The sequence below is a fragment of the Garra rufa genome, chromosome 1, assembly GCF_049309525.1.
Source record: "Garra rufa chromosome 1, GarRuf1.0, whole genome shotgun sequence".
Taxonomy (NCBI): Eukaryota; Metazoa; Chordata; class Actinopteri; order Cypriniformes; family Cyprinidae; genus Garra; species Garra rufa.
Window position 1 is genome coordinate 23342086 of NC_133361.1, and position 201977 is coordinate 23544062.

The 201977-nt window shown below is 39.1% G+C and overlaps 5 protein-coding genes and 2 pseudogenes across 5 annotated transcripts in view; all 7 read right to left on the reverse strand.

Annotated features, from left to right (window-relative positions):
* Nucleotides 1-1643, reverse strand: part of LOC141298071 (Fc receptor-like protein 5) — a 29963-nt gene extending 28320 nt beyond the window's left edge. Inside the window, exon 1 of the mRNA XM_073828615.1 lies at nt 1490-1643. Coding sequence (XP_073684716.1) covers nt 1490-1643 — 154 coding nt within the window. The remainder of the gene's footprint in view (nt 1-1489) is intronic.
* A 23167-nt stretch (nt 1644-24810) lies between these two features.
* Nucleotides 24811-34712, reverse strand: LOC141332496 (leukocyte immunoglobulin-like receptor subfamily A member 2). Its single transcript, XM_073837635.1, has 14 exons — nt 34682-34712; nt 32168-32203; nt 29972-30232; nt 28798-29062; nt 28360-28631; nt 28161-28289; nt 27803-27973; nt 26682-26963; nt 26354-26593; nt 26143-26268; nt 25638-25739; nt 25273-25329; nt 25054-25179; nt 24811-24948 (listed from the first exon to the last, which is right to left on the reverse strand). The coding sequence occupies exons 1-14, from the start codon at nt 34710-34712 to the stop codon at nt 24908-24910; spliced, it is 2139 nt and encodes a 712-aa protein (XP_073693736.1). The 3' UTR covers nt 24811-24907.
* Nucleotides 34713-40551: 5839 nt separating this feature from the next.
* LOC141332531 (Fc receptor-like protein 5) lies at nt 40552-49334 on the reverse strand. Its single transcript, XM_073837660.1, has 13 exons — nt 49304-49334; nt 48207-48239; nt 47546-47818; nt 47339-47473; nt 46990-47160; nt 45799-46080; nt 44438-44680; nt 44095-44106; nt 42198-42311; nt 41662-41763; nt 41264-41320; nt 41004-41090; nt 40552-40610 (listed from the first exon to the last, which is right to left on the reverse strand). The coding sequence occupies exons 1-13, from the start codon at nt 49332-49334 to the stop codon at nt 40552-40554; spliced, it is 1599 nt and encodes a 532-aa protein (XP_073693761.1).
* A 2886-nt stretch (nt 49335-52220) lies between these two features.
* LOC141298402 (Fc receptor-like protein 5) lies at nt 52221-97478 on the reverse strand (annotated as a pseudogene).
* A 6049-nt stretch (nt 97479-103527) lies between these two features.
* On the reverse strand, nt 103528-108490 carry LOC141298508 (Fc receptor-like protein 5). Its single transcript, XM_073829000.1, has 7 exons — nt 108460-108490; nt 106848-106979; nt 106586-106756; nt 106211-106489; nt 104056-104298; nt 103847-103960; nt 103528-103556 (listed from the first exon to the last, which is right to left on the reverse strand). The coding sequence occupies exons 1-7, from the start codon at nt 108488-108490 to the stop codon at nt 103528-103530; spliced, it is 999 nt and encodes a 332-aa protein (XP_073685101.1).
* Nucleotides 108491-115198: 6708 nt separating this feature from the next.
* Nucleotides 115199-168989, reverse strand: LOC141298674 (hemicentin-1-like). Its single transcript, XM_073829020.1, is given in 26 exon segments — nt 115199-115239; nt 115380-115439; nt 115608-115694; nt 115831-115887; nt 116173-116274; nt 116864-116989; nt 117075-117317; nt 117456-117737; nt 117839-118009; nt 118227-118370; nt 152286-152525; nt 152738-153022; nt 153351-153521; nt 153829-153960; nt 154503-154538; nt 160753-160971; nt 161262-161375; nt 161452-161721; nt 165245-165544; nt 165628-165801; nt 166129-166260; nt 166336-166671; nt 166924-167184; nt 167933-168205; nt 168411-168446; nt 168899-168989. Coding segments are annotated over 26 exon segments (4323 nt in total). The 5' UTR covers nt 168930-168989.
* A 6691-nt stretch (nt 168990-175680) lies between these two features.
* The window catches only part of LOC141332508 (Fc receptor-like protein 5), a 37632-nt pseudogene continuing 11335 nt past the window's right edge, over nt 175681-201977 (reverse strand).

The window sequence follows — 201977 nt, forward strand, 5'->3', positions numbered from 1 at the left end:
ATCAAGAACCTTTGTTTTTTGACAAAATTACCTATTTAAATGCCGAATGATGTTTGACAGTGAACGCATCTCCACCGCATAGCCGCATATAATCGCTGGTGTCAGTCGCAAATATTAATCATGCGGGTCAGGAAGCGGGTCGGGTACAATATATTTTTTTTTATTTTTCGGTCCGAGTTGCGGGCTGGTTAGTTGAAAACGTCGGTCGGGTTCGGGTTGTTTATACATTGACCCGCGCATCACTGACTACCTGCAGACTTTTGTTCCAGCCCTGCTCCAACACAGCTGTCTGTAATTATCAAGTGCTACTTAAGAGGTTAATTAGCTGGTTCAGGTGTATTTGTTTAGGGTTGGAGCTGAACTCTGTAGGATAGTAGATCTCCAGGAACAGGGTTGAGCAGCCCTGATCTATTATAAAACACTCACAGGACATTAATTTTGACAACTATCCAAATATTTTGAAATTTCACGCAAAAATGTGGATCTATGGATCAGAGCCCCGAAAGCATGAATAGTTTGTGAATTAATAGCGGTCTTAATGCGTGCCTAATGTACGACTCTGATATAAAAGAATGTCAAACATTAGGCTCGCGCAAGTTTGTTACTATAACTCTGATCCTCTTTAACTCTACATTAGCGCGACAGTTTGTTTCATGCAGCGAAGAGATGAAGTAATGACCTGCTATCCCTGGGGGGGTATAGGTTACTTTTGCGGGTGGAAGTGGGACAAAACATGAATGTCGCTGGCGGGAGCAGGACGAAATAACATATATTACATTAGGAGCGGGACGATATTTCTGCGGGACAGAAACTTGTGGGAGCAGGACTAAAAAATATGTCCCTTGCAGGTCTCTACAATGAAGTTTTGTGCAGCGGTTGAAAGTTTTGTGCTGATGTTCAGTCTGTATTTAACAGTGCGATGAAACTTGCTGCGTCAAGTCCAAAGCAATCAATCACAGAACACGAGAGAGACCGTGCTTTGATCATTTTCATTTAAAACATTAATAATGAAATTAAACAATTTTAGGATAATATTTAGGCCTAAGTGAATTTTAAGCTATCTCGCGGCACCCTGGAGGCCCACCGGTTTTGAATATCTGTTCTACATGAAACGCAATAAAATACACCCAGTACCCAAATAATGCCTTGTCTGTTTTTTTCTCGAAAACAATTTGCGCCCCCCTTCCGATCTCTCCGGGCCCCCCATGTTGAGAACCACTGCTCTAATCTGTTAACACGGGCACCGAAAAAATATGCACTGCTTACATCCGGCTTACCCGTGCAGTGTGAAACCGGCATCAGGTTTACTGTTTGAGCATCCCAACAAGCCATTTTGTTTGATGACACTATAGCAACACTGAAATTGCACACTACAGCTTTAAACAATGGAGTAATCCACTGCATTCAGGTTGACTGGGTCATATTCAATTATACTTTATATTTAAACAGTTCATTTAGAAGTTACCACATGAAGCACATTGTAACTTACCTGATGAAACAGTTACAGTGTACCAGCTGAATGTCCAGCCTGTAGAGGAGCCATTAACCTCACAGATCAGAGTCACTGGATCTCCTTTAGTCAACCACTTCTGTGGAGAAACACTTAAAACTGCACTGGGAACTGAAATTGAGAAATTACTCATTATTAACATGTGTGTTTATATGAAGAGATGATAGAGCTCACCTGATACTAGCCCTGTTTACATGGAGCATTGCATATCAATTATAGCCAGTTAAAAGACCATTTTGAAGGAAAATACCAAATGTAAACACCTTAGTCAATGAAAGGGGTGCAGTGAGCTGATCTGATTACTTTTTTCTCAATCCCAGTCCTGGGGGCCCCCTACTCTGCACATTTTGTCTCCCTTATTTAACACAACTGATTGTAAAGTAATCATTCAAAAAAAGAAGAAGCTATTTTTATTAATGTGATTCAGAGATGAAGGCCATAATACTAATGTTGTCCACACGAGGAAGCCACAGGATAGATCTCAGTTTAAAGACTGTGAAAATAAATTGACTTGTGGTTAGGGCTGCACAATTAATCAAATTTCTAATCGCGATTACGATTATAGATTACGTAATCGTCCAAAACCACGATTACCAAAAAAAAAAGTTTATTATTCAGCGTGCTTAAGAGGCGTGTTTAGAGCATGTCACGTTGTTAGAGTAGAATCGATATTGTTATGGTGGGCACATCAAAATACTTAGAATAATTATTTATAACAAATTATTCCGAAATTTAAATGCATTTTAAGATACTTTTCCCATCAACTGGTCACAATGCATAACACCACTGTATGCTGTGTCAAAGACACGTTGTGCCCTCTGATGTAACCACACGCACTTTCATTCTCTGACAGCAGATGGCGCTAAACCACTGAGCTATAATAGAGTCATTATATTGTATTTAAATGTTATTTTTGTTATAAGAAAATAGTTATTAAACCTGTAATACTGTATTATTACACCACTTTTTTTGCAAATAAATTTCAGTATTGTGATAATACCGTATACCGTGCTATGCATTATCAGTTACTTGCAACATGAAAATTGATACCGGCATATCTCTATGCATATTACATATTTTTACATTTTTTTTTAATTTAAAGAAACCAAACCAATGTATTGTTGACCCTTCATGTTTTTAAAAATCCAATTATAATGGTATTGACAATACATTTCTCATCGCCTATTAACATATGGTATGAATAAGTTTCCAAAAGTTTCCTATCATGTGTGGACTCTTTTTGCTCCTTGTGATGTGGGTAACAATTTGAAAGAGGTTTGGTAAAGCAATGTTGCATTGGGAAAAATGTTAAACACATAGTCTAACTTTGTACTCTACTATATGCAAATGAGTTTCACACTAGGAGCGGGCAACACCATGGCCACGTCGGACACAAGCGGCTAATCACATTCCTGGAATGGAGAGGTGCCATCCTCATCAGAAAGGGCTAAAGGTACTCTTCCAAAAGACACTCCTTGTTTTGAGACAATAGCAGATAAACCTCCATTCTGAGTTCTGTAACCAGGAAGACAGGAACAGAAACAACGTTCTGAGTTTTTTTTTTTTTTTTTTTTGTCTTTTGTCTTCTGTGTTCTAAATCTCTGGCCTGCATTGTAGGAGATAGAAACATATACAATGTCCTGAGTTTCTGGCCTGAGGAGGCAAGAGACTTCAAGACAGCTAAGGTTCAGTTCAGCTCTTGAGTAAACCTTCTATATTGCATTCGACTGCCCTTCAGTTGCAAAGGACCCAGCAGTGATGGGGTGTCTGATCCTTGACACTCCGAAAGCAGTGCAGCCCAGTGCGCAAAGGACCTCCGGATTTGCTTCTCAACGACGCAGCCCAGCTGTACGCAATCTGCATCACCACTGGAAGACGTCTCTGCCACCGGACTGATCACCTGACCATGTGGGATGTAACTATAAACTTACCAAACCTCTTTCCTAAAGACCTTGGCTTAGTTTTGCCTGCAGCCTATGTTTTCTAACCGGTTTAGATAACATTTACTTGGAGTCAGCATTACAAATATGTTTGTTCAAAGATAAATACGCAGTTATTTATCATTAAACCTACCAGAACTCACAATTACGTGTTATAAAGTCAGAATTTTGAGATATAAACTCACAATTCTGGGAAAAAAAGTCAAAGTTGCGAGTTTAAATCTTGCAATTTTGAATTTTTTCTCATTATTGCGTGATAAATCAATATTGTGAATTATAAACTCAAAATTCTGACTTTTCTTGGCTTTTCTCATAAACAGCATTACCATAGAAATCTCTTTCATTGCTACATCAGCTCAACAGTATTGCATTCTGCCATTCTGTGTTCACTTCATTTATTTGTTTCTATGATTTTGGTATCTTTTTTCATGTTTAGTTGCCTATTATCTATTAGCAGCGTGTATTCATTTATTGTTTTTATCACAAGTTGTTGTATTTACTTTTGCATATCTATTGTTAATACATTTTTATTAATTTTATTACACTTGTGTCTTCCTTGTGTTGCTGATTTAAGGTTCTACTAGCTAGCGAAACCACCAAACTTTCAGATAAATCAGTTGACCAACTCCCAAAATAATGTGTTGTGAGCATTAGTGAGTGTACACATGTAATATGTTTCATTCATTCTGGTAGCCAGAGGGTGCCCTCAAGCAATAAATCCGTAAGTGAAAATCAAAGAAACAATAAATCATATGATGTTCCATAAAATCCCTAATATGGACACCAGGGAAAAAGGTGTCTTTGAAATAATTTTTCACTAAACGCCCAAAAAAAAAAAAAAAAAAAAAAGTGGCACAGCAATTTCCAATACATGCACTTTTCAAGATACACATGCAAATTTGGCTGGTGCTTGATGCGATCAGGGGCAGCAGCGCAAAAGTTGATTCTGTGCTTACTTGATCTATTATTTTATATTTTAAAAACATACCCCCAATAAAGAGGATTTGATTTGCAGGGTTGATGAGCATTAGATACGTTTTTTTTAAAACATTAAAAAGAATAATGTGTCCAAACTTTAGTACATATTAATCTTTTATTAATAATTTAAAACTTTATCTAAGGTCATCTATTTTTTGTTTGTTGAGAATGTTATTATAGCCATGATATTATTATTATTATTATTATTATGCAGTAATTTGTTCAGTAATTTATTCACAGTTTCTACACTTCAATAAATGAACATGGTGCTTTTAGCATTTTTGTCTCCCTATCTGGGTGTGGGCAGGATTTCACCTCCCATTTAATAAGTATTGACTACAGATATTGCCATGTTGTTAATATTAATAATATGATATTATGTATGGAACTGCTACCTTAAATCTACACAAATCAAGTGGAATTGAAAGAGGAAATCGGTACTAAGCAGAAAAGAAGTTAATTTCTAGTTAGTTGAAACTGAAAGTAATGTGATCATCAGCAGAATTTAGAAGGTACACACCTATAAGGTCCATTTTTAAGTTTAACGCACTTTCGTGTTCTAGCCCGTCACGCAACATAATAGTATGGACAATAAGTCAATCTAATTTAGTACAGGCTACTCATCCTTAAATAAATATATTTTGAATGCATTTAAGTATACTTATTTTTTTCACTAGGCCAGTTTATCAGGAAGTGACGATTTTGTTCTCTTTGACTGGATGGAAACAGTGATTATTCGCAAATGTTATTCGATATTTTCATTTTGCGCATAAGTTAAAATCGCAACTTTGGATGGAGCCTGTTCTATGAGATGAAACATATATTAATCAAAATGTTTCTAACATCCCTGTTTTTATGCGCATTTTAAAGTATCGCATCAAAAACGAGTGATGGAAACGCCAATATATAAAAAAATCCCTTAATTCGCAAAAACGTTAAGCTATCTAAGAGTTGTTTTTTAATTGTGCAAAGGAAAAAGGGGTTAATGCAAAAAACGAGAGATGGAAACGCATTTAAATTCACTCACCTTCAGTGTGTCCAGAGTGGAGGTTTGAAATCAGCACTAAAAACAAAGAGAAATACTCGAAATGTAAACAAATATCTTATTCTTTAATGTTTTGTAAAAGGTCCCATATTGTACATATTTCTGGAGGTTTATTTTAGTTGTTGATGTCCTTAAGAATATATATCTGCGGTATAAGTGTCAAAATCCATCTCAATATATTTTCACAGCTCCTTTTTTAGGAGCTCTGTCAAGAACAGGTCGATTTTGGCCCATCTAATTAATATTCATGAGCCTCTCTTCTGATTGGCCTGTTGTTTTCTGAGTGACGCACATCCAAGCCAGAGCCATACCACAAGTAACTATGGTCATGTATGCTGTAGCCTAGCTCAGAGCCTAGCCTGCTGTGGCTTGGTCACCAAAACTGTGCCCCCCTATGAAAACGAAATGCCCCCCCAATGAAAATGGTCTGGCGACGGCCCTGGCTTGGTGATACTCAACAGGATATTTCAGAATGATCATTAATGTTTTTTTCTTTTTCAAACACTGAATGCAGTAAGCTACATAACTGTTGCTTTAGTAAAGCCCCTTTCACAGCCAGAACCAAATGCCATTAAGGCAGTGTTGTAGTGATGATGCACTTTACCCCGCGACTCTTCACGACGGAAAAAATACGTGCAAGTGGAATGAAGCAGCGATCAGGCAGCCCCTCACTATCAGCACTGAAAATCAGGTTAGTTTCAGTTTAGTGAAATGTACGCGTCGCATTACATCTCACATCCAAATGTCACGTCTTTACAGGTTGTGTGTAAAGCATGCACAGATTCAGGAAAACAACTGTGAATGAACCTAATTAAGCAATTCCGGAACAAATCGTGGGACACATTATCCGTGTATTTTCCGGAATGGCTGTGTGAAAGAGGCTGAAGTTGACGTGCCACTGGTCTCTTATATTAACGTTGTTCGGAAGCCTGTGTAATGATGTAGCTTTACATCTATCCACTGAACAGGGTTTTCTCCACTTGTTTTCGTGTTGTTGTTGCTTAGCAATGGCATGGACGCGAAGTTGTCGAGGTTTCACAAAAGGAGGGTGGGACGGTGGTTGCTGCTCTGGGGTGCGTTTCCCAAAAGTATCGTTAGCCAACTATGGTCGCAAGTTCCGTCGTTACCAACATAGTTCAACGATTGGGTGTTTCCCAACACCATAGTTCAAACGAACATTCGCAAACAGCGGTTGGAACTACAGCTCTTGACCTGTGGTTAGAAGCGTCGTTGCTTCTTAGTAACACATGTGGGCTTAATAAATTATGTTCTTGGTCACAGTTTGCAAGCTAACACGCAGTACAATCTATATCCTCAATTTTATATAAAAATTAATGCGTTTTACTCTATGTATTTTTGTGTGTCCTTTATAAGCGTTGTTTATGAATAGTGCGCATGTGCACAAATGCCTGCGGGAACCCCGGAGTATGACGTAAGAGAGAACGCGCAATGAATCAAACATCAAATAAAGCGAAATGACAGGGAACAAAAATAGTAAATTAGTCATTAGGTGCCATGTTCAATATAGCTGCATTTTTGAGAGACCCTAATCAGTTAAATAGCAGAAGTTATTACTCGGTGACGTCATTAAAAACGGCCCTAAGTTGTTGAACTAATATGGTTCAAACGACAGAGATGCGACCGTGTTCGGGAAACACTCGTGACTAGCTAGTTCGTTTCCACAACGATGCATCGTACTATGGAGGTTAACCAGCGAGTTATGTCGTTGTACGGGAAGCGCACCCCTGGGTGGTGACTGAAGTCGGAGACTGAGTAGATCGGACGTCATATTTTTACGTAAGTTACAGGGGCTCGTGAAAATGAACGGCTACTTTATTCAGGCTGTGTGCAGTTTGCTGTGGACTGACTGTTTTGAAACTTATATGGTAGTTTAACCCCTAGACCTCAGTTATCATGAAAAAAGCCAGGAAATTTCGATTTTGACAATATGGGACCTTTAATTTTCTAGAACTAATGCCATCTGCTTGGGTAGATGTACAATATAAAAATGAATGTGGAGAATTTGGCTTTACAGTTTAGGAAGCTTTAGGAAACTAGGAAATGGTTGATTTAATGCTGCGTTCCAGGCAACCTTCTACCCGTGAAAGTGCACTGGAGCGGCAGTCAAACCATGAATTCCCACCCGTGAACTCGTACGAGATTGATGTACTCCCAGTTCCCAGTTCTGATGTCACACAGACCACGAAACAACAATGTCAGCCCCTAGGGGTGCGGTGTTTTTGCAAGTGCTACAGGGTGGAAAAATAGACTTTAGGACAATATAACGTTGCAATCAAATTAATAATAATAATATAATAATAAATGCGCTCAGGCAGTTTGGCGTGACTTGCCTGGAATGCTACAATGTCCTGAATCATGGTTTGAAGTCGTGATTTACAGGCTCAGAAACCTGCCTGGAATGCAGCATAAAACATTGAGGATGATGGCATGTGTAAAGAAAGACTTTTGTCAAACAAAGAAAGTTTGTGAGAGATTTGTTTGATATATATATTTTTTTTAGATTTCATGGCAGCGAACTGTTTAGGGAACTTCAAATTAACAGACTGATTACAGTCAGTTTACAAAAACTAAAATCTCTGAACAAATATTTGATCACAAAAGAGCTCATTCTCTTTTGCGTTCGAAAATGGCTATGCTTTCAAATTCTAATCACTTTTTGGTTTATTTGCCGTTTTTGTGCAATATCTACTACGATGCCTTTTGGTACTGCCTTTATAGTGCAGGGCACTAACACGTTTTGAATTTCTCAGACTGTTTAAATCCACGTGGGGTTCAGAGTATAATGTTTATCCACATTAATTTCACACTTGTCTAGTACATATATGTCGCTTTGTTTCGTAATTACATTTTTCGTTATTTACCTCAAAAGAAAAAAGTTAAATGTGACAACAAGCCCCGTAGGTGGCGTATGTGAGGGGCACGATGTAACACAATCTTATAACGAAAAAAATAATAATGTCGTTTTAACTACATCTCGTTTTTTCCAGAAAAGATTTAAGTTTTAACGAGATAATTATGTCATTTTAACATTTCGTTCTTACAAGAAAATGTCATTTTAACGACATAACATCTCGATATTAGGAGAAAAGATGTTGTTTTAACTAGAAAAGATGTCTTTAAAGACATAAGATCTCGTTATTAAGACATAATTGAGTGGAAAAAACAATGTGTTTGGTAGCAATGCGTCACCTTATACTATAAGGCAGGGCTATTCAATTGGCGGCCCGCGGGCCCAATCCGGCCCGCCAATCATCTTCGTCTGGCCCGAGGGAGAAGTACGCGCAAGTGGCTTGAATTGTTTTGGCACTAATTAGTTTGTCCACTAGGCGGCAACGCTGGCCTGGGCCAGCCAAAAAAGAAATGCAAGAGAGCCAAGAACAACAACAATCTACCGGAGACCGCAACATCAATAGCCGGCAGATTTAACAAGCACTTGTTGGGCTCCAGACTGCGACCAAATGGACACATTTTTCTGCCGGTGCGACTAAATTTTGTGAGCGGTCGCACTGGCGCGACCACCGCGTTGTTCAACTCATAAGTGCTGCTATTTCTGTTTCATATGAGAAACATAAAACGGCAAACGAAACGAAAGAGAAACCAAAGCGCGCCACCTTTGAGCTGCGCAGCGCAGACCGTTTATCAGCTCGGACCGCAATGCAAACACGCTTGTCCGAGCTCAGAACAGCCAGGAACCAAAGTTGATTTCGCAACACTGTAACTGCGCAGTGCTGCGAGATCCAGTGAGAAGTGTTTGAATTCGCACAGAATGAATTAAGGTTGCTGCAAGATCTATTGAGAATCAGTCAAATTCTGTTATAAACAGCGCTGAGGTATGTCAGAAAACCAGAAATAACGCCAACTTAAGCATAGTCGAATGTTATTACAGTATTCACTTAAGGGTTTGTACAACCTTTTGAAAGAGAAGTTCGAGCACTTTAATGACTTTCAAGCATTTTGCACAACCATTTCCAGCATGTTAAAGCTCTTATGATCCAATGTTATTTGGATGGCCAAATAACTGAATGTTATGTTGATGGCCAAAATATACTTTGTGGTAAACAAACACTAATGTAAAAAATTTAAAATACATCAAATCACAATTATAACCAGTATATTGTAATAATAATCTGTGTAGTTAACGCATAAACAATTTATAGTTCATGTGAAGATATTTAAATTAAAAAAAGAAAATCATCTAAATTAAAAGTTGTTATATATTTCAGAGCCTATTAAATGTTGAAAATATTGGCTTTCAATTATACTGTAATGTTGAATGGACATAATTAATATGTAAAACTGAGAGAAAATTTAATAAAGACACCAGTACCAGTATTGATATCAATACTTCATTAATAATAGGCTACTTGGTAAAAAAAATTATGCCATTAAACACATATTTAAAATATACTTTATGTTGTTTCTACCTTAATTTGGAGGTCCAGTGTGAAATTCTGACTATATGCGATTAATCATGATTAATTAGTGAAAAATGCGTGATTTTTTTTTTATTGATTGACAGACAGCACTAAGGTTAACCTTTTATAGATGTTGGTGTTGTAATATTAGTTGATTTTAGTGGATTTCAATTTAATTGTATAGCCCCCCTCCCCCAGAAAGAGATCGGGACGGCCCCCACCCCCTTGGCCCCCTTCAAATTTTCAGCTCTATAATCCGGCCCTCAAATGAATCTAATTGAATAGCCCTGCTATAAGGTGTCGTGTATATATTTTTTTCATTCGATCAGATAACATTTTAAGCTGTCATATCGTGTTACTATAAGGCTTATATTAAGCCTTATAGTAACACGATATGACAGCTTAAAATGTTATCTGATCGAATGAAAAAAAAAATATACACGACAAATTATAATATTTTGTCAATAAAATAAAATTAGTAACTTTTTCCAAATAAAATAGTGGCTTTTTTTAAGAACTAAAAATAGTCTAATTTTGGAGTTTGAAGATAAACACATCGCAACCATGCTTGGGACAGATCTGAAAGCAGCACTGTTATACAGTATAGTTCAAATGACAAAAACACATTCAGACATTGAAAAAAGATACACTCCCCTCCCTCCACACACAGCTCTCACTGAACACGAGACACATAAATGAGCCAAAATGCTTTACATTTCTTAAATAATAATTTCTGAACATTAAACATCGATTGTTAGTCTTTATTCATGTTTCTTGTGGTTTCTCATTCAAATCCATAAAAGTAAATGGTGTAAATTACACAGCAAATACACATAGAATAACATCTAAACGAATACATAACAGATTGGAGATTAATAGCAGATTTGTCTCATTTTAAATGAATATTAAAAAAAATAAAAATACTTAAGCCAGAAATTTACTTTTACTATGGTAAAATAAATATTCAGCGATATCTTCAAAAGGCTTTTGCATTTTAGCGCCATTTTTTCCTCTTTTGCTATAGAAACTAGTATATACCGTAAATTTGGTTATGCTAGCATGTGTTAAAATATTGAAATCACGTGTTACAACTAACCCCGCGTTAGTTTGTGCCCCGCGCTTTTGCTTCCTCTCTCAAGAACACCTTTCACTCTAATATGTGCAGACTATGGTTGGACTCCAAAAGAGCAGCATAAAAATAAAATAAAAAAGCCAGGAACAATAAATCCCTCGATCATTTACAATAATTAACCTCAACAGAAATACATAGGTACAGATAATACTCACAGAGCACAAGAAGTTGACTGAGCTCCATACTGCTGAATAATGAAACTAAAAGCTTGTGCGTCCTGAAAATAGCCATATGACCAGTCATATGAGTGAACTAGTGGAGTGAACTAGTGTATGAAAGATGGGTTCAAGTGTACTAAAAGTGGTAACTAAATACTTTGTTTGTTTTTTTAAATAAAGAGATAGTATGGTAAAAGCACATTTTAGTTCATATTCATGGTGTCCCAAAATAACACAATTGAGTGCACTTAGATGATCTTAAGTTTATCTTAAGAATTGCTAAAGATTTTTTTTTTTTTTTTTAGTATTTTAAGTACAAAATTAGTGCGTGAAAATATAGCACTTCAAGTATGGAAGTGCACTTTTTTCACCTGGGTATATAAACGTTTTGAGGGAAAGGGAGTTAAAACCAAAAAACACAGCTGATTTAATGACTTTTTAACGATTTAAATCTTTGCCACAGATATGTTTCAAAACACAGCAAACCTCCTCACTCACTGCATCCTAACTAAAATGATGTGAATATTTAATATTATTTTTATCAAAAACACTTCAGTATTGAATATATAATATAACTGACTGAGATCCAGCTCTTGGTTTGCTCTCTTCTGTCTGGGTCTTTACAGCAGAATCCTTCAAGTGACTTTCCATTATTTATGTGTGCATTTGTGGATTGATGGGTGCAAATGAAGATATGAGGATCAACGTGCTTACACACACACCTTCAATTCACGTATTCTGTTATGGGATCCTTTTCTGATAGTGTATTTTCTGTCAAAATTTCTGCCTTACGCTCTTACTATTTTGAATAGCTCCTGTAGCTGACTAAAAGACAGGAATTCTTTTTTCCCCTCCCATTTCCAGCCCTGGCAATATAACAGACTCTCACGCATGCTTTTTCAAGATAGTCTCATTCATACTGATCCATTGTTGTATGTTTTATAGGTTGGGTTTCCTCTCTCTGCCTCCTTTCTCTCTCTCAAACTCCTGTGTGTTTTAAAGGAGCAGAAGGGGGGAGATTATTAAGATCACTGAAGTCGGTATAGAGTGAGAATGAGTAGTTGTTGCTTTTTAAAAAACTATTTCCAAACAAAACAATAACTGTCCAAATAGTAGGTGCTCTTATTTCTCACATCGATTCATTGTGGTCCTTCAGTATTAATTAAAATTGAGCTTTTGGGTCAGATTTTTCAGACTTGTGTCATTCATCGTGTCATGACGTATGTGGGGGCTGAGAATTAAAATCTTTTAAATGGTCAGATGGTTAGAAATTAACAAGTACAGCTCTAACAAAAAGCCCCCATTCACTGCTGGATCAATTATCTCTTAGATTATTTTCCTTAATTCTCAGTGCTGTCAAATAATCTCATTCATTTCAGTCAGGAATGACTCAGTTAAGCGAAGGAATGACCACAATGCAAAGTACAGTGATCAAGCTTATTCAAAGTTTATTGTACAAGCATCAGCCTATATACTTTCACATGAAATTATCATGCGGAATAACTATCCAATAAGAATAAACATTGCATCATATAGCGATAATATAAAGTGATTGATATTAACTGTTGAAAAACAACAGGATACTCTGGCCAGGATACTCCCAGATCTCTGCTTCCCCTCCTGTTTTCAATCTCACACAGACATGCAGGTTTTATATAGGATTAGTAATTAACAAAAACAGAAGGATAAAGAACAGAAGGAGAGGGAAATGCCATCAATGAATTTATAGGAAATTATTGGTTTTATTTCTTGTTTAAAATGCATCCCAAATACATTCCTATTGGACTATAGCCAAGCCGTTAAAGTTAGACCACAGACTGCCTCGATATCGCCGGGTGGGCTAAAAGCAGACTACACATAGCCCGTTCAATTCAGAGCTAAATCGTGGTTACATATAGACCATGTCATTGAATGTCATATACAATATCTTTGTAGATAATGTTGACACTGCGAACATGATGGTATATCAACCACCTCATGCACTGCCTGGCCAAAAACTACAGTGAATCAGATCCCTGCTAGAAATTTTACATTCCCAGAATGTTCTCAGATCATTGCCCAGTAACGTTCCCTAAATGTTCTGAGAAGGTCACGATGTGGAGTTCTTTAAAGGGTTGTGCTGATGATACACGGGGCAACTTTTTGAGAAATTTTATCGGGCAACTTTTTTTTGCAATATTGTTTGGGCACTTAACAGATTTCTATCTGGATAATTTAGATCAATCGTGGGCCCTGTGTCTCACCTGGTTGCCCATTGACGGCAACATTTGCCAAAGTTGCCCGGCAACATTGCTCAAAAAGTTGCCCAGTGTATCATCAGCCTTGGGGGATGTTATTTAGGGGACCTTTACATAACATTCAGGACGTTCTCAGAACATTTAGGGCAGGGCTGCCCAACCCTGTTCCTGGAGATCAACCATCCTACAAAGTTCAGCTCCAACCCTAATCAAACACACCTGAACCAGCTAATTAATCTCTTAGGTTACACGTGATAATTACAGATAGCTGTGTTGGAGCAGGACTGGAACTAAAGTCTGCAGGTAGGTAGATCCCCAGGAACAGGGTTGGGCAGCCCTGGTTTAGGGGACCATACTTTATTAGGAAATTTTACGTTCCCAGAATGTTCTCAGAACATCCCTGTTGGTGTGAAGGATGTTGCTCAGTAACGTTCCCAGAACGTTCTGAGAAGGTCACGATGTGGAGTTCTTTAAAGGGTTGGGGGATGTTATTTGGGGGATCTTAACAGAACATTCAAGACGTTCTCAGAACGTTTATGGGACCTTAATTTATTAGGAAATTTGACGTTCCCAGAATGTCCCCATTGGTGTTAAGGACATTACCCAGTAATGTTCCCAGAACGTTCTGAGAAGGTCATGATGTGTAGTTCTTTAAAGGTTTAGGGGACATTATTTGGGGCGCCTTTACAACATTCAGGACATTCTCGGAAGGTTTCAAAACCTTCAGGGGACCAACCTAGAATGTTATTTTCTGGTCCTTTTCAGGTCCTTCCATGACATTTACTGAATGCTTTCAGAACCTTTAGTAACATTACAGGAAACTTTAGGGGATCAAACTGCAATGTTACTGCAGCATGTCTCTTACACTGGTACTTGGTCTGCAGAACCTAATCAGGCATAAGGGGAGAGCTCAATCAATTAAATTCAATTCAAATAGGCTTTAAAAAAAGTGGAAGTGAAAGTTGTGACGTATTGCCAAGTATGGTGACCCATACTCGAAATTGGTGCTCTGCATTGAACCCATCCAAGTGCACACACACAGCAGTGAGAAGTGAACAAACACGAACACACTGTGAACACACACTCCAGTGCCCGGGAAGCAACTAGGGGTTCAGTGCCTTGCTCAAGAGCACTTCAGTCATGAAGGTGGAAAGAGCGCTGTTCATTCACAATCCCCACCTCAATTCCGGTGTGGGAATCGAACCAGCAACCTTACAAACTTACAAAGCATCTGTCAAAAAATTGGGAAACAGTAACAACAAATGCATTTATATTAATTATATACTATATACAGTGTGTGTGTGTGTGTGTGTGTGTGTGTGTGTGTGTGTGTGTGTGTGTGTGTGTGTGTGTGTGTGTGTGCGTGTGATATTTGACTATAAGTGGGCTACAAACAGCCCGGTCTGATTACGAGCTAAACTGAGGCTACGCACAGGCTATGCATTGAGCATGTCAAAGATACGAAACCAAACACCTTGTAAACTCTGTTGACTTTGCTTACATGATGGAATATCATACATCTCATGAGTTATGTTGCCAAAAAATGACATGTATCCAAATTCAAGGTTATTTGGGCTAGAAGGGGATTACACATAGCCAGACTATATCGGGTCTATAGTTAACCGAGGCGGTGAAATGACGGCTATTGCTTGCTGGGTATGGAAGTGCACTTTTTTTAACCTGGATATATAAACATTTTAAGGGAAAAGGGGGTCAAAAATGAAACACAGTTGACTTAATGACTTTTCAGTGACATAGCTTTCCTGGTGAAAAATCAGCTATTTTGGATAGCTCCTGTAGCTGACTAAAAGACAGGATTTTTTTTCCCCTCCCATTTCCAGCCCTGACAATACAACACGCTCTCACGCATCCTTTTCCAAGATTGTCTCATTAATACTGACCCAATCTTGTATGTTTTATAGGCTGGGTTTCCTCTCTCTGATCCCTTTCTCTCTCTCAATCTCCTGTGTGTTTCAAAGGAGCAGAAGGGAAGTCTGTATAGAGTGAGAATGAGCAGCTTTTTTTTTTTTTTACTATTTCCAAATAAAACAGTAACTGTCCAAATAGTTGGTGTTCTCATTTCTCACACTGATTTTTGAGCTTTTTGCTAAAATTTTTCAGACTTGTTTCATTCATCGTGTTATGACATATGTAGAGGGCAATGAGTAGAATCTTTTAAATGGTCATAGATGGTTAGAAATGAACAAATACAGCTCTAACAAACAGCCCCCATTCACTGCTGGATAAATTATCTGTTCGATTATTTTCCTTATTTCTCATTGCCGTCAAATAATCTCATTCATTTCAGTCAGGAATGACTTAAATGAAATTAGCATGCAGTATAACTATCCAATAAGAATAAACATTGCATCATACAGCAATAATATGTTTCATTTTGTAATTATAATGTGTGTTCGGTATATTTTATGGTTCTATTGTTAGTCACAGCATGTCAGAGAAAACGCCTGTTGTATCCCACCGCAGCAAAGGAAATTAGCATGAATGGTTAAACGATTGCAGAAATGTTATTTATTTTAAGGGTTTAAAGTGTAGTCTTGTATAACATTATGTTTTCCTATTATTGGAAACGAGCTGGCAACATAAATCACACAGAACAGAAAGAAAATTATCTATTAGATGTCTTAAAGATGTTTATGAATTAGTAGGGCTGGACAATATATCGAAGAATATTGTGAGGCGCGTTTAGTCAATGAAGCCGGTGCTTTGATTAGTAGTAATATCGCATTCGATATTTAGCTCGATATGGCGTAGCTTGTCAGAGATTTACGTCTCTGTGTATTAATTGTCGCTCCAGTGGAACCTGAGCGGAACGCACGTGATGGAGATTTACTACTAATCAAAGCACCGGCTTCAATGACTAAACGCGCCTCACAATATCGTTCGATATATTGTCCAGCCCTATGAATTAGAATGTATTTAAAACTGACATCTTACAGACGTCTGCCAGATGTCTGTACACAGCAGATGCTTTCCAGATCAAAAGATCTGTAACAGACATCTTGTAGACGTACATGTGCTATCTAGGTCATTCATTTCAGACAGGAAGGACTCAGTTAAGGGAAGGAATGACCACCAATGCTAAGTTCAATGGTCAAGCTTATTCAAAGTTTATAAAGTGCTTGAAATTAACAACTGTTGAAAAACGAACAGACACTCTAGCCAGGATACTTCTTTTTTCAATTTCACACAGACACGCAGGTTGCCAAAAACAGAGTGTCTATTTACACTAAGTGCAAATAGCCCGCTTTGTTGGTAGAGGCTGTTTATGCTGGTCCTTAACCAGCACATGACCAGCTAAGGACCAGCATCAAAACATACCTAACCACAAAGCGCAGACTGATTTACTTGGTGTTTTGCTAAGAGGTGCTTATGCAGACGCCATTGTTGTTATACACTTTTGCAACGTTTGCGAACAAATTACTGACTTACTGCTTGTTCTCCATCTTCTTCTTTGACTTTCAATGCTGGTTATTTTAATGATTGTTTCATGCCAGTCTGTTATTGTGGGGACATTTCCACGCCCCGAAACGTGACGCTGAACGAAACAAACTGTGATTGGTTGTTTGACATGTCGGTCAAACGGCCTCATGGGTGGGCCTTGGCTAATGAAAACTGCCATAGACGCCAGACCTTCAGCCGTCAGTCTGAAGGTGTGGCTATGCAAAACTATAGCACAACTAACTGTTGATAGAGATGCCACGGTAGCCCTACAGTACAGCTTTAAATACAATTTCTGATTTAGGATTTGTTGGATAGAAGCTGTTAATTCAGATGTGACCACATTTAGCACATTATAACTTACCTGATGAAACAGTTTCAGTTCAGTTCTTAGCTGAACGTCCAGCCTCTAGAGAAACCCTAAAACCTCACGAATCCCCTCTGAATACATGTTGATCAGGTTCAATGGTAACTTTGGGTTTTGGTCTTTCTGTACAACAAAACAAAAATTCACATAAAAAAAAGATTATTTAAGTATTAACCAGCCAGTCTATTGAAATACAAAAGACAATACCCTCACTTTTCACCCAGTCCCTACATTATTGACATCTATCAGACTCATTCTGAGATTTTTCCATCACATACATGTCATAACTGCATTTAGGTTAAAATGATCACTTTAATTTGGTCATCCTGAGGGTTGTGTCTTAACTCAGTCATTATTCTGTTTGAGTTCTTAAGTATGCAGATGATACTGCTCTAGTGAGTCTTTTATGTGGAGAAAGAACACAGGTTTTTTTGTAAACTGCTGTAAGAACGTAAATCTCATCTTAAATATCTCCACAACTAAGGAGATGTTATTGATTGACAGAGAAAGAGAGAGAGCAAAATATATCCCATCACACATTCATTAATGGGGAGCAAATACCAGTAACAAACTATGAATTAGAAACACCTCACTATAATGATGGACCATAAACTTAGATGGGATACACAGACTGATTATGTAAGCAATAAGATACAAAAGAGAATGCATTTCTTAAAGAAATTATTTCTTTTGATGTCCGTAGCAGAATGCTTCTGATGTTTCATAGAGCTTTTTTAAAAGCGTTATCAATTTTTTTGTTATTTTCTGTAAGGAAATTCAAGGTTCAAAGGAAGTCAGTGGGAAAGCTGGTAACAATAGCAGTGTTTATACTGTTGGGCCAAAAGCAAGCATGTCTGTGAAAAGGACCAGTTTCCACAGTCACTTCCAGGGTGTGATTGGGCCTTGCCAGGGCTTCCTCAGGGGCTAACGGTTAGGGATTTTTGGAATACCTTGGTCCAAAGTGGGCCAAATGAGGCTTGAAAAGTGGTCATGAACAGCTGTTTCCACATTTTCATATCAAGCTACACTCTTAAAAATAAAGGTGCTTTGAAAGGTTCTTCACAGCGATGCCATAGAAGAACCATTTTTGGTTCCACAAAGAACCATTCAGTCAAAGGTTCTTTAAAGAACCATCTCTTTCTTACCTTTTTATAATCTGAAGAACCTTCTTTTGCCAAAAAGAACCTTTTGTGAAACAGAAAGGTTCTTTAGATGTAAAAGGTTCTTTATAGAACCATTTAGACAAAAAAGGTTCTTCTATGGCATTGTGAAGCACCTTTATTTTTAAAAGTGTACCTGATAACATCAACATTTAAGACATTTTAAATTATTTGAATGGCATAACTCATTCAGGAACCAGTAAGCGTAACTTGTGATTGCGATGCCAAGGGCTACGTATGCTAACTACTGCCATAATAAATACACATTATGCTTATGAAAATATCAGAGACTGCTTAAAGTAATTAGACAAATCATATATGAATAAAATCATGTATTTATTCAGTTTCATATTTGTTCCGTCTCTTCCCCTGTGTCTTGTTGATATTGGACTGCATCGTATTACTGCATTCATATTCATGTCACTGGCTTTACTAGATGTTTTACAATACTCCACCAATCCAGCCACTAAACACTTTCACTATAAACTCCTCAAAGATGAAGACAAATTGTTTGAGGTTTAAGTTCATGACAAGTGTGAAACTACAAGGAAAAGACAATGCACAAACATAAATTTCACAAGGTAAACAGGGAGAAGTCGGAGAACAACATCAAATAAATGAGCATTCACAAGGCAAAATAACCAACAATGCAATCAACACAGATAAACACTTTGGAAATGAGGAAAAAATGCCAAACATGCTGAAGCATAAATCAACTCGGTACTATACTAACATAAATTGACACATTTATAACATAATCAAAATGCAAATTTACCAGCTCACGTCATGATCAAACGATTACTTACAGACACTTCATCTCAGTGGCCTGTGAAAGGTAAGATGGACTTGGATGTTACATGGGGCACTGAACACTAAACTAACATAGTAATACTTAGTAATGGGCGCTTCATGAAGCTTCGAAACTTTGTGAATCAATTGAGATCGCCCCCCAGCGGCGAACCATTGAACCAGCGTCTTTGGTTTTTACCTGATCTCGGATCAGTTTAATCAGTTTGTAGACATTTTAAACGAGATATTTGTGTAATTAAAAACGATTGTTAATAGTGTCTTGCTGGCCTCTACATAAAACAAACAAAACAAGCCCTGCAAATATATGTATATATATATATATATATATATATATATATATATATATATATATATATATAACACACATATTATATAGACACTTAATTTTTTTTGTATTTAATGTGCTATACTTTTAATAAAACATTTTCAATGGGATTTAAAAGCTGTTTTGGTGCATGTTTGCTATAAAAACAATCAGCGTTCTGAGACGTGCACTCAGTACTGCGCACACGCACTGGCTGATTTAGCCAGAAAAATAAGCTTTTTTATCGCTATTGAAGCACAAGGAACAATATTTATGATGCAGTTGTTGTCAGATTTTATTGGTGATTTCTAAAATGAAATTTAATCTTAAGCATCGTAAAATAGTTTTGGAGAATTTGATGTTCCCCATTCAAAGAGATAGGAGGTGCACTTGCATGCCCGAGAGGCGTTTCAAGGATGGCCGCCGAGTGACATGACTTGCCTTAAAGGGACATTTAGCATTTAGCGCTTTGAAACAGTGAATCACTTTGCGGAGCAATTGGTTTAATTGATTCGAAGCTTCGAAAAGGTTAGTCTCTCCCATCACTAGGCCTACTTTCTCTAAAAACATGAATTCAAGGAAGACCAGGAGAAAATTTAATTCACAGCCCAAAATGAATATCAAAATAAAAGATGATACACTGAAATATAAAGTCCAGTACATGTCATGAATTTCATATGCTCTGTTTAACTTAACTCTAGATTTTTGCTGATTTTTGCTGCTGAAAATAATCAAATATTGTCATGATCTCATGATAGATTTCTATGCGACTTAAAGGAGTAGTTCACTTTCAGAACAAAAATTTACAAATAATGTACTCATCCCCTTGTCATCCAAGATGTTCATGTCTTTCTTTCTTCAGTCTTAAAGAAATTATGTTTTTTGAGGAAAACATTTCAGGATTTCTCTCTATATAAGGGACTTCTATGGTGCCCCCGAGTTTGAACTTCCAAAATGCAGTTTAAATGCAGCTTTGAAGTGCTCTAAACGATCCCAGCCAAGGAAGAAGGGTCTTATCTAGCAAAACCATCGGATATTTTCTAAAAACATTTACAACTCATATACTTTTCAATCTCTACACAGAGTACACACAGAGCTAGACAAGACGAGCATTTGAGGTTAAAAAGTATATAAGTTGTAAATTTGTTTAGAAAATAACCAATAGTTTTGCTAGATAGACCCGTCTTATCGTTTAGAGCAGGGGTTTTCAAACCTGTCCTGGAGCCTCCCCTGCCCTGCACATTTTGCTTGTCTCTCTCATCCAATACACCTGATTCAAATCATCAGCTCATTAGTAGAGACTGCAAGACCTGAATTGGGTGTGCCTAATAAGGGAGACATACAAAATGTGCAGGGCAGGGGAGGCTCCAGGACAGGTTTGAAAACCCCTGGTTTAGAGCCCTTTGAAGCTATATTTTGGAAGTTCAAACTCGGGGGCACCATAGAAGTCCATTATATGGAGAACATTCCAGAAATGTTTTCCTCAAGAAACATGATTTCCTTACGACTGAAGAAAGAAAGACATGAACATCTTGGATGACAAGGGGGTGAGTACATTATCTGTACATTTTTGTTCTGAAAGTGAACTACTCCTTTAACTACCAAACGCTGCCCCCGCAATGCAATTTCTACCGAAAAGGACCCCAAACCCGATCCAGTTCGATCCGATTAAGTTCGCTTCAGGCTGTGTGCAGTGCGCAGTGGTACTGCGTTTGTCTGAGGTAATGCCAGTGATTACAAGAAGGCCAGATATGATCTTCAAGGAGCCATTATTAAATGAATGTCCAGTAAAGCTTACATTATTGTGAATGATAAGAATCATCCTTTATGTTACGGTTTTGAATTGTTGCCATCTGGCCGATAATGTCATGACTCTGGGCTGCGGACTTTTCCCTTCCCCACCAGAGGTCACTGTCTCTCCTCTACCCTCACCCCACTCCTCTAATCACATACACCGAGAAATTTTCTCCAGATCACGAGTCTGAAACAACATGGCGGCGCGACCGATGCTTGCGGCGGCCTCAGCTAACACTAGTGAAAGTTTTTCAGTGCTAAATAAAATAGTTTTGTCCCTGCCCTGTAAAGCAAATGGGCAAAAACATGTATATGACCGCGACCTTCTATTAGACATTAGACATCGATGCGGGGAAAGGAAACGTAAAAGATCTAGATCAGCTTTTCAAGCTCAGATTGCTACGCCGAGGCTGCACACCGGGTTCACTTGGAGCCACCGCGACGAGGAAGCATCATCGCCGGCGCTGTGACAAAACACAGCGGGGGAAGCGAGGAGGCCTTAGCGTTAGGCTAAGGATTAACCCCTGCAAGCCGGCTGTTCCCTCGGTCCTGTTGGCGAATGTTCGTTCATTGGACACTAAAATGGATTACATCAGTCTTTGGAGATTGTTACAGCGTGGAGTACGGGATTGTTGCGTCTTTGTGTTTACAGAAACGTGGCTGACGGACAAAATCCCAGACTCCGGAATTGATCTAGCGGGGCTAACACTCCATAGAGCGGATAGGGTGATGTCAACATCGGGTAAGCTCCGAGGAGGAGGCCTGGCAATTTACACAAACAATTCGTGATGCTATGATGTTGGGACGATTTTTAAATCCTGCTCTCCTGATGTGGAGTTTATGACTGTGAAATGCAGACCTTTTTATTTACCACGTGAACTGGCAGCAATTTTTATTACTGCAGTGTATGTTCCTCCAAAAGCAGATGTAAAGCAGGCCATGGGAGAACTTTACAAAACTCTGAGTCAGCTACAGACAACCAATCCAGATGCATTTTTTATCGTTGCTGGGGATTTTAACAAGGCTAATCTGAAGTCTGTTTTACCTCATTTTTATCAGCACGTTACATGTGCAACAAGAGGGAAAAATACACTTGATCATCTATACACAAACATCAAGAATGCATATGTTGCAGCACCATTACCTCATATTGGCAGCTCTGATCATTTGACTATTCTGTTGAAACCTGAATACAGACCCAGAGTGAGACAGGAGCCACCAGTGGTCAAGGAAATTAGAGTGTGGCCACAGGAGGCTTTCTCATCTTTACAGGGCTGCTTTGAGTGTACACAATGGGACATTTTTAAGGAAGCAGCAACATCTGAGGACTGTACAAACTTAGAGGAATATACAGAGACTGTGTTGGGATTTATTAGCAAATGCATTGATGATGTGACTGTTACAAAAACTGTCGAGCTGCGTCCAACTGATAAGTCTTGGCTCACATCAAAGGTTCGATCATTGCTAAGGCTTCGGGATGCTGCATTTAGATCTGGTGATATTGAAGCGTACAATTTAACAAGAAATGATCTAAAGAGAGCAATTCGAGAGGCTAAAAGAGAGTATGGAAAAAAGTTGTTAAGTAATTTTAACGACACCAGGGACACAAGGCAGTTATGGCAGGGATTTCAGACAACTATAGGCTATAAGCCTACTGTCCGGATAACAGAAAATGATCCCTCTCTACCAGATAATCTTAACACCTTTTTCTCTCGGTTTGAGATTACAGATGATAAACTAGCACAAAGGCAGGTGCTGCCTCCCATCAACCAGGCATTCCAGCTGACGTCAGACAGCGTGAAGAGGATTTTCTCTAAAATCAACCCTCGAAAGGCAGCTGGTCCAGATCACATCCCAGGTTGTGTGCTGAAGAAATGTGCAGAACAGCTGAAGGATGTCTTCACAGATATATTTAACATCTCCCTCAGCCAAGCCAGAGTGCCCATCTGTTTTAAAAGTGCAACTATAATACCTCTGCCCAAGACGTCCAAACCAGCCACCATGAATGATTATCGTCCTGTAGCCCTGACTCCAATAGTTATGAAATGCTTTGAGCAGCTTGTTATGACCAACATCAAATCATGTCTCCCAACCAGTTTGGACCCATTGCAGTTCGCATACAGAGCAAACCGATCAACAGAGGATGCTCTATCTACCCTGCTTCACCTCAGTTTGACACATTTGGAAAACAGGAACACTTATGTAAGAATTCTATTCATTGATTTTAGCTCTGCTTTTAATACAATTTTGCCACAACAACTGATTGAAAAGTTGCTATTGCTGGGAGTGGATCTTGGCATGTGCAGATGGATCTTGGACTTTTTGATGGAGACCATACTTTGACAGTATGGTGTAAAACACACAACCTTGTCCTTAACACCAAAAAAACTAAGGAGATGGTTGTCGACTTCAGGAGGACTAGTCGTCGGCACCATCTCCCATTGACCATCAGCGGTTCTGAGGTGGATATAGTACACAGTGTCAAGTTCCTGGGGTACCATCTAACCAATGAGCTAACCTCTAGTGACAACACAACAGCTAATCAAGAGGGCCCAACAGCGTCTTCATTCTCTCCGTAGACTGAAGAAGGTGGATCTCCCTATTCCAGCCTTGACCATGTTCTATAGAGGCACCATTGAAAGCACTCTCACATATTGCATCTCTTGCTGGTTTGGAAACAGTACGGCAGAGGAGAGACATATACTGAACAGGGTTGTGAGAACTGCTGAAAAAATCATTGGTGCTTCATTGCCACGTATTCAGGACATTTACACAGAGCACTGAGTGCATAGAGCAAATAGTATTGTTAAGGACTTTACTCGTTTCTCACGTGACATGTTCATACTCCTTCAGTCTGGTAAAAGATACAGAAGTATCAGGGCAAGAACTGGTAGGCTACTAAATAGCTTTTTCCCCACAGCTATTAGACTGCTTAACCAGAGAATGTGATTTGAACTATTTATTTTATTCTTTTATTCTTTTTAGTGTATTCTAGTATATTTATACTTATACTTAAATTGTGCTCTTTTTAGTAGTTACTATTGCACTGAATTACTGAGTAGTGGATGTGTGAAACACAATTTCGTTTTTATGTACACCATGAAAATGACAAATAAAAGGAATCTGAAATCTGAATCTGAATCTGAATCTGTCCCACCACACACAAAGCACTTATAGGTAGCACTTTAATGGTAGTGAATCAAAACTGGCTAGCACAGAAGCTGTAATTGAAATGATTTAATAACAGTATTGCACTTGAATTGGTTACAAAATAGATAAAGGAAATAAAACATTTACAGTTACCCACCATGTATGCTACCTGAGAGAGAGAGAGAGAGAGAGAGAGAGAGAGAGAGAGAGAGAGAGAGAGAGAGAGAGAGAAGGAAAAAAAAGGGCAGAGTCCAAAGAAGAGAGCCAGCGAAGAAAAAAGAGTAATTATTACAATCCTCTTTTATCTGTTCCTTGAACTTGTGACTATATATCAGCATCTCTGTGCCTTTGTTGATTTTTAATCTTACATTCTCAAACTTGCTATTAAATGATCCCTGTGTAAAAGGAAAGTTTCTCATCTGGGCATTTATTTAACCCGAGTACATGTCACATCACTAGATCCAGGACCTGAAAATATAGAAATGAATTCACAATGCATATTTAAATTTTTTTATATAGAGTATTTGATTTCAGTGTCTTCTTGGTGATTGATGTCTTTAGATTGACACTTACCTTGATAAGTTACCAGGGTCAGTTTAGAGTAAACAGTATCAGAACTTTTACTGGTTTTCCCTAGAAGACTTGTAGATCTGAGTTCAATCTCAGCATAGATGTGTTCAGAAGGTCCACTTAGACAATCTACAATCAATTATAGAGAAATAATATTGGTTTAAATTAATTTCCTCTGGAAATAGTACAGTGAAAAGGAATATTAATGACACCGTTAGTTACCTGTAACTTTGCCGTTATTAATCGTTGTATCAACAGACTCATAAATATGAGCATCTCCTGCAATAGATTAATACATCTATCAATGTCCAATAGTATTTTTTCAGTCCCACAGAAAGATGTTGCATTCAGGCTGACTTAAAAATATTAAGCACTAAGGTGTAAATATTTAATGTGCTATTAATATTCTAAATTACAGATAATAAATATATATTGTGTTTTTGATATAAAATTAAATCTAGCTGAATATATTTCACAAATTACACAAATATTATGTTAAACTTTATTTTTTAAATATAATTTAGTTGCAACATCTGTTGTGTTGAAAGTTATTCCAATTTATTTATGCTCAACAGGTAAAGACTGACCAGACAGCAGTGTGTTGTTTCCCGCTTCACTCTGGTTCTGCTCTGATGTCTGACTGCTGTTCTGATGTTGACTGACACTAGAGGGAGACTGAGATCTTTCACCTAGTCAAACATACAATGATTATGTAAATGTTTTAAAACATTTTAATCACCTTCAGGCACACATGTTTGAGAATAACAGTTTAGTGGCATGTTTCTATTCATTCATCACATTATGGATTTGTTCAAAAACATACTGTAACGCAAATGGAACCAAATAAGTGACTAATTTAGAGAAATTACGTATGCAGTAAATGTGCGCATCATACAAATATGATGGACAAAATGGAGGACTCGACTCCATTTGAAAGTTAATTTCCATACAAATCAATACTTTTTAACCTCAAGCTCCCAGCCTGTCAAGATGTAAACTGCCCAGAAAGCTTCTAAAATTAGTCAACATACCAGTTTTACCAGATTAGGAGACCAAATGTGTTAATGAATTTTGATATGCAAGATGATGAACCTTTGTTGTTTCTGTAGCACCACAGCAGGGTTGAGAAGACAATGATCAAAAATGTAACAGTCAGTCCTGCAGTCACTCCAATTATTACGAGATTAAGACCATCAGATCTTGATGTTCTGGAGGAAGCTGAGATAAATATATTTTACATTTAGATAAGAGCTGTAAATGACACAGGAACATTTTATTAGTGTTTATTGATCTGCACTCCCACCTGTTACTGAGATCCAGCTGGGTGACTCTCCTCTCTCTGGATGTTTGCAGTAGTAGAAACCCTCATGTGACTTTGAGACATTAGAGATGATCATCTCTGTAGTTTGATTCTGGATGAGTGATCCATCTTTATAGAAATCAGCTCTAATGTATGGTGGTGATGCATACTCATATATACAGCGTAGAGTCATAGTTTCTCCTTCAGTCACAGGATGAACAGGACTCTCTAGAATCACACCAGCTACAGAAACAGAGGAAACAATTTGGTAACAAGATTTTTACATTTTAAATAAATAAATAAATAAATAAATACAGAAACACAGACTCACAGTGTACAGTGATATTAACAGAATGACTGTTCTCTTCAGATTCAGATTGACACCAGTACACTCCAGTGTCTGATGTGCTGGTGGAGCTGATTGTACATGTAGATCCTGTTTGTGATCCCCAGTCTGATGATGAACAATCTTCCAGCCACCAACTGTCTGTGTATCTTCTCACTGTCCATCTATCAGAGTTACTCTGGTCCTCACAGCTCAGAGAGAGAAAGACAGAGGTGAAGTGTTGAGATCTGCTGGGACTGATGATCAGAGAGACCGGAAGAGAAACACCTGAGAAGACAATTACAGCTACAATTTGCAAATCCAGTCAGTTTTATTGATATAACACTTTACACAATGTACACTGTTAGTACATTAAGTGATGTTTCATTAACAAATTTCAGGAGGAGCTCACGCAGATAATTAACACGGCCAATTCATCATCAGCAATCACTCCCTTTCCAATCACTCTCCCTATCCAATTACTACAGTCCCTTTAAATAACCAAGCAGTCCTACCTTCAGTAATCTCTGATTTCAGCATCCCTCCAACCCCCCCTTTTTTATTTTCTCTTCACCTCCAGCTAGGGGGAGCACTTTTGGGTTCGGGCAAAATGCCGGAGCCCTCTCCCGGACAGCATGCCAAACGCGCTTAACTTTTACGCTGTTTATTATATGCAAGAGCGAACTCGTGAAGTGTTTATATGGTCCATCCCAAATTAATTTCTGAGGCGCACATTGATGTAGTGTCCTGTTTTGTTGGAAAAGCCCCTCCTAAAATAGAGTTGTGGTCAATGAATTTTCAGAATTACATGTTTTTACAAATCTTTTACATTTACTTTGTACTAAAGGGGAACTTCGGCTGTAGTGTGAGTTTATTTTCTATTATTATGCCTGGAGATAAAGAATATTCAGTTGTATTTAGTTGATATTCAATTGTGTTGTGGGCACTAAAACAGTCCAGTACAATATTGTCAAAATCATTTTTACAATGAAATAATGAAAATGTCTGTGTCATGGTTGCTGGCTCCTGCCTGTCAGGCAGCCTCTATAAAAATATAACCACTGTTGATTTAGTCCCTGCTGGTAGATAAAGAGTGGCTCATTCATTGTGATTCAGTTTGAACTCACCAGTGACCCATAGTGGTTGTTTGTTGCTGTAGGTTGTGTTATAAACTAGGTTTCCTCTCTCTGCTGTGCACACATAAACTCCTGTGTGATTTAGAGCAGCAGAACTGACAGTGTAGTTTCCTCCAGCTCCTCTGCTGCTGTCCGAGGGCAGCTCATAATGATATCTGTTGCCTGTATACAGTAAAAATATGCACTTGCCTCAAGAAATGAGAAGTCATTTTTGCACAAGTCTTATAAATTACCTTTGTTGGTATAATCAGAGTACTCAAACTGATTTATGTTTGATTTTTAATCTCTATATTTTTTTTATGAAACTAGTTCATTCAGATACTACCACATGAAGCACATTATATCTTACCTGATGAAACAGTGTACCAGCTGAATGTCCAGCCTGTAGAGGAGCCGTAAACCTTACAGATCAAAGTCACTGAATCTCCTTCAGTCAACCACTTCTGTGGAGAAACACTTAAAACTGCCTGGGCTCTATCTGAAATTGAGAAATCACTCATTAATAACATGTTAAATGTGTGTGTGTATGAAGAGATGATCAAACTCACCTGATACTCTCAGTGTAACTTTATTACTTCGGTGTGACCTGAGTGATCCTCCTCTTTCTACTCCATAACAGGAGTATTTACCTGCATCAGACTCAGTAACAAAACTGAATGTGTGTTCCTGTAGTTTACTGAAAACACTGGCTGAACTCTCTTTATACCAGCTGTACTGCCAGCTAGTGACTCCTTCACTGTCATCCATGTCACATCTGAGAGTGACTGTTTCTCCTCTGAATACATGTTGATCAGGTTTGATTGTCACTTTGGATTTTGGTCTTTCTGTACAACAACAATAAAAATAATGCACTGTTTTTACTCTATAAACAGTTACTTGTTTGCAAAACATGCTAAATCAGCTTAGACTGAAGTTTTCTTCTCTATAGCTGTTACAGTCATTGATGTTGATATTCTTTGTGTTCTCAGAGCAGTGTGGAAAAATACTTGCCATATATTGTCAATGTTACTGGTTTACTGTAATATGTGTAATGTCCTCCTCTTTGTGCTCTGCACCTGTACTCTCCTCCATCAGAGACTTTCACTGATTTGATTGTTTTAGTTGCAGCTTCAGTAGATTCAATGTTTGAGTTTTTACTCCAGAGAAACTCCAAATGATCCCATGACTGATTCACCTCACATCTCAGAGTAACTGAGTCTCCAGTGAACAATGAACTCTGTGGCAGCACAGTCAGAGTTGGTTTGGGAATATCTGTCAATATAAAGTCATTGGGGACATAAAACCTTTTCAGCCGAAGATCTTGTCCTCTCACTAATAAATTGTTAGTGCATTTTAACTTCACAGTCAGTGAATGAAATACAGCTGCAATCTGCAGTTACAGTGATAAGCGAGGTCAACATTCACTCAGCACAAAGAGTAAAAAGACAACAAAGAGCAGAGGCCGCCCTTGAAAGGGTCCAAACCCACAAATTTTAGTTTAGTAGCCGTTAAGTGCCTTTGTAGCTTTTAGTTTAATAGATATAATAATGATAGGTTTGATTACACCCAACAAATTTGTAAATGGCCCACTTCACGTTACATCTTAGCCCCCTTTCGTTACTCCTGGCACCCCCTTGTCAGTGCTGCACTGGCACTTCATCTGTAATAACATGTTAAATGTTTGTGTTCACAAAAAATGATCAAACTCACCTGATACTCTCACTGTAACTTTATCACTACGGTTTGACCTGTGTGATCCTCCTCTCTCTGCTCCATAACAGGAGTATTTACCTGCGTCAAACTTAGTAACAGACTTGAATGTATGTTCCTGTAGTTTACTGAAAGCATAGGCTGAACTGTCTTTATACCAGCTGTACTTCCAACTAGTGACTCCTTCAGCATATATGTCACATCTGAGAGTGACTGTCTCTCCTCTGAATACATGTTGATCAGGTTTAATAGTCACTTTGGGTTTTGGTCTTTCTGCACAATGACAACAATTCACAATGAAAATAATGTGCTGTTTTTACTGTATGTACACAGTTACTTGATTGTAAAGCACACATAAATCAGGTTAGACCGAAGTGTTGTTCTCTATAGCGGCTGTACTGTAGTTACTAAATCAGTGTCTTATTGTTATTGTATTTTTGGAGTAGATCATTATTTGATGAAAATACTTGCCATATATTGTCACTGTTACTGGTTCACTGTAATGTGTGTAATGTCCTCCTATTCGTGCTCTGCACCTGTACTCTCCTCTATCAGAGACTTTCACTGAATTAATTGTTTTAATTTCACCTTCAGTAGATTCATGGTTTGAGTTTTTACTCCAGAGAAACTCCCATACATCCCATGACTGATCAACCTCACATCTCAGAGTAACTGAGTCTCCACTGAACAACAAACTCTTTTGCAGCACAGTCAGAGTCGGTTTGGGAATATCTGTCAATATAATTGAATGTATAAACACTGAACGATTTTCAGCAGTTTATTGTCAATATTTCTTATGAAAAAAAAAACTATTTTATATCATCTTATAATTTGTCTATAGCTAATGGCATCTGTATGAGTAAAATTTAAGATTTAATGCTAAACATTTGTGTTAAATAAATACATACATACATAAATGCTCTGTCTACATTGAGCTTTGAGTGCATTTCAGTTTTAAGGAATCTGAGAACTTTCAGTGAAAACCATCTAGAAAAAAACGTATAATTGCAAGATAAAAGTATAGGGGATATGTGTCCAGATAAACATGAAAACATCTGACTATCTGAATATCAATTAGTGCAATAACTGCAAACTATCCAACAAAAAAGGAAAGAAAAAAATTCAGGAACACTTAATCACTTAATCCTTTTTCACAATATAAGAGCCATTAAAATCTATAAATGATGCAGGAACATTTTTGTGTTTATTGACCTACAGTCTCACCTGTGACTGAAATCCAGCTCTTGGGTGACTCTCCTCTCTCTGGGTGTTTGCAGTAGTAGAAACCCTCATGTAACTTTGAGACAGTAGAGATGATCATCTCTGTAGTTTGTTTCTGGATGAGTGATCCATCTTTATAGAAATCAGCTCTGAGTTTTGGTGGGGTTGAATGTTGATGTAAACAGCGTAGAGTCAGAGTATCTCCTTTACTCACAGAATGAACAGGACTCTCCAGAATCACACCAACTACAGAAACAGAGGAAACGTGAACTGACTGTATAAATGAGATTTTTATATTTTCTTACAGAACTCGATTTTTAATAACTCTTGCTCATTGAGTGTTTTTTTTTCAGTTGTAAACTTCCAGTGAAATTAATAAATACAGAAACACAGACTCACAGTGTACAGTGATATTAACAGGATGACTGTTCTCTCCAGATTCAGACTGACACCAGTACACTCCAGTGTCTGATGTGATGGTGGAGCTGATTGTACATGTAGATCCTGTTTGTGATCCCCACACTGATGATGAACAATCTTCCAGTCGTCCACTGTCTGTGTTTCTTCTGACTGTCCATCTGTCAGAGTTACTCTGGTCCTCACAGCTCAGAGAGAGAGAGACAGAGGTGAAGTGTTGAGATCTGCTAGGACTGATGATCAAAGACACTGGAGGAGAAACACCTGAGAAGAGAATTACAGCTACAATTTGGAAATCAAGTCAAGACAGTTTTATTGATATAAGACTTTACACAATATACACTGTTTTAAAGTTTTTCATAATAATATTACAGCACTAATATTAAAAAAAATCATAAGTCATCAGTGACTATTTCTAATGAAACATCATAAACAAAATTACACCTTAATATATTCATCATTATGGTATCAGCAAGCAAGCTGGAAAGGAAAAAAAAAGGGGAAAAAAACTTGGGAGAAACTATTAACTGGCAGGGTTGGTTCTCCTCCTCCTAACAGATATTAAGTGATTAAATGTTTATATAGTCCATCCTATATAATTTGCTGATGTGCACATAAGATGGAGTGTCCTGTATTGTTGGTAAAGACCCTCATTGAGGTGTGATCAGTGTATTAAAATGATCTTTATTAAAGGAGTCATACTGAATTCTCTTGAAACCATTTGAAAGTAGCTTTATATTATGACGGGATAAAAATTAATGACACATGAAGTTCTTTGAACCCCTCACAGCCCCCCCCCCCCCCCCCCAGCTTTAGAAATATTTCTTAAGTTACTTTTTGTAATGTCTATTTTATGCTTTATGCTTTTTGTTCTTATGTATTTTATGCTTTATGCTTTTATTCTTATGTAACACAATATTGCCTTTAAATGATCATTTGGGGGTGATTTCTCAGTCAAAATGATGTACACTCGGCTTTGTAACAGTTACTGTAGAATCACCCATATGAGAAATATTAAAATTCACATACCTTCATTGTGTCCAGAGTGGATGTTTGAAATCAGCACTAAAAACACAAAGAAAAAAATGATTACAGTGTGAACATTAGGCTGATCAACTGTCTATATCATGTCATGTTATAATTTATTTAGAGCTAATGAGTACAGATGATGATCTGGTTAAACTATTTAAGATCCAAAACTTGCTTTAAAAAAATCTTGTTCTATCTGGTTTGAGTTTCAGTTTAAAGGGATAGTTCACCCAAAAATGAAAATTTGCCCATTATTTACTTTCCCTCCAGGCATCCTAGGTGTACAGTATATGACTTCCTTCTTTCAGATGAATGTAATCGAAGTTATATTAAAAGTTATCCTGGCACTTCCAAACTCTATCATGGCAATATGGGTCATTCTCTTCATCAGTCAAAAACATGTCCAATAAAGTGCATCCATCGATAAAAAAAAAAAAAAAGTGCCTCACAAGGCTTCGGGGGGTGAATAAAGGCCTCCTGTAGCGAATTGATGCATATTTTATAAAAATAATATCTATGTTTTAAACATAATAATCACTTTAATCTTGCGCTAGAAAGCTGCTCCGGGCGGATGACAGGTTGTATGCATAGCGCATGCGCCTGTGAGTCTTGTAAAAAACAACGTTTGTTTACAGGAGCAAAGGAAGCAAAGTTTCCTTACTTTTTCTTGTCTTGGTTTATATTAAAATATTTACAAATTCTCGTTTTGTACTTCTAATTTGTGACCGTTGATTTGTTTCATTTCTTAATCGCATGTTCACGTTTGTCATGTCTGAGTGGCGCATACTCAAGGCAGACATCATACGTCATCCGCCCGGAGCAGCTTCCATGTAGACAGTGAGCGCAAGCTAGATTAAAGTGATTATTACGTTTAAAATGTAATACGTTTGTACGTTTTTGTACAAAAATGCATTGATTCGCTACAGGAGGCCTTTATTCACCCCCCGGAGCCATGTGAAGCACTTTTTATTATAGATGGATGCATTTTATTGGACTTGTTTGGACTGATGAAGAGAAACACCCACCGATTACCATGATAGAACTTGGAAGTGCCAGGATAATTTTTAATGTAACTCAGATTGGATTCGTCTGAAAGAAGAAAGTCATATACACCTAGTAAATAATGGGATAATTTAAATTTTTAATGTAACTCAGATTGGATTCGTCTGAAAGAAGAAAGTCATATACACCTAGTAAATAATGGGATAATTTAAATTTTTAATGTAACTCAGATTGGATTCGTCTGAAAGAAGAAAGTCATATACACCTAGTAAATAATGGGATAATTTAAATTTTTGGGTGAACTAACCCTTTAAAGGGGGTCATCGGATGGCCATTTTCCACAAGTTCATATGATTCATTAGGGTCTTAATGAAAAGTCTATAATATACTTTGGTTAAAATTCTCAAAAATTTACCCTGTCAAAATCAGCTCTGCAAAAAATCTTGCTTGGTCCTTTAAATGCAAATGAGCTCTGCTCGCCCCGCCCCGCCCCGCCCCGCCCCTCTCTGCTGTGGGATTATGAGCCCAAATGTTTACTTTAGCCACATTTAGCCGCATTTAGTGTCGAAACCCTTATACTCACTTCTGTGGGTGAAGCTGCATCAGGAACGATTTGCACGAAAACATAGACGCATTTGTAGATTGGGATCGGCGCTTTTCTTTTAAAAACTAAATTAACGCTACCCTCTGAGTCTACAGCAGCTCAGATGTAGGGAGTAAATGACTACTGCTATGTTCATTATTACATCCAACAACAGAACACCTCAATCGCTCAATCTGAGACATTTTTGTCTTCCTCTACACCTGTATCGACACAATGGCGATTGGAGTCAGACCGTTTCAGCTCGGTGAGGGTGGATCTAAGGCAAGGTGCTTTTAAAAAAGGGGGTAGTACTTTTAAAGATTAAAAAAAAATACCACTGGATGGATTTTTATCATTGTTGGGTGGTTGTGTATGCAAACTGCCAACACACATTAATGTTCAAACAACATGTGCGTTTTGCACACAAAGTGCCTTTTGCATCTGATGACCCCTTTAAGGATCCTGAGAATTTTCAGTAAAAACAAAACAAACCAATAGAACTGATTCAACAACAACAGAGTGCATTTCTCTTTCACAAACATCACTAACTGCACACTTCCTTTCTCAAACTCATGTTTCAGTGTTTCAGTACTTGAGCTGACTAGACTAGAGCTGGATTTGAAACTGTGAGCAGCATAAAAAAAATAAAATAAAAAATAAACTCAATCATTTACATCAGGGGTGCCCAAACTCTGTTATGGAGGGTCGGTGTCCTGCAAAGTTTAGCTCCAACCTCAATTAGACACACCTGAACCAGCTAATCAAGCTTTTACTGGCATACTAGAAACTTCCCGGCAAGTGTGTTGAGGAATATTGGAGCTAAACTTTAAACTAAACTCTAAACCAGCACTCCAGGACCGAGTTTGGGCACCGCTGATTTCCATAATATAATATAATAGCAATTAACATCCAGAGAAAATAATACTTACAGAACACAAGAGGAAGTTGACTGAGTTCCATACTGACTGAATGATGACAGACGGTTAAAGACACAGACTGTGTTAAAGCCTTAAGACTTCCTGAAATCTGCAGTCAGATCTTTAGAAACATCATGACAATTAAAGACATACATGTATATGTACCTCATGTTTTACAGAATTTTTTTGATAATATTGATAATCTTTGTTACATACACTGACTAACATGTAGGTTTTCTACATAAATGTTGTCATGATTTATCAGTATTAAACAACTAGTAAAATGTAATTACCATTACGAAAAGTTCTATTCTGGTGTGTTTAATTAACAAGAGAAATATTCTGAATGCTTCTATTGTAATGGCAGTATTGTACTTACAAATTTATAAAAAAATAAATAAAGTACTGCTCCTCCCTCGCTGTTTAGTTAAGTGGAGCTAAAAGAGAACAAACCAAACCACAACTAGAGCTTATATCTATCTATTTCTATTCTACCACACTCTGACACTGATGGTGTTTAGTTTGACTGATATATTTGTATCTGTGAACACAGTTTCATATTCAAACTCAAAGATAAGGGATGGGCATTAAAACAAATGTATTTGTAGAGAGTTGTGTAATGTAACATTATTATTTTTTATAAAATACCATGTGTATCTTAAACTGCAGGTTGGCTTATGAACAACAGGTCAGTACTCTCATGAGCCTTAAATACAAGAAAACACAGCAACATCAGCACAACAGAAATTAAAAAATTATAGTCAAGCAACTTTTCCTTATTTCAGTAATCATACCTACTGTGTTTCTAATGCACTAAAAAGAACTGTCTCATTAAAGTCCTTTGTTTAGTATTAATGTTTTTTTCTTCTAAACATTTTTAGAGAGATGTAGTCTACATCAAATATGCATCAATATAGAACTGCGAGACTGAGGTGAAAGAGGAACTACTTTGAGACACATTTCTAAGAAGTTGATGGTGCCATGTTGCCAAATAAACCACAGTGTGAGGACAACAGACTGCATGTGGTGGTTATTTTATTAGTGCTTCATGCAGAATGAGAAATGTCAATAAAAAATTCACACGTGAATTTTAAATGGTGCTTTTTTAAGTCAGGCGTTGTTCTTTTTCTGCAGAGGTGGTGTTTAGCCACACAATAACATCATAGAGTGTTATTCAACAACACCTAGTAAATAATAAATAACAGTTGTTTTTATGCCAGTACAATGACCTCCTATATGTCAAAAGATTAAGGGAATTTGATTTCTCAGTTTATAACCCCTTCAGTGTCCATAGCAGAATGCCTTTGATGTTTCATAGGGCTTTTATTAAAAGCGTTATGACATGTGGTATGATTTGCTGGAATGGAAATGCTTCCGGGGTTCAGAGGAGGTCAGTGGCGAAGGTGGTAATAGCAACTAAGCTGTTAGGGATAAAGTTACTAAGAATAGAGAGTATACTGTATATCATAGGTCGGCAATTAGCGGCCCCCGGCCCCACATGTGGCCCGCAAGCAAAAACATCTGGCCCGTGAGATTGTTTGAACTAGAGAATGAAAAAAAAAGATACTTTTTTTTAAAAATCGGACTGACAGTCTCAAAAAATCTCTTTATTTGGAAACCTCATTTTTCAGAACAGAAACATTTCAATCCATCTAAATTCTTATTTGTTATATCTAGATACGAGGGTGAATAAGCGCATCAACGAGGTGCAGAGTGAACGCTCAACATGCAAATGATGTCAGCGGACAGCGTCTGGTGCTGAAATTTCAATAGTCTCTAAAACACAAGTTGTCACTCAAACAACGGACATAGGCGTCATATTATTGTGAAAATTAAAACCCTTCTTTCAAACAGGCCAGACATCAAACATAGGTATATACGTAGGAACAGAAATGTGAGTAGCACGAGTTTCAAACAGCGTGCATGTTATTTAGGCCTTTATATGACTATGATGGCACAACAAATATAAACCAATAATAATGCATTGCACTGTCGGAAGCAAATCGGAGCAAATCAGAGCAACAAGGCTGAATCCACTCGACCATGGGTTGCCGGGCTCAGCCCCTGAAACGACAGAGCAGACGTGCTTACAATAGCCCTGAATTATGCAGCCACATTCATTAAAAAAACAGTTCAGATTTTAGACACAATACCTAGTGTGAAAAGTGGCATCTCCCGCTGGTCACTATTTTCTGGATATCTGGTGAAATAGAGGTCACTTTAATCCTCAGGCAGTTCTCGAGGTTTTGGTTAGTCAGTCTATTTCTCTCATGCGTCTTTATTGCATTCATTGCTGAGAAGGACGACTCCCACACGTAGGTGGAAGGGAACATGGTCAGAATGAAAAGTGCTAGTTTCTTGAGGTTGCTGTATTCCTGAGAGCCTAGTAAGCCCACCCAAAAGACACTAACAGTCTCCGCACTTCTAAGCACATCTCACACAACAGAGGTGGTTTGGAAGTCAACCATTTCCATCTCCAGCGCAGCCTGATCTAAAGAGGGGATCATTTCTTTCGCCAGGGAGGAGAAGTTGTTGGCTGGTTTTACTGCAGGGTCACGTATAAAGTCAATATTTCTATGGAAGATCTGATTTATGAGCAAATTGAATTATACGGTAAGAATGGCCATACATTTATTCATACAATGTTTTAATCGATAAATATATCTCATATATTTCATATTTGCAGTGAGAGAGGCTGTCAGTAACGGTGTTAGAGGCACAAACGGTGAGTACAATATATTTACATTATTCATATGCTTGATTGATAAAATATTCTAAATCATGTATGTTTTTTTTTTTGTTTTTTTTTTAATAGGCCTGCTATGGCCCGTGGCTCAAGACACAATCATTGATCTCACAAGCGAGGAATCTACCGACACGACGCAAGCCACAATCATCCATCTCACACACGAGGAAGCTTCCGATGAACAGGAAGGTCCTAGCGTTTCTAATACCGACCGGAGCAGTGAACGCGGTCTGTTGGAAAAAAAGGGCCATAGCGGTCATTAATCCCCAATTAACAGTAAATTTTAACTAATCTGTTATAACAATAATTAAGTTATAAAATATTTTAAATAATTCATATTTATTTAAAAGTTACGATTTACATCAGATTGACTGATATATTTTTTAATGCTACTGCAGGTACATTGTGATATCCAGTCACACTATTGCATTTTTATTTCAGATTAAAAGTTTTTAACATTGGTCTATTTTTACAGACAGCTCAGCAGAACCCGTCAGATCTGTTAATATTACAGAACCTGCGAATGTCACGGATTAGGCAGGAACACACGAACAACGACGTAATAAAAAGACGTATTTAATAAATCCAAAGGAATACAGGTAGACACGGGAACACCAGGGGAAAACATCCATATAACATTAAAGACCGACAAGAGTTCTGGGAAAATACACACCTTAAATAGACAGACTAATACAAACACAGGTGCAGACAATAAGGGAGAAACCAAAAACACTCAGAACTGCGGGGGAAAATGGGAAAAACCAACAAGAAAGTCCGGGGGTGTGACAGCGAATATTCAAGGTACACATATTTTATTTACCAAATAAAATTTGACAATGCTATAAATATTTTTAGATGATTTAAGTCATTATATGTAACAATATTTTATTTTTATTCTATACAGAGAGTGATGATGCAGTAGTGCCTGGTAGGTAACTTGTGTATTATTTAATAAACGAAGAATAAAAATTTACATCATAACTACAACAACAACATGTCGATGGTTTTTAATTTGTCAAATTATTCTACAGATACGTCACCTGCAACTGACATATCCGATTATGACGGGGACATTGAAGATGTAATAATATTGTTAGTTTTGATACAGAGAGTGTTAATAGTTTGTTTTTGCATCATTATAATCTTGTGTTTCTGAATGTATCACTTTTGTAGTTTCTATGTATCTCATAATCTTAGTCTTAATACTTCAAATATTAATAGTCTGTTTTGCATCATTATAATCTTGTGTTTTTGAATTGATCACTTTTGTAGTTTCTACGTATCTTATAATCTTAGTTTTGATACACAGAGTATTAATAGGGTTGTTTTAACGTCACTATAATCTTCTGTTTGTGAATATATCACTTTTGTAGTTTTCTAAATAAAAAAATAAAATAAATGGATGGTGAGAATACACATAGCAGTCATTCAGACGAATCTCTCTCAGACCTGTTACAGAATGCCTCTAAAATGTACACAGAGACGCACCATAATTTGTGTGACATATTGCAAAGATTATTAGATTACTAGGAGAGGTCAAAAGGTCAAAGCCATTAATCATTCTTGACAGAAGGTGTTCCATATTTACTACTTAGGCGTATTTATAACAAATATAATATTTCAGAGCTAAAACAATTCAACATTCACTATATACATTTAAAAAACAACTTTGTCAGACCTAAAACATTTCCATAATTTTTTCATTTTTAAAATTCCACGTTTCCATGACCATGAAAACTTTGCTACGCATTCATTTAAGATCAAGAAGAACAAAAGAGAAACTTAAACTTATGCAAAAGCTAAAGAAAAAAAAAGGTTTACAATCTTTCTGCCAGCAGAGGGAGCCTTTGCTCTCTGTGAATGTTACTGCTCCCTCTGCTGCTTCGCTAGTTATTTCCTGTCTGTCAGCCATTTTAAGGGAGACCATGCCAAACACAAGCTGCAAAGTATTGTTTTGCTCCTGCGGACTCTACCAAGCATTTTCCTAGTTTCTTTGTTTCCTAGTTGTTTTTCCCTAGCCATAGTTCTGTTTTTTTTTTTTTTTTTTTTTTTTTTTTAGTCTTAGCCATAGTTCTTTCTAGTTCCATTGTTTTGTTTTTCATTTGTTACTTTGGACTGCCCTCTTGGTTTTCGACCTGTCTGAAAAGAAAGGATGCATTTTCAAATAATAATGCATAACTCAGAATGTTCTTCATTATTTATCTTAATTAAGACATAAATAAGAAGATTTTAAATTACAGTAAAATTACCAAATTAAAGCTACTACCTGTAACACAAATAGCCTAAGACAAAGAAACAAGCTACAACAAAAATAACTTCCTAATCAATGAATGACTTTCCCATTATTGTTTTTTCCCCCCTCAGTGGTTTGTGATTGCTGAATAATGATTTTTAAAATCAAAAGACTAAAACACAAAGAGCTATTTCTAGCCAATTAAATTTTTTTACAGTTGAGCATTGCTAGAAAAAAAAATATTTAGTATATAAATTTACTTTAAAGACTACTCTTCCAGACCCGGAAGTCACAATTTTGAAATTGCCTGGTATTTCCAGGCTGCCTATTACCATGATACAAATACATTTAAAATCAAGAAGACACACACAAAAGGAAACTTAATCCACATTCAGGAAAAAATAAACTAACCGTAAGCTGGATATTCTGTCTCTTCAGTCAAATACTGAGCTGCTGCTGCTGCTAGTATCAACCAATAAGAGTAAACTCTGTGCAGCACTAAAAGATAATCTACCTTTTCTGTTTTTTTTTTTTTTTTTTTTTGGTTTTTACAATGTATAATCAGCTCATTGCTTTTTAAAGATCAACATGCCTCACTACAGTATTGCCATCAAGTGTTCAGTATCACAAAGATGTTAAAGCATTGATGCTCCTACTCATTCTTCAGTCCTTCTAAACATACAATAAACTTATCAGCATTATCAAGTTGTTTTAAAATTTCCCCTCTAGGTGTTTTTTTTTTTTTTACCTGAGCATTTCACATCATTAGATTCAGCATCTGAAAATATAGAAATTAATTAAAAATGTTATTTTTTTTTACATATTTCATTTCATTCTTAAATTCTCAACAATGCATATAGATGCATTGTCAATTGCGACTGATGTTTTTACTTCACACTCACCTTAATGTGTCACCAGGTTCAGTTTAGAGTAAACAGTGTCAGAACTTTCACTGGTTTTCCCTAAAAGATGCCAACAGGTAATATCACTAGTGCTTACTGTGTCCAACCATGATATAAAATCTGTGATATAATATCATTATATATAATCTCTACAGCTTCTACAGAGAGAATAAAATAATTTATTTCAAAACAGTTACATGTGTTTGACCAATTTATCTCATAATCAATTGTAATTGTAATGTAATTTGCATGCAATGCATTTTATGGATCAGAAGAATTTCACAGTGCACAAAACAGGTGTTTAAGAAAATATTGTAGTGGTGTTGTTGCTATTGAGTGTTGTGGGAGAAATTAAAATCAAAAGGGCCTTTTATCCCAGAGGTCTTCAGCTCTGCTGTACACTACTGTCAGGATCATACAACCATAAGAGCTTAGACTTTAGTTTCAGTTTACCTTTGTTTTGTTTATTTTTCTTTTGTTTCTCTGTTGATTTGAGTTCAATCTCAGCATAGGTGACATCAGTAGGTCCGCTAGCACTGTCTATAATGAACAACAGAGAAAGGAAGAAGACATTTGTATTAAATGATTTTGCTCTGCAAATATCACAGTGAAATGTTAAACAAAGATGGATTTGGTTATTTGGAAAAAAGAAAAACACTGCCTTAGTAAACAATTAACATGGCCTAATTATCATTTGTAATACCATTAGTTACCTGTGCTTATATCTTTATTAACTGTTGCATCAACAGTGGCATAAGTATGAGCAGTTCCTGTAAGAAATTATTGCATTTTTAACAATTTAAGGGCACAAATAATATGGTTTTCATGTTGACAGTGACTTAAAAAAATAAAGCACTCAGCTAATTATTTAATGTGCTATTAACATTGTAAATAACACAAGATTATTATTAATATGAATAACATAAAACAAAAGATGTCTAATTGAAATATAAATATCAGTTACACAAATATTATGTTAAACTTAAGAAGAGTGAAATGTTATTTAGTTGTAAGATCTGTTCTGTTAGTTGAAAGTTATTTCTAAGTGTCTTTACTCTCAGCTTGTAAAGATTTATGGGTGTTTATTTATGGTTTACAGGGAAATACTGACCAGACAGCACTGTGTTGTTTCCTGCTTCACTCTGGTTCTGCTCTGGTGTCTGACTGCTGTTCTGATGTTGACTGACACTAGAGGGAGACTGAGATCTTCTACCTAGTCGAACATAGAAATGATTATGTAAATATTTAGAGGAAAAGGGGTCAAAATTAAAACACAACTGACTTTTAATCCTCATTATGCATACATGTTTGAAAAATAATATAGTGCTATAATTCATGATATTTGAATCTTAACCACACATTAGATACGTGCCAAAACCCAGTGAGCTGCTTCACTGTCTACGTAAAGGCGTATCCTAAGTGAAATGGAATGAGATGAATTACTTACTTGAAGCATTTTATGTATTAAGTTATGTATGAATTAATGTATTTATTGTAATTTTTATCAGTACTTTTAAGTATTGAATGAATAACAAACAAAAAATGTGTGTAAGTTGGTCTCCCAGCCTGAGAAAAGCTCACAAGGTTTAGGAACAGGGCTAATGTCTGCAAATGAGTTATTAAATTATAATATGGCAGATGATGAACCTTTGTTGTTTCTGTAGCGCCAAAGCAAGACCAAGAAGACAATGATCAAAAATGTGACAGTCAGTCCTGCAGTCACTCCAATTTTCATTGGATTGAAACCATCAGATCCTGAGGCTGCTGAAGATGAGATACATATATTTAGATTCACATGCTGTAAATAATACAGGAACATTTTAATAGTCATAACAGGATGAACAGGACTCTCTAGAATCACACCAGCTAGAGAAAATAGGAAACATGTGTTGATTACAAATAGTAAGATCATATCAACAATGTAGTGACAATAATAAAACACAAAAACAGATTAAAAAACAAAACAAACAAAAACAAAACAAAACACGGACTCACAGTGTACAGTGATATTAACAGGATGATAATTTTCTCCGGATTCAGACTGACACCAGTACACTCCAGTGTCCTCTGGGATGGTGGAGCTGATTGTACATGTAGATCCTGTTTGTGATCCCCACACTGATGATGAACAATCTTCCAGCTGCTCATTGTCTGTGTATCTTCTCACTGTCCATCCATCAGAGTTACTCTGGTCCTCACAGCTCAGAGAGAGAGAGACAGATGTGAAGTGTTGAGATCTGCTGGGACTGATGATCAGAGAGACTGGAGGAGAAACACCTGAGCAGACAATCAATTTTTCACAAACATATTGTGGACGGGGAAAGAAGTTCTGAATTCTGAAACTTAGAGTTTGCTTTCATAGTACATTAACCTCCGAAAATATTAAGGAGAATTTGATTTCCTCCTGGTATTTGAACTCACCAGTGACCCATAGTGGTTGTTTGTTGCTGTAGGTTGTGCTATAGACTGGGTTTCCTCTCTCTGCTCTGCACACATAAACTCCTGTGTGTTTTAGAGCAGCAGAACTGACAGTGTAGTTTCCTCCAGCTCCTCTGCTGCTGTCTGAGAGCAGCTTATAATGATTATTGTAGTCTGTAAACAGTGAAAATGTTGCGTTATCACCTCAAGGAGATATTTCTATCTGATCTGACTCAATTACCCTAATCAATATATCCAGGCTGTAAACCAGGTATAGATCATGAACCATGTGGCCTTCCATCACATGATTTTTTTTGCATCAGTACAGTCAGATGCATGAATCTTTATATCAAAATCTGTGTTGTAATTTGTTTTCTTGCCTTACAATGATTCACTATGGCAAGCCTTCAATATTAATTTTAGATCAATTTAATTTAAATAAATTTCAGACTTCGTTTGTTCTTTTGTGTTTATTTCATACACAGAAGGTCTGGCTACAATATTGCACATGTGGGTTCTGTGGAGCGGTTGTGAAGCTTTGACCTGCGGAGAGTCTGCAATTAAAAAGGGAAAGCAGGGAAGTCCATGCCAGAATCTGCAGATATGACACTTAATCAATATGATGTTTTATGGTGATTACCGCTAATGATAAGAATTCCTCAAATCCCATTTTGTAACATTCAATTTTATCTTTTAACCACAGCTGGTGACAGAGATACCAAAGCTTTAAATGATCATTTTCACTTAAATAAAACCAGCTAATTCAGACCAAATGAAGCACATTATATCTTACCTGATGAAACAGTGTACCAGCTGAATGTCCAGCCTGTAGATGAGCCGTAAACCTCACAGATCAGAGTCACTGAATCTCCTTCAGTCAACCACTTCTGTGGAGAAACACTTAAAACTGCCTGTGCTCTACCTGAAATAGTAATCACTCATTAATAACATGTTAAACTTGTGTATGTTATGAAGGTATCAAACTCACTTGACACCGTCAATGTTACTGCATCACTGATGTTTGATGTTCGCAATCCTTCAGTCTCTCTTCCAAAACAGGAGTATTTACCTGTGACAGACTCATTAACAGACCTGAAGGTGTGTTCCTGTTGATTACTAAAAACACTTGCTGAACTCTCTTTATACCAGCTGTACTGCCAGCTAGTGACTCCTTCACCATCAATGTCACATCTGAGAGTGACTGTCTCTCCTCTGAATACATGTTGATCAGGTTTGATGGTCACTTTAGATTTTGGTTTTTCTGTAAAAAACAAACAAACAAACAAACAAAGAAACAAAAAAAAATCCTTGACACTTAGGTGACACTTAGAAGGAGGATTTTTTAATTCGAGGGGGGGTGGTGGTTCAGGAACACTAAGTCACCTGATCTAAATCAAAATACAAGAGCAATAAAAATCATTACGTGATACAGGGACATTTCAATAGTGTTTAATGATTTACAGTCTCACCTCTGACTGAGATCCAGCTCTTGGGTGACTCTCCTCTCTCTGGGTGTTTGCAGTAATAGAAACCCTCATGTGACTTTGAGACATTAGAGATGATCATCTCTGTAGTTTGATTCTGAATGAGTGAGCCATCTTTATAGAAATCAGCTCTGAGGTTTGGTGGGGTTGAATATTCATATAAACAGCGTAGAGTCAGAGTATTTCCTGCAGTCAGAGGATGAACAGGACTCTCCAGAATCACACCAACTACAGAAACAGAGGAAACATGAGCTAACAAATAGTAAGAACACACAAACAATGTGCCTATCAAAAAACTCACAATTAAAGCAACATATATTCAACATTAATCATGCTGAAGAGAATACCAGAGACAAGGAGAAGCACAGCTCTGAACCCCATAGTGTTGAAATGAACAGGAGGAATAACAAGAGAAACAGATGAGGAAGATCTAAGAGTGCAAATGTGAAATCAGATCAGAGAGATATGAGGGTACAAGATTATGAAAAGCCAAAAAATAGTAAAAAAGCAGAATCTTGTACTCCAAACAATATTTCACTATTATGCAGTGGCTTAAGTTTATGGAGAAGTTTCAGAGGTAACCCAAATAGGAGAGTTATGATAATCAAAACGATACTACTACTAGGCTACTACTACTAATAATTTTTCTTGGGAGAGAAAAACTTGTACTGCCTCTCTTCATTTTTTGCCCTGATTTAATTCTGGATGAGATGAGAAGCACAATGATATATGTTACGAACTCACACTGACTGTCACTCACCATCTTTGGACTCCTTTTCCCATGTACCATTGCACGCTTTGCACTTTCACCCACATCCAATCAGCAACTGTATAAATATCAGGTCACCACAATCACCCACTGCCGAGTATTGCGTTTGCCTAGCAAACCTTTCAAAGCGTTTCCTTGTTTTCTAGTCTTGTCTTGTTTTCCGTGTTTTGATTCCTGTCTGGTTTCCGATCTCTTGCCTACCATGTGGATTACTCTTTTGCCTAGCCCCTTTGAATTACGTTCGCGGATGTTACCGACCCCTGCCTGTCTGGATTACTCTTGTGAATAGCCTCTGTTGTATCTGTTTGCTGTTGCCCAACCCTCTGCCTGCCATTAATAACAATATATATATATATATTGTTATTAATGGCAGGCAGAGGGTTATATATATAATATATATAATATTTTTTTATTTATTTATTTATTTATTGCTTTTTTGAAATAAGAAAGGTCAAAGTTTGAGCAAAGGTTTACTTTACTACTCAAGGGTAGTCTAGCGGACTGAATTGAGATCATGATCTGGCTATTTAAATCCAAAACATAAAACAAAGGCTTTGTGAAATGAACAAATACTCACTATTTACAGTGATATTAACAGGATGACTGGTCTCTCCAGATTCAGACTTACACCAGTACACTCCAGTGTCCTCTGGGATGGTGGAGCTGATTGTACATGTAGATCCTGTTTGTGATCCCCACACTGATGATGAACAATCTTTCAGTCCCCATCTGTCTGAGTATCTTCTCACTGTCCATCTATCAGAGTTACTCTGGTCTTTGCAGCTCAGAGAGAGAAAGACCAATGTGAAGTGTTGAGTTCTGTTAGGACTGATGATCAGAGAGACTGGAGGAGAAGCACCTGAGAAGTCAATAAAGCTAAAATTTAAAAATCAAGTCATGTTCAGTTTTATAGCACTTTACACAATGTACACTGTTTCAAAACAGATGTATATTTAAAATATTACATTACTAATATCTGAAAATCCATAAGTCATCACTAAGTATTTCTATGTATCATTATAAACAAAATTATGCCTAAATATATTTGTCATTATGTAATCAGCAAGCAAGCCAAAGACAGCTGTGACAGCTAACAAAAACCATAAAGTGTTGAGAAAAAAAAAAAAAAAACTTGGAAGAAACCAGGCTTCACTCTGGGATCAGTTCTTCTCTGCCTATACAGTGTGAACCTAGTAGTATTTATAGTTAGCTTGCTGTATATTAATTTACTGATATATAACTAGTAGGTGGATATTAATCAAACTGTTAAAATGATTAATTAAGTGTTAATATATATGGCATATAATTTGTTGATATGCACATAGATGGAGTGTCTTGTGTTGCTGGTAAAGTCCCTCCTAGAATTAAAATGTGATCAATCACATGAAAATTAAAAATACATTTTATAATGAAAACACTCTTTATTAAATAGGTGAAATTATACATTTTTATTACACATATTTGATTATTTTCTCTCATGTCCAACACTGTTGTGCCACAATAGTTATATTTTAGTTTTTTATTATAATTTTCCACTATTAGAATAAAACTTTTTAAATTTTTGCAGCTAATTGGTCAAGGTTTTCCTTGTTAGTTTGGTCTGTTTCGCCCCTGCTAGTAGATGCAGTAACTACACCTGACAGCAAAAGTATCTTTTTTCATTGGCACCATTAAAATAGCTGTATATTATGAAAAAAAAAAAAACATCAATATCATAAAAGATCAAATTAAATTTTAGGAGTGTCTAATTTTTTCAATTTGAACTCACCAGTGACCCATATTAACTGTGTGTTGCTGTTGGTTGTTTCATAGGCTGGTTTTCCTCTCTCTGCTCTGCACACATAAACTCCTGTGTGTTTTAGAGCAGCAAAATTGACAGTGTAGTTTCCTCCAGCTCCTCTGCTGCTGTCTGAGAGTACCTCATAATGATATCTGTTGCCTGTATAAAGTGGAAATGTGCAGTTACCTCATGAAATTGAGTTATTATTTTAAGTCTTATAATGACCTTTGTTGGTATAATCAGGGTGTTCAGACTCTTTCTTTTTTTTAATCTCTATTATATTTTTAATTAAACCAGTTTATTCAAATGTTACCACATGACGGACATTATAACTTACCTGATGAAACAGTTTCAGAGTACCAGGTGAATGTCCAGCCTGTAGAGGAGCCATTAACCTCACAGATCAGAGTCACTGGATCTCCTTCAGTCAACCACTTCTGTGGAGAAACACTTAAAACTGCCTGGGCTCTACCTGAAATAGAGAAATCGATAATTAATAACATGTTAAACTTGTGTGTGTTTATAAAGAGATGATCAAACTCACCTGATACTGTCAGTGTAACTGTATCACTGTTTTGTGATCTGCGTGATCCACCTCTCTTTGCTCCATAACAGGAGTATTTACCAGCATCAGACTCATTAACGAAACTGAATGTGTGTTCCTGTAGTTTACTGAAAACACTGGCTGAACCATCTTTATACCAGCTGTACTGCCAGCCAGTGACTCCTTTACCATCAATGTCACATCTGAGAGTGACTGTCTCTCCTCTGAATACGTGTTGATCAGGTTTAATGGTCACTTTAGGTTTTGGTCTTTCTTTACACAGACAACAATAAAAATAAAAATAGTGTGCTGCTGTCATTTGACTGTAAAACATACATCCTAAATCAGATGAGACAGGTGTTGTTCTCTATAGTTGTTACAGTCATTTATAAAAGACCTGTCAGAATACATTCATTGGGAATTTGAAGACATTTTTCAACAAGTTTGATTTTGTCTCTCACTGTTTTAATTTTACAGAGAATGTACAAAAAAATATCTCGTCTTTGATAGACTGATGTTCACACCTCAGAACTGTCACATGAATAATTCAACTTGTTAAAAGGTACATTTATAATAATTAAATGTCATAGAAAATAAAAAGTCATTTTTTGGTTTGTAACAGTTACTGTAGAATCATATGTCATGAATCAAATGTGATCACCTTCAGTTTGTCCAGAGTGGATGGAAATCAGCACTAAAAACACAAAGAGAAAAACTCATTACAGTGTGAACATTGAGCTGATCAACTGTGTATTTTACAGCATCTCATAATTTTACAGCTAATGGCATACAAGTGTACAACCCCAATTCTATTATATTAAGAAATGTAAGCAAAGTTGGATCATGTCTCATACTTTGTGCCAAATTTCATGACAAAAGTGTCAAGCAAAATAATAAAAAAATTTGTTTGACACTTTTGTCATGAAATTTGGTACAAAGTATGAGTCATGATCCAACTTCGCTTGCAAAGACAAAGATTATATCCTCACCTATTTCCATTATACCTGCTGCTTACTGTGAAATGTTTCAAAACAGTTTAATTTGGATATTCTATAACCTTGTCACCTTTTTTGTCTCTGTCCAACGTTTTTGTGTTGAAGCCATGAAAATCAAAAATTGTCTATATTTACAAAATTAAATTAGAAGATGGCAACGGAAAACAATTATTATTTTTTTCTTTGTACTTTAGTCAGTTAAATAAAGTTTCAGGAGAATGAACAGACAACATATTCATTTCACAAAATGGAATTTCTGGTAATCCGAATCTGTGTTAATCCAAATAAATTATTTAAGATTCAAACTATATGAGTCTTGGTATTTTAAAGATTTGGTCATAGCAGAGAACTAGCAGGAAAGGTCAAATCAACAATCTGATCAATAACAGAGGAATAAAGACAGTCTTACTAAATTCTTACTAACTGTGTACTAGTGAATATTACAACAACAGTGATAATAACTGCAAAACAAACCAGCAGAACTGATTCAACAATATTACAAAACTCAAAAACTGAATGACTAAACAAACACACTGATCTACAGCACAACAGAGCGAATTTCTGTTTCGCAAACAGCACTAACTGCACACTTCCTCTCTCAAACTCATCTTTCACTCATATATCATGGACTAGAGCTGGATTTGAAACTCAGAGCAGCAAGAAAAGAAAAAAGAAATCTAGGAACACTAAAGCACTTGATTATTTACACAATATAATAGCAATTATCATCCACTGAAATACATTTAGTTCAAATAATACTCACAGAGCACAAGAGGAAGTTGACTGAGCTCCATACTTACCAAATGACAGACGGTTAAAGACACAGATTGTGTTAAAGACTCAAGACTTCCTGAAACCTGCAGTCAGATCTTCAGAAACATCATGACAGATTAAAGACATATAAATGTGACATATCATGTGTTACAGAAAACTTTTTGATAATGTTGAAAACCTTATAACATATTTTCATAAAATGTCACACAACAGGTATAAGTTTTCTACAGAAATGTTGTAATGACTTTGAATTAATTTGTATTATGGTGTTCTTAATGAACAAGAGCAATAAAACATATTTTGATGGCTTTTTATTGCAATTGTGAAATTAGCTGTATTTATAATTATGTACTTACATGAAAATGTAAAATAAAGTGAACAATTAAATAAAACAAACCAAACCACAACTATGAGCTCATATCTGTCTGTTTCAATTCTGTCAGGCCTCTGAGACTGATGGTGCTGAGTTTAACTAATATACTGTTAAACTATATATATATTGTACCTGTGAACACAATTTAATATTCCATCACCAAGGCAAGGGATGGGCATTAAAACAAATTTAACAATTATGAATCCATGAATCCATCTTCTTAATAATCTGAAAGAAAAGAAACCCAATTGTTTTAAGGAAGACATTATTATTTCAGCTCCCAAAGGTCTGTTCAACTATGTCAAAAGGTCATGAGTCTTTTATTTTAATTTGAACAGTTTACACTTGGTAGAAAACTACTGGTGTGAGCTTCTCTTCACATGTGGTTTATTTAGCATCATGACACCATCAACTAGAAATGCAAGCTATTTTTTTCTACTGTGCTTCCTCTTTCACAATATTCTCTCAGTTAAATATTCACACATGTCTGATGTAGGATATCTTTATAAACAAAAAAATGTTTATAAGAAAAATTAAACAATGGCTGCTCTTCAGATTTGCCACAGTTTTAACAGATTTTGTCAGTACTTACTCAACAGTATGAAACATACAGTGACCAGTGTAGTCTGCTTTGTTATATTTTTTTGCCATTTCTCTGCTTTTGTTGTTGATGTTCAGAGTCTACAGTACCTCACACACTTCAGTCATGTTTTGTGCTTCATTCAGAATGATAAATGTTAGTAAAACTAAACACATAACAATTTGAATTAGTTGAGAACCCAATATCACTGATTCTAATATTTGGTTAAAGTTTTTTTTTTTTTTTTTTGACAGTTTTTCTTAGTTGCTTAGACACTGAAATTCATTATAAAAGCCAAATGTCACAAACATAACACTTTCTAAAATATTTCTCAGAACTGTTATCGCTATTCTTGTGTTTCACAACTCTATTTAGCATTTGACACCATGTGTTCCTGTTCAGTAACAGAAATAGAACAGAAACAGAAAAAGCTTTATTGCCAAGTGTGTTCATACAAACAATGAATTTGTCTTGGTGTTAGGAGCTTCCAGTACAGAAAGTAAAAACATAGTGCAGACATACATAAAGTGCATAAAGAGAATATACAATAAATTATAAATAACAGTAGTAATACAAATATACAGAAAAAAATAAATAATCCATAGACAGATCTATGAATGTGCATATGTGCTATATACTGAAGAAGGTTTGTTGAGTTGTTTACAGTCTAGTACTGAGGTGTGTTAACTGTTCTTCAGATGGGATTTGGCTTGGGGGGGAACTGTTCTTGGGTCTGGCTGTTTTGGTGCACAGTGCTCTGTAGCGCCGATCAGAGGGTTCAACAAACAGTTCAAAGAGAGAGTGGGCTGGGTGTGAGGGGTCCAGAGTATTTTTTTTAGCCCTTTTCCTGAATCTGGAGGTGTATAGTGCTTGGAGGTTGGGTAGAGGGGTACCAATAATCCTCTCAGCAGCCCTGACTCTCCGGTGTAGTCTTCTGATGTCTGTTTTGGTAGCTGAACCAAACAGTTATAGATGAACAAAGGACAGACTCAATGGTGGCAGAGTAGAACTGATGGCAGGTTGAACTTCCTCAGTTGGCAAAGGAAATGCAGCCTCTGCTGGGCCTTTTTCACAATAGAGTCAATGTGATTGTCCCACTTCAGGTCCTGAGAGATGTTGGTACCCAGGAATCTGACTGACTGTACTATAGCCACAGTGCTCTCCATGATGGTGAAGGAGGGGAAAGCAGGGGGATTCCTCCTAAAGTCTATGATCATCTCCACTGTTTTGAGAGTGTTGAGCTCCAGGTTTTTAAAACTGCACCAGACAGCCAGCTGATCAACCTCCTGTCTGTAAGCAGACTCGTCTCCATCCTTGATGAGGCTGATGACTGTAGTGTCGTTCACAAACTTCAGGAGCTTCAAAGAAGGGTCATTTGAAATTTGTGTAGAGGGAGAAGAGCAGTTGGGAGGGAATATAATTCTGAGGGGCACCAGTGCTGATTGTGATAGTCCTATATGTGAGTTTACCCAGCCTCACTAGCTGCTGTCTGTCTGTCAAGAAGCTGGTAATTCACTGACAAATGGAGGTGGGCATGGAGAGCTGTGTCAGTTTGTCTGAAAGAAGGACAGGCATGATGGTATTACAAGCCGAACGGAAGTTCACAAATAAGATCCTTTTATAATTCCCTGTTTTGTCAAGACGTTGCAGGATTAAATGCATGTTGACTGAGTCATCCACAGATCTGTTTGCTCTGTAGGCAAACTGAAGAGGATCCAGCAAGGGTCCAGTAATGTCTTTCTGGTAGGCCAGGACCAGTTTCTCAAATGCCTTCATGACCGTTAGAGTCAAACATTAGAGTGACAGGTCTATAGTCATTAGGTCCAGTAATTTTGGGCTTTTTGGGGACTGGAATAATGGTAGAACAATTGAAGCAGTTGGGAACTAAGCACAGCTCTAGTGATCTGTTAAAGATCTGTGTGAAGACGAGTGTCAGTTGGTCAGCACAGACCTTTAGACAGGCAGGTGAAACTCTGTCTGGACCTTCTGCTTCTTAAAGACCTGGTTCACATTTTCTACAAAGAGCTTCAGCACAGGTTGAGTGGTGGGGGAGGGAGTGAGGGGTAAAACATTCAGATCGTCAGTTAGTTGTTGATTCTCTACAGACAGTAGGGGTGGTGTCTTGTACATGGCGATGTTCTTCAGACCAGTCCATTTGCTGAAAGCTCTTTTCTCAACTACTGTAAGTTTAGTTTAGAACTTAAAATAGACACTGGTATATTGGATTACACTAAGTCAAGAAGTACTGAAGTTTAATTTGGAGTGATTCAGTAAAAAAAACCTACTTTAATATTAGTGTAAAAGTTTGACCACTGAAGCTTGTTGTCGTGAAAAGGGAAGAAAGAGTCAATCAAGCACTGTATTTCAGGGTACACATTTATTCAAAAGTTGAGTGAACATATATTGATTCTTTTTTTTTAAATCCTTCTTGTTATTTTCATTTAAATGAATGTATTGTACATTAAATTGTACAGTTTGAATTAATGGGCAGAGTTTTACAGAGAGTTGCACGTTGTCAGAAGCATTATAAAAGTCAAGGATCACTGATTGATTGTAAGTAAAATCACGCCGAGAGACACACTTAAACAAATCTGGGTCTTAGCATCAATAATTCCAAATGGTAGATACACCTAAAACTGGAGAGCTTGTTTTTGGTAATTAAAAGAGATAATAAGCAAATAATGACAATTAAAAAAACTACAGTCAATTAGCCAATAAGCAAACAAAAAAATCTGTTAACATTAACAACAGTGAGATGCCAAAAGGAGTTGAAATAATGCAGTTTCCACTCTCAAATTGTGACTTTTACAGTATTTAAGCATGTTCAGACTAGAGATCGACCGATATGAGTTTTTCTATAGCTAAAGCCGAAATTTAGAGGTCAGGGTCAGTCGATGCCCGATATGTGCTGCCGATTTTTATGGCCTATTTTTAGGGCCGATATCTTGACGTTCTTCCCTTTATTTGTATGCTAAAATGTCACACTAATAATAAGTGGGTGCACATCATAACTTAACATCATGAACAATGAACACAATGAACCATCTTTCGGATCTTGATTTTGTGCACTGATCACTTAGGGTGTACTCACTTTAGGGTGTACCAGCTATTTTGACAATAATGGCTGTATGTTGAGTACTTTTCGGGGGCCAGTAAATCTACAAGCTGCACATTGACTATAAAATATATCCAAGTTACATTTCTATATTGTTCCTTGAGAAGATATACTAAAATAGTTGCTGAAATGTGAGGGGTGTACTCACTTTTTAAAAAAATATAAAAATATAAAAAAATATTATTGTCATGATCGGGGCTGTGGGTCTCCCTTCAGCCTCCTGAGGTCGCTGTTTCTACACTGCACTTCCTGATTGCATTCACCTGTCTTTGTCATTAGCACTGATTCACTCACATCTGTTCACTATTATCTGGTCTTTAAAAACTCTCACCTTTCACTCCTGCTTCATGGCTGCATTGTCTTCTGTCTTCTGTGTATTTTGTGTTTCAGATCCTGGCTCTTGACCGTGTTTCTTGTTTTGTTAAGCTTATGTTTCAGTTTATGTTTAGTCTGCCGTGTTGGCTTTTTGTTTGGTTTGTTTTGTTATAATTCTCATTAAAACATCTTTGTATTACGTGACAGAATGCAGCCATCAATAATGGGTCCAGCGGGGAAGAATTTTTTTTTTGAGGCGGCGGTCGGGGCGACGACCATTCCCTCTGCTCCCAACACGGAGGGGATGTCCTTTGAGGCGGCGTCGGCAGCGCGCTTCAACTATATCTACGCCTGCCTGGCGATGGATGCCCGTGTCGCTGAGGAGATGCGAAGGTGCCCCTTCTTTGCGGTGGGGGTGGAGACGGAGTTTCGTGGGAAGGCGGTGGCTTCCACTTTCTCTGTTCCTGACGCGGCGGTGACCGCGCTCTCTGTTCCGGACGTGGCGGTGACCACTCTCTCTGTTCCTGACACGACGGTGACCGCACTCTCTGTTCCGGACGCGCCGGTGACCGCTCTCTCTGTTCCTGACACGACGGTGACCGCACTCTCTGTTCCGGACGCGCCGGTGACCGCTCTCTCTGTTCCGGACGCGCCGGTGACCGCTCTCTCTGTTCCTGACACGACGGTGACCGCACTCTCTGTTCCGGACGCGCCGGTGACCGCTCTCTCTGTTCCGGACGCGGAGGTGACCGCACTCTCTGTTCCTGACGCGGCGGTGACCACACTCTCTGTTCCGGACGCGGCAGTGACCGCTCTCTCTGTTCCTGACACGACGGTGACCGCACTCTCTGTTCCTGACGCGACGGTGACCGCTCTCTCTGTTCCTGACACGACGGTGACCGCTCTCTCTGTTCCTGACACGACGGTGACCGCACTCTCTGTTCCTGACACGGCAGTGACCGCACTCTCTGTTCCTGACGCGGCAGTGACCGCTCTCTCTGTTCCTGACACGACGGTGACCGCACTCTCTGTTCCGGACGCGGCAGTGACCGCTCTCTCTGTTCCTGACGCGGCAGTGACCACTCTCTCTGTTCCTGACACGACGGTGACCGCTCTCTCTGTTCCGGACGCGCCGGTGACCGCTCTCTCTGTTCCGGACGCGGCGGTGACCGCACTCTCTGTTCCGGACGCGGCGGTGACCGCGCTCTCTGTTCCGGACGCGGCGGTGACCGCTCTCTCTGTTTCTGACGCGGCGGTGACCGCTCTCTCTGTTCCTGACACGACGGTGACCGCGCTCTCTGTTCCGGACGCGGCAGTGACCGCTCTCTCTGTTCCTGACGCGGCGGTGACCGCACTCTCTGTTCCTGACACGACGGTGACCGCACTCTCTGTTCCTGACGCGGCGGTGACCGCGCTCTCTGTTCCTGACGCGGCGGTGACCGCACTCTCTGTTCCGGACGCGGCAGTGACCGCTCTCTCTGTTCCTGACGCGGCAGTGACCGCTCTCTCTGTTCCTGACACGACGGTGACCGCTCTCTCTGTTCCGGACGCGCCGGTGACCGCTCTCTCTGTTCCGGACGCGGCGGTGACCGCGCTCTCTGTTCCGGACGCGGCGGTGACCGCTCTCTCTGTTTCTGACGCGGCGGTGACCGCTCTCTCTGTTCCGGACGCGGCGGTGACCGCGCTCTCTGTTCCTGACGCGGCGGTGACCGCACTCTCTGTTCCGGACGCGGCGGTGACCGCTCTCTCTGTTCCTGACGCGGCGGTGACCGCGCTCTCTGTTCCTGACGCGGCGGTGACCGCGCTCTCTGTTCCTGATGCGGCGGTGACCGCTCTCTCTGTTCCGGACACGGCGGTGACCGCGCTCTCTGTTCCTGACGCGGCGGTGACCGCACTCTCTGTTTCTGATGCGGCGGTGACCGCGCTCTCTGTTCCTGACGCGGCGGTGACCGCTCTCTCTGTTCCGGACGCGGCGGTGACCGCTCTCTCTGTTCCTGACGCGGCGGTGACCGCGCTCTCTGTTCCTGACGCGGCGGTGACCGCGCTCTCTGTTCCTGATGCGGCGGTGACCGCTCTCTCTGTTCCGGACGCGGCGGTGACCGCGCTCTCTGTTCCGGACGCGGCGGTGACCGCTCTCTCTGTTTCTGATGCGGCGGTGACCGCGCTCTCTGTTCCTGACGCGGCGGTGACCGCGCTCTCTGTTCCGGACGCGGCCATGACCGCTATCTCTGCGCCTGAAGCGGAGGCGACTGCGCTCTCTGTTCCGGACGCGGAGGCAACCGCACTCTCTGTTCCGGACGCGGAGGCAACCGCACTCTCTGTTCCTGACGCGGCGGTGACTGCGCTGCACGGGCCTGGCCCGCCATCCCTCCCCCTGAGTTGCCTTCCTCCGTGCCTCCTCCATCCAGACTTTGGGAACGTCTGGGAGCCGTTCCGTAGGGAGGGGGGTACTGTCATGATCGGGGCGGTGGGTCTCCCTTCAGCCTCCTGAGGTCGCTGTTTCTACACTGCACTTCCTGATTGCATTCACCTGTCTTTGTCATTAGCACTGATTCACTCACATCTGTTCACTATTATCTGGTCTTTAAAAACTCTCACCTTTCACTCCTGCTTCATGGCTGCATTGTCTTCTGTCTTCTGTGTATTTTGTGTTTCAGATCCTGGCTCTTGACCGTGTTTCTTGTTTTGTTAAGCTTATGTTTCAGTTTATGTTTAGTCTGCCGTGTTGGCTTTTTGTTTGGTTTGTTTTGTTATAATTCTCATTAAAACATCTTTGTATTACGTGACAATTATGTGCCGTTTTGTAATGGAATTATTCCAACTGAATGCGAGATGTGGATGAACCCAAGTAATGAATAATGAATAATAAAGATAATGAATTTCAAACGAAAGTGACTGAACCAATCATGTTTTTATTAATATAAGTAGCCTACATATACATACAATTTTATATAATATAGAAGTTACGTTAGGCTATTTTTATACTTCAAACTGAAGTTAATGAACCAATCATATTTTTATTAACAAGTACATATGCATATAAATTGATATAGCCTAATACATAGGCTACAGAAGTATTATTTTGAACACGGTGCCTTCTTAAAGAAGGACGAGACCAACTTGTTGGTCTGTACTGTCGCGGTGTTGGTACAGTGTAATTTGCTGCTAGCAACATCTTAATGTTTATCGTTAAAAAATAAACAGTTATACTGTAAATGTGTCACACCCCCGGACTTTCATGTTGGTTTCTCCCATTTTCCCCCGCAGTTCTGAGTGTTTTTGGTTTCTCCCTCATTGTCTGCACCTGTGTTTGTAATTAGTCTGTCTATTTAAGGTGTGTGTTTTCCCCTGTATTCTTGTCGGTCTTTAATGTTACCACTCCGTGTTCCTGTGTCTGCCTGTTTCCCATTGGATTTATTAAATGTACGTCTTTTATTTACGTCGTTGTTCGTGTGTTCCTGCCTGATCTGTGACAGAGAGACCTCCAGTGAAGGCGCCGCCAGAGCGCCCTCTAATGACTGCGCCGCCAGAGCGCCTTCCAGTGACTGCGCCGCCCGAGCGACAGCATCATGGAGTGCCTACGGGGTCAAAACTGCTGATCAGGTGCGTGAGCCGGCCATTACATCTGCGACGGTGGAGTGCTTCGTGGAGCAAGAGAGGGCGGTAGAGAGCCCCGTCCACTGCACCGCCACTGGGGGTGAGCAAGAGCACAACTCTGGGGACTTAATTGACTGTTTCACGGAAATACCCATCTGCCTGGATTTCCCTCCCACCCTCCCTCTTCTGCCTAAGCCTGAATCTCCGCTGGTTCCGCAAAGCCGTCCAGAGTCACCGCTGGTTCCGCCCAGCCTTCATGAATCCCCGTTGTCTGCTGTCTGTCCCCTTGCTCACCCTCAGCCCACCATCTGTGCGGTGGGTTTGCCGCGGGTCTGCCAATCTCCATCGGTGTCATGGCTGGAGGATCCCTCACCATCGCCTCCAGCCTCGGAGTCCTGGACTCCGCCTCGGCCCTCCGACCCTGCGACTCCACCCCGGCTCTCTGCTCCCTCGTCTCCGCTGTCGCCCGTCGGTCCACCAGCTCCATCGTCCCTCCGGCTCCACCCTGGTCAGTCGTCGCCCCACCTTCGCCTCTGGACTATACTCCTCCGGCTGTGCCTCGTCGCTCCGTCCCACCGGCTCGTTGGACCTCCTCCCTCCCGCGGGCACAGCCTCGGCCCTCTGTCGCTCCGGCTCCACCGCGGACCTCCGGATCTCCATCTCCGCCTTGGTCGCCAGAGCATTGGTATCCGCCTTGGCCCTCCGGATCCGCGGTGTCACCCAAGATCTTTGGCTTTCTGTCTCCGCATCGGGCTCTCCCACCACCTGCTCCGCCTCCGTCGGTCGGCCCCATGGAGTCGTCAGCCTCTCCTCCACCATGGCTCCTCCCTCCATCGGCTCCACCTTGGAATTCCATCATGGCTGAGTTCTGGGTCCCACCTGGCTCCTCCTGCTCCAGTCCCTTCCTGTCACCACCTTGGATCCTCCCTCCCGTCACCACCCTGGACTCCATCTTGTGCCCTCCTCCCGGGAGTCCGTCCTACACCAAAGCCCCCTCCTAAGACTTTGTACTGTTTCTTTTTGTCTGTTTGTCGGCACGAGGACGTGCCTTCCGGGAGGGGGAGGTAATGTCACACCCCTGGACTTTCATGTTGGTTTCTCCCATTTTCCCCCGCAGTTCTGAGTGTTTTTGGTTTCTCCCTCATTGTCTGCACCTGTGTTTGTAATTAGTCTGTCTATTTAAGGTGTGTGTTTTCCCTGTATTCTTGTCGGTCTTTAATGTTACCACTCCGTGTTCCTGTGTCTTCCTGTTTCCCATTGGATTTATTAAATGTACGTCTTTTATTTACGTCGCTGTTCGTGTGTTCCTGCCTGATCTGTGACAAAATGCTGTTAGATAACGTGAGAAACACCGTAATAGTGACCATAACCAGATACTAATTGTCATATTTTTACGTTTTTAATCTTTCTCTCACTGTGGGAGATTGAATGAGTTTCAGTAAAGACTGCATTCAAGAAATACGAAAAAAAAAGTATGCTGAATGCAATTCGTTGCCTTGTGTTTTTTAAACACTATTTTCATCTTTTCTATTATGCCAAATGCCATTTTTGCTTGCCTTTTATAATATTCAGTTATGTTGTATATTTGAATATCATAAAATAACACAAATAAATTACTTTTTTCTTATTTAACATTAAATCGTTAAATCAAAACATAAAAAAGAGAGTGTTTGATCATATCCAAATACACATTCAAATGTATTTTACCTTAAATATCAAACTAACTGTAATATAAATACTATATTAGAAAATGTTATCTTTTAAATGGTCAGGATCATTATTGCACATATTATTTAGTACAAAAAAAAGCCTCCTCAAATATTAACTAAATAGAACTGAACTATATATTACAATTATTTAATTGAATAAAAGTTACGTGTTTGGTCACATTTGACTGCCAAAAAGTATGAGAACATATTAATTATGTCTCTTTATCACTGCCCAGAATAAAATGCGATTGTAAAGCGTATTCAGAGAAGTTATCAATACACAATCAATGCACATTATGTGTTAATAATTACTCGAAATTGCTGCAAATATAGTAAAACTGCTGTCTATCCTACTTAAACCCATTCAAACACATTGACAGCGCCTAGTTGTTTGGAACTATTGGGCGCTCCACGAACCACGTGACCGCGCGGCGGCGAGATCAAAGCGTGTCGTAACTCTCTTTCTCTATGGCTCTGGGTATATCTAAAAAAACAAAAAACAAGATGCTGCAGCCAATGAGCAGCCGGCGGATGACTCAACCTCGCTCCACGGACAGTTTTTTATGTTTCATCAGACAATAACTATTTAAGATTTTGCTTCAGTATAATTTTCGGGACAATTAGAGCGGGATTCGGGATTCGGGACAGCAGCTTAGATTTCGGGACTGTCCCGAATTTTTCGGGACGTCTGGTCACCCTAGTTTCGTAGTACACTGTAACGAACTGCTGTAAAAATTACAGCAATATTTTACAGCAGTGGGTTGTATTTCTTATAATACAGCATATTGCTGTAAACCGCAGTGCATTCTGGTAAATTTCAAATCTAAAGAGGCTGGATTATCTTCAACGGTCGACAACAGTACATTACATTTAAACACTTTATCTTTCACTATGAAGCAGCATAGATCGCTCCAGTTGATGCTAAAAGTCTCCTAATATGTTTACATGTTCTATGAGCTGTTTAAAACAGAGTAAGTTCATAATAGAGTCTTAAGGAAACATATGAGAGTTTTTAAATATACTATTTTATTTACACTTTTAATAAGAAGATCAGTATTGATGGCTTCATTCCTTGAGAATGATTTCACATAATTTGTTGAAGTTACTGTACACTTTCAAATGCAAAGTCCCAGTTTGAGTAAGCTAATTTCTAGCACATACAGGGTATTTGTTTGTGTTAATAATATAATTAACCTTTGTGATAGCACTTTGTCTCATGTAAACCCATGCAATATTGCAATGTGTTTTGTAACTTGTAGGATTTACATTCAGACTTGAGTGAATATGTAGCAGGAAGTCTTTATACATCTGACTGATGAAGCTGATTGGTGCAAATGCACTTTATTTGTGTTTTATATACGTAAAATAGGTGGGACAGAGAATGCATTAATTGTAAAAGAAATGTACTTGAGTTTAAATGATTCAATAGACGTAATCTGGAGAAAGAAAGGTGTGGTCCTGTGTTCCTTGCCTCTCAGTCTTTCATTTATTTTACAGATCACAATTCTTTTTGTTATTGTGACCACCGTGTCTGGGATCCGTAACACATAGCTATTGAATCATATGAAGCATTGCATCACTTATATTAAGTACTGATAAATCAAGTGTTCAGTATCACAAAGATGATAAAGCACTGATGATCCTGGTCAATCTTCATCCTTTCTCAACCTAAACTCATCAGCATCCTGGGATTGAAAGGTTCTTCTCTGGGCATTTATTTACCTGAGCATATGTTCATTAGATTCAGCACCTGAAAATATAGAAGTAATTTCATATAGATAGATAGATAGATAGATAGATAGATAGATAGATAGATAGATAGATAGATAGATAGATAGATAGATAGATAGATAGATAGATAGATAGATAGATAGATAGTTTTTAGTTTGATACTCACCTTGATCTGTTTCCAACTTCAGTTTAGAGTAAACGCAGTCACAACTCTCAGTGTTGTTCCCTAGAACATGATGCCAGCGGTGATATAAAATATATAATTAAGTATGTTATTCATTTTATTTAAAAAATTATGTTAAAACAAATGAGCTCTGTATAAACTATAATTTTCCATGCAATGAACCTTATGGTTGAATTTAACAGTGAACAGCCACAAACTGGTGTTCAGTAAAATACTGTGGTGAATTTTCTTACTATTTAGAGTTGTGGGAAAAATTTAAATCAAGAAAGCTACTGTCATGATAATAAAATCATAAGTACAGAGACTTTTTTTCAGTTCACCTTTGTTTTCTTTCTTTTTCTTCTGTTTCTTTGTAGATTTGAGTTCAATCTCAGCATAGGTGAGTTCAGAAGGCCCACTTACACTGTCTACAATGAATAATAGAGAAAGGAATAAGACCTTGATAAAAATGCATATAATAGTAAAATAGTTACTGATATACTGATAAAATAGTTTAAATTACATTAGTTACCTGTGCTTATGTCTTTATGAATCGTTACATCGACAGTATCATAATTATGATCAGTTCCTGTAATAGATTAATATTAATTAATTTTCAATATATATTACTCACTTTTTGTAATTTTTGCGTCTTATGCTTATAAAACTGTTCACACTGACACTGACTTAAAAAACCAAAGCACTACAGGTTAATCATTTAACATGATATTTTTATTCTAAATTATGGATAATACAATATATTTTATAAATACAATTTTTGATCAGATGTCAGACATGCAAATATCATGTTAAACTTTTGTGAAATGCTATTTAGTTAAAAGTTATTCATAAGTGTCTTCAGTCTTAGCTTGTAAGATGTATGGGTGTTTATTTATAGTTAACAGTTAAAGACTGACCAGACAGCAGTGTGTTGTTTCCTGCTTCACTCTGGTTCTGCTCTGATGTCTGACTGCTGTTCTGCTGTTGACTGACACTAGAGGGAGACTGAGATCTTCCACCTAGTCAAAGATACAATGATTATGTAGAACTATTGAGGAAAAAAAATCTCCTTTAGTCATACATGTTTGGGAATGACACAAATGTTTTAGTGACATGTTTTGTCACAACAGGGCTGTAACCACCAATACCGAATCGCTACATTATATTTCTCAGCAACAATTTTAACTAAATCCACAGCTTGTTTTAAAGAGAGAGATGCATAGATGCAGGTAATTCACACACGCAACTTTCATCCCTCTTTTTTGAGAAAAAAAAAGTCAAATAGCTTGCATCACTCGACACTCAGCCATTGTCCACTTAACATTTCTATCGTAAAACAGTTGACTAATATTAAACGATTTGCAAATTCCATCTTACCTCACTCTTTTTCAACATTAAATTGACACCTCATACTGGATTTTTGTGCTCTGCTTGTGTTAACAGTAAACCCTGCCTACTTTGATTTAATGCAGACCAAGCTGAATTTGTACCTTTTTTGTTGTTGTTGTTGTTACAGCTTTGCTTTACAATACTGAGCAATTAACAAGCCTTAATTTGGCCTTCAGACTGATCAGCTGAAAACTCTCCAGAAACATTCTAAATCAAGCCAATATACCAGCTTTACCAGGTTGGGATACCAGCTAAGACCAGAAAACCAGCTTAGACTGGTAGGTTGTTGGTTGTAGGTTGTCAGCAAACAAGGTTTAGGTTCAGAGTTAGTGTCAGCAAATGTGTTGTTGAATTTTTAAAATGGCAGATGATGAACCTTTGTTGTTTCTGTAGCGCCACAGCAGGACGAAGAAGACAATGATCAAAAATGTGATCAGTCCTGCAATCACTCCAATTATCATTGCACTAAGACCTTTAGATATTAATGTTCTGGAGGAAGCTGAAATACAGATATTTTACATTTAGATTAGTGCTGTAAGTTACATAGAAACAATTTCAATAGTGTTTATTGATTTACACTCTCACCTCTGACTGAGATCCAGCTCTTGGGTGACTCTCCATCTGGGTGTTTGCAGTAGTAGAAACCCTCATGTGACTTTGAGACATTAGAGATGGTCATCTCTGTAGTTTGACTCTGGATGAGTGATCCATCTCTATAGAAATCAGCTCTGAGGTATGATGGGGTTGAACGTTTATATAAACAGCGTAGAGTCAGAGCGTCTCCTTCAGTCACAGGATGAACAGGACTCTCCAGAATCACACCAACTACAGAAACAGAGGAAACATGAGTATAAATAATACGATTATATAGACAATATGCTTAGAAACCAAATTTTTTTTTCTGACTAAAATAGATTATTAGTACCTCTTACCCATTCAGTGTTTTTTGCCTACTGATGCTTCCTGCAGTTCTTAAATCAACCTGATTTATGCACTGATTGTAAACATCCAGTGAAATAAATGAATACAGAAACAGACTTACTGTGTACAGTGATATTAACAGGATGACTGTTTTCTCCAGATTTAGACTGACACCAGTACACTCCAGTGTCCCATATGCTGGTGGAGTTGATTGTACATGTAGATCCTGTTTGTGATCCCCACACTGATGATGCACAATCTTCCAGCTGCTCATTGTCTGAGTATCTTCTCACTGTCCATCTATCAGAGTTACTCTGGTCCTTACAGCTTAGAGAGAAAGTGACCAATGTGAAGTATTGAGTTCGGCTGGGATTGACGACCAGAGAGACTGGAGGAGAAACACCTAAGAAGACAATTACAGCTCTAAATTGGAAATATTTCAAAATAAATTTAACCATAAAAACTCTCTTAGACCTAAAACAATTTGTAGGCCTATTTCATTTTTTTCCTTTAAGTTCACTTATAATATTAATAACACTGTGTTCCATTAATAGTCAAGTTTCAGTTTTTAATGACCATCTACTGGAGAGGAATTTTTGAATTCAGAAACATACATCATGTTTTCATAATACATGAAGCTATCAAAACATCACCGAAAATGTATGATACCATATGACACCAGATGCATAAGTCATTGTATCAAACACTACACTCACACACGTGGATGTTTCAGGAGTGTCTCAATAAGACGGATTCAGTTTAAACTCACTAGTGACCCATAGTGGTTGTTTGTTGCTGTAGGTTGTTTCATAGGCTGGGTTTCCTCTCTTTGCTCTGCACGCATAAACTCCTGTGTGTTTTAGAGCAGCAGAACTGATGGTGTAGTTTCCTCCAGCTCCTCTGCTGCTGTCTGAGAGCAGCTTAAAATCATTACTATAGACTGTAAAAAGCAAGAATGTGTGTGTCACGTTAATAAGGGAGGTCTGGGTCCAAATGCAGGGAAAAAGGGTTTTAATGAAAATAATAACAAAACAAACCAAAAAGCCAACACGGCAGACTAAACATAAACTGAAACATAAACTGAACAAAACAAAAAACAAGGTCAAAGGCCAGGATCAAGAACACAAAATACACACAAGACGGAAGACAATGCAGCCATGAAACAGGAGTGAAAGGTGAGAGTTCTTATAGACCAGATGATTGTGAACAGATGTGAGTGATCAGTGCTGATGACAAAGACAGGTGAATGCAATCAGGAAGTGCAGTGCAGGAACAGCGACCTCGGGAGGCTGAGGGAAGACCCACAGCCCCGATCATGACAGTACCCCCTCCCTACGGAACGGCTCCCAGACGTTCCCAAAGTCTGGAGGGAGGAGGAACGGAGGAAGGCAACTCAGGGGGAGGGATGGCGTCAGGAACAGAGATAGCGGTCTCCGGCGCGTCAGGCACAAAGATAGCGGTCTCCGGCGCGTCAGGCACAAAGATAGCGGTCGCCTCCGCGTCAGGTACAAAGACAGCGGTCACTTCCGCGTCAGGAACAGAGAGCGCCGTCGCCTCCGCATCAGGAACAGAGAGCGCGGTCACGGCCGCGTCAGGAATGTCACAAGCGGTCGCCGCTGCATCAGGAACAGAGAACGCGGTCACGGCCGCGTCAGGAACAGAGAGCGCGGTCGCCTCCTTGTCAGGAACAGAGAGCGCGGTCACGGCCGCATCAGGGACAGAGAGCGCGGTCGCCTCCTCGTCAGGAACAGAGAGCGCGGTCACGGCCGCGTCAGGAACAGAGAGCGCGGTCGCCTCCTCGTCAGGAACAGAGAGCGCGGTCACGGCCGCGTCAGGAACAGAGAGCGCGGTCGCCTCCTCGTCAGGAACAGAGAGCGCGGTCACGGCCGCGTCAGGAACAGAGAGCGCGGTCACGGCCGCGTCAGGAACAGAGAGCGCGGTCGCCTCCTCGTCAGGAACAGAGAGCGCGGTCACGGCCGCGTCAGGAACAGAGAGCGCGGTCACGGCCGCGTCAGGAACAGAGAGCGCGGTCGCCTCCTTGTCAGGAACAGAGAGCGCGGTCACGGCCGCGTCAGGGACAGAGAGAGCGCTCACGGCCGCGTCAGGAATGTCACAAGCGGTCGCCGCCGCATCAGGAACAGATTGAGCGGACGCCCTTCCTCAGAAAAATGCCTCAGCCCTCGCCATAAAGTAGGGACGCGTCCGTGCCGCCTCAGCATTAAGGGCATCCATCGCCGCCAAACAGGCGTAGATGGTCTCAAAGCGAGCGGCCGACGCCGCCTCAAAAGACATCTCCCCCGCTGGACCCAATGATGATGGCTGCATTCTGTCACGTTTGAGAAGGAGGGGTCTGGGTCCAAAATGCAGGGGAAGGATTTTAATGAAACAAAACACAATAAACAAACGAACAAACAAACAAAAGGCCAACATGGCACAACACGACTTGAATCAAAGATCAAAATAAACAGAACAGAAACACAATCTAGAGCCAGGATCAAAACAGAGAAACACACACGAAGACAATGCAGCCAGAAAGAGTAGTGGGAAATGAGAGTTCTTATAGACCAGATAATTGTGAACAGGTGAGAGCTTTGATGAGTGCTAATGACAAGACAGGTGTTACAATCAGGGAAGTGCAGTGCAAGGAAGGGAAAACAGCGACCTCAGGTGGCTGAGGGAAGCCCCACAGCCCAGATCATGACAGTGTGCTTGTCAAACTAAGAACATGTTTCTATTTCATTCAACCCTTATCAGTTACAGTACTTTGTATTCAGGTTTTAAGCCAGGACTGAATCATAGATCAGTGAACCTAACATTACATACAGTATTTGTCTTTAGTACATGCAGATACATGATCAAACAATGATCCCTTATGTTTTTACAGAGGATTGATTAGTAATGCAGGACTGAGTGTCTGTCTATGGTGGGTCTCACCACTTGGGGCTCATGAGAGTTTAGAACATTAAGGCACATGACCAACATACCTGACCAATAATGCTGAGATTTATACATAAAACATAATAAATCAGAAGTTACCACAAGAAGCAAGCTGTAACTTACCTGACAAAACAGTTGAAACAGTTTCAGTGTACCAGCTGATTGTCCAGCCTGTAGAGGAGCCATTAACCTCACAGATCAGAGTCACTGGATCTCCTTCAGTCAACCACTTCTGAGGAGAAACACTTAAAACTGCCTGGGCTCTATCTGAAATTGAGAAATTGCCTATTAATCACATGTCGAATGTGTGTGTGTTTATGAAGAGATCAAACTCACCTGAAACTGTCAGTGTAACTGCATCACTGATGTTTGATCTGCGTGATCCTCCTATCTGTGCTCCAAAACAGGAGTATTTACCTGCATTAGACTCAGTAACAGGACTGAATGTGTGTTCCTGTAGTTCACTGAAAACACTGGATGAACCATCTTTATACCAGCTGTACTGCCAGCTAGTGACTCCTTCAGCATATACGTCACATCTAAGAATGACTGTCTCTCCTCTGAATACATGTTGATCAGGTTTGATGGTCACTTTGGGTTTTGGTCTTTCTGTAAAATGGCAACAATTCACAATAAAAAAGTAATGTTCTGTTTGTTACCGTTTAAACACAGTTACCTGGTTGTAAAACACACATGCTAATGCAGGTTAGACTAAAGTGTTGTTCTCTATAACAGGTGCAGTTACTTATTCAGTATCCAATGAAATAATTTCTGCATTATGTAAGGAAAATACTTGCCAGTTATTGTCACTGTTACTGGTTTACTGTAAGGTGTGTAATGTCCTGCTCTTTGTGCTCTGCACCTGTACTCTCCTCCATCAGAGACTGTTCTAGTTGGAGTTGCAGCTTTAGTAGATTCATTGTTTGAGTCTTTTCTCAAGAGAAACTCCCATCCATCCCATGACTGATCCACCTCACATCTCAGAGTAACTGAGTCTCCAGTGAACACTGGACTTCGTGGCCACACAGTCAGAGTTGGTGAGGGGAATTCTGTGAATATAATTAGTATCATGAGTTGTGAAAGTTTTTTAGCAGAAGATCGCATCCTCTCACTAATAAATCATTAAGGTCAACTGCAAAAAAAACACTATAGCAGCTAAAACTGCTATAGCACCAATTACAGGGACAAGTGAGGTCAACATTAACTTAGCATAAAGCATTTTTTTGTGTGTTTTTAGCCCAGAGCTTGACCCAATGTGTCACACCACCTACCAGTGTTGCAGAATCTCACGCTTGTCTTGGGTATTTTTATTTGGTGTGAGATTTACTTGGACAGTGTGAGAGTGTGAGACCTGAAAGATTGTGTCTTACACTCTTAAGCTCCCAAGCAAATCTGCTCTAAGAGTCACCCCACAAGCTTTACACCATTTATTTTGGAAAAAAAACAAAAAACTACTAAACAAGACACACTAAAACTGAAAGACCTTTATGACTTAAATTGACTTAAATTGTGTACTTAAATTGATTTTTTTATAAGTAATAATTAATTACAATTCCAATAATTTTAAGAAATATCAAGAATTTTTATGTTTTAAATCATGTTTTTTTTTATTATTATTATCATCAATATTATATTATGTGGAAAAAAATATATGATAATATATGGTAATATTTTTGGCCATATCGCCCAGCCATTCACAATGTCTACTAGTAAAGAGAAAATAAAGAAACAAAGGTGAGACAGATGTTTGTTTCTAAAGTAGTGCAAAAAAGTGCATCTAGTACTAAATTAATTGTATGGTAATTTATAGTATTAAGATGAAATAAAAAAAAATGAATAGCTGGGTCCAGCTCAGGGTATTTGATTGATTCAGAACTTTGTTACTGTAGGTCCAGCAACTCTGATATATTTGTGAAAAATGTTTGTGGTGTTTGCAGTGGAACTATTTTTTAAGTACAGAAATATGTTAAAAATATGCTTCACACCTCAGAAATTTCTGTGGGTTTACGAGTCATAACATAATCATAAGTGTTGTTATATTTTTTTTCACATCATTTGTAACAGATAGTCAAAAGTCACCCAAATGAGATAAAGTAGAATCAAATTCATGTAGAATCAAATTTACTCACCTTTAGTGTGTCCTGAGTGGATGTCTGAAATCAGCACTAAAAACACAGAGAAAAACTCATTACAGTGTAAACTTATAAGGTTATATTATTTTTCCTTTGCTTGTGAAATGCCATTGTGCTCTCAAATGTTTCTCAGTTCAGCTTATTTTTTTAATATCTATAATGAGTGAAATAATGATTTGATCCCCTGTCATTCAGCAAGATTTCTGGCTCCTAGGTGTCTTTTATACATGCAACAAACTGAGATTAGGAGCTTGTTACCTGTATAAAAGACACCTGTCTACAGAAGCAATCAATCAAGAAGAAGCACATTAAGGTCCTGAAGTGGCCTAGCTGGTCTCCAGACCTTAATCCCTTTTAAAATCTGTGGAGGGAGCTGAATGACTTGGAGAGGGTCTGGAAGTGGGACAAAATTTCCTCCTGAGATGTGTGCAAACCTGGTGGCCAACTACAAGAAACGTCTAACCTCTGTGATTGCCAACAAGGGTTTTGGCACAAAGTACTAAGTCATGTTTAGAAAGGGGTCAAATACTTATTTCTCTTATTAAAATGCAAATCAGTTTATAACTTTTTGAAATGCGTTTTTCTGGATTTTTTTGTTTTGTTTTGTTTTGTTTGTTTTTGTTATTCTGTCTCTCACTGTTCAAATAAACCTAAAAAAAATTATTTGTCAGTGGACAAAACCAGCAGGGGATAATTTATTTTTTCTCCCACAGGCTATGCATTTCTAAAAAAAATTCTAAAAAAAAAATTGGGTCCGAAAACAATGACAGAACATAAATATATAAACTCATAACTCACAACTATAAGATAACGTTTAGGACTACATGTGTGTACAGATAAACACTGAAACATTCGTTTGACGTCTTGCACACTATAACTGCATATAGTGAATATCTAAGACCTGGGACACACTAGACCAGGGATCACCAAATCTGGACCTCGAGATCCATTTTCCTGCAGAGTTTAGCTCTTACCCTAATCAAACACACCTGAGCATGCTAATCAAGATCTTCAGGATCAGGGGTTTTCAAACCTGTCCTGGAGCCTCCCCTGCCCTGCACATTTTGTATGTCTCCCTTATTAGGCACACCCAATTCAGGTCTTGCAGTCTCTACTAATGAGCTGATGATTTGAATCAGGTGTATTAGATGAGAGAGACAAGCAAAATGTGCAGGGCAGGGGAGGCTCCAGGACAGGTTTGAAAACCCCTGTTCAGGATCATTAGAGAATAACAGGTAGGTGAGTGTGATCAGGGTTGGAGCTAAACTCTGCAGCGCATTGGACCTCCAGGGTAAGATTTGGGGAACCCTGCACTAGACGATAATCAAATCTTAAATGATTTTAAAACCATGAGAGACCACAGACATGAAGACAGTTTTAACCGATGTTTAGTCTTTAATCCTCTCAATGCACACACTAGATAATTTGACCAGACCTGTTTGATATTCATGATTTGAGTTTGGAATGCTCCATCCCGATTGGGAGCTGTTAAATAATTGTAATGACACCACACAAAAGACGATTTTTTTGGACAAAAAAAAAAAAAAAGTTCACAACAAGCTTGGAATCGGGCCACGCCCACCCCCTGATCGTACAGGGGTGCAAATCAGCTTAAAATCGGCCTTAAAATCTTCACTTTTGTGGCCAGTCTAGGGCATCAGGGACAGTAAACTGTAAAACAAACCAACAGAACTGATTCAATAAACACCAAAAAAAAAAAAAAAAAAAAAAAACTGAATGACTGAACAAACACACTAATCTACAATGCAACAGAGTGCATTTCTCTTTTTCGCATACGGCACACTTCCTCTCTCAAACTCGTCTTTTTATTCATATATCATGGACTACAGCTGGATTTGAAGCACTGAGTGCAGCAATAAAATATACAAATCTAACACTAAATCAATTGATAATTTACATAATATAACAGCAATTATCATCCACTGAAATACACTGAGAGAAAATAATACTCACAGAGCACAAGAGGAAGTTGACTGAGCTCCATACTGACCAAATGATGACAGACTGTTAAAGACACAGACTGTGTTAAAGCCCCAAGACTTCCTGAAACCTGCAGTCAGATCTTTAGGAACACCATGACAGACTAAAGACACACAACCTCATGTGTTACAGAAAATCTTCTGATAATGTTGATAAACTTGTTTTCAGAAAAAGGCACAATTCCATATCAATCTGAACAGCATCAATTTGCAGTTATGAGAAGCAATATGTATTTAATAAGGAAACTTAAACAATACTTTCATAGATCTTTATTGTAATTAGGGTATTTGCTGTATTTACAACTTTCTGAAAGATAAGATCAAAGAAGCAGAAACTAGTAAAAACTGGTTCTCCTCCCACACTGGTTAATGCACCAGAGCTGCCAAACCAAACCACAGTGAGCATCTCTATCTATTTTTACCAGGCCTTTGACCTGATGGTGTTGAGTTTATCATCAATGGCGCCTGCAGCTTAATGGCCATGTACACTGTGTGCAGGGCCATGTTAAGACTGTAAAGGGGCCCTTGAGCTTTACCTCTTGAGAGGTCCTTCATCCATGAGAACTACAGCCAACACTCAAGTCTTTATAATCAGAAAGTGCAAATTGTCAGCCTCTAATTTTGCAGTAATAAATGCCATTAATGAAACATCATATAAAATATACAGAAATATCACTGCATGAACTTTGGAGGTTAATCCATGGCACACCACTATTTCACTTGGTAGTTGTGCTCCATTGCGACCCTGGACCACAAAACTTGTCTGAAACTTGTCACAAACCAGTCTTAGGTGGCAATTTTCTGAAATTGAGATTTATACAACATCTGAAAGCTGAATAAATAAGCTTTCCATTGATGTGTGGTTTGTTAGGATAGGACAATATGTGGCTGATACAACTATTTGAAAATCTGGAATCTGAGGGTGCAAAAAAATCAAATATTGGTCTTCTGTTTTATAGTCAGATGAAACAAAAATTGAATTGTTTGGCCATAATGATGTAGCCTTCATTTGACGTAAAAAAAAAAAAGAGAAGCCTTCAACCCTAAGAACACCATCCCCACTGTCAAACATGGTGGTGGGGACCTAATGTTTGTTTTTTTGTTTTTTTGTTTTTTTCAGCCGGTGGACCAGGGAACCTAATCACAGTAAACGGCACCATGAAAAAGGAGCAATACATCAAAATTCTCAACAAAAAACATTGGGCAGTCTGCAGAGAAACTTGGCCTTGGGCACCAGTGGACATTTCAGAACGACAACGACCCAAAACACACAGCAAAAGTGGTGAAAAAATGGTTAGCAGACAAAACATTAACATTTTGCAGTGGCCCAGCCAGAGTCCTGACTTAAATCCAATTGAGAATCTGTGGAGGGAGCTAAAGATCAGGGTGATGGCAAGGAGACCCTCCAACCTGAAAGAGTTGGAGCTCATCGCTAAAGATGAATGAGCAAAAATACCAGTGGAGATATGTAAAAAGCTGGTCAGAAATTAAGGAAGCATTTGATTGCTGTAACAGCTAAAAAAAAGTTTTCTATTGGTTATTGAGAAGGGTATGAATAATTTTGGACATGCCACTTTTTGTTCAAATGTAAATAAAAGATGAGTAATATTTTTTTCCACAATGATCACTCTTGTACATTGTCTTGTACATTATCTTTTGGGAGTAGCCTGTGTCATTTCCAGTCAAAGAAAAACTGGTTGAATAAAAGTAACTTTAAGTCAGAATTTCCCAGGGGTATGAATAATTTCAGGCTTGACTGTATTTGCTATATTTATTATTACATATGTTCTAAAAATTTGGGGAGTTGAAATCACATCAGCTTGAAAGACAACCGCTGAGTGGGAAAGAGACACAAGGAAATTAAACACAGGAAAATGTCATCAGAGAGAGTGATTTCATCAGGTTATTTCAACATCATAAGGGTGTATTCAACATCTAGCTGCTATGCGGATGATAAAACATTCAATTTCAGGAACTTTTCAAAAGTTGAGAATCTCTTTGAGGATGTAACTACAGGTGTAGTTGAATTCAAAGAAATGCAGAGGAAATGCAATGCAAAACAGCTTTCTTCAGTTTGTTATGTTCAGAACTCAGTGACTAGACTACTGAGACTGCAATAGTTTTTAAAGAATTGAACCTTGCTTTCTTATGTGGTTACACAGATTTACAGATTTGCAGATATATTTTTATAATGTGATCATGTTTAAATAACATGGGCAAAGAGATTTTAAGAAATGCGGAGGTAGTTAACAGATGTATGACGCCAAAAAACACATTTTGGCAGCTTTATTCTGTTTAGTTGCACCCTCAGGGCTGTTTTGTGAACATTAATGTAATTGTATAACTCTTTATGAGATGCAGGAGTTATTGGGATGTTTTGGATATAGTTGACAAAATTTCACAATCTAAAGCCATTGCTGACTTTGTAGCTCAATACTGGTCTGAGACAACATTCCCAGATGAGGAATGTCATAAACTATGCTGTTTCTGACAAGGGAAGACATTTAATGGTTAGGTATGTCAGGAAGTCTGTAAACCACAATTTTAAAATAGCCTGCTGTTTCCATTAAAACCCTGCTACAAATACATTTAAAATCAAGAAGAACAGAATAGAAACTGAAACTTAAAAAAAAAGGATTAACACTCAACAATCTTTCTTTTCCAAGTAATGATGTAACCTTTAAGAATAAAGAACAATCTAAATCTAAAACTCATCTGCATTCTAAACCCAAATTAGCATGTTACAAATACATTATAAATCAAGAAGACACATGCAAAAAATTAAACTTAGTCACCTAATCAACATTCAGGAAAAAATGGCCTTAAATGGAATATTCGGTCAAATGAGGAGCTGCTGCCTCTACTGGTTTATTCGATAAAAATAAACACTGTTCAGTACTAAAAGATAATCTACCTTCCTGTTTAATAGAAGGTATAATCAGCTCAATGCTTTTCAAAGATCTACATGCATAGCTATTGAAGCACATGAAGACTGATAAATCTTTTGCCATCAGGTGTTCAGTATCACAAAGATGTTAAAGCATTGATGATCCTGGTCATTCTCCAGACCTTCTCAACTTAAAATCGGCATTCTGGGATTGAAAGTTTATTTTCCTGCCATTTATTCAACTTGAGCATATGTCACATAATCATTATCATCCAGCACCTGAAAATGTAGAAATGAATTTAAAATGTTAAATGCACATTTTAGTACAGTTGTTGATGTTTCTAAATGCAGTTTCAGCAGCTCCTTGTGAATTGTGATGGACGATTTTACTTTGACACTCACCTTGATGGGTCACCAGGTTCAGTTTAGAGTAAACAGTGTCAGAACTTTCACTGGTTTTCCCTAAAAGATGCCAACAGTTAATGTCACTAGTGCCTACTGTTTGTCCAACAGTGATATAAAATACATCATTATATTTACACAAAGTCTACAGTTTCTACAGAGAGAATAAAATAATTTATTTTAAAACAATTACATTTTTTACAAATGACCTCAAATCAATGTATTGTAATTTGCATGCAATGACCTTTATGGATCAGTGAACAGCCAAAAACAAGTGTTGAAAAAAATACACTGTAAAAAGTTTTCACCAGATTCAACTTAAAAACCTAAGTTCAGCAGCTGCCTTAAATTTTTAAGTTAAATCAGCTTAAAACTACAAGTCATTTTAACTTATTACAATAAAAAAGAGTTGATTTAACTTGTGAGTTTAAATGACTTAAGTTGATTTAACTTAAAAATTTAAGGCAGCTGCTAAACTTAAGTTTTTAAGTTGAAACTGGTGAAAACTTTTTACAGTGTACTGTAGTGGTTTTAGGTGCTGTTTGATGTGAGAGAAATCAAAATCAGAGGGGCTTTTTACCCCAGAGGGTAGCTTTGCTGTGCATTACTGTCATGATCATAAAACCATAAAAACATGAAGTTTTGTTTCAGTTTACCTGTGTTTTTGTTATTTGTCTTCTGTTTCTCTGTAGATTTAAGTTCAATCTCAGCATAGATGACGTCAGCAGGTCCACTTACACTATCTACAATGAACAGAGACAAAAATAAGACATTTGTCTTAACCAAATTTAACTATCTGTAATGTAAAATGCAAAAAACAAAGTTAGATTTGATTATTTAGAAAATAACTACTGCTTAAATAAATGATCACCTTACATAATTACCTTCTGTTACATGATTAGTTACCTGTGCTTATGTCTTTATTAATTGTGGCATCAACAGAGTCATAAATATGAGCAGTTCCTGTAACAAATGAATGCTTCTTATACATTTAAGCCCACAGATAAATACTGTTGACAGTGACTTAAAAAAAGCACTCAGATAAATATTTAATGTGCTAACATTGTAAATATATTATGCTATATTTTGTTATGCATTATTGATCAAATGAAATCTAATCGAAATACAAATGTCAGTTACACAAATATAATGTTAAACTTTAGATGCATGTTTCAGTTGGCAAAAGCCTGAAAAAAGCTCACAAGGTTTAGGAACAGAGCTAATGTCTGCAAATGTGTCATTAAATTTTAAAAGGGCAGATAATGAACCTTTGTTGTTTCTGTAGCGCCACAGCAGGACCAAGAAGACAATGATCAAAAATGTGATCAGTCCTGCAGTCACTCCAATTATTATGGGATTGAGACCATCAGATCCTGAGACTGGGGAAGCTAAGATACATACATTTAGATTTACATTTAAAATAATTCTGTAAATGATTCAGAAACATTTTTAAAACACAGACTCACAGTGTACAGTGATATTAACAGGATGACTGTACTCTTCAGATTCAGACTGACACCAGTACACTCCAGTGTCTGATGTGCTGGTGGAGCTGATTGTACATGTAGATCCTGTTTGTGATCCCCACACTGATGATAAACAATCTTCCAGTCGTCCACTGTCTGTGTATCTTCTCACTGTCCATCTATCAGAGTTACTCTGGTCCTCACAGCTCAGAGAGAGAGAGACAGATGTGAAGTGTTGAGATTTGCTGGGACTGATGATCAGAGAGACTGGAGGAGAAACACCTGAGAGGACAATTAATTCTTTACCAAACATATTGTGGACTAGGGAGGAAAGTCTAAAACTTGTTATAGTACATCAACCTCTGTAAATATTAAAATAACTGAACAAAAAACATTCCTTCTGATATTACCCCTGATGCATCAATCACTGTATCATATAACACACTCTCACATTTTGCTATTTCAATTTCACTCACTCTGATTCAGTTTAAACTCACCAGTGACCCATAGTGGTTGTTTGTTGCTGTAGGTTGTGCAATATACTGTTTTCTCCCTCTCTGCTGTGCATACATAAACTCCTGTGTGTTTTAGAGCAGCAGAACTGACAGTGTAGTTTCCTCCAGCTCCTCTGCTGCTGTCTGAGAGCATCTGATAAACATCATTGCTTTCTGTAAATAGTGAAAATATGTAGTTACCACCTAAAGGGGATATTTATATCTGATCTGACTCTACTCAGTTACTGCTGTTGGTGTAACCCAATATATTTAGGTTGTATATCAGAGAAGGATCATGGACCATGTGGCCCTCCAATACATATTTGGGTCAGTACATGTAGATTCAGAATCTTCATATCAAAATCTATCTTATTTTAAGTAGTTGGGTCAGATTTCATTGGAATAAACTTCAGAAAGTGTGTTGAAAGATACCATACTAATAATTAAAAGGTGTAATGCCTCATGCGATTCTTTAGACAACTACAGACATTGAAACAGCTTGTGAACACGTAACGCTGCATTTACCTCAGTAAAAGTATTGAATGTCCATAGCTCTTGTGTTGACAAGACGAATAAACTCTAGAGAGGAGCATTTTGCTTTTAGTGGTGTATTATTTATTTAATGCATGTATGAATTTAAAGGAGAAGCCCGGTGATATTGACCTAAAGTGTGTTGAATCATGATACCGAGTGTGAACTTACCCTTCATAGCTCATCTCGGCTTGTCACTGCAGTCCGAAATCTGGCGTTAGTTAGCCGATGCTAACAGGTTGTCAATGAGGGTGAATAGGGCATCGGACTAGCCATGCAAATAAATCAATGTTTTACACCATTTACGAGGCACAAAGTAGCGCCACACTTCATGGGTAGACTTCCAAGGGCCCTGACATTTAAAACAAGACATTGAGAACTTTGAAAAAGCACTGGTAGTTTATTTACAAGAAGATTTATACAAACATTCCCCTTAGCAAAATTACCGGTCGCCGCCATCTTGAATTTAGTCACGATAAGTCGAGTGACGAGCAGGAAGGAAACTACACTGTAAAAAATTTGCTGTAATTTTACAGTAAAATACTGGCAGCAGGGTTGCTGTAATATTTACAGCAGCATTGCTGTAATTTTAATTTACAGCATCATCCTGTATTTCCTGATTACAACAAATAACTGTATTTTTTACATTGTTGAGTTTTTTTTTTTACAGTATACTATTTTAATTTGTGTGTTCTGTATTGGCAGTATTTATTTTCCAGACTGCTGAATATAAATGACTAGCAATTGAAACAATTTTACTGCATAAGCTTTAAACAATATTTAACTGCATAAAGTGTTGTATAGTATGTATACTCAGTGCACCTATTATTTAAAGGAACACTCCACTTTTTTTGGAAATTTTTGGCTCATTCTCCAACTCCCCCCGAGTTAATAAGCTGAGTTTTACCGTTTTGAAATCCATTCAGCCGTTCTCCTGTTCTGGCGATATCACTTTTAGCATAGCTTAGCATAGATCATTGAATCCTATTAGACCAATAGCATCGCGTTCAAAAATGACCAACGAGTTTCCATATTTGTTGTATTTAAAACTTGACTCTTCTGTAGTTATATTGTGTACTAAGACGAGTTGCGAGTTTCTAGGCTGATAAGATTAGGAACTACACTCCCATTCCGGTGTAATAGTCAAGGAAGTTTGCTGCCGTAATATGGCCGAAGCAGACGGAGTATTATCAGAAATGAGTTCCCAGCTAGTTTAGCATTTGCACATGTGCTGCGTGGTATTACTGCTCCTGCATCAGCCTTATTACGGCAGCAAACTTCCTTGACTATTACGCCGGAATGGGAGTGTAGTTCTTATCAGCCTAGAAACTCGCAGCTTTGCATTTCCGCCGGTCCTAGTACACGATATAACTACAGAAGAGTCAAGTCTTAAATAGGACAAATATGGAAACTCGTTGGTCATTTTTGAACGCGATGCTATTGGTCTAATAGAATTCAATGATCTATGCTAAGCTATGCTAAAAGTGATATCGCCAGAACAGGAGAACGGCTGAATTGATTTCAAAACGGTAAAAATCAATTTATTAAATCGGGGGGAGTTGGAGAATGAGCCTATTTCCAAAAAAAGTGGAGTGTTCCTTTAATAAAAACAAAAATAATAATAATTTGACACATCTTAATCTTGAAAAACAGGTCCAATTTTATTTAACATACAACTCTCAAATTTGCATGAAAGAAATGTCATAGAGCAGTGTATTTAGTATTATTCTGAATTCCAAAATAAATTAGGCATGAAAATATTTACTTGAAACATATATTACCCTGCGAAACTTTAAGTTTAACCAATATTTAGCCAAAGTTTAACCAACATGAAGTTAACCAACATGGTCATAATTAAATGGTTCTAAATACCACAAAGACAGTGATGAATTTTCACAACTTCATGAACAGTCCAACATGGCCAAACATCAAGGCCCCAAGTGAGTCCAACAAAACTTCTGATCAAAAAAGGAGAACAGTTCAGCCCATCCCCATCCCAGGATGCAAAGAGTGGCTAAAAATATAGAAAAGAACAAAAAGGACAATACATTAGATATTTTACAAAACAATGACACAGTCAGATACAGACAGAGGGATGACAGATACTGTACAGTCAAAGGCAGAGAGAGTGATGTGTGTTACAGTTAGATCAGTATAATTTTTAATTTTCTTTAAAAAAAAGTTGTGTATGTTCATCAAGACTGCATTTATTTAAACAAAACAGTAAACTTGTGAAAGATTATTACAATTTAAAATAAGTTTTATATTTTACTATACTTTCCAATATAATTTATTTCTAAGATGCAAAGCTGAATGTTCAGCATCATTACACCACTGTTACATGATCTTTCAGAGATCATTCTCATTTATTATTAATATGCTGATTTATTATCAATGTTATTAAATGTTAAGTTGTCAGTGTATGTTTTGGAGCCTGTGATACTTTATCAGGATTCTTTGATGAATAAGTTTAAAAGAACAGTAGTTATTTAAAATATAACTTTTATCTAAACATATAAGTCTTTACAATCACTTTATCCATGAAAGGATCCTGAAAAAAGTATCACAGGTTATTAAAAATATTAAGCAGCACAACTGCTTCTAACATTGATAATAATTTAGCATATACAATAATTTCATGGATCATGTGACACTGGAGTAATTAGAAGACTAGAGTATTGATGCTGAAATTTCAGAAATAAATTACATTTTAAAGTATATTGAAATAGATAAAACATTATTTTAAATTGTAATAATATTTCACATTATTTTTTTCTGTATTTTTGATCAATTAAATGCAGCCTTGATGAGCAGAAGATACTTATTTCAAAACCTAAAACCTACTGATCACAAACTTTTGAACGCTAGTGTAGATAAAGGATAAAAGAACATAATAAAAGGAAAAAGATCTTGGTGTATGTGTACTTACATGTCAGTAATTCCACTGAAAATCCTTCGCATTGCAAAGAAGACTGGTAACTTGGGCTCACTTTAACTGGTTTCTTCTGTGCCCTGTCGTTTTAGATGGGCCTTTGCCTTTCAACTTCTTTGTTTCTCTCTCAGGATAAATATCTACAAAACAGTCAGGAAGCAGACAATATGTAATTCACATTAGTTTTAGCTTTTGTACATCTGAATTATTCTCCCTAAAAAAAACGTCTCTCTTCTTGAGTTGAGAAACATATTCTATCATATCTACATGTAAAATGCAGGTACTCAGGTTGTTAGAATGCAACTATTACCTTTGAATGAACTCCAAAGCTCCGTCTGTCTCCTCCTGGTAACGTTAGTCCAGAATATGTAATATGCTGCGAACAGGCCAGACAGGACAATGGGCTGGATTAACTCATTCTTTAAATAAAAGTTAGCAAAAAGCACTAACGTTACATTCAAACAATAAGCAAATTAGCAAGTTTTCAAAGGTCCTAGCACATCTCACTGCTTACTTTCAGTTCAGAGTTTACGTGACACACACATCCTCCGTGAGCGGCTGACCGCGAGTTGCGAGCCTTCAGTACGTGTTTTATTTCGGCACCCGTGTTAACAGATGCCTGCCTGTGCAAATTTGTTTTACATCATAAAATAATCACGAAAAAGTGTGCTGATAAGTACAACGTTGCCGTGAATCATAACTTTTGTCAATGAAGCTTGTAATTCTTAACATAGGAACCCGGAGATGTTACGCCTGTAGTCGACATAAGGCCGGGGAATGTGTAAAATCCTCACGTGAACATGGTGCCGAATTCCCGCACAAGTCTCTCTCGCGCTCCGTGGACGGAGGATTTGTTAATCTGCGGTTACGCGAATGTTTATGACACCTTAATATACTAATACAGTTATGAAATGTGAAGAATAAAACAGAAATAAGTCACTTACCACAGCTGTGAATGGTTCTTCTTGCTGCTCGCGAATGTCGACCGTTGAAGATAATCCCGCCTCTTTAGGTTTGAAATTTTAGAGCAATAAACTGTATGTTTGCATCAAACCACCGCAACACCCCAGAATGCATTGCGGTTTACAGCAATATGCTGTATTATAAGAAATACATCCTGCTGCTGTAAAATATTGCTGTAAGTTTTACAGCAATTCGTTACAGTGTACAACCTGATAAGTTGATAACCTGATAAGTTCCTTCCTGCTCGTCACTCGACTTATCGTGACTAAATTCAAGATGGCGGCGACCGGTAATTTTGCTAAGGGGAATGTCTGTATAAGGGGCCGTTCACATGAAGCGTCTTTTGCGCGTGCAAGTTCGTTATTTCAAATGGAGACGCGCGGCTTGCGCGCGCATATTGGAAGCGACGCGGTCGCATCGCGCACGCGCACGCGGTGCGACGCGCTCGTTTTTTCCAGGCGCGTCCGCGCCGCATCGATTTAAAAACATCTCAACTTTTCAGAATGCAGCAAGCGCACCGCAGGTCATGTGACATGAACTAACCAATCAGCTTCCTCACGTTTTTCCGTTACATTGAAACCTCAGCAGAAACATGGAGGAGCAGCTCATCATTGTGGTCCAGGGATTTCCTGAACTTTATGATTTGTCAAGCCCCCATTATTTTGACGCTAATAGAAGAAACAATGCATGGAGACGCATAGGCTTGGAGCTAGAGCGCAGCTGATGGTTGCTTAGAAACGGCAGACGCTTCCGGAGCGCAAGCGCCCGAGCGCTTTGTTGATAAGGAAGAAAGCGGCGCGCCTAGCGTTTTCCACGCGTTTTTAGGCGCGACATGTGAACGGCCCCTAAATCTTCTTGTAAATAAACTACCAGTGCTTTTTCAAAGTTCTCAATGTCTTGTTTTAAATGTCAGGGCCCTTCCTCAGGGAAGTCTACCAATGAAGTGTGGCGCTACTTTGTGCCTCGTAAATGGTGTAAAACAGTGATTTATTTGCATGGCTAGTCCGATGCCCTATTCACCCTCATTGACAACCTGTTGTTAGCATCGGCTAACTAACGCCAGATTTCGGACTGCAGTGGACAAGCCGAGATGAGCTATGAAGGGTAAGTTCACACTCGGTATCATGATTCAACACACTTTAGGTCAATATCACCGGGCTTCTCCTTTAAGTCACTTAAAGATCCACCATGCAAATATGAAAAATATGCAAACTAGAAAAGGCAGATGTTAGATTGTAGATTAAAATCATGTTTTTTGTATATTTTTCATATATGTATTTCACAGTAAATACAGATTTTATGAAATAGCATTCAATTCTATCCAATATTACTGCTGTGCAATTTAAATAAAATGCCACAAAGGTAATGTTCAGGTGGGGTGTGTGAGGCCTCATGTCTTGACTTTGCTTAGGGCCCCCAAAATGGTAAACCTTCCTTTACATATAAAATAACTACTCCAACAACAAGTAATATGCAAGTTTATGTTTCAACCATAGCTGCTTATAGTAATGCCAAAGGTCATCAGTACAACTTTAAATACCATTTTTTACTTGACTAAAACCAGTTCAATCTGAAGTTACCACATGAAGCACATTTATATACCTTACCTGATGAAACAGTTAGAGTGTACCAGCTAAATGTCCAGCCTGCAGAGGAGCCATTAACCTCACAGATCAGAGTCACTGAATCTCCTTCAGTCAACCACTTCTGTGGAGAAACACTTAAAACTGCTCTGGGATCTGAAATTGAGAAAACACTGATTAATAACATGGTAAATGTATGTGTGCATATGAAGAGATGATCAAACTCACCTGATACTGTCAGTGTAACTGCATCACTGCAGAGCAGTTCATTATGTGAGGGAAAATACTTGCCGTATATTGTCACCGTCACTGGTTCACTGTAATGTGTGTAATGTCGTCCTCTTCGTGCTCTGCACCTGTACTCTCCTCCATCAGAGACTTTCACTGAATCAATTGTTTTAGCTGCAGCATCACTAGATTCATTGTTTGAGTCTTTACTCCAGAGAAACTCCAATTGATCCCGTGACTGATCCACCTCACATCTCAGAGTAACTGAGTCTCCAGTGAAAAATGAGCTTTGTGGCTCAACAGTCAGAGTTGGTGTGGGAATATCTGTCCATATAAAGTCATTGACAGCATGAGTTGTGAAAGTTTTTCAGCAGATCTCGTCCTTTCACTGATAAATCATTAGCACTTTTTAATTTTACAGACAATGGAACACTGTAAACCCGGATAAGTTGAATTTACTTAAAAAATTTGAGGAAACCGGTTGCCTTAAAAAAATAAGTAATGTGTAATGAAAACCTAAGTACATTTAACTAAAAATGTTAAGTACATTAAACTCAATTCAAAATTGATTTAACTCGACATGTTTTGCCAAGTTAACTTCTTTGCACAATTAATACACTCAATATCTTTAGTATAATGTACCAAATACCTAGTTGTAGCTTACTTATCTTTCTTCCCCTATAGTTAATTTATTATCATTAAATTGTTATTTCAGTTTTAAATCTGGTGCATTATAATTACATATTCAGATCAAGAAAACAGATGAAACATTTGTTGAAAACACCCCGGTTAGGAGTAAAATGCTTTATTGTGAACATACACATTACAGGTTGTTTTTCATGTATCTGGGATAGTCCAGGTGCATGGCATATATCAGTCCAAAACGAACACAGAAGGCCTGAGGAAGGTTGGCCAGGTCATCCATCACCACATTCCCTTCCAAGATGATTCCCACTTTGGACGGGTTCAGCTTAAGGTTTTCTTCACCGATGAAAAGCAATCCCACTGGAGTTTGCAATCCCACAAGTCATTGTCAGCTGTGTCCTTACAGAGAAAAAAAAAAAAAAGTACAATCGTGTGTTAGTTAGCACATACATTTTCAAAATGTTAACAATAAAAATACCCTAAGAAGAAACAGTCTACACTGACATATATTAAAAGACACTCTGTTCATACAAGATATGAGGCCTGGCTTGTTCAGATTCCTTTTCACTGTACAATTAACATCAACATATTTAATGTTAACTGAACCCAAAAATTTTCAGCCATGTTTTTTCAGTTAATTTCATACCACTGATTAAACATACAAACAATTTTATGGTAAAAAAAAAAAAAAAGTCAAAGTCTGAAATTCTGAATAAATATGTAGCACATAGTCCAGATTAATGGTTTGAAAATAAAATAAAAAACAAAGAACATGCATCTATGAGGGGCCGTGCAATCCATAATTCATTCTGGTACTCACACACACACACACACACACACACACACACACACACACACACACACACACACACACACACACACGCGCAGTCACACATGCATTCTCCTCACACACACACATGCATTCTCCTCTCATACACATATATTCTCCTTTCACACATATTATTCTCCTTTCACACACACATGCATTCACACATGCATTCTCCTCACACACACACATGCATTCTCCTCTCACACACATATATTCTCCTTTCACACATATTATTCTCCTTTCACACACACATGCATTCACACATGCATTCTGCTCACACACACACATGCATTCTCCTCTCACACACATATTCTCCTTTCACACATATTATTCTCCTTTCACACACACATGCATTCACACATGCATTCTCCTCACACACGCGCACACACACACACACACACACACACACACACACACACACACACATGCATTCACACATGCATTCTCCTCACACACACACACATGCATTCTCCTCTCACACACATATATTCTCCTTTCACACACATATTCTCCTTTCACACACACATTCTCCTTTCACACACACACATGCATTCACACATGCATTCTCCTCACACACACACACACACACACACACACACACACACACATTCTCCTCACACACACACATGCATTCTCCTCTCACACACATATATTCTCCTTTCACACATATTATTCTCCTTTCACACACACATGCATTCACACATGCATTCTCCTCACACACACACATGCATTCTCCTCTCACACACATATATTCTCCTTTCACACACACATGCATTCACACATGCATTCTCCTCACACACGCACACACACACACACACACACACACACACACACACAAACATGCATTCTCCTCACACACACACATATTCTTAACTTACCAGATACAGTAGGCTGTGGTAAACCGCGTAAAACAGCCGCACGTGTTCCCGCTATCTTCATGGAAAAAACGCCGCTTGCATCAGCCGGCCAGGTGAAAGCCTAAAGGCAGTGAAACTGGTTAAAATCGTGTTTTTACAGCACGCGATCAGCAACTCGCGTGAAAAAAGTGATCTAGCGTTAGATATCGATTAACTGTGGATAAAAAAAACAATGAACCGGTAAACGTAAAAAAAATGTTTCCACCGCTGCCCCAAACCCTTCCCCCCACAGTTAGCTAAATATACATTACACAGGTAAGTTAGCCAGTGTCTAAAATGTCCGTCGAAATGGCGAAAATTTAAATGAGGTTTTTACAGTTAAACTCACCATCCAGTTCCTCGCCAGCAGTGCCTGAATCCACACAACCGCAACAAAGACAGTAAACTTCGACTCAGTGCTTGGCTGAAATCAGTTTTGGACTGTTTTTGTTTTGTACTATATGTCTGTATTTATTTGTGTGTAGAGCAGGCTGCAATAAAGATTGTTAAAATAAGGAAACACACACACATTGATACCTTGAGCAACTGATCATGTCACTGGGAAGAAGAGGTGTGGTCTGTTCAATAACTTTTCAATTTAAGCTTATTGTACTTCAAATTATTTGCACATTGGACTATGCCAACTAATTAGTAGAATATACTTAAAATTATTAAGTAATACCATCAAACTTTTTTGTTTTAGTGCATTATGCTTGAATATTTAAGTAGAAACTAAATCCGGGCTAACAGTGAAGAAATATAGCTGCTCATAGCAATTATGAAGCCAAACAATGCCAACATTTATTTGGAATAATGCAAAAAGTTGAAGGACAACAGAGGTGCAATTTCAAGATGACCATGAAATCATCAACCTTTAGGTTAGCAGCCATATCAGCAGTTAAAAAGACTCATCAGTAACTAAAGTTTTACAAAGGTACAGCAGTTTATGTTGAAATTCAAAACAGCTGTTTAGAAAATTTAAAGCCAACAGTCTGAACACAAACAGAGGAATGAATACACTCTTACTAACTAACTGTACTAGTGAATATCTACTTAAGACAACAGGCACAAAAACTATGAAAAACAAACCAACGGAACTGATTCAACACCATTACACTCATATATACATAATGCTGGGTTTAAAACTCTGAGAGGAGCAAGAAAAGAAAAGAAATATCCAGGAACACAAAATCACTTAATCCTTTTCATAATAAAAGAGCAATTAAAATCTCAAAATGATACAGGAATAGTGTTAATAGTGTTTATTGTTTTACAATCTCACCTCTGACTGAGACCCAGCTCTTGGGTGACTCTCCTCTCTCTGGGTGTTTGCAGTAGTAGAAACCCTCATGTGACTTTGAGACATTAGAGATGATCATCTCTGTAGTTTGACTCTGGATGAGTGATCCATCTTTATAGAAATCAGCTGTGAGGTTTGGTGGGGTTGTAAACTCATGTAAACAGTGTAGAGTCAGAGTATCTCCTTTAGTCACAGGATGAACAGGACTCTCCAGAATCACACCAGCTACAGAAACAGAGGAAAGCAGCACAGATGAACGCTCTGAACCCCATAGTGTTTAAATGAATAGGGGGAATGACAAGAGAAACAGACGAGGAGGATCTAAGAGTTGGAATGTGAATCAAATTATATGAGGGTGAAAGATTATGCAGAGCTTAAAAGTAAGAATCTTGAACCTTAAACTATATTTCACATCAAGCCAATGTAAATAATGAAAAATAGGAGGGATGTGCAATAATACAATAAAAAACTGTAATAAAATTATATATTTACTGATTTTTATTATTATTATTTTATTAAATTATTTATTTTCACACTGGTGTCCAGGGGGTTATTAGCATGTTACTATAAAGTTGCTAGGTTGTTCCCCCTCAAAATAAAAGACATTTATTTGTATGACATGTGGGTAAATGAACATATAGAGCTGCAGGATTCTGGATAAATTGAGAATCACATGTTTTTTTTTTATGACAATGGTCAAAAGGTAGACAAGTGGTTTAATAGTCAAACGTTTAATAGTCTAGCAGATTTGTTGCTATTTAGCAATACTATTGCATGTGTGATTGAATCAAGTTCACAATCTGGCTATTTATTTCTGAAAAATAAAACACTCACAGTGTACAGTGATATTAACAAGATGACAGTTCTCTCCAGATTCAGACTGACACCAGTACACTCCAGTGTCCCATGTGCTGGTGGAGCTGATTGTACATGTAGATCCTGTTTGTGATCCTCTGTGTAATGATAAACAATCTTCCAGCCCCCAGCTGTCTGTGTATCTTCTCACTGCCCATCTATCAGAGTTACTCTGGTCCTCACAGCTCAGAGAGAGAGAGACAGATGTGAAGTGTTGAGTTCTGTTGACTGATGATCAGAGAGACTGGAGGAGAAACACCTGAAAAGACAATTACATAATTACAAAATTAATAATAATAATAAAAAAAAAACTGATATAATACTTTACACAATGTACACTGTTTTTAAAACATCTTCTCAGAAAAAATACTACAGTTCTAATATCTGAAAATCCATAAGTCATTACTAAGTATTTCTATTTAAAACTTCATAAACAAAATTGCACCTTAATGTATTTATCATTATGCTGTCAGCAAACAAGCCAAAGACAACTTTGACAAACTACAAAAACCTGCATAAGGTGTTGGAGAAAGAAAAAAAAACAACCTTTGGGAGAAAGTTTTCCATGACAAATTTTCACCATCATAATTAAACATTTTACATGTTTGCAGCTAATCTAGGAATCAAGGTTTTGCTGGTTAGTTTGCTCTCTGAGATGCAGTAACTACACCTGACAGTAAAAGCATCTATCTCCATTGACACCACTAAAAATTAGCTGTATATTATGATGTGCTAAAATTTCAAGACACATCAAGCTCTAAAAATAAATAAATAAATAAATAAATAATAATAATAATAATAATAATAAAAGATTAAGAATGTATCATGCACATTGATTCAGTTTGAACTCACCAGTGACCCATATTAACTGTGTGTTGCTGTAGATTGTGTAATACTCTGGTTTTCCTCTCTTTGCTGTGCACACATAAACTCCTGTGTGCTTTAGAGCAGCAGAACTGACAGTGTAGTTTCCTCCAGCTCCTCTGCTGCTGTCTGAGAGCATCTTATTACTATTACTGTTGTCTGTAAAAAGTGAAAATGTCATGACTCTGGGCTGCGGGTTTTCCCTCCTCCACTTGAGGTCACTGTCTCCCTTCCTCCTGCACCCCACTCCACTAATTGTGCACACCTGTCTAGTTACACACATCTGCCACACTCATCACACCCACAGCTGTTCCCCATTAGCACAGTCTTTATAGTCTCCCCTCTCCCAACACTCTGTCTGGTTGCATTGTTTTCTGAAATCTGTTTGTACCCTGAAGTCTGTGTTCTAGCTCGTGTCTGTATTCTGTTTGTGTTCCAGTTCTGTCGATCTTGCATTTCATGTTGTGTGTTGTGCCGTGTTGGCCTCTTGTTTTGTTAATTAAATATATTTGACCTCACCTGCAATTTGGACCCAGACCTCATTCATCTCTGCTCATGACAGAATGCAACCAGCAAGAATGGGTCCAGCAGGGAGGTTGCTGAACCTCCGCCAGGTAGACCAAAGTATAGAGGATTACGCCAGGGACTTCATTGGCGTGGCGGGGCAGATCACCGAGAAGACCTGCCTCTTGGTTTTTTTTGCCTTCAAGTCCATTATGCCTTACTGGCTCCCCATGGAGTCACTGGAGCAGTATGTCAATCGGGCTCTATACTTGAGGGGCTCGGCCTTCAGGGTGGAGTTGGCTGCGGAACCTGCTCACGTTCGTCTGGCGGTGGCGGTGTCCGCTCACGTTCCTCGGGCGGCGGTGCCCGCTGACGTTCCTCTGGCGACGGTGCCCGCTCGCGTTCCTCTGGCGGCGGTGCTCGCTGTGGTTCCTCTGGCGGCGGTGCTCGCTGTGGTTCCTCTGGCGGCGGTGCCCGCCGACGTTCCTCTGGCGGCGTTGCCCGCTGACGTTCCTCTGGCGGCAGTGCCCGCTGACGTTCCTCTGGCGGCGGTGCCCGCTCGCGTTCCTCTGGCGGTGGTGCCCACTGACGTTCCTCTGGCGGCGATGCCCCCTCACGTTCCTCTGGCGGCGGTGGCCGATGACGTTCCTCTGGCGGCGGTGCCCGCTGACGTTCCTCTGGCGGCGATGCCCGCTGACGTTCCTCTGGCGGCGGTGCCCGCTGACGTTCCTCTGGCGGCGGTGCCCGCTGACGTTCCTCTGGCGACGGTGCCCGCTCGCGTTCCTCTGGCGGCGTTGCCCGCTGACGTTCCTCTGGCGGCAGTGCCCGCTGACGTTCCTCTGGCGGCGGTGCCCACTGTGGTTCCTCTGGTGGCAGTGCCCGCTGACGTTCCTCTGGCGACGGTGCCCGCTCATGTTGTGTGTTGTGCCGTGTTGGCCTCTTGTTTTGTTAATTAAATATATTTGACCTCACCTGCAATTTGGACCCAGACCTCATTCATCTCTGCTCATGACAGAATGCAACCAGCAAGAATGGGTCCAGCAGGGAGGTTGCTGAACCTCCGCCAGGTAGACCAAAGTATAGAGGATTACGCCAGGGACTTCATTGGCGTGGCGGGGCAGATCACCGAGAAGACCTGCCTCTTGGTTTTTTTTGCCTTCAAGTCCATTATGCCTTACTGGCTCCCCATGGAGTCACTGGAGCAGTATGTCAATCGGGCTCTATACTTGAGGGGCTCGGCCTTCAGGGTGGAGTTGGCTGCGGAACCTGCTCACGTTCGTCTGGCGGTGGCGGTGTCCGCTCACGTTCCTCGGGCGGCAGTGCCCGCTGACGTTCCTCTGGCGGCGGTGCCCGCTGACGTTCCTCTGGCGGCGATGCCCGCTGACGTTCCTCTGGCGGCGGTGCCCGCTGACGTTCCTCTGGCGACGGTGCCCGCTCGCGTTCCTCTGGCGGCGGTGCTCGCTGTGGTTCCTCTGTCGGCGGTGCTCGCTGTGGTTCCTCTGGCGGCGGTGCCCGCCGACGTTCCTCTGGCGGCGTTGCCCGCTGACGTTCCTCTGGCGGCAGTGCCCGCTGACGTTCCTCTGGCGGCGGTGCCCACTGTGGTTCCTCTTGCGGCAGTGCCCGCTGACGTTCCTCTGGCGACGGTGCCCGCTCGCGTTCCTCTGGCGGCGGTGCCCGCTGTGGTTCCTCTGGCGGCAGTGCCCGCTGACGTTCCTCTGGCGGCGGTGCCCGCTCGCGTTCCTCTGGCGGTGGTGCCCACTGACGTTCCTCTGGCGGCGATGCCCCCTCACGTTCCTCTGGCGGCGGTGGCCGATGACGTTCCTCTGGCGGCGGTGCCCGCTGACGTTCCTCTGGCGGCGATGCCCGCTGACGTTCCTCTGGCAGCGGTGCCCGCTGACGTTCCTCTGGCGGCGGTGCCCGCTGACGTTCCTCTGGCGACGGTGCCCGCTCGCGTTCCTCTGGCGGCGGTGCTCGCTGTGGTTCCTCTGGCGGCGGTGCCCGCTGACGTTCCTCTGGCGGCGTTGCCCGCTGACGTTCCTCTGGCGGCAGTGCCCGCTGACGTTCCTCTGGCGGCGGTGCCCACTGTGGTTCCTCTGGTGGCAGTGCCCGCTGACGTTCCTCTGGCGACGGTGCCCGCTCGCGTTCCTCTGGCGGCGGTGCCCGCTGTGGTTCCTCTGGCGGCAGTGCCCGCTGACGTTCCTCTGGCGGCGGTGCCCGCTCGCGTTCCTCTGGCGGTGGTGCCCACTGACGTTCCTCTGGCGGCGATGCCCCCTCACGTTCCTCTGGCGGCGGTGGCCGATGACGTTCCTCTGGCGGCGATGCCCGCTGACGTTCCTGTTCCTCTGCCGGCGGTGCCCGCTGACGTTCCTCTGGCGGCGGTGCCCGCTCGCGTTCCTCTGGCGGCGGTGCCCGCTGAGGTTCCTCTGCCGGCGATGCCCGCTCACGTTCTTCTGGCGGCGGTGCCCGATGACGTTCCTCTGGCGGCGATGCCCGCTGACGTTCCTGTTCCTCTGGCGGCGATGCCCGCTGACGTTCCTGTTCCTCTGGCGGCGGTGCCCGCTCGCGTTCCTCTGGCGGCGGTGCCCGCTGAGGTTCCTCTGGCGGCGATGCCCCCTCACGTTCTTCTGGCGGCGGTGCCCGATGACGTTCCTCTGGCAGCGATGCCCGCTGACATTCCTGTTCCTCTGGCGGCGGTGCCCGCTGATGTTCCTCTGGCGGCGTTGCCCGCTGACGTTCCTCTGGCGGCGTTGCCCGCTGACATTCCTCTGGCGGCGTTGCCCGATGACGTTCCTCTGGCGGCGTGTAACGGCCAAAGCTATGTTTTTGCATACATTACATTATATTGTGAGGTGCCCTTTAAGAGACTGATCACGTAACATATAACTTACGCTGTGTGGAGATGACGTAGAATGACTACGTGACTGTTTTAATGAGAACCATACAGATGATAAGTTCGCTCTGCCTTCTTGCTATTATTTTGCCTTCACTTTTATTTTGTAACGCCAAGAAAGAGTTGTCATGTACCAACCATTAAATGTGTGGATCACCTTGCCGTTTTCTATCTCTTTCATTTCGTACTTTAATAGTTATCCGGGTTAGAGCGTTACAGGCGGTGCCCCCTCACGTTCCTCTGGCGGCGGTGCCCGCTGACGTTCCTGTTCCTCTGGCGGCGGTGCCCGCTGAGGTTCCTCTGGCGGCGATGCCCCCTCACGTTCTTCTGGCGGCGGTGCCCGATGACGTTCCTCTGGCAGCGATGCCCGCTGACATTCCTGTTCCTCTGGCGGCGGTGCCCGCTGACGTTCCTCTGGCGGCGTTGCCCGCTGACGTTCCTCTGGCGGCGTTGCCCGCTGACATTCCTCTGGTGGCGTTGCCCGCTGACATTCCTCTGGCGGCGTTGCCCGATGACGTTCCTCTGGCGGCGATGCCCCCTCACGTTCCTCTGGCGGCGGTGCCCGCTGACGTTCCTGTTCCTCTGGCGGCGGTGCCCGCTGACGTTCCTGTTCCTCTGGCGGCGGTGCCCGCTGACGTTCCTCTGGCGGCGTTGCCCGCTGACGTTCCTCTGGCGGCGTTGCCCGCTGACGTTCCTCTGGCGGCGTTGCCCGCTGACATTCCTCTGGCGGCGTTGCCCGCTGACATTCCTCTGGCGGCGGTGCCCGCTGACGTTCCTCTGGCGGCGGTGCCCGCTCACGTTTTTCCAGAGTCCGGTCAGGCAGCGCTTCCTGAGTCCGGTCACGCCCTGCCCGAGCTCCCGGGCCCGACGCTGGTCTTGCACAGCCTCCCAGAACCTTCGTCTCCGGGCCTGCTGCCGTTGCACGGGCCTGGCCCACCATCCCTCCCCCTGTGTCACCATTCCCCCGTTCCTCCTCCCTCCAGACTTTTTGTTTTGACTTTATGGAACGTCTGGAAGCCGTTCCTTGAGGAGGGGGTCCTGTCATGACTCTGGGCTGCGGGTTTTCCCTCCTCCACTTGAGGTCACTGTCTCCCTTCCTCCTGCACCCCACTCCACTAATTGTGCACACCTGTCTAGTTACACACACCTGCCACACTCATCACACCCACAGCTGTTCCCCATTAGCACAGTCTTTATAGTCTCCCCTCTCCCAACACTCTGTCTGGTTGCATTGTTTTCTGAAATCTGTTTGTACTCTGAAGTCTGTGTTCTAGCTCGTGTCTGTATTCTGTTTGTGTTCCAGTTCTGTCGATCTTGCATTTCATGTTGTGTGTTGTGCCGTGTTGGCCTTTTGTTTTGTTAATTAAATATATTTAACCTCACCTGCAATTTGGACTCAGACCTCATTCATCTCTGCTCGTGACAGAAAATGTGCAGTTACCTCAAGATATAAGCCATTTTTAGTGAGCCATTTTAGATAAGTCATTTTTACATGAGTTTACATAAGTCTTATAAATTACCTTTGTTGGTATAATAAATAATTTTAATCTCTACAATATTTTTATGAAGCAAGTTTATTAAGATGTTACTACATGAAGTGCATAATATCTTACCTGATGAAACTGTCAGAGTGTACCAGCTGAATGTCCAGCCTATAGAGGAGCTGTTAACATCACAGATCAGAGTCACTGGATCTCCTTCAGTCAACCACTTCTGTGAATAAACACTTAAAACTGCCTGGGCTCTATCTAAAATAGAGAAATCACTCATTAATAACATGATAAACTTGTGTGTGTTTATGAAAAGATGATCAAACTCACCTGATACTGTCAGTGTAAGTGCATCACTGTGTTGTGATCTGCGTGATCCTCCTATCTCTACTCCATAACAGAAGTATTTACCTGCATCAGACTTTTTAACAGGACTGAATGTGTGTTCCTGTAGTTCACTGAAAACATAGGCTGAACTGTCTTTATACCAGCTGTACTGCCAGCCAGTGACTCTTTCACCATCAATGTCACATCTGAGAGTGACTGTCTCTCCTCTGAATACATGTTGATCAGGTTTGATGGTCACTTTGGCTTTTGGTCTTTCTGTACAATGACGACAATTCACAATGAAAATAATGTGCTGTTTTTACTGTATGAACACAGTTACTTGATTGTAAAGCACACATAATTCAGCTTAGACTGAAGTTTAGTTCTCTATAGATGTCATTCATAGAACATACAAACAATGGCTATTTGGATACATCAGTTGTGAAAGTTTTTCAACAAGTTTTCCAACAAAAGATCTTGTCTCTCACTGTTTTGACTTCACAGAGAATGTAAGAAATATATCTGTTGTTTTTGATAGACCGATGTTTTTTGGTGTTTAATGTCACACCTCAAACTTGTCACATGAATAATTCAACTTGTTAAAAAGGTGCATTTATAATCATAATGAAATGTAATTTCTCAACTCTCAGTTGGTTTGTAATATTCACCCATATGTTATGAAATACACTCATCTAATTCATTCACCTTCAGTGTGTCCAGAGTAGATGTTTGAAATCAGCACTGAAAACAAAAAGAAAAAACGTATTACAGTGTGAACACAGAGCTGATCAGCTGTGTATTTTACAGCATCTTATAGTGTGCCCAGATCTAATGCCATCTGTATGAGACAATAATGATTTGGTTAAAATATATAAGATTCAAAATTCCAAGAAAGCTATTTCTGTTTAGACTGAGTTTTGAGTGAGTTTCAGTTTAAGGACGCTAATAATTTTCAGTAAAAATAAATAAATCAATAAAAAAATAAATCAAATAAATCAATCTTCTTCACTTGATATGGTGTGGGAAACTGTATATACAGTGCTGCTTTAAAGTTTTTGAACCCACAATATGACCCAAAACATCATTAGACATTCATAAGCCTTGAAAGTAGACAAAGAGAACCCAATCAAACAAGTGAGAGAAAAATATTTTCTTTGTCATTTATTTATTGAGAAAAATGATCCAGTGTTACATATCTGTGCAGGGCTGGCCCGTGGCATAGGCATAATAGGCAAATGCTAGGGGCGCTGCCGATCCCTAGGGGCGCTAAATGTGTTTTCCCAAATTATCAATATTATTTCAATCCTATGAATCTAAAATATTACAAAAAAGCAATCATCATACATCAGTCATACATCAGTTACCTGATTGTGATAGTCACTAAAACATATCCACTATGAACAAAATCAGGACAAAAACAGAGGTAATGTGATGAAACTATGATAATCATATACAAAAAATGGATTAGGTAAAAGTTTGTAAACTAACTTTATGTTGGCCTAGTCTAGAAAGCCTAGACTAAAAGTTTAAAATTGCGACATTAACAATGTCTTTATAGTTAGTATTTGGGTATTTATGGCATTTTTTTTTTTTAATTGGCTAATCAGGAAACACTCAGGAAAAAGGTATACATACAAACAAACATACTAATTGTTTTCATATAGACCTTTTTCCTGAGTGAACGATGAGTGCCGCCATTATGAATTCTAACTTCAGATTGGATGCTCTTCTGTTCCGGAGTGCCAATCTGTTTTTAATGTAGCTAATGTTGGTACAGGAAAAAAAGTATATAACTTGGCAACATTTTATGTAAAATTCACTTTAAAGAAGTACGTTTAAAGACGTTAGAAAGGGCTATAGTTTAGTAGAACATTACTGCCATTTACTGGAAACTGAACACTTCACGTGTATTTTGAAGATTAAACGGTAGCATTACTGTATGCTTGTGAAGTTTTCAAACAAAACTGTATTAGTTTTGTGCAGGAATACCAGTTGTAAATTATTCTTGCTGTTTGTGTTTAATTTATATTGTGGCTTAGGTAGCACCTATATTTTTAGAATTGGCCGGCCCTGTATCTGTGCATTGCAAAAGTATGTGAATCTATTGGATTAGCAGTTAATTTAAAGATAAAATTAGAGTCCATCTGTGGAGATGTGTTTTCAGTCAGTGCAATGACTATCAAATGTCAGTATGTGACCAGTTTTATTCAAAGAACAGGGATCTATCAAAGTCTGATCATGTTTGTGGAAGTGAATCATGTCACGAACAAGGGAGATTACTGAGGACCTCGGAAAAAGAGTTGATGTTGCTCATCAGGCTAGAAAAGGTTACAAAACCATCTCTAAAGAGTTTGGACTCCACAAATCCAGAGTCAGACAGATTGTGTACAAATGGAGGAAATTCAAGACCAGCTTTTACCTTCCTGAGAAGTGGTTGACCAACAAAGATCACTCCAAAGCAGAACGTGTAATAGTCTGGGAGGTTGCAAAAATGACTAAACTAAACTAAAGGCCTTTCTCACATTGGCTAATGTTAATGTTCATGAGCCCACCATCAGGAGAACACTGAGCAACCATGATGTGCATGGTGGAGTTGCAAGAAGAAAGCCACTGTTCTCCAAAAAGAAAATTGCTTGCTAAAGATCATGTGGACAAGCCAGAGGACTATTTGAAAAAGTTTTAATGGATGGATGAAACCAAAATAGAACATGTTGGTTTAAATAAGAAGCTATAATGTTTGGAGAAACACACTGCATTTCAACTTAAGAATCTTATCCCATCTGTGAAACATGGTGGTGGTAGTATCATGGCTTGGGTCTGTTTTGCTGCATTTTGGCCAGGACAGTCTGCCATTTATGGAACAATGAATTCTGAATTATACCAGCAAATTCTAAAGGAAATGTCAGGACATCTGTTTTAGAACAGATGAGTCTCAAGAAAATGTGTGTCATGCAGCAAGAAAACAACCCCAAGCACACAAGTCATTCTACCAAAGAATGTTTGAAGAAGAACAAAGTTAATGTTTTTGAATGGTTGAGTCAAAGTCCAGACCTTAATCCAATTAAAATGTTGTGGATGAATCTAAGCGAGCAGTTTATAGGAGGAAACCCACCGACATCACAGAGTTTAAGTGGTTCTGCACTAAATAATGGGCTAAAACTCCTACATGTTATTGTGCAGGACTAATCAGCATTTACAAGAAACTTCACCTTCAGTTACTGCAGCAAAAAGGGGGTCACACCAGATACTGAAAGCAAAGATTCACATACTTTTGCAATGCACAGATATGTACACTGGATCAGTTTTCTCATTAAATAAATGATAAAGAAATTATTTTTCTCTCATTTGTATGACTGGGTTCTCTTTGTCTACTTTCAGGATTTATATGAAACTCTTATGATGTTTTGAGTCATATTTATGCAGAAATACAGAAAATTATAAAGGGTTCACAAACTTTCAAGCAGTCTAAATATATAATTAAGCATAGAACTACAGGTATGTGCCAAAAAATTAGAATATCAAGGGAAAGTCCATTTATTTCAATAATTTGTTTCAAATAATGAAACTTGTATGTTATATTAGTTCACTACACACAAAGTGAAATATTTCAAGCTTTTATTTGTTTCAGTTTTGATTATTATGGATTAAAGACAAAAAAAATCACACAATTAGAATAGTTCATGTGACCAATAAAAAGAGGATCTTAAACACATGTTGGCCTTCTGAAAAGTGTGTTAATGCACTGTATTATGTCCTCAGTGCTTTGTTAGGTTTCCTTTTGCACTAATTACAGCATCAAGGCGGTGTGGCATGGAGGCGATCAGCCTTTGACACAGTTGAGGTGTTATGGTAGCCCAAGTTGCTTTGATATTGGCCTTCAGCTCGTCTGCATTTCAGGTCTCTGTTCCCTCATCTTCCTTTTGACAATACCCCATAGATTTTCAATGGGGTTTAAGTCAGGCAAGTTTGCCGGCCAATCAAGTACAGTTATTCCATGGCTATTAAACCAGGTACTGGTAGTTTTGGCTTTATGAGCAGGTGCCAAATCCTGCTGGAAAATAAAATCATCATCTCCAAAAAGCTTGATTTCCAAATGAAATGCAAAATTTGCTTTCATCTGAAAATAGGACTTGGGACCACTGGGCAACAGACCAATACTTTTTCTCCTTAGCATGGAATTCTCCAGCTGTAGCCCATGTCATGCAGACATCTGTACTGTATGTTGTGGTTCTTGATGCACTGACACCAGCCTCAGTCCACTCCTTATGAAGCTCCCCCAGATTTCTGAACCGCCCTTGCTTGACAACGGTCAACTACGGTTGGCTACGGTCATCCCTGTCAACTTTTTCGGCCACATTTTTCCCTTCCTCTTAACACTCTGTTAATATACTTCGATACTGCGCTCTGTGAGCATCTAGCTTCTTTTGCAATTGCCTTTTGAGACTTTTCCTCCTTATGGAGGGTGTCAATGATGGTCTTCTGTTCTGAACAACCATCAAGTCAGCAGTCTTCCCCATGATTCTGAAGCCTACTAAGTCAGACTGAGACTATTTAAAGGCTGAGGAAACCTTTGCAAGTGTTTTGCGTTAATTAGCTGACTAGATTGGGACACAGGGAGCCTACAATGTTGAACTTTGTCATGATATTCAAATTTTGTGAAATACTGGATTTGGGTTTTTTTAATCTTTAATCCATAATCATTAAAATTGAAACAATTAAAGGCTTGAAATATTTCACTTTGTGTGTAGTGAACTAATATAACATACAAGTTTCACTTTTTGAAACAAATTATTGAAATCAATGGACTTTCCTTCGATATTCTAATTTTGTGGCACATACCTGTATTTAGGGATCTTCAAGCCAGCAGTCTGATCACAAACAGAAATAAAGTCAAACTCTTACTAACTGCTTACTGGTGAATATTACAACAAAAGTGATTAATTCATTCATATTTCATGGACTATAGCTGGATTTGAAACTCTGAGAGCAGCAAAAGACAGTTCCAGGAACACCAAAACACTTGATCATTTACATAATACAATAATTATCATCCACTAAAACACATAAAGAGAAAATAATACTCACAGAGCACAAGAGGAAGTTGAGCGAGCTCCATACTGACTGAATGATAGCAGACGGTTAAAGACTCTAGACTTCCTGAAACCTGCAGTCAGATCTTTAGAAACACCATGACAGATTAAAGACATTCAAATGTATCAGTGTGTTACAGAAAATATGTTGATATGTTGATAATCTTGTAACATGTTTTCCGAAAACTAACATACAAGTTTTCTACAGAAATGTTGTAATCACTCATATTCAGTACTAAACTGAATAGTATTTATTTGGCATTATAAAAATTTGTATTCTGGTGTGTTAAATGAACAAAGGAAACAGAACAATATTTTGAAGGCTCTTTGTAATGGTGATATTAGCTGTTTTTATAATCATGTATTAACAAGAAATTAAAGTGAACAGCTGCTGCTCCCCCCTCACTGGTTAGTGCCATGGAGCTAAAAGAGAACAAACCAAACCACAACTAGAGCTCATATGTATTTATATCTATGTCAGGCCTCTGACACTGATGGTGTTGAGTTTGACTGATATATTTGTAAACTGAAAACACAGCTCAATATTCATACACCAAGGCAATGAATGGGCATTAAAACAAATTTAATGATTATGATTTCAGTTCCTCTTAATGAATCAACCTTCTTAACAATTTGAAAAAATGTCTTTTCAGTTGTTTTAAGAAATTCTTATTTTCAGCAGAAGTCTGTTAATTGTGTAAAAGGGTCATAAGTATTTTATTATCATTTGAACGGTTTACGCATGGTGGAAAATTAAACACTGAAATGTGTGAGGTACTGTAGACTCTGAACAGTAATTATGCAAGATGGCGCCGGTGTACTTGGCACGCCGTCCTTCACTCTCGCTTTGCGAGTTTGTCTTTGTTGTATTTGTGATCATATCTTTTTATGTGATGAACTCCTCTGCTTTGATCACCTATGACCGGCAAATGCTTACAGATGTCGCAGGAGACGTGGACGGCGAAGTGGTTTTGCGGTGAAGATGAAGGCGAGTTTTACTTCCTCTAATGCGACCTACTCTCATTTCCTCAAACTACCATTTGAACGTGAAGAGAGGTGGTCTCTCACCGGGCGCCCTTCTGAATCTTCGTATAAATGGATTTTACCGGTGCGTCCATGCGACGGAGCCATATCATCATGCTATTGGATCCCTAGGCTTCGCAGACGGAAGGCGAATCTGCAGAATCTCCGACAAGTTTGCTGCGTTTCAACCCTAGAGGAGGTATCAACTGAATTAACTTTGGCAGTGATGAATGTGCGTTCATTATCAAATAAGACATTTATTTTAAATAACTTTTTTACTGAACGCAACTTAGACTTTCTATTATTGTCTGAGACGTGGCTAATTCCTGACGATCTAAGTCCATTCACGGATCTGTTACCTCAGGACTGTAGCTTTTTTAATACTCCACGAATTACAAGTCGTGGTGGAGGTCTGGCATCTATTTTTAAAAATAGTTTCTCGTGTCAGCTATTATCTGCCGGCACATTTTTAAGTTTTGAACTGCAGTTGTTTCTGGTTAATCAAGTTGCATGTGCTGTAATATATCGACCGCCTGCATACAACAAGGATTTTATTTGTGAGTTTACTGATTTTTTAAGTGAAATTGTACTGAAATATGATAAATTGCTACTAGTGGGTGATTTTAACATACATGTGTGTTGTCCTACAAAGCCACTGGCAAGAGATTTTTTGAATGTAATCGATTCTTTCAATCTTATACAACACGTGCATAAACCCACTCATGTTCAAGGTCATATTTTAGACCTAGTTTTGACTCATGGTTTATCTATTGCTGATGTTGAAATATCAGATCAAGTTTTTTCTGACCATAAGTCAATTATTTTTAAGATGTTGACACCACGTGGAGTTGAAAAACCTAGAGCTCAAAGCCAACTACGACGGGCTTTAAATGCTGGAGCAATAGAGCAATTTAAAGATCAATTTTTTGAAATTAATCCTTTTTATTTTTTGGATAGTTTCTCTCTTAATGTGGACTCCTCACTTGAGGTGCTATATTCTGTTTGTTCATCCCTCTTGGACTCAGTAGCCCCACTTTATGTTAAAAAGTGTAAATTTAGATCAGAGCCTTGGCTGAATGATGAGATTCGTGGGTTGAGGATAACCTGTCGAAAACTTGAACGAAAATGGAAAAAAGATAAGTTACAGGTATCTTTTCAAATGCTAAGGGAGTCTCAAGATAAGTATCAGAATACCGTACAGATGGCTAAGAGGAATTACTTTGCAGAAGTAATTACAAATAATAGTAGTAAGCCGCAAGTTTTATTCAACATAGTAAATTCTGTTTTTAACCCAAAATCAGATGCGCTATTCCATCTGTCAGCCATAACTTGTGAGACTTTTTTGGATTATTTTGTCCGAAAGATCTCTGATATTAAAACCACAATCAAACCTAGTTTGTTTGATCCTTTCTTTCGTTCGGCCACCATTTGTTACATTTGATCATTTTGAAATGATCTCCTTGCAGTCACTAGCCGAGGTAATTAAACACTCAAAAATAACTGACTGTTCATTAGACATTATTCCAGCTAAATTGATAAAAGAAGCATTTGATGTTATTGGCCATAGTATTTTAGTCATTATAAACAATAGTCTTTTAACTGGAGTTGTTCCTAAACATTTTAAACACGCTCTTGTCCAGCCCCTTTTGAAAAAAACTCACCTGGACCCTGCTGTCGTATCAAATTATCGGCCAATCTCGAAGTTACCTTTTTTTGTCTAAGGTTTTAGGGCTTTTCACAGTACAGAGTCCGCCTTGATTAGGGTTTTAAATGACTTACTGACTGCAGTCGACTCAGGGTCTTCAGCAGTTCTTGTTTTATTAGACCTTAGCGCTGCGTTTGATACCATTGACCACAACATTTTACTCACACGTCTAGAAAATGTAGTAGGAATTAAAGGCTCAGCGCTCGCATGGTTTAAGTCTTTTCTTTTAAATAGAACTTTTTCTGTAAATATTGGTCGAGATAGTTCACAATCTGCTTCTTTGCTTAGTGGGGTTCCACAGGGGTCCATTCTTGGCCCAATTTTGTTTTCCCTCTATTTGTTACCCCTCGGGTCAATTTTTAGCAAGCATGGAATACCCTTTCATTTCTATGCAGATGATATGCAAATTTATCTCCCTCTGAAAAAAAAACAGCAAGAACCAAATTGAGTTGTTGCAAAATTGTATAAATGACATTAAGTCATGGTTATCTTCAAATTTTTTAAAACTAAATGAAGAGAAAACTGAGGTTGTGTGGTTTGGAGTTCCAAACAATCTTGATGATCTGGGTGATTTAGCCCCCTTTTGTGAGCCATTAGTCCGAAATTTAGGTGTTCTTTTCGACAGTGATCTCAGGTTTGAGAGACAGATTCATTCTGTCGTTAAGTCTTGTTTCTATCATTTGAAATTAATAGCGAAAGTGAAACCATTTCTGTCCACTCGTGATCTCGAAAAGCTCATTCATGCATTTATATTTACAAGACTAGATTATTGCAATGCGTTATATATCGGCATAAATAAATCACTGATTAATCGATTACAATTAGTTCAAAACGCCGCTGCGAGACTGTTGACGGGGACTCGTAAGAGAGACCACATTACCCCAGTATTGAGCTCTTTAAATTGGCTACCAATTGACTGCAGAATAAATTTTACAATTTTAATTTTTGTTCATAAATCACTGCATGGTATGGCACCATTGTACCTGGTAAATCTTATTAAGAAATATGAACCAAAACGGTCCTTGAGGTCAGCTGACCAGCTGGTTTTAATGACTCCAAGAACAAAGCGGAAAAGTGGAGATCGAGCTTTTGCAGCGATTGCTCCAAAACTCTGGAATGATCTACCACTTTCTATCAGATTGGAAAGTACTTTTATTGTTTTTAAACATAAGCTTAAAGAATACCTGCTAGCTCGAGCATTTAATGGGGTATAGTAGTTACATTTGTAGGTTTATCAAACTGAGGTGTTTATTTTATTTCATTGTTATTCTATGTGGTGTTAATGATGTATGTTTATGATTATTTGTGTTTGTACAGCACTTTGTTCAATGACAAATTGTGTAAAAGTGCTTAATAAATAAAGTAAAGAAGAAAAGTAAAGATCAACAACAAAAGCACAGAAATACCAAACAAGTATAATATAACACAACAACAATGCACACTACACTGGTCACTGTATGTTTCACACTGTTAAGTAAGTAGTAACACTGTTAAAACTAGCAAATCTGAAGAGCAACTTTTTATTTTTTATTTTATTTTTTTTACATTTTTTATACATATATAGCCTACATCAGACATGTGTGAATATTTAACTGAGAGAATGATGTGAAAGAGGAAGTACAGTGGAAAAAATAAATAGCATGCATTTCTTGTTAATGGTGCTGTGATGCTAAATAAACCACCACACATGTGTGAAGAGAAGCTCACACCAATAGTTTTCAGATCTTGTTTTGTTAGTGCTTCATGCAGAATGAGAAATGTTAGTAAAACTAAACACACAAGAATTTTAATTAGTTGAGAAGTCAAAATCACTGTTGCTTATATTCGATTCAACATTTAGATTTTTTTATGTCAAGAAAAAGAATATGTACAATTTACAGTGTGAATTCGTGTGATTATAATTTGTAAGGTAAACAAACATAACAGCTTTACTGAGCCTAATATTAGCACTGAACTTCTTTACGATAAGTGTGTGTGATATAAACCATTGGTATGCTAATGACACACAGCTCTACTTTTTTATATCATCCAGTCGATCCCACAATACCAATGCCTGGACACTTCAGTATGGATGAAAAACCATCAACCGCAATACACTCCTAAAAATAAAGGTGCTTCACGATGATATGGAAGAACCTTTTTGTATAAATGGTTCAATAAAGACAAAAGGTTCTTTGTAGCAAATAAGGTTCCTCAGATTTTAAAAAGGTGTGGAAGAAAATTTCATTTTACTTATCATATGTGACCCTGGACCACAAAACCAGTCATAAGGTAAAATTTTACAAAACTGAGATTTATACATCATATGAAAGCTCAATAAATAAGGTTTCTATTGATGCATAGTTTGTTAGGATAGAACAATATTTGACCGAGATACATCTATTTGAAAATCAGGAATCTGAGGGTGCAAAAAAATCAAAATACTGAGAAAATCACCTTTAAAGTTCTCCGAATTAGGTTCTTAACAATGCATTTTACAAATCAAAAATTACATTTTGATATATTTACAGTAGGAATTTTACAAAATATCTTCATGGAACATGATCTTTACTTAATTTCCTAATGATTTTTGGCATAAAAGAAAAATCAAAAATTTTGACCCATGCAATGTATTTTTGGCTATTGCTACAAATATACCCCAGCGACTTAAGACTGGTTTTGTGGTCCAGGGTCACATATATGCTTATGAAACATTGTGTTAGTTTCTGCTCTAACTGCCCTGAAGATGTCATGGGGTGGAGGGATCAGGGCCCCAAAACATAAAGGTTTGAGTCTTGTGAATATGATATAGTAGAATGTGTTTCTGTGTTTTCCTTACTTTGTGTGGAAAGTTACAAGCTGTTAGGAGATGTAACCTTGAAGACTAGGGAAGACATATAAAAGTGGAGGAAACCCTCCCTTCTTTGTCACACTCTGCAGCAACCTGTGTTTCTGTATGACTGTCTGACCTTCTTTGCAAAGAATAAACCCATACAAAAGACAATTGATTGAGTTTGTCTCTTATGCGGTGAGAGTCAATTAATATTTGCCATGACAAAAGGTAATCAAGAAGTTGAACCTTTGACTGAATGGTTCTTTGTGGAACCTAAAATGGTTCTTCTATGGCATCGTTTCAAAAACCTTTTGAAGCACCTTTACTTTCAAGAGTGTACCCACACTCAGCTTGATGCCACACTCTGCATAGTTATTAACAAAAAAATGGTGGTGGCAGTGGCTAAATAAGTGAAGTAAAGAAATTAAATATATAAATACAAAAGAGGCAAAGCACTAAACCCATAATTACTCCCTTGACAGATTCCAGGATAAGGCTGAAGTTTTCTCACCACCACAACAGATTAATATCAGATTCATGTTTCTTCCTCTTCAACAGATGTGACTGTTAAATACACACAAAGACAACCAAACATTTACTGAACAGGTTGTATTTTCTCTGTGTGTCTGTTGTTTTTAATGAGTTATCTACTATCATCTTTTAACTACTGTATTTGGACAAATTTGACCAGAAAAAGACAGACAAGATGTCTTTGTCAGTGACAGAGAATATGTTTTAACAAAGCTTTACATAGTAAGTACCTTACAAACCCTCAGTAGCAGATATACAGTAATAATTATAATAAAAATCATCACTAACTTTGAAAGTCAAATGACCTGTGAAAAATGTTTTACCTCTCATCCTGCAGCATTTGACAATCAGCACGACTGTCACTAGCAGATATGGACAAACTGCCAGTACAGAACTGAGTGTGTGGAGGACAGAGATCTGAGATTCTGAATGAGACACTGAAAAAAGAGACACACAAGCACTTGGTCACATATTATACCTGAACAAGTGCATAAGAAGAAATAACTCAGGTCACAGTTTCATTGATTTTCACCTGTGACTGAGATCCAGCTTTTGGGTGACTGTCCTCTCTCTGGGTGTTTGCAGTAGTAGAAACCCTCATGTGACTTTGAGACATTAGGGATGATCATCTCTGTAGTTTGATTCTGGATGAGTGATCCATCTTTATAGAAATCAGCTCTGAGGTTTGGTGGGGTTGAACGTTTATATAAACAGCGTAGAGTCAGAGTATCTCCTTCAGTCACAGGATGAACAGGACTCTCTAGAATCACACCAGCTAGAGAAACAGAAGAAACATAAGTCGATTGCAAATAGTTAGAGTATATAAAAACCATAGTGATTATAAAAACAAGAATTTATTTAATTATTTTTTACATACCGTATATTATAAAGGGATAATCAAACTCACCTGATACTGTCAGTGTAACTTCATCACTGTGTTGTGATCTGCGTGATCCTCCTATCTCTACTCCATAACAGGAGTATTTACCTGCGTCAGACTCAGTAACAGAACTAAATGTGTGTTCCTGTAGTTCACTGAAAACATCAGCTGAACTGTTTTTATACCAGCTGTACTGCCAGCTAGTGACTCCTTCAGCATATATGTCACATCTGAGAGTAACTGTCTCTCCTCTGAATGCATGTTGATCAGGTTTGATGGTCACTTCGGCTTTTGGTCTTTCTGTACAATGACAATTAAAAAAAAATGTGCTGTTTTTATGTATGAACACAATAACTTGATTGTAAAACAAACATGTGTCTTATGAATCATTTTGATTGTGTTCTCAGAACAGTTCATCATAAATACTTGCCGTATACTGTCACTGTTACTGGTTCACTGTAAGGTGTGTAATCTCCTCTTTTTCGTGCTCTGCACCTGTACTCTCCTCTATCAGAGACTTTCACTGAATCGATGGTTTTAGTAGCAGCTTCAGTAGATTCAGGGTTTGAGTCTTTACCCCAGAGAAACTCCCTTCCATCCCATGACTGATCCACCTCACATCTCAGAGTAACTGAGTCTCCAGTGAATAATGAACTCTGTGGCTCAACAGTGAGAGTTGGTTTGGCAAGACCTGACAAAAACATCATTGAGGCATATACATTGCTGTCATCATCAAGTCTGTCATCTTTCTCAGTATCCATACAATGAAAATGAATGTAGTGTGGTGTTGTTCTGGACAATCAGCTCACAGGTACAGCAACATTGAGTTGACTCTCACCTCTGACTGAGATCCAGCTCTTGGGTGACTCTCCTCTCTTTGGGTGTTTGCAGTGATAGAAACCCTCATGTGCTTTTGCGACAGTAGAGATGATCATGTCTGTAGTTTGACTCTGGATGAGTGATCCATCTTTATAGAAATCAGCTCTGAGGTTTGGTGGGGTTGTAAACTCATATAAACAGCGTAGAGTCAGAGTATTTCCTTCAGTCACAGGATGAACAGGACTCTCCAGAATCACACCAGCTACAGAAACAGAGGAAAAAGGCAATGATTAAAAATCATCTAGATGTAAAATATAAGGTGACTTTTTTTAAAGACGCTAGATTTTTGTGATATTTCTCTATGCAGATGTTGCCCCCATGAAATTAGGATGATTGGAGTTGTTTTTGTTGGCAGAGTTGCTATGCTGTTTCAAGGATGTTCAAAGTGATCGTTAAAACAAGACAAAGCATACAAAAGTCTCTGGTCTGGTTCTGGATATTTACAGATATTTATGTGAATTAATAATTGTCTCTGATATTATCCGTACTTTATAACCATTTAGCACAGGATAAGCAATAGAGAGAAATTGTTAAAATCGTAAATGGTAACACAAAGTCTGTTTTTTTTAGGCATGTGATTATGGAAGAAATATTAAACATAAACACATCTGAGATTATTAGCAGAAACCAAGTGAATATATAATAAATATTACAATACAAGTCTGTGTTACCGTTAAATTTAAGGTTGGTTTACCATACATCATCTCGCTTGAAGCAACACTATAAATGATTCGAAATAAAGCATTGTGTCTTTAAGTCCACATGCTATAATTCTCTTAAGCTGTGAAGTTTGAGTTTGTTTATTCTTTTATCCATGGTTGGACCTCAGTTTTAATTACTGAAATTGTTGACCTTATTTCTGCACTCGATTAATCAACCTGGTGGTTTTTATTATAAACCACCAATGAAATTAAAAACACAGACCTACCATGTACAGTGATATTAACTGGATTGTAGTTCTCTCCAGATTCAGACCAACACCAGTACACTCCAGTGCTTGATGTGGTGATGGAGCTGATTGTACATGTAGATCCTGTTTGTGATGCCCAGCGTGATGAACAATTTTCCATCCCCCAGTGGTCTGTGTAACTTCTCATTCTCCATCTACCAGAGTTACTCTGGTCCTCACAGCTCAGAGAGAGAGTGGCACGTGAGAAGTGTTGAGCTCTGTTGGGACCGATGATCAAAGAGACTGGAGGAGAAACACCTGAGCAGACAATAACAGCTGTAATGTTTTAAAATTGTGCATGAAAAATCTCTTTATTAAAGATGAATTAATCATTTAAACTCTGTTTGAATTTACCAGTGATCCATAGTGGCTGTTTGTTGCTGAAGGTTGTGTTACATGCTGTGTTTTCTCTCTCTCCTCTGCACACATATATTCCTGTGTGATTTAAAGCAGCAGAACTGACAGTGTAGTTTCCTCCAGCTCCTCTGCTGCTGTCTGAGAGCAATTTATAATGATTGCCATAGTCTGTATGAAGTAAGAATGTGCAGATGCATTTCTACTTAATCTTGAAAGGTGATATAACGTTCAACTTCACATGAAGCATATTGTAACTTACCTGATGAAGCTGTTAGAGTGAACCAGCTGAATGTCCAGCCTGTAGAGGAGCCTTTAACCCCACAGATCAGAGTCACTGGATCTCCTTCAGTCAACCACTTCTGGGAAGAAACACTTAAAACTGCTCTGTAAACTGAAATTCAGAAATCACTAATTAATAAAATAGTCAAGAATCAGTTTAGTTAATTTTACAAACCAATGAAACAAATATATCTCTATCTATAATAGTCACTTATAGACTTATAGATGTCTTACGAATCATTTTCACAAAGCAGTTCATTATGTGATGATAAATATTTGCCGTACTGTATATTGCCATTGCCAATGGTTCTAATGGTAGTTGAACTGTTATCTGACGCATTTGTGTGAATTACACTGATTTTGGTTCTTTCATTTGGGCTTTGGTGCAAAGACACGAACAGATTCATCTAGCGATACAGTCAGTGACCATTGTATTTACACCAGACACATGGATCATCCTACCATTTGCTAACTATATCTGTGCAATTTAAAATTTCTGAAATAAAAACCAAATATTATAATATTATCAAAACATTAATTGAGATGTATTTGATTAATCCCTGTAGATTAGGCAATATAAAACTACCAATTAAAATATATAATAAGCTTTCAATAGTTCAATTGTATTACCAAGAATCAAAAAAGAGAAAATATAGCTATTTCATTAGCATGAAAACTGAGAAAAATGAGAATAGAGTACAAAATAGGGCCTAAAACAAATAGAAAAAGAAGAAGAATGTCCTTAACTTTAAGAAAATGCTGTTTGTTAATTTTTTTTTCTGATCGTTTCATATCAGGTTTGTGATTTTTGTTGAACTTATAACACGTTTCCCAGCCAGTTTGTAACAGTTGTAAAATCACACATATAAGATCAATGAATCAAACTGACTCACCTTCAGTGTTTCCAGAGTGGATGTTTAAAATCAGCACTAAAAACACAAAATAATAATTTTCAGAAAATACGTTTCAGAAAAAAAAAAAAAAAAAAAACTTTTTTTTTTCTTTTTCTACTAATTTGTCTAAAAGCTAGTGGTGTCAGTAGAAGTGGTGATGACAATCTGGTTAAAATATGATCACAAAAGTTAAGATGTGATTTAAGAACACAGTTTGCTTTTGTTTAAGAAGTTTGATCTGTCCAGATTGAGTTTTGAGTGCGTTTCAGTTTGTATGTGATAAACATTAAAATGTCTGTTTTACATTTTATAGATTTCCTCATAATGGCAAAACTGTTCAAACATCAAGCCAACAGTCTGATCACAAGCAGAGAAATAAATAGACTTTCAAAAATACAATCAATCTTTCACTCATATATCACAGACTACGGATGAACTATGAAGCCCCTAAAGTGAGATACTGATGAATAAAATATGAGATGGGAGAAAAAATTATATAATTTTTTTAATGATTTTGGTTTGCTCGCAAAACTTTTGCAAGAGAATAAAATGTTATTCATAAATGCAGTAAATTATAATTTTCATCTAATCTCCTATTTTCCCATCTCATGTTCCTTACATGTTCTGTAGGATTTCAGAGGAATTTTCATAATATAAGAGAAAGTAACATGAAACCTACAGAGAGAAAATAATACTTACAGAGCACAAGAGGAAGCTGACTGAGCTCCATACTGACCGATTATGAGAAAAAGTTGAAGATACAGACTGTGTTAAAGCCTGTGTTAAAAGTGTAGAAACAGTCAACAACCGCTGACCTCTCACACTGATGGTGCTGAGACTTAAATGTGTGATCCCAGTTGCCCTTTACAAATTTGGCTACTTATAGATTCAAATAACAATTCTCTCAGTGTCTTTGATAAAGAAATGTTTGGGGAGAATTAAGTTCTTATTTTACTGCGATCAGAAGTTGTTCAGTTCTTGCAAAAGGTCATAATTACTTTATTGTCACCTGCACGAATCACACATGATGGAAAACTCAGTGCTGATATTTGTAAGGAAGGCTCTGAACAACAACAACAACACAGTAGCAAAACATAGACAAAGGCGCAGAACCAGTTCTGTTTGTTTTTGTATCAAATGAAAGAGCTGGTCCGCTGTGTGATACGAGAGAAAGTAGCACAGGTGTCAGTTACATGCGACCAGCGCTGTTACAAAAGCGAGAATTAGGAAACATCAAACCATGGAATAGCCTGATTGATCGGTCAGAGTTATGTATTCCAGAGAGCTACTGTATGTAACACAGTAACATCATACATTTTTATAAAATACTACAAAATATGTGTATCCTAAACTTCAGGTCATATAAACAACAGGTCAATACCTGTGGCCTCAGAGCCTTAAATGAGCAATATCACACGAGCAGTCGAGTGCCGTTGGTAAATTGATCCATATTTCACGTCTACAAGTGCAATATTGCATTTATACAACAATTTGATGGCACAAGTGTGTTAATACATGAACAGAATAACAATAGAGTCTTTTAAAGCCCTCTTTTGTGCAGAACTAAATATTAAGTTATTTCATTAAAAGCTTATTGTATTACTGTAATAAAAGCCCAAAGTATTATGTACAGTATTATGAGAGAAAGATGGACTGATAAAGTCTGATTACCTGCATCTTTGTCGTAACGTTAAAATCACTGAAATCTCATCAAACCAAGGCACTCGAAAATCTTGTAGGAAAAATATAAAATATAAAAAAAATAAAAAAAATAAATATAAAAACTTTTAGTCACATGGCTTTACAATTAAAAACATCAAACGTGCACCAACGCATTGCGGCTAACTTGCCTTTATCAGGGTGTTTAAATTCTTTAATCTGTCAAGAGTGATTTTGCTGCTAAGTGCATTTGTTTGCTGTCAAGCTGTCTCTTGTCGCCATCTAAAGGCAGAACAATGTAACTAACATCACTAGTATGAACACACGCACCCTTTCTCAATATAAATGCTATTATTGAATACTATTATTTATATAAAATATTATTTATTGAATAACAATATTAAACAACAACAACAGCCATCATAAAAGTTGCTAGGCAATTCAGTCACATGTACACAGGCAGCGCTTTGATATACAGCATTGAATTTACATAAACATGAGACTTTGCATAAAACTATATTTTCTGGAACAAATAATAGATTAATGAGACCAATGTCTACCGTTAGATTTACCCAAAACAAATTATATTTCATGTGTAACCGCTACAGAGACATCAGAGCCAGCGTTAAATTCCAGAATATCTGGAAATTTTCAAATAGATGTTATCTTTAATAACAAATTGCATATTTGAACCATAAACAAGTAAATTCTAGCCTAAAAACCGTTTATAGGGGTCATCGGATGCAAATCTAACTTTTCCAAGTTGTTTGAACATTAATGTGTGTTGGTAGTTTGTGTACACAACCACCCTACAATGATAAAGATCCACCCAGTGGTATTTTTTTTATCTCTAAAAGTAATATCCCCTTTTTAAAATCAGGTCATTCTCAGTTTCTTGTCGTGTGACGGCACACCGACAGAGGCCGCTCCCACAATAGTTGATTGACATGAGCGCCTTACCTTAGACCCACCCTCACCGTGCTGAAACAGTCCGACTCAGGTGCAGACAAGAATGTCTCCAATAGAGCTATTGAGGTGTTCTGTTGTTGGATGTAATAATGAACACAGCAGTCATCATTTACTGAAGATGCAGAGGATAACGTTACTTTTGTTTTTAAAAGGAAAGAGCCGATCCCGATCGATGCTCTATGTTCGTGCAGATCATTCCTGGTACAGCTTCACCCACAGCAGAAGTGAGTATAAAGGTTTTTTTTACACTAGAGAATTTTTAACCCTCTGGGGCCTGAGGGTGTTTTGAGGCCCTGAAGAAGTTTGACATGCCCTGACATTTGTTGTTTTTTCAGTATCTTAAAAACATTTTAATGGCTAAAGTCTGATTACATTGTATCATGTAAGTATATTATAGACTTTTCATTAAGACCCTAAAGAATCATATGAACTTGTGGAAAATAGGCATCCGATGACCACTTTAAAACTACATTCTGTGACACAAAAACAGTAATATTTATAAAATGAAACTGGATTTGGGTGTCTGCCATGACACTCGGTGTAATAAGTACAGCAAACGGAGTGATATTACAAATTGTGAAACGGCTGTTGGAGTTCTGATATCACTCTAATATTGCACTCCTATCAGCCAATCAGATTTGCGGACTAGAAAGAACTGTTGTATAAATACAGGATAATACAGTAACAACAGATTGATCACTCCTACTGATTTGTGTTTCTAACTACATGCGGCACAATGCCGCAACACACAATAAAAGGTATCTTTTCCATAGTTTTTAGCTGCAAGGCAAATCGCAAAATTTCTATTTTAGAAACCGTTTCTATTTCTGCGACATCGCGGCTGGAGCAACAACATATACCAGTGATAATCACATACTGATTACGTGCTTTATTCAATGTTAAAAGTGTGAGTTGGAATATCATATTGTGTGACATGTATAGCCATACTGAAAGCAACAACAGATTGTTTACCTCAGATCTTGAAAATACATTTAAGCAAACACATACTTTAAAACTGCGAACTCAATACGAACCAGCAAAGTAGTTTTAATAAAACGGTTTAATATTTATGAATTAGATTATAAACTTGTCCATTTCGTTGGGAGTGCAGTGCGCTTCTGTGCTTCTGAATGACTGTGATTCTGTCACGTCGCGTCTGGTGTGGACGGCCAAATTGCTTGTCGCTAGAATCTTGTCACGTTGCGTGTAACAAACAGCTTGTATAAACTTAGACGCTTTACTAAGAATTCCTAGTTGATGGTGCCATGATGCCATATAAACCACATGCAGTGTGAAAAGAAACTTACACCAGTGGTTTTCACATCTTTTTTATTCTTCTTCGTTTTCTTTTTTTAAATCAGTAACACCTAGTAACACTTAACACAGGGAACCCTTAAAACAAAACAAACATCAAAAACATGAGTAGATTGCAAACAGTATAATTATATGAACATGAGATTGCAAGATGGAGTGTTCTAAGGTGACTGAAACCCTGCAACAGCAGATTGTCCAGAAGGTCAAAGAGATGACCCTTTTAGTCACTGCAAGAAAAGTTGCTCAGTCCAAATTTGCGATTTCTTGAATATTGCAGGTTTACAATGACAATCATTTATTCAAGTCCTCAAAAAAGGCTGATAGTACGGTGGCCGAGAGAGGCCAACGCGCTGCAAACAAGAAAACACATGCAAACAGAAAAAACGACAACAAATTAAGAAAACATCTTCATCAGTTTGACAACACAGGCGCTGCAAATCCTCGCAACGCAAACACAAATACGGAAACGCGCTGCAAATTCTCACAACACAACCAAACTCAGAAACGCGCTGCGAACACACGGAGGCGCTGCAAACTAACGAACGCGCTGCATATAGAACGGTCCACAACGGAAATGTTTCAGGGGGACCTCAAAAAGTGACGAACCCATCTGGGACCTGATTATTTTTTCAGTGGCTGTTGGTCAGAGCAGAGGTGTTATCGGTGAACTATCGCCTTTTAGTGATAGTATAGTATCACTTAAAGGTGATAGTGATATAAATAATCAGGTAAAATAGTGATATAAATAATCAGGTCCCAGATGAGTTCGTCACTTTTTGAGGTCCCCCTGAAACATTTCCGTTGTGGACCGTTCTATATGCAGCGCGTTCGTGTGTTCGCAGCGCCTCCGTGTGTTCGCAGCGCGTTTCTGAGTTTGGTTGTGTTGTGAGAATTTGCAGCGCGTTTCCGTATTTGTGTTTGCGTTGCGAGGATTTGCAGCGCCTGTGTTGTCAAACTGATGAAGATGTTTTCTTAATTTGTTGTCGTTTTTTCTGTTTGCATGCGTTTTCTTGTTTGCAGCGCGTTGGCCTCTCTCGGCCACCGTATGATAGTCCATCTAAGACAAATTCACGAGAGGACAGGATAAGGCACAGACTCTCAAGGGGGTAATTGGTTCAACACTACAGCTAGAATTGCTTGCTAGCTCAGTGCTGAACGAGGTTAAGGATCTGTCTCGGCATGTTTAAAAGAAGTTGGACTGAAAGTGCACTCTGCAGTGACCAAGCCACTCAGAAGTCAAGCAATATAACTATATAACTAAAATTTATACTATATATATACACATACAAGCAATTACAGTTGAAAAGATGCAATATATATATATATTCAATACTGCATATGCATATACATTAATCCCTTTCCTTTAAAAAAACTATATGGAGTTCTTATTAGCATGTTATATTGGGTCCTATTTTCAGTTAATTTTTTCAAGAGTGCAATAGCAAAACTAAATTATAATCTTTCCTGTTACACTCTTAAAAATAGAGGTGATTTACAATGCTATAGAAGAACCTTTTTTGTTTAAATGGTTCCATGAAGAACCTTTTAACATCTGAAGTACCTTTCTGTTTCACAAAATGTTCTTTGTGGTAAAAGAAGGTTCTTCAGATTATAAAAAGGCAAGAAAGAGATGGTTCTTTAGAGAACTTTTGACTGAATGGTTCTTCGTGGAACCAAAAATGGTTCTCCTATGGCATCGCTGTGAAGGAGCTTTTAAAGCACCTTTATTTTTAAGAGTGTACCTGCAATCAGCTCATTGCTTTTCAATAGTCGCTAAAGCTCATGAAGGATTGCATCACCAATATTAAATACTGATAACCATCAAGTGTTCAGTATCACGAAGATAATAAAGCATTGAGGATCCTGGTCATTCTCCAGTCCTTCTCAGCCTAAACTTATCAGCATCCTGCAGTTAAAAATTTCAGTAACACCTTATTTTAGAGTGTCTTAACTAATACCATGCATATTGCTAGAATCTTAGCCATTTATTAGTACTAATTAAGAACATATTAATGCCTTATTCTACATGACCATTTTCTACATCTCTAATCCCAATACACTCTTAAAAATAAAGGTGCTTTAAAAGGCTCTGCACAGCGATGAAATAGAAGAACCATTTTTGGTTCCACAACGAACTATTCAGTCAAAGGTTCTTTAAAGAACCATCTCTCTCTTGCCTTGTTATAATCTGAAGAACCTTCTTTCGCCCACAAAGTACCTTTTGTGAAACAGAAAGGTTCTTCAGATGTTAAACATTCTTTATGGAACCATTTAAAAAAAAAGTTCAAAAAAAGGTTCTTCTATGGCATTGTTAGGCACCTATTTTTAAAGGTCCCATATTGTCAAAATCGAAATTTCCTGGCTTTTTTCATGATAACTGAGGTCTAGGGGCTATGTAACTACCATATGAGTTTCAAAACAGTCAATCCACAGTAAACTGCACACAGCCTGCTTAAAGTAGCTGTTCATTTTCAGGAGCCGCTGTGACTTCCGTAACGATGTGACGTCCGATCTACTCAGTCACCGCCTTCAGTCACCACCCCAGCACCAACCACCGTCCCCCCCCCCCCCTCCTTTTATCAAACCTCTTTCACACAGCGATTCCGGATAATGTGTCCCATGATTTGTTCCGGAGTTGTTTAATTTGGTTCATTCACAGTTGTTTTCCGGAATCTGTGCGTGCTTTACACACAACCCATAAAAACATGTGACGTTTGGATGTGAGATGTAATGCGACGCGTACGTTTCACTAAACTGAAACTAACCTGAACAAACTGTGCTTCAGCACTGATAGTGAGGAGCTGGCTCTGCCCGATCGCCGCTTCGTTCCACTTTGCACATATTTTTTTGTCGTGAAGAGTCGCAGGGTAACGTGCATCATCACTACAACACTGCCTTTATGGTTCTGGCTTTTGTTCACACAGCGCTCGTTCCCGTAATTTTCCAGAATCAGCGCGCATTGTGAAAGGGGCTTAACTGAAGCAACAGTTATGTAGCTTACTGCATTCGGTGTTTGAAAAAGAAAAAACATTAATGATCATTCTGAAATATCCTGTTGAGTATCAGCAGGCTAGGCTCTCTCTCTATTGCTCTGAGCTCGCTTTCAGCATACATGACGTAGTTACCTGTGATTGGCCTGGCTGTGCGTCACTCAGAAAACAACAGGCCAATCAGAAGAGAGGCTCATGAATATTAATTAGACGGGCCAAAATCGACCTGTTTTTGACAGAGCTCCTAAAAAAGGAGCTGTAAAAATATATTGACATGGATTTTGGCACTTATACCGCAAATATATATTCTTAAGGACATCAACAACTAAAATAAACCTCCAGAAATGTGTACAATATGGGACCTTTAAGAGTGTACCTAAACTTAACAAATACCTTACTAACTTTTAATAAGCAGCAAATTAGGAATTTATTGAGGGAAAAGTCATAGTTACGAGTGAATAAGTGTTCCCTATTCTAAAGTGTTACCAAATTTCTCCTTCAGGCATTTATTTAACCTGAGCATACGTCGCATCATTAGAATCAGCACCTGAAAATATAGAAATTAATTAAAAAGTAATAAAAAAAAGTATTTGTTTGTTTTCTATATACAGTATTTCATTGTATTCTTAGTTTAATTTTACCAGTAGATGTATTCTTGTGAATTGATGATTTTAGTTTGACACTCACCTTGATCCATTTCCAACTTCAGTTTAGAGTAAACACAGTCATAACTTTCAGTGTTGTTCCCTGCAAGATGTCAACAGTTCAAATCACCTGTGCTTACTGTGTCCAACAGTAAAATGAAATGAAGTTTAGGAAAATACTAGTGTGCTTTTCATTGTTATTTAGAGCTGTGGGGGGTAATTAAAATCAAGCTACTGCTGTGATCATAAAAGAACAGACTTTTGTTTTTACCTTTGCTTTCTTTCTTTTTCTTCTGTTTCTCTGTGGATGTGAGTTCAATCTCAGCATAGGTGAGTTCAGTAGGTCCACTTACACTGTCTACAATGACAAATTGAGAAAGAAATAAGACACTTGGTTTAACTTGACTTAAAGCATGGATTTGGTTTACAGTTCCTTGCAAAATAATTACTATTTCAATAAAACTATTATGACACAAAATACTTAAATGAGTTACCTGTGCATGTGTTTTTATTAATTGTTGCATCAACAGAATCATAAATATGAGCAGTTTCTGTAACAGATAAATACTTTATTTAATTTATAATATTATGCTTATAAAACTCATGATTGATCACTCTGACACTGTCTTAAAAATAAAAAGCACTTGGAGTTATTTAAGGTGCTATTTACATTCTAAATTACTGATAATTAAATATTTTATAAATACAAGTTTTCATAATAAAACAAAACCAAATGACATCCAACTGAACTTTGTCAGACACACAAATTGCAAAAACTATTCTAAGTGTTTTCAGATTTATCTGCATTTATTTATGGTTAACAGTTAATGACTGACCAGACAGCAGTGTGCTGTATCCCGTTTCACTCTGGTTCTGCTCTGATGTCTCACTGCTGTTCTGATGTTGACTGACACTAGAGGGAGACTGAGATCTTACACCTAGTCAAACACACAATGATTATGTTTAAGTATTGATGAAAACGTACTTTTAATCTCCTTCAGGCATACATATTTGAGAATGAAAAAATGGTTTAGTGATTTGTTTTTAAATAATACAATTTAAATGAATGACATTATTTTTCTGTTCTAAAACAGAAACTGCTTCACTGTCTGATGTCTTCATAGGGTCCGTGTACGTTTTATTCATTTCATCTGTAACTCTAAAATAACCAAATAAATGATTAATTTGGAGAGCTACATAGGTAGTGACAAAAAGTGGACAGGATAGAGGACTCAACTCTATATGACTCTACATGCTGATTTCAATATTTTTATCAATACTTCACAGTACTGAAGAATAATTAACAAACTAATTTAAGTTGGTCTCCCAGCCTGATCAGCTGAAAACTGTCTAGAAACCTTCTATAACCAGCCAACATACCAGCTTTACCATGTTGGGAGAACAGCTAAGACTAAAAAACAGCTTAAACTGATGTGTGAAGGCAGCTCACAGGATTTAGGAACAGATTTAGTGTCTGCAAATGTGTCAGTGAATTTTAATATGGAATTGATGATATAGATGATAAACCTTTGTTGTTTCTGCAGCGCCACAGCAGGACCAAGAAGACAATGACCAAAAATGTGACAGTCAGTCCTGCAGTCACTCCAATTATCATGGGATTGAAAGCATCAGATCTTGATGTTTTGGAGGAAGCTGAGATACATACATTTTACATTTAGATGAGTGCTGCAAATGATACAGAAACATTTCAATAGTGTTTAACTGTTTTTATTCTCACCTGTGACTGAGATCCAGCTCTTGGGTGACTCTCCTTTCTCTGGGTGTTTGCAGTAGTAGAAACCCTCATGTGACTTTGAGACAGTAGAAATGATCATCTCTGTAGTTTGACTCTGGATGAGTGATCCATCTTTATAGAAATCAGCTGTTATGTTCAGTGGGGTTGTAAATTCATATAAACAGCGTAGAGTCAGAGTATCTCCTTCAGTCACAGGATGAACAGGACTCTCCAGAATCACTCCATCTAGAGAAACAGAGGTAACATGAGTTGTTTGTAAAAAGTTTTTACATTGATGTATCCTCCACTTGTTTAATCAGCCTACATTTATACGTTGACTGTAAACTGCCAGCAAAATGAATAAACACAGATACACAGACTCACAGTGTACAGTGATATTAACAGGATGACTGTTTTCTCCGGATTCAGACTGACACCAGTACACTCCAGTGTCTGATGTTCTGGTGAAGATGATTTTACATGTAGATCCTGTTTGTGATCCTCTGCGTAATGATAAACAATCTTTCAGTCCCCACGTGTCTGTGTAACTTCTCACTCTCCATCCATCAGAGTTACTCTGGTCCTCACAGCTCAGAGAGAGAGAGACAGATGTGAAATGTTGAGTTCTGCTGGGACTGATGATCAGAGAGACTGGAGGAGAAACACCTGAGAAGACAATAACGGTGATAATTTGGAATTGTTTGAGAAATGATGATTCATTTTCTTTAAATATGAATTAATATTTGTTTAGTTCAGTTAGAACTCACCAGTGACCCACAATAGTTGTGTGTTGCTGTAGGTTGTTTCATAGGCTGGTTTTCCTCTCTCTGCTGTGCACACATAAACTCCTGTGTGATTTAGAGCAGCAAAACTGACAGTGTAGTTTCCTCCAGCTCCTCTGCTGCTGTCTGAGACCAACTCATAATGATTACTGTAGCCTATATAACGACAGAATATATAGTTTTTACCTTAAGGAGCAATTTGTATTAGTTACTTTTGTACGGGTAACGCAGTATATTCAGGTTGAAAGAGGGACAAAGAAAACACAACAGAACGTGCCCAACGTACAGTCTGTAATTTTTAGATTCAGAAGTATTAAATCCTATTTTTGATTTGAATAAAATCTGTTATGTCAGATGTTACTTCAAAAAGCACTTTATATTTTACCTGATGAAACAGTTATAGTGTACCAGCTGAATGTCCAGCCTGTAGAGGAGCTATTAACCTCACAGATCAGAGTCACTGAATCTCCTTCAGTCAACCACTTCTGCGGAGAAACACTTAAAACTGCTCTGGGAACTGAAATTGAGAAAACACTCATTAATAACATGTTAAATGTGTGTGTGTTTATGAAGAAATGATCAAACTCACCTGATACTGTCAGTGCAACTTCATCACTGATGTGTGATCTGCGTGATCCTCCTATCTCTTTTCCATAACAGGAGTATTTACCTGCGTGAGCCTCAGTAACAGGACTGAATGTGTGCTCTTGTAGTTCACCGAAAACACTGAATAAACTGTCTTTATACCAGTTGTACTGCCAGCTAGTGACTCCTTCACTGTCATCAATGTCACATCTGAGAGTGACTGTGTCTCCCCTCAATACATGTTGATCAGGTTTAATGGACACTTTGGCTTTTGGTCTTTCTGTGCAATGACAACGATTCACAGTGAAAATAATGTGCTGTTTTTACTGAAAATCCGATATAAATAAGGTAAAAGTGTTGTTTTCCATATCTGTTATAGTCAATTATTTAGTCTTGTGAAATAATTTGTGAATTATCTCAGGAAAAATACTTGCCGTATATTGTCACCGTTACTGGTTCACTGTAAGGTGTGTAATGTCCTCTTCTTCGTGCTCTGCACCTGTACTCTCCTCTATCAGAGACTTTCACTGAATCAATTGTTTTAGCTGCAGATTCAGTGTTTGAGTCTTTACTCCGGATAAACTCCCATCCATCCCATGACTGATCCACCTCACATCTCAGAGTAACTGAGTCTCCAGTGAACAATGAACTCTGTGGCCACACAGTCAGAGTTGGTGTGGGAATATCTGTCAGCATAAAATCATTAGCAGCATGAGTTGGGAAAGTATTTCAGCAGATCTTGTCCTCTCACTAGTAAACATGTTTTTTCTAGATTCTGTTAATGTACAACTTTTTAAGACTAAGTAAAAGAAATTTAAGGAGTACATATACAACCCTAATTCCAGAAAAGTTGGGATTCATGAAATACCATAAAGTCAAGAATATGTTATCTGTTTATTCTCTTTAATCTTTATTTAATTGACTAAAGTACAAAGAAAAAAACTTTTCAGTGGAAACTTTTATTTTATTTTGTAAATATAACCAAATTTAGATTTTCATGGCTGCAACACACTCCAAAAAAAGAGGCAAGATAAAAGTGAAAAGGTTATAGAATATCCAAATTAAACTGTTTTGAAACAGTTCACAGTATGCAGGTGAAATGGAAATAGGTGAGGATATCATGTTTAGGTATAAAATGAGCATTTAAGTCTTTGCAAGCAAAGTTGGATCATGTCTCATCACTTTGTGCCAAATTTCATGACAAAAGTGTCAAACAAATAAAAAAACACAAAGAATTTTGGTATTTCACCAACAACCACACATAATATGGTATAAAGATTCAGGGAATCCAGAGAAATGTCTGCCTGTGTAGACAGGACACCTCAGGTTAATGTGTTGTCAATATGTTCTCTAAATGTATTAGCAATGCTTCAGAGCTTGAAAATGCAACTTCTAACTGATTTCCATTACATTTGAATTAATTTGACAAAAAATAAATAAAAGAATACTCCAAGACCTGCAAACAACTTTTACTAATAAATGAATGAATGAAGGCATTTTTTATAGAAGGCATTTATATAGAAGGTATTTATATCTTCTGATTAATCTGTACAAAAAAATGTTCTTCATCTTTTTGTCTCGTTTTCAGTGCAAACTTCTCAATATTCTTAAATCAGTATACATTTAATTGAGATTCACAGTGACATAGGTCTTGTTTTTTGAGAAATATATTAAAATAAAATTATTTTACAATTAAAAAAAGAACAAACATCTGTCAATTTTAAAGGGGAAAAAAAGATTTCATACCACAGGTTTTCATTTTGTTGGTTTAAGTATAAACTCAATTTTGTTCAGTTTCTTAGAAACAAGTCTTCTTATTTTTATTTTACATCTCAAGTAAATGCATCTTGATTTAAGGATGTTTAGATAGTTTTATAGGAAGACGAGATATTCATTTTTTCTTTTCTTTTTTTTCTTTTCTTTTTTTTGCAGTGCATGCAACATTTAATGCCATGACTTTATAACTTTCTGCTGTAAGACCAGGGTGTGTTTAGACCAAGTCAATTCAATAAAATATTCAATAAAATTTTGAATATAAAAATATGAACGTCTAACTAAAACCGCCAGGTGGCAACCAATCACTTGAGTGAATCACATAATCATTTAACTGATTCATTCAAAGTAGCCGATTCATTCTATGGATTGCTGGACTTTGTTTGGAACTATTTTCGATGCTGAAAACAAATAAATAAAATAAAATAAAATAAAATAGTGTCCAAAATATAATACACTTAATACTCAACACTTAATAATCAAATAATAATCACACTTATGTTTGGTGCTCGGCCCCTAAAAATCTGAACACTTTTCAACCACTTCTGTGGAGAAGCATTTTAAACAGCTCTGGGATCTGAAATAACTAAATCACTCATTAATAACATGTTAAACTTGTGTGTGTTTATGAAAAGATGATCAAACTTACCTGATACTGTCAGTGTAACTTCATCACTGTGGTATGATCTGCGTGATCCTCCTCTCTCTACTCCATAACAGGAGTATTTACCTGCATCAGACTCAGTAACAGACCTGAATGTGTGCTCCTGTTCACTGGAAGTGTAGAATGAACTGTCTCTATACCAGTTGTACTGCCAGCTAGTGATGACTCCATCATCAATGTCACATCTGAGAGTGACTGTGCCCCCACTGACTACATGTTGATCAGGTTTAATGCTCACTTTGGATATTGGTCTTTCTGTACAACAACAACAACAACAATTCACAATAAAATGTGTTATATACCATATTAAATACAAACAATAAAACATGTAACTTTAAGACCACCCTAGGTGGGGTCCAACCCACAATCTTTAGGTTAATAGCCCAGATATTGATCAATTGTGTCACACCACCTACATTTATACCAGCAGTTAAAACACACCAATGATTTACCAAAGTGTTGCATAGGTACATCACTACACTAAAAATGTCAGAGGTAATTTCTGGTTAAATTAGCATAATTTCTGACCAGTGTTGGAGCAACAACAGGACACATCATTGCAGAGATGCATCATGACTTGGTGTGTATTTTAGTAATGATTCTAAATATCAAAAATCCAGCTAATAAAATAAATGAGGCTTTGTATAATGACCATATAAACCAATTTTGTTAAAAAGAAGACAGCTAACAGTATATTTTACAATATCTGATGAATGTGTAGTAATTGAAATAATTTAGTTTATTCTGAGATCAGCATTTTATTAAACACTTAAAACTGCTCTGGGATTAGAAATTGCTAATTAATATCATATGTGTCTGTTTATGAAGAAATGATCAAACTCACCTGATACTGTCAGTGTAACTTCATCACTGTGGTGTGATCTGCGTGATCCTCCTATCTCTACTCCATAACAGGAGTATTTACCTGCATCAGACTCATTAACAGCCCTTAATGTGTGTTCCTGTTCACTGTAAGTGTAGAATGAACTGTCTTTATACCACCTGTACTGCCAGCCAGTGACTCCTTCACCATCAATGTCACATCTGAGAGTGACTGTCTCTCCTCTGAATACATGTTGATCAGGTTTGATGGTCACTTTGGATTTTGGTTTTTCTGTAAACAGACAGCAAATCAAACAAACAAACAAATAACTAAATAAGTTGCTGTTTTTACTGTATGAACAGTTACTTGATTGTAAAAAACACATGCTAAATCAGGTTAGACTGAAGTGTTGGATGCTGTGGTTCCTTATTCTGTGCCTTATGAAATCATCTGTGCATTACATAGGGAAAAGTACTTGCTGTCTATTGTCGCTACTATTGGTAAGTTGTTAGTGCATTTTGATTTCACAGTGCAAGAAATACAGCTGCTAGTAGCAATTGCAGGAACAAGTGAGCTCAGCATTCACTAAGTGCAATGCAAAGGGTTAAATAACAACAAAGATTTTCGCAACCATCAGGTTTCAAACCCACAATCTTTAGATAATAGCCCATTGCTCAACCTACAGTTTCCAGAGCAGTCAAAGAGACACACAATTCAACAAAGTTGAAAGTTGCAAACTGTCGAAGTAGTTCATAGCACTTGGTTATGGTTGTGTGGGTGTGTTAATGGTTTAGCATTTTTGTCACAAATGTCTGTGTAGGGTTACTAATCCCAACACATGAATCATGTATGTATCTTTAAAAAGGTGTGTTTATAATCAAAACATTAATTTTCTCATCTCTTTTTTAAAGAATCATCCATATGTGATTAATCTTATTAGTCAAATTCACTCACCTTCAGTTTGTTTAGAGTAGATATTTGCTGCGTGTCCAGTGAGTTCAGAGTGGATTTTTGAAATCAGCACTAAAAACATAAAGAGAAAAACAGCGTGAGCATTGAGCAATCTTCCTTTATATTTTACCCATAATGTTACATTCTTTCTACTTTGCTTGTGAAATGCCATAATTATGTGTCAAATGTTTCTCAGCTCAGCTCATTTTTAGATCTAGTGGCATCTTGATGAGTATTTCTGTAAAAATCTTCCAGTGTCTGAAAACAGTGACAGTTATAAATATTAACTCATATTAAATTATTGTTGCGGGCTACATGCATACAGTGCACAACATAAACGTGTATATCCCCTCGGATTAAATACAAAAGATGTATTTTCTTGATGATCGCTAATATAATTCATAGAAAGATAGCACAATTGAAATGTATTAAACATTGCAGAAATGAGTACACCATAGATTTAATTCAACAAGGTGTGATATTCTAGTACTTAATAATATGTCTGCTTTGACTCTTGAGTGTACAGTCTGTCCTGTTTAACTCCTAAAGGACGACCTCTTTAAATGCCCTGGTCTTTAATGGTTAGTGTTGCTGAACTTGTCTCTACAGAATCCCCCACAGCTGCTGAAGTGTGTTAAGGTTTAGTAAAATACATGTCCACTGAAGAATTTTCACCTTGGGAGAATGCATGTTGCCATTGAAAAAAAAACTCAACAATGCAGGGAATGAGGAGAGGGTAGCATCTTCTGTTTCATGTTTTTGTATTACATCACACAGTCGTGTGTGAATTCATGACAAGGTTGATAAAGCACAACTCCCTCACACCTTCAGTACTCATACATCCCTATTTAAGATATTTGCTACAGTACCACTTAACGTCACTGTGGAAACCAGGCACTTCTCTCTGTACTCCTCCTCTAGCAACACCATAACATTTTGGATGCTGTTAGATCCAAAATGATTGACTTGGTCTCATGAGATCAGAGTGTGGATTCCTAAAAGTCTATATTTTGCAAATATGGGCACTGGAAAAAGCTAAATGAGTTCACTGTGCTTTGTAGGTAGTTCTATGTGGATAAACACCAATGCATGTCACTCTTTTCATAGCTTTCGCTGGCTCTTAAACACTTTCTAGGTGTTTCTCCTGCTCCTTTTCTAGCAAAAACTCACTTATCACTAAATGAAAGCGTCAAGATCTAATTATTTCAGGGGCCTTTTTTTAATTTCTGTGTTACTTTTGCTATATTTTCACACTTAAAACAATTTGATATTCGTCTTGTACCATTGTCACCTTTTATGCTAAGAAATAAATCTCCTGACAGTTATCTCTCAAGTGGTTTCTTTGTTGTCAGCATTAAGTTTGAGTACGATTCAGTGGGCTATATAGCACTTTCAATTGTCAAGAAATGACTTACTGTATCTTTAACAGTTTTGGTTCAACATACGTACCTGTTGATCAAAACTTGCCTTAACCTTACAGCAGAAATTTAGTTTTTATTTAGTAACTTTAGGGTGTACTCATTTTTGCAACACAACATTTTATCACTTTGATAAGAAAATTGTATTTTCCTGAATAATTTTAACATTCTGCTTTGATCAAGCAGACTTGCAAGAATATAATATCTCTAAAAAAAAAAAAAAAAAAAAAAAAAAAAAACAACACTTGCTGAATTGCTGAATTTGTTAAGTTTCAGAAGTGGTGTATGAACTTTGATATCTTATAGATATCAGTTCTGTTGGTTTATTTTACAGTTTATTGTCACTGATGCCCAAAGCAGAGAGAACTTGAACTTGTTTAGGGAACTTGAAGCAAACAATCTGATAAAGATACGCTCTTACTAAGCACATACTAGTAAACATCTACTGCACTAAAGCATCAGCGACAATAAACTGTAAAATAAACCAACAGAACTGATTCAACAAACACTCTTAAACAGCACAAACCTGAATGACTGAACAAACACTGACTTAAAATGCAACGGAGTGCATTTTTTCTCTCACAAACATCACTAACTGCACACTTCCTCTCTCAAACTCATCTTTCACTCATATATTATGGACTAGAGCTGGATTTGAAACTCTGAGAGCAGCAAGAAAAGACATAAATCAAGAAACACTTGATAACTTACATAATATAATAGCTGCTGTCATCCACTGAAATACATACAGTGAAATTAATACTCACAGAGTACAAGAGGAAGTTGACTGAGCCCCATATTGACCGAATAATGGTAGACGGTTAAAGACACAGACTGTGTTAAAGCCTCAAGACTTCCTGAAACCTGCAGTCAGATCTTTAAGAACATCATGACAGATGAAGACATACAAATGTACCCTGTCTGTTACAGAAGATCATTTAATAATGTTGATAATCTGGTAACTTGTTTTTAGAAAATTTGCCATTAAAAGAAGCGATTGTGTGTTTAATAAAGGAAAATGAAACAATACTTTGATAGATCTTTATTTTAATTAAGGTATTAACTGTATATATAACTTTATGACAGCAAGCAGAAACTATTAAAAACTGCTGCTCCTCTTAAACTGCTTAATACCACAAAGCTGAAACAGAACAAACCAAACCACAACTATGAGCTCACGCCTCTTGACACTCCTGTGTAAAATAATAAGTTTAATATTCAAGGGATGAGAATCAAATGATTTGTATGCTCATTCCTCTTACTGAATCCAGCTACTGGATTCAATAAAAACAGTTATTTTCTTGCCAAATGTCTTATAGACTTCAAATGTCATTTGCACAGATCACACGTTGTAAGAATGTGCACTGACAATTGTGAAGTAGTACGCACAACTAAGGCACATGTCAAATACTTATGCAATACAACAATACATGTGCAGCATGGTGTCTGTATCTGATGTCCACTAAAGGATGCATTTATCTTGTGACTTCACATATTTTTTGAGCCATAAACAACAGTTCATATGTGTAACTCGTTCGTGAATCGGTCTACACTGGCACGTGTATCTATTAGTATCAAGGAGTCATTCGTTTTGGAATCGGTCTATTATTACAGTCTGTTTGCGCTGTATGACTGTGATTCACTAAAAAGATGTTGCTCAAAGGAGTCATTAGTTTGGGAATCGGTCTATACAGTTGCGCTGGTTTATCTTTCTATAGTGCTTCTTTCACTCTCTCAGTCTCTCAGTTAAATGTGATTTTAACTAATGGTGCAGTTCATGTCTATTGATTATAATATTTTTTTGTTTTTGTTGCGAAAAAAAAAATCTCATTAAAAACATTATATCAGCCAAATATTACAAATATAACCATTTTCTAAAATGTTTCTCAAAACTATTGACACTATGCTTGTGTTTCACAACTTGTAGCATTAAAAAAACATCACAAACCGGAAGATCTCACCATGTGAACACTAGTATGCAACACTTATACACACCAGTCAAGCTAACAGGATGTGTAAAAAAAACACATGTGAATTAACTGCTGTAGACACAAAAATGCATGTTCAAGAATTTAAAATAAAAATGATTGTATTTCTTTTATCTGTATAGTAACTATAATAATTTCTGAAAATGACAGTAGAGTTATGTTGCAATTTAGATAATTAAACTTATTCATTAGAGTATAAGGAGACTTACACTACAATAATCAATATGTGCTTTCAGGCCTCAGAAATTCATTTCATTTTAAATGAACCAAAACATGAATATAAAAAGATGAAAATAAAACTTCAATCTAAATTATTTAACTGAACTAACTAAACTGATGGGGATGTACTTGTGAAGCTAAAGCTCACTGAAGCTCACTGAAGTCACTGAAAATCACAAACTGGTTTTGGTCCAAATGTACCTTTTCCTACCTATTCCAAAATGTAACCTACTTTTTACAACCAGTTCTTGGTGGATAAAACCAAAGAGGAATGAAGTCAATGGAAGTCAAGTGGGCTTGGTAATGCTGGTTCATGTTGACTTTAACAACTGTGAAATGCCAAAATGTTAGTCATTGTGAATCAGGAGTGACTTCTGTATTTCATACACACATAACAATCAGTGAGAGGATTCATTCCTGCATTCAAATGCAATCACTATTAAAGTGTGACTTTTAGAGTTTAATCATGATTACTAATAGGTTATTATATTGCACTAAAAACACAAAGAAAAAAAAAAACTCATTACAGTGTGAATTGTCTATTTAGCCTTAGCCATATAAAGATATATTCTTCTTTTGCCTTTTTTGCACTGGAATTTTATGTTCATGTGTTGATATGACTGCAAAGTTTTAAAGAAGATTTAAAGGATTTGCTCAAAATGTTAAGTAACTTACAATTGACCATATGCATTATTTAGAACTTTCGCATAATGATAGACCAGCTCATAAACTTTTCGTGAAACTCATTTTATATGTGCTATATATAGGTGGACACTCTTGACACTCCTCTCCTGCCTTGTTCTTATCAAAAACTGAGAAAAACAATAATTGCAACATCATAAATAATGACAGCAGCATGAACATTCAGTTTCATATTATTTAACAACATATAATTTAAATACCAATCCTGGTAATCCCAGGAGAGTACCTAGATGCATAGTTGTACATTTAAATGCTAACAGCCAAACGCTATCATAACATACTTAGGCTTACGTTAGCTAGCTAGTGATGTTTCTCTTCAAGAACATATTAATCGTATTCTTGATAATCAGTAACTTGCCTTCATACTCATGAACACATTTTTAAAATCTACAATTCACTTCAAAGATTCACTTTTCATTCAAAAAGAGGACATGGAAAAATGTATTTTCGTAGAAAACATCTTTTTAAGATAAAAATGACATTCTTATAACCAGAAGATGGCAGCAGAGGATCACTCATTGGCTGCAGCTGCCATTTCAACTTCAAGTCTTGCTTTTCAATTTATTATAAAATTACTGGTATAGCACATTTTAGTACTTTTACAGCACCTAAGTATATAGCAAGGGCAGAAAGTAATTAAAATACAATAAATAAGCTTATAATAATGTGAATATACGCTCTTACACGTACTAGTGACACCTACTGTACTAAGGCATCAGGGATAGTAAACTGTAAAATAAACCAACAGAACTGATTCAACAAACACTATTAAACAGCACAGACCTGAATGACTGAACAAACACTGACTTACAATGACAGAGCATTTTTTTCTCACATATGACACTAACTGCACATTTCCTCTCTCAAACTCATCTTTTACTCATATATCATAAACTACAGCTGGATTTGAAACTCTGAGAGCAGCAAGAAAAGACTAAACCAAGGAACACTTGTTAATTCACATACTAAAATAGCTATTATTATCCACTAAAACACACACAGTGAAATTAATACTCACAGATCACAAGAGGAAGTTGACTGAGCTCCATACTGACTGAATGATGGCAGACGGCCATCCTCCAAAGGAGGTTTTGTGCTACCCTATAGAGCTAATTCTTGGATAACATGGTTGTCAGGACTGTGATAAATTGTTTGCCACCCTCCTATGTGTTAGAGGAGATAGAGTTAGGCTACTTGTGATTTTTTTCCCTCACTACAAATCATTATAAATATTATAAATGTAACCATTTTCTAAAAATATTTCTCAGAACTATTGACACTATTATTGTGTTTTACAACTTTAACACATATTCAGTATTTGACACCATGTGCTCATGTTCAGCAGCACTTAAAAACCACCACTAAGTGACCACAACCGGAAGATTTCACCATGTGAACACTGATATGCAACACTTATACATGGCAGTCAAGCCAAAAATGTGTAAATGTGTAAGCACATGTGAAATAACTGCTGTAGATACAAATAGAAAGCATGTTCAAGAATTTAAAATGAAATTTGATGGCATTCCTTTTATCAGTAGTAACTATACTTTATAAAAATTACAGTAGCATTATGTTGCAATTTAGACAGTAAAATGTATATGTTACAGTAACAGGTCATTTTTCTTCTGCTGACCTTTTAACAAAGCATCAGCTCCAGAATTATAAATGGCACTGTCACTTTATTTAAAAAGGAAAACATGAACAATTAAAAACATGAAATACTCAAGCAATAAAAGTAAAAAGGAGACTTCCAATTACATGTGTTCATGTGGTTATAATGTTATATTAGTAAAGTACAATGTAAAAGAAATATTAAACTTTTATTAGTTTAATGAATCAATAGTGAAACTTTACAGAAGATTGTTACTGTTTATGTTTTCAGGCCTCAGAAATGCATTTTATTTTAAATGAACTAAAACATGAATATTAGAGGATTGATGTTACCACCCCGAAGTGGGCTAGGGGTACTGGGGTCGAACATTTAAAAGATAGACATTAAAAACATACACACAAGCAACGTGCGGACAAAGATATTATCGGGATACAATATCTAAACAGATGGCAAAAAATAACGAGCACAAAACTACAACAACATACAGGGGCTTGCGAGTGGTCTGTCGTGCTCTTTTAAGTGAGAGAGTCTTTTCCGATTGGGAACGGCAGAATTATGACGTCAGCGGTAATGAAGATTGACAGGTGACAGGACCAATGACCGGGTAACTGGGAAAGTTAAAGTGAGCAAGAGAAAAGACAGCGGAGAAACACATAACACAGCACAGGCACGTAACAATTGGGAAAAAAAACAACCAATCGGGATTATTTAATTTATTGGAACTAAACTAATGGGGATGTTACTTATGATGCTAACGCTCACCGAAGTTGAGAAAAACACAGAGGTTTGGTCCAAATTGACCCTTTCTTAGCTCTTTCAAAATGTAACCTACTTATTACAACAATTTCCTGATCAGTGGTGTCAAAAGTATTCACATTCATTACTCAAGTAGAAGTATAGATACTAGGATTTAAAAAGACTTTTGTAGAAGTTGAAGTATCAACTCAAGCTTTTTACTCAAGTAAAAGTATAAAAGTACTGGTTTCAAAACTACTTAAAGTAATAAAGTAAATGTAATGTAAGGAAAAAAATACCATTAAGGACAAAAGATTGGGCCGCGCCACAGGGGCCTATTGTGCACTACCCCACCTCCCCAAAAAACATTTCTAAAGGCCATAGTGACTATGTTATATTAAAATGTTAATGTTGAAAAATTTGGGATGCACTAGGCTACCCGTTTCAGCTGCATATATGCCCATTGAAAATAAATGCATTTTATTACAATGCAAATACATTAAATAACCATAAATGTGTACTACTGAGCATTAACGTGTTCCACGAAGCGGGAGATATGATGACTAGGTGCTGACTATAAGTATTGTGTTATCGCAACATTGTCAATCGCGTTGTCAATCGCAAACGCTAATTTATTCAATAATCCCTCTACCAAACTACCTACTGTAGCTTCAGAAAGCACCTGTTTGATAAATAAGCTAGTAGTGGAGAAATAATATCTTGTAAGAAATAATCTTTTTTGAGTAACGACCCGGACACTGGTTATATCCTTGCTGGAGTGCAGGGCTGGACTGGGGTTAAAATTTGGCCTTGGACAAATCCAGACCACAAGTTCCCCCGTGAGTTTTGTTTGGGTTATAGGGCCTTTAATTGAAGTAAATAAATGTATGAATAAAATAGGACAGAATCAAATAATGATAGATAATGAATTCAAATGCAACAAATGAATAATGCATTTTTGTCACATAGAAATGCATGCAGTAAAGCACTGATTTTGAGCTACAATGCAGGACATTTATTTTTTATAAATTCTGTAAAAATTACTTACTTTTGTAGAACACAAAAGACATTTTTGTACAATGTAACCAAAGGTATTCATTTACCCTTGATTTCTACTCTAAAGACACAATTTTTGAATTTCTCAGAGTATCTTCCTATATGTTCCACAGAAGAATGAAGAAGTTCATACAGGATTAAAATTACATGATGTTGTATATAATGACAATTTTTATTTTTGGGTGAACTGTCCCTTTAAGAACTTTAATATGTGTAGTAAACACCTTATTTATTTAAGGCACTGATATTTATCCTTAATCAGGCTCTTACGGAATTAACATTTTTTTCCAATTAAAATGAATTACAATTTAACATTTAAAAAGAAATAATTTTTTGCTTAAAATCCAGATATTAACTGACTAGTATTAGTAAGATGTCGTCACAAGAAAACTTTACAATAGTTATATGTTTTTTTTATATATATATAATTAATAATAATAAATGTATTGGCGTTTATCACTTTACCTCATCATGCAGCTGTTTTCAGCGGCCCAGCAGAACCTACAGAACAATCTACAGAATAATTTTCACATTTTCTCTACCAAATCTTTTATCTATATAGATATTTACGGTAACAAACACTTCCGACCTAATACAGCGCATTTCATGTTATTCAACTACTTTTAAGAACTGCATATCAAAGTTAGGACCAATGCTATTAACAATCTCTCTATCTCCATCTCCCAAATAAAAATACTATTAATCTGACATGCTCAAAAAATCATACAAATATGAAATCAAATTCTTTTCTGCAAACTCCAACAGATTATTGTTCTGCATCCTATCACTGTGCTGATTTACATGCTGTTTAACTGGTTCATTATTTTATAACTGAAAACTAAAGTCTGGACCAATACTATTATTGATTTCTCAATATAGACATTTTAAAAAAATCATAAAAATATGAAATCAAATTGAATACTCCAACAGATTATTGTTCTGCATGTCCCCAAGTTCCACAGAGATGATTTTCAAGTTGTTTTACTGTATCATTTTTTAATAATTTCATACCAAAGTCAAGACAAAAGCTATTTACATTGCTTTATAGACAAAAAAAAAAAAAAAAAATGAAATCAAATTGTTCCCTTCCAGAGGGAACTCTACGCTGCGTCCTGGCGGACACTATGGGAACTGCCTCCAGCATGACCGGTTCTGAAGCAAGCATAGAACAACGACAGTGAACTGACACTGGCCGGCGCCAGCCGATGACGTCATCAACACGGCGCCTACTAGTGTAAAACGGGCGCCTGTGGATACATCAACCATCTTTTTGTCTTCAGAGTCTTTGTTCTAAGCGAGTAAGTACAAACGATGCCTAGAGAGAAACTGTTCAGGAAGTGTGCGGATCCGTGTCAGAGAAATCTGACACCTGATGACGCACACGACCTGTGTGTGTTTTGTTTGGGTGAAGAGCACACGCGCTCCGCTTTTGAGGAAGCGGGGTGCGTGCATTGTGAGAGTTTCTCTATGAAGAAACTCCGTTCTCGTTTGTCCCTTTTCTCGAGGGAATTGGGACATTCATCTGCCCCACGCGGCTCTGGTCCCGCAGTGGCTGAGGCTGCCCGGCGATTGAGATCGTGGGGATCACAGGTGGAGCTGGCTGACGAGTTCGAGAGAGGTGTTAATCTCTCGCACTCGTCAGCTAGAAACGAGGACGCGCTGCTGGCGGATGATGTGCTTTCTCTCACATCGTCCGATCCAGCAGCGAGTGCTCTTTTGGCTTCAAGCCAGGGCGAGCAGGATGTGGTTGGGATGGATGAAGATGAGCTCTCTGAGTCCGTCCAACCCACCTGCCGCGCGTATGATGAGTTGATGTCTGTTATGGACCGTGCGGCTGCCCGACTGGACCTCCAGTGGAAGCGCGCAAGGGAAGAGGCCGCTCACGGTAGACTAGATGAGCGGTTTCTTCCCGGCCATAACAGACCAACTCCTGTGAGCCTCCCATTCCTTCTCGATCTCCATAAAGAGATCGAGAAGGCATGGGATAGACCTTTTTCGGCCCGCATTCACCGATATCAGCAGGTGAACTATGCTGATGTCGAGGGAATGCGTGAGCACGGATATGCGTCGATGCCTCCCATTGAGCAGACGTTCGCAAACTATCTCTCGGCGGGAGGCACATCGACGCTGAAGGCTCCGACCCTGCCATCCAAGCCGCTGAAGGAAACATCCTGGCTGAATGGCAGGGCAAACGCGGCGGTGGGTCAGGCTGGTGCGGCCCTGCACACGATGGCAATGCTGCAGGCGTACCAGGCTGATCTACTGAAAGACCTGGACCGAGGTCTGGGGCTTTCCCCGGAGGAGGTGGCTGAGCTGCGCCACACCACGGATCTGTCTCTGCGGGCCACCAAACAGACAGCGACCGCTGTGGGCAGGGCCATGTCAGCTTTGGTGGCCACAGAGAGACATCTGTGGGTGAACCTGGTGGACATCGAGGAGCAAGAAAAGCGCTTTCTCCTCGATGCCCCGGTTTCGCCTTCCGAACTCTTCGGCACATCCGTCGAGGCGGTGGTCGACAGATTCAGGGAGGCGAAGGCGCGCTCAGCGGCTTTCAGGTCGTGCATACCTCGTCGGTCCACGCCCCCACCCGAACACAGGGGAAAGCCCGGCCCGTCCTGGTCTGTGGGCCAGAGACAGGGCCAAGTTACTAGCGTGGCCACTCGAGGCCCTCCCCCCGCGAGGAGTCGGTCTCAGAGGAGGCGTGATGCGCGGAACAGGAGGCAGGATCTGAGGGAGACGATCCAGCACAGGCGTGGCGGCAGGCATGGGTCGGGTACCTAGGGTCCCCTCCTGTTTTCCCCTCACGTTTGTTCGGCTGCCTACCCCTTTCCCCTCGCTAAGACTCTGGGGCTGGGCTGATGATGAGATTGGTACTCAGTCTGATGGCCCGGTATGTGAACTATATATGTTTTTAATAAAACTTTGTGCTCCGCTTGGGTGAGACTTATTGCGGTATTTGAGCCCCTATTGGGTTCTACTGCCCCCAAGTGACGAGTGTAGCCAGGTCTCCCCTCGTGTTTATCCAGCGTGTCGAGACCTCCACTTGTATACTCCCATATGGGGTTAAGCGTTGTTAGGCTTCCTCGGTTTCGAGTTTTTCAGAAGCCTCCGCTGTGTTGAGCTCGGCTTAGACACTAGCCATACATACGTATACATAGTTGAAGTATAGAGGACTAGTAAGCCCTGTGAGCGTTCTTAGGCTTCTTCGAGCTAGCTCTGCTGAGGCCTCCGCTCCCTGAAACCCGGCTAAGTTTGTTACCCTTAGACGTGAGTGTAGTCAGGTCCCTTCCCTGTGTATCTTGTATCATATAAGTGAGACCTCCACTCCTGAGTGTTTCGGTCTTAGGGCGAACAGAGCGTCGCTAGGCTCCTCTCTGCCCCAGAGATGCTTTCTGCTATAGCCTCCGCTCTCCTTAGAGCTTGAGTGTCGCTAGGTTAACACCTCCACTCCTTATAGCTTTCTCAGTGGCCGAGTGTCGCAGGCTCCCTCTATTTCAGTGTTCTGTCTTGCCTCCGCTCCCCAGAGATACAGGCCGCATACAGCTAGTAGGCACTTCCTTGCCTCGCTAATTAATTTAGTAGAGTGCTATCCTCCACTCACTAAGACTAGGTGCTGTAGGCTAGTTTCCTTAGAAACTTTTAGAAGCCCTTTTTATAACTTTTAGAACTTTTTATACAGCTCTGCTTCTAGCATGGAGCTTTCTGTGAGCCTTGTCACTTTCAAGCGTGGGGTGTAGTTAGGTCTCCCCTCCCCTGAGGGTTTGCAGTTTGAGACCTCCACTCTGAAGAGCTTCATTAAAGGTTGAGCGTCGTTAGGCTACTACGCGCTCTAGAGAGCCGCCTTGCTGAAGCCTCCCCTCTCCAAAAGCTCCGCTTCTGGGTTATGCTATCGCCCGAAAACATGTGGTGTTTCCCTTGCTATGCTCGGGCACCCCCTTAAACCCACGAGAGTGGTGATTACTCACATTAATTCCTGAGTATTCTCTAAAATCCACATGAGTGGTAAGTGCACTACTTAGGCACTTTTCTGAAATTCAAATTTATGGTAAACGGCACAGAATGTTGTCAGGCTTCCTCTCGTTTCGAGATTCTTTTTGCTGAAGCCTCTGTTCCTTCGAACTCCGCTTAGTATGGCGTTGAGTGTAGCAGGTCTTCTCTCTAGGGCCTCCACTCTGAGAGTTCCGTGCTGGGGCGGCCGAGCTAGCTGTGACACCCTGAGCTGACCCACGGGGTCGTGCTCAGGCTCGGGCCCAAGCGAATTTCGCTTACGCAGGGGTGACGTTCCTTCTTGACTCTCATTCAGTCAGCTGGTCACTCATCCCTCAGCATGGCAGCGTTGGTATAAACGTTCCCATAGTGTCCGCCAGGACGCAGCGTAGAGTTCCCTCCGGAAGGGAACGTCTAGGTTACGTATGTAACCCCTGTTCCCTGAGGACAGGGAACGAGACGCTGCGTCTGGTGGCCATGCCTCGGGCCCTGCTGATGTCTCCATCAGACAAAAAGATGGTTGATGTATCCACAGGCGCCCGTTTTATACTACACTGTAAAAAATGATTCTGAGTTTTAGTCAGGTGGACAAGTGAAACCATGTCCAGTCAACTTGCAGTGTCTCAGTACACAACAGGATGAGTTGTACCAACCTCAACTTGAAGAGAAATTTAAAACTTAAAATAACATGTTGATATAACAACAAAACATATGTTCTCTCAATTTTCTGCGTACTGCGCATGTGCAAGGAACTCTACGTCATGATGACGTACTATTTTACCCAAGTTGAGAAAGACGCGCTATCCGCCATTTTCTGCACGACAAGTTGCTGATCATGTCAGAACAATGCTAAGCCTGCATTTGAACGAAAACAGATGGACGTTATGGACTGCAAACAATGAAATGAGTAAGTATCCCCTGATTATTTATTTCTTTAATGTTAATTAACGTTAAGGCTTGTTTTGCTCACTGTCCGCGTTTTGATTTCAGGCTATCACATTTCGCTAACTAGTAATGTTACAACTCGATTAACAATCAGAAGAAACGCACATTGCCCGGCGAATTCGTAGTTATTTTGTAGTAAGTTATATGTTACGCAATTAACTCGCTGACATGCTGTGAGACAAGCTGTGCCGAGAGAACCGACAAACACGAGCTAACAGCTGATACCAAAGAGTATAGTATTAACGTTACCTGATACTGAGTATTTGTGTGTGTGCGCTAACAGCTAACGAACTGTTACAGCCGCGATTCTCGGATCTCCAGTAAAGGCACTGCGAATATGGCGAAATGTAAGTTAATAACAAATAAAACGTGCGCCCACTGGAAGATGAAGATCTATCAGTTATATCAAACAGCACTTTTAACATGAGGGACATGCAATAACTGTTCTGTGAAAACGTAAATGAAATTTGCTATTTATTTTTGTATGCACGTTGTTTGTTAAGCTTTATTAGATGAATCCTCCTTTCTGTACAAAGCTAAAAACTAAACATTTGTTTGTACATAACAGCCTTGGTTACTTTTTCAAGATTATGATGATGATTTAACTGATGTTATGATCACAAATTACTTTATTTGAATGTGTTTGAGCATATTTTCATCGGCTGGGAGGAATAGATATTATTACTTGTGATGTGAACCATTTTTTAACCGATTCTTTCAAATGAAATTTGTAAATGCATTTGTTTTTATAGATCACCAGGCTTGTATCAAAGGACCGGATCAAGTCTGTTTTGTTTCAAGGCCTAGATGATCATCTCTCAAAGCATCATGAGGACATTCTAGATATGAGTTCAACACTGGAGAGCAGTGATAATGATGTAAGTACATTTATTTTAAATCAGTCTTTCTCTGCCCAAAATAACTAATCTGATCATTTACTCACCTTCATGTTTGTCCAAACCTCTATGACCCTTTTTCTTCTAGATCATTAAAATTGTGATAGTGACATATTTTCATACAATGAAACAGAAAGAATGCCATTCTAAAGTGGAAGCAGATGATCAGATTTTGATTAAGATTACCCCCAAAAAAAAATTCAGAGGATTAACTTGCATGGATAGATTGTTCACCTTAATAAATATTGTAAATATTGATTTAATGCAGACTTTGACAGTTTAACACTGATCATTTTCATTGTATCGAATGGAATACATTTTTATTTTTTTGGAGTGGCATGTTAGTGAGTAAATGACTATTATCATCTTTTTGGTAACCGGTCCCTTAAAGTGTTGTTACAACCCCAATGAATCTAAGGCAGGGGTGCCCAATTCTGCTCCTGGGGAGCCAAGATCCAGAAAAGTTTAGCTTTAACCCCAATTAAACACACCTAAACCAACTAATCAAGATGTTCAGGATCACTTTAAACTTCCAGACAGATCTGTTTAACCAGGTTGGAGTTAAACTCTGCAATAAATTATTGGCCCTCCAGAAGCAGATTAGACAACCCTGATTTTAATGGCATGAGCATGTTACAGCCACTATTAAATCTTATTTTGGTGCTGAACAAAAAGGTAACAAATTAATAAAATTATACAAGTTTAAATGTGCAAATTTAAAATTATTTTTTTTGTGTTTCTATCTATATTATACAATTTTATTTATATTTTATTTTTGTTATAAAAAACATGAAAGACATGATGAGAGTGAGAAAAGATAAATGAATAAAATCAAATGATTGATTGAATAAAGCTGGTACTTTAACCATCCTATATTTTACAGACAACAACCAAAAGATGATGACAGCAGCATTGCTGGGTACATGAGAGAGATTCCTACAAAATTCATCAAGACATGCAAGGTAAGCTTAAAAATGTACAACCCGTTTACACTAGTGCATTTGTGTTTTAAAGTTAAAACCTCGTCTACACTGGTGTTTACTCTGCTTACTGTGTTTCTCAGTCTACACTACACAACTGAAAAAGCATGTCACATGACTATCGTACAGCCATAGATGTGTATAGGTAGATGCCCTGTTACTTAGATGGTAGAAGCATCTACATGCATGGAGCGTTCGAAAGGGACGTCTATCTATACATATATATTGATACAACAATTAGAATGATGTTATTGTTTAAGATGGTTAAGCATACGCAGAGTGAATGTGGGCAGCCACGCCATCGTTATCAAAAGTCTCTGTTTTGGTCCATTTACACTAAAATGCAACCCTGGAGTTTTCAAACTAAAACGGGGTCTGTAGCTTATTCAAAAGTCTCCATTCAAAAATGCACGAGTAGTGTAAATGTTAACCGTAGCAAAAGTTAGGCATTTTAAAAGGAATACGCACCGGTGTAAACAGAGCTTTATGAAAAAACAAGTGTAAACTGAACATTATGTCTCTTAATTTTCGGGGGTCTGGGGACTATGTTTGTGTAATTGCTTTTGAGTAATAGTACCTTGTTTTGTTTATGTTCTATAAAGCCCAGTGACCGTGATGAGGATGGAATCGATGGTGTGGCGATTGGACTTCTATTGGTTGTGGACAATATGATGGGACGTCTCCCATTCTTCTACAATGACAATGCCCTGGTGATTGAGGAAGAAGTGGTAATGCGTCACCTTAGTGATGTACCTAATGCTTTTCTGAACCTAATGGGGCTGGTGTTTGCATTAAACCTTGACTACCCAAAAGATTCACTTATGATTTATCTGTTTATTGGAGTCTGATCAGACTTCTACACCCAAGAATTCAATCCTTGAAGAGCAAGTTACTGCGATAAGACATAAAACAAACTAAATATCTTTTTCCTTCTTGTACTGGTCTGTTTTTTTTTCCTAATCATTGTACTGGTTTAAAGTTTAACGGAGAAGTTATCTTCCAAAATTAAAATTTACAGAAAATTTACTCAGCCACTTGACATCCAACTTGTTCATGTATTTCTTTCTTCAGTCACTAAGAAATTATGTTCCTTGATAAAAAATATTTCAGGAATTATCTCCATATAATAGATTTCAATAGTACCCCACGTTTGAACTTTCAAAATGCAGTTTAAATGCAGCTTCAAAATTCAAATGACTCCAAATGATCCCAGCCAATGAAGAAGGGTCTTATCTAGTAAAACAATTGATCATTTTCGAAACAAATTAAGTTTATATTCTTTTTAACCTCAAAAGCTTGTATTGTCTAAGTTCAATTCAAGTTTATTTGTTTAGCGCTTTTCACAATACACATCTTTGCAAAGCAGTTGTATAGAAAATTAAAATATTTCTACCATATATTTTTAGACTTGGACAAGAAAGTACATTAATTGTCAGTTTGTTTTGAAAATGACTGATCGTATGCTAGATAAGATCTTTATTCCTTGGCTGGAATCGTTTAGAGCCGGGTGAAGCTGCATTTAAACTGCATTTTGGAAGTTCAAACCTGAGGCACCATTGAAATCCAATAAATGGAGATAATTCCTGAAATGTTTTCCTCAAGAAACATAATATTTTATCGACTGAAGAAGGAAAGACACAAACATCTTGGACGAGAAGGGGGTGAGTAAATGATCTGTAATTTTTTGTTTTGAAAACTAACTTCTCCTTTTAAGAGCATTGTTGTTTTAGATCTGATTGTTTAAATGGAACATTGGTATTTTTTATTTTTTGTCCAAAGATTGTTTTTGTTGTTTTTTTGTACTGCTTCCTCTTTCCTTGTCATGTTTCTACAATTGGTAATTGACCATTTTTGAATAGTTTAATGTGAAGATTTTTTAACACTGCTTATTGTGAATTCTTCATGTACACTTGTTTCTGCAATGGAAATATCTGATAATGACAATGAGAGTTATTTGTACTATTTTGGCACTAAGATGTGGTGCATAGAGGGCATAGGGTTTGTGCATAGGGAAGTTTACACTTGTTTGTGTGAGCTGTGTGTATATGTGAAGGTTTTTAAATGCAATGTATCTGTTTAAAAAATAAATGCTGAGAGTTTCAATTTTGCTGTTGTGTTAATTTCATTAAAAAAATCTGATTCCAGAGATATCTAAAACTACTTGTCAAAGCAATGAAGTCCAGTAAACTCAAGTAGTTAAGTTAGAATATTTTGGAAAAATAAAAATGTTATGTCAGTTAGACTTGGTTAATGGTTGAGAAAACATAAAAAAATAAGTTGACTCAAAAAAATTTCAAGTGTTCTTTAATTGATATAGTCAGTTGGCTCAACTTACTGTAAGTTATTTCAACAACTACATTTAAGTTGAGTGAACTTGACACCTAGTGTTTGCTTAACTTAACTGAGTCATTGCAAAAAGATGACTTGACCAAGTCAAGTTGAGTCAACAAATCATTTTTTACAGTGTAGTAGGCGCCGTGTTGATGACGTCATCGGCTAGCGCCGGCCAGTGTCAGTTCACTGTCGTTGTTCTATGCTTGCTTCAGAACCGGTCATGCTGGAGGCAGTTCCCATAGTGTCCGCCAGGACGCAGCGTCTCGTTCCCTGTCCTCAGGGAACAGGGGTTACATACGTAACCTAGACGTTTTCTGAAAACTCCAACAGATTATTGTTCTTCATCTCCTCAAGTACCACTGTGGTAATTTTCATGCTGTTTTACTGTATCATTGTTTAATAATTTCATACCAAAATCAAGACAAATGCTATTTATTACCTCACTGTATCATATAGTTTAAAAATGAATGGAAATATAAAATCAAATTGTTCTCTGCAAATTCCTCAATAATCTTGTTCTACATCTCCCCAAATACCACTGACCTAATTTTCATGCTGTTTTACTGTATCATTTTTTTTATATAATTTCAAAGTCAAGACAAATGCTATATTTACATACTTGTATAGACATTTTAAAATTTCATAAAAATATAAAATAAAATTGTTTTTCGCAAATTTATCCATAATCCTGTTCTACGTCTCAAGTACAACTGTGGTGATTTTCATGCTGTTTTACTGTATCATTTTTTTTTTTTAAGTTTCATACCAAAATCAAGACAAATGCTATTTACATTGCTGTATTATAAAATTATAAAAATATGAAATCAAATTGTTTTCCACAAAGTTCAACAGAATCTTGTTCTGCATCTCCACAAGTACCACTGTGGTGATTTTCATGCTGTTTTACTTTTTTATTCTTTTATAAATTGCATGCCAAGTAAGGAAAAATATTGAATATTTTCTTTATGTATACAGGTTTAATAAAATCATAAATTGCAAAACATGGGCCATGGAAAAAGCTAATTGAGTTTATCGTGCTTTGGTTAGAGTAGGTAGTTCTTGTGTGGATAAACAACCATGCATGTCACTTCTGCTGGCTGCATCTTGCTCTGAGAGATGAAGTTTCACTCTTTCTTTCGCCAACTCTGAGACACTTTCTTGGTGTTTCTCCTGCTCTTTTTCCTAGCAAAAACTTACTTATCGTTAGATGAAAGCTTAATGTAAAGATCTAATAATTTCAGGGGCCTTTTCACAAGTCCATTTCTGAGTTACTTTTGCTATATTTTCACACTTAAAGCAATCATTTGATATTCCTCTTGTACCATTGTCCTTTTTATGCTAAGAAATAAATCTCCTGACAGTTAGCTCTCAAGTGGTTTCTTTGTTGTCAGCATTAAGTTTGAGTACTATTCAGTTGGCTATATAGTACTTTCAATTGTCAAGAAATTACTTATCTTTAACAGTTTTGGTTCAACATAGGTACCTGTTGATCAAAACTTGCCTTAACATTACAGCAGAAATTTATATTTAGTTTTATTTAGTAACTTTCAGGAGGGTGTAGTCATTTTTGTAACAACATTTTATCACTTTGATAAGAAAATTGTATTTTCCTGAATAATTTTAACATTCTTGAAAACTGATCAAGCAGACTTGCTGGAATATTATATCTCTAAAAACACATGTCTTTTAAGTGAAGAGTAATTGCTGAATTTGTTAAGTTTCAGAGGGGGTGTATGAAACTTACACTTTGATATCTTATAGATTTCATCATCAAAGCAGAGAGAACTTGAACTTGTTTAGGGAAATTGAAGCAAAAAATCTGAAGATACGCTCTTACTAACCACGTACTAGTGAACATCTACTGCACTGAAGCATCAGTGACAATAAACTGTAAAATAATCCAACAGAACTGATTCAAACACTATTAAACAGCACAAACCTGAATGACTGAACAAACACTGACTTACAATGACAGCATTTCTTTTCTCACAAACGACACTAACTGCACATTTCCTCTCTCAAATTCATCTTTCACTCATATATCATAAACTAGAGCTGGATTTGAAACTCTGAGAGCAGCAAGAAAATACATAAACCAAGAAATACTCCATAATTTACATAATATAATAGCCATCGTCGTCAACTAAAACACATACAGTGAAATGAATACTCACAGATCACAAGAGGAAGTTGACGGAGCTCCATACTGACCAAATAATGGCAGATGGTTAAAGACACAGACTGTGGTAAAGCCTCAAGACTTCCTGCATGAAACCTGCAATGAGATCTTTAGAAAAATTAATGACAGAGTAAAGACATACAAATGTACCTCATGTGTTACAGAAGTAACTTATTAACAGTTATACCTTATACAGTAATTTTATCTATCTATCTATCTATCTATCTATCTATCTATCTATCTATCTATCTATCTATCTATCTATCTATCTATCTATCTATCTATCTATCTATCTATCTATCTATCTAGTATTTGACACCATGTGTTCATGTTCAGTAGCATTTAAAAACCACCACAAAGTGACACTGACAGATCTTTTAACAAAGCACCATGTTCCACAATAATAAATAGCACGGTTACTTTATATAAAAAAAAAAAAAAAGAAATCATGAACAATTAAAAACATGAAATACTGACGCAATAAAAGTAAAAAGGAGACTTAAACATTAAAATAAAGAATATATGCTTACAAATTACATGGTGTGGTTATGGTGTTATAATGCACAATGAAACAGAAATATTAAACTTTTATTAATTTAATGAATCAATAGCAAAAAAGTTACAGAAATTGGTTACTGGTTTTAGTTTTCAGGCCTCAGAAATGCATTTTATTTTAAATGAACTAAAACCTGAATATTAAAGGATGGGAAAAAAAACATCCATAAGGATTACTGGAACTAAACTAATGGGGATGTACTTATGATGCTAACACTCACTGAAGTTGACAAAAACCCAAAGAGGTTTGGTCCAAATTGACCCTTTCTTAGCTATTTCAAAATGTAACCTACTTTTTACAAGCAATTCCTGATGGATAAAATCAAAGGGGAATGAAATCAATAGAAGTCAACCAGGCTGGTAATGATGGTTCATGTTGACTTTAACAACCATGAAATGCCAAAAGGTTAGTGAATCAGGAGCAAGAGTTGGGAGTACGCATTACAAAAGTAATAATACAGTACTATATTACTTTTTGCTGCAACGCAGTAATATAACACATTACTAATAAAATTTGGGTAATATTGTAGGCCTACTCGTTACAATCTCAGTAATGCAAGTTACAACAACATATTTTAACTCAAAATTATAACATAACTCAAAATTATGTGCTGAATTTACCAAAACAGCACGAGTAACTCCTGGAAATACCTGGACTGGTGCCACTAAATTACCTACTTTTGCTTTCAACGCAGTAATCCAGCTCTTGGGTGACTCTCCTCTCTCTGGGTGTTTGCAGTTGTAGAAACCCTCATGTGACTTTGAGAAAGTAGAGATGATCATCGCTGTAGTTTGACTCTGAATGAGTGATCTGTCTTTATAGAAATCAGTTCTGGGGTTTGCTATGGTTTTGAATGACTTGGGGAAGCGTGGAAGGCATGGAGGGATCGAGCTCATTGGAGAAGTAGGTGGAGGACACTGGCTTGTGGTGAGCTGGAGTGATTGCATGCTTTCAGATGGGAGGAGGATGGGAATCCTCCACATCGACATAGAATTACTGAGATTTAGTACATGGTTAATAAAATCCGCTAGGGGTTTGCGGCAATCGTCAGTAGTTATTAAACCAAACAGAACATCATCTTTGAGTCCCATCCGAAAGCAAGCATTTAACATAGAATCGCTCCAGTTCACCAGATGGGAAACGCTCAGGAAATCCTCCACAAACTCCTCCAATGGCTGTTCTTCCTGCTGGAGGTCCCAGAGAAATTCCTCAGCCCAGTTCATCTTAGGTCCGGTCTTCTGTCACACACGTTGCTGGGTGAGGAGCCAGAGGAAAATACAGGAACCAGGAGTCCATTTATGTTTTTATTAACAAAAAATGAACAGAAACCAGGAGGTGAAACAAAACGATGTAACATTAAGACCAGACAAGGGGAAAATGGTAAACAAAGGACTATTTATACAAAAGCAAAGGGGAGTGGCAACTAAAAAAGGACAGGTGTACACAATCCAGGTATCGAGGGGGAAGTACAAATATGGGCACAAGAGTAAACCAAATAAGACTAACACTAGGGGGAGACAAGGAAGAAACCAAAACATGGGAACAATAGGGGGAAAGACACTAGGAAAACATACAAAAACAGTCCATAATCCTAAAAATATGTCACATTAAATAAACACATTTATGTATTATGTTTAAATACATGCGTGCAACGTGACTGATGTTATAGATTTTATCATCGCAAGAACTGTTTAGGGAACTTAAAGCAAACGGTCTGATCAAAAGACCGTACTAGAGAGTACATGTAAAGTACTAGAGAATATCTACTACAACTAACTGTGATGTCTAAATACTGATTCAACACCATTACAAAACAAAACCGAATGACTGAACAAACACACTGATCTTCACAAACAGCACTAACTGCACAATTCCTCTCTTAAACTCATCTTTCACTCATATATCATGGACTTGTCACGGTTCATGCATCTGCCGTGTTCTCAGGTCTTGTGATCATGTGTCTGTCAGTGTTGTTTATTATGCCATGTGCTCTGTCTCGTAATCATGTGTCTGTCTGTGTTGTTCGTCATGCTCATTCAGTGCAGCTGCTAATCAGTCCGGCACCAGGTGTTCATCATTACAGACTGCTATATATACTCACGCCATTCTCTTCTCCCCTGTCCGATAGTTTGTCTGGATGTCTCTTTGTCTTGGTTCGTGTCTTGTTGGATTGTGTATTCGTCGTTGGATCGTCACCGCACTTCACGGGAGTTTCACGACACGTTTGCACTCTGCCATCCAGTCCTTGTGTCATCAGCCGGGAGATCTCACCACCACTAAAGCACCGGTTCACCACGTCTGGAATTATCTGTTCTACCCATCTTTGCATCTTCTCAATAAACTATCATAACCTGCACTTGCTTCCCTTTGTTTATTGCTACACGTTACAGAACTATCGGACCAATCATGGAAGCAGCAGGAGGCACCCCAAACACGGCGGAGGAAGCACTGGTGAGTTGTATCTCCCGGCTGAACGCTCAGGAGAAGAGCGTGGGCGCTTTGGTGGCGCAAGTGTCTGACCTGACCCAGCGGTTACATCAGGTGACACTGTCCCCTGCGCCACCCACACCGCCCGCTCCTATCGCTCCGGCCGCCCATTTTGAACCAGCTGGAGCGGCACACCAACCGGAGCCCCGCCTTCCCCCACCCGAGCTGTACAGCGGTGAGCCGAGCTTCTGCCGAGCTTTCCTCACTAGGTGCTCCATGCATTTCGCGCTGCAACCGCGCACGTTTCCTAGTGAGGAGAGCAAGGTGGCGTTCGCGCTCACCCTGTTAACGGGGAGGGCGGCCTTGTGGGGCACGGCGGTGTGGGAGAACCAGGATCCATGTTGTGCCTCGTTCTCGACACTGTCCGCAGAAATGAGGAGGGTGTTTGACCGCGCGGCCACCGGAAGAGAGGCCGCGCGGCAATTGACGGATCTCCGACAGGGGGGGAGATCCGTTTCTGATTACTCTATTGCTTTTCGCACCCTAGCGGCTGAGTGTCAGTGGAACGAGGCGGCGCAGGCGGATATGTTCCTGCATGGGCTGGCTGACCGCGTTCAACAGGAGATCTACGCCCTGGAACTACCCGCAGATCTCAACGGCATCATTGATCTGGCACTGCGGGTAGATTCTCGACTCTCCCGAGCCGAGCGGCGGTGGATGCCCGCTCGGCTTCCCCCTGGGGAGGGACTTCCATCTCGAGCCAGCGGCAATAACGCGGTCGCCCCCTTCAACGATCCCGAGCCCATGCAGGTGGGTCGGGCCAGACTTAGCTGGGAGGAGAAGGAGAGGCGGAGATCTCATGGCCTTTGCCTTTACTGCGGGGCGGCTGGCCACTACGCCTTTAGCTGCCCGGTAAAAGGGCCAGCCCGGCAGTAAGTATGAGGCTACTGTCGGGTGGGATCTCCGCTGCAAAGTCCTCATCCACCTCCACCTCAACGCTCCTCCCAGTTAGACTAGGATGGCAGCATCACGACCTGCACTGCACCGCACTGCTGGATTCGGGAGCTGAGGGTAATTTTATGGATTCTTCTTTCGCACTTCTACATCACATACCTGTCCGATCCCTCACCGAGACCATCGCCGTCCACGCACTCAATGGCCAGACCCTCCCTCCCATCACCTCCATCACGGAACCCATCACTCTCACGGTGTCTGGCAACCACCGTGAGAGCACCCCCTTTTACATCCTGGACTCCCCTCATGCACCCATTGTTTTAGGACACCCCTGGCTCACCAAACATAACCCCCGGATTGATTGGCAGCTCAAGTCTGTGTCTGAGTGGAGCATTAAGTGTTATGAGTCTTGTCTTGTGTCTGCTTGTTCATCTGTTTCTAGATCTGTGTTTCAGGAGAAGACGGCGGATCTGTGTAACGTGCCCGCGGAGTACCTCGACCTGAAGGAAGTGTTCAGTAAGTCTAGGGCTGCTTCTCTTCCTCCTCATCGTCCCTATGACTGTGCTATAGACTTACTGCCAGGTACGTCTCCGCCTAAGGGCAAACTTTATTCACTCTCAGTTCCTGAGAGAGAGGCTATGGAGAAATACATTTCTGATTCTCTAGCAGCGGGGTTCATACGACCTTCCTCTTCTCCAGCGGGGGCGGGATTCTTTTTTGTGGGGAAGAAGGACGGATCTCTGCGACCTTGCATTGATTACCGAGGGCTGAATAATATTACGGTAAAGAATACTTATCCTTTGCCGCTAATATCTTCAGCCTTCGAGAGGTTGCAGGGAGCGTCCATCTTCACGAAATTGGATTTAAGAAACGCTTATCATTTGGTCCGCATCAGGGGGGGAGATGAATGGAAGACTGCCTTCAATACCCCCAGGGGGCACTTTGAATACTTGGTCATGCCCTTCGGCTTGTCCAACTCCCCAGGGGTCTTTCAGGCACTCGTCAATGACGTGCTGAGAGACATGGTCGATCAGTTTCTATATGTCTACCTGGACGACATATTGATTTTTTCTTCGTCTCCCCAGGAACATGTTCAGCACGTCAGACGAGTGCTCCAGCGGCTGCTAGAGAATGGGCTTTTTGTCAAGGCGGAGAAATGCGATTTTCATGCACAGTCTGTTCCTTTCCTAGGGTACATCGTGTCGGCCGAGGGTATGCGCATGGATCCCGAGAAGGTGAGGGCTGTGGTGGATTGGCCAAGTCCAGATTCCCGTAAGGCCCTACAGAGGTTTCTGGGTTTCGCCAATTTTTACCGACGTTTTATTCGTAATTACAGCCAACTAGCCGCGCCTCTGACAGCCTTGACCTCCCCCCGAACGGCGTTCAGGTGGTCAAACGCTGCGGAAGCAGCGTTTGCTAAACTCAAAAGCCGCTTTGTTTCGGCACCTATTCTTATTACCCCTGAACCATCACGTCAGTTCGTGGTGGAGGTCGACGCATCAGAGGTGGGGGTAGGTGCGGTGCTTTCCCAGCGCTCATCCTCGGACGACAAGATGCATCCCTGCGCGTTTTATTCTCATCGTATGTCGCAAGCTGAGTCAAATTATGATATTGGTAACAGAGAGCTGTTGGCGGTCAAACTGGCATTGGAAGAATGGCGTCACTGGTTGGAAGGGTCAGGGGTACCTTTCATAGTTTGGACCGATCATAAGAATCTGGAATATATCAGAACAGCTAAAAGACTGAACTCTAGGCAGGCTAGGTGGGCACTTTTTTTCGGACGTTTTGACTTCACTATTTCGTACCGCCCGGGTTCCAAAAACGTTAAACCCGATTCTTTGTCACGTATTTTTGACCGTTCCGATCGCCCGTCCACTCCCGAGGGTATTTTTCCCGAGACACTTATTGTCTCTGCCCTCAATTGGGAGGTCGAATCGAAGGTTAAGACAGCCTTACTTGGGGTAACGCCTCCGGCCGGTTGCCCACCTAACCGTTTGTTTGTGCCAGAAGGTCTACGGTCCGAAGTTATCCAGTGGGGACATGGTTCCAATGTGGCGTGTCATCCAGGGGTAAGTCGAACCTTACATTTGGTAAAACAAAGATTTTGGTGGCCACTTATGGCTCGTGATGTTCGCAGTTTTGTTTTGGCTTGTTCAGTTTGTGCCATTGGTAAGACTTCTAACAGACCTCCTGATGGGCTCCTACAACCGCTGCCAATCCCTTCGAGACCCTGGTCCCACATCGCTCTAGATTTTGTTACCGCCCTCCCACCCTCCCAGGGTAACACGGTAGTTTTGACCGTGGTGGACCGATTCTCGAAGGCGGTTCATTTCATTCCCTTGCCCAAATTACCTTCAGCCAAGGAGACAGCGTTGGCAGTCGTGGACCACGTCTTCCGGTTACATGGCCTCCCGACAGACGTGGTCTCCGACAGAGGACCCCAGTTTGTGTCCAAATTTTGGCGAGAGTTTTGTAAATTACTGGGGGCCACTGTTAGTCTCTCTTCGGGGTTCCATCCTCAAAGCAATGGGCAAACTGAGAGAGCCAACCAAGACTTGGAGAGAGCGTTACGATGTATGGTCACTAGAAATCCTTCCTCCTGGAGCCAACAGCTGTCGATGGTGGAGTACGCCCACAATTCGTTACCAGTATCATCCACGGGCCTATCCCCATTTGAATGTAGTATAGGTTACCAGCCACCAATTTTTCCCAGTCTGGAATCCGAAGTCGCGGTCTCCTCCGCTCACGCCTTCGTCCAGAGGTGCCGTCGCACCTGGACTAGAGCCCGTGAGACTCTAGTCCGGGTGGGAGCGCGCACCAAGGCCAAAGCCGATCGCCACCGGTCTAAGCCTCCCGTATACGTCGTCGGTTCCAAAGTGTGGCTTTCTACTAAGGACATTCCTCTCCGATCCGTTTCGAATAAACTTGCTCCCAAATTTATTGGCCCGTTTTCTGTCACCAAGATCATTAGTCCGGTGGCAGTCCGCCTCAACCTCCCTCCAGTGTACAGGAGGATTCATCCCGTGTTCCATGTTTCCAAGATTAAACCCGTTTTTTTTGCACGCATTAATCCGCCAGTCCCGGTTCCCCCACCGCCGCGACTCGTAGATGGGGAACCTACCTATTCGGTCAATCGCATTCTGGACTCTAGGCGGAGGGGACGCGGATTTCAGTACTTGGTGGACTGGGAAGGTTACGGTCCGGAGGAGAGAAGTTGGGTACCTGCCAGGGACATACTGGATCACTCCCTTATTGATGATTTCAATCAACAGGTACAGGAGTCTGGGAACGTCAGGGGACGTTCCTAGGGGAGGGGGTACTGTCACGGTTCATGCATCTGCCGTGTTCTCAGGTCTTGTGATCATGTGTCTGTCAGTGTTGTTTATTATGCCATGTGCTCTGTCTCGTAATCATGTGTCTGTCTGTGTTGTTCGTCATGCTCATTCAGTGCAGCTGCTAATCAGTCCGGCACCAGGTGTTCATCATTACAGACTGCTATATATACTCACGCCATTCTCTTCTCCCCTGTCCGATAGTTTGTCTGGATGTCTCTTTGTCTTGGTTCGTGTCTTGTTGGATTGTGTATTCGTCGTTGGATCGTCACCGCACTTCACGGGAGTTTCACGACACGTTTGCACTCTGCCATCCAGTCCTTGTGTCATCAGCCGGGAGATCTCACCACCACTAAAGCACCGGTTCACCACGTCTGGAATTATCTGTTCTACCCATCTTTGCATCTTCTCAATAAACTATCATAACCTGCACTTGCTTCCCTTTGTTTATTGCTACACGTTACAGGACTAGAGCTGGATTTAAAACTTTGAGAGCAGCAAGAAAAGACAAAAATCTAGGAACACTTGATAATTTATATAACCTAATAGCAATTATCGTCTACTGAAATACATCCAGAGAAAATAATACTCACAGAGTACAAGAGGAAGTTGACTGAGCTCCATACTGACTGAATGATGACAGACGGTTAAAGACACACACTGTGTTAAAGCCTTAAAGCTTCCTGAAACCTGCAGTCAGATTTTTAGAAACATCTTAACAGATTAAAGACATACAAATGTACCTCATGTGTTACAGAAAATAATTCGGTAATGCAGATAATCTTATAACATGTTTTCAGTAAATGTCACACAAACTTGCAGGTTTTTATACAGTAAAGTTGTCATGAATCATAATTTATCAAATTGGTAAGCTTAAATTTGCATTTATGAGAATAAGTAATATTCTGGTGTGTTTTTTGAATAAAGGAAGCATCAGAAATGAATAAACAATTTCTGCTCCCCATCACTGGTTAATGCTATTGACCTAAAACAGATGTTGAATTTGGCTCTGATATGTATTTGTATTTGTGGACAGTTAAATATTCATATACCAAGACACCAAGATACTCCTTTAGTTTCGAAGAAATTTTGAAGAAAAAAGAATTGCACTTCTTATCTTACTGCACAGCAGTCTATTCAAGTGTTTTATTGTCATTTTCACAGATCATGTGGTAAAAAAAATTAGCATGGAAATCTCTGAGAAACTGTTGGCTCTGAACAACAACAACATAGCAGCTAAGGCCAACACAAAAATGGCAATACAACACAACAACAGTAAATGTCAGTGCAAAACAACATGGTGTGCAGTATGATTTTTTATGGTCTGATGTACTGTACAGTAGGAGCCATCTATTTAGCATTTACTGAAAAAGACTTTCAATAACTTTTAGAGCCATAAATGCAACCCAAGCTATTGGTCCTAATGTACTTAAAAAATATTAATAATAATTTAAAAAGTTAAAAGAGATAATGTAGTCAACAAGTCATTACAGCAAAATAAATGCTGACAGCTAAACGTTCTCCATAGATGTGCAGCCTAGCCCAGCTAGTCTGCAACAAAAGCATCCAAACTGCAATATTTATATAAATGTAAAATTCATATTAACACAGTACATTGGGCCCTATTTTCAGTGACTCTTTTTTTTTTTTTTAAGAGTTCAATATGAAAACACACTGTGCTGAGCTACATGATAATCTTTTCTGTTGCTTTTCAGAGATCTCCCTGCATAGTCACTAAAACACTGAATCACTAATTTCAAGTACTGATAAATCGATCGTCATCAAGTGTACAGTATCACAAACATGATAAAGCATTCATGATCCTGCTCAACCTAAACCCCTGGAGTTGAACGTTTCTCCTCCAGGCATTTATTTAATTTGAGCATATGTCACTTCATTAGATCCAGCACCTGAAAGTATAGAAATGAATTAAAAAAAAATCTAGAAATTTCATTCATAGATTCTCAATGATGCTTGTAGATGCAGTTTTCAGTGACTTGTTGTGACCTATGACTGATGTTTTTAGTTTGACACTCACCTTGATCTGTTTCTAACTTCTGTTTAGAATAAACTTTGTCACAGCTCTCAGTGTTGTTCCCTAGAAGATCCCAAAAGTTAATATAGTTATTTGAATTTAAAATTATCATGTTTAACTAAATGAATTTAAAATAAATGTAATTTGTATGCTATGACCCATATGGATCAGGTGAAGTTCACAAAGCAACTACAAACAGGTGTTTAGGAAAATACATATACAATAAATACAATAAATTTTTGTTACTATTTAGAGTTATTTAAGAAAGATGTCAAAATCGAAGCCACTGCTGTTAGGAATATGATTATAAAATCATAAGAACAGAGCTTTGTTCTGTTTACCTTTGTTTTCTTTCTTTTCCTCCAGTTTCTTTGTAGGTTTGTGTTCAATCTCAGCATAGGTGAGTTCAGGTCCACTTACACTGTCTTAAAATTAAAAATAAAAAGAGGAAATACACTTGATTTCCTCTGTAAACATACAGTGATTATGTATTATGTATTATTAATATATACATTAAACTTAAGAAAAGTAGGGAAAAATCATCTCAGCTTGTAAAGACTTATATGTATTTATTTACGGTGAATGGATAAAGACTGACCAGACTGCAATGTGTTGTTTCCCACTTCACTCTGGTTCTGCTCTGATGTCTGACTGCTGTTCTGCTGTTGACTGACACTAGAGGGAGACTGAGATCTTCCACCTAGGCAAACATACAATGATTATGTAAATGTTCTGAGGTGTTATAATAGTGCTATATGAATCTTTACCACACATTAGATCTGTGCCAAAACTTAGTGAAATGCTTCACTGCCTATGTAGGGAGCATCCTAACTGAAATTAAACATGATAGATGACTCATTTGGTACCTGATACATTTGACACAGTTCTCAGCCCAACCAGATGAAAACTACCTAGAAACGTTCTAAAACTAGCCAACATACCAGCTTTACCAGGTTGGGAGACCAGCTGAGAGCAGAAGAAACAGCTTAGCAGCTCACAAAGTTTAGGAATTAGTGTCTGTGAATGTGAAATGTGTCACTGAATTTTTTTTAATATGGCAGATGATGAACCTTTGTTGTTTCTGCAGCGCCACAGCAGGACCAAGAAGACGATGATCAAAAATGTGACAGTCAGTCCTGCAGTCACTCCAATTATTACGAGATTAAGACCATCAGATCCTGAGACCGGGGAAGCTAAAATACATATATTTTTACAATCAGATTAGTGCTGTAAATGATAGAGAAACACTGTAATAGTGTTTATAGTTCTTAGTCTCACCTCTGACTGAGATCCAGCTCTTGGGTGACTCTCCATCTGGGTGTTTGCAGTAGTAGAAACCCTCATGTGACTTTGAGACATTAGAGATGATCATCTCTGTAGTTTGATTCTGGATGAGTGATCCATCTTTATAGAAATCAGCTCTGAGGTTTTGTGGGGTTGTAAACTTATCCAAACAGTGTAGAGTCAGAGTATCTCCTTCAGTCACAGGATGAACAGGACTCTCCAGAATCACACCAGCTACAGAAACAAAGGAAACATGTGTTGATTATAAATTGTATGAACAATATGATAACATTAAAACAGATTTTTATATTTTCTGCCAAAACTTTTTTGGTACTTCTTGCCAGTTGAATGTGATTTTGACCACTGATGCTTCCTGAACTTGTTAAATGAACCTGCTTTATGCATTGACTGTAAACTGCCAGTGAAATGAATAAACACAGACTCACAGTGTACAGTGATATTAATAGGATGGTAGTTCTCTCCAGATTCAGACTGACACCAGTACACTCCAGTGTCCTCTGGGATGGTGGAGCTGATTGTACATTTAGATCCTGTTTGTGATCCTCTCCGTAATAATGAACAATCTTCAAGCTGCCCCCAACTCTCTGTGTATCTTCTCACTGTCCATCTATCAGAGTTACTCTGGTCCTCACAGCTCAGAGAGAAAGAGACTAATGTGAAGTGTTGAGTTCTGTTGGGACTGATGATCAGAGAGACTGGAGGAGAAACACCTGGGAAATGTTTCAAACTAAATTTAAGCATGAAATCTCTTTTAAAGATGCTGAACATTTCACTGTTTTCCTTCAGGTTCACTTATAATATTAATAACATTTGTGTTCCATAAATAGTCATGCTTCAATTTTCAATGACCACCCATCTCTTAATTTTTGGTAGGAAACACATTGTGAAATAGAGAGGAATTATGAATTCTGAAACTTAGTGTATTTTCTTTATACATCAAGCTCTCAAACCACAGAAGAAATTTGATTACTTATGATACTATCAGATACAAGATGCATCAATCGTTGTCTCATCCACACTGATTCAGTTTGAACTCACCAGTGACCCATAGTGGTTGTTTGTTGCTAATGGTTGTGCTATAGACTCGGTTTCCTCTCTCTGCTCTGCACACATAAACTCCTGTGTGATTTAGAGCAGCAGAACTGACAGTGTAGTTTCCTCCAGCTCCTCTGCTGCTGTCTGAGAGCAACCGATAACGATTGTCGATGTCTGTGAAGTGAGAGAATCTAATTTGACTCTTATCAATCACTTTTGATGGTGTAACCCAGTGTATTCAGGATTTTTATCTCCAGTACATTCAGATAAATGAAACAAACATAATTTTACAGAGGAGTGATTGGTAATGGGGGACTGGATGTCTGTCTATGGCGGGTCTCACCATGTAAAATCCAAGGGAGTTTAGGAAATTTAGGCACATGCCTCACATACCTGGTCTGCTTGGATTCTGATATATTAAATAATATGTTTGAAAACCTGTTCATTCAGATGTTACCACATGAAGCACATTATATCTTACCTGATGAAACTGTCATAGTGTACCAGCTGAATGTCCAGCCTGTAGAGGAGCCGTAAACCTCACAGATCAGAGTCACTGAATCTCCTTCAGTCAACCACTCCTGTGGAGAAACACTTAAAACTGCTCTAGGATCTGAAATTGAGAAATCACTCATTAATAACATGTTAAAAGAAATCAAACTATCAGTGAAAAATTATGAAATTTGTGTATTAGGGTGCACAGTCAGAATTGTTTTGTGAATGTCTGTCAATATATAAAATTGTGAAAATGCATGATTCATGAAATATTTTTAGCATAAGATCTCATCCTCTTACTAGTAAACAATGTGTATTTTTATTTTTTACAGACGTAAGCTGCTGACAGTGATTTTAGAAACAAGCATCTTCAGCTTTCATTTAGCATAATGCAAAAAGTTAAAGGATTTAAGGTTATATCAAGCAACTGTTCATCTACAGACACAACATTCAACAAAGTGTTGCAAATTATTGTACTTTTTAAGACAAAGTAAATGTTAAAAGATATGTTATGCTTCTATATTCTTCATAACAAGGTAATATTTAATAAAAATGCCAATTTTGTTTAGAATCCAAATACTCGATTACCCTTTCACAGCTGGTTTGCGACAGTGTAAAATCACCCACATTTTATGAAATAAATTAATCAAATTTACTCACCTTCAGTGTGTCCAGAGTGGATGTTTGAAATCAGCACTAAAAACACAAAGAGAAAAACTCAATACAGCATGAACATGGAGCTGATTATTATGCATTCAGAGATTTTACATTCTTCCTTACTTGCTTGTGAAACACCATACTTTTTCTCTCAAATATTTGTCATCTTCACAACACAATAATGTTAGATTTTTTCCAAAGGTTTCTAATTTGTCTAGATCAAGTGACATATGGATGAGTGTAGATGATGTCCTCGTTAAAATATGACTGAAAAATGTTTTTTTTTCTCTTAACTGTTTTTGAAGCTATCCATTTTTCCCTTAAATTTTGTGTGGGTTTACTTTAAGGAACCTGAAAGTTTTTTTGTGAAAGCCTTCAGAGTCTGAAAACAGTGACAGTAATATGAATACATGTTGATATATTGTGTGGGGAACTGCATGCATATGTATCCAGATAACACTGAACAATCTGGTATACATTTAATACATTTTATCAATAAATCAGAGAACTTGAACTTGTTTAGAGAACTTGTTTAGGGAAGCAACCAATGTAAATCACAAGCAGATGAATGAATAATAAATATTCCTTTGTACTTACTAGTGAATATCTACTTAAAGCATCAGATAGTAAACTGTGCAAACCAATTCAACAGAACTGATCAAACACCATTAAACAGCACAAATTCCACTGACTGGATAGACAGACTGACATACAATACTCAGTTTCTCTTTCACAAACAGCACTAACTTTCTCTTCCTCTTTCTAGCTCATATTTCACTCATATATCATGGACTAGAGCTGGATTTGAAACTCTGAGAGCAGTAAGAAAAGAAACAAGGAACACTTAATCACTCGATTCTTTACATACAATAAAAAAAAATAGCATCCACTGAAGTAGATCCAGCAAATGGATTTAAAGAAGAATACTCACAGAGCACAAGAGGAAGTTGACTGAGCTCCATACTGACTGAATGATGACAAACGGTTAAAGACACAGACTGTGTTAAAGCATTCAAGACTTCCTGAAACCTGCAGTCAGATATTTAGGAACATCATGACAGAAGTGTAATAAACAAGGAAACTCAAAAACAATGATCTTTATTGTAATTATGGTATTAACTGTATTTACAAAAGGACTAGGAACTAATAAAAACCATTGCTCCTCTCACACTGGTTAAAGCCACAAAGCTGAAAAAGAACTAACCACTATGAAATATGAGCTTTTCTTTATGTATTTACTCTGATGATGTTGCATTTAATAATACTGATTATTATGTCCATTTCTCTTAATGAATCCTATATATATATTATCCCTTTGTCTGTTTGTACTGAACAGTTAAACTGCCTGCTGTTCTTCAGAAAAATTCTTCAGCTCCCACAAATTCTTTGGTTTTTCAGCATTTTTGTGTATTTGAACCCTTTTCCAACAATAGCTGTATGATTTTGAGATCCATCTTTTCACACTGAGGACAACTGAGGGACTCATATGAAACTATTACAGAAGGTTCAAATGCTCACTGATGCTTTAGAAGGAAAACATTTAAACATTGGGGTGAAAACTTTTAGAATTTAAAGATCAGGGTAAATTTAACTTGTGTTGTCTTCTGGGACACATGTAAGCATCTTCTGTAGCTTCTGAAAGGCAGTACTAAGATATTTAGGCAAAAAGCAAAAATATATTTAGGCAAAAAAAGAAAAATGTACACTTCTTCATTCTGTTCAAAAGTTTACACCCCTGGCTCTTAATGCATGTTTTTTCCTTCTGGAGCATCAGTGAGCATTTGAACCTTCTGTAATAGTTGCATTTGAGTCCCTCAGTTGTCCTCAGTGTGAAAAGATGGATCTCAATTATATAGTCATTGTTGGAAAGGGTTCAAATACACGAAAATGCTGAAAACACTGTATACTAAAATAGCATTTTCTAAAAGATTTCTCCAAACTATTAACACTTGTCACAAGGAGGGTCAGAGACGTGCGGATCCATTTGCAGCATTTATTGAGAATAGTCAACAGGCAGGAATAATCACCAGGAAAACAGGAACAACGTAGGAAATCCAGGAAACAGTTCGATACACAGGCAATGGTCGCAATGGCAGGTAGCAGGAATCGTCAACGGGGTACACAGTCCAGAGTCATACACAGAGAAACCAACACAAGGGAAAACGCTCGGAATTACGACCATAGGGAACGGTAAGACTTCGCAAGGTGGCTGTGTGTGTGAGTGGCTTAAATGCAGACAGTGTGATGAGGTGCAGCTGTGAGCAGTAATCAGTAAAGTGAGAGCAGGTGAATGCAGTGATTAGAGCAGCGGGTTGTGGGGAATAAAGTCCATGAAGTGTGGTGCAAGAGTACATGAAGACAGGATAGACCAGATACATGACAGAGCCCCTCCCCAAGGAGCGGCTTCCAGACGCTCTAACCACATAATACAACCTGGAGGGTGGTGGAGCGGAGGCGGAACAGGGGGAGGGATGGAGGGCCAGGTCCATGTGGGGGTAATGGAGCTATGAACTGCGGCGGAGCCGATGGAGGGAGAAGCCATGGCGGAGGAAGGGTTGGCTCCTGCATGGGGCCGACCGACGGAGGTGGAGTCGGTGGAGCCCGAGGCGGAACCGGAGAGTCGATGGTCCTGGGCGACACAGAGGATCCGGAGGACCAAGGCGGAACCCAAGGCTCTGGCGACCCCAGTGGAGATGGAGGTCCGGAGGTACGCAGCGGAGCCGGAGTGACAGAGGATCGAGGCTGTGCCCACGGGAGGGAGGAGGTCCACAGAGCCGGCAGGACGGAGTGACGAGGCGCAGCCGGAGGAGTAGAGTCCAGAGGCGAAGGTGGGGCGACGACTGACCGGGGTGGAGCCGGAGAGACGATGGAGCCCGGAGGAGCTGGTGGGCCGATGGCCGACAACGGAGACGAGGGAGCACAGAGCCGGGGTGGAGCCGCAGGGTCGGAGGGCCGAGGTGGAGTCCAGGACTCTGAGGCTGGAGGTGATGGATCCTTCAGTTTGGACACCGATGGAGACTGGCAGTCCCACGGCAAGTCCTCTGCACCGAAGGTGGGATGTGGGTAAGCAGAGGGACTGTCAGGAGACAGAGGTGGCGGGACTGGAGCAGCAGGGAGGGCGGGTGGGAACCCACACAGTCCATACATGGCCTCCGTGACCAGAACCGGGCAGACAGGAATCTCAGGACGACTGGATGGAACCAGCGGAGGCTCTGGAAGACTGGGCTGAACCAGCAGAGGCTCTGGAAGGCCGGGTGGAACCAGCGGAGGCTCTGGAAGGCCGGGCGGGACCAGCGGAGGCTCTGGAAGGCCGGGCGGGACCATCGGAGGCTCTGGAAGGCCGGGCGGGACCAGCGGAGACTCTGGAAGGCCGGGCGGGACCAGCGGAGGCTCTGGAAGGCCGGGAGGGACCAGCGGAGGCTCTGGAAGGCCGGGCGGGACCAGCGGAGACTCTGGAAGGCCGGGCGGGACCAGCGGAGACTCTGGAAGGCCGGGCGGGACCAGCGGAGACTCTGGAAGGCCGGGCGGGACCAGCGGAGACTCTGGAAGGCCGGGCGGGACCAGCGGGGGCTCTGGAAGGCCGGGCTGAACCAGCGGAGATTCTGGAAGGCTGGGCTGAACCAGCGGAGATTCTGGAAGGCTGGGCTGAACCAGCGAAGGCTCTGGAAGGCTGGGCTGAACCCCGAAGACTCTGGAAGGGCAGCCATCTTGTGCAATGGCTGTGGAAGGGTGACCATCTTGAGAGCAGACTCTGGAAGGGCAGCCATTTTGCGAACAGACTCTAGAAGGGAGGCCATCTTGTCAAAAGACTCTAGAAGGGCGGCCATCTTGTCAACAGGCTCTGGAAGGGTGTTTACCGTGGGAACATTGTTGTCATCCTTGATTCCCACAGTAAAGGGAGAGCCACTCATTTGCAGAGCAATGTCCACGTAAGTTTGTAGAGTCCAGCCAGGTTCAAACGTGGGCATCAGTGAAGCCAAAGGCTCTAAGAGTCCTCCACGGAAAAAAATCATCAGGCAACCATCATCCATAGTAGACTGATTAGCCAATTCGATGAAGTCCATCGCATACTCCTCAATTGTCCGCTCACCCTGCTTGAGAAGCATGATCTGTACCGTGGAGTTCGTGCTGGAACCGGATGACATCATACTCGCTGCTGGATCCTTGTAATGGCGAAGTCTTCTGTCACAAGGAGGGTCAGAGACGTGCGGATCCATTTGCAGCATTTATTGAGAATAGTCAACAGGCAGAAATAATCACCAGGAAAACAGGAACAACGTAGGAAATCCAGGAAACAGTTCGATACACAGGCAATGGTCGCAATGGCAGGTAGCAGGAATCGTCAACGGGGTACACAGTCCAGAGTCATACACAGAGAAACCAACACAAGGGAAAACACTCGGAATTATGACCATAGGGAACGGTAAGACTTCGCAAGGTGGCTGTGTGTGTGAGTGGCTTAAATGCAGACAGTGTGATGAGGTGCAGCTGTGAGCAGTAATCAGTAAAGTGAGAGCAGGTGAATGCAGTGATTAGAGCAGCGGGTTGTGGGGAATGAAGTCCATGAAGTGTGGTGCAAGAGTACATGAAGACAGGATAGACCAGATACATGACAACACTATTCTTTCACAACTCTAAACACATATTTAGCATTTGACACCATGCGTACCTGGACTATAGTGTTGAAAACGTAAAAACCACCACAACACCGGCAGTTCTCACCATGTGAACACTAGTATGAAGCATTTTTGCATGCTAGTCAGAACTAAATGCAAGAGGTGTACAAAAACCACATGTGAATTGGCTGCAGATACAATAAATGCATGTTCAAGAATTGTTTAAAATTTGTATAGTATTTTATCTGCATACCAACAGTAGTAATTACTGTAGATTACTGTAGCATTATGCGGCAATCTTCTAAATATGCATTTAGAAAATAAAACCTGATTCATTATAGTAAGAATCAGAGTCATTGTTCTTCTGCTCTTACTGTGACGCTGCAAGCTTTAACGAAGTATCAGCTCCATTTTTTAAAAGCACTTTTTCTTTATTAAAAAAAAGAAAACATAAATAGTTAATAACGTGAAATATTGCAGCAATACAAGAGACAATACAATAAAGAATACACATTCTTACAAATTGCATGTTGTGTTAATGTGGTTATGTGTTACAATATTAAAAGTAGTACAAAAATAAATATTAACCTTCTATTTTAGTGATAATAGTGAAAATTGATGGAAATATGCTGATAAACAGCAGTCATGTAAGGTAAGCCTCAGAAAGACATTTTATTTTAAATAAAACAAAACATGAATATTAAAAGATGAAAATAAAACGGCCATCGGGATTTTATGAACTAAACTGATGGGGAAGCACTTGAGATACTAAAGCACAGTAAAGTTCAGGACAGTGCAGAGGACTTTTGTCCATATTATCAAATGTTTTATAACAATGTATGTTAATAACAAAAACCAAATTAGTTAAACCAGGTGTTCTGAACTCTGGCTCTCGAGGTCCACTTTCCTGCAGAGTTTAGCTCCAACCTTGATTAAATTCACTAGTCAGTAACTTTCTAGTAATCATGAAGACCTTGATTATCTTGTTCAGCTGTGTTTGATTAGGGCTGGAGCCAAAGAGATGAAAACCCCTGATTTAAACAGTTTAACATCCATGTTTCTGATTAAAGTCAATGTTTTAAAAAAAATGCTTGTCAATGTTTAAAAAAAAAGTGTAACCTACTTTTTACAGACAATTCATAATGGATAAAATCAAACAAGAAAGAAATCAACGGAAGTCAAGTGGGCTGGAAAATTCTGGTTCATGTTGACTTTAACAACGGTGAGATGCCAAAAGGTTAGTTGTCGGAATCAGGAGTGACTCCTGTATTTTGTACACACACAAAGTGATTAGTAAGGAGGTTCACTTCTGCATTTTAAATGCATTCAATCTCAAAACTGAAGATGAATTGTTTTCACCGTCACAGATAAAATTCAGATTGAAGCTTCTTCCTCTTCAACATGTAACTGTTAAATGCACACAAAAACAATCTCAGCATTTTCTTATTAGCATATATGTTTTTTTTCTCTCTTCATTTATTGCTTTTAAGAACTACCATCATATCTGGATTATATGAATTTATATACATTTGACTAGAAACAAAGACAAGAAAAAATGTATTTGTCAGTTAGGGAATTTGTGTATCTTTACAGAAAAAGATACATAAGAAATGCAGTCTATTCAGTATTAATAACACATTGTTTCTGAAGCAACTTTACAAAGTTCATATCCTCAGCTACCGCTGTTCCACTGTGGCTGGTGCTGGAGCTGGAATCAGTATCTGGCAAAAAATCTGGCAACTCCTTCAGAACCGACTCACGTTTCCACTGGCAGTGAGCAGAACTCTCTGATTCACCAACATGAGATCGAAATCGCTTGTTATCTCTAGAGCGTTGATCTCTTCTGCTGACCACTGCTGAAAGAACATATTTAATTGTTGTGTTAATGTTGTTAATTTACCTGAACTCTGACAGCTTTTTAAAAAGGTGCCTTTAAAAATGTGATTTTAAGCTCCGCCTACTGATGTCATAGGTTCCCTTGATCGAAACCAGCAAGGTTTTGGTGCCGGTTGGGAATCAGGATTTGGGCAACAGCCCAGGATTTTTTTGAGTGGAAAAAAAATCACAGCCCAGTTTCCAATTGGGCTCCGACTGTTGGTTTGAATATAATTATTATAACATCTAATAAATCAGTCAGACGTCTTACCTCTCATCCTGCAGCATTTAAAAATCAGCACGACTGTCACTAGCAGATACGGACAAGCCGCCAGCACAGAACTGAGTGTTTGGAGGACAGAGATCTGAGATTCAGAATGAGACGCTGAAAGAGAGACACAAATTAATTTTATCAAGCACTATATCTGAACAAGAGCATATGAAGATATAACTCAACTCACATATACAGCAGGACTCATTTGAGACTCCTCTAACTGAGATCCAGCTCTTGGGAGACTCTCCTCTCTCTGGGTGTTTGCAGTAGTAGAAACCCTCATGTGACTTTGAGACATTAGAGATGATCATCTCTGTAGTTTGATTCTGGATGAGTGATCCATCTTTATAGAAATCAGCTGTGAGGATTAATGGGCTTGTATGTTTATATAAACAGCGTAGAGTCAGAGTGTCTCCTTCAGTCACAGGATGAACAGGACTCTCCAGAATCACAAAGACTACAGAAATAAAGAAAACGTGTGCTGATTATAATTAGTCAGTATATATATTAGGGGTGGAACGGTACATGTATTCGTTTCGAACCGAATCGGTACGGGGGTCACGGTTCGGTGCATGAATTTAAACGGAGAATACACGGTATGAAAAAAAAAAAAACTTGCCTGCAAAATAATTAATGTAATGCGGAACTACTGTTAGATACGCGGGTTCTTTAGGGACAGCTAATATTTAGCCCCGCTTTAGCTCTGAAGCTCTGATTGGCGTCGATGCAGCCGAGCTCCGCCTATGTATGCGGTCTATCAGAGCCCGTCTACATTCTCTGGCACTCAGCAATTTTTTGTCAGCTCGACGGTCCATCATTGTGGTCCAGGGATTTCCTGAACTTTATGATTTGTCAAGCCCCCATTATTTTGACGCTAATAGAAGAAACAATGCATGGAGACGCATAGGCTTGGAGCTAGAGCGCAGCTGATGGTTGCTTAGAAACGGCAGACGCTTCCGGAGCGCAAGCTGATCAGGAAGAAAGCGGCGCGCCTAGCGTTTTTCACGCGTTTTTAGGCGCGACATGTGAACGGCCCCTTAGATCGCAAGTTTGGGAAAACTTCGCTTTTCCAGTCAGTTACAGTAGTACAGGCGAGAGAGTGGTGGAAAAGACGAGGACTGTGTGTTGCCGTTGTTCAGCGGTTGTTGGGTATGTGAGTGGAAATACATCTAATTGCCTTCTGCATTTTTGTTTTGCTTTTCCCTCCACTGTACCGAAATCATACCGAACCGTGACGTCTGAACCGAGGTACGAACCGAACCGTGACTTCTGTGAACCGTTCCACCCCTAATATATATATATATATATATATATACACAGTACAGACCAAAAGTTTGGACACACCATTATTTTCATGACTATGAAAATTGTAGATTCACACTGAAGGCATCAAAATGATGAATTAACGCATGTGGAATTATATTCATAACAAAAAAAGTGTGAAACAACTGAAAATATGTCATATTCTAGGTTCTTCAAAGTAGCCACCTTTTGCTTTGATTACTGCTTTGCACACTCTTGGCATTCTCTTGATGAGCTTCAAGAGGTAGTCACCTGAAATGGTTTTCACTTCACAGGTACCAAGCTCGAGCGTGATTGCCATACTACTTGCATACTATGCTTGAGCCCAGTCGAACCGTTCCCAAGCCCACCTCTTCAAGTGAGCCTGGGGATGATACAAAGTGATCACACTTATTAAACAAACCAGACTTAGGGGGTCAAACGTACTTGGGCATGGCTCAGGTTGCATAGTGTTAGTAAGTCTAAGACTTTCTTTGCCTTATATATTGATACTTACCTGTTTCTCCCAGTGATTTACCTGCATTCTCAGGCAAAAAAAAAATAAATCCTGAAAAAAGGCCAGCACAACAACATAAACCCAGCAGGAACAGATTTCAATGTTCACAAGGATCCTGATCCACCAACATAAAAGGTCTCACTAGCCCCACCACCACCACCATCACAATTTTCTGCTCCATCAGTTCTGGTCTTCCAAAACATAAAGACTGGAACAAGCTGGCCCTTCTAACCACATATTGCCAAGGACTCTCTTTGTATGACAACACTTTGGGGTTAAAGAGATTCATCCAGTTGTTCAGTCAAGTGTCACATCAGATGAGATCACACTTCCATGGCCATTCTACCTGTCAATCAATGCCGATGTCCTGCCCATCATCAACTCAGAGCCCACTGACAAATCTATGCATGTGGATGTTCAGTTAACCCCTGCTGAGCATGTGCACTGCTTGCACTGGAGCTGGTGAACACATCATGGCAGAGTGTGCTGTTAGACCTCCATGCCCTATGGTGAGTCCCCCCTTGTTATTCACTCTCCTATTCTTACTAAAGAAAGTGTTACTTCTGGCTATGTCTCCTTAACAGTATCTTCCCTGCTCAATTCCAGTTCCGCCCACAATGTCATCTCTGCCACAAGGTCTGCCTTTTCAAGACCCCCTGCAGTACAGCACTCCCAATTCATTCCAAAACTGGGAGATTCCTTAAAAAGATTTCAGTCATCCCTACATGATCCCGGTCAAACTACAAATTGGATTCTTTTTCCACAAATCCACACTTCTGGAGGGCTTCACAGGAAGTATGAATCTGGGGCATTCCTGGCTGTCACAACACTCTCTAATCCTCTCCTGGTCAACGCGTGAGATAAAGTGGGGGAGGAACTGTTTCCAGGATTGTATGACCCAGCTTCCTAGACCTTTTCCGACCACTACTCCTCATTAGTCTCTCAAGCCACTCATTGAGATCAACTCCACCACAGTCAAAAGTCTAGCCAGTGAAAGCCATCTATCATTGGTGCTTGGATATCTTCTGTCCACAATGAGCCTCACAACTTCCCCCTCACAGACAATGGGACTGTGCCATTGAGCTGTAACCAGGTAAGCCTTCGCTCAGAGGCAAGATCTACCCCCTTTCACATCCTGAACAAAAGGTCATGGAGGGGTATGTGTATTCATCCCTGCCACATTGACTTCTGCTTTGAGCTTCTTCACTGCCAAAACTCTTGAGGCTCTGCACTGTACTATGCCCTCAACCAAGACACTAATAAGTTCTGGTATCTGCATCCTTTCGTCCCTGTGGCCCTTGAACTATTTAGATGAGCAATGGAATTTATAGAGCTCTACCTGCACAGCACCTACAACCTGTTTGAATATGAGAGGGGGGTGAATTGAAGACCATCTTTGTGACCACTACAGGCCACTTCAAATATCGGGTTGTGTCGTATGGTCTGGTATGGCCTCCACCTTAGACATCAGGTTCTGGCTGCCCAGTTGCAAATTCACTAGGAAAAGTCCCAGCAGTCACATTTTAACTACAACTCCTCACTCACTAACAGATTCATCCCAACTTTCATGTATACCATCTTAAAACCTCACCAACCTTCTTATCTACTCCTTTCTCAGAGTCTAGTATGGCTACTGGTCCTTTTTCAATGCTCTTAGATGATGGGCTTGTGCATGCAATCCAAGTGATTCTCGATTGCCAACGTTGGAGTGGTTGAGTACCCGGTCAACTGGGAGGATTATGACAGGGATGGCTATGACATTGAGGGTTTCCAGCCCATAATTGACCTCAGTCAAAATCTGGCCTTAATCAAGGACACTAAGTCTTTCTTTGCCTTATCTATTGACACTTGCCAGTTTCTCCAACAAGTAATCTACTACAGGGGTCTCCAAACTTGGTCCTAGAGGGCCGGTGTCCTGCAGAGTTTAGCTCCAGACCTTATTAAACACACCTGAACCAGCTAATCAAGGTCAGGTCGGCCAGGTGTGTTAAGGCAAGTTGGACCCAAACTCTGCAGGACACCAGAAATGCAACTCAGTTTCATACAATATGTACAGTATAGCAGGTGGTCCTTGAACTCCAAAACTTCTGATCTAATGCTTTCTAAACTTGTTTAATCAACTTGCTTTATGCATTGATATGTAAACTGTCAATGAAGGTAATAAATACAGAAACAGACTCACAGTGTACAGTGATATTAACAGGATGGTATTTCTCTCCAGATTCAGACTGACACCAATACACTCCAGTGTCTGATGCAATAGAGGAGCCAATTTTACATGTAGATCCTGTTTGTGATCCCCACAGTGATGACGAACAATCTTCCAGTCCCCAACTCTCTGTGTATCTTCTCACTCTCCATCTATCAGAGTTACTCTGGTCCTCACAGCTCAGAGAGAGATAGGCAGATGTGAAGTGTTGAGTTCTACTGGGACTGATGATCAGAGAGACTGGAGGAGAACAGCCTAAGAAGCAAATTACAGCTACAAAGTTTCAGATTTGAGCATGGGGATTTTCTTAACTAAATAAATATGAACCAATCTTTTAAGTTCAATTTTAAACTTACCAGTGACCCATAGTGGTTGTGTGTTGCTGGTGGTTGTATAATGCCCTGGCTTTCTTCTCTCTGCTTTGCACACATAAACTCCTGTGTTTTTTATAGCAGCAGAACTGACAGTGTAGTGTCCTCCAGCTCCTTTTTTGCTGTCTGAGAGCAGCTTATGTTGATGACTGGTGTAGTCTGCGTGAAGTGAGAATGTGCAGTTATCACCATAAACACATATGTCTACCTGATTTGACCTTAAAAGGTAATATATATGCAGAGATGACTATATATAAGCCATTCATAGGTAGATTTTTTTTTTAAGTGTAATGACTATATTGCACAAATCTGGAAAAGTCTGTCACCGAATTGTTGGCTAACTATGTGCGTGTTTAGGACGGGATTACTCGTTTGGGAAAACTTTCCCAGCTTTCCCACTTTATGAGCTCATCGTAATACTGTTGATTGAGTATTGTTGGAATTAAATATTAATAGTATTAACAAATGAAGCACATTCTATCTTACCAGATGAAATCGTTTCAGTGTACCAGCTGAATGTCCAGCCTGTAGAGGAGCTGTTAACCTCACAGATCAGAGTCACTGAATCTCCTTCAGTCAACCACTTCTGTGGAGAAGCACTTAAAACTGCTTTGATATCTGAAATTGAGAAGTCACTCATTAATAACATGTTAAAATTTGTATATGTGTGTATGAAGAGATGATCAAACTCACCTGATGCTGTCAGTGTAACTGCATCACTCTGTTGTGATCTGCGTGATCCTCCTCTCTCGACTCCATAACAGGAATATTTACCTGCATCAGACTCAGTAACAGATCTAAATGTGTGTTCCTGTAGTTCACTGAAAACACTGGCTGAACCATCTTTAAACCAGTTGTACTGCCAGCTAGTGACTCCTTTACCATAAACATCACATCTGAGAGTCACTGTCTCTCCTCTGAATACATGTTGATCAGGTTTAATGGTCACTTTGGCTTTTGGTCTTTCTGTACGATAATTCAGTGAAAATAAAGTAATAATACCATAAATAAAAAGGATACAATGTGCAACTGTAAAACCATGCTAAGCCTTGGTCTTTCTGTACAATGAGAAAAATTCACAGTTAAATATTGTGTTTAATAAAACAAATAATTCTGGTCCTTAAGGCTAATTCATCAGTAGAAATCATGACTGATGACTTCAAAGAACAGTTCTGTGTACAGTATAACTGGACACCCCCTTTAGCAAAGAAGAAAGTCAAAACATTTTCATGTATTTTGTATTTCAGCTATATTAACTCAGAGAAAAGGACAAATACTTGCCATATATTGTCAGTGTTACTGTTTCACTGTGATGTGTGTAATATCCTTCTCTTCGTGCTCTGCACCTGTACTCTCCTCCATCAGAGACTTTCACTGAATCGATTGTTTTAGTTGCAGCTTCAGTCAATTCAGTTTTTGAGTCTTTTATCCAGAGAAACTCCCATCTAACCCATGACTGATCCACTTTGCATCTCAGAGTAACTGAGTCCCCAATGAACAATAAACTCTGTGGCTCAACTGTCACAGATGATTTGGGAAAATCTGTCCGTATAAAATCATTAGTCACATGAGTTGTTAAAAGTTTTCCTGGAGATCTCGTTCTCTCAGTGTCATCAATGCATCTTAATTTCTCACAAAATATAAGAAATACAGCTGCTAGCAGCAATTACATGGACAAGTTAGGTCAACATTCACTCAGAGTAATGCAAAAAGTTAAAGGACAACAAAAGGTGCAAAAACCAACCATAAGCATGGTTCCATCCCACAACCTTTAAGTTAACAAACACTGAGCTCATCCTACTGTGCCATCTACACCAGTAGTCAAAGAGATATATCAGTTACCAAAGTTTTTCGCAGGTACACGGTTTACAGTAAATTCCAAAATGGCACAGAGGTCAACGATGGAAAAACTGTATCAACTTCTGACCAGTAGGTGGTGCTGTGACCACAAAAGAAAAACGAGGGCAAAATTTTAACTGAGAAAAACTGTTCTAGACATAGATCATGACAATTTTGTTAGGGTGTAATTTGGCAATGCTAAAAACAATAAAAAATGACTTTTATAAAACCTGGCTTTACAATCAAATAAGCCAATTTGTTGGAAAAAAAAATCAAGGTTAAACAACTGACATCATCTTCAGTTTGAAGGAACATTTAAATGGGAATTAATAGTAGGGTTTAGTGCTTGACTCCCAAAAATCTTAACATTTTGCATTTTACAAACTGAAATTGAGTCATGCATAAATATCATGTTAAACTTGTGTGTATAAGAAGAGATGATCGAACTCACCTGATACTGTCAGTGTAACTGCATCACTGTTTTGTGATCTGCGTGATCCTTCTATCTCTAGTCCATAACAGGAGTATTTACCTGCATCAGACTCATTAACAGGATTGAATGTGTGTTCCTGTAGATCACTGAAAACACTGACTGAACTGTCTTTATACCAGCTGTACTGCCAGCTAGTGACTCCTTCAGCATCAATGTCACATCTGAGAGTGACTGTATCTCCTCTGAATACATTTTGACCAGGCTTTATGGTCACTTTGGCTTTTGGTCTTTCTGTACGACAACAATTTACGGTGAAAATAAAGTGATAACACCATAAATAAAAATAATAAAATGTGCAACTGTAAGACCACACTAAGCTTAACTTACCTTAGCTACATTAATTTTCCAGTTAGACTTAATTTGTCAATTTAAAAAATATCACTTACACTAATGAAGTAAATAAATGAATAAATTATATTACATATTTTTCACTCACCTTCAGTGTGATCAGTACGGATGTTTGAAATCAGCACTAAAAACAGAGAAAAAAAAATTACAGAGTGAACATGGAGCTGATAATGTGTATTTTAGAAAAAAAACATTTTTCGAACTTTTTCGTTTTATGAATTTCAAGTCAACAGTTTGATAACAAGCAGAATAATAAAAACACATTCTTACTTAATGTCAAGTATCTAATGAATATCTAATTAAATTAGAAACTATGCTAAACCAAACGTTTGAACTTATTCAAAACACACATTACAAAACACAAAAATGAATGATTAAACGAATACACTGCATTTCTCTTTCACAAATAGCAATAACTGCACACTTCCTCTCTCAAACCCAATTTTAATCATATCACTGATTAGTGTTGGATTTAAAACTCACAGGATGAAAAAAAAATCCAGGAACACTAAATCACTTCAGAATTTGCATAATTTAATAGCAATTACATCCACATCCAGATAAAATAATACTCACAGAGCACAAGAGGAAGTTGACTGAGCTCCATACTGACCGAATGATGAGAGATGTTTAAAGACACAGACTGTGTTAAAGACTCAAGACTTCCTGATACCTATATAGGAACATACTACAAACCTCAATAAGCCAAAAATTTGCCACATACTTCTAAAGTAATAACATATTGAAATATTACCATCTATGCAGAAGCGAATACTGAACGTTAAGGTCATTCTTGTTTTGTAAAAATATATTCTACAAAAGAAACCGATATAAAGCTGCCTTGTTGGTGTTTATTGTTCTATCAGTGCCAAACTGTGTTGGCTTACTAGCTTTGCTAGTGTTACCAAGAATTAAGTGTCTTTGTAATTTTAGTGCATTTTGAATGAGAAATTTACTGTTGTGCGGAGGTGAAAGATGGTAAGGAGAACTGTGTGAAGAGCTCTGAAATAGAAACCCAAATAATGGTCATGCCTTTTACTGACATTTGCACAGTTTCCTACTGGTGGAAAACTAAGCATTGACATTTGTGAGGTGAGCTCTGAACAACAAAGACACAGCAATGCCAAAACAGCATTCGAAAGCCCAATACAACACACCAGTGCAATCTTAGCATGTCTTTTTGTTTCAGTAGGAACTGATATTCACTTAAATGGGGTTTAAGGTCGTAACACATTTGAAGGGATACATTGCCTTTAATTTTAATTTTTGGTTTTGTCTCTCTACATGTTGTTCCCTTATTTCTGGGTCAATATATCTACATGCCAAACACTGTCTTTCTGCTGCAAATATGGGTGCAATTTCTGATGTAAGATGCTTGTCAAAGTTCAAGTGGACATATTACATCAAAAAATTGATTTATAACAACAATTTGAGTTGTCATGATTTTGGTAAGTATATATTTGCTGAAACCATGACCGTTTTATATTATATTATTTTCATTTATATTTAATATTATTTTCATTCAAATTATTAATAAATTAAGTAAACAACTCCCATCCCGTCACAAGCTTACAACCCTGTAACTATCAGAAATACATTTATTGTTTTCACTCAAAATGGCCACCGCTCTTCATGTAGTTAGGAGATCACACTATATATGGCAGCAATAAAACAAGTACATATACTTATAGATTAAAATAAAATGTTTTAAAAAAATTAATTTTCAATCTTATTTTTATGTATCAGGGTTGAGTTGTTAAGCTTGACAGAACCCTCCCTGACTATATATGCCTCAAAAATATGAATAAAAAGTGTGACACTACTTACCATTTTCTGCACCACTATTAAAGGAACACTCCACTTTTTTTGGAAATAGGCTTATTCTCCAACTCCCCCCGAGTTAATAAGTTGATTTTTACCGTTTTTAAATCCATTCAGCCGTTCTCCTGTTCTGGCGATATCACTTTTAGCATAGCTTAGCATAGATCATTGAATCCTATTAGACCAATAGCATCGCGTTCAAAAATGACCAACGAGTTTCCATATTTGTTGTATTTAAAACTTGACTCTTCTGTAGTTATACCGTGTACTAAGACCGTTGTAAATGCAAAGCTGCGAGTTTCTAGGCTGATAAGATTAGGAACTACACTTCCATTCCGGCGTAATAGTCAAGGAAGTTTGCTGCCGTAATATGGCCGAAGCAGGCGGAGTATTATCAGAAATGAGTTCCCAGCTAGTTTAGCATTTGCACATGTGCTGCGTGGTATTACTGCTCCTGCTTCAGCCTTATTACGGCAGCAAACTTCCTTGACTATTACGCCGGAATGGGAGTGTAGTTCCTAATCTTATCAGCCTAAAAAAAAATTGAAGCTTTGCATTTCCACCGGTCTTAGTACACGATATAACTACAGAAGAGTCAAGTTTTAAATACAACAAATATGGAAACTCGTTGGTCATTTTTGAACGCGATGCTATTGGTCTAATAGAATTCAATGACCTATGCTAAGCTATGCTAAAAGTAATATCGCCAGAACAGGAAAACGGCTGAATGGATTTCAAAACGGTAAAACTCAACTTATTAACTCGGGGGGAGTTGGAGAATGAGTTGGAGCCTATTTCCAAAAAAAGTGGAGTGTTCCTTTAAAAAGCCATTTTTAGTAAAGTATTCTTCACAAGAAAAGAACACAAATAAATGCTTACATTATTGCTAAATATCATAGACACTATGCACACTTTCTTAATAATTTTCTAAGTACAATACAAACTCAGTGAAGTACCTCAGGGACATGACAAAATGCTTTGTTTAAGCATTATTTGATGCAAACAAATATTTAAAAAATGCAATCTTTATTTTTATTCATTACTATGGGCATACCAAAGTATTAAAGCTTCAAACAATTAGTTTTGGTGAACAAATACGGGACGATTCCATATTTTAAGGGACGGGTGGCCACCCTAGCTACAGCCCAAAACATGACAATAATTTACCATTTTCAGTGGTTCAGTGGCATTGTTTACATTCAGTGTCGCAAATATGGTCGATTGACGACGCGTCGTGAAAATACTCTATACTTTTGGTGAGATACTGGTTCCATGAGTTTCAGCATGTCTCCAGAACACGCACACAATAGTGAATATTGGTTCATTTTATGAAGTACCATGAAACAGTATGAATCTTCTATGTATCTACAACAGGTCAGCAATAGTTGAAAAAGGAAAGAAAGTAAGTAAGCTTACTTTAAAAGTTGGATACGTCCTCCTTGTTTCAGTAATTGCTTCTACTGGTTAAGTGATTTGATTCACTAAAAATGCTTCGTAACGGTCATTCGTTCGGGAATTACAGCTCCCTGGTCACTTCTTTGTTTACCTATTCATTGAATTGGTTTATAAGAGTGATTCATTCGGGAATCATTCTACGGTGGCTGCGCTGTTCAGAATCGGTCGCCCTGATCGTGCTGTATGAATTTAATTCACTAAAAAGAATCGACTCGTAAGAGACATTCTTCGAGGAATCAAATGACACTGGTCGCAATAGATTTTTATTTACATAAAAATGTAACAATTTCAGAAAAACATTGGCGAAATATAAGTATTTAAATAAGGCATTAGGCATTTTCTAAACCATTTCTCAAAACTAGAACTACATCTTATCCTTGTGTTTCACAACTCTAAACCTATTCAGCATTTAACACCATGTGTTCATGTATAGCGCTCAAAAACTATTATAATATAACCACAGCCCACTGTTCTCATCATGTGCTAGCATGCAACATTATTACACACCTGTCAGAACAACGGGATGTGTAAAAATAAGCACATGTGAATTGGTTGCACAAGGGATGCATGTTCAGAAGTTGATGTGTCGACTTCATGGAATTAACTAGAATTTGCATATTCATATCTAAGATTATGCATTATTAATTGTTATGAATATGTCTTATTAATTATTATATTTATATCATTACTAATAAAATTCTTTACTAATTTTAAAGGTTAAGATTATATATTCATCTTTTCTGTGGAAACTTATATAATAGTTGTATTCTTCTACAGAAAAATATGTATTGACTGTATCACATGTTTTCCTTACTCTCTGTGGTTTTAAAGTGTATTCTAATCAAAGGTCCAAAGTGCATTCTGCAGAACTGATGTTCCTAAAACATAGGGTACAAACAGTTGCAAAAACAATTAAATTGCAGGGGTTCTAGATGATATAAACTAAATTTGTATAGAAAAATGGAAGTGAAACTGCACATCCAAAGGCCATGATCTATAATGACACCTTTCATATTTATTTGGTCATGAGCTGAGACATGACTAATGTCTTCCCTAATCGAAATTAGCATCAAAAGTTACATGTCTGTACTGTCTTGTTTTAGGGTACAAGAAGTGCTAAATTCGCACCCCACACAGATCGGAGACTTCAAACTTCTTCTCCTTTCTCTCTGCTCTCTATCTTTAACTCTGATACTGGGTGCATCTAGACTTCTATTAGACTTACTTCTCTCAGATTTTATTTGATCAGACTCTAATTTGATTCTAATTAGCTTTGAATTTGACTTAAATCTTTAATTCGACTTTTATTTTAATTCTAATTTGACTAATTAGACTATATTTGATTAGACTTTATTTGATCAGATTGACAAATGATTTAATTATTGACAACTTGGAACTGGGAATTAATGTTTATTCCTTTTAATCAAAATTGCATTAATAGAATTAACAATCATTAATATTAACATTAATGTGATTCTTGTTATTGCTGCTATTATTTTAATTGTGTCATTTATTTTTATACTTAAAAATATATGTCTTTTGAAAACTTTGAACAAATTTATAACCCCCACCCGTCTGATGTGGAATCAATCATTTTTTGCATCAGAAGTTCTTTAAAATGTGATAGTATTTTTTTTATCTGTGTACTATAAGCTATAATCATTCATGTAGAGTAGATGTCTTAACCTGAGCATTATACATGTATTAAGAGGTCATAGACTTGACGAAATGAAAATGACGACTTTACATGCTTACAATTTACTTTGTGTGTTCATATGGGTGTAACGTGAGGCAAACATCAAAGATCTATCACATGAATATATACTGCATACTGTATAAGCCTACAGTTACAAAATTAAAATAGAAAAATAAAAATTAATTTGGTGATAAATCAATACAGAAAAGTCACATAAACTAATAAACAGCAGTAATGGAATATTCAGCTGATGTAAATCTCCACTGCTGCTCAAGAAGGCAACACACTACATTAAAAGCCATAATGAAGTAAACTCCATGTGTGCCACGCTGTGGCAGATAAGTGTAGAGTAAAAATTATCTAATTACTTGCTATACTTTTTTAATTTACAACACAAGGAACTGAGGATCACAGGGAAACTTGTAGACAAAAAGAAGACAAACCACTTTGTCCCATCAATGGGGGAACTAAAACTCAGGTCTACCTACTCAGAGAGAATGAGGAACTGAACAAGGAACAGGTGGTTCTTAATCAAGAACCACTGTGGAAGACTGGAAAAGGAACTAAACACAGGAAATACGTGACATTAGGTGTGTTCGAGCTCATGCTGCGCTGCGCAGACCGATCGGCGAGATTAGTCGAAAGCAGTCGGGGAGGAGCTGCAAATGGAGCCGTCAAGTCGGACAAGTTGGGGATCTCGTTGCTTCCTCAAACATGGCAGATCACGTGGTGTTTGCCTACTTTATTGCAGATGAACTGGAAGCTATAGAAATACCTTTTTTGTTGGAAGAAATGCAGCACATGCAAGTGAAGCAGCAACTACAGATTTCAGCATCAATCAGTGTTGACCACATTACATTAAATGTCTGTGACATTTTATTTATTCCATAAAAAATATTACCTAAATATGCAGCTGAATACTATAAGTGGTCTGTATGAAAAAAGTACAATAATAAACTTATGCACAAATCCAATATAAAGAATTTAAGGGAAAAAAATGTACTGCAGTCAAAAGATCGTAAACTATTTACGAAATGGCATGCAAATTGATTTGTTATGCACGAAACAAGCGTGATCATCGTCATGTGGTGAATGTGGCCGATCATGAGAAGCTGTGACGTCATCACAGCCTGGCGCAGTCCCTTCTGAAATGCTGCGCTGGCTGAGCAAGCCGGTGTTCTGACGATTTCTGCTACCCTGTCAGATTTTGCTACCTCCCATTCAAACAGATAAAGCAAAAAATGCTACCTATCAGATTTTGCTTCCAGCATGATATTAATGTGGTGTGAGGGGTTATTAATTGCTTACACCTACTCCAACCCTAAACCTAACTTTACAGTATGAAAAATACAGTGTTGGTGGGGTAGGTGTACGCGTTAATAACCCCTCACACCACATTAATATCATGCTGGAAGCAAAATCTGACAGGGTAGCAGAAATCGTCAGAACACCGGCTGTTCTCGAAACGCTCTCGCATTACTTTGATGCCACATGTGAACGTCACGTGGCGTCAGCGACGGTTCAAGTCAGACAAAATTTCTAACCGGCATGCACAACTTCAAGTCAGCCGCCGATCAGTCTGATCCGCATGAAGTCGAACGCACCTAATATGTCAGTGAGGGAAAACTGTGTATTTGTTGGTAGCACTTGAAGTGGAAAAAAGTGCCGGTACTCTCTTGTGCAACTCTCATTGTTGCATTTTACATTTCTACAGTGTGGTTTTATGACTTTGATGACTTCATCATTTAAACTCAGTTTGAACTCACCAGTGACCCATAGTGGTTGTTTGTTGCTGTAGGTTGTTTTATAGGCTGTTTTTTCTCTTTTTCTTTCTTCTTCTGCTGTGTGATTTAGAGCAGCAGAACTGCCAGTGTAGTTTCCCACAGCTCCTCTGCTGCTGTCTGAGAGCAGCTTATAAATTTATAATGTGAAAATATGTAGGGCCTATAGTTTTCATGCTAAAAATGCATGTCTGCACAGTCTGACCTTGAGAAGGCATAACTGGTTCAGCTCGGCCCGCTCAGAGTGGTTAATGAACAATGGGCAGATGCACTAACATTTACATTTACATTTATTCATTTAGCAGACGCTTTTATCCAAAGCGACTTACAATTGGGGAATACAACAAGTGATTCATCCTAAGGAGGCAGATCGACATAGGAAGTGCTCAAAAATACCATATAGCAGGCGTTGTTAGATGAGTACGGGCTAGAAAGGGAAGATCAGGAAAGAGAGGAGAAGAATTTTTTTTTATTTATTTATTATTATTTTTTTTTCTAACAATGCATTTACACTTTAGAAATGCTCAAGAAGTGTATTTAGTACTTTTTTTATTTTCAGCCAATTTTTACAATGACAATTTTACAGTTTAACCAGTCTAATCACAATAAAAGTATCCAAAATGTAACATTTAACATATATGACAACATATATAGAAGTGTGTGCGTGTGTGTGTGTGTGTGTGTGTGTGTGTGTGTGTGTGTGTGTGTGTGTGTGTGTGTGTGTGTGTGTGTGTGTGTGTGTGTGTGTGTGTGTGTGTGTGTGTTGCGGTTTTTTAAATCAGCTCATTGCCTATTAAAGATTAGAATTCATAGTCTCTGAAGCACATGAAGCATTGTATCAATAAATCTGTTGCCATCGATTGCTCAGTATCAGAAAGATGCTTAAGCATTTATCCTGGTCATTCAGATCTTCTGAGCCTAAACTAAGCATCCTGGGATTGAAAGTCTCTCCTCTGGGTATTTATTTAATCTGGGCATATATCACATCATTAGATCCAGCATCTACAAATATAGAAATGATGAAGTACATAAATATGAAAATACAATTAAATATTGTATATGTCATATTGTATCAACATGCAATGGCCTTTTGGATCTGATGGATTTCACAATTCAAAGCCACAAACAGGTGTTTACTGTTATTGTTGTGGTTTTTGTTGCTATTTAGAGATGTGCTAGAAATTTAAATCAAAGAAGCTACTGTTGTGATCATAAAGGAAATTTACCTTTGTTTTCTTTCTTTTTCATCTGTTCCTTTAGAGAGTTGAGTTCAATGCTAGCATATGCAAGTTCGGTAGGCCCACTTACACTGTCTGCAATGAAAAATAGAGAAAGGCATAAGACAATTTTCAGTTATGGAAACACCATTTTTACCATTTAAAGAGAAAAAAGTCAAATGGTGACAATGTGAATTGGAGTAAAGAAAATAGTGTTTTGCTTTGTTTTGTTCCTTCCTTTATAGTCCTATACATTTATTCAGGAAAAACACAATAGTAAAGTCAACAATATAAACGTAAGGTCTGTTGTGTCTTGTAAATAAAGCCTCTACATTCAAACTGTAATTAGGCCTACATGCTTTTACTGAAAACTCCAGAACAACATTTCACGCATGCAACTGGTGGCCTCGGTGTCGTTTTTACTCCCTCGAAGTGGCATCATATAGCCCAGGGGTGTCCAAACTACGGCCCGCGGGCCATCTGCGGCCTGCTATCACTCCTGTGGCGGCCATTTAAAAAAAAAAATGATACGATTGCAAACTACAATCGTTTTCATCCAGTCCATGAGGCAGTTGGTTCAAAATAGCTCATTTGATGCATCAGTAAAATCCAATAGATGGCCCTGACTATACCATCCCGCCGGTCCGAAGCGGCCAGCGAAGCTGAACCCAGCTCTTAGAGGCGCTTTGCTAAAGATAGGCACCTAGTATTTTTTCTTTGACGTAAGCTGCGTTCAAGTCTCAGAGCATACACAATATAAAAAGTCAAAATATATACCCTACAAACTTGGCACAATTGTAAATAATTTAATGGTTTTAAAAATGTGAAAGTGTTCATTTGTTTTAAAAATGCATTGTATTGGAACTGTTTTAAAAATGCTTTAAATGCTTTGTAAACTTTGCAGTGTCAGAACAAATGCCATTATCCACCTGCTTACTGGCAGTGTAATTTTGAGGGGAAAACATGGAAATAATTTGTTGTTTTATCTTGCAAAGATATGCTTTCTTCTTTTGTTTTTCACACACATTTTTATAAAAATGGATATATCTGGGGGGTTTTTCCCATCTGAAACCTGCTGCGTTTTCCAAGCCGATTTATATAAAGCAGCCAAGGTAAAGCGCAAAGCGCGCACATTAGGATTGGTGACGAATAAGAAAAGGCAAGCGAGTTTGTATTGTGCATTTTCCAGCTTGGCTTTAAATATTTAGGATAGGCGTTTATAATAGTGAATGCCACTATAATTCCTGTTTGTTTTAGCGGTAACTGGCAGATATAAGTTTTGTGAAGGATGGCCGCTCTGGTAGGAAGCATTTTTGCTGTGATTATGTGATGATCAATCTGCGTAATGGTGACTAAAATATGTTTAGGCATGAAAATGAAATTGTTCTCTTTTTTGATAACTAAAATATGGTCACCCTATGTTAACAATTTAAAGTGAGAAAAGGCATTTAGTTGAGTAATCACAGTGATTGACTTAATAATGGACTTTGTAAAGACCAACAGAGTAGTTGAGCACTATTTTGATTACAATAAGTTATAATGTTTTATTATTACCGTATCGGGCTTTTATTTTGATAACAAAAGAAACCGGAAGTATGGTGACGGAAACTAAACGGAAAAAACGGCGCAAAGGACGAAAGGAAAGTCTGAAAAGGTTCACGGTTAAAAACAGTAAAGGCCACGGAGAAACAGTTAAAATTACAAGGTTTAGCTTCGGTCAATTGGGGAACAAGGTTGGTAGAGTTAATGAGAAATATATTTAAGTTACTCGAAATGTTTATCGTAAAATGTATAATTTGGTAATGCTATCAGATTGAAACTAATGTAATGAGCTGTGTAACCTTTGAAATGTGATGGTAATGCATGATTTATTTGTTCATACTCAGCTCTTACGTTGGTGGAAAACACGATCGGCAATAAAAGTCAGTTTCACCATCAGTTCTGGCCTTCTCAATATTGACTGGATGCTACAGTAAGAGCTTGACCACCGCCGCACGCTGCACAACGGGCTACGAGATCCAACGGCATTACCCGTCACGTCCAGCAGATGGCAGAAGTCGGTCAGGAAATAAAACAGTTCAACGAAAAGGGCTCAAAATGGAAGAATCACAGGCTGTTTCAGTAAGTCAAATGGACATAAATGAACAGATCACAAGTTTACAACAAGAAATTCAAGATTTAAAAGACTCACTTAAAGACGAAAGTGAGGAGAGACAAAACATTAAAGATTCAATCACATGTAAAGAACAAATCTTAACAGAGCTTCAAAACAAAGCTCAAAGCATGTCAAAGTTGCCAAGACGTTCTGAAAGAGTTAAAGTACAAACGGAAAGGATGATAACATTCCAAAAGGAAGAAATGAGTAAAAAGGAAAAAAGACTAATAACCTTTTATGAACAATGGAAAGCACAGGTACGCGAAACAAGAGAAAGATTAAAGTTAGATATCACAGACACGGAGATGTCAGAACTCGCAGACATGATAGAACGAAAGAGAGATGATGTACTGAAGTTATATTCAGAAATAAGAAACCAAATGGCACCATCATCTGACATAAGGAGAAAGATGGATGCATGCGATGCAATAACTCATGACATCGTAAGGATAATTCTGGAAAGATTAAGTGGTGTTGTTGAGGAGTTTGATGCAGAGCGTGAAAGAACTCGTTTACGGGGACTTTTAGAGCACGACTACGCCCAGTCCATATACGGCTCAACCGCAGCATCAAAGCGCAGCCAACGGTCCTCAGTTTCACAGCTCACAGCAAAACGAGCCGAGGCAGCAGCAGAGTTAGCTGCAAAGGAGGCTGAATATGAGATCGCACTAGAGGAACAAAGACAACAGGAAAGGATAAAAGCTCTAGAGGAGGAGCACAAGAAACAAATGGCAGCTCAAACATCAGAGTTGGAACGCTTGAAAGCACAGAAGGACGTGAAAGCAGCTCGAGCCAGGTTTGAAGCATATGACAGAGAGTTATCACAGGTGGATGATGTACAGTCAATTAAAGGTGAACAGGAGAGCCCATACTTCACACCCAAACAGCCCACACCAGCGATCTCTTTCATTCCTGTGCAAACAGCTCCCCCTAGTGTCACTCAACTAGCTCAAGCAGTGCAGGACAGCATTAAACTGAACAGACTTCCCGCGCCAGAACCGACAGTGTTTAATGGCGAACCAATAAGCTTTATTGAATGGAAATCCACATTCATATCACTGATTGAACAAAGGGGCATCTCAGCGGCAGACAAGTTGTACTATTTGAAAAGATATGTTACGGGCCCAGCTCGAAAATGCCTTGAAGGGACTTTCTTTAGAAACGATGAGGAGGCATACAGTGACGCTTGGGTCAAACTAAACCTAAGGTACGGCCAGCCATTCGTGATTCAGAAGGCATTTAGAGAAAGGCTATCAAACTGGCCTAAAGTGCAGGCTAGAGATGCCGAAGGACTAAGGGCATTTGCAGATTTCATAAATGCATGCATGCTTGCAATGCCTCATGTAAAGGGGCTACAAATACTCAATGACAGCGAAGAAAACCAAAAACTGTTGCACAAACTACCAGACTGGATAAATGCGAGATGGAACAGGCAGGTAACCAAGACTTTAATGGAGGGCGGTGAGTTTCCAAGTTTTATTGCCTTTGCCTCCTTCCTCTCATTAGAAGCTGAAGTCGCCTGCAACCCAGTCACCTCCATTCATGCACTTCGCTGCACTGAAACAAACAGCGACAGAAGGAACACAAAGGAAATCAAAAGAAACAAGGCAAGTGCATTTAACACAAACACAACTGAACAAAGTGATAAAAGGACAATAACAAAAACACCTACCGGCTCTCCATGCACAATGTGCCAAGGCACCCATCAACTTCACAAGTGCCCTGACCTCTTGAAAATGTCTCTAGAAAACAGAAAGAAGCATGTGAAAGACAATAGACTTTGTTATGGCTGTCTAAAACAAGGACACAGTGCTAAGGACTGCAAACGCCGCCTCACTTGTGAAACTTGCACAAAGCGACACCCGACATGTCTTCACGATGAAACCTACAGGGACGGTCTGCAAAGAGAAACACGTGCGAGCACAAACTACGCAGCCCGAGATGGCTCACCTGAAACAGCAACAGCCATGTCACTTAATGTTGCCAGATCTGAACAGTCAGTCAGCACCTCAATGATAGTTCCAGTGTGGCTGTCCACTACCACTAACCCACTCAAAGAAAAACTGGTCTATGCGTTATTAGACACACAGAGTGACACTGTATTCATTGATCAGGATGTCACACATGAGCTGCAGGCAGATGTTTGTCCAGTAAAGCTAAAACTAACAACTATGATGGGTAGAAATGCAGTTTTAAGCAGTGGAAAGGTGTCTGATCTCTTAGTGAGAGGTTACAACTCGGCCACAGTCATAAAGCTCCCCACTGCATACACAAAGGATTACATACCTGCTAACAGAGAACACATACCTACATGTGAAACAGCAAAACAGTGGAGTCACTTGTTATCGATTGTAGACGAGGTCCCTCCACTCCTCAGTTGTGAAGTAAGTCTCCTCATAGGTTATACTTGTCCTAGAGCTCTCGCACCCAAACAGGTAATCTTAGGCAAAGGAAATGAGCCCTATGCCATTCATACTGATTTGGGATGGAGCATAGTTGGCAACTCGACACCATGCAACGAAACAGACTCGGCGAGCAGTCTCTGTCACCGAATCATTGTTAAAGAAATCCCTCCCTCCACTCCAGCAGATGCAATACGTGCTTTGGAGAGAGATTTCAAAGAGACCGATGGGAAGGAAAAGACTGTGTCGCAAGAGGACTTAGTATTCCTTCAGAAACTCGAGCATGGTATAACACAGACGGAAAATGGACATTTTGAAATGCCATTACCATTCAAAGAAAGACCACAGATGCCAAATAATAGACAACTCGCTGAAACCAGGCTAAACCAGCTCAAACGCAAATTCATGAAAGATGAAAATTACAAAAGAGACTACATGAAGTACATGAACGACATCATCAAAAGAGGGGATGCCGAAAGGACTGATGATAATGGACCGCCCGGAGAGACATGGTACATACCGCACCACGGCATCTATCATCCAAAGAAACCTGAGAGGTTGCGCGTGGTCTTCGACTGCTCTGCAAAACACAAAGGCACCTGTCTTAATGAGCATTTATTGAACGGTCCTGACATGATCAACAACCTAACTGGTGTGCTTGTGCGCTTCAGACAGCACCAAGTAGCTCTAATGTGCGACATTGAAAAGATGTTTCACCAGTTCCAAGTCAAAGAAAATGATCGCAACTACTTGCGCTTCGTATGGTGGAAAGACGGAGACATGAACAGCCAACCACAAGCGTACAGGATGACAGTACACCTCTTTGGCGCCGTTTCTTCACCCGGTTGCGCGAACTATGGACTCAAACATTTAGCCAAAGAGAACAGTTCTGCATATCCAGCTGGTTCACAGTTCGTAGCAAGAGATTTCTATGTAGACGACGGAGTCACCAGCGCAGAGACAGTAAAGGATGCTATACGACTGGCAAAGGAAGCACGCGAACTATGTGCCAAAGGTGGACTAAGGTTACACAAATTCGTGTCCAACAACTCTGAAGTTTTAAAAAGCATTCCAGCTTCAGAGCATGCAACAGATACAAAAACAAAGGACTTGTCGTTTAATGAAACACAAACAGAAAGAGCACTTGGCATTTATTGGAATGTGGAGAAGGATAGCTTTACATTCAACATCACACTAAAGGACCAACCACCAACCAGGCGGGGCATCTTGTCCACGGTCGCAGCAATATACGACCCCCTTGGTTTCATTGCTCCCTATGTGCTCAAGGGAAAAGGGATTCTCCAAGAAATGTGTCGTGAAGGAACAGACTGGGACGACCCGCTACCGGAGCGTCTTAAACCACGGTGGGAGTGCTGGAAAGAAGATCTACACAATCTAAAAAATGTGCAAATCAACAGATGTTATGTTCCTGCAGATTTTGGAGAAGTGGTAAAAAGGGAAATACACCACTTTTCTGACGCAAGCACCACAGGATATGGACAGTGTTCTTATCTCAGACTCATAAACAAAAGGGAAGATGTCCACTGTACCTTCCTCATGGGCAAAGCACGCGTCTCTCCAACAAAGGTCACTACGATCCCAAGATTAGAGCTTACCGCAGCCACAGTATCAGTCGCTATAAGTAACATGCTAAGAGAGGTACTGCTTTATGACAAAGTTGAGGAGTTCTTCTGGACAGACTCAAAGGTCACTCTAGGATACATAAACAACGATGCAAGGCGGTTTCACACGTTCGTGGCTAATAGAGTGCAGAAAATCCGCAATAGTACCTCACTGCAACAATGGTTTTATGTGCCCACCAGCAAAAACCCAGCAGATATGGCGTCCAGGGGCACATCTGTAAATGACCTGCTCTCATCTGATTGGTTCACAGGCCCTCACTTCCTGTGGGAAACGAAAATACAGCTTCCAACAAAAGAGACCATTGTACTTACGGTAGGAGACCCTGAGGTGAGAAAGGTACATACGCTAAACACAGAAACGGTTGAACAGACCAGCCTTAGTGACCGGCTCACAAAGTTCTCATCCTGGTCCCGTGCAGTCAGGGCAGTCGCACGTCTCAGACGATACGTGCTCAAAGACAAATCAAGGACACTCACAACTGTAACTGAAAGACAAAACACAGAAACTGTGATCATCAAAGATTTACAAAGACAAGCATATCAAAACGAAATAGAGACATTAAACAAAGGCAAACAACTTTCAAAGAACAACAAAATGTACAACTTGGATGTTCTCTTGGACAAGGACAATGTGCTTAAGGTGGGAGGAAGGCTCCATCACTCATCGCTTCCTTGCTCATTTAAACATCCAACAATCATTCCGAGAGAACATCACGTCACAAAACTGATAATTGCTCACTGCCACGAAAGGGTCAATCATCAGGGAAAGGGCTTCACGATGAATGAGATACGAGCCAATGGCTATTGGATTCCAAAGTTGAGTCAAACGGTTGCATCCTACATTCGCCAGTGTGTGTTTTGTCGGAAACAAAGGAGACCTGTGGAAGGACAAAAAATGAGAGACTTACCCACAGAAAGAATTGAACACTCTCCACCTTTCACCTACTGTGGTATGGACGTTTTTGGACCATTCCTGACCAAACAAGCAAGGAAAGAATATAAAAGGTATGGCCTCCTTTTCACATGCTTTTATTCACGTGCAATTCATGTCGAAATGTTAGAAGACCTATCAACGGACACTTTTATAAATGGACTCAGATGCTTTATCGCTCTAAGAGGCTCTGTCAGACAAATAAAATGCGATCAGGGTACTAACTTTGTAGGTGCCAAAAACGAACTGAGTGCAGCACAAGGTGAAATTGACACTGACAAACTGAAGAACTTCCTTGCAGAAAGCCAATGTGATTTTGTCCTAAACACGCCTCATGCTAGTCACGCAGGTGGAGTATGGGAACGACAGATACGTACTGTAAGGAACGTTCTTAATGCAACATTGGCTCTCACACCAGGTCGACTCACCGACTCTTCACTCAGAACCTTCTTGTATGAAGCAGCTGCTATAGTAAACAGCCGCCCCCTTACAACAGACAATCTCAACGATCCAAACAGTTTGGAGCCGCTAACTCCAAATCATCTTGTCACATTGAAACCCTCAACTCCTCTACCTCCCTCAGGACAGTTCGTTAAAGAGGACTTATACGCACGAAAACGATGGCGTCAAGTACAGTACCTGCTTGAACAATTTTGGAGCAGATGGAAAGGGGAGTACTTGCAGAACATAATGGTCAGACAAAGATGGCACAAGCCTAAAAGAAACATGCAAATAGGTGACATAGTAATGGACAAGGATGAAATGCAACCACGATCACAGTGGAAACTTGGACGAATCTTGGACACTGTAAAAGATACAGATGGACTTGTCAGAAAGGTCAAAATAGGCTTTGCAGACAGAAATCTTACCAAAGGGGGTCAACGTGTGAACAAAATGTCTGTAGTAGAACGTCCAGTACATAAGTTAGTTCTGCTACTAGAAGATTGTGAAAGGTAAATTTACAATGCTTAAGTGTATTGAAATGTTGAAGTTACAGTTGTAACATGTTTACAAGTTATTTCTGTATTCTAGTTAAGTGACTTGGAGAAATTATTTACGTTTTTATTTTTTATTTTTTATTTATATGTGTAATAGCAAATAATTTGGTGGGAGTGTAAAGACCAACAGAGTAGTTGAGCACTATTTTGATTACAATAAGTTATAATGTTTTATTATTACCGTATCGGGCTTTTATTTTGATAACAAAAGAAACCGGAAGTATGGTGACGGAAACTAAACGGAAAAAACGGCGCAAAGGACGAAAGGAAAGTCTGAAAAGGTTCACGGTTAAAAACAGTAAAGGCCACGGAGAAACAGTTAAAATTACAAGGTTTAGCTTCGGTCAATTGGGGAACAAGGTTGGTAGAGTTAATGAGAAATATATTTAAGTTACTCGAAATGTTTATCGTAAAATGTATAATTTGGTAATGCTATCAGATTGAAACTAATGTAATGAGCTGTGTAACCTTTGAAATGTGATGGCAATGCATGATTTATTTGTTCATACTCAGCTCTTACGTTGGTGGAAAACACGATCGGCAATAAAAGTCAGTTTCACCATCAGTTCTGGCCTTCTCAATATTGACTGGATGCTACAGACTTGATTTCCAATCACTTTAGAAAAGAACTACTGTTTCTGGGAAAATATATAATATAATATAATATAATATAATATAACATAGTATAATGATGGCAATATTTTTTTTTAAATTACATCATATAGTTATGGTTTCCTGGCCAAATTCCCTCTACTGGCCCTAGTCAATCATGGCCTCCTAATAATCCCTTTTCATTGAATTGGCTATAGAATTGGCTATATCACTCTCTCCTCTCCACCTGTAGCTGGTGTGTGGTGAGCGCACTGGCGCCATTGTATGTGGCTGCCGACGCATCATCCAAGTGGATGCTGCACACTGGTGCTGGTTGAGGAGAGATCCCCCATATGATTGTAAAGCGCTTTGGGTGTATGGCAATACACAATTAAAGCGCTATATAAATGCATCATTCATTCATTCATTCATTCGACTATAGAACGATAGAAAGAACAATCAAACGATAGATAGATAGATAGATAGATAGATAGATAGATAGATAGATAGATAGATAGATAGATAGATAGATAGATAGAACAATTAAACTATAGAACGATAGAACGACAGACAGACAGACAGACAGATAGACAGATAGATAGATAGAGTTTTTATGTTTCACTGACTAATGGTTAAATATTTCACGTGCTACTGACCAGACAGCAGTGTGCTGTTTCCCGCTTCACTCTGGTTCTGCTCTGATGTCTGACTCCTGTTCTGCTGTTCACTGACACTAGAGGGAGACTGAGATCTTCCTCCTAATCAAACATAAAATTATGAGAATGTATTAGGAGAAAAAGGGGTCAAAAAATTAAATGCTGTCTTCTGACCACCTTTATAGACACACATCAACAATCGGTTAACTAAGAGCAATCTAAATTTGTATTGTACATATAGTGAATGAAAGGCTTTAAGGAGTAAATAATAAATAAATAAAGTTAGCATCTTCAAATGTACAACTGTATTTTAAAATGGTAGATGATGAACCTTTGTTGTTTTTGTAGCACCACAGTAGGACTATGGAGACAATGATCAAAAATGTGACAGTCAGTCCGACAGTCACTCCAATTATAATGAGACAGAGAACATCAGATCTAGAGGAAGCTGATATACACACATTTTAAATTTAGATTAGTGCTGTACTTGATACAGGAATACTTTTAATAGTTCTTAATCTTACCCCTGACTGAGATCCAGCTCTTGGGAGACTCTCCTCTCTTTGGTTGTTTGCAGTAGTAGAAACCATCATGTGACTTTGAAACATTAGAGATGATCATCTTTGTAGTTTGATTCTGGATGAGTGATCCATCTTTATAGAAATCAGCTGTGAGAATTGATGGGCTTGTATTTTTATATAAACAGCGTAGAGTCAGAGTATCTCCTTCAGTCACATGAACAGGACTCTCCAGAATCACATCAGCTACAGAAACAAATGAAAAAAAATAGTACGATTATATGAAAAATATGGTAACAAAAGATGTTTTTTTTTTTTTTCTCACTTTGTGTAAAACTCTATGCGGAAACTTCTGTTTACTTTGAATACTGAAGCCTGATTTGTCATGTTCATGTAGATGCATAATCAAATAGCATTTCAAGCCGCCAAAATGAATGGAGCCGACTGCCTGTGCTCTGTGTACTACTGAGGCTACTGCGCAGGCGATTGGCAAGGCCATGGACAGCTTAGTGGTTCTTGAGTGCCACCTCTTCCCCATGGGGCTATTTGGCACTAGGGGTTATTTGGCCATAGATGGATTTTATGCATTTCACTACAGCACAGAAATTGTTGCAGTTTATGCACCAGTTCCTGCCTAAGCACTCCAGCTCAACTTCAAGTCAGCAGTAGGCTTTGTGTTCCCAGCAGCCTGCGATGCCTGCTCCACAACGTTGCTCTCCCGCTCAGCCTCAGCCCAAATCAGAGCATGAGCTCCGGCAACACCCTCACATGGCTAATTGCTACCCCGTTTTCTAAGCGCCAGGGCCCCCACCCCAAAGTGATGTTGAAACCATCCTGGTCTCAAAGCAGAGACGAAGAGACCTCAAACAAGTCTCGCACTCACACTCCAATCCCCCGTTTAGCTCTGGTTGATGAAAGCTCTGTTCATGTTGGACATGCCGTTGCCATAGCCGCGGGAACGTATTTTGAGCAGGGGGGGCTGAGGAAAACAAAATTCCGGGGAATGGGTTGGGGGTGAGTTTTGCCAAGAGCAAAGTTACAAGTAAAAAAAAAAAAAAAGATGCTCGTTTGTTGTTTTTTTATTGCTTCTTTTGTCCTCTAAATATAATGTAAAGTAATACCTAAGTGTGCAATACACAGGCTTGGTCCTATAGTCAGTTTTATAAGGCAGAAATAAAATACATTTATTTCAGCTGAACTTGGGACGCTACAGATCTGAGGGAGCACCGCACGTTTCCAAGCAGCTCTGAGCCGCTGACGAGAACTATTGCTAGACTTCGTCTTCTTTTTGTTGAGAGTTAGATGTTTGATAAAAGCGAATTTTCCATTGTAGTACTTTATGAATGATGTTTTAATAATAATGAACCACAAACTACGTTTTAAAAGTGGAAATCCAGTTTATTTGCTTTACAAATTTTATTAACAAAAAAACTTCAGTTTCATATTAATTCATAGGCTATTAATAATAATAATAATAATAATAATGATCGAGCCACAAAGGGGTTTATTAGTTTTTTACTTCAAGTTTAATGTTTTATGTGGGCTATATTAAATTAACTTAGCCTAAGCATTAGTTTTGATCCACGAAAAGGTACGAGAATGCGATTTATTTGCGACTCTCTTGCTGTTTCTCTCTCTTTTTTTTTTATAGAAATGCTCGTTCATTTTTAATTTGTGTTAAGACCACTGATCTATAAATAGTTAAGACGCGTTATAGGGGAGAAATGAAGTCATGGCAACAAATATTAATATAAAAGTGAGTTTGCAAAAAGTTTGTAAGATGAACATTTAACTTACACAGTCATAGGCTCCAGGTCTGCTTCCTTATCCGACTGATCCGCCATCTCAAGACTCTGTCTATTTTTATTTAGTTTGGGCTTTGCGAAAAAATCAGTAATGCATATGTGCCATGTTTACTGGTGTATTTTAATCTTCAATTACGGATGCGGTGACGTCACGCGAAATTGTTGTTTATTGTCATTGTTTTTTTTGTTTTGTTTTTTCAATTAATTTTAAAGAATATTCGAATTAATAAAATCAGTTTATTATTTTTTGTTACAAATTTTAAATTAATTTATTTTTTAGCACTGCACCAGTGATGCGCGCACGTTTTCAACTAACCCGCCCACAACTCGGACCGCAAAAAAAAAAAAAAAAAAAGGAAAAAGAAAATATTTTAGGCCTACCCAACCCGCTTCCTGACCCGCATGTTTAATATTTGCGACTGACACCAGCGATTATATGCGGCTATATGCGGTGGAGATGCTTTCACTGTCAAACATCATTGGGCATTAATTTGGTAATTTTGTCAAAAGAAATGTTTACAAGAAAAATACAGATTGTTCTTGTTGTGATTTATTTTGTCTTTCCTTTATACAGATTTAAATAGTTTCGTTTTCGAAGTAGGCCTAGGCCTACTCTAAATTATGTCAGTGATTCTCCGATGTTAAATATGATCAAGAATTATTTTATTTCGATCTACAGTGTAATAAAAGTTAAGAAAAAGATTAGCCTAGACCTATATATATATATATATAGACTACAAGGTAATTCATTTTTCTTAACTTTTAACTTCTTCTAAAAATTATCAAGAATATTAAATCAACGAATTTTATAACGATTTTTCTTACTAACATAACGAATAGACTTCAAAAAGAAACTTTTCATATATAAATTTAGGAATCACGAACATGACAAAATAATATTATTAGGCTATATATTAATTGTATAGCTATAATAGTTGTATCAAATTGAATAATGAAATTATAGTGCCTTGAATTTATTTATTATGTAATGTTTAATTTCGTTCGTTTCGCTCTCTGTAAATGTAAAAAAAAAAAATACAGTTTTTACTTGGAATTCGTTTTTAATCCTGTTTTTAAACAAGCAGATACATGAGATAATTTATATATTATTGCTTGAATAAAAGTTTTAAAATTGTGCTAGAAATTTTATAATAAAGGAAATTAAACAGACCTAGGAATTTGAAAAGACAAAGTGAAATGTGTCTAATAATTCCAAAAAGAGAGGGAAGCATTGGACATAATCAAAATATTCGAGACACCTATTAGGAATACCATTTTCTTAACAATTAAGATGCTGCATGTGTTTCTAATCGAAGTGTGTGCGTCTCTCCCCCCGACTTTCCCAACAAAAATCCCACCCCTCTCAGAAAATACATAAAACTGACATTACTATATGCGTTTAAAAGTAGCCTATTAAAATGGTACAATGGCATTGCTCAGTTCAACGTGTTGGGAAATCGGCATTTTGTCATGCATCAGCATTTATTCAACAGTTAGTAACACTCAACATTCAAAAGGTATATTTTATTCAGCCAATAAATTGTAGGTCTATGTATTTCATAGAAAATTGTCTAGTAGGCTACTATATAAATTACAAAGGTTTGATTGGCATCTTTATTTCAAACGACCCAAACGACCGCGACCCGAATATCATTAAAAATATTTTTGGATGACTCCTAACCGCGGGTAACCGCTCATTTTGGATCAACCCGCGCATCACTGCACTGCACCCCCAGCACCCCCATTTTTTCTTTTGCCCCGAGCCAGGGGGTGCATCCTGGGCATGTCAAGCTGGTTTCTCCATACCATTGAACTAGGCTGACCCCCTTGTTTCAGAGGTGTTATTCAGTCTTCAGTACAGGACAGCAATGCACATGTTCTCCGGTCCAAAGTGCAAAATCTGCTGGCAAAGGCTGTCATGGAAAGGGTTCCACCAACAAATTGCGAGTCAGGCTTTTTCAGGTGCTACTTCCTCGTCCCCAAGAAAGACCGTGGACTTAGGCCCATCCTTGATCTCACACAGCTGAACCATGTCCTAATGAAACACCCATTTAGGATGTTACCTTTAAAACAGATGCTTGTGCAAATATGCCCATAGGATTGGTTTTTATCTGTAAATCTGAAAGATGCTTACTTTTACATCCAGATAAACCCCCATCATAGACCATTCTTAAGATTCAGGTTTGAGACAGATGGGAATCTGCATAATGAATTACCTTGACGATTGGCTTGTGTTATCCAGATCAGTGCACAAACTTTTTGCTCAAAGAAAAGTTCTGTTTATCCACCTTCAGCGATTTGGGCTCAAAGTCAATTTAGCCAAAAGCTCTCTGTTTTCCAGCCAGCGGTGCGTCTTCCTGGGAACATTTATCAGATGCAGGCCTAACTCATGATTGAATGCTTACAGACAATTCAGCAGCTAGTGGTGTTGTTCACACGTGGGCTTCTTGCTCACTCAAAATTTTAAGGATGCTCGGCCTCATGACTGCCAACTCCTCAGTGAATCCTCTTCTGCTTCACATTCAGCCCCTCCAATTCTGGCTCAAAGCACATGCACTATCTTACACTTTTGCCTCAAGGTGACCCACCGTTGTATCAGAGCTGTGGCCCCTTGGAAAGGTCCCCACCTTTATTACACAGGTTTCCATTGACCAATCCTCTTCTTGGGCTTGGTCCAGCGAAGTTTCAATTGGTGATATCTGAGCAACAGCTGACTGGTTTCACCGTCTAACTTCACTAGATTTTAGAGCCTGGACCTTTTGGCATGGATCTTGTCTGCCTAATCTCCCTGATCCTCTTGTGAGTGGAAAAGGTCTTATTCAAGACCTGGGTCTCATTATTAGCTCATGCTTCTTAGTAAGTGCTCTGCGCTTATTTATAGCATGCCACTATTGGATAGGTTCCTCATAGTGTTTCAATGTGACAGACCATTTTCGAAAAAGAACACACTGGTTACTAACGTAATCTTGGTTCCCTGAGATAAAAGGAACGAGCATTGCATAGACTGTCGTGCTGCATGCAAGTCAATGACTGTTGCTATCAGTCTGATGAAATGGCATTCAGCAATGACTTATATCGTTATATGCAGGCTGTTCTGCACATTTTGGTGAGCTGGAGTCTTCCCATAGCATTTCACACAATGCTTGTTCCTGTTATGTCAAGGAAACCAATGTTAATTTTTGACAAAACTAGATTTTTAATACTGTCTTCCCACTGAATGTTTTTGACCACTGAGGCTTCCTGCATTTGTTTAATCAACCTGTTTTGTGCATTGATTGTAAACAGTGAAATAAAGACAGACTCACAGTGTATAGTGATATTAACAGGAGGATAATTCTTTCCAGATTCAGACTGACACCAGTACACTCCAGTGTCTGATGTTCTGGTGTAGCTGATTGTACATGTAGATCCTGTTTGTGATCCCCAGTCTGATGGTGAACAATCTTCTAGCAACCTACTGTCTGTGTATCTTCTCACTCTCCATCCATCAGAGTCACTCTGGTCCTTACAGCTCATAGAGAGAGAGACAGATGTGAAATGTTGAGTTCTGCTGGGACTGATGATCAGAGAGACTGTAGTAGAAACATCTGAGAAAACAATTAGAGATAAGCATTTAGAAATCTTTGAGTAAATACGAATTAATTATTTAAGTGTTTGAACTGACCAGTGACCCATAGTGGTTGTGTGTTACTGTAGGTTGTTTTATAGGCTGTTTTTCCTCTCTCTGCTCTGCACACATAAACCCCTGAGTTATTTAGAGCAGCAGAACTGAGATTGTAGTTTCCTCCAGCTCCTCTGATGCTGTCTGAGAGCAGCTGATAATGATTGCTGTTGTCTGTATAAAGTGAGAATGTGCAGATGTTCACTAAAGGGATTAATTTCTATATGCGCCTTATGAATGACATTTACTTTACACTAATGTATTCAGATTGATTCAGTAGTTTTAATCCCAGTAATATATTTGATAAACCACATAACAGATATTCAGATATACAGATATTTTTAAATTGGTGTTACGTCTGCTTTGTCTGCAGCTCAGCAATGTTAGCAAATAGTTTTGCTTTGTACATTCAGTTCAACAGCATTAAGTTAAAGACAGTACACATTTTCTCCCAACTAAACTTGGTTTTCTTGCTCCTTTGGTAAATGCTATAGTGTAGTAACACTGGTTCACGTAAACAAGTTTGGGTTGGGATGTAGTTATATCAGCTGTATAATAATTTTGATTTAAATAAAATTTGTTAAAGAGATAGTTCTCACCAAACTATGGATTAAAAAAATACTTTGGAAGTCAATGGCTACCAGCAACTGTTTGGTTACCAACGTTAAAAATTATTTTATTTTGTGTTCAACAGAGGAAGAAAAAAAATCTGGTTTGGAACAATGACTAAATGGTGACACTTTTGGGTGAACTATCCATTTATTTCCATTTTACCACATTAAGCACATTATATTTTACCTGATGAAGCAGCTAGAGTGTACCAACTAAATATCCAGCCTGTAGAGGAGCCGTAAACCTCACAGATCAGAGTCAATGAATCTCCTTCAGTCAACCACTTCTGTGGAGAAACACTTAAAACTGCCTTGGCTCTATCTGAAATAGAGAAATCATTCATTTTTAACATGTTAAAGGTGTGTGTATATTTGTTAGGAAATGATCAAACTTGATACTGAACTTGATACCTGATACTGTCAGTGTAACTGCATCACTGATGTTTGATGTTCCTGATCCTCCTCTCTCTTCTCCATAACAGGAATATTTACCTGCGTCAGCCTCAGTAACAGGACTGAATGTGTGTTCCTGTAGTTCACTGAAAGCACTGACTAAACCGTCCTTATACCAGCTGTACTGCCGGCTAGTGACTCCTTCACCATCAATGTCACATCTGAGAGTGACTGTCTCTCCTCTGAATACATGTTGATCAGGTTTAATGCTTAATTTGGCTCGTGGTCTTTCTGTAAAATGCACAAAGAAAACACGAAGAAAATAATGTGATAATACAACAAATAAATATGTAAATATAATGAAATATAGTTTTAGTCTATGAACAGTCACTTGATTGCAAAACACTGATAATTCAAGACTGAAGTATTGTTCTCTATAGCTCAGGGATAGGCAACATTGGTCCTGGAGTGCAGATGTCTTACAGAGTTTAGCTCCAACCCAGAGAAAAAAAATGTACCTGCCTTTAGGCCTAGTAATTCTGAAGACCTTGATTAGGTTGCTCAAGTGTGTTTAATTAGGGCTGGAGCTGAGCTCTGCAGAACAGCCACACTCCAGGACCAATGTTGCCTTTCCCTGAGATAGCTGATAGTTACTGATTCTGTATCTAACGAATCATTTTCATTGTGTTCTCAGAGCAGTTCATTATGTGAGTAAAATACTTGCCGTATACTGTCACTGTTACTGGTTCACTGTAATTGGTGTAAAGTCCTCCTATTTGTGCTCTGCACCTGTACTCTCCTCCATCAGAGACTTTCACAGAATTGATTGTTTTAGCTGCAGCATCACTAGATTCAGGGTTTGAGTCTTTACTCCAGAGAAACTCCAGTTGACCCCATGACTGATTCACTTCACATCTCAGAGTAGCTGAGTCTCCAGTGAACAATGAACTCTGTGGCCACACAGTCAGAGTTGGTGTGGTAAAATCTGTCAGTATAAAATGATCAGTAGTTGTGAAGGTGTTTTAGCAAAAAATCTCATCCTCTCACTGATAAATCATTAGTGCATTTAGCATTTGCAAATGTATGTATCCACATAAGCACTGTGAAATATGTAAAGTACTAGTGAATATCTACTTAAGGCAACAAAGACTATGCAAAACAAAACTACAAAACTGTTTTACCAAACACCGTTACAAAGTTTAAAACCGAATGACTGAAAAACAGACTGACTTAAACCAACCACCAGACACTAAACCAACAGAACGATTCTCTTTTACAAACAGCACTAACTGAAAACTTAATCTTTAAAGTTCATTGTTTACTCATTTATTGTGGATTTGAAATTCCGATAGCAGAAAGGAAAAAATCAGGAACACTAAATCACTTGGTCCTATTCATATTATAAAAGCAATTATCATCAACTGAAAAACATAGAGATTACTCACAGAGCATAAGAGGAAGTTGACCGAGCTCCATACTGACCAAATTATGACAGACAGTTAAAGACACAGACTGTGTTAAAGACTCAAGTCTTCCTGAAACCTGCTGTCAGATCTTTAGGAACATCATGACCGAATAAAGACATACTAATGTATGTTACAGAAAATCTTTTGATAATGTTGATAATCTTGTAACACTTCTTCACAGTTTAAATATATATGTACATGTGAATGCGGTTTAATAAATATACACTAAGGCAAAGGACAGGAATCATGAAATTTAACAATTCTGTTTTGGCTTCCTCTTAAATTAGTTTCTTTAACAGTTCTTCTAAATTAATTCTCACTATAACTGATAAACCGTAAGATGTACGATATGTTCTTCTGAATAAAAAAAAAAAATAAAAACTTTCAGTAGACAAAAACTTTGTAGAACAGTTTGGAAAGTTGTGAAAATTACATTATCTAGGACCAATGTGTGCCATTGTAAAGAGTGTAACTCCATCCCTCAGACTTATTTTCATCTGTGATAAGTTCAGTATATCGTCTAATTGGATCACCCAAAAATGAAAATTTTGTCATTTACTTAACCTTAAGTTGTTCCTAACCTGTATGGATAAACTTATTTTGTGTTTAGCAGAAGAATTAAATGCATACAGGTTTGGAACAACTTGAGAGTGAGTAAATGATGACAGAATTTTCTTTTTGGGTGATTGACGAGTCAGTATTCCAGCGTGCCATGTAAGAAAGTAATATATTATTGGTTTATTCATTTATTTATATAACAGATCTGTAGACACACAAGCCTTTTGTACAGTACAACATGTAACAGTAAAAACAGAACAACAAAAAATACCTTATTTTAGTAATCACTATACTGTTTCTTAAAGGGGTCATCGGATACAAGTTGTTTGAACATTAATGTGTGTTGGCAGTTTGTGTACACAACCAACCTACAATGATAAAAATCCACCAAGTGGTATTTTTCAATGTTTAAAAAGTAATATCCCCTTTTTAAAATCAGGTCATTCTCAGGTTAGTTGATTGACATAAGCGCCTTACCTTAGACCCGCCCCAACGAGCTGAAACAGTCTGACTAAAGTGGCTAAATGTGGCTAAAGTAAACATTACGGCTCATAATCCCACATCAGAAAGGGGCGGGGTGAGCAGAGCTCATTTGCATTTAAAGGGACCATGCTATAAAATTAATTGATTTTTTGCAGAGTTGATTTTGACAAGGTAAACAAATGTTTTATTACACTACTATTGGGAATTTGAAACCAAAGTATATTATAGACTTTTCATTAAAGGGGCTATTTGCAATTTTCTGAAATTTAAACTCGCGACTGACACCTGTGGCCAAAAAAACAGAACTGCTCTTCCTTTCTGCTCGCTCTCGCAGCGCGCGCTCGTACGTGCACACTTCACAAGTCATCCGCTGCAAAGAAGTCAACATTATGTTTACAGAGGTAAGAACAGTCAAATACATATATTGTTTGAGAAACTAAGTTTGTTTGCAATATATATGACTAGCGATGGTGGCAGAGTGATCTGAAACGTTTAACATGAATGCGCTTGACGTCACATCCGCAGACAGTGCACGAAAAATCCGACCCGACAGAAAATAGGAAAAATGGGATACAGGTTTATAGGTGCACCCACTGTGAGCTGACAAGGTGTCAGAATGCTCATCAGGAGATGTTTGAGTCATAAATGGTCAAATAAAAAGGCTATTGTTAAGTTTATTTTGGGGAAAAAGTTTCATATAGCCCCTTTAAGACCCTAAAGAATCATATGAACTTGTGGAAAATGGGCATCCGATGACCCCTTTAACTGTTTGCACTAACAAGAACTGGCTCATACAGTATGAGTCATTTACTCTGGAATCAGACTGTACAATGAATGGTAGCACAATCAGTAAAAAAAAGGTAACAATTCCAAGGGCACTGACTATTATTAGACGTTGTTCTCAGAAGAACTGAGAGACTGCAGGTGAAAGAGGAAGTACAGCAAAAAAAAAAAAAAAAAAAAAAAAGCATTAAAAGCAGGATAGGTGATTCGGTTGAAAAAAAATGTTATGCAGATTCGAAAATCTCTTAACATCCCGTTAGTTTTCACTAAGTTAGGAGTGTCATGATCTGGGCTGTGGGGTTTCCCTCAGCCACCTGAGGTCACTGTTTTCCCGAGGAGGCGGCGATGGATGCCCGTAGCGCAGAGGCTGCGCGGATGCGCCCCTGCTTTGCGGCGGGGATAGAGACGCTGTTTCGCGGGAAGGTGACCGCGCTCTCTGTTCCGGACACAACGGTGACCGCGCTCTCTGTTCCGGACGCGGCGGTGACCGCGCTCTCTGTTCCTGACGCGGCGGTGACCGCGCTCTCTGTTCCGGACGCGGCGGTGACCGCGCTCTCTGTTCCGGACGCGGCAGTGACCGCGCTCTCTGTACCGGACGCGGCGGTGACCGCTCTCTCTGTTCCGGACGCGGCGGTGACCGCTCTCTCTGTTCCGGACGCGGCGGTGACCGCGCTCTCTGTTCCGGACGCGGCGGTGACCGCGCTCTCTGTTCCGGACGCGGCGGTGATCGCTCTCTCTGTTCCTGACGCGGCGGTGACCGCGCTCTCTGTTCCGGACGCGGCGGTGACCGCGCTCTCTGTTCCGGACGCGGCGGTGACCGCGCTCTCTGTACCGGACGCGGCGGTGACCGCTCTCTCTGTTCCGGACGCGGCGGTGACCGCTCTCTCTGTTCCGGACGCGGCGGTGACCGCGCTCTCTGTTCCGGACGCGGCGGTGACCGCGCTCTCTGTTCCGGACGCGGCGGTGACCGCGCTCTCTGTACCGGACGCGGCGGTGACCGCTCTCTCTGTTCCGGACGCGGCGGTGACCGCTCTCTCTGTTCCTGACGCGGCGGTGACCGCGCTCTCTGTTCCTGACGCGGCGGTGACCGCGCTCTCTGTTCCGGACGCGGCGGTGACCGCTCTCGCTGTTCCGGACGCGGCGGTGACCGCTCTCGCTGTTCCTGACGCGGCGGTGACCGCTCTCGCTGTTCCGGACGCGGCGGTGACCGCTCTCTCTGTTCCGGACGCGGCGGTGACCGCTCTCTCTGTTCCTGACGCGGCGGTGACCGCTCTCTCTGTTCCGGACGCGGCGGTGACCGCTCTCTCTGTTCCGGACGCGGCGGTGACCGCGCTCTCTGTTCCTGACGCGGCGGTGACCGCGCTCTTTGTTCCGGACGCGGCGGTGACCGCTCTCGCTGTTCCGGACGCGGCGGTGACCGCTCTCGCTGTTCCTGACGCGGCGGTGACCGCTCTCGCTGTTCCGGACGCGGCGGTGACCGCTCTCTCTGTTCCGGACGCGGCGGTGACCGCTCTCTCTGTTCCGGACGCGGCGGTGACCGCTCTCTCTGTTCCGGACGCGGCGGTGATCGCTCTCTCTGTTCCGGACGCGGCGGTGACCGCGCCCTCTGTTCCGGACGCGGCGGTGACCGCGCCCTCTGTTCCGGACGCGGCGGTGACCGCGCCCTCTGTTCCGGACGCGACGGTGACCGCGCCCTCTGTTCCGGACGCGGCGGTGACCGCGCCCTCTGTTCCGGACGCGGCGGTGACCGCGCCCTCTGTTCCGGACGCGGCGGTGACCGCGCCCTCTGTTCCGGACGCGGCGGTGACCGCTCTCGCTGTTCCTGATGCGGCGGTGACCGCTCTCGCTGTTCCTGATGCGGCGGTGACCGCTCTCGCTGTTCCTGATGCGGCGGTGACCGCTCTCGCTGTTCCAGATGCGGCCGTGACCGCTATCTCTGCGCCTGACGCGGAGGCGACTGCGCTCTCTTTTCTGGACGCGGAGACAACCGCGCTCTCTGTTTTGGACGCGGAGGCAACCGCGCTCTCTGTTCCTGACGCGGCGGTGACTGCGCTGCACGGGCCTGGCCCGCCGTCCCTCCCCCTGATTTGCCTTCCCCCGTTCCTCCACCCTCCAGACTTGTGGAACGTCTGGGAGCCGTTCCGTGGGGAGGGGGTAGTGTCATGATCTGGGCTGTGGGGTTTCCCTCAGCCACCTGAGGTCACTGTTTTCCCTTCCCTCCACAGCACTTCCCCAAATTGTACACTCCTGTTTGTCATTAGCAATCATTTACCTCTCACCTGGTCACAATTATCTGGTCTATAAGAACTCTCATTTCCCACTACTCATTCTGGCTGCATTATCTTCTGTGTGGTTTGTTTTCCGTGATTCTTGTTCCTGAAGTTTATGTTCCTGATCTTGCCTTGTTTGTGTTTTGGTGTGCCGTGTTGGCCTTTTGGTTTTGTTTGTTTATTGTTTAATTAAAAACCCTTTCCCTGCACCTGGACCCAGACCCTTCCTTGTTTCACGTGACAAGGAGGTCTAAATTTATTTATATGTATTTATATTATCTGTGGAGGGTGTGGGACCATAAAATGTTAGTCCATAAAATGTTCATTCATATCCCTCAGTTTGAGGGCTACAATAGGCTGTCCTACCTGCCTGTCAACATATGTATTTGCATACCACGCTAAGCTGGTTTGCCTTTGGTCTGCCTGTTCGTGTTCATGTGTCTTAGAGGAGGCTTGCAGGGAGGATGGGATTTTATGCTTTCAAAACTAGCTTGCTATTGCTAGCTTCTCCAAAATTGCCTACTTTACCTTTAAAGAGATATGACATGTATGTCTTAATATAATGTAAATGATGTCTCTTACTGAAATGTGTAGTCGAAAACCCATAAAAGATTTACAATGCACTGCGTAAACATAACACCATGTCTGCATTTGTGATCTCTACACTGCTCAAAACACGCATTTGAATAGCCAGTAACAAACTCTTTAAATATGAAAATGTACTTACAGGCTGTGAGTCAGAAGCACCAAACTGTCCTTGCAAAGTTGAAATTGCCCCACTTTATAGTGTGCATAGCCGGCATTGTAGGCTACTAAATTTCAAGAAGTAGTCCACACATAGCCTGCTTGGTAGAGAAGAAAGAGAAAGAGGTCAACTCCTGCTTTGATGCTTCCCAGTGCCATGCTACATCACTTTCCAGTAGTTTCCTAAGTAGTGCACTAATCTCTGACAGGTTTGGAACAAACTTTGCAAGGTATTGAACCATGCCTAGAAACCTTGACAAAACAGCTTTATCATGTCTTGGTCTGGCTTCAAACGGTCTCCACTCAGTACGTGCCATACTTTTTTCTGACATTCTGATCTTACATGTTCTTTATTTAATTTCAGATGAATGCTTCTGAAGCTGCCTGAGCCTTTCATCATGTTGTTTCATGTCTTTTTCCTCTTCTGTGGGATCAGTTGCTTTGTTAACCTAGGTCTCTTTTTTCTTTCCAGTCTTTTCAGCCTTTCTTTAAGGGCACCTGTAAACATTTCTGTGTGATCCTGTCGTTCAGTCTCATGAACAATGTGTTTTGTATTTCTGTTTTTGCACTTTGCACATTCTACTGAAGTGATTATTTTGTGACACACTTTGTGTATTTGCCCATATGCTGGACACTTTCTTGGTTTATGCCTGTAACTGCATCTGGTAAAATCACTTCCTTCTTTGACCATGTGTTCAGAGAATCACTATGCTTAGGTGAATTTTAGTTAGCTTGAACTTGCTAATTTTGTTTATGTTCACTTCCGTTTCCTTGTGATGAGCTTTAGTTTGACTTTTCGTAACTTCACTCACTCTGCAAACATCAACAGCTTTGTTCAGACCAAGTTCTGGTTCCCTTAAGAGTCTAGCTCTGACTTAATCATTGTTCTCACCTCCTATAATGCAGCCTCTGATCAGTGAGTCTGTTAGCTGTGCGAATCAATCGTTTTGATCTTTTGAAGATCTCTTAGACCATTTTTTCATGGTTCACAGTAATGCCTGAACTTTTCTTTCAGTGCTTCAAAATCAGTAAATTCTTCCTCAGTGCCTCATCCTCAGCAACGTGAAAAAAACACAGCATGACCGTTCTTTTCTGTGGTTGCAATGAGATATACACTCGTAAGAAATAAAGGTGCTTTAAAAGGTTCTTCACAGCGATGCCATAGAAGAACCATTTTTGGTTCCACAAAGAACCATTCAGTCAAAAGTTCTTTAAAGAGCCATCTCTTTCTTACCTTTTTATAACCTGAAGAACCTTCTTTCTCCAAAAAGAACCCTTTCTTCTATGGCATCGCAAAGCACCTTTATTTTCAAGAGTGTAGCTCAAACTTCTACCCAGGTTTGCCACTTCTTTAGCCATTCTGTTACCACCTACTGGTAAGAACCAGCATATATCACATGAGCCACTGAAATGCTTGAGTCTTTAATCCCTTTAGATCTCTTTATCGCCAGTCAATGACGGTCAAAACACTCTTTTTTTCAGCACACAGCCAACATATTCATCATATAAACACACTATTACAGATGCAAGGATTGTTTCTGGATGCCCAGAGTAACATTGTCAATTTAATAAACCTTTTTAACGCCCAACAACAGCACCTTAACTGCAACATACATTCAAATGATTAGCTACATACACAGTACATTCGTTTAACCCTAAAATGCAGCACAATGTAATACAGAATTCATAATCCAGCGGGAAAAATTTACAAACATTGAACAGTACATTGAATCCTGTTTTCATGGACTGTTTTTGGACATTAAGCATACACACAGTGCAGTATTAAATGATAATACATCCACCCTCTCTACAAAAAATTAGCTCATGGCTTTTCAAAGATTAGCAAGCATAGTCTCTGAAGCACATGAAGACTTGTGCCAATAATATTAAGTACTGGTAAATCTATTGCCATCAAGTGTTCAGTATAACAAAGATGATAAAGCATAGATGATCCTGGATATTCTCCAGCCCTTCTCAGCCTGAACTCATTAGTTTCCTGGGATTGAACATTTCTCATCTGGTTGTTTATTTAATCTGAGCATACGTCACATCATTAGATCCAGCACCTGAAAATAAAGAAATTAATTAAATTCTAAAATGCCCATTTTTAATTTTCATATAAAGCTTTTGAATTCATTCTTACATTGTTCATCTTAAGATCTTTTGTTATTCAGTGTTCTATTACAATTCTATTATATCTATTTTTATTATTAAAATACAATTTGACTTCAGTTTACCTCAAAATCAACATATTTACTGTTTACTGTTACTGTTTTTTAGTTGCTATTTAGAGTGATGGAGAAATTAAAATCAAAGGAGCTGCTGTTGTGATCATAAAAGAACAGACAGTTTTACCTTTGTTATCTTTCTTTTTCTTAGTAGATTTCAGTTTAATCTCAGCATAGTTGAGTTCAGTAGGCCCACTTACACTGTCTACAATGAAAAATAAAGAAATAATAAGACACATATAGGCTTTTCACAGGATTTTTTACAGTGCCAAACTTGTACAGTATGAAAAGATTTGGTGTTAGAATATTAGCTCAGGGTTGGGTAACTTCTGTGGTTACTGGAGGGCCACTGTCCTGCAGATTTTAGCTCTGACACTAATTAAACACACCTGCCTGTAGCTTTCTGGTGATCTTGAAGACATTGATTAGCTTGTTCAGGTGTGTTTGATTAGGATTGGAGCTAAACTCTGCAGTAACAAAGTTGCCCAGTCCTGGGCTAGATGCTTAGAAAGAGACACTTATTTGCATGCCTCTTATTCACATGCTTTAGACCAGGGGTTCTCAACCCAGAATTTAATCATTTATAGTACAAAGTGGAGAATAACTACTGTTTAAACATCATGACATAAAATACTTTAAATGACATCATGTGCATTATTACCTGTGCTTATGTCTTTATTGATAGTTGCATCAATATTGTCATAAATATGAGCAGTTCCTGTCAAAAATATATTTTTTTAATTATTGTTGTCATCCATATTACGAATTCATATAACAGAAGATATTGTT

Bases quoted from the DNA above. Each gene is read 5' to 3' on its own strand.
- LOC141332531 (XM_073837660.1), bottom strand. From the start codon at position 49,334: ATGGAGCTCAGTCAACTTCCTCTTGTGCTCT. The intron at 48,240-49,303 runs GTGAGTATTATT...TTGTGTTTTTAG, and splicing joins TCAACTTCCTCTTGTGCTCT to TGCTGATTTCCATCCACTCT. The intron at 41,764-42,197 runs GTTCATCATCTG...ATGTTCGACTAG, and splicing joins GCGCTACAGAAACAACAAAG to GTAGAAGATCTCAGTCTCCC.
- LOC141332496 (XM_073837635.1), bottom strand. From the start codon at position 34,712: ATGGAACTCAGTCAACTTCCTCTTGTGTTCT. The intron at 28,632-28,797 runs GTATTTTTCCAC...TTGTACAGAAAG, and splicing joins ACATTGACAATATATGGCAA to ACCAAAATCCAAAGTGACAA. The intron at 26,269-26,353 runs GTGGGAGTGCAG...TATTTATCTCAG, and splicing joins CAGCTGGATCTCAGTAACAG to CTTCCTCCAGAACATCAAGA.
- LOC141298508 (XM_073829000.1), bottom strand. From the start codon at position 108,490: ATGGAGCTCAGTCAGCTTCCTCTTGTGCTCT. The intron at 106,490-106,585 runs GTAAATTCAAAC...TTGTCTGCTCAG, and splicing joins ACAGCCACTATGGATCACTG to GTGTTTCTCCTCCAGTCTCT. The intron at 103,557-103,846 runs GTAAAACATTTT...TGTATTTAACAG, and splicing joins CAAATGCTGCAGGATGAGAG to TCACATCTGTTGAAGAGGAA.